The sequence below is a fragment of the Mobula birostris genome, chromosome 16 (genome assembly GCF_030028105.1).
Source record: "Mobula birostris isolate sMobBir1 chromosome 16, sMobBir1.hap1, whole genome shotgun sequence".
Lineage (NCBI taxonomy): Eukaryota > Metazoa > Chordata > Chondrichthyes > Myliobatiformes > Myliobatidae > Mobula > Mobula birostris.
This window is the reverse complement of record NC_092385.1, coordinates 10263878-10492068: the sequence shown is the minus strand read 5'-3', so window position 1 is coordinate 10492068 and position 228191 is coordinate 10263878. Positions and strand designations below refer to the sequence as shown.

Sequence of the window (228191 nt, the reverse complement as noted above, 5' to 3'; positions counted from 1 at the left end):
TTTGAGTGCCTTATGGACTCGGACCCCAAGATCCCGCTGATCTTCCACACTGCCAAGAGTCTTACCATTAATATTATATTCTGCCATCATATTTGACCTACAAAATGAACCACCTCACACTTATCTGGGTTGAACTCCATCTGCCACTCATCTGCCCAGTTTTGCATCCTATCAATGTCCCGTTTCGACCTCTGACAGCCCTCCATATCCACAACACCTCCAACCTTTGTATCATCAGCAAATTTACTAACCCATCCCTCCACTTCCTTATCCAGTATTATTTACAGTATATACTTGTTAATTATTTGCATGAATTGTCTTGTTTTGCATGTTGGTTGCTTGTCTGTCTTTGTTATTTATAGCTTTTCATAAATTCTATTATGTTTATTTTATTTTGCTGTAAATGCCTGCAAGAAAATGAATCTGAAGGTAGCATAAGGTGACATACAGAATATGTGCTTTGATAATAAATTTACTTTGAACTTTGTTTGATCTTCTTTCCCCGCCCTCCTCACCACCACCTCAACCCTTACTCTCCTCGCTACCCCAGGAGAGCTGAGGGCACTTGTAAAACTACACTCATTGTCCACTTAATTAGGTACCTCCTGTACCTAATAAAATGGCTTCTGAGTGTGTGTTCATGGTCTTCCGCTGCTGGAGCCCATCCACATCCAGGTTCAGTGTGCTGTGCATTCAGAGATGCTCTTCTGCACACCACTGTGGTAACGTGTGGTTATTTGAGTTACTGTCACCTTCCTGTCAGCTTGAACCAGTCTGGCCATTCTCTTCTGACCTTCCTCAATTGCAAGGTGTTTTCACCTACAGAACTGCTGCTCACTGGATGTTTTTGTTTTGTTTTTCACACCATTCTCTGTGTATTCTAGAGACTGTTGTGCGTGCAAATCCCAGGAGGTCAGCAGTTTGTGAGATACTCAAAGCACCCCAGCTGGCACCAGCAGTCATTCCACGGTCAAAGTCACTTAAGACCACATTTCTTCCCCATTCTGATGTTTGGTCTGAACAACAACTGAACCTCTTGACCATATGGCATCGTGCTTTTATGCACTGAACTGCTTCCATGTGTTTGACTGATTAGGTATTTGCATTAACAAGCAGGCGTACAGGTTCAAACTTCAAAGTAAGTTTATTATTGAAGTACATATATGTTGCCATATACAGCCCAGAGATTCATTTACTTACAGGCATACACAGTAAATATGAAAAAATAATAACAATTATTATATTATGATGGATCGTCCATAATCCATAATAACCGTCTGGATATAATAATATGGGATAAACAACCAATAACAACTTATTTAATAGATATAGCCATTCCAAACACATTTAACTTACAGAAATCAATACATGAAAAACACCATAAATGTGCTGAATTGAAAGACTCTGGATAATGAACAGCGTATACATTACCCCAATAGTAACATCTACAACTCGTGTCATCCCAAAGGCACTCCACAATAGCATTAAACAATTAGGGCTACACAGTAATATCTCTGTAAATCTTCAGAAAGCCGCAATATTAAACACTACTCGAATAGTCCAAAGGTTCCAAGCAATTGACAAATGAGTATGCTTGGCTATGCCCGTACCTCAGGTTTTACTAGCTCGAGTTGAAGAAAAAATAAAATAAATAAATAAAAAGAAGGTTAAAATAAGAAACATAAGAACTGAATTGACAAATTTTAGAAAACACTATGTACACTCGAACACACTTAGATTAACACTACCCAGGACTGAAGGAGGAAGAGGAATAAGAGACAGAATTGTCAGATAAAACTTCTAAGGATATATTTTCATCACTGGAAACAGGATTCAGCACTCCACACAAGCATATACAATTCTGATAAGAAGTACATACCACTAAGCACAATCTGGAAAAGTGAAGAAACTATCACTATAGAAGAGAAAGTTAACCAATTGAAGAGCTTCACCCTCCACGGAAGACATCCCTACGATCTGAGCGGAGTAGATGCCGACAAGGAAGCACCAATCTCCTGGCTCAGAGTTGCTGACCTCTTTTCAGAAACAGAGGGGTTCCTTGTGGCAATACAGGACCAGATGGTAACACACAGTGATCAAAAATACATAATAAAGGACCAACAAATTCAAGATCATAAATGCAGAAAGTGCCAAGAGAAACCGGAAACAATCCAACACATTACAGGATCCTGCAGTAGTTTAACTCAATCTGATTACTTTCACAGGCACAATCAAATAGTAAACATAATTCACCAAAATCTTGTTTTAAAATACAAACTTTACAATAAATAAGTCTGATCCAGTTTTAGAGTCAGAGTCCAACAAATTATATTACAACAGATCTATTATTACAGATAGAACAATCCATAATAACTGTCCAATAAAATATTACAAGATAAACAAGCAAGAACAAATTATTTAATAGATACAGCCATTCCAGACACACATAACATACAGAAATCAATAAGTGAAAACCATCAGAACTATGCAAAGAAATTGAAAGATTATGGAATATGAACAGAGTATTCATTGTCCCAATAGTAATATCTACAACTGGTATCATCCCAAAGTCACTACACAATAGCATTAAATAATTAGGCCTACACAGAAATATTCATGTAAATCTTCAGAAAGCCACAATATTAAGCACCACTGGAATAGTCTGAAAGTTCCTAGCAATTGAGCAACGTGTGTGCTTGGCTATGTCTGTACATTAGATTTTACCAGCTTGAGCCGAGAAAAAAATAATTAAGTAATAAATATCAAGAATGAGATGAAGAGTCCTTAAAATTGAGTCTATATTTCAGTGATGGGAAAGTGAAGTTGGGTAAAGATATCCCCTCTGGTTCAAAAGCCTGATGGTTGGGGGGTAATAACTGCTCCTGAACCTGGTGGTGTGGATCCTGAGGTTTCTGTACTACTTTCCGGATGGCAGCAGTGAGAAGAGAGTATGACCTGGGTGGTGGGCATCCTTGATGATGGATGCTGCTTTCCTGCAACAGTGCTCCATGTCGATATGCTTAATGGTGAGGCAGGCTTTACCTGTGATGGACCAGAAAGTAACCACTACTTTTTGTAGGCTTTTCAGTTCAAGGGTATTAGTGCTTCCACACCAGACCGTGATGCAACCAGACAGTATACTCTCCACCGCAGATCTATAGAAGTTTGCCCAAGTTTTAGATGTCATGCTGTGTCTTCGCAAACTCCTAAGAAACTAGAGATGCTGCCATGTTACCCTTGTAATGGCACTTAAGCGCTGGACCTAGGATGGGGCCTCTGAAATTATAACACCAAGGAGTTTAGAGTTGCTGACCCTCTTTACCTCTAACCCCTGATGAGAACTGGCTCACCGACCGCTGTTTTTCTCCTCCTGTGATCCTACATAATGTATGTGTACCTAATAAAGTGGCCACTGAGTGCAATGTAGGAGTCTGAACCGGGATTAGCTCTGTCAGTGCAGGACAGGGAATGGAGAGCTGTTCCGTTCAACAATTCACTGTCTTAATCTGCTGAGCCATTGGAAAGTGCTGCTCCAAAGAGCGCTATATGAGGTTATCCTTACCCCTCGGCCTTAGGGCTCTATAATGAGACACTATGGCCTGTTAGACTGTTTAAGGTAACTTATTTTTCAGTCTTTCTTACTTCTCTTCTAATATTTGTGTATCTGTGACATTGTAACTTCCTTTGGGATCAATAGAGTATCTATCTATCTCTGCTGATTCTGAAGGAGTAACACGAACACGTGTTCAGATTGTAGGCACGATAGTCTGGGTGCAAGTCACCTGCACTTTACAGACATTAAAACTGTGCTCTCATAGTTGTTCCATTTATAATTCACAACTCCAGTAGTGCTTTTCTCTGCCACTAATGCAGCCGTAGGAGGAACAGTGAGACATTCAGCTGAGAACAGTGACAAGAAGCAAAAGGGCAGCGCATTTATTATCTGAATAAGGTTGGTATTTTTATGTGGTTCACAGACTTTGCTGGATCACCAGCATTTATTAGTCACAGAGCTGAACAGTATAGAAACAGGCTATTCAGCCCATCGTGTCCATGTCAACCCCACCATGGGAGCTTAGTAGTTAGCACAAACTTTACAGCACAGGAGACCTGGGTTCATTTCCCACCGCTGCCTGTAAGGAGTTTTTACGTTCTCCCCGTGACCGCCTGGGTTTCCTCCGGTTGCTCGTTTCCTTCTGCAGTCCAAAGATATTCCAGTTGGTAGGTTAATTGTTCTTTGTAATTTGTCCTGATTGGGCTAGGATTAAATTGATGGTTTGCTGGGTGGCGTGGCTAGAAGGGTTGGATTCCGGGCTGTATCTCAATACAGTAAAACCTTTACTAATCCCACTTTCCTGCATTCATTCAATACCCCTCTATTCCCTGCTCATTTTGGTACTTGTCCAGATGTCTCTTAATTATCATTACCGTTCCTGCCTCCAACACCTCTTCAGGCAGGGATTCCAGATACCATCCTTCTTCCTCACATGGCTTCACCTCTCACCTTCTAGCTCATACTCCTTCCCCTCCTCTCACCTCTTATTCTGGCTTCGTCCCCCTTTCTTTCCAGCCTTGATGAAGGGTCTTGGCCTGAAATGTCAACTCCTTATTCATTCCCATTGATGCTGAGTTCCTCCAGCATTGTGTGTGTGTAAAATTTACCTCTCACGTCCCATTTAAGCCTTCTCCCTCACCTATGCCTTCTGCTTTTACACACCCCCAGGAAGGAAACAGGCTCTATGTACCCTATCTTTATAAAAGTATGAGATGGAAAGGTAGCAGTAAATATCATTTCTCCTCTCAGCCTCCTTTGCTCCAGGATAAACAGACCAGCCTGTACAATCTATCCTCACAGCTCATGTCCTCCAGTCCAGGAACATCCTTGTGAATCTTTTCTGCATCCTCTCTAGCTTAATTATGTCCTTCTGATCGTATGGTGCACACAATACCCCACGTGTAGTCTGTACAATATTCTGTATAACTGTATCATGACATCCTAACTCTTAAACTAATTTCCTCAGCCAATGAAGGCATATGTATCACCCACAACACGCTGGAGGAACTCAGCAGGTCGGGCAGCATCCGTGGAAATGATCAGTCAATGTTTCGGGCCAACCTGCTAAGTTCCTCCAGCATGTTGTGAGCGTTGCTTTGACCCCGGCATCTGCAGAGTATTTTGTGTTTACAAAGGCAAATGTATGATATGCCTAAACAAAGGAGATGCTGCAGAACATAGAACACTACAACAAAGTACAGGCCCTTCGGCCCATGACGATGTGCTTACATTATAACATACTCTTAAGATCAATCTAACCCTTCTCTCCGACATAGCCCTCCATTTTTCTATCATCCGTGTGCCGACTAAAAGTTTCTTAAACCAGACATCCCACCTCTCCCGGAAGTTCTGGGAGTCTCCTACATATCAATAGTGGCTCCCTGACACCCGGAAATTATTACAATATCCCGGAGATAGATTTTTTTGAGAGGGAGAGGGAGAGCAAGCATCCTGATTGGTTTCTCTTCGTGCTAAGAGTGGTCCCCAACCACTGGGTCGCGAGGAAACAATATGATTTGGCGATATGAAAAGATATGTGTCAGCTGCACCTTTCCTCATTCCCTGTCACGCCCACTGTTGAATTTTAATGCACGCTAGGTCATCAGTGACCCGAGACGTGCAAAGGAATGGGTCCGTGACCCATTTGTGAATGTCCCCGGTGAATCATCCATGTCAGCGCGGGAAAAAGATCAACTCCTCGAGCTTGCAAATGACGGTGGGCTGAAAAGTATGTTTGACATAACATCACTGCCAGCATTCTGGATCAACGTCAAGGCTGAATATCCTGAGATAGCCACGAAAGCACTGAAAACGTTGTTTCCATTTCCAACATATTTCTGCGAAGCGGAGCTTTCTGCAATGAATGCAACGAAAACTAAATTGCGGAATAGACTGGACATAAGGAACCACCTTCGAGTATCGCTGTCTCCCACCACTCCTTGATAGGATCATATTGTTGCAGGAAAACAAGCCCAGGGCTCCCAATGATTCAGCGATATTGGTGTTTTGCGATTATTTTATATGTTCATACGAGGAAAATATGTGCTGTGTGTTTAATATCCAAACATTACTTAAAATGTTATGATGCTATTGACTTATAAGTGACTTATAATTCAGTGGTCCCCTACCTCCGGGCCGCGAAGAATGCAGCGGTGGCCGGAACGCACCCAGCAGATCTTTAAGAAAAAAGCCAAAATAAACAAGCTAATTAATTATGTGCCGCCCTGCGCGTAGATGTCAGCCCAGATCAGAGCCGATTGCTGATTATGCCGTCTCTGACCTGGGCCGACATTTACACGCCGGGCGGCACCTAATCAATTAGCTTGTTTATTTTGGCTTTTTTCTTAAAGATGTGCTGGGTGCGTTCTGGCCACCACTGTACCGCTGCATTCTTCGCGGCCCGGAGGTTTGGGACCACTGTTATAATTGACTTATCACTACATTCATGTGAGGAAAATATGTGCTGTGTGTTTAATATTAAATTCGTTAGATAAACCCCTTTAGAAACAAAATTGAGTAAATTAGCCACTTACAAGTGACTTATAGTTGACTTATCACCTATATTCCGGTTGCATTTAACATCCCCCCACCCCCGTCCGCAAGAATATTGTCAATATTAAATCGGTCCGTGATGCAAAAAAGGTTGGGGACCCCTGATTTAAACTAGCTGGCTAGCTGCCAAGGAGCTACGCTATTGATGTCCCACGTGATGAGGCCAAACTCCCTGTAGACTTGTTTAAAGTTGTAATAGAATAAACATGATAATATAAGCACATATTTTAATGTCACATTTGCTGCATATACCCAACTTGGTTTACAGATTAGACAAAATCACTAAACAAAGTATTACATACACCCTTGGAGATTGACGGGGGTGGGGGGGGGGATATGGGGTTGCGGGGGACGGGGAGCTACCTCCCTGAAATGAGTTTTTGCAGGGTGGGATGTCTGTTAAACGTTCCCACTACTCTCTGTAAAAAAAAACCTACCTCTGACATTCCACTGTACTTTCCTCTAATCACCTTAAATGCTAATTACTAATTTCTGTCCTGGGAAAAAGTCTCGAGCTATCAACTTGATCTATGTTTATCATCTTGTACATCTCCAATTTGCCCCATAGGCTCATGTACCTCCCAGAATCAAGATTCAACGATTCACTCGCACCTTTTCCACAACCACTCCCGCTCCCCTTCAGATCTATGATCGGTCCATCAACCTCATTATTCCTTTCCTTTTGCATTATTTATTTTGTAATTTTATGATTGTTCTTTCTATGCACTGTACTGCTGCTGCAAAACCACATATTTCACACCATATAAGCCAGTGATCTTAAATCTGTTTCTGATTTTGAGAAGAGAAAAGGGTAACGCCTAGCATTAGTTGCCGGAACCCGCGACGCTACGCCAGGTTTCCTGCCCGGACCGCTTCACGCACACACTGAATGCACCAGACTACCGGTGGAGAGGAATGACAAAACGAGCGGCGCGCAGAGAGCATAGAAGAAAATAAATTAGAAATGGAGGTTAAAACCCGGAACAACATAAACAATGAGGTGTGGAAGAGAGCTTCAATTCTCATTTGGGAAAGCCGAATACACGAACAACGAGCTGTCACTGTCTGATGCGCGCTGCCATTTTGCACCTTGGTGACGTCACGCATGAGGTGGTTTCCCGCGCTTTTAGGCTGGGCGGAGTGGGAATGAAGTTTGCCCTTGGCTCTGATGGAGGGGATCTGCTTTTAGTGCCTCCCAAATTGGATTTTAATCTGTTCTGATGAAATGGGAGATCAGTAAGGGTAAGAATAGGATGATTGGCAGATGACTGTGTGGCTGAGAATTTGCTGCAAAAGACTTGAGATTCAGATTTCTGGATCATTGGGATCTCGTCTGTGGACGGTATGACTTGTCCAAAAGGGAAGGGTTACGCCTGAACCCGAGGAGGAACCAGTTTCCTTGTGGGCAGGTTTGCTAGAGCTGTTGGGGTGGGTCTGAATTAATTTGGCACCGGAGTGACAGCTGAAGAAGGGGTGGTTGGTATACAAGCAGATGCAGTATGTATTGAGACTGTGAAGAAGGACAGCCAAAATTGCAGTCAGTGTGATGAGTTAAAGTGTAACATGGCAAAATCGAAATGGGTGCTGAATACAGGACCAGAGATGTTAGATTTAAATGCACACATAAAAAAGAAGATGATCTTGTAGTGCATTCAGAGATTGGTAGGTACGAATTGTGAGCATCACTGAGTCATAGCTGAAAGAAGATCATAGTTGGGAGCTTAACATCCAAGGACAGGCAGGTAGGCCAAAGGTTTGGGGTGGCTCTGTTAGTGAGAAAGGAAATCAAATCGTTAGGAAGAGGTGACATCGCATCTTAACATGTAGAATCATTGGGGTAGAATTAGGAACTGCAAGGGTGAAAAAAAAAGCTTGATGGGATTTATATACAGGCCAGTATACAGATCTGCTGACTGGCAGGAAGCAATGAGTGGGAATAAAGGAGGTGTTCTGCAGGGTCTGGGTTGAGACCACTTCTTTTCTCACAATCTGTCAGTGATGACAGAATCGATGGCTTGTGGCCAGGTTTGCAGATGGTACCAAGATAGGTGGAGTGGTAGGTAAAGTTGAGGAAAAGTAGGAAGGCTGCAGGACTTAAACATATTTGGAGAATAGGCAAGGAAGTGGCGGATGGAATATAGTTTAGGATATTGTGTGGTCATGGACTTTGGTAGAAGGAATAGAGGTGAAAACTTTTCCAAACAGATAGAAAATTCAAAAATATAAGTGCAAAGGGACTTGGGAGCCTTTGTGCAGAATTCCCTAAAGGGTAAATTGCAGGTCGAGTCAGTGGTAAGGGAGGCTCATTTAGAGACCATTATAATATAAGAACAAGAATATTATGCTGAAGCTCTAGAAGGCATTGGTCAGACTACACTTGGAGTATTGTGACCACTTTTGGACCTCTTATCTGAGAAATGGTATGCTGACTTTGGAGAGCATCCAGAGGAGGTTCAGATAATGATTCCAGGAATGAAAGGATGAACCTGAGAAGCGTTTGTGTCTGGGCCTGCACTCGCTGGAGTTTAGAAGAATGAGGGAGGATCTCATTGAAATCCCTCAAATATTGAAAGGCTAAGATATGGAATAGGGCAAGGCCTAAATATCCTAGAGAGGATGTTTCTTATTGTGTGGACACAACCTCAGAATAGAGGGACGTCCATTTAGAACAGAGGTTAAGAGAAATTTCTTTAGCCAGAGTGTGGTGAATCTGTGGAATTCATTGCCACATATGGCTGTGGAGGCCAAGTTATTAAGTATATTTAAAGTGGAGGTTGATAGGTTCTTGATTAGTCAGGGTGTCAAAAGTTATTGAGATAAGGCAGGAGAATGAGATTGAGAGGGATAATAAATCAGCCATGATGGAATGGCAGAGGAGACTCAATAGGCTGAGCGGTCTAATTCTGATCCTGTGTCTTATGGTCTTATAAAAGGCGGAAAGGCATTGGAAGCATGCCATTCAGCCTGTCTAGACTATGATAGCTCTGTGCTAGCACCTTAATTTCGTAAGGATAAATGTACTTGTGGTTGAGTGAGTGTAGCTGAGGTCCACTGGATTCACCTTTGGGTGGTTCTATGAGGATTAAGTACAGTGGACATGTTCTCAAGTTTAGAAGAAAATTATTTCATTCAAACAGTCAAAATTAGACAGAGTAGCCATTAAGTTGATGCTATTCTTGGCTGTGGGCTCCGGAACCAGCAGTCATTGCCTAAAAATAAGGAATCAGAATCAAATTTAATATTAACGGCATATTTTGTGAAATTTGTTAACTTTACAGCAGCAGTACAATGAAATACATGATAAATAAATATAAAATTATATTACTTATATAATAACAGGAATTCTGCAGATGCTGGAAATTCAAGCAACACACATCAAGGTTGCTGGTGAACGCAGCAGGCCAGGCAGCATCTCTAGGAAGAGGTACAGTTGACGTTTCAGGCCAGTCCTGACGAAGGGTCTCGGCCTGAAACGTCGACTGTACCTCTTCCTAGAGATGCTGCCTGGCCTGCTGCGTTCACCAGCAACCACGATGTGTGTTACTTATATAATAGTAAAGTTAAAATAAATAGTGTAAAATAACATAAAAAGGTGGCAAGGCAGTGTGTATGGATTCAATGTCCATTTAGAAACTGGATGGTAGAGGGGTAGAAGCTGTTCCTGAATCGCTGAGTGCGTGTCTTCAGGCTTCTGTACTTCCTGACGATAACAGTGTGAAGAGGGCATGTCCTAGCTGGTGGAGATCCTTAATGATGGGAGCCGCCTTCCTAAGGCACTGCTTCTTGAAGATGTCGTGGATATGATAGAGGCTGGTACCCTTGATGGAGCTGACTAATTTTACAAGTTTCTGCAACTTATTTCAATCTTGTAGCATCCCCTCCCCACCACCCATACCAGACGGTGATGCAGCCAGTCAGAATGCTCTCCAGGGTACATCTATAGAAGTTTGAGTGTTTTAGTTGACAAACTAAATCTCCCCAACCTTCTAATGATATATACCTACTGTCTTGCCTTCTTTATAGCTGCATCAGTATGTTGCATCCAGGTGAGGTCCTCAGAGATATTGACACCTAAAAACTTGAAGTTGCTCACTCTCTCCACTTCTGATCCCTCTATGAAGATTGGTTTGTGTTCCCTCATCTTATCCTTCCTGAAGTCTACAGTCAGCTCTTTGATCTTGCTGACATTGAGTGCAAGGTTGTTGCTGCGATACAAACTGGTATATCTTGCTTCTGTACGCCCTTTGATCACCATCTGAAATTCTGCCAACAATGGCGTTATCGTCAGCAAATTTATAGATGCTGTCTAAGCTATGCCTAACCACACAGTCATGGGTGTAGAGAGAGTAGAGCAGTGGGCTAAGCACACATCTTTCAGGAACGCCAGTGTTCATTTTCAGTGAGATGCAGGTGTTATTTCCAATCCACATAGATTATGATCTTCTAGTTAGGAAGGCAAGGATCCAGTTGCAGAAGGAGGTACATAGGCCCAGGTTCTGTAGCTTTTCGATCAGGACTGTAGGATTGAAGGTGTTAAATGCTGAGCTATAGTCAAGAAACAGCATCCTGACATAGGTATTTGCATTGTCAGTTGATCCAAAGCTGTGTGGACAGCCATTGATACCCTGTCTGCTGTAGACCTATTGTGGTGATAGGTAAATTGCAGTGGGCCCAAGTCCTTCCTGATTCTAGCCATGACCAACCTCTCAAAGCATTTAATTACCATAGATGTGAGCTGTACTGGACAATAGTCATTGAGGTAGCTCACGCGGCTCTTCTTGGGCACTGGTATGATTGTTATGCTTTTGAAGCAGGTGGGAACTTCTAACTAGCAGTGAGAGGTTGAAAATGTCTTTGAATACTCCCACCAGTTGGTTGACACAGGTTTTCAGAGCCTTACCAGGTACTCCATCAGGCCCTGCTGATGAGTCAGAGATCACAGAGACCTTTCGCCCACTTGAAAGACAACCTGACAACGGCTCATAGTCAGAGATCACAGAGTCATCAGATGCTGCAGGGATCCTCATAGCTGTGGTTTTATTCTCCTTTTCAAAGCGAGTGTAAAAGGCATTGAGCTCGTCTGATATGCATCTGACATTGCCTCTAACTTCTTGTGGAATTGTTTCTTGGCTCATGAAATATCCCTTCACAAGTCATATGTAGTTTTCTTCCACAGACCTGGATTGCCAAACTTAAATGCCACAGATCTAGTCCTCAGCGGACTACGAACCTATTGGTTCATCCACAGTTTTTGGTTTGGGAAGGTACTGTAAGTTTTTTTGTAAACACACACTAATCCACATGTGTTTTAATGAAGTCGGTGAGAACTCAGGCTCGAAGTCCACTGATTCAAAACAGTCCTATAAGTCCTGAGCCTCCCTGGTCCATACCTTCTTGGTCCTCACAACTGATGCTCCAGTCCGCAGTCTCTGCCTACACTCAGGGAGTAGAAAGACAGCCAGGTGATCAGATTTACCAAAGTGTAGGCGTGGAATAATATGGTAGGCACTCTTGAACTTAGTGTAACAGTGGTCTAGTGTGTTATTTCCTCTGGTACTATAGGTGATTAGTTGATAATTATTATTTAGTGACTTCATCAAGCTGGCCTGGTTAAAATCCCCAAAATGATGGGGAAGGCATCAGGATGACGCAGTTTCGTGCCTGTTGATTACCTTGCTCAGTTTGTCTGCTGCCTGTTTGACGTTAGTCTGAAGTGGCAAGTACACTGCAACCAAAAAGATCGCTGAAATCTCTCACAGCAGGTAAAATGGTCATCACTTAATTGCGAGGTATTCCAAGTCTTGATGAGCAATATTGAGACATCAGTGACACAGTAGTACACCACAAGGAATTGATCATGAGGCATACACCTCCACCTCTGCTTTTGAGACTCGGCCAACCTGTCTTGACGATGTATTGTGATCCCGTCTATTCAAATTTCTGCATTTGGCCCAGAGTGGGTTAAGATTCCATAAAACAAAGGATGCACATGTTCCTAATGTCTCTCTAATAACTGTACCCTAGCTCTGAGAGCATCAATTTTATTTGCCAGAGACTGCATGTTTACCAGCAAGGTAGTTGGCACTGGGAATTGAAAACTTCGTTTTTTTTTAAATGCTCTATTAGACCAGCACGTCAAAGATCCTTTTTTCACCAGCGGCTTCTTAAAGGGGCAGTGTATCCTCCACAGTTCAGTCTATTTCTGTTGGTTTTAAGCAGCAGTAGATCGTTCAATCATATTAGAACTTCACTGACTATACATATCATAGGGGCAGTTATGATTCTGTGCCGTAAAGAATACTTGATGTTTTCCATCATTTTCAATGAGAGCTGCCTTTAGGGTTGTCCATGTTTGTGACCATATACTACCCTGAAAGTTATTTTCTTGTGGGCATCGCAGTAAATAGAATGAATTTTAAAATACGCACTCAGCAAAGATGGACAAACAACCAATGTGCAGAAGACAACAAACTACAAATGATGGTCATCTGTCATGTCCGACGATGGTGGTCGTTCTGGTGCAACTCATTTGCTTTAGACCCAAAGGTAGCTGTGGAGTCTCCTTTAAGCAGAAAACTCATTCACAGTGAGGTTAAGGGAATTGCCCTGCAATTTTCTATCACACTTGGGCAGCCAACAGGTCTCCATGGCGCCACTCCCCAAAGGTGTCATGGGCTAGTCTTACCAAGGCACACCATCTAGTCCGGTCTTGTATGCACTGTTCTAGCTGTTTTGTAGTAAGTCCAGCATATGCAATGTTACCTTTCACACAGTCTTTGAATCTCCACCTTGGTTCTTCTTGCCCAGAGATAACTTGCCACATAGTAGACATTTGGGGATTCTGGAGTCCTCCATGCGTATGACGTGTCCTGTACATTGAAGCTCGGTTTTCAGGATCATGGCCTCTGCTCTGTAGCGAGCTTCCATGTTTATAACTTGGTCCTGCCAGTGGATGCCTGGGATCGACTTCAGGTTACAACTGTGGAAGGGTTGTAGTTGTCTGAGATGGACACATTCTAGTTGTCTTCTGTAAGCAGTCCGTATCTCACAGCCATAAAGGAGACATCTAACAATGACAGTTTTGTACACCTTGAGCTTTGTGGGTAAACAAACATGGTGCTGGTTCAACATGCTTTAATGCAGGTGGCCAAGGTTCTGCTGGCTTTGCAAATCCTGGCATTGATCTCCTTGTCCAGGGAGCCGTCACTTGACACAATGCTGCCGAGGTACCTGAATTCATTTACCATATTCAATTTTGTTCCCTCGATTTTTATTCTCCCCCCCCCCCGAGGTTGGATGGAACCCTCAACCAGATGTCATGGGTTAAGCGTGAAAGGTAAAAAGTTTAAGGGGAGTATGCGGGGAAACTTTTTCACTCAGAGGGCCGTGTGAGTGGCATGAGCTGCGAGTGCGAGCTCGATTTCAACGTCTAAGCTATGATTGGATAGTTACATGGAGGGTAAAGGTCGATGGGAGTTGGTTTTAGATGGGGACGAAGGGCCTGTTTCTGTGCTGTACTTTCCACGATTCTATGGTGACGTAAAGAGGAGTAACACAGATCCAGGAGCAGAGTGAAACAGGACTTCCATTTTACCAAGCTGATGGTGAAGCCAAAGAATCGAGAAGCTTCTGCAAAGCTGTTGACAATGAGTTGGAGACTCTGTATGTGCCATCATGGCACAGTCATCAGCATAAAGCACCCAAGGACGAAGATGACTGAGAAGCTCATCTTGGCATTGAGATACCGCAGGTGAAAAGACGTATTCCAGATACACTCCCAATTCAAAGTCCCTGACAGCATGCATGTAAAGGATAGGTGAAAAGCACAGGGCCCAACACATACCCTTGCTTCACACTGTTTGAAATGTTGAATGGCTATGAAGCTTCTCCATTTGACAGGACGAGGCTAGCTAATATGTTGTCATGAAAGAGGCGAATGAGGTTGACATGTGCAAGGGTATCTCAGCTTCAACAATACCGTCCACAATGCTTTGGTTAGATCTATGAAAGCGGCAGTAAGTTCAAATTTTGTTCTATGCACTTTTCCTGAACCTGACAAATGGCAAAAATCATGTCGATAATGCTGCGACCCGAGCAAAAGCCATACTGTCTCAGGAAGGTTCTCTTCTGGTATGCTGGTGTGCTGGTGATTAGATGATTACAGTCGAGAACCTTCCTGGCAACGGACAAGAGGGAGATGCCTCAGTAGGTACCGCGATCAGCTTTGCTTCCCTTGCTTTTGAAGAATAGGATGGTCATGGCATCTTTGAAGTCTTTAGGCATCTCTTCTTCCCAGATGCTCATAAGAATACTGTGGAAGGTTGTAATTACTGACTTGAAGATCCCAGTGCTCTGTGTAATTGTGCTCAATGGTGGAGAGGGCTTTGCCCATGATGGTCTGGGCTGTATCCACTACATTTTGTAGGCTTTTCCAATTAAGGACTGGTTCAGGACAGAATTTCTGTACCCAAGAGGGTAGCGAGCCTTTGAAAGTCTACCCAGAGACTGTGGAAGTGCAGTTGCATAGTACATTCAAGAGAGACTTTTAGAAAGTAATGGATTTGATAGATCTGTGTCTATGCAAGAACATGGTGCTGAGATGAATCTGTCATGATGTTATTGAGTGCTGGAACATTAGGAACATAATGGCCTCCTAGTGTTTATACCCTATATCGGAGCTCCACTGTCAGTCTTGACCTGAATTATTGTTAAGTCCTCTCTCCCTATAGATGCTGCTTGACCTGCTGAGTTCCTCCAGCAGTTTCATTCTTGCTCCAGATTCCAGCATCTGCAGTCCCTCATGTCTCCCTCTGACTTGAAATACCTTCTGAAGTGGCCAAGCAATCTGCTTTCTTTAGGCTTATTAAAGAGAGGCAATTGATGCTGGTCTTGTTGGTGATACCTATATTCAAGTATATCACTAAGCCTCTATCCCAAAGTCTCTCATCTCTGAAATCATTAAAAAAAAATAAAGATCACATCAGTCTATAATTCTGTTGACTGGTGAAGCAGGTTAGAGGGTCTGAATAATCTGCCCTTGCACTTGACCAGATCAGTTACTACTCACAGGACTTGGCCACTGTCACTTTGTCATTGTCTTCCAGGAGACGATGGCTTCCATGCCATCGGCTGCCTTCAGAACAGATATCAGTCAGGGCACTGAAACCCTCCATTGGAGTGGGAGTGGTGGGATTTTATGTGGTAAATCAAAGGAGTCAGTGCATTAGGGAGTTTATAAAATGTTTCTACAGTAAATCCTTTAATTTTTTTTGCAACTATTCATTGCACAGATGACTGGAGGCCAACTTATTGAGTATATTTAAAGAAAAAGGTTGATAGGTTTTTGATTAGTAAGGGCTTCAGAGGTTATGGAGAGAAGCCCGGGAGAAAATAAATCAGCCATGATTGAATAGTGGAGCAAATTTGATGGGCCAAATGGAGTAATTCTGCTCCTTTGTCTTATGATCTTGTGTTCTTTTGTTTTTCAGAACTCCATCCAAGGTGGCAATGAAGTAAGAAGTTCCAGGAGCACTGCATGTTAAAACTTAATTCAGGGTCCTCACCCAAAGTGCCAAGAGCAGCATAATTAACCGTTCAAGAAAACTTGCATTAAAATGACTCTGATTTAAAATACCGTGTGGAAATAACAAAGAAGATGTTTAGGATGAGAAGTAGCTACATAGGCTGGAAAGTTCTCACTGGACACCACCTTTGCTTGGCTTCACGTACCAGAGTATGGTCACTTCACCCTGGCCAAAGTGACCACGTCAGCTGCTTTTCAGCCGCCTTCTCCAGGAGTTGTTGCAGTTCTGTGCCTGCAACAGGAGCTGACTGTGTGACTTACTGGCAGCAGATATTTGAACAGAGGGCGATATCAGAGCCCTTGCTCTCAGCTGAGCACATCGTTTCCCATGTGCTTGGAGGAAAAACTGTTAAGTATTATGAAATTCAAGTGGGGAGTTTTGGAGTCTTAGACTCATAGTGCACTACAGCACAGAAACAGGCCCTTCAGCCCATCTAGTTTATGTCAAGCTATTCTTCTGCCTAGTCCCATTGACCTGCATCTGGACCATAGCCCTCCCATCCCTGTACCTATCCAAATTTCCACATCCGCAACCACCACTTCCTCTGGTAGATCCTTCCACACTCACATCATCCTCTGAGTGAAGAAGTTCCCCCTCAGGTTCCCCTTAAACATTTCACCAATAACCTTTAGTTCTAGTGTCATCCAACCTCAGTGGAAAAAAGCCTGCTTTTATTTGCTCTATCTATACCCCTCATAATCATGTATACCTCTATCAAATCTCCCCTCATTCTCCTACATTCCAAGGAGTAGTCCTAATCTATTCAACCTTTCCCTATAACACAGGTCCTCAATTCCCAGCAAAATCTGCGTAAATCTTCTCTGTATTTTTTCAATCTTATTATCTTTCCTGTAGGTTAGGCTAACTTAAAGTGAAGACACGAGAGGGATCTGTGGGAGGGAAATGGACAGTCCACGTTTCAGTACAAAACCCTATATCTGGTCTCTGTGCCTTCACAATCCCAAAGATAGAAAACTCATACATCCCAAAGACCTGATTGAATGAGCTAGGATTTTATTCCCTGGAGTGTAGGAGAATGAGGGGAGATTTGATAGAGGTGTACAAAGTTACGAGGGGTATAAATTTTTCCACTGAGGTTGGGTGGGATTGGAACTAGAGGTCATGGGTTAAGGGTGAAAGGTGAATTGTTTAAGGGGAACATGAGGAGGAACTTTTTCACTGGGAGGATGGTGAGAATGTGGAACGAGCTGCCAGCGGAAGTGGTGGATGCAGGTTCAATTTCAATGTGTAAGAGAAATTTGGATAAGTACATGGATGGGAGGGATATGGAGGGCTGCGGCTGGGTGCAGGATGATGGGACGAGGCAGCGTAATGGTCTGGCACAGACTTAATGGGCAGAAGGGCTTGTGTCTGGTGTAGTCTATGACTAAAGTGCAAGGGTCATGACTGGATCGATTGAAAGTTTGAGACTTCACCTTTATTGTGTAAGAGGTTCTAAGGTCTTACTAACTTGCTCTGGATTACAGCATCTGGAGTACAATGTGGGACAATATGAACTAGTGCAGTAAGGAAGAAAGAATTTTAGAAGTTAATGTTTTCATTGAAGAAATACTACAGAAAGATTCAGCTTAAGAGCATTTGGTAGTCTTCATTTACAGAACACAAAAATGACATGGATGCAGCAGGTAATTGGGAAGGATGATAGAAGGCTTTCTGCACTACATTGATGACTGCTTCATGCACTCATGCTCAGCTCATCAATTTCATCTCCAACTTCCACCCTGCTTTAAATTCACTTGTTCCATTTCTGACACCTCGTTCCCTTTTCTTGATGGCTCTGTCTTAATCTCTGGAGACAAACTGTCTACTGACAGCTTTTGTAAACCTAATGATTCCCACATCCATCTTGACTATACCCCTTCCCACCCAGTCTCCTGTAAAAATGCTGTTGCCTTTTCTCAGTTTCTTTTTTCCTCTCCACTACATCTGCTTCCAGGAGGAGGCTTCTCTTTCCAGGACATTAGAGATGATGTCCTTCTTAAAAGAATGGGGTTTCCCTTCCTCCACCATTGACGCTATCCTCAACTGCATCTCCTCCATTTCCCGGACATCCGTGCTCACCCCATCTTCCCGCCACCTTGACAGGGATAGAGTACTTCTTGTCTTCACGTACGACCCCATGAGCCTCCACATCCAACATATCATTCTCTGTAACTTCTGCCTTTTTGAAGATCCTATCACCAAACGTGTCTTTCTCTCCCCCCCCCACACACACACACATTCTGCTTTCCACAGGGATCACTCCCTCCGTAATTCCCTTGTCCATTTGTCCCTCTCCACTAATCTCCCTCCTGGCACATTTCTCTGCAAGCGACAGAAATTGTATACCTACCCATTCACCTCCTCCCTCACCTCCATTTAGGGCCCCAGACAGTCCTTCCAGGTTAGGCCACATTTCACCTGAAAATCTGTTGGGGTCATCTGTTGTACCTGACACTCCTAATGCTGCCTCCTCTATATTAGTGAGACCTGATGTAAGTTGGGGGACCACTTTGTCAAGCATCACCTCTCCATCGACATAAAGAGAGTTCCCCAGTGGACAACCAATTTCCCATTCCTGTTCTGACATGCCAGTCCATTGCCTCTTCTGGCACGATGAGGACACTCTCAGGGTGGAGGAGCAACACCTCATATTCCATCTAGGTGGCCTCCAACCTGATGCCATGAACATTGATTTCTCCTTCTGGTAGTTTTGTTTCTTTTCCCCTCCCCTTCCTTCCTCTATTTTGGCCTCTTATCTCTTCTACTCAACAGAATGAGAGGGGATCTTATAGAAACATACAGAATTTTGAAAGGGGTAGATAAAATAGAAGTAAGAAAGTTGTTTCCATTGGTAGGTGAGACGAGAACTAGGCGACATTGCCTCAAAATTCAGGGGAGAAGATTTAGGACGGAGATGAGGAGAAATTGTTTTTCTCAGAGAGTGGTGAATCTGGAATTCTCTGCCCAGGGAAGCAGTTGAGGCTTCTTCACTAAATATAATTAAGAAACAGTTAGGTAGGTTTTTACATATTAAGGGTTATGGGTAAAAGGCAGATAGATGGAGCTGAGTTTACGGACAGATCAGCCATGATCTTATTGAATGGCGGAGCAGGCTCGATGGGCCGGATGGCCTACTCCTGCTCCTATTTCTTAAGTTCTTACTCTCCTGCCTATCAGATCCCCCTGGTGCCCCTCCTTCCCTTTTCCTCATGGTCCACTCTTCTCTCCTCTCCTCTCATTCCTTCTTCTCCAGCCTTTTTGCATTCCCACCCACCTGGCTTCACCTATCACCTAGCTTGTCCTGCTTGCCTTCCATCCCCCTGCTGTCCTTTTTAATCTGGCATCTTTCTCTATCATTTTGTAGGTATTGCTCTGGATTTCCAGCATCTGCAGAATCTCTTGTGTTTACGAGGCTGTTAGAACACTTGTTACGTAATCTCAGAATAAGGGGATTTAGGCTCATTTGGGCTTGAGGTGATGAAATCGTAATTCTCTCACATTTCTTGCTCCAGAAAGCTGCAGAGGATGAACTCTTGAAAATATTCAAAGCAGACAAAGATAGATTTACACGCAGGAAGGGAATGAAGTAGGTCAGGAAAGTGCACTTGAGGGAGGCTGTGATTGTATTGAATGGTGAGCAGGCCTATAAGCAACATAGCCTATGTCATGGGCTATATGGCTTCTGATGTATGTCTTGGGTATGACCTACACCTATTCCAAATCAAAGCAACTCACACAAAATGCTGGAGTAGCTCAGCAGGCCAGGCAGCACCGATGGGGAAAAAGTGCATTTGGGGTTTCAGGGCAAGACCCTTTGGTCAAACATCGACTGTATTTTTTTTCCATAGATGCTGCCTGGCCTGCTGAGTTCCTCCAACATTTCATGTGATGCTATCTTGAGATTCATTTTCTCGCAGGAATTTGCTGGAAAATCAAGGAATACGATAGAATTTATGAAAAACTATACAAAGACTGACAACCAATGTGCAAAAGCAGACAAATAAATAGATCGATAGATAGATAGATAATACAAAGAACATGAGTTGCTCACTGGTAATGATGGTTCTTTGAGAGTCAGCATGAGTCATAAGGCTTCCTGTGTGATACTGCTCTTTGTCCCTGTACATTCACTGCTATAAGCTCGTAAACTCTCTCCACTACAGTTTGTTTTTGTTACAAGTGAGTAACAGCACAGTGAATGAATGCAGCGGCAACAGTCACACTTTTTACTGAATGTCCTTCCCCCTTCTCCTTGCAGGTTCACAGCCTTGGAGCGGAGGCCCTGATTAACCCACTCACTGCAGAGCAGAAGCAGACAATCTGGGATTTGTGTTCCAAGCGCCTGCAACAGTGCGAGAATTAAATATATTTCCATATATCCTTCCTTTCCCTTCTGAAATTTTGAAAATATTTCAGTTTGCTTAAACTCAAGTACAGAATCACAGTCAGCTTTAATGCCACTGACATTAGTCGTGAAATCTGATATTTTGTGGCAGCGGTACAGTGCAGGCATAACAAATTGCTTCGAGTTACCATTGTGCAAAAGAAGAATGCGAGTAGTGTTCATGGACTTCAGAAAAGTTCAAAGTAAAATTTATTCTTAGAGTACATACATCTCACCACATACACCCGAGAGATTCTTCTTCTGCGGGCATACTTAGCAAAACTATAGAACAGTAATTAAACAGGATCTGTAAACTGAACAAACTGCAAATGCAGATAGTAAATAACTAATGAGAAATAACAATACGACAGAGTCCTTAAATGAATATAGTTATCTCCTTTTGTCCAAGAGCCTGATGGTTGAAGGCTGGTAACTGTCCTTGAACCTGGTGGTGTGAGTCCTGAGGCGTTTGTATCTTCTACCTCATGGTAGCAGCTAGGGAGAAAACCATTGCCTGGGTGATGAGATCTTTGATGATGGGTGCTGCTTTTCTATGACAGCGTTTCATGTTGATGTGCTCAATGGATGGGAGGATTTTACCCGTGATGTACTGGGCTGAATCCACTACCTTTTGTAGGATTTCCCACTTGAATTTGAAATTTGATGGCAGAGGGTAAGAAACAATGAGTGTAAGCCAAACACCGCACATCGTCAAAAACATACCATCCCCACTGTGAAGCACGGTGGTGGCTGCAGCAGCCCCTGGAAGGCTTGTGAAGGTAGAGAGTAAAATGAATGCACCAAAATGCTGCTAAGTCCTGGAGGAAAACCTGATGGAGTTTGCAAGAGAACTGCATCTTGGGAGATTTATTTTCCAGCAAGACAATGACCCCAATCATAAAGCCAAAGCCACACAGGAATGGCTTAAAAACAACAAAGTTAATGCCCTGGACCTCAATCCAATTGAGAATTTGTGGCTGGACTTGAAAAGAACTTCACTCATGAGTCCCATGTGATCTGACAGAGCTTGAGCAGCTTTGTGAAGAATGGGGGAAAATTGCAGTGTTCAGATGTGCAAAGCTGATACAGATCTATCCACACAACTCAAAGCTGTAATTGCTGCCAAAGATGCATCTGCTAAATAATGACTTGAAGGGGGTAGTAATAATGCCATTAATTATTTTGTGTTTACTAATTGTAATAAATTTAAACCAATTTGTAGAAATTTGTTTTCACTTTGACACAAAAGAGTCTTTTCTGTTGATCAGTGTCAAAAAAGCCAAATTAAATCCACTGTGATCAGTATTGCAAAACAATAAAACATGAAAACTTCAAAGAGGTGAATACTTTTTATACACACTGTACCTACTGTAATTCATGGTTTCATGTTTTTTCTATTATTATGTGTTGCATTGTACTGCTGCTACAAAGACAACAAATTTCACAACATATGCTGGTCATATTAAACCTGATTCTGATCTTGGTCAACATGAGTGAATTGGGTTGAAATGGCTTTTCCATGCTGCATTACTCTCTGAACCTTTGCTTTTTATTGTTGCTCAATACTTGTCAAATTCCATTTGAAAATCCTGATTGACCATGTTTCCTTCATCCTTAGAAGTGGTGAGCTCTGAGTTTCTGTGCTGTACTGCTCTGTGACTTTGACTTTATAAATGTTTTTTCAGCTTGAGTGATTTTGTTCCTTTTTGTCTTCTAGCATGCCTGTGCAATATGTGATTGAGGAATGGGACTTCTGCGGTCTAACGCTGAAAGTAAAGCCTCCAGTCTTTATTCCCAGACCAGAAACCGAGGTAAATTCAAACACAAGTTCCATTTCAACGCTGAATAAATCTAATGAAGTACTCTTGTGTTCCAAGTATTACATAACTGAGGTTGACGTGTTTTGCAGGTGAATTAAGAACATCAAGAATGAAGTATTGCTGTTAGTGCCGTAGGATCTTTTTATAACACCAACAGATTAATGAGAACATAGAACAGTATACCACAGTGCAGACCCTTCAGCTTGACCTTTTAACCTACTCCGAGATCAATTTAACCCTTCCCTCCCACATAGCCCTCCATTTTTCTTTCATCCTTGTTCCTATCTTAAGAGTCTCTTAAATGTTCCTAATGCACATGTTTTAACCACCACCCTAGGAGTGTATTGCACGCACCTACCATACAGTGTTTAAAAAAAAACTGCCTCTGACAACCTCGTATACTTTCCTCCCAACACCTTAAAGTTATGTACCCTTGAATTAGCCCATTCTGCCCTGAGGAAAAAGTCTCTGGCTGTCCACTCATTCCATGCCGCATTTTGTATACCTCTATAGCTCGCTTTCCACCTATGACTGCGTGGCGAAGCACAGCTCCAATGTCATATTCAAGTTTGTGGATGGCACCACTGTTGTGGGTCGAATCGAAGGTGGGGATGAATCAGCATACAGGAGGGAATTTGAAAGTTTGACTGAGTTGTGTCATAACAGCAACCTCTCATTCAATGTCAACAAGACCGAGGGACTGATTATAGACTTCAGGAGAGGGAAACCAGAGCTCCGTGAGCTAGTCCTCATCGGAGGATTAGAGTTGGAGAAGATTAGCAACTTAAAATTCCTGGGTTTTACTATTTCAGAGGACCTGTACTGGACCCTGCAAGTAAGTGCAATTGCGAAGAAAGCATGGCAGCACCTCTACTTCCTTAAGAGTCTGCAGAGATTCAGCATGACACCTAAAACTTTGACAAACTTCTATAGATGTGTAGTGGCGAGTGTATTGACTGGCTGCATGACCTGATATGGGAACACCAATATCAGAAATGACAGAAAATCCTACAAAAGGTAGTGGATTCGGCCCAGTACGGCTAAAGCCCTCCCAACCATTGAGCACATCTACGTGAAACACAGTCATAGGAAAGCAGTATACGTCATCAGAGATCCCCACCACCCAGGGTTATGTTCCCTTCTCGCTGCTAGAGGCCTCAGGATTTGCACCACCAGATTCAAGAACAGTTATTACCCCTCAACCGTCAGGCTCAAGGGGATGACTATACACACTTGCCCCATCATTGAAATGTTCCTACAACCAGTAATCTCACCTTAAGAATTTTTTATCTTGTTATTTTTCTGTTCTAGTTATTTCTTGCTATTTATTTATATTTGCATTTTCACAGTTTGATGTATTGTACACTCTGTTTGATCTTTCATTGATCCTGTTACAATTACTATTCTGTAGATTTGCTGAGAATGCCCACAGGAAAATGAATCTCAGGGTTGTATATAATGACATGTATTTACTTTGAACTTAGAACATGACCAATATCCCTCCATTCCCTGCATATTCTTGTGCCTACTTAATGGCCTCTGAAATGACATTGTCATATTTGCCTCCACCACTATCACTGGCGGTTCTAGGTACCAACTATCCTCTGTATAAACAAAAACTTACCCTGCACATCTCCTTTAAACATTCCCCTCACAGCTTAAATACATGTGCTCCAGTACTTGATATTTCTACCCTGGGGAACATGATTCTGATTGTCTCTCCTATATGTGCCTCTCCTAATATCATAGACCTCTATCAAGTCTTTATTCAGCCTCTTACACACCAGAGAAAACAATCCATGTTTGTTCAGCCTCTCCTTGCAGCTCATTCCCTTTAAACCAGGCACCATTCTGCTAAATCTCTTCTGTACCAAAGCTACCACATCTTTCCTGTAGTGGGGCAACCAGAATTGCACGCGTAAACACAAGATTCTGCCGATGCTGTAAATCTAGAGTTATATACACACAAAATGGAGAAACTCAGCAGGTCAGGCAGCATCTACAGAGAAGAATAGAGTCAACGTTTCAGGCCAAGACCCAGCTGCAAGGTTAGAAAGAAGGCCTTGCCATTTTGAAGAGCCACTTTTAATCTCAAATTACCCCTTCTTTTCAAGTACTCCTGAAGTTCAGTCCTGTTGTAATTGAAGAAGTTGGGCTTTCAACATGCACACAATAATGCCCCTCAAGCAGCATTGTGAAATTGATCAAACAACTTGATTGAGAATCTCCCGATCTACGGAGACTGAGATCACAGACATAGTTGCTTGCACCAGATTTTAAAAGTGAGTACAGCCTGTTAGGACTTCCTGTGGAGACACAGAAAAACACATGGATGAAAGAAAAATGGAGGGCATTGGACATAATAAGAGGCATTGACAGAGTGAACAACCAGCGTCATTTTCCCAGGGTCGAAATGGCTAATACGAGAGGGCATAATTTTAAGATGCTTGGAGGAAAGTATAGGGGGGAGGTCAGAGGTTAGTTGTTTACACAGAGAGTGATGTGTGCGTGGAATTCATTGCCAGGGGTGGTGGTAGAAGATGCGTTAGGAACACTTAAGAGACTCTTTAGATAGGCACAAGGATGAGAGAAAAATGGAAGCCTATGTGGGAGGGAAGGGTTAAATTGATCTTGGAGTTGGTTAAAGGGTCGACACAACATCTTGGGCAGAAAGGTCTGTACTGTACTATGCTCTATGAGGGATAAATTTTTGGACAGGAATTTACTGAAAGCTCTTCTGCTTTTCTTCAAAAGAGTCATGTGTGTTTTACTATGTGGAGCAGATGAGGCCTCGACTAAAAGATAGGACATCTCTCAGCATTTTCCCAGTGCAACAGTGGAGTGTTAACCTGAATTTTTGACTTTGCCTTCAATCTTGACACAGATAAATATTGAGTGTAAACCTGGATGATAGGTATAGGAGTTGCAGCTTAAATTGAAATGGCTTAAGGTTTCACATACTGTCCGTACACTTTGATATTTTGTTGAAGTACAATATCATAATAACATTTTTGTGCAACCTGGAATCATTTAATTCTGTCTCCAGTGTGTCCTGCACTAACCTTAGTATCCAGTAGATGGCTGAATTGGTACAGTTACAAGTTACAGACACAAGAGGCTGAAGGTAAACTTTAGCTTTACACTCAGTGGCCACTTTAATATGTGCAGGAGAGGAACCCGGTGTGGTTTTCTGTTACTGTAGCCCATCCACTTCGATGTTCAACGTTTTTTGCATTTAGAGATATTATTCCTGCACGCCACTGTCGCAATGCATGGATATCTGTGTTACTGTAACCCTCCCGTCAGTTTGAACCAGTCTAGCCATTGGCCTCTGACCATTCTCATTAACAAAGTGTTTTCACCCACAGAACTTCTGCTTGCTTGATGTATTTCTTTTCTGCCCCATTCTCTGTAAACTGTAGAGAGTGTTGTGCATGGAAATCCCAGGAGATCAACAGTTCTTGAGATATTCAAACCATCCCGTCTTGCACTGACAATACCACGGTCAGCATCACTTAGGTCATATTTCTTCCTCATTCTGATTTTTGGTCTGAACATACTAACCCTGTCTGCATGCTTTTATGCATTAAGTTGCCACATGATTGGCTGATTAGATATTTGCATTAACCAGCGGGGGTACCTAACAAAGTGGCTGTTAAGCGTATTTGTCATATGTACATCGAAATGCATCGTTTGCGTCAGCGATCAACATAATCTAGGATGTGCTGGGGACTGCCAGCAAATGTCATCAAGCTTCTGGTGCCAGCATAGCATACCCACAACATACTAACGCTAACTTTGGGAGGGATGAAATGGGAGCATGTGGGGGAGTCGCACAGTCATGGGGAAAACATACAGAATACAAAACAGCGGTGGGAATTGATCTGGGGTGTGAGCACTTTAAGAGCATTTTACTAACCGCCTCCCTAGCGGACCGCTTAACTGATGTAGGTACGATGGTCTTCATCAGCCGGGGCATTGATTATAGAAGTTGGGATGTTATGTTGCAGTTGTTCAAGTTGCTGGTGAGGCCATATTTGGAGTATTGTTCCATTTTGGTCACCCTGCTATAGGAAACACGTTATTACATTCGAAGGAGTGCAGAAGAGTTTTACGAGGACGTTGCATGACCTAAGGTACTGAGTTATGGAGCGAGAGGTCGTGTTGGGTCCACTACTTTTCACATTTTCTGTTAAAGATGTGGATGACGGAATTGATGGCTTTGTAGCCAGGTTTGAGGATAATACAAAGATAGGTGGAGGGGCAGGTAATGTTGAGGAAGTTGAAGTCTGCAGAAGGACTTGAACAGGTCAGGAAAATGGGTAAAGAAGTTGCAGATGGAATACAGTGTAGGGAAGTGCATGGTCATGGTAGAAAGAAAGACTAGGAAAAAATAGGGTAAACAATTTTTTAAAATGGAGAGCAAATTCAGAAGTCAGAGGTGCAAAGGAACTTTGGAGCCTTAGTGCAGGATTCCCTAAAGGTTGACTTAAAGGTTCAGTCTTTTGTAAGGAAGACAAATGTAATGTTAATATTCACTTCATGAGGACTAGAATGTAAAAGTAAGTACGTAATGCTGAGGCTTTATAAGGCACTGGTCTGACCATATTTGAAGTATTTTGAGCAGTTTTGGGCCCCTTATCTGAGAAAAGATTTGCTGGCATTGGAGAGGGTCCAGAGGTGGTTTAAGAGAATGACTCAGGAGTATAAGGGTTAATGAATGTAAGAGGAGCATTTGATGGCTCTGGGCCTGTAAGCACTGGAGTTTTGAAGAATGAGGGAGATCTCATTGAAACCTATTGAGTATTGAAGGGCCTGGATAGTGTGAGCGTAGAGAGGATGTTTCCTATAATGGATGAGTCTAGGATTAGAGGTCACAGTGTGAGAACTTCTCTTTAGAGCAGATAAAAGTAGGAATTTCTTTAGGCAGAGGGTGGTGAATCTGTGGAATTCATTGCCACAGACGGCAGTGGAGTCAAGTCATTGGGCATATTTAAAATGATCTATTTGAAGGTATATTTAAGAAGATTGATAGGTTCTTGTTTAGTAAGGGTGTTAATAGTTAGAGAAGTCAGGAGAATAGGGTTGAGAGAAAAAATAAACCAGACATGATCGAATGGTGCAACAGACTCGATGGGCCAAATTGCCTCATTTTGCTGCTATATCTTATGGTTTTATGGTCTAATTTATAGTTACCATGAACAAAAATACAACAAGGAATAGATCATAATTTTGCGAGAGGGTACATATCGTCAGGAAACATATAAAAGAGGTGCAGGAGTAAGACATTCTGTGCTCTGAACTTGCTCTGCTGTTCAATAATCTCATGCTTTATCCAATCTTGGGTTCAACAAGGTAACAATATATCTGAACTCTCCTATGTTTAATACCCGCAGCCCAATTTCAAAGAAGTGCAGTAAGGTGATCACTGATCTTGATCAATATTTACCCCTCAAACAAAATCACAGCTTTAGAAGAAGATTGTATTTTTCAGGAGTCTAGTGTCTGCAGGGCAACTGTTGCGTCACACCACAGAGTCTATGAATTGTTTTGAGGAATTGCAACATTACGAAAGACACTATATGGCCACAAGTCTTTCCGCCTTGTCAGGCTGCTACTATATGTTTTAGTTGCTTAGATTATGGGTGGAAAACTGCAATCGTGTCACACAATAAAGAAAGATATGTGGAGTTTTAAGTAATGGAGATGGAGGGATATTAATTGATTAAATGAATGGCTAAAACTTTCATAGACTGATTGCATTCTGAGAATTTCCTTCTGATCATTGTAGGGAAGAAGAGATAACTAGAAAGTCGGTTATGTAAGACTGTGCAATACAATTTCACAATACAAGGCATGACAAGAAATTGCATTTCAAAGAGTTACACAATTCAATTTCGATGAAACTTGATGTGGGAAGGAAAGCTGTGAACTCTATTGCCCATACCACAACCACTATTCCCTGCCATTTGTGAACTGTCACCTCCACTCGCCTGGAGACAAAGAGACTGCAGATTCTGGAGTCTAGAGCAACTTGTAAACACTGGGGGAGCTTAGGTCAGGCAGCATCTGTGTAGGGAAGTTGGACAGTTGATGTTTTGGGTTGAAACCCTTTACCTGGGCTGAAAGACTAAATTTATGTATAGTTTTTCATAAATTCTACTGTATGTCTTTATTTTCCTGTAAATGCCTGCAAGAAAATAAATATGGTGACATATACATACTTAGAAATAAACTTACTTTGAGTTTGAAAGAATAGTGGGGAGATAGCCAGTGTAAAAAAGTTGCAGGAAGGTGGGGGGAGGCAAGAACTGGCAGGTGATACGTGGATCCAGGCACGGAAAGTGATTTGCAGAAAAGTAAGTGGGGGAGGGGGAGGGAGAATGGCAAAGTCATCAGAAACTAGAGGTGATCGATGGAAGTGACAAATAACTGACGGAGGTGGAGTATCTGATAAGTGGTGAAGGTGGAGCATGGAATGAATGGAGGGCGGTGGTGAGGGGAACCAGTGGAAGGATTGTGCTGGGTGATGGGCAGATTGAGAGAGTGGGGGCAGGAAAGAAATGGGGTAATGGGTAGAGACTCACCTTGCTGTTACTCTGGAATTAGATGTTGATCAAAAATGAAATAGTATGGATTTATCAGTAAGTTAATCAATAAATAAAAATAATCAGTACAAGACCATAAGAGGATAAGAAAAAGGAGCAGAATTAAGCTATTTGGCCCTCGAGTCTGCTCCACCATCCAACCATGACTGATGCAAAACTTCATCTTCAAGGAGTGGTGCCTCGGAAAAGCGGCTTCCATCATCAAGTACCCCCCCACCACCACCACCACCCAGTACATGCCCTCTTCTCATTGCTACCATCAGGAAGGAGGTACAGAAGCCTGAAGGCACACAGTCAGTGATTCAGGGACAGCTTCTTCCCCTCTGCCTTCCGATTTCTAAATGAAAGTTGAACCCATGAACACTGCCTCACTACTTCTTTTCTTCATTTCTACTTGTATATAGTTAAATTAAGCTAAGTAGTGCAAAAACAGAAATAAAGAAAAAGTTTCATGTAATTCAATATTTTTCTATATTTATCACGTATCGGATTGTACTACTGCCGCAAAGTTAACGAATTTCACAACATATGCCAGTGATATTAAACCTGATTCTGATCTATTATCACTCTGAACCACATTCTCCTGTCTTCTTCCTGTAACCTTTGACATCCTTATTAATTGAGAGCCTATCGACCTCCACTTTAAATATATCCAATAATTTGTCCTCCACAGCTGTCAGTGGCAAAGAATTCCACCGGCCGTAATTATTTTTCGACAATCAATTTATCAATAAATAAACTCTACCCATCATTCCTCCTTAGGTATGCAGTTTGGCAGGAAGCACATCTGTTACTGGATAACCATCTTTGGCTTTTTCTCATGAACAAGGCATGATATCCAGAGTACTGATGGGTTAACAGAGAATTGGTGATCAGCATCACATGCATTTCTGGTGACTGCCTGTATTGCACAATAAACAGATAGAATGATGGCTACCCTAGGGAAGTAACTTGAAGATTTTTCAGGGGCTGGAGTTATTGCTGCATATTATTATACAATAACTGAAAGGTAGAATCTGATTGTTGCCATGAAGTACAGTATGGCCTTGGCTCATATGTTCCTGCTTCCAGCATTAAGACTCAGGAGAAGAGCTTTGGAGTCATAGATGGAAGCAGGCCATTCAACCTGACTGATTAATGCTGACTAAGATATCCATTTGTCCACATTTAGCCCATATCCCTCTAAACATACCATGTACCTTGTTCAAGTATATTTATATCTTGTTAATGTACCTGCCTCAACCACTTCCTCTGCCAACTCATTCCATATGAACACCACATGCAAAAGTGCCATTCCCTATTCCCAGTTCCTCCGTCTCCGCCACATCTGCCCCGAGGATGAGGTTTTCTGTTCCAGGACATCTCAAATGTCCTCTTTCTTTAAGGATCATGGTTTCCCTTCTGCTGTCATCAATGATGCCCTCACCCGCATCTCCTCCATTTCCTGCACTTCGGCTCTCACCCCATCCTCCCGCCACCACAACAGGGACAGAGTTCCCCTTGTCCTCACCTACCACCCCACCAGCTTCTGGATCCAGCACATTATCCTCCGCAACTTCCGCCACCTTGATCAGGACCCCACCACTAAGTGCATCTTTCCCTCTCCACCCCTCTCCACTTTCCGCAGGGATCAGTCCCGCCACACGTCCCTCCCCACGGATCTCTCACCCGGCACTTATCCCTGTAAGCGCAAGTGCTACACTTGTCCCTACATCTCCTCTCTTGCCACCATTCAGGGCCCCAAACAGTCCTTCCAAGTGAGGCAACACTTCACTTGTGAGTCTGTTGGGGTCATCTATTGCATCCGGTGATGAGGCTAGACTCAGGTTGGAGGAGCAACACCTCATATACCGTCTAGGTAGTCTCCAGCCCCTTGGTATGAACATAGAATTCTCCAACTTCCGTTAATTCCCTCCCCCTCCCTTCCCCTATCCCTGTGGCATTCTGCCCCCTCCCCCAGCAGCCTACCACCTCCCTCATGGTTCCACCTCCTTCTACTACCCATTGTGTTTTCCCCTATTCTTTCTTCACCTTTCCTGCCTATGACCTCCCTGCCTCCCCTCCCCCACCCCTTTATCTTTCCCCTTACTGGTTTTTTACCTGGATCCTACCAGCCTTCTCCTTCCCACCCTCCCCCACCTTCTTTATAGGGCCTCTTCCCCTTCCCTCTTCAGTCCTGACGAAGGGTTCCGCCCGAATCGTCAACCGATCTTTTCCACGGATGCTGCCCGACCTACTGAGTTTCTTCAGCGTGTTGTGAGTGTTGCTCATTCCATATGAGTTACCCACTGGGTTTAATACTTTCCCTTCAGGTCCCTTTTAAATCTCTACCCCTCACCTTAAACCTGTGCTCTCTAGAATGACTGGCAATACCTAGAGAAGCCATGTTTGAGATGCTTCTGCAGATTCTGAAAAGGTAAGTCCATTGTCCAGCCTATTTTATGGGAATGTTATGAGGATTTTTACGAGAGTGTTGCCAGGACTCCGGTGCCTGAGTTATAGGGAGAGGTTGGTCTGGTTAGAAATTTATTCCTTGGAATGTTGAAGATCAAGAGGTAACTTTATAGAGGTGTATAAATTTGTGAGGAGCATAGATAGGGTGAATGTGCAGTCTTTTTCCAGGAAAAGGGACTCAAAACCCTAACCCATCCATCTAACAATCTCTTTGACCCCCTATATCAGGCAGGATGTACCATAGCAATAGACAAGGACTTTTAGGATGGGTAACAGCTTTCTCCCCCAGTCCATGAGACTACTGAACTCCCTGCTGCCACCCAGATCTCCTCATGTATAAATGCCAGTAGTGTTATACTGTTTACTTTTTGATTTATGTCATAAATACACCTTACTATTTGTTTATTTAATTGTGGTAATATTACTTTATGTGTGAGTTATATGTACTGTGTTGTACACGTTGCTCTGGAGAAAATTGTTTGGTGGTGTACGTGTGAATGACAATCAACTTGAACAAAGGCATAGGATTACCATGAGAAAAGACAGTTTTAAAGGAAACCTGAGTGGCAAGTTCTTCACACACAGGATAGTGCTCATGTGGAACAAGCTGGTTGAGGCAGGTACAGAGAAAAATATTTAGGACGTTTGGATAAGTATATAGATAGGAAAGGTTTGGAAGGATATGGGCCAAATTAGGGTAAATGAATTTGGGTTAGATGGACATACTTGGTTGGCACACGAGTTGGGCTGAAGGGCATATTTCCGTGCAGTATTATTAGACCATAAGATATAGGAGCAGAATTAGGCCATTTGGCCCATCAAGTCTGCTCCGCCATTTCATCATGATTGATCTATTTTCCTTCTCAGCCCCAATACCCTGCCTTCTCTCTGTGTCACTTAATGACCTGACAAAACAAGAATATATCAACCTTTGCCTTAAATATACCCCAAAACTTGGCCTCCACAGCCACCTGTGGCAACGAATTCCACAGATTCACCTCACCTCTGGCTAAAGAAATTCCTCCTCATCTCCATTCTAAAAGGATGTCACTCTATTCAGAAGCTGCTTCCTCTGGTCTTAGACTCCCTCACCATCCTCTCTAAGTCCACTCTATCTAGGTCTTCCAATATTCAATAGGTTTCAAGGAGGTCACCCCTCATTCTTCAAAATTCCAGTGAGTACAGGCCCAGAGCCATCAAACGCTCCTCATATGACAAGCCTTTCAATTCTGGAATCATTTAGTGCACCTCCTTTGAACCCTTTCTAATGTCAGCACATCCTTTCTTAGATAAGGGGCCCAAAACTGCGCTTAATACTCCAAGTGAGGCCTCACCAGAGCTTTATAAAGTCTCAACGTTACATCCTTGCTTTTATGTTCTAGTTCACTCAAAATGAATGCTGACATCGCATTTGCCTTCTTTACCACCAACTCAACCTGTAAATTAACCTTTAGGGAATCCTGCACATGGGCTCCCAGGACCCTTTGTACCTTAGATTTTTGAATTTTCCCTCCATTTAGAAAATTGTATATGCATTTATTTCTTCTACCAAAGTGCATGACCATACACTTCCTGACACTGTATTCCATCTGCCATTGCATTGCCCATTCTCCTAATCTGTCTAAGACCTTCTGCAGTCTCTCTGATTCTTCAAAACTACCTGCCCCTCCACCTATCTTCAAATCGTCCGTAAACTTGACTATAAAGCCATCAATTCCATTATCCAAATCATTGATATATAATGTAGAAAGAAGTGGACCTAACACAGAGCTCTGTGGAACACCACTAGTCACTGGCTGCTGACTAGAAAAGGCTCCCTTTGTTCCCAGTCTGCCTCCTGCCAATCAGTCAATGCTCTGTCCATGCTAGTATCTTTCCTGTAGTACCATGACTTCTGAACTTGTTAAGCAGCAGCATGTATGGCATCTTGTCAAAGGCCTTCTGAAAATACATGTACAAAACATCTTCCTTTGTCTTTCCTGCTTGTTATTTCTTTAAAGAATTCCAACACATTTGTCAGGCAAGATTTTCCCTTAAGGAAACAATGTGTTTCCAAGTACCATGAAACCACATCCTTAACGATCGAATCCAACATCTTCCCAACCACAGAGGTCAGATTTACTAGCCAATAATTTCCTTTCTTCTGACTCCTTCCCTTGAAGAGTGGAGTGACATTTGCAATCATGACAAACACTTGAAGACATTTCTCTCCCTCCGTTTCTCAGTTTGTCATCATCCTTCATAAAACAAACATTGTTCTTGGTATGGAAACCAAGCTTTCAGTAGCTCAATAACTGCTGAGTTTGCTTGGGGAACTGGTGACAGCCTTGTCCTTGAACTTTAATAGTCCTTCCTCGCCAATAATGCTTAGTAGATCTGAGTAAAAATGAAAGTGGTATGTGGGTATATGTCTGTTCAAAAAAAGTGGGTGAATTGAATGGAACAAAGTTAATGGTGTTTCTCCAGAGCTGCTGCTCCTGATTGGGGAAATGTTCTTTGTGAGTTTTAGAAAGAAATGGTTGTAGACTTCGGGAAGGTGCAGAACAATCATCCCCCTCTGCGAATACATGGCTCCTCTGTAGAGAGAGTTGTGCACCAAGTTCCTGGGAGTTCACACCATGAATTACCTCACCAGGTCCCTGAATATCACCTACCTGAACAAGAAGGCACAGTAGCATCTCCACTTCCGAAGGAGATTGAGACAAGCGAGGCTCCGGCCACCACCACTCCCTCCATTTTAATTGCACTTTACAGGAGAACCATTGAGGGCTTCCTGATAAGTTGCTTCTCCATCTCATATAGAGGCAGCCATGCATTGGACCAGAAATTGCTACAAAGGACTGTGAGAATGGCTGAGAGGATCATGGCAGTCTCCCTACCATCCATCAGGGACATTTATCAGAAGCGCTATTTACATAGTGTCTTAAGTATTAATAAGGATCCCACCCATCCATCCAGCACCCTCTTTGACATTCTACCATCAGGCAGGAGACTCTGATGCATAGACAGAATGGTCAGCATGGGAACAACCTTCTTCCCTCAGCCCATTAGGCTTCTGAACTTCCTGCTGCATCACATTTGAAGTGTCACCGGTAAATCTGTTCTGTACTTTACAATATTTAATTTAAGCATTTTAGTTTATTTATGTGTAATCCACCTGTAGATTTCATCCTTCCTTTCATATGTATAACACTCTGGTTCAGAGAAACATTGTCTTGTTTGATGGTGTACATGTATATAATTAAATGACAATAAACTTGACTTGACCTGAAGTTATACCTATAAAAGAGCCTCGATTTAGTCATAGTCATACTTTGTTGATCCCAGGGGAAATTGGTTTTCGTTACAGTTGCACCATAAATAATTAAATAGTAATAAAACCATAAGTAGTTAAATAGTAATATGTAAATTACGCCTGGAAGTAAGTCCAGGACCAGCCTATTGGCTCAGGGTATCTGATCCTCCAAGGGAGGAGTTGTAAAGTTTGATGGCCACAGGCAGGAATGACTTCCTATGACGCTCTGTGTTGCATCTCGGTGGGATGAGTCTCTGGCTGAATGTACTCCTGTGCCCAACCAGTACATTATGTAGTGGATGGGAGACATTGTCCAAGATGGCATGCAACTTGGACAGCATCCTCTTTTCAGACATCACCGTGAGAGAGTCCAGTTCCATCCCCACAACATCACTGGCCTTACGAATGAGTTTGTTGGTTCTGTTGGTGTCTGCTACCCTCAGCCTGCTGCCCCAGCACACAACAGCAAACATGATTGCACTGGCCACCACAAACTCATAGAACAAGTCCTGTGGCAGAGTTGCAATTGGACTGCTCAGTGCCTGGACAAATTTGGGGCTTGTGGCCACACTGTCCAGACAAGTGAAGGGTATTCCAATGTACAAGTATAAAAATGGAGACACGAGAATGCGGATGCTGGAACCTGGAGCAGGAGGAGCTCAGCGGCTTGAGCAGCATCTGTGGGAGGAAAGGAACTATCAATGTTTATATGTGAAGAAGGGAGATCCTCTCAGTTCTGATATAGTATTTCAACCCAAAGTAGCAATGGTTCCTTTAACCCCCACAGATGCTGCTTGACCCACACAGTTCCTCCAGTAGAACATCTTGAGTAAAAAAAAATATATTTTATCTTGGTAGTTTTCTGTGAGTTAGTGGTCCTGAACCCATTCTGGAAAGTATATTCCGTGTTCCTTTTTTTCTGTCTTTTACTACCTCAATGTACTGGTGTGGTGAAATGATCTGTATGGACAGCATGCAAAACAAATATTTTCACTGTATCATGGTAGATGTGACAATAACAAAAGAGTATCCAGTTACCATGTGTTAGATAGTATAACACCTCCACTGCTGCAAACCCATGAGTAATACCGTATCCGGTATCATCATCATTCTGTGCCATGTCGTGTGGCGTGGGCGATCATGGTCTCCCATCTGTCTTTAATCTGATCATTGCCTGTGGGGAAGACCCTCTTCACACTGTTGCTCTTGCTCTTTCCCATACCCGTGACCATGATTGTTCCTGGCGAGTTTTTCTGCTGAAGTGTTTTGCCATTGCCTTCTTCCTGCTGTGTCTCTACATAAATATGTAAACGTAATGAACATAATCTTGGTGCCAAGGTGCGAGTTGAACTCTTGTTTTCGGATGGATTCTAGTGCAGGCATCTCACAAAATGTCATATTTCGAGTGAGAATGCAACCTTTGTCTTGCCAACCCCACCACCTCCACTTTCCATTGATGGTGGAAAGCACTATTATTTCCACAAGTTTCATTACAACTGGAAATATGATATTAAAAAAATTCCCCTGTCACTTTCACCGTCTTGCTTCACACTGTCTGCTTTGGGTTTTTCCCTTTGCAGTTTCCATTTTCACTCTGATGTTAATCTTAGAGAACTTCAGTGTCTGTTGAGGTTAAATATTGCTACGGTAGTATCAGAAGGGGACCTCTTTATAATTCCCCCTTGTGTGGTAGTTATTCCATCTTGCTGCAACCTTTTAATAATCCTGTTCTCTAGGTTACAGCATAAAAAGTACAAATTCTGAAAGGATTTGCATTTCTGAGTCATGAAGTCTGTACCTGCTTACTTCAGATTTGGGTTGAAACCCTGCATCAGGAAGAGGGGTAAACCTCTCTACTCTCAGTTCATATCAGTGTTTCGATCCAAAATAGAAGCAATTATTCTGACCCCAACCAATGCTGTTCAACCTGCTCCAGCAGATTATCTGTTGAGTAAAGAATAATATGCCCTCAGTGGCCACTTTATTAAGTACAAGAGAAGAACCTGGTATGGACCTCTGCTGCTATAGCCCATCCACTTCAAAGTTCGATGCCTTGTACATTCAGAGATGCTCTTCTGCACACCACTGTGGTAGCATGTGGTTATTTGAGTTACTGTCGCCTTCCTGTCAGCTTGAACCAGTCTAGCCCTTCTCCTCTGACCTTTCTCAATTGCAAGGTGTTTTCACCCACAGAACTGCTGCTCACTGGATGTTTTTGTTTTGTTTTTCACACCATTCTCTGTGTATTCTAGAGACTGTTGTGCGTGCAAATTCCAGGAGATCAGCAGTTTGTGAGATACTCAAAGCACCCCAGCTGGCACCAGCAGTCATTCCACGGTCAAAGACGCTTAGATTGCATTTCTTCCCCATTCTGATGCTTGGTTTGACCAACTGAACCTCTTGACTATGCCTACATGCTTTTATACATTGAGTTGCCGTCAGATATTTGGCCGATTTGCATTAACAAGCATGTGTACATGTGTACCTCATAAATGGCCAATAAGTATATTTTTTCTTGGCAAATTTCTGTGAGTTAGTGGTCCCGATATACTGTACCAGTATATCCTGTGTTGTGCAATTGCTTTTCCATTGCACTATATCACCATACTGATGTCGTCAAATCTGTATAGATGGCATGCAAAACAATTATTTTCCCTGTACCTCAGTACATGTGACAATTATTAACCAGTAACCAGTTACCATATGTTAAACAGTGTAACACCAGCACTACTGCAAACCCATGAGCAACACCTTGTCTCATATTACAGCCTGGTGATCAGTGTGAATTGGGGCATGGCACATTGTCGGCTGCAGGAGTACCTGCTGAGGGACGCACTGAAACTTGGTGCGGCCACCGCAAGGGCCCGCTGGGGAAGGACCACAGTTTAGGGTTCTTCTCCCGCGGGAGTGGGAGGGGTCGGGTGGCGAGGAGTATACCCCTCAACAATGGTGTGGAAAGATGAAACAACAGAGTGCCACGTGGGTGGCTAAAAGTGTGGAAATGTAAAGCCCGTAATGGAAACATCTGTAAAGGATTGAGAGTCATTGAACGGTTTATTGTATATAATTTGGTTTTTGAATAAAGTATATTTTGAAATAAAAATTGCAGAATAAAATGTTGACTCATCTGTACTTCAGATGAAATTCTCATCACTTCTGTGGAGATGAGGGCAACATCGGGCACAGCTGGTTCCCTTGGAGCTTCCACAGCTTGCTTGCTCTCGCTTCATATCCAGTGCATGGGTAAGAGTCTTCAGGCTGACACTAGTAAGAGAAAACTGCTTAGGGAAGAAAGAAATTGAATCAGAATCAGGTTTAATAGCACCGGCATATGTCGTGAAATTTGTTGCTTTTGTGGCAGCAGTACAATTGTAATATATAATAATAACTGTAAATTATAGTAAATATATATATTGTATATGTGTATATCATATATTATTAAATAGTTAAATTAAACAAGTAATGCAAAAAACTAGTGAGGTGTTCATGGGTTCAATATCCATTCAGAAATGTAATGGCAGAGGGGAAGAAGATTTGTGTTGTGAAATTCATAGAGTTGCAATAGTTTTCAAATTGATAATCTGCAGACCCTAAAGGTACCAAGCATTTTCATACTAATACTAATGTATTATCTTGACTTTTAAATAAAACCTTACCATTTTTATAATCCTGTGCCATAACTTTCCTGCATTTACTTCTTCTGGCCTGACTAATGAAAGTAAGTATCCTATGTTTCATCTTCACTACCTTACAGTCAAAGTCATAGCCATACTTTATTGATCCCGGGGGAAATTGGTTTTCGTTACAGTTGCACCATAAATAATTAAATAGTAATAAAACCATAAATAGTTAAATAGTAATATGTAAATTATGCCAGGAACTAAGTCCAGGACCAGCCTATTGGCTCAGGGTGTCTGACCCTCCAAGGGAGGAGTTGTAAAGTTTGATGGCCACAGGCAGGAATGACTTCTTATGACGCTCTGTGTTGCATCTCGGTGGAATGAGTCTCTGGCTGAATGTACTCCTGTGCCCAACCAGTACATTATGTAGTGGATGGGAGACATTGTCCAAGATGGCATGCAACTTGGACAGCATCCTCTTTTCAGACATCACCGTGAGAGAGTCCAGTTCCATCCCCACAACATCACTGGCCTTACGAATGAGTTTGTTGGTTCTGTTGGTGTCTGCTACCCTCAGCCTGCTGCCCCAGCACACAACAGCAAACATGATCACACTGGCCACCACAGACTTTTTACCTCTTTTACTTCTACTGCCAACTGGCCATTTGATTACTAATTTATTAGGTTTGCCACAATATTCTGAGCCAAAGGACCTGTTCCTGTGTTGTACTGTTCTATGGTCTATCTGCAAACCTATTAATCATATACAAATCATTGATGTAGATACAAACAGTAAAGGTCCCAGCACCAAATCCTGATGTACACCATTGCATGCAGGCCTTCCACCACACAAAGGACTCTTGCTCATTGCCCTCTGCCTCCTATTATCATAGATACAGTTTTCTATCTTGCCTTGGATCCAGTGGGCCTTAACCTTTTGGACCAGTGTCCCCTTGTGGGATCTCGCCAAAAGTGTTAATGATGTCCAAGTGGACTACATTGTCTGTTCTTATCAACACACACTCAGTCACCACCATTCAGTTTAGTCAATCCAGATACTCCCAATATGATGAAGGGTCTCGGTACAAAATACCATCTGTTCCCCACCATGGATGCTGCCCGGATTGTTGCGTTCCTGCAGCATTTCAAGTTCAAAATTTAAATCAAATCAAATTGAAGTTTAATTATCAATCAACCATACATGAATACAGCTGAACGAAACAGCATTCCTGTGGGGCCAAGGTGCAAAATATACACAGCACATAAATCAAAATAGTGAGCAAAATAAAACATAGTCATGCAAAAACAAATACGTGTGTGTGTGTATATATATGGACCAGGTCCCTGAATGACACGTCCCGCAGATTGATGATACAGTTCTCGGCAGTACGCCGCAATTCTGCTGGTTTTCCACTGATCAAACACCCCTCCCATCCCCCGGGAGGGCAACGCTATCATGAGAGCAAGAGAGGCCAGATCCCAACAGAGCACAGCCACGGTGCTATACCACCTCCAGCGTTTCCTCTCCTGGACTACAGCAACAGGGAAGTCCATGGCTTGAGTCCTAGTCCTTGCTACAACCGAGGTCATGTATCTTCTCCACCATCAGTTGTGGTAACAGGCCTGTGGCATATTATATTATCACCGTCCAGCAGAGTCTTGAGATCACGAGAAACATCCATGACATTTTGCGTGCACATCTCCTTAGCAAAGCTTTGCTGACCATCTATAATTAAGAACTTCCTTTCAAAGCCTGATGCATAGTCCCAGCTGTGTTCGGTCTTTTGTTTGCTTACTGAGGTAGTAACCTAACAACAATTGTTTGCTGCATTCAAATCTCACCATTCATTTCCTGAGTTCTGGGAAATGCACAGGAAAAATCTTAAATCAACCAATCTGCACTTCAGTGTTTTCTGCTGAGGCTATTTTATTCTTGAACAACTCATTTAGCTGGATCTTTAGGCTGCCAATCTTTATGCTACATTGAGAGTCATGTAATCTATTTTGGATGATTTTTGAAAGATTGTTCATTTGCTTATGACTTCATTACCTCTGGAGTCAGAATCAGCTTTATTATCACTGACTAATGTGAAGTTTGTTGATTTGTGGCAGCAGTACAGTGCAATACATGAAACATTACTATAAATTGCAATAAGAAATATATAAAAAATAAATGGTGATGCAAAAAGACAGCAAAATAGTGAGATAGTGTGAATGGATCTTTCAGAAATCTGATGGCAGAAGGGTAGAAACTGTTCCTAAAATGTTGAGTGTGTGTCTTCAGGCTCCTATACCTCCTCTGTTGGATCTCTGTTTAATTTCTGATCCTTAGGGATCTTCCAGGAGTTAAAATGGCAAAAAGTCCTAATTTCAAGATTTCGGTTTATTTTAGAGTACAAACAAACATACAAATACTAAGCAAACTAAATAAAGAGCTGAGAAACAATGCTGAGGGGAATTAATGCCAAGGGGTGTAAGACAAAGGAGTATAAGATGGCGCTTTTGAAAAATCTACCACTTTTATATATAAGAGAAAAGAAATTCCTTAGATAAGGAAGGAATTAATTAATAGGCTACATTATTAAAACATTTACATCACATGGGCAATGTGCTAATACTTAGCCAATGAAAGATAAGAAAGGTGATAAACTGTTAGTTTATCTGCCAGAGAGTGTGAAAAATATATGAGTTTGTTAAAAAGTATATCTCTTATATAAAAAAAGTATTATTTAAAAAAAATGGTTTCCAACAGTCCCCCCTTTTGGTTCTATAAGAGTCTCTGGCAGCACCACTTGTCAAAACTAAGTGTAATCACTTTTAAACAAACACAAAAATGTTGATTATGATAATAATGTCCAATAATTATATTCTTGAAGTCTCCTCAAGTACTTGTCTTAATCTGGAATCGCTTTAGCTCACTTGTAGTGGCTGGCATGTATCCACTTACGTTTATCTTCTACCTTAACCTCTGAATTGTTAATTAACGGCCCTCGGAAGGACCTTCCCACCAAGTTCCCAGGAGTCTCTCACGTTTTCTTGACCAGGACCCACCTCCCAGGAATCAAGGTGTGTCCTCTTTCCGTTGGACCATAGTAAGCAGCAGAACCTTGTTAATAAGCAGACTAAACAGCTTTTATTAGTTTTGCACAATAATCAGCTAAATTATCTGACATAACATGTATATCGGCCTCGCTGAGATCGCGAGCTCCTGGTAGTGACATATAGATCATCCCGCCATCACTTCAAGTGGATTCAATTTTGTTTTGTCGTTTGGGGTTGCCCTGATGTTGCATACAATCCAAGGAAGTGCTATAGGCCATGGTACACCTTCCTTATGATACTTAGTCATCGTCTGATGGATAGATACTTTATTGATCCCAAAGGAAATTACAGTCACAGTAGCATTACAAGTGCACAGATACAAATATTAGAAGGGAAATAGAAAGAATAAAAAACAAGTTACCACAGACAGTCTAACAGGAGGGGGCCATCCGATAGCTTGACTCATTATCGAGCCTAATGGCCAAGGGTAAGAATGACCTCATATAATGCTGTTCGGAGCAGCACAGTTGGCCTAGTCTGTTACTAAGAGTGTTCATCTGTTCGGCCATGGTGGAATGCAGAGGATGAGAAACATTGTCCAGAATTGCCAGGATTTTTCATAGGGACTTTTGTTCTACCACAGCCTCCAGTGTGTCCAGTTTGACTCCTATAACAGAGCCAGACTTTCTAATCAGTTTATTGAGCCTGCTGGCATCATCCGTGTTGATGGCATTGCCCCAGCACACCACCACATAGAGGATTGTACTGGCGACAGTAAATTGGTAGAACATGTGAATGAGAGGCCTGCATACTCCAAAAGACCTCAGTCTCCTCAGGAAGTAGAGGTGACTCTGGACCTTCTTGTACATTCTTGATGCCATTCCTTCTTTCAACTTGCCCTGATGACTCTGGATGATGGGGGCAATGAAAAGACCTCTCAAAGTTCATCAGTCGACATAATTCTTGACAAATATTTACAGTGAAATGTGTTCCTTGGTCAGAATCAATGTGGCATGGCGGTCCCCATCTACATAGGAATATAGTCCTCAATCAGAGTTTTGGCTGTGTATGTGGCAATAGCTTTTCTTGCTGGGATGGCTTTGACTCATCTTGAAAATGTGTCCACTATTACTAGGACATCTGAATAGCCTTGGCACTTTGGTAACGTAATGTAGTCCACTATTAGCTGTAAAAGTAGACCAGGTGCAGCAGGAGTACTTAGTTGAGGTAGCTTCTCCATTGATCCAGGGTTTGTTTTCTGGTACGTCATACATCTCTCAACTGTTTTATTGAGCTTGCATCCTGAAATTTGGATTCCACCATCATTGGGCAAATATATCGGCCATCTTTTGCATTTCAACGTGTCTGCTGTGCCAAGTAAGGAAGCAGTTCAGTTGGAGCTACCAGTCTATAACTAGTGCTATATCTCCATACTCCATCATCATTTATAATCCACGATTTCCATCCAGTACCACTTTTCTTCATTTGAGCACTGATCTTGCATTTCGTGAATATTTCGCGTGTTCATCTGTGACACGGTGTTTAACTTGGTTTCAGTTACCAGGTTTTCTTACATTTCTTCAAATTTCTTTATTCCTTCTTTCGCTGCCCTTTTTGCAGTTTCATCTGTAAATGCATTTCCACAGCTTTGCATTGTGGTAATTTTAGTGACCTTTACATTTTAACACTGCAATTTCTGATGCTAGTTGCATGACTAGCGTGAGATGCTAGTTCTCGTACTCGTTCACCATTCTTAACTGCTGTTCCCACAGCTGTAAGAAATGCTCTTTGTCTCCATAAATTTCCAAAGTCATGAACGACTCCAAAAGCATATCAAGAACCTGCGTAGATATTAGCTGATCCTTAGTTCTGCTGGCTTTCAGACTTCAGTTAAAACTTTCAGGTCTACCTGTTGTGCAGAGGTACCAGGAGCCTTGTTGCCTGAGGCCAGCACTTCATTTTCTGTGACAGCAGGCCAACCAGCCATTTGAATTCCTCCCTCAGTGGTTGAGGAGCCAGCAGTGTACAGAACCAGATGCATTCAACAAAAGCACCTCTTTATGATAATTTTCATCTTCTTTGTCTGTTATAGCCTTCAACTTCTAACAACAGTGTACATAAGTCATCTGATCTTTGCCCTACCACTGCAGACAAAGGCCACAGGGCCAAACCTAGTTATTTTTGCAACTTTGACAATATCTCCATTACAGCTGCTATTGTGCCATACAATCAATATTTCCCTTTTGTTGTGAGGTTGAGGTTGTTGTTGACTTTGTGGTGAAGTTGATTTCCTTTGCCAATAAGATCTAGCCCATAACCCCTCCATTTTGCTCATGGCTACCCTCACCCCATCCTCCTACCACCACACCAGGAATAGGGTTTCTCATCCTCACCTACCACCCAACTAGCCTCTGTGTTCTGCACATAATTCTCTGTAACTTCTGCCACCTTCAATAGGATCTCACCACCAAGCACCTTTCCCTTCCCTCCCCTGTTCCGCTTTCACAGGGATCGTTCCCTGTGTGACCTGTCCCTCCCCACTGATCTCCCTCCTTGCATTTATCCTTACAAGTGGAACAAGTGCCACACCTCTTCCCTCACTACCATTCAGGGCCCAAACAGTCCTTCCAGGTGAGGTGACAATTCACCTGTGAGTCTGTTGGGGTCATCTACTATATCAGGTGCTCCTGGTGTGGCCTCCTGTATATCAGTGAGACCGGATGTAAATTGGGAGACTGCTGAGCACCTGCGTTCCATCCACCAGAAAAAGTGGGATCTCCTGGTAGCCACCCATTTCAGTTCCACTTCCCATTCCCACTCTGACACGTCAGTCCTGGCCTCCTGTACTGCAACTCAGGTTGGAGGAGTTACACCTTGTATTCCATCTGGGTATCCTCCAACATGATGGCATTAATATTTCTCAAACTACTGCTAATTGTCCCTCCCCCTTCACTATTTCCCATTCCTTTTACCCTCTCTCTACTATCTCCTTACCTGCCCATCACCTCCCTCTGGTGCTCCTCCTCCTTCCCTTTCTTCCATGATCTTTTACCCTCTCCTTTCAGATTCCTCCTCCTCTAGCCCTTTATCTCTTTCACCAATCAACTTTCCAGCTCTTTACTTCACAGCCCCCCCCTTCCCGGTTTCACCTATCACCTGCCACCTTGTGCTTCTTCCTCTTCTCCCCCCACCTTCTTGCTCTGACCTCATATTTTCTCATCTTTTTTTCCAGTCCTGATCTGGGCCCAAAACGTCAACTGTTTATTCATTTCCATAGATGTTGCCTGACCTGCTGTGTTCCTCCAGCATTTTGTGTGTTCCTGTGGATTTCCAGCATCTGCAGATTTTCTCTTGTATGAAGATCGAGCCCAATGTCCTCTGCTACCACATAGTTTGCATATCTAGTTCCACTTGTTCTGTTGGTTAGCAGGTGGAGACTGTTAACCTGCCCATACCGATCATATTTGGAAGTCAACATTTCGCTCCACTTGTTCGGCAGCTTGTACCACTTCATTATAGGAAACAGCAGTTTCACTCCAAGTTGCTCCTGTTAGCTTCACCATATTACCAACACCTGCTTTCAAACCATCCATGAAAGTCGACTTGAGAGGGCCATGTAGCATCTTCGATATTATCTTCAGTGATTTCTGGGACTTCTGAGTAACTGACCCAAATGTTCTGTAGCGGTCTTCATATTCAGAAACATCCCTTGAATACCTTTCTTTGCAATCAACCACTTTCTTCCTATCAGTCTGGTTTGGGGCTTGTCCCTCTAACCAAGCCGTAATTACTTCCCAATCAGTTGGGAAATTCTGTTTATCCTCTCCTATACTATCTTCAGCTTGCTGTGTCAATTGGTTTATTTGATAAGTTGTTAGAATGGTAGCTAAAATTAGAATTCATCATATGGATGCAGTATGTAAATGTTCTTAATTTGTTGGAAGTGCAGCCCAAGTCTTTAAGCTTTCTCTTTTAGGATGTGGGACTTCCCTGGACCATTTGTCAACTTTTTCCAGACCTTGTGGTTGATGACACACCTCCTGTTTCCTTTCATACTCTCCATCGGTCTTGCGTGTTTTCACTCTCTTAGTTTTTACCAGGGCCAGTCTTGCCATGGCTGCCAGACTAATTACCTCATTACTGCCACCATTACTTTAGCATTCCAAAGGTGTGCCTGTTTCTGGGGACTAGTCAGTGTTGGCTGCCTTTCAACATGATTGACACCACCATTAACACCATCCATTCGGCTAGCCTAACTGCCTTCCAAAGGTTTCCCCGATGCTGCGTAGATTCGCCCATTTCACTTTGCAACTGAACAGGGCTCTTGAGAATGGACATAATTTGCATGCTACCTTTTAACCCATTCTGTCAATGCAGAGATCTGTTTTTCTGCTGATTTATTCTCTTTTTCATACAGCTCTTTTAGCACATTGTTTTTTTTCTAAATCAGGGCACTCATGCTTCATCTACACTTGTAGATCACTACATTCATGCTCATGAAGCTCAGTTAGTCACCAGAGTCCAAGCTGTCTTTTTAGTTCTCAACCTCCCATCTTTTTGATTTTACAGCACATCGCTTCAACATCACTTAAAAGCCAATCCTCACTAGCCTTAGCATCGATAGCACATTTCTTCCATATTTCTTAACCAACAGTGTCAAGTTTATATGCATCAGTTAAGTAAGCAGTTAGGATTTCAGCTATTTTTTCCTCTTTCAACTTTATCCATTGTATTAGTTCAATCTTAAGGAGTACTCTTCACCTTTGGACATCAGAAATCTCACAAAACTCACAACCCTGTTAAGACTATAATATCAGGTTACAACCAAACAAACATCCCTCTGATACCTTAAAACTATTGTTGACCTCTTGTTCGACATCTCACACAACTCCTTTGTGAATACAATTTGAGACTCTGGGTTTCTGATAACTCAAATCAGCCCCATGCAACTTGTACCAAGATGTAAACTAAATTACAGATTCTGCTCACTCTAAACTCCTTTTAAACGGTGAACTGAAGATATTTATTCTCAGACATTTAAGGAACAGAGGAATGTCTTACCTCCTAGCTGCTTACTTTAAAACTTTGATTTCCTTTGTTCATTTTTTCTCTTCAAAGTAATAGTTCCACTTTCAGGCAGCAAATTATTTAATTTCTGATCCTTAGGGATCTTCTAGGAGTCAAAAATGGCGAGCAGCCTTAATTCCAAGATTTCAGTTTATTTACAAACATACAAATGCTAAGTAATCTAAATAAAGAGCTGAGAAACGGTGCTAAGAGGAAAATTAATGCTAAGAAAATAGATAGGAATATATTAATTAAAAGGCTGCATTATTATATCATGTGGGTAACGTGCTAATGCTTAGCCAATGAAAAAAAGAGAAAGATGATAAACCCACAAACACGAGGAAATCTGCAGATGCTGGAATTTCCTGACGAAGGGTCTCGGCCTGAAACGTTGACTGTACCTCTTCTTAGAGATGCTGCCTGGCCTGCTGTGTTCACCAGCAACTTTTATGTGTGAAGGTGATAAACCGTTAGTTTAGCTGCTATATTGCTTTCTGCCAGTAAGTGAAAATACATGAGTGTGTTAAAAAGTACAAATCTCCTAAAAGGTACTATTAAAAAAGATCGTGGTTTCCAACAGCTCCCAGATGGTAGAAGTAAGAACAGGGTATGCTCTGGGTGGTGGGAGTCCTTAATGAATGGATGCTGCCTTTTGAAGATTTCTTCGATGATGGGGAAGGTTGTGTCCGTGATGGAACTGGCTAAGTTTACAACCTTCTGCAGCTTTTTCCAGTCCTGTGCATTGGCCCCTCCATAGCAGGCAGTGATGCAAACAGTTACCAGCTATACATTCCAATGGGCTTGATGGCAAGTGAAATATTTATGATACGTAGTTACTGTTATAACCAGATAATACTCGGGATAACCAATGTTATTCTTCAGTGAGACTTACACCTGTAACATCCAAAGCATCATGTATATGTGAATACACAAGAGACTGCAGATGCTGAAATCTGCAGTAAAAATTAACCTGCTGGAGGAACTTAGCAGGTCAGACAGGATCCGTAAAGAGGAATGGACAGTCACTGTTTAGGATTGAGCCCTTTCACTTGGACTGGTGAAAAGTCTCCACCCAAAAAAATCGATTTTCCATTTCTCCCTTTAGATACTACCTGACCCGCTGAGTTCCTCCATCAGTGTTTTTTTTCCCATTGTGTATGTTTCTTCTGTAGGAGGACTAGACTATGGTGTACTGAAAATGCCATGTGCACTCAAAGTAATCAGGTGTTTAGTAAAGTTCATTTGCATCATGCATAAAAGTTAACATGTGACATACGCTCAAAACATTGGACGACATCAGCAAGTCAGGCAGCAAACATGGAGGGGAGTAATCAGTCAATGTTTGGACCCAAGACCTTTCATTAGGACTGTTTACTCCTCTCCATAGGTGCTGCCTTCCTCCAGCATTTTGTGTGTGTTGCTCAAGATTTCCAACTTTTGTAGAATGTCTTGAAGCAACATAATGGAAGTTTTAGTGAACCTGTATACTCTTGATATTGGTTGAGAGATTCATTATCACCAGCAATTAATTCTAATGTTCTTTTTTTTATAGCGCTGTGGAATCTGTTAAACCGTAAGGTATAGGAGCAGAATTAGGTCACTTGGCCCATTGAGTCTGCTGTGCTATTTCATCCTGGCTGATCCATTTTCCCTCTCAGCCCCAATTTCCTACCCGTTCCCCCACCCCCCCACCGTGTCCCTTCATGCCCTATCAACCTCTGTCTTAAATATACATAAAGACTTGGCCTGCACAGCTGCCTGTGGCACCAAATTCCACAGATTCACCACTCACTGGCTGAAGAAATTCCTCTTTGTCTCCATTCTAAAAGGACACCCCTCTATTCTGAGTCTGCGTCCTCTGGTCTTAGACACTCCCACCATGTCCACTCCTCATCCACTCCATCAAGTCCTTTCACCATTCGATAGGTAAGGCTTGTTCAAGAGACCAGACATGTTTTCTTTTAAATAATTATATGAAGAATGGTCTCTCCCTAATGCAATACTCAGTCTCACCCTCAAGTGTCAGCTGAGATCTTTGACCTCAGATGTCTTGTGTGAGACTTGAACACACAATAAATGTAACATAATTCAAAACAAAAATTAACACATTGAATAATTACTTATTAAATCAGTAATCCACATCCTTGTCATTTGATTTCACCGTAAAAGTAAACTTAATCTTGCATTGCTGCTAGATATTACAGTAGCATTGTTTATTGCTCAAGTTACTTATTACCTGTTTGCATTCTTGAGGCCCTAGTTGCCTGACCTAAGTTGACAATTAAGAGTCACAGGTGTATACAATACCGCGATGTGTTTCGATCAGGTGTTGGTTTTAGATGGGCCAAAGGGCTTGTTTCTGAGCTGTTCCTTCCATGACTCTGTGGTGATGTAAAGAGGGGTAACAGCAGATCCAGCACCCAGGGCATGCCCTTTTCTCACTGTTGCCAACGGGTAGGAGGTACAGAGGCCTGAGGGCACACACTCAGCGATTCAGGAACAGCTTCTTCCCCTCTGCTATCCGACTCCTAAATGGACATTGAACCTGTAAACACTACCTCACTTTTTTAATATATATTACTTCTTTTTTTTGGCACGATTTTTAATCTTCGATATATGTATACTGTAATTTATTTATTTATTTATTTATTATTATTTGTTTTTTTTTCTCTCTTCTTCTATGTTATGTATTGCATTGAACTGCTGCTGCTAAGTTAACAAATTTCACAACACATGCCGGTGATAATAAACCTGATTCTGAATTGAACCTGTGTGTCCCTGACGCTGTAATAGCATTCAATAACCGCTACACTACAGTTCCTTTGCCATTAGCAGGAGGTTTAGGAACCAGAGGGAACAGAATCAAGGTGTTGGATAAAAATCTGTTGGGTAATAAGGAGGAAAGAAAGTGAATGTGACAGGGGCAAAGGTTAAAAATAATCTTGATTTTAGAAAAGATAAATTCTCCATCATTATCAATGGATAGGCCTATTTGTTAATTAGTTAATTTGTTAAAAAGTAGTATGTTTTTGCTCAATTATCAGCTGAAATAAAGGTTTAATTGCTATGCATCTACTTTGAGTTCTATTTATAATGTATGTGGCAGTCAGACTTACGGTTACATACCCCTGACGCTGAATAGCAATAAGGGTGTGAAACCCAGCCTACGCAGCATTTACTGTTCTGCAGACAGCACAATTTTATTTCCTGTGTATGTTCAGGCAAGCAGTAGAAGAGGCTGGAATAAAATACATCAAGAAAGACAAATTTTCAAAATTCTCACACACAAGTGGTTCACTTGGCAAAGCCATTTGGCCCAAGTTATCTCGGATTCGGTTGCAAGATTGTCATCTGATCTGAGCTTCTGTTAAGACACAGCTGGTCTCTACCAATACAATAACTAAGAAGGGGAAATTAATTCCTATGGTTTCTAAGAAAGGATTATTGTTATTGGAAAATTAATCACACACCAGTGGCTACAAGTTCAGCAAATAAAATGAAAAAGGAGTTTAAAAGAAACAACTTTATTAACTGGTCAAGTCAGGAGTAGAAACTGGAACGATGAAATGGCTTGGAAATGAACAACTGCATTCGCTATTATAAACAGAAGAGGGGACCATTTCTGTTACTTTGTGCTGTGCAGTGACCCAGTGGGTATGACTAAACAGTGTATGTTTAGCTTCCTTCTGCCCCTTAGTTCAATTTCAAAGTGCAAAGTAAATTTATTATCAAAGTATATCCGTATATGTCACCATATACGGATATACTGAGATATATGGATATACTGTCACCCTGAGATTCAATTTTCTTGTGGGCGTTCACAGTAGAACAAAGAAATACAATAGGATCAATGAAAGAAAACCATTCGAAAACAAAGGTGGATAAACAACCAGTGTGCAAAAGAATACAAACTGTGCAAATACAAAAAAAAGCAAAATAAATAATATTGAGAGCATGAGTTGTTGAGTCCTTGAAAGTGTGTTTGTAGGTTGTGGAATCAGTTCAGAGTTGAGGTGATGCTCAGGTTCAATGTGTGGCACTGATAGATTTAAGTTTATGGTCACATGCACTATTAAGATGAGCCTTTTATGATAAACTTTTTATTTGTCACACGTGCATCAAAACACACAGTGAAATGTGGCATTTTGTGTCAACAACCAACACAGTCCAAGTACGTGCTGTGGGCTGCCTGCAAGAGTCAGCATGTTTCCAGTGCCAACATACCTTTTCCACAATGTACTAACCCTAACTCATATGTCTTTGGAATGTAAGAGAAAACTGGAGCACCCAGAGTAAACCTGCTTGTTCACAGGCTGAAAGTACAAACTCTTTACAGGCAGCGGTGGGAATTGAACCCCGACTGCTGGTGTTGTGCTAGCTGCTACATTACTATGCAGCTCTCTACTCTATGTACCAGTTGCAAGGCAGAGGTACAATGTAAAACTTGCTTGAAGCAGCGCCAGGGGCACGTACACTCAATGGCCACGTACACTGAATGGCCACTGTATTAGGTACACCTGTACACCTGTTCGATAATGTAACTTTCTCAACATCCAATCATGTGGCAGCAACTTAGTGCATAAAAGCAAGCAGACATGATCAAGAGGCTCAGTTGTTGATCAGAACACAGGATATACTGGTATATGATCAGGACCACTAACTCAGTGAATTTAAAAATGCAAACAAGAGGAATATACACTAGAGGAGGCCGTGGATAGACATGTCAGAATGGGAATGGGATGTGGAATTAAAACGTGTGGCCACTGGGATACAGTAGAGGAGGCCACTTCTGCTAATGCCTCACCTCCCCTTCGTACCCCATCCGTTATTTATTTTTATACACACATTCTTTCTCTCACTCTCTTTTTTCTCCCTCTGTCCCTCTGACTATACCCCTTGCCCATCCTCTGGGTTCCCCCCCCGCCCCCCCCCCCCCCCGCCGCCCTTTTCCCTCTCCCTGGGACTCCTGTCCCATGATCCTCTCATATCCCTTTTGCCAATCAACCTTCCAGCTCTTGGCTCCATCCCTCCCCCTCCTGTGTTCTCCTATCATTTTGGATCTTCCCCCTCCCCCTCCCACTTTCAAATCTCTTACTAACTCTTCCTTCAGTTAGTCCTGACAAAGGGTCTCGGCCTGAAACATCGACTGTACCTCTTCCTAGAGATGCTGCCTAGCCTGCTGCGTTCACCAGCAACTTTGATGTGTGTAGCTCAGTGAATTGCCTAGGAAAAATATACTCAGTGGTCACTTTATTAGGTACAACTGTCCAGCAGCTTGCTAATGCAAATATTTCATCAGCCAAATATCTGGCAGCAACACAGTCTCTAGTTTACAGAGAATGGTGCAAAAAAAAATCCAGTGAGCAGCAATTCTGTGAGCAAAAACACCTTCCTCACAGTCAGGACCCAGGCTGTAAAAGTAGGGGACAAACTCTCCTCTACAATCACTCTGAGCACTGGTGCCCCACAAGGCTGTGTACTCAGCCCCCTGCTGTACTCACTGTACACCCATGATTGTGTAGCCAAGTTTCCATCAAACTCAATATATAAGTTTGCTGATGACACAACAATTGTAGGCTGTATCTCGGGTAATGTTGAGTTTGAGTACAGAGAGGAAATTAAGAACCTGGTGGCATGGTGCGAAGGCAATAAGCTATCCCTCAACATCAGCAAGACGAAGGAATTGGTTGTTGACTTCAGAAGGAGTAGTGGACTGCAAGACCCAACTTACATTGGTGGTGCGCAGGTGGAACAGGCCAAAAGCTTTAAGTTCCTCGGGGTCAATATCACAAATGACCTGACTTGGTCCATCCAAGCAGAGTCCACTGCCAAGAAGGCCCACCAGCACCTTTACTTCCTGAGGAAGCTAAGAAATTTGGCCTGTCCCCTAAAACCCTTACTAATTTTTATAGATGCACCGTAGAAAGCATTCTTCTAGGGTGCATCACAACCTGGTATGGAAGTTGTCCTGTCCAAGACCGGAAGAAGCCGCAGAAGATCATGAACACGGCGCAGCACATCACACAAACCAATCTTCCGTTCTTGGACTCACTTTACGCCGCACGCTGTCAGAGCAGTGCTGCCAGGATAATCAAGGACACGACCCACCCAGCCAACACACTTTTCGTCCCTCTTCCCTCCAGGAGAAGGCTCAGGAGCTTGAAGACTCGTATGGCCAGATTTGGGAACAGCTTCTTTCCATCTGTGATAAGACTGCTGAATGGATCCTGACCCGGACCTGGGCCGTACCCTCCAAATATCCGGACCTGTCTCTCGGTTTCTTTTTGCACTACCTTACTTTCTATTTTTCTATTTTCTATTTATGATTTATAATTTAAATTTTTAATATTTACTAATTTTTACTATTTAATATTTTTAATATTTAATATTGGTAATCCAGGGAGCGGGAAGCGCAGAATCAAATATCGCTGTGATGATTGTGCATTCTAGTATTAATTGTTTGGCGACAATAAAGTATAAAGTAAAGTAAGGTAAATGAGGGAGGTCAGTGGAGAATGACCAGAATGTTCCAAGCTGACAGGAAGCCATCAGTAACTTAAATAACCATGTGTTACAATAGTTGTGTGCAGAAGAGCATCTCTGAATGCACAACACATCAAGTCTTGTAGTGGATGGGCTACAGCAGCAGAAGGCCACGAAAATACATTCAGTGGCCACTTTATTAGGTACAGGAGATAACTAATAAAGTGAACACAAAATACTCTGCAGATGCTGGAGTCAAAGCAACACTCACAACGCGCTGGAGGAACTCAGCAGGTCGGGCAGCATCCGTGGAAAAGATCAGTCAACGTTTCGGGCTGGAACCCTAAGTCAGGACTGTAGGGCGAAGGGGCAGAGGCCCTATTAAGAAGGTGGGGGGAGGGTGGGAAGGAGAAGGCTGGTAGATTCCAGGTGAAAAACCAGTTAGGGGAAGGGGAAGCAGGGAGGTGATATGCAGGAAAGGTGAAGAAAGAATAGGGGAAAACACAATGGGTAGTAGAAGGAGGCGGAACCATGAGGGAGGTGATAGGCAGCTGAGGGAGGGGGAGGGAATTACCGGAAGTTGGAGAATTCTATGTTCATACCAAGGGGCTGGAGACTACCTAGATGGTATATGAGGTGTTGCTCCTCCAACCTGAGTTTAGCCTCATCATGGCAGTAGAGGAGGCCATGTGTGGATGTATCTGAATGGGAGTGGGAAGCAGGGTTGAAGTGGGTGGCTACTGGGAGATCCTGTCTGTTGTGGCGGAAGGAGTGGAGGTGCCTGTCGAAGCGGTCCCCCGACGAAACGTCCACTGATCTTTTCCACGGATGCTGCCTGACCTGCTGAACTAATAAAGTGGTCACTGAGTGTAGATTCAATCAATACAAAAAACATAAATTATACAAGACAGTGAATAAAACTCTGCTAAACAAGACATTAGTGCAGCAAACAAAACAATCAGAGACAAGTCTCTGATAGTGCCACAGGGTTCTGCTGCTGATGTAGTTTGACTTGTGGTCTTCCTAACCACTTCAGTAATGCAATATCTCTCCATGCTGTATAATTAAATTGTTTTTCTTCAAAAATCCTTAAGCAGCAAATCAGCAGTCTTGAACAAATCAAGATGAAGGGCTCTACATTTGTTTTCTGCAGTCTCATATTCTGGTTGATACCAACCTAAGGGGTTATTATAGTGGTCAGCGGAACACTATTACAGTATCAGCAATCAGGTATTCAATTCCCACCTCTGTGTGTAAGGAGTTTGTATGTTCTCCCCACGACCATGTGAGTTTCCTCCAGATGCTCTGGTTTCCTCCCACAATCCAAAGACATTCAGGTTAAGGTTAGTAAGTTGTGGACATGCTATGTTGGTGCCAGATGCATGGTGACATCTGAGGGGCTTCCTCCAGAATTTGGAATGCGATGGTCATTGACACAAATGACACATTTCACTATATATTTTGATGATTCAATGTACATGTGACAAATAAAGCTAATCTTTCTTTAATAAAGGGTTGAGAAAACTTTCAGACAGTGCCATGAATTTTTATTAATATCAAAAGTGCTCTGATGCAAGTATGTTTCTCGCTATGAATAAGGAAAGATTAATTAATTATCTGTTGGTTACGGTATGAAGAAAAATGCAGATTGCAGGAAAATAAGTTTAAAAAAACTTTATTATAGACTGCACACAGATTGTATATATAATTAATATAATCTGCATTTTATTAAAATGTGTAAAGATTAATGGAGCAAAATATACAAGCTTCCTATATCTGTCATAAGCAGATGGGAAGATTATTTATAATGACACTAGAGATTCTGCAGATGTTGAAATTCCAGAGCAACACACACAAAATGCTGGAGGAACTCAGTGAGTCGGGCAGCATCTATGGAGGAAAATAAACAATCGACATTTCAGGACTGGAAAGGAAGGAGAAAGAAGCCCGAATAAGAAGGTTGCGGGGGGTGGAATGGAGTACAAGCTGGCAAATGCTAGCTTGTCTGCACTGGTGGAATATAATTCACATACAGAAACACTCTTAAACTGTTTTTATAGAACTGTACTAAGCAGTTTACAGATACTTGTATATTGAAGCATACTTATAATAGAATTTCGGTTTGGAAAGCTAGAGTTTAGAAAGAGAGCTGGTAATATTGTACACAGAACACACAGTACAGGCCCTTTGGCTCATTATGATGTGCCAACCTTTTAAATTATTCTGAGATTGATCAAACTTTTCTTTCCTGCATAGCTCTGCTTTTTCACTTTCATCCATGTGCCTATCTAAAAGTTTTTTAAATTGTCCTAATTTATCTGCCTCTACAACCAGCCCTGGCAGGACATCCCAGGCACTTACCACTCAATGTAAAAAAAGCTTACCTCTGACATCCCCCCTGTACTTTCTTCCAATCACCTTAAAATGATGCCTCCTCGTTTTAGCCATTTTAGCCCTGGGAAAAAGTCTCCAGCTATCCAAAATGGTGGAAGTTGGGGAAGTCTTGATAGGCTTTTTCCACTGAGGGAGGGTGAGGCAAGAACCAGAGGTCATGGGTTAAGGGTGAAAGATGAAATATTTAAGTGGAACATGAGGGGAAACATCTTCATTCAGAGTGTGTTGTGGAACAAGTTGCCATTGGAAGTGGAGGATGTGCATTTGATTTCAAGAAATTTGGGTAGGTACGTGGATGGAGGGCTATGGTGCAAGAGCTAGTTGATGAAATTCAGCAGAATTATAGTTCAGAATGGACTAGATGTGCCGAAGGGTGGACAGAGGAGAGGCAGTGGATGTCATTTACTTGGATTTTCAGAAGGCATTTGATAAGATGCCAGGCATGAGGCTGTTTAACAAGATAAAATCCTATAGTGTTGCAGGAAATATACTGGCACGGATAGAGGAATTGCTGACAGGTAGGAGGCAGCGAGTGGGAATAAAAGGGGCCTTTTCTGGTTGTCTGCCAGCATTTAGTGGTGTTCTTCAGGGGTCAGTATTGGGACTGCTACTTTTCACATTGTTTATCAATGATTTAGATAAAGTTGATGGTCTTGTGGCAAAGTTTGCAGATGATATGAAGATAGGTGGAGGGGTAGGTAGGGCTGGGGGAAGCAATGCGATTGCAGCAGGACTCGGACAAATTAGAATACTGGGCAAATAGTGGCAGATGGAATACAGTGTTGGGAAATGTATGAAAATGCATTTTGGTAAAAGGAACAACAGTGCAGAGTATTAGCTAAATGGGGAGAAAATTCAAACATCAGAGGCACAAAGGGACTTAGGAGTCCTCGTGCAAAACTCCCAGAAGGTTAACTTACAGGTCAAGTCTGTGGTAAAGAAGGCAAATGCAATGTTGCTATTTAATTCAAGGGGAATAAAATACAAAAACAAAGATACAATGCTGAAGCTTTGTAAGACACTAGTAAGGCCACACTTGGAGCATTGTCAACAGTTTTGGGCTCCATATCTGAGAAAGGATGTGTTGTCATTGGAGAGAGCCCAGAGGAGGTTCACGAGGAGATTCCAGGAATGAAGGGGTTAATGTATGAGGAGCATTTGGCAGCTTTGGGCCTGTACTCACTGGAACTTAGAAGGATGAATGGGGATCTCATTGAAACCTACCAAATGTTGAAAGGACTAGATAAGGTGGATGTGGAGAGGATGTTTCCTCTAATGAGGAAACAAAACTAAAGGGCACAGCCTCAAAATTGAAGGGCAACCTTTTAGAACAGAAGTAAGGATTTTTTTTGAGCCAAAGAGTGGTGAATCTGTGGAATGCCACAGACTGTCGTTGAGGCTAAGTCCATGGGTATATTTGAAGCGGGTGTTGATAGATTCCTGATTGGTGGAGGCATCAAGTGAGAGGGCAGGTGTATGGGGTTGAATGAGATCCAGTATCAGCCATGATGAAGTGGCAGAGTGGACTCGATGGGCTGAATGGCATAATTCTGTTCCTATATCTTATGGAAGCACCTGTTTCTTTGTGTACTGCTCTATGACTACTGGAGATGGAAATAGATAAGGCAGAAGTGCTTGAAATGATACTCTAGGTACTCAGTACTGGGGCGATACAGCTGATTGCTGTTGGTGGTTTCGAAATCTGTTCACGGTAAGAGAGGACTCTGAGATTGCAGGCTGAACTCTGGAGTTGCAGGGCAGGCACTAAGCTGAGTTACTTCAGTTTTGCTCACACTGTGGTGAAGGTAAGTGATATGCAAGCTCAGCAGTGAGACAGCATGAAGGTTATTGAGGACCCGAGGGTGGTGGAGGAGTATGAGGAGTATGAGTTCTATATGTGGCAGCTAGTTCTATGTCAATGATGAGATCTGCAGTGGGGAAGGGGTTGGGATTAGTGGTGTGGACTGATATGGTTTACACTGAGTCCTGGACAGAGGAGAGGCAGTGCTGAAAACAGTCTGTGGGGAGCTGACTAACATAGCATTTAACATGTTGAGATGTAGGAGAAGTCAAGAACTATAAACTGCAATACTTGAATCATATGGTTAAATTCAAAATCAAAGGAAGCAGACTTTTATGATGTCCAGTGAAGGAAAGACCCTCTTTCTCTCTCCACAGATACTGTCTTACTTCAAAGATTCAAAGTGCATTTATTATCAACGAATGTGTTAATTATATAACCTTGAGATTTGTTTGCTTAAGAGGCAGTTGCAAAGCAAGGAACTCAATTAAAAAAACATTTTAAAAAAATAAGACCAACCTCCAGTGCCCAGAGAGTGAGAGAGAAAAAAAATCGAAACAAATCATGCAAACAGCAGAATGTGCAACAACATAAGACCATAAAATTTAGGAGCATTTGGCCCATCGAGTCTGCTCCGCCATTCAATCATGGGCTGATCCACTTCATCCAGTCATCCCCACTCCCCTGGTTTCACCCCATACCCTTTGATGCCCTGGCTAATCAAGAACCTAACTATCTCTGCCTTAAATACACCCAATGTCTTGGCCTCCACTGCCATTTGTGGCAACAAATTCCACAGATTTACCACCCTCTGACTGAAGTACTTTCACCGCATCTCAGTTCTAAATGGATGTCGTGCACTCTTGTCCTAGAATCCCCTACCATGGGAAATAACTTTTGCCATATCTAATCTGCTCAGGCCTTTTAACATTTGGAATGTTTCTATGAGATCTCTCCCATTCTGAACTCCAGGGAATACAGCCCAAGAGCTGCCAGACGTTTCTCATACGGTAACCCTCTCATTCCTGGAATCATTCCAACAGCAACAATAGCAGCTTTCCGAACCAAATTGAGTCCTTTAGTCCAAATCCCAGGGCAGCTCATGGTAGGCCCAAAGCTGCAGTATTCAGTTTATCATATTAGCAGGGCAAGTCACCGAGAAGTTCACAGACATAAGGCAGAGCAGCCAGGGGCTGTCTCATAGCCTTAACGTCGTGGAGAGAAGAGACCCCAAATTATCTGGGCCAACGTTTAAATTATCCAAACCTCACACGAGGAACTGGGCTCCACTGCAACGAATCGCTCCAGGCCTAGATTTCGCTGCCAGAGAAGCTGTTCTCAACCTCTCCAAATCAGCTTGGCACTTAGAGCAAGCCAACCTTATCTGACTCTCGATACCCTACCTTAGCATACTACCTGGGTGAGTGTTTACATTATCCAAACAGCGTATTGTACCTCACATTAGGACCTGGGCCTCGCTGTGGCAAGTTGCTCCAGGCCTAGAACACACCGCCCAGTAATTCACTTCGGACCTGTATTTCGCTGCTCATTTCTTCCAGCATTTCCTCTTTTTTTGTTTCAGGTTTGTGGCATCTGCAGTCTTCTTGCTGCAGCTTTTCTGGAGTATGCACTGGGTTTGGGTCCGGTAGATCTTAGAGGGTGGAGGGAAAAGCAGAAGGTGGGTCCAGTGAGCAGGAGTGATTTTTTTCAAAGTCAAAAAGTTAAAAGTTTATTGTCATCTGCGTAAGTACATGTACACCCAGTGTTATGTTTGTTCTGTAACAAAGACAGACTCGCAAGGGTGAAAATGTTAGAACTATTGTATTTACAGAATACTACAGTCATGGCTTCAGCTTGAGCACATTTTACTCGAGGCCCTGTAGTCCGTCATGAGTGTGCGTCTGTGTCAGTCCCATTCACCAATGTCACTACCGGTTCTGGGTGATCCACCCGCATTGCCCACTGTGAACTGAAGTGTGTTATTACGTACACACATTATAACACACCCAGGTACAATGAAAACCTTGCAGCAGCCTCACAGGCACATAGCAGCAAGAAAAACATAAGTCATAGGCAGATAGAGGAGGGAAGGGTGGAAGTGTGTACTTCGTTGCCCAGTCACAACTGTTCCCTCTCAGTCCTAATGCAGCATCATGACCCAAAACATTGATTTTGGCCTCCACAGATGCGGCTTGACATGCTCTAGCATTTTGTTTTTGTTCTAGATTCCAGCATCTGCAGTCTTTGTTTTAATACTACTAAACTGTGAATTGTCTTCAAGGCATACCCAACTTTGAAGAATTTTACTGTGTTTGAAGTCATTCAGATCTGAATGATTAATTTTAAAGCCAAGCTTGTAGTTGATGACAAATTCCTTATTACAGAATCAATTTTAGTAGTAGTGCTTTTATCATTTGTGTTTCTATATCTGTGAGAAAATAACTATTAAGATGAGGCAATCCACATGTTGAATGAATGTTGCAGTCAGCTTTATAATAGTCAGACTCAAGGTGAAAGGATCCTATGACTTATAAACTTAAGTTAGAATTTATAGTACATTTTGTGGGTGGACTTAAGCCACGGGAGTGTGTTGTATGTGCCCGTGTAGCTAAAGGAGTAACGCAGTGTCGCAGTATAAGGGGATATGTGATGATTGAAAATTTCTGTCACTGAGATAGAAACTGAAAGTACAAATAATATTTAAAGTTTCACCGCATTGAAATCCTCTTTATTCAAAATACTGTGGCTGTAAATCATAGAGACAAAATACTGTGGCTGTAAATCATTATACATATTTTCCAGTATCTGTCATGAGGGTGTGGATTTCTTATTTGAAGAATACTGTGGACTAATCAGCAAATGTGTCCATGTTCCTCTGAAGAAAAGGCATTGATGAGATGGTTGGGTCCTTGATGATACCCCAGTGAAATCCATGATAAATGTTCTAGGGCTGAAAAGGTTGACACAAAAGTCTAGAAATGCTGGAATCTGACCATGTTCTCTTCCCACTACTACCATCGAACAGGAGATATGGGGCCCCTAAGTCCCACACCATCAGGTTCAGGAACAGACATCAGGCTCCTGAACCGGTGTGGATAACTTCCTTCCCCTGATTCCACAACCTGCAGACTCAACAACTTTGCAACTCGTGTTCTCAGTATTATTTTTGTTATTTGCATAATTTATCTTCTTTTGTACATTGGTTGTTTTGTTAGTCTTATCTTATGTACAGATCTTTATAAATCCATTGTATTTCTTTATTTTTCTGTAAGTCGCAGTAAAAACATGGATCTCAAGGTGACATCTTTGTGCTCCTCTGCTGGTGTAGCCCATCCACTTCCAGGTTCAGCATGTTGTGTGTTCAGAGATGCTCGACTGCACACCACTGTTGTAACATGTGATTATTTGAGTTTCTGTCGACTTCTTGTCAACTTGAACCATTCTGGCCATTCTCCTCCGATCTTTCTACATTAACAAGGCGTTTCTGCCAACAGAACTGCTGCTCACTGGATTTTTTTTTTTTGTTTTTTCACACCATTGTCTGCAAACTCTAGCCTCTGTTGTGCATGAAAATCCCAGGAGATCCCAGCAATTTCTGAGAAATTCAAACCACCCCATCTGGCACCAACAACCATTCCACTGTCAAAGTCACTTACGTCACATTTCTTCCTCGTTGTGATGTTTAGTCTGAACTACAAGTGAACCTCTTGACCAAATCTGCATGCTTCTATGCATTGAGTTGCTGCCACATGATTGGCTGATTAGATATTTGCATTGATGAACATGTGTATCTCATAAAGTGGCCACTGAGTCGAGACATAATAAATTTGACTTTGGTGCCAGAAGCAATTATCCGAAGGAATTCGATGGATCTGTGGTGGGACAGGAACTGAGGGAAGAGGAAATCTGCTTCAGAGTCGGTGTATCTTGAAGGGGCTTCGCAGAAGAGTAGCAAAATGCAGGCACAAGAAACTGCAGATGCTGGAATGTGCATCGAGAATCTGCTGGAGGAACTCAATGGGTTGTGCAGCATATGTGAGGGAAAAGGAATACCTGTCACAGGATTACAACTTGAAATCCTTCCCGTAAACTTGACCTATTGAAATCCACCAGTAATTGTTTGTTTTTCCATTGAAGATGGTGTTTGTTTTCTGTGATTAATGTTTCTGGTTTTCATTTTATGTTCTAATTAGCCTGAAGCGCTGTTGCAGAAATGTATTTTTTACTCCCAGATCTCAAACATGATAAGTAAAATTGCTGCATTTAACATGAACAAGTGTTCGTTATAATGCACAATGGTAACAAAGTCCCCCCTGAGAAATTAAGCTTGCGTGTTCTTCCTAGTAGAGCTGGTGAGAGCACAAGTTCCTAGAATTTAAGAGAGCTCACAGTACACAGAGGAAGCCTATGCACCACAGACCAAACCTGCACCCTGCACTCTTAACACTGCTTCAGTCTTGGCAACCAGTCAAAACCTCTGCTGCACGTTAATTCTTGCAATTCATACCTCCCCCCCCCCCCCCACCCAGCAAATTATCATTTCTGCTTCTCATATTTTTCTTGGCAGCTATTAATATCAAAATAGGTGCTGTTAGTATCCACACTGAACCTAATAACACCTCTGTTAGAAACTGAGATTCTTACAAAACTGTTCACCATACCAAGGTCATTCAGAGCATTGTTCCTGTTACAGAACTGCTCACTTAGTACAGAAAAACTAAGATGTTTGCTGGGAGTGGGGTGGTCAGTGATAGAGACTGTGATTGAGAATGAAGAGCACAAGAGATTCTGCAGATACTGGAAATCCAGAGCCACACACACACACACACAAAATGTTGGGGGACCTTGGCAGGTCAGGCAGCGTCTATGGAAAGGCATAAACAGTTTTGGGCTAAGACCCTTCATCAGGACTGGAAAAGACGGGGGCAGAAGACAGAAAAAGAAGGTGGGGTGGGGAGTACAAGCTGGAGTCAAGTGAGAGGGAAATATAGGTGGATGAGGAGGATATATTCCGCAGATGTGGCTTGACCTGCTGAGTTCTTCCAGCATTTTGTGTGTTGAGAATGAAGAAAATCCTTGCACTTACTTGGAACATAGAACTGAACAGCACAGGAACAGGCCCTTCAACCCATGGTGTCTATACCAACCGTGATGTAAAAAAAACTCTACCCTGTCAATGTCTCGTAATTTTATCTACTTCTATGAAGATGCCCCTCAACCTGCACCACTCCTAAGAAAACAGACCAATTTTGTCCAACCTGTCCTTATAGGGTGCAGAAGATCCAGGCATCATCTGCGCCCTCTCCAATGTCTCCATATCTGTCATGTAATTGGGTGGCCAGAACTGTGCACAGTACTCCAAATGTGGCCAAACCGAATTTTTTTTATAGGGCTTCCCATTTAGGAGAATTCTTATCCTTAGTACTGTTTACTGGCCTTCTCTGCTGCCAGGACAAGGCTAAGCCCAAACTGAGAGAACATTGCCTCATAACAACAGGAATTCTGCAGATGCTGGAAATTCAAGCAACACACATCAAAGTTGCTGGTAAACGCAGCAGGCCAGGTAGCATCTACTGGAAGAGTTTCAGTCGACGTTTCAGGCCGAGACCCTTCGTCAGGACTAACTGAAGGAAGAGTTATTAAGAGATTTGAAAGAGATTTCAAATCTCTTAATAACTCTTCCTTCAGTTAGTCCTGACGAAGGGTCTCGGCCTGAAACGTCGACTGAAACTCTTCCAGTAGATGCTGCCTGGCCTGCTGCGTTTACCAGCAACTTTGATGTGTGTTGCTTGAACATTGTCTCATATTTGGCTGGGTAGTCTGCAGTCCAATGGTATGAACACTGAACTTCCCAAACTCAGACAATCCACATTCCCTGTTCTTGGTTCTCTCTGCTCCTGGCTCTCACCCTGCCCACTGCACTGGCACTACCTCACACCACTCATCACCCAGTCTCATTCCCCTCTTTCACCTAGTTTCATCTGCCTAGTAGACTTGGAACCAGGATACTATTTTTGAAGTCACAGACGGCAAAAAATGAACCAATTCTGTGTCAGGGATAAGTTCGAAAATTCAGATGGGAAAATATAGAGATCCATAGTGCTGGCTGAGGAAGAAGGGTTGGAAAGGACAGTGAGAATCCCCTCCCTGCAATGGAATATTTTACGGTAATCTGGGCATGCAACAGGACAGCATGGTGGCGTGGCAGTTAGCATACCGTTTACAGTGTCAGCTTTCTCTGATCAGGGTTCAATTCCCACTGCCACCGGTAAGAAGTTTACACAAACAAGAGAAAATCTGCAGAGGTTGGAAATCCAAGCAACACGCACAAGATGCTGGGGGAGCACAGCAGGCCAGGCAGCATCTATGGAAAAGAGTACAATTGATGTTTCAGGCCGAGACCCTTCAGCAGGTCTATGTCATATACCCAGACCAGCGGAGCGGTCCTCTTTTAGGGGGCCATCCTCTGCGACTGAGCACTGAGCTTCAGTGGGGATGCACATGGAGCTGTGAGGGAAGGGGGACACCCGACTAGCCAGCCAGATCAGCTGAATCAACCCCAGTGATTAATGGGGTGACAAATGTCGCAGCTAGATCGCCCGTTTATACATTCTCCCTGTGGCTGAGTGGGTTTCCTCTGGGTGTTCCAGTTTCCGCCCACATTCCAAAAATGCACGGGTTAGGGTTAATGAGTTGAGAACATGCTATATTGGCACCAAAAACATAGCAACAGTTGCAGGCTGCTGCAGCACATCCTTGCTGATTTGATTTGATACAAATGATGCATTTCACTGTATGTTTTGATGTACATGTGATGAATAAAGCTAAACTCTCTTTACCTCTTTACGACTGAAGGACAGCACTTCTAACAATCCAACAGCCTCACACTATTCCATGAAGTGCCTGGCTGGAGTACGTACCAACGTTTGTATTCAGACTTAAACTCGTTGACTTCTGCTTCAGATATGAGAAGGCTAGCAACTGAGCTGAGTTGACAAGTTAATACCAGTAGGATAGACATTTCACTTCGTGGTTTCAGTTACCATCAAGCAAGTCTACTTATTCTCAGTAGAGGTGAATATGGTCCTGGGCTATTTGCAGTGAATGTGTAATAGTCTATACTTCACACCACACGTCTGCAATCAGTCCATCTATGACCACAGAACCTAATTTCAGACACAGTGTACAATATGCAAATACCATTGTGTCCTGCACGTAGTTCAACTCATCTGAGGATGAATTTCTCCTACAATCTTAAATGTCTCAACAAACATGAACTAATGGTAATGCTTAAATCAATCAGAACCTCAAGATTGCAGATAAAATGCAAGGTTTTTATATTAGAATAAAATACTGGTACTATATGTGAAACTAACTTTAGGAATTAGCTATAATTCATACTCACCTTGGACTACTTCTCGCATTAATAGCAGCACGGTTGCGTAGCAGTTAATGTATCGCTTTACTCATGTCAGTGATTACCGATCAGGGTTCATCTCCTGCCACTGTCTGTAAGGAGTTTGTACGTTCTACTCATCACCACCTTTGGGTGCTCTGGTTTCTTTCCACTTTCCAAAGACATACGGGTTAGGGTTAGTGACTTGTAGGCAGGCTAAGTTAGCACCAGAAGTGTGGCTGCCCAGCACAATCCTTACCGATTTGATTTGATGCAAATAACTCATTTCACTGTATGATTCAATGCTGTTACAGTATTTTACTGGTTCCCTTTATTTTTCCTTGGTATTGATTTATGATTGCCACATGTATCAAGATACAGGGAAAAGGTTTTTTTTGCCATCCAGATTGGTCATTCCGTGGATAAGTACATTGAGGTAGTAAAAAGGAATGCTGAATGCTGAATATAGTGTTACAGTTTCAGAGAAGGTGCAGTGCATATAGACCTCTTCTCCCTTTCTCTGTCTGCAGTAGCAAAGCACAAGTTCAGATCTCTCTTTGACAGCTGGAGAATTATCATTAAATAAATTAATTTGGAATTAAAAGCAAAGCTAAAAACAGTACAACAGTTCCTTTTTTTATTTTGCTGAGATACTGCATGGAGTAGACCCTTCTGGCTCTTCAAGCCATGCCACTAGAAATCCACTGGTCAATTTGCAATGACCAATTAACCTACTGAGTGGTACATTGGTTAGATTAGATTAGATTATGAGGACACGCAGTCCTCTTTTATTGTCATTTAGTAATGCATGCATTAAGAAATGATGCAATGTTTCTGCAGAATGATATCACAGAAACACAAGACAAACCAAGACTGAAAAACTGACAAAAACCACATAGTTATATAGTTACAACAGTGCAAAGCAATACTGTAATTTGATAAAGAACAGACCATGGTCACGGTAAAAAAAAGTCTCAAAGTCTCTCGAAAGTCCCATCATCTCACGTGGACGGTAGAAGGCAGAAAAAAATTCTTCCTGCCATGAGCTTCAGCGCCACAAACTTGCCGATGCAGCATCCTGGAAGCACCCGACCACAGTCTGGCTCTTGAGTCCGTCTGAAAACTCCGAGCCTCCGACCAGCCCTCTGACACCAAGCACCGAGCACCATCTCTGCCGAGCGCTTCGACCCCGGCCTCGGCAACAGGCGATAGGCAAAGCCGAGGATTTGGGGCCTTCCCCTCTGGAGATTCTCGATCGCACAGTAGCAGCGGCAGCGAAGCGGGCATTTCAGAAGTTTCTCCAGGTGTTCCTCCGTGCTTCTTACGGCTGTCTCCATCAAATCAGGATTGTGAGCGGCCCCTAGTTAACACATACGATATCATTCGGAGCGGCCACGCGCACTGCGTCGCGCCGCCATCTTCTCCTCCCTCCTCCTTATAGGTAGGTTAATTGGTCATTGCAAATTGACCCAGAGGAAACCCACATGTTCTTGGGGAGAACATACAGATCCTTCAAGACAGCAGCAGGAAATGAATCCGGACTGACTGTATTGTAAAGTGTAAGCGTTATGCTAACCAAGCTATTGTGCCATCCCCCAAAAAACTGTAATCAAATATGTGTATTGTTTGTAAAAGCTTATAAAACTCATCTCACTCAGTGTAATAAAACTCTGAAAATCCCATATCAATCAGGAATGTGGGGTGCTGCCTGAGCAGATTTCCCAGACTATTGAATTGATAGTCCAGAATTTTTTAAAAATTTCCTTAAACATCTTTATATAGATGTTATGCTGTATTGTAAGGAATTTCCTTGTGAATCCAGTAAATTTAAGAGCAGCGTGGGAAGCGGAAGCCTTGCCAGATTAGAGAGTCCTAGATGCAGATGGTCAGAAGGGAGTGCAGGAATTGGAATGCTGGAATGCTGGAAAGTTGGAATGAAGCACGGAAAATATTATCTGGAGAGCCAGGTGCTGAAATACCAGGAATTCCGAATAGTCAGATAGTGGATTATGCAATCCCCCAAGAAGAACAGAAATCAGAATCAATCAGAATCAGGTTTATTATCACTGGCGTATGTCATGAAATTTGTGGTTTTGTGGCAGCAGTATATTGCAGTATATAATAATAAAAACTATACGTTACAATAGAAATATATAGATTAAAAATTAAAATAAATAGGTAATGCAAAATGGGAGGGAAAATACTGAGGTCGTGTACATGGGTTCATTGTCCATTTGAAAATCTAATGCAGAGGGGAGGAAGCTGTTCCTGAAATATTAAGTGTGTGCCTTCAGATTCCTGTACCACCTCGTTGATGGTAGCAGTGAGAGCATGTCCTGGGTGATGGTGGTCCTTGAAGACGGATGATGCCTTTCTGAGGCATGGCCTTTTGAAGGTGGCGTCGACGCTGGGGGGGCTGATATCCATGATGGAGCTGGCTGAGTTTGCAACTTCCTGCAGTTTTTTCAAGACCTGTGCAGTGGCCCCTCTGTACCAGGCGGTGATGCAACCAGTTAGAATTGTCTCCACTGTACATCTGTAGAAATTTGTGAGTGTCTTTGGTAACATACCATTTCTCCTCAAACTCCTAATGAATCTGCCATCTTTGCCTTATTTGGCCTACTTGTGACTCCAAACTTAACAATATGCTTGAGGAACACACATATGAGGGGTAATTGATAAGTTCATGGCCTAAGGTAGGAGGAGTCAATTTTAGAAAACCTAGCACATTTATTTTTCAGCATAGTCCCCTCCTACATTTACACACTTAGTCCTGCAGTCGTGGAGCATACGGATCTTGGACCTCCAGAAAGTGTCCACAGATGGGTGATTGATAAGTTTGTGGCCTAAGGTAGAAGGAGATGAGTTATACAGCTCTCGTTACACGCACGTGCAGATCAACTCTTTGAGTGATTATGCAGAAAGTTTGAAGTTAATAACTCATCAGGGGTGATTCATAAGTTTGTGGCCTAAGGTAGAAGGAGATGAGTTATTAACTTCAAAGTTTCTGCATAGTTACTGAAAGGGTTGACCTGCACGTGCATGTAACGAGAGCTGTATAACTCATCTCCTTCTGCCTTAGGCTACGAACTTATCAATCACCCAACTGTGGACACTTTCTGGAGATCCAAGATCCACATGCTCTATGATCACTGGACTAAGTGTGTACATGTAGGAGGGACTATGTTGAAAAATAAATATGCTAGGTTTTCTAAGTGACTCCTTCTACCTTAGGCCACAAACTTATCAATCACCGCTAGTAAATTCCTAGATTTCCAACATCTGCAGAATCTCTTGTGTTTACAATATCTGAGTTTTACTGCTCTCTGAAGTTGTCTAGCAAGCCATTCAGTTTAAGGAACAATTAGGTACAAAGAACATATTACAGCAGAGTACAGGCCCTTTGGCCCACAGTGTTGTGCTAGCATTTTAACCTACTATAAAATCAATCTTATCCTTGCTTTCTGCATAGCTCTCCCATTTTTTCATCATCCATGTGCCTCTCTAAGAATTTTTTAAATACCCCTAATGCATCTGCCTTTACCACCACTCCTGACAGGACATTCCACATACCCACCATTCCCTGTGTAAAAAAAACTAACCTTTGATATCCACACCCCCCCATAATTTCCTCCAGTCACCTTAAAATTATGCCCCCTCGTATTAGCTATTTCTGCCCTGGGAAAGAGTCTGGCTGCCCACATAGGCTAATAGATAGGGCAATAAAAGCCAGCTCTTCCAGAAATACCCATTATCCACAAACAAATTTAATCTAAAAGTTGTCAAAATGAGAAAGAAACCTATTGTATTCTCTTCAAATGTAATAAAGTGTTCCAAGACGTTCAATACAATTATTATCAAATGAAATCTGATGCAAAGCTACCACACTGATCAAAATTTTTTATGAGTCCCTTAAATGACAATTGTTAAGGGAATATTTGTTGGAAATGCACATTTCCTACCTCAAATGACAAGCTATAAGGAAAGATTGCACAAGTTTGGATTGTTTTTTCTAGCATGAATGACAGGCAAGAGATCTGATAGAGGTTTCTAAAAAAAATGAGAGGCAGGTAGAACCTCTTTCCTAAAGTAGAAATATTGAATACTAGAGGGCATACGCTTGAAGTGAGAGGGGGAGCATTTAAAGGGGATGTGTGGGGCAAGATTTTTACACTGAGAATGGTGGTAATCAAGCATGATAATGGAAGCAGATATGATAGTGGCATTCAAGAGACTTTTTGATAGGCATGTGAATATGCAGGGAGTGGAGGAATATGGATGCTGTGTATGCTGAAGAGATTAATTTGGCATCATAATCAGCATTGCTATCGTAGGATAAAGGATCTGTATTTGAAGTTAGTGGTAGGTACTGGTTACCTCCCACTGGAGCTGTATGTAGGGGAAACAATTTCAATTCAAAATAGCTGATTAAAGGTATATTGCAGAAACATGGTGCACCACGCTCTGGCTCAAATCCTTTGTGTAACTGAGTCGACCTGCAGACACTCTATAACAATATAGGAAAAAAAAGTGAACCTAGAGATCTGCCTTTGACTTATTAAGCTGCAAAGCTAAAAGTTGTCTAAAAGCTAAAAGCCCTGTAAATGCTTACAGAAAAAATGAATTTCAAGGTCAAAGTAAAGTACGTGTATGTCACCATATACTACCATAAGATTCTAGTTCTTGCAAGCATTTACAGGAAAATAAAGAAGTACAATAGAATTTATGAAAACTATACATAAAGACTGACTAACAACCTAATCCCTCAACACCACCTCTTTGGCAAGGATGCACAGCAACATCTCCGCTCCCTAAAGAGATTGAGGCTAGTAAGGCTCTCCCAACCCCCCCTCCCCACCACCAATTTAACCATTTTTTACTGGAGCACCATCGAAAGTGTGCTGACGAATTGTACCATCTCTTGGTATGGGAATTGCAAGACATCTGACCACAAATCCCTACAAAGGATTGCGAAGGCTGCTGAGAGGATTATCGGGGTCCCCCTTCCACCCATGAGAGATGTTTATCAGGAGCGCTACATACAAAGGGCACTTAGCATTGTCAGTGATCCCTCTCATCCATATAACAATCTCTTTGGCCCCCTACCATCAAACAGGAGATACCATAGCATTAGAGCAAGAACTGTTAGCATGAGAAACATCTTCTCCCAGGCCACCACCCATGCCTCATTATGTATAGAGCACCAGTAGCATTGTATTGTTTATTTTTTAACTTCGATTGTATATGTACCTTATTATTTGTAAATTTATTTGTGATATTATGTGTGTACACCTTGGTCCAGGGGGACTTTGTCTCACTTGACAGTAAACATGTATGGTTGAATGATATTAAACTTGAACTATTGTGTAGTATATGGTAACATATACGTACTTTGATCATAAATTTTTACTTTGAGTATGACTGGACTCTATGTTTTGGACTTACTGTTAATGAAGTAAGTTGTTCAGAGTTACGCAGCTTAATGCAGCAAGTGCAATCATCACTGGCACTCTAGGAACTGAGATCATTTTCCTTAGATGGAAATAACTGAATATTAAATGGACTAAACATAAGTGAACAAAGAAACTTTCAATAGAGAATGGGTTAAAATTTTGGAAGTGAAAAGATTCACACGGCTCTTGGAAAAATTCAAGAGAATGAGACTAACAGGGCAGATGTTCAAAAATAATGGTAGAAGGAGAACCTGGTTAAGTTAGTGAAGGATAAAGAAATTGAAGGACTTGAAAGCAGATTTAGTTATAATTGAATGAACAGGAAAACGCTTAGTTGGAACATAAACACCAGTACAACCTACCGATTTGAATGGCCTGTTTCTCAGTGTGAAGTGACAAAAATAGGGCAAAGAAAGTAAAAACTAAGAAATATTCAGCAGTTGGATGACCCAGCTAGGCTCAGATGCTAGCAACACAGTTGCCAGAGAATTTTTCCCAGGGTGGAAATGGCTGGTACAAGGGGTCATAATTTTAACATGATTGGAGGAAAGTATAGGGGAGAATGTGAGAGATAGTTTTTTTACACAGAGGGTGGTACCTGTGTGGAACACTTTGCCAGGCAGTTACATGAGGGATATGTAAGAAACTCTTTGATAGGCACATGGATGGTAGAAAAATGGAGGGCTATGTCCGAGGGAAGGGTTGGATTGGTCTTAGAGTAGGTTTTAACAGCTTTGTGGACCAAAGGGCCTGTTTTGTGCTGTAACGTTCTTTATTCTATACTTGCTTTCTCATCTTTGAAACAGAGATCAATAGGTTGAAGTCTGAATATAAACGTTGGTACGTACTCCAGCCTGACACTTCCATGGAGGAGCATGAGGCTGTTAGATTGTTAGACCTGCTGCCCTTCAGTCCTGTTGCATGCCCAGATTACTGTAAAATATCCCAGTGCCGGGAGAGGATTCAGTCAGCACCACAAATTTCGGTTTTTCTACTTCAAATGTCAGACTTGTCACAGTCGCAAAATTGGTTCACTTTTGCTAACTATCAGATTCCTTCTTCAGCCCTTTACCTCCCTTCTACTTAGATCACAGCTTCTTACTTCATCCCGCCTTCCTCCTCACCTGGTATCTCCTATCACCTGCCAGTTTTGTACTCCTTCCACTCCCCCATCTTTTTATTCTGGCTTCTGCCCCAATCCTAATGAAGGGTCTCAGTCTGAAACATCAACTGTTTATTCCCCTCCATAGATGCTGCCTGACCTGCTGAGTTCCTCCAGCATTTCGTGTCTGTGTTGCTTCAGATTTCTACCATCTACAATATCTCTTGTGCTATTTTGATGTACTTTCTTATATAAATGTATTATTTAAACAATACATGTAAAGCTTCATTGATTTCCTTTTTTAATCAGGCTGATGGACTCTGTGATTTCTTTGATGGACCATGTTTATCTCACAGGTCCACCAAGCCTTGGGTATCCAATGTTTACAGCACGGCAGGCCACTTCTTCCTTTCCCACCCTCTGCAGATGCAATTTTTATACTTTCAACTGTATCACTGCTCCCGTTTCTATGTGTGGGTGTGTGGGTGCACTTTTGAAAGTTGTTCCTTTGCCTACTTCTCTGAGTGTGAGATTTTACAAATCTGCAGACAATGGATAATTTGTAGATATGGAGTTGCTTTCTCTTGTGGTTGACCTTAGCCAATTCTTATTAAATATAGTGGCCAAATTGTTTCTTTAGAAATGGCACAGTCTTTTGTTTTGGGCATAAAATCAGACTCAAGGGCAGGTTCTATTTCCCTGTTCAGCTGTACTGTTTAATAGTATACTCCATTGCTTATACAGTTTTTCTTCTTCTGCACATTGGTCGTTTGTCAGTTGTTTGTAGTTTTTCATTGATTCTATTGTATTTCTTTGTTCTACTGCGAATGCCTGCAAGAAAATGAATCTCAAAGTAGTATATGGTGACATATACATACTTCGATAATAAATTTGTTTTGAGTTTTGATATGGTTCCTAATACAATAAGTTGGACTCTTGACCTCACAATTTACTGTGCCTTTCAGCCCCTTCAAGCCACGCCGACCAGCAATCCTCCTATTTAACCCTAGCCTAATTATGGAACAATTTACAATAACCAATGATCCTACCAACCAGTACCTCTTTGGACTGTGGGAAGTAACTAGAGCACCAAGAGGAAACCCACATGGTCACAGGGAGAACATACAAACCTCTTACACGTACAGCAGGAATTGAACCCAGGTCGCTAGTACTGTAAAGCGTTGTGCTAACCACTACACTAACATGCCACCCCAATCTACCTCGTTATGATCTTGTGCTTTATTGTTTACCTGCACTGCATTTTCTCTGTAGCTGTTACACTTTATTCTGCATTGTTAATGTTTTACCCTGTTCTACCTTAATGCCTTGTGTAATGATTTGACCTGTATGAATTGTGTGCAGAACAAGCTTTTCACTGTATGTTGACACGTGACAATAATGAACCAATTGAACTCAGCAATAAAACAACAAAGATATCATTACAGGAGATTCTGCAGTTGCTGGAGATCTTGAGCAAAACACACAACATGATGGAGGAACTCAACAGGTCAGCCAGCATCTATGATATCAAGCAAATGTATTATTGATTATTTTCCTCCATAGATGCTGAGTTCTTCCAGCATTTTGTGTGTGTTGCTCAAGGTCACCAGGATCTGCAAATGCAATTTTTATACTTTCAGCTGTATCGCTGCTCCTGTTTCTGTGTGTGGGTGTGTGGGTGTACTTTTGAAAGTTGTTTTTTTTTTTTGCCTGTTTCTCCCTTAGAACAGCACAGCACAGGAACAGGCCCTTCAGCCCACAATGTTGTGCTAGACCAAATAAACTGGTAAGCAAATGACCATTTAAACTAATTTAAACCTCTGCCTACACAATCTCCATATCCTTCCATTCCCCTCACATTCATATTCCTATCTAAATCTTTCCTAAAAGTTCCTAATAAGTCTGCCTCAACTGCCATGCCTTGCGGTGCATACCAATTCAATTCAATTCTGCCTTTGTTTTTGTTAATCACCTGTTCATCATGCTTTAATTTATGGAATTCCTCTGGTTTTCCAGGGAGATATCCCATATGAAGACATTTCTGCAGAATTAATGTCATTCGGGCTCCTGTTATGATAACGACAGGATTGGTTAACTTTAGCAACTTTGTAACACCACTTACAACATGCTGGAGGAACTCAGCAGGTCGGGCAGCATCCGTGGGAACGATGAGTCAACGTTTTGGGCTGGAACCCTTTGTCAAGAAGGGTCTTGGCCCGAAAGGTCGACTGTACCTCTTCCTAGAGATGCTGCCTGGCATGCTGCGTTCACCAGCAACTTTGATGTGTGTTACTCTGCAACAGGTCATGTTTTCTAAGTCTGAAATGGTGGCTCGCAAATGTATCCTTTAAAAAATAAAGATCACCTTTATTTACTTTGTTTGGCGACAATAAAGTATAAAGTATCACATATACTTCCAAACATACAGTGAAATGTGTTTACGTCAAGACTGATACAGTCTGAGGGTACGCTCAGTGCGGCCTGCAGGTTTCGCCATACTTCCAGCGCAACTTGCTAATCCTAACCCTTACATTTTTGGAATGTGGGGGGAAACCAGAGCACCCAGAGGAAACCCACGTGGTCACAGGGTAAACGTACAAACTCCTTATAGACAGCGGCAACATTTCAGTGTAACTCGAGTTACTGTAACCGCCATGTTACTCTGCATCTTTCAAAAGTATCCTTAGCTGTTGTCGGATAAAGTTTCACGCAGCTTTTGGAAAAACTGGCTGCTAACATATGTTATTTTATGACTATCTATAAAGAGGCCATTTGGCCTATTGAGGTGATGCCAGCTCTCAAAGGAACCTAAATATATCCCTGTCGTCTGTTTTCTCATACATGCCTATTAATATCCCCCTGGTTTTCCCACCTCGGGGGTAGTTAGTAATTAATTCAGTGGCGTAACACTATTACTGCGCCAGCGCCCTGGGTTCAATTCCCGCCGCTGCCTGTCGGGAGTTTATACATTCTTTCTGTGACCGAGTGGGTCTTCTCCAGGTCCTCTGGTTTCGCCCCACGTTCCAAATACATATAGTATACGTTATGGTTGGTAAGCTTCAGACATGTTAAGTTAACGCTGGAAGCATGGAGACATTTGTGGACTGCCCTCAGCACTATATTAGTCATTGACAGAAATGACACATTTCACTGTATGTTTCAATGTTAGCTAATCTTTATAAAGGATCTTTATAATATTACGGTTGCCAATCAACCTAACAACCCGCACGTCTTTGAAATGAGCATGCGGAGGAAACTTGTGTGGTCTCAGGGAGGGTGTGCAAACTCCACACAAACACTGAACATTAGTAGCGAACTCAGGTTGTTGGACCTCTCAGATATCACATTATTTTCAGTGATACTCCAGTTGGCCTGTTTTGCCCTTGTTGAAAGTTCGTGTACTCTTTCAGTGGGATGTGGACTGTGAAGAAACTTCTAGCTTTACATTCAGCATAGAACATAACTGCACAGTACAGGCTCATCAGCCCATGATGTTGTGCCAACCTTTTAATCTACCCTAAGAATCTAACCATGCCCTCCTACATAACCCTCCAGTTTTCTGTCATCCACATACCTATCTAAGAGTTTCCTAAATCTCTCTAGTGTATCTGCCTCTAACACACCCCTGCCAGGGCATTCCATGTGCCCACCGCTCTCTGTGAAAAACAGCTTAACCTCTGACATCCCCCTATACTTTCCTCCAGTCACCTTAAAATTATACCCCCTTGGTATTAGCCATTTTCACCCTGTGAAGAAGTCTCCAGCTCTCCATTCAATTTATGCCTCTTATACATCTCCATCAAGTTGCCTCTCTTCCTCCTTCTCTCCAAAGATATAAAGCCCTAGCTCACTCAACCTAACTCATAAGACATGTTTTCTCTAATCCAGGCAGCATCCTGGTAAGTCTCCTCTGCCCCCTCTCCAAAGCATCCACATACTTTATACAATGAGGTGACCAGAACTGAACACAATATTCCTAGTGTGGTCTGACCAGGGTTTTATAGAGCTGCAACATTATCTCATGGCTATTGAACTCAATCCCTCCAACTAACGAAGGCCAACACAAAATATGCCTTCTTAATAACCCTTTCAACTTGTGTAGCAATTTGGAGGGATCTACTGATGTGGACCCTAAGATATCCCTGTTCTTCTACGCTGCTAAAAATCTTGCCTTCAACTTCAACCTTCCAAAGTGAATTACTTCATGCTTCTCTGGGTTGAACGCTGTATGCCACTTTTCCATCCAGCTCTGCAAACTTTCCTGATGTAACCTACAACAATCCTCCACACTATCCACAACACCAATATCCTTCAGGCCACCCTCCTCTCCACTTCCTCATGCAAGTAATTTACAAAAAATCACATCTATTTTCTTCTAAGGCTACATCTAGAAAAGGGGAGGCCGAGAGAATAAAGGGATGGCAGATGTACAAAGCTTGACCACCCCTTCAACCTGGCAAGACGGGATTAGAATTCTCTGAAGAGAAAGGCAGAGGGAGACTTGGTTTTCTTCAAGGTACACTTGACCACCCCTTCAACCTAGCAAGACCAGGTTAGAATTCTCTGAAGAGAAATGCAGAGGGAGACTTGGTTTTCTTCAAGGTACACTTGAGCCACAGTTGCTCCTGCATTACTGGTTGGCTTCACCACAGTGCCTGAACTACTGCCTGCACCATTGCCGTGCCATTGATCCAGAGTTTATGCTCGTTTAAAATAGAGAACCAGTCCTCAGTTGCTGGAGGCAATGCAGTCATTATTCAGCCACTCATTAAGGTGGTAGTTCATTGGGTCCAGGGGAATTCCCCCTCTGTCCAAAGTCCAATATATCATTCCACCCACTTCAGTACAAGTTTCAAATCACTTGCTCGATAATGACTTGCAACCCATTGTGCAGCTGATCTGTCTCGGTGCCAGTGATACGTTGACGGGTAAAAATAGGCTGCTCTTCACAAATTTAGCATTATCAGAATCGGGTTTACTCTCACTGGTATATGTCATTAATTTGTTGTTTTGGTGCAGCAGTACAGTGCATGACATAGGATATTACTATAAATTACATCAAAATGAGATAAATAAGTACTGTAAAAGAGGAACAGCAAGGTTACGGAACAATTAGATGGCGAAGGATCTGAAACATTGAGTGCGTGTCTTCAGCTTCCCATACCTCCTCTCTGATGGCAGTAATCAGAAGAGGGCATGTCCTGGGTGGTGAGGATCCTTCATGATACATGTTACTCTCTTGAGGCACCACCTTTTGAAGATGCCCTCAATTGTGCAGAGAGTTAGAGTCATAGAGCAGTAGAGCACAGAAACAGGCCCTTCGGCCCATTGATCACATTCTAAACCGTTATGCAGTGGTGGAGCTTGCTGAGTCTACAACCCTCTACAGCCTCTTTCGATCCTGTGCATTCGAGCCTCCATACCAGGCAGTGATATAGATTCATATAACACAGAAAGAAGGCATTCTGTCTACCAGCAGTCAAGTACTTAATTATAATAATCTTACTTCCCAGCACTCAAACCATAGCCTTCTGTGCCATGGTGTTTCAAATACTCAAATAAGTACTTCATAGATATTATGAAAGCAGAGTATTTCAGATTTGGTATTCATGTCCAAGGATCATTGAAGGTAACAGCACAGGTAGATAACGTGGAAAAGAAGGCATACATTATACTTCCCTTCATTAGTTGGGGCATAGAATTGATTAGCAGGGGTGTTATGGTAGAATTATATAAGCCAACTTTATTACTACGTGCTTTTCTGATTCCTCTTAGGCAGAGTATTTTGGATTTCAATCACCCTTTGAGTGAAAAATATCTTCCTCAAATCCGTTCTAACTCTCCTACCCATTACCTTAAGCCTATGCCTTCTAGTGATAGGCAACTATGCAACGTGGAAAAAGTTCTCAACATCTTCCCAATCTAGGTCCCTCAAAATTTTTTATGCCTCTTCTCCAAAGAAACACAGCCTATTCAGTCTTCTAGGACCCATGAGACCATAAGACACCTGAGCAGAATTCAGCTATTCTGTCTGCTTCGTTATTCGATCATGGCTGATTTATTATCTCTCTCAACCCCCATTCTCCCGCCTTTTCCCTGTAACCTTTGATGCCCTCACTGATCAAGAACCTACCAACTTCCATTTTAAATATGTCGAATGACTTGGCCTCCACAGCTGTCTGTGGCAATAAATTTCACAAATTCGCCACCCTCATGCTATAGAAATTCCTCTTCATCTCTGTTCTAGAGGGATGTCCTTGTATTCTAAGACTGTGCCCTCTTGTCCTATACTCCCCCAATTTAGGAAATATCCTCTCCACATCCACTTTATCTAGGCTTCATGGTTATAATTCTCCATCCTAGGCAACATCTTGATAAATCTTCTCTGTGCACACACTCCAATACAATTATATCCTTCCATTGTGTAGGAAGCACAAAAGCACATAGTAATACAGCTGATTTATATAATTCTACCATAACATCCCTGCTAATCAATTCTATGCCCAAGTAACGAAGGGAAGTATAATGTATGCCTTCTTTTCTATGTTATATATCTGTACTGTTACCTTCAACGATCCTTGGACATGAATACCAAGATTCCTCATGTTCCTCATTAATTCCCAAGGTCTGGCTATTTACTGCGTACTCTTAGCCTTATTCATCCAATCAAAATGCATTGCTTCACATTTTTTCAGGAACAAAATTTCGTTTTTCCAATTCATAAATAATTGTTAATTTGTCATATGGCCGCAATTGGGATCATTGGGTCAGAAGGGCTCGTTGCCTTGCTGTATCTCCGAATAAGAAGTATCCAAGTTGTTCGTGTATACAACAGGGAGGTTTGCAGCACCAGTTCCTAGGGTCTAGGTCTCCTATGCAAAAACAACAAACTCAATTATCGGTCATGCATGCTGGAGGAACTCAGCAGGTCCACATTGGAGCAGCACAGTAGCGTAGTCGGCGAGCCGCGTTCAATTCCACCACAGGATTATCCATTCTTTATGAAGCCGGGGTTGATGTTGCAACTATTAGATTAGATTATGAAGACACGCAGTCCTCTTTTATTGTCATTTAGTAATGCATGCATTAAGAAATGATACAATATTTCCTCTGGTGTGATATCACAAAACACAGGACAGACCAAGACCGAAAAAACTGACAAAACCGCATAATTATAACATATAGTTACAACACTGCAACAATACCATAACTTGATGAAGGAGTCCGTGAGCACAGTAAAAGTTCAAAGTCTCTCAAATGTCCCACATCTCACGCAGAGGGGAGAAGGAAGAAAAACTCTCTCTGCCATGCCCGACCACAATCCATCTCTGAGTCATCCGAAAACTTTGAGCCTCCGAATCAGCTCTCCGACACTGAATACTGAGCACCATCTCTGTCCGAACGATTCTACCTCAATCTTGGTCACCAACAGCAGGCAAAGCCGGGGATTTTGAAGCCTACCCTCCGGAAGATTCCCGACCACGCAGTAACGACAACAGCGAACGAGCGTCTCAGAAATTTCTCCAGATGTTCCTCTGTGCTTTCACGTCCTTCTCCATCAACTCAGTATTGTCCCCGGCCCCTATTTAATGGATACGATATCATTTTTCACTGGAGGGCTGCGCATGTGCGGTGTGCTGCTCTTTCTCCTCCTGCCGATGCTCTCTTCTCCTACCTGAAGCAATAAAGTACATGTGGTGAAGAATCTCTGACACCGTGTTGGGTGGAGAGATAAAGAGGACCTGGATTTCTCAAGTTTCACATTTGGTCATTGTAATAGGTACGAATTGTACATACACTGTGATGTGACTGATTGGTGCAGGGCTAGTGGGATTACTCAGGTGTCTTGAAGCCAAATTACTTCACTTACTATAATTGGAGACTAGTATCAGTGTCAATCAGTCATAAAGGCATAATTTCTATTCAATTTTAAAGAGCTCTACCTCTCCTTTCAGAAAAGCGGGGCTATACAGTCATCTGACAACATTAGCAACACAGATTCCTGCATATACATTTCCAGTAGCAAAATAGAGCTTGAGGGTTTTATCTTCCTTTTTCTCAGTGTATTGGTTTAATTATTAGTCAGTTTCCTTAAAGCCTGCTAATCCATCTGTAACCGAACAATGGTGCACTTTGGAGACCTGTACACAATGGAACTGGTTTAACTTCCTTTTTAGTGTTGCTGGAGATGGAATCTGAAATCATGTGGTATATTTAGCACCAGGGTTATAAATAGCATAGTTATTTTTTTTAAATCTGTGGCCATAATGGTTGTTTGTCAGAGGCACGAAAGATTTTACAGATGCAAAATGCTGGAGAAATGCAGGTCAGGCAGCATCTATGGAGTAGAAGAAACAGTTGAATTTTTTTTGGGCCAAGATTGTTTTTTTAATACTTACCTTCCAACCAAATACCATGGGAAGATACTGGGTATGAGTACAAATCTCTCCTGAAACAGCCAATCTGATCATCAGAATACCTCATTTATTTAATCCATTTTCTAAAAGCTGTTTAAGCCTTTGACCTGCCTAATTGACTCTTCGGTTTCACATGCTACAAATAAAATAAATACTGTACATTGGCCAAAATGTATTTATTTTTGGAGATAATTTCCATGAGCTATCCTACTTTGGGATTATCACCTTACCTCCAGAAGTTCTTCAGGGAGGGAGAATTCCGAACAAATCCAGGGCCAATACATTTTCCTCTCAGAAAGATTCAAAAAGGAGGAAACATCGCTGCAGAGCAAGGAAGTATCACCACACAGGAACATCTCAAATTCCATAGAATTTTCGATAGCCAGAGATGGTTAGAAATGGCTAATAAATTTGGACATAATCTTAAAATGATTGGAGGAAAGGGTGTCAGAGGTAAGTTTTTTACGTCGAAAGTGGTGGGTGAATGGAATGCCCTACCAAGGATGGTGGTAGGACCAGATACACTAGGGACAATTAAGAAATTCTTAGGTAGGCACATGGATGATAGAAAAGTGGAAGGTTTTGTAGGAGGGAAGGGTTAGGTTGACCTTAGAATAGGTTAAAAGGTTGGCAAAACATCGTGGGCCAAAGGGCCTGTACTGTTCTGTGTTCTATACTCCACCTTCGTAATCTCCAAGCTGACAGCATAAACATCAATCTCTCTAAATTCTGCTAACCACTCCCCTCATTACCTCCCTTTTGTTTTCCTTTACCCCGCTGTCCCCATTACCCCATCCCTTTCCCCCTCCCCTCTTGTTCTGCCTATCACCCACACATTCCTCGCTCCATATCTTCCCTTTATTCTGTGGTCTACAGTCCTCTCCTATCAGATTCCATCTTCTTTAGACCTTAATCGCTTTCACCTATCATCCAGCTTCGTAAGTCATTCCATCTCTCATCCTCCCCCTCACCTAGATCCCCCCATCACCTGCCAGCTCTTTCTCCACCGCTTTACACACTCTCCCCTCTTTGCACTCCAGCTGAAGGGTCTCAACCCAAACTGTCCATTTCCCTCCATCGTTGCTGCCTGATCCACTTAGTTCCTCCAGTATTTTGTGTATTGTTCCAGATTTCTAGCATCTCCAGCCTTACTTGTATCATAATTATTCTTGCTACTCATAGCATTTGTTAAGGAGGCCTTTGTTCAAGGAGTAGTTGAGTTTTTGAATTTTTTTAGATTATGAGAACACTCAGTCCTCTTTTATTGTCATTTAGAAATGCATACATACATTAAGAACCAATCAAAGCAAATTGAAATATTGCACATAATCTTAAACTGTACAGCAGAGACACAGACCATTTGGCCCATTATTATTATGCTGACTGGCATTCCTAGTGATACCAATCCTACCTGCCTGCATTAAGTTCGTATCCTTCTATCCTTAGCTCATTCAAGAGCCTATCCAGGTATCCCTTACATCTTGTTTCTGCTTCTGCCACCTCCTCTGGCAGCTTCTACTCTTATAAGGAATGTGTAGCAGGCTTCCCCCAGCACACCCTTGAGTCCTTTGGTTGTTAACTCAAACAGTGCATTTCACTGTCGCCATCATCATCCCATGCCGTGTGACGTAGGTGATCATGGTCTTTCCATGGCTGGGTGGCTGGGTGACATAGTCATAGTCATACTTTATTGATCCCGAGGGAAATTGGTTTTCGTTACAGTTGCACCATAAATAATTAAATAGTAATATGTAAATTATGCCAGGAAATAAGTCCAGGACCAGCCTATTGGCTCAGGGTGTCTGTCCATCCAAGGGAGGAGTTGTAAAGTTTGATGGCCACAGGCAGGAATGACTTCCTATGACGCCCAGTGTTGCATCTCGGTGGAATGAGTCTCTGGCTGAATGTACTCCTGTGCCCACCCAGTACATTATGTAGTGGATGGGAGACATTGTCCAAGATGGCATGCGACTTGGGCAGCATCCTCTTTTCAGACACCACTGTCAGAGAGTCCAGTTCCACCTCACAACATCACTGGCCTTACGAATGAGTTTGTTGATTCTGTTGGTGTCTGCTGCTCCAGCACACAACAGCAAACATGATAGCACTGGCCACCACAGACCCCAGCCATTATCAATACTGTTCATAGATTGTCTGCCTGGCATCAGTGGTTGCATAACCAGGACTTGTGATATGCACTGGCTGCTCATACGGCCATCCACCACTTGCTCCCAAAGCTTCACGTGACCCTGATCGGGGGCTATGCAGGTGCCACACCTTACCCAAGGGTGACCTGCAGGCTAGCGGAAAGAATGTGCGCCTTACACCTCCTTTGGTAGAGTCGTATCTCTGCCCCATCACCCAATGTACATGTAATTAATAAACCTGAATCTAGTATCATATACTAGATGCCAACTACTCTCTGTGTGATGGTGTTGAAAGGAGATTAAATAGAGCATCAGAACTATAGTTCTTTGCAGCCAAAGAATTGGAAGTAGAATTGGTTTATTGTTGTCACTTTTACTGAAATACAGTGAAAAGGTTGCCTTGCAAACACTTCATTGCTCAGTGCATTGAGATAGAACAATAATAGAGTGTAGAATATTCTGTAACCTACACAGAAAGTGCTTCTGAAGTTGTAAGGCAGGAAATGGAGCAGCCAGTTTGTATATACTAAATGCTTAGGTTGGTTTAAAGATCCCACAGCATAATCCTGATAAAGACAGAGAACATAATCCTGATAAAGAGAAAAGGTAGTGGATTCGGCCCAGTATATCACAGGTAAAGCCCTTCGAACCATCAAGCACATTTACATGAAGCACTGTCTAAGGAAAGCTGCATCCGTCATCAGAGATCCCCACCACCCAGGCCATGCTCTTTTCTCACTGCTGCCATCAGGTAGAAGGTACAAGAGCCTCAGGACTCACACCACCAGGTTCAGGAATAGTTACTACCCCTCAACCACCAGGCTCTTGAACAAGAGGGGATAAATCACATGCCCATCCGCTGAGATGTTTCTACAACCAATGATCTCACTTTAAGGACTCTTTATCTTCTTATTTCATGTTCTCATTATTTGTTGCTATTTATTTATATTTGCATTTGCACAGAGTGTTGTCTTCTCCATTCTGGTTGAAATTTCATTGATCCTGTTGTAGTTAGTGTTCTATAGATTCACTGAGTATGCCCACAAGAAAATGATTCTCAGGATTGTATAGGTTGACATATATATGCCAATAATAAAATTTACTTTGAGTTTGGGACTTAGGCTTAATGTTTTGGTTAATAGTTACCCTTTAATCAAAATCACAAGATTCAGTTGTCTGACTAAAGCTGTTTGTGATAGCTTGCCCTGTAGATTTTACTGTAGTGGATGTGAAATGTTTGATGATACCCACAAGGAGACATGAAAAGCACAACTCTAAACAACCTCATTAAAACAGATTATCTTGTCAATTATTACAGCTTGCAGCACCTTGCTATGGGCAAATTCACTACTGTATTTTCCAATTTTACAAAAGTTAAAAAAAAATTATCCATAATACATTGAGGGGTATAGGTAAGGTAAGTGCCACTGAGGTTGGGTGAGGCTAGAACTAGAGGTCATAAATTAAAGGTAAAAGTGAAATATTTAAGGGGAACATATGGTGCCAGCTCAGAGGGTGGTGAGAGTGTGGAGGTGAGGATCTGATTTTGATTGCAACATTTAAGGGAAGTTTGGAAAGTATATGGATGGGAGGGGTATATAGGGCTATTGCTCAGGTGCAAGTGGATGGGACTAGGCAAAATAACAGTTCAGCATGGACTAGATGGGCCAAAAAGCCTGTTTCAGTGCTGTAGTGTTCTATGACTCTAAAACCCATCAGAATATCTGAGGTTCTGCTTTGCTATTGTCTCTGAAATTGGAACATAGAATTGTGCAGCCCGCAATGTCTGCACTGAACATGACGCAGACAGAATTAAACCAGGTCTCTTCTCCCTGTATCTAATCATGTCCCATTTCCCTGGATGTTCTTGTGTCTACCTAACAGCCTCTTCGATGCCTTTATTGTAGCTTCATCTACCACTGCCCCAGCAGCTAGTTCCAGTCAACAGCACACAAGATTTAAATTGTACATTCATAAATAATTGTCGTAGTTGCTTGTGCTCTTCTGTTGAATATTGTGGACACGTTATGTTGGCACCGGCATGTATGGCAACACTTGTGGGCTGCCCCCAGATCGTCCTTGGGTGTGTTAGGTGTTAACACAAATAGTGCATGATAGCTAACAGCACAACCTTTATCCCGATGGCCCCATCACCCCTTCTCTTTCCACCCCCCCCCCCCACCGTCTTGATAATGTCCATCACCCATGCCTTCCTCCCACCTGGAGTCTGGAGTACAAGCTCCTTAATTTACTGTGAGGACAGCACACTAGCACAGCAACTAGCATAACGCTATTTAAGATTGGGGTTCAATTCCCACCGCTCTCTGTAAGGAGTTTGTATGTTCTCCATGTGATTGTGTGGATTTCCTTCCACATTTCAAAACGTGCCTGTTAGGTTTAGTGAGCTGTGGGTATATTATGTTGGAACCGGAATCATGGCAACAGAGCGTGCCGCTTGCAGGCAGCCCAGCACAATTCTCACTGATTTGTTTTGGTGCAAATGATTCATTTCAGTGCATGTTTCAAAGTACATGTGATAAATAAAGCTAATTTTCAAAAGATAAACCTGAATCTAAAATTTTACCACACAGACAAGAAAAGACTATGCACAGACAAGTCCTCAGTGCATAAAAAAAGCAGACACACATGAAAGACGAATCAAATAAGGGAAAAAATAAGCTTTCTGATTAATGCAGTTCCTAACAAAATGGCAGCAATGTGGCCAAGAAAGAATGTTTTCAGTCGAGGAAATTAATGCCCCGAAGCCAAGCTAGCTGTCAAATCTAACAGGGTCTTGGAATGTCTCCATCTGTGCCTGGTTCTCAGAAATATTCGAAAATAATTAAATCATCATTTGAACAATGGGAGCATACACTTCTCCTGCCAAGGAAGGGCACTCTGCACCTGCAAGTTTTGTAAATGAGGACTGCAGTGTTAACCATGGAGGAATTTACAAATGAGCGCAAACCCTGTGCTCACTCATTCTTTCATTTCTTTCCATTTGCTTTCAGAATCAGAATCAGGTTTATTATCACTGACATATGGTGTGAAATTTGTTTTGTGGCAGCAGTACAGTGCAATGCATACAATACAATACAATACACTGTAACATTCATTAGGAAATTTACACACACACACAGACTAGTGGTGTTCCGCTGGGGTCAATAGTGGGACTGCTTCTTTTCACTTTATATATCAACAACTTGGATGACAGAATTGATGGCTTTGTGGCCACGTTTGCAAGAGATACAAAGATAGATGGAAGGATAAGTAGTATTGAGGAAGCAGAAAAATTTTGACAGATTGGGAGAATGGGCAAAGAAGCGACAGATAGGATATAGTGTCAGGTAGAAGGAATAAAAGCATAGACTATTTTCTAAATGGCGAGAAAATCAGAGGTGCAAAAGGGCTTGGGAATCCTAGTGCAGGACTTCCTAAAGGTTAATTTGGAAGTTGAGTCATTTGTAAGGAAGGCAAGTGCAATGTTGGCATTCATTTTAAGTGGACTAGTATATAAGAGCAAGGATGTTATGCTGAGACTTAATAAGGCATTGGTCAGATTGCACTTGGTGCATTCTGAGCAGTTTTGGGCCCGTTATCTAAGAAAGGATGTGCTGGCATTGGAGAGGATCCAGAGGAGGTTCACGAGAATGATTCTGGGAATTAAAAGGTTAATGTATGAGGAGTGCTTGATTGCTTTGGGATTTTACTTGCTGGAATTTAGAAGAATTGGCTGGAGTTTAGAAGAATTGGGGGCGGGGGGAATCTTATTGAAACCTTTCGAATATTGAAAGGCCTTGATAGAGTGGATGAGGAGAGGAAGTTTCCTATACTAGGTAAGTCTAGGATCAGAGGCACAGCCTCAGAATAGAAGGAAGTCCATTTAGAACAGAGGTGAGGAGGGATTGCTTTAGCCAGAGGGTGGTGAATCTGTGGAATTCATTGCCACAGATGGCTGTGGAGGAAAAGTCACTGAGTATAGTTAAAGTGAACGTTGATAGGTTCTTGATTAGTCAGGGCATCAAAAATTATGGGTGGAAGGCAGAAGAATGGGGTTGAGAAGGATAATAGATCAGCCATGATCAAATGACAGAGTATACTCAGTTCTCATGACAGAGTATACTCATGTCCCAGTTCTGCTCCTATGTTTTATGGTCTTATGGCAATCTTCTTGAAACCTATTATCGAGTTGGTGCATAGAGTCTGTCTGCATACAAAACATGCTTTATTTCTTTCATGCTGGTTTTGTGCTTTATTTTAATTAGTGTTTAGTCGATCTGGTGCTGTTGGAACTCGCCACAAAAGAAAAGGTTGACTGGCAAAGCTTAAGTCAAGCTTCAAGCCCAATTTTCCTGGAAATTGGGTGTGGATCCGGTGCCATAACTCTGAGCTTGCTGCACTTCTTCAAACAAGTTGGTGTTGTCCCTATCTTTGTTAAAGCTCTTTTTATAAATACATATTTGAATTTGAATGTATCTATTTTAATGTTAGCTTATTCCATGTAATTTTAATAATCCCATGATTACCTGAAGTGCTTGAGGAAAAATTACATGAGTAAACACACACTTAATTCTTTTGAAGCTTTGAAGTATAGTTATAGAAAGTTTAATCAAACCCTTCTCTCCTACATAGCCCAAATAAAGTAAAGTAAAGTAAATGTTTTCATCATCCATGTGCCTATTCAAGAATTTCTTAAATGCCCCTAATGTATCTACCTCTACCACTGTCCCTGGCAGGGCATTCCACACCCCCAGCACTCTATGTGTAAAGAACTTACTTCTGAAATCCTCCCCCATACTTTCCTCCAATTATGTCCCCTTGTACTTGCTAAATCACCTGTTGTCAAAACCTCCTGGTGTTTTGGCTGATTCACTACCTTCCAGGAAATGCACTGGTTCAGCCAGCAAATGGAGATTTCACAGTCAACAGCTCCTCGTGATCACCCAGTGCCTTTCCACCACAAACAAGGCCAAGACAAAGATGTAGTTGGATACTCTATTGGCCTGGTTGAGTATATCTCCACAGTAAAAAGCTGTCTTCACAACTATCTGTTCTGGCACTCTGGTTCCCATTCCCTGCAACTCTAATTTAACCAGACAACCCTCCTCCACCGAACCTCCCTTCCCTCCCTCCCCCCCCCCCCCAAGTGCAGCACTAGCACACCTTCCCATTAGGATATTAGTCCCCGTCTAGTTCAAGTGCAAACTCTTCTGTACAGGTCCCACCTTGCCTGGAAGAGAGCCCAATAATCCAAAATTCTGACGTCCTCCCTCCTACACCAGCTTCTCAGCCACATGTTGAACTGTATAATCTAGACCTGACCACTGTGACTTTCCTCTGCTAGGTCATCCCCCCAACAGTCTCCAAAATGGGATATCTGTTGTTGAGGGGGATGGCCATAGAGATTTTCTGTACTGGTTGTTTAATCCCTTTCCTCCAACTGACAGTCACCCAGTTTCCTGTGTCCTGAACCTTAGGTGCAACTATCTCTCTATATGTCCTATCTATCACCCCCTCCATCCCCTGCTCCGCAGCCTCCCGAATGATCTGGAATTAATCCAGTACCAGTTCCAATTCCTCAACACAGAGTGTTAGAAGCTGTACCTGGATGTACTTCTTGCAGGTGTAGCCATTTGGGACTTTGGAGGTCTCCCTGCCTTTCCACATGCCACAAGATGAGTGCTCAACTACCCTGCCTGGTTGTCCCTGTTGTTCCAGCTGAGCAAATATAAAGAAGGAGAAACAATAAATAAACTGCGGGGGAGAAAAATGTCTACCGACAGCTTTTCACTTTCTCTCAATCAAGCCTCTCCTCACTGGAGCCTCAAAATCTCCCCTCTAGCTCTGTCCACTCCAACAATGGCCGTTCCGTTTGCCCCTGCCTTAGTTTAAATTCCTGTCAATCCCGATCACTGATCGGCTGCTGCTCAAAACACTAAACTGCCACAAGTCGGTGCCTTATGTATTCAATCCACGAATCTCAATGAGTGTGTGTTGCTCTAGATTTCTGACATCTACAGTCTCTCGTGTCTCTTTTTTAGCATAAATTTTTATTACTGCGATTAATGAAAGGGTTAACGTATCAGGAACGTGTAATGGCTCTGGCCAGAGGGTGGTGGATCTGTGGAATTCATTGCCACAGACGGCTGTGGAGGCCAAGTCATTGAATTGAATTAAATTGACTTTATTACTTACACCCTTCATATACATGAGGACTAAAAATCTTTGTTATTTCTCCGTCTAAATGTGCAATTTATAGTAACTTATAATAAATAGCATGTACAACAGGACAGTCAGTATAACATAGAAGCACAGCTGTATTAGCATAAATTCATCAGTCTGATGGTCCAGTGGAAGAAGCTGTCCTGGAACCTGTTGGTCCTGGCTTTTTTGCTGCGGTACCGTTTCCCGGATGGTAGCAGCTGGAACAGTTTGTGGTTGGGATGATTCAGGTCCCCAGTGATCCTTTTGGCTCTTTTTTCACACCTGTCTTTGTAAATGTCCTGAGTCATGGGAAGTTCACAACTACAGATGCGCTGGGCTGACTGCATCACTCTCTGCAGAGTCCCCTGTGAAACACCAATAGTCACTGGCAGCAAGGCCTCTTGCCAATCAGCCAATGATCTATCCATGCTAGAATCTTTCCTGTAATACCATGGGCTCGTAGCTTGTTAAGCAGACTCATGTGTGGCACCTTATTAAAGGCCTTCTTGAAAATCCACGTGCACAATATCAACCAATTCTCCTTTGTCTACCCTGCTTGTTATTTGTCAGGCAAGACTTTCCCTTAAGGAAATCATGCTGACTACGGCCTATTGTATCATGTACCTTAAGCACCACAAAACCACATCCTTAACAATCAACTCCAACATCTTCCCAGCCACCGAGGTCAGACTAACTGCCCTATAGTTTCATTTCTTCTGCCTCTCCTCCTTCTTGTAGAGTGGAGTGACATTTGCAATTTTCCATTCCAGCATCTAGTGTTTCTTGAATGATCTCCTTGATTCTTGAATGCCTCCACGATCTCTTCAGCCTAAGACTTTTGCACAGTACTGTAAATCAGCTGTGATGGAATGATTGTCAGAACAGACTAGATGGGCCGGATGGCCTGACTCTACTTCTATGTCTTATGGTCCTATTCCGGTTTTAGATAGTTGTGTTGCTCCATTCAGTTATCTGATTAAATGTAAACACGAGATATTCTGCAGATGCTGGAAATCCAAAGCAACACACACAAAATGCTGGAGGAACTCAGCAGGTCAGGCAGCATCTATGGAAATGAATAAAGAGTCAATATTTTGGGGAAGATCCTTCTTCAGGTCTGAAATGGAAGGGAGAAAATGCCAGAATAAAAAAAGTGGAGGGAGTGGAAGGAGGATAGCTAGAAGGTGATAGGTGAAGCCAGATGGATTGGAAAGATAAAAGGTTGGAGAAGAAGGAATCTGTTAGGAGAGGAGAGTGGACCATAGGAGAAAGGGAAGGAGGAGGGGACCCAGGGGGAGGTGGTAGGTGAAAAGAGGTGAGAGGCCAGAGTAGAAGAAGAGGGGAGGGGGAGCGAATTTTCTTTTTACCAGAAGGAGATAGTGATTTTCATGCCATCAGTTTGGAATATAAGGTGTTGCTCCTCCGCCCTGAGGGTGGCCTCATCTTGCCAGAAGAGGAGGCCATGGACCGACATGTCAGAACAGGAATGGTAATCGCAATTAAGTTGTTTGGCCACTGGGAAGTTCTGCTCTTGGCAGATGGAGCGCAGGTGCTCGACAAAGCGGTTCCCCATTTACAACGGGCCTCTGAAGCCCCTGAATGGAGGTGAGGAAGGAAGTGAATGGGCAGGAGTAGCATTTGGGCCATGTGCAGGGATAAGTGCCAGGAGGAAGATTAGTGGGGAGGGACAAGGGAATTGTGGAGGGAGCAATGCCTGCCAAAAACGGAGGGGCAGGGAGAGGTAAAGATACCATATATTTAGTGTCAGGATCAAAGGATCCCTGTTCTGATTAAATGTTTTGCTTTGCAGGGTTTTGCCGTGGCAGTGGATAAAAGCCCCGAAGCTGTGAACCTCACCAGAGAAAATGCTGAGAGGTAATGGGCACTCGTGGCAAACCATCCTCCCCGTGGAATACATGGGTTCTCCCCAGGTGCTTCTCCCACTGTCCAAAGACGAACCGGGCAGGTTAATTGGGTCCTTGTAAATTGTCCCATGTTTAGGTTAGGGTTAATCGGGTTTGTCAGGGGATGCTGGGACGGCCTGGTCGAAGGGCCTACTCCACATTGAATCACTAAATAAATAAATAACGGGCCACAACATGCTGTCAGTCAATATTATTCTCCACATACACGTACCCAGGCAATGCATTCAGATTCAGATCCCTTTCTTTAGCACATGTACATCAAGACATAGTGAAATGTGTCATTTGCATTTAAAACCAAATGATGTGATGGGGGGAAGCCCCCAAGTGTCGCCCCACTTTCTGACACCAACATAGCATGCCCACAATACTCAGCAGAACAACACGAAGCACAACATACAACAGCAAAACATACCCCATTCCCCCGTTCCTCTCTCCCACCCACCACTCACATCCACTGCCCTCCAAACCTGCCACAGGCCGTCTTCAGCCGCCAGCAGACTTGTGGATTCACAGACATTGGCTTCCCCAGCAGTCTAGCAGGGGTTCACAGACCCAGAATTTTGGTCTTCCAGTCGATCTTCAGGCTTTGATCTTCAGTATCAACGCAAGCCTTACCAACGACAAATGAGGACTCCAAACAAAAGGCCTCGAATGCTGGACTCTCGCATGACAGGATCCAGAACACTAGGCCTCAAACTCTGGTCTCGCCAGTGGTCAGACCCTGACCACTAGGCCCCAAACTGGTCTCACCGATGGTGAGACCTAAACCGCTTGCTGATGACAGAAACTTGAACACTAGGCCTTGAACAGAGACTCACCAATGTTAGGACCCCAAACATTTGGCCTGGAATAGGCTACACACACAAAATGCTGGGGGAGCTCAGCAGACCAGGCACCGTCTATGGAAAAAAGTACAGTCAACGTTTCAGGCCGAGTCCTGCACAAGGGTCTCGGTCCGAAACATTGACTGTACTTTTTTCCATAGATGCTGCCTGGCCTGCTGAGTTCCTCCAGCATTTTGTTTGTGTGTTGCTTGGATTTCCAGCATCTGTAGATTCTCTCTTGTTTGTGCCGGGAGTAGGCTTACCTTTTGTGGGTGCCCTAGTACAGCGGTCCCCAACCACCGGGCCGCGGACCGGTAACTGGGCCGCAAGGCATGCGCTACCGGGCCGCAAGGAAACGATATGATTTGGCGATAGGAGCAGCTGCACCTTTCCTCATTCCCTGTCACGCCCACTGTTGAGCTTGAACACACGCATGGTCATTACCTGTGCGTCATCCATGTCAGCGCGGGAAGGAGATCAACTCCTCGAGCTTGCAAATGATGGCGGGCTGAAAAGTATGTTTGACATAACATCTTTGCCGGCATTCCAGATCAAAGTCAAGGCTAAATATTCTGAGATAGTCAGGAAAGCACTGAAAACGTTGCTTCCATTTCCAACATATCTCTGCAATGAATGCAACGAAAACTACATTGCAGAATAGACTGGACATTAGGAACCCCCTTCGAGTATCGCTGTCTCCCGTCACCCCTCGATAGGACCGTCTCGTTGCAGGAAAACAAGCCCAGGGCTCCCACTGATTCAGCGATATTGGTACGTTGCAATGATTTTATATGTTCATACGAGGAAAATATGCGCTGTGGTGTTTGATATCCAAACGTTACTTAAAATGTTATGATGCTATTATAAGTGACTTATATAACCATATAACAATTACAGCACGGAAACAGGCGATCTCGCCCCTTCTATTCCGTGCCGAACGCTACTCTCACCTAGTCCCACCGACCTGCACTCAGCCCATAACCCTCCATTCCTTTCCTGTCCATATACCTATCCAATTTTTCTTTAAATGATAATATCGAACCTGCCTCTACCACTTCTACTGGAAGTTCATTCAACACTTCAAGCTCCCCTGTCCTCCCCTGATAATTGTCTTATCGCTATATTCATGCGAGGAAAGTATGCGCTGTGTGTTTAATATTAAATTCGTTAGATAAACAGTTTTAGAAACGAAATTGAGTGTATTAGCCACTTATCACCTATATTCCGGTCGTGATTAACACACCCCGCTGCCGCCGCCACCGACAACAGAATCGGCAAAAACAATTTTTAAGAAATCGGCACGTAAACGCATGCACAAGTTACGCATGCCCACTGGTGCCCGCGCAAGGCTTCATGGTCATTGTAGTCTTTCTCAGGGTAAACCCAACGTATTTGACTGCTACTCTTGTACGTTGGCAACCCTACCCCCCCCCCACCGTCGACCGGTCCGCAGTACGAGAAAGGTTGGGGACCCCTGCCCTAGTATACACTTGCTGACCACACAGATTAGGAGCAAGACAACCACTCCCCTGATTCTTCTCAACCATTCAAGAAGTTGCACAGTGGAGAGTACCCTAGCTGGTTGCAACACGCCCTGGTATGGAAGCACCAATGCCCAGCAACAGAAAAGACTACAGGAAGTGATGGATACAGGCAAAGCCCTTCCCACTGCTGAGTACATTTACATGGAGAACTGCCTCAGGAAAACAGCGTCCATCAGCAAAAATACCCACCCGCCATCCCCACTGTGCCCCCTTCTTGCTACTACCATTGGTCAGGAGGTAGAGAAGCATTATGCCCCACACCACCATGTTCATGAACTGCTATCAACCTCCAACCAGGGGTCCATGGACCCCTCAGTCAATGGTAGGAATTCATAACATGAAAAAACTTGGGAGCTCCTGCTCCGTCTCCTGAACTGGCATGGATAACCACTCTCCTGAACTCTGAACTGATTCACCTTCAAGGTTTCTTTACAGCTCATGTTCTCAGTATTATTTTTGTTTGTACAGTTTTGTTTTCTTTTGCACATTGTTTGTCAGTCTTTGTCTGTTTATGGTTTTTTTGTAAACTCCATTGTATTTCTTTTTTTCCCTGTAAATGCCTGCAAGAAAATGAATCTTGGGGTAGTATATAACACGTATGTACTTAGGTTTTACACTTCGTACAGTAGGTAGAGATGCAATTTTTCTTTGTTAATTCTGTTGATTTAATCGCTGCTAACTGGTTTCATATCTTCTAAGAAAACCTAAAATTCCAAAGCATTACACCACGTTTAATCCACCCAACATCAGCTGATGGTCTCGTTCCAGCCACAGACTTAGCAGTCAGGCATTTCTGAGGATGAATAATTTAATCTTACTCAACAGACCTTTTGTCATTGACAGTGAGCAGCAGTTCGACAAGTTACTTGGAAACTGATCTTTTTGATTTTGGAAATCCCCTGTGATGGGTGGGGCAGGAGATAGTGGGTGGAAGCAATGATTGAATTGATGAAAATATTATGAAGCAGCTGGCATCGTATCCTGAACTGCCTATTGTAAAATCTTGGCCTGCATTATCTATTGTTGCCATTGTCTCTTGTCTAAAATTATATCTACTGAATCAGGTTATTTTCAGTGGAATTATCCAGTGAGAACGTTGCTGTTCTCGAGAGGCCTTGTTATGCATATTTAGACCATAAGACATAGGACCAGTATTAGGGCGTTTGGCCCATTGAATCTGCTCTGCCATTCCATCATCGCTGATTTATTATCCCTCTCAACCCCATTCTCCTGCCTTCTCCCCATAACATTTGAGGCATCTACTATTCAGGAACTTGTCAACCTCCAGTTTAAATATATCCAATGATTTGGTGCCCACAGCCATCTGTGGCAATGAATTCTGCAGATTCATCACCCTTTGGCTGAATAAATTCTTCCTCAGCTCTGTTCTAAAGGGTCGTCCTTCTTTTCTGAGGCTGTGACCTCAGGTCCTAGCCTTCCCCACTACAGGAAATAATCTCTCCACGTCCATTCTGTCAAGGTCTTTCATTATTCGATAGGTTTCAATGAGATCCCCCTCTCATTCTTCTAAATTCCAGCAAGTACAGGCCCAGAGCCATCCAATGCTCCTCATGTGTTAACCCTTTCCTTCCCAGGATAATTCTCATGAACTTCCTCTAGATCCTCTCCACTGCCAGCACATCCTTTCTTAGATAAGGGTCCCAAAACTCCTCACAGTACTTGAAGTGCCTCTCAAGCCACAGCTTTATAGGTGTTAAAATTAGAGTAAGCTAATTCATTTATAATATTCATAAAAGTTGCTGGTGAACGCAGCAGGCCAGACAGCATCTCTAGGAAGAGGTACAGTCGACGGTTTGGGCCGAGACCCTTCATCAGGACTAACGTTCACCAGCAACTTTTATGTGTGTTGCTTGACATTCCAGCATCTGCAGATTTCCTCGTGTTCATGTTTGCGTCATATATCAGCATGGGTGTGGACCAAGTATGTCCAGAGGGGCAGATAGTCAGACAGTTGCAAACCCTTCAGTAGTTGCATGGACAGCTGAAGAGCAGACTATCTGTTGGATGGAAGCGACCAACAACTCTGATAGAGGCAGATGCCAAGTTTTTAAACTCACTAGTGGGAGGTGGTGCTTTAGCACTGCTGGCCCACCACCTCAAGGGAGTCTTGATCATAAGCGGGCCGAAACTCCTGAAGACAGGTGGCAGATCAACTGATGATCCCACTGGTGATAGCACAGGACAGTTAACATCTTAGTCCACGTGTATTTTGTAACCCATGTTTACTTTTAGGTCACATTTTAATGTCAAAATGACTTGACCTGCTTGGTCTCCGAAATTAATTTATGAAGTACATAATCGTCTCCTTTTATTACACTCACATTTGCTGTTCAACCCACTGAGTTCTAACAAGAGATTGTTGTTTGCTCCAGATTCCAGTATCTGTAGTGTCTTGGAGACACAGGAGACTGCAGATGCCAGACACTACAAGAAATTTTTATTTTTCTTTAATAGTTACAGTACATGTTGCGTCTTTAAAAAAAGATTAGCAAAAGAGTTTTTTTTCTCTGCTTTCCCCATTGGAGGTTGACATAGACTCACGGGGCAAAATGATCTCCTACCATGTTGTTAGAAAGGCAAAATACCCTTCCTTGCAATGAAAATTGATGTTCATTTATTGATCTGCCTCATACCAATATGTATTATTATTTCAGAGGGTTACCTCTTTACAAATTGCAAGAAAGGCAATTGATTTTTTTGTTGTTAATCATAAGAAGGTTACATTATTTCCCAGGGAAAGGGAATCAAAGCCTAGAAGACATATGTTTAATGTGTAACATTTAAAAGAGAACTTCTTCACTCTGAGGTTAGTGGGTAGAGAGAACTAGCAGCCAGGGGAAGTAGAATAACAACATTTGAAAGACATAAGGACAGGAAAAGCTTAGAAGGATATGGGTCAAATGCAGGTAAATGGGATTACCTTAGGTGGGTATATTGGTCGGCATGGACAGATTGGGCCAAGTGCCCTGTTTTGTGCAGTACAGCTCTATGGTTCTATGACTATAAGTACATAGAATAGTACTGCTCAGGAATAGGCCTTTTGGGTCACAAAGTCCTCACCAACCATGATGCGAAATAAAACTATATTATTCCTGCAATGCCACAATCACCTTTTTTGCTCATTTCTTTTTTAGATTGTGTCTTCACCACAGACTTCAAGAATTGCAACTCAACATTTTATCCGGTAAGTAAAACCATGCACTTTACCCATTTCAATTTTCAATTCAATCATACGCCACAATCCTCTTTTAATTTTCTAATATCAAAAATGGCAATGGGCTGGAGTTCACAATCAAACTCATGGTGGATGGTTTGGAACATTTCAAGGATCTGCTTACTTACTGCCCAGTACACTGCTGGCGGTTAGAGCGCCAATGAAGGCCCTTCATCTCATCCGTGGAAAGGAGTAAGCAGTCGAGCATCACAGCCCTGCACTTATATTCTAGCCCTCTTGAAATGAGTGCTAACACTGCATTTGCCTTGTTCACCACCGACTCAACCTGCAGCTGTCCTGTTTCCTCAACATTACCTGCCCCTCCACCAAGCAAACTTGGCAACCAAGCCATCTATTCCATCATCTAAATCATTGATATGCAGCGTAAAAAGAAGTGGTCCCAACACCGACCCCTGCGGAACACCAGAATCAGAATCAGGTTTATTATCACCAGCACGTGACATGAAATTTGTTAACTTGGCAGCAGCAGTTCAATGCAATATATAATCTAGCAGAGAGAGAAAATAATAATAATAAATAAAATAAAACATAATAAATAAACAAGTAAATCAATTACGTATATTGAATAGATTTTTTAAAAATGTGAAAAAATAGAAATGCTGTATATTAAAAAAAAGTGAGGGAGTGTTCAGAGCTTCAAAGTACATTTAGGAATCGGATGGCAGAGGGGACGAAGCTGTTCCTGAATCGCTGAGTGTGTGCCTTCAGGCTTCTGTATCTCTTACCTGATGGTAACAGTGAGAAAAGGGCATGTCCTGGGTGCTGGAGGTCCTTAATAATGGACGCTGCCTTTCTGAGACCCCGCTCCCTAAAGATGTCCTGGGTACTTTGTAGGCTAGTGCCCAAGATGGAGCTGAGTAGACTTAAAGACTTCTGTAGCTTCTTTTGGTCCTGTGTAGTAGCCCTTCCATACCAGACAGTGATGCAGCCTGTCAGAATGCCCTCCACGGTACAACTACAGAAGTGTTTGAGTGTATTTGTTGACATGCCAAATCTCTTCAAACTCCTAATAAAGTATAGCCGCTGTCTTGCCTTCTTTATGACTAAATCAATATGTTGGGACCAGGTTAGATCCTCAGCGATCTTGACACCCAGGAACTTGAAGCTGCTCACTCTCTCCACTTCTGATCCCTCTATGAGGATTGGTATGTGCTCCTTCGTCTTACTCTTCCTGAAGTCCACAGTCAGCTCTTTCGTCTTACTGACATTGAGTGCCAGGTTGTTGCTGCAGCACCATTCCACTAGTTGGCCTATCTCACTCCTGTCCACCCTCTTGTCACCACCTGAGATTCTACCAATAATAGCTGTATCATCAGCAAATTTGTAAATGGTCACTGACTGCCAACCAGAAAAGGATCCTTTTATTCCAACTCGCAGCCTTCTACCAATCAGCCAATGCTCTAACATGCCAGTAACTTTCCTGTAATACCATGGGCTGTTATCTTGGTAAGCAGCCTCATGTGTGGCACCTTGTCAAAGGCCTTCTGAAAATCCCTTGCATTTACCTTACTTGTAATCTCCTCAAAGAATTCCAATAGGTTCATCAGGCAAGATTTTCCCCTAAGGAAACCACACTGACTTTGTCCTAACTTGTCCTGTGTCACCAAGTACTCCATAACCTCATCTTTAACAATTGACTCCAACATCTTCCCAACCACTGAGGTCAGGCTAACTGGTCTATAATTTCGTTTTTATAGAGTTGAGTAACATTTGCAATTTTCCAGTCCTCCAGAACCATGTCAGAGCTCAATGATTCTTAAAAGATCGTTAATCCACAGTCTCTACCGCTACCTCTTTCCGAACCATAGGGTGCAGTTCATCTGGTTTGGGTGACTTATGCACCTTGAGCTTTTTCAGCTTTTTGAGCACCTTCTCCCTTGTAATAGTAACTGCACATACTTCTCTTCCCTCATACCCTTCAACACCTAGCACACTGCTAGTGTCTTGCACAGTAAAGACTGATGTAAAATGCTCATTTAGTTCATCTGCCATTTCCTTCTCCCTGGTTGTTATTTCTCCGGCCTCATTTTCTAGCAGTTCTATATCCACTCTCATCTCTCTTTTATTTTTTATGTACTTGAAAAAGCTTTTTCTATCCACTTTCATATTGTTTGCTAGCTTGCTTTCATATTTCATCTTTTCCCTCCTAATGATTCTTTTAGTTGCTTTCTGTAGGTTTTTAAAAGCTTCCCAATCCTCTATGTTCCCACTAATTTTAGTTTTGTTGTATGCCCTGTTTTGCTTTTACATTAGCTTTGACTTCCCTTATCAGCCACGGTTGTATTATTTTGCTATTTGGGTATTTTTTTTTTGGAATACATCTATCCTGCACCTTCCTCATTTTTCCTAAAAACTCACGCCATTGCTGCTCTGCTGTCATCCCTACCAGCATCTCCTTCCAATTTACTTTGGCCAACTCCTCTCTCATACCACTGTAATTTCCTTTACCCCACTGAAATACCCCTACATCAGACTTTACTTTCTCCCTATCAAATTTCAAGTTGAACTCAATCATATTGTGATCACTGCCTCCTAAGGGTTCCTTTACCTTAAGCTCTGTAATTGCCTCCGGTTCATTACACAACACCCAATCCAGAATAGCTGATCCCCTAAACAACAGGAATTCTGCAGATGCTGGAAATTCAAGCAACACACATCAAAGTTGCTGGTGAACGCAGCAGGCCAGGCAGCATCTCTAGGAAGAGGTGCAGTCGACGTTTCAGGCCGAGACCCTTCGTCAGGACTAACTGAAGGAAGAGTGAGTAAGGGATTTGAAAGTTGGAGGTGGAGGGGGAGATCCAAAATGATAGGAGAAGACAGGAGGGGGAGGGATGGAGCCAAGAGCTGGACAGGTGATAGGCAAAAGGGGTACGAGAGGATCATGGGACAGGAGGTCCGGGAAGAAAGACAAGGGGGGGGGGGGTGGACCCAGAGGATGGGCAAGGGGTATATTCAGAGGGACAGAGGGAGAAAAAGGAGAGTGAGAGAAAGAATGTGTGTATAAAAATAAGTAACAGATGGGGTACGAGGGGGAGGTGGGGCCTTAGCGTAAGTTAGAGAAGTCGATGTTCATGCCATCAGGTTGGAGGCTACCCAGACAGAATTTAAGGTGTTGTTCCTCCAACCTGAGTGTGGCTTCATCTTTACAGTAGAGGAGGCTGTGGATAGACATGTCAGAATGGGAATGGGATGTGGAATTAAAATGTGTGGCTGATTCCCTAGTAGGCTCAATGACAAGCTGCTCATAGGCATTCAACAAATTCACTGTCTTGAGATCCATTACTAAGTTGATTTTACCAGTGTACCTGCATGTTAAAATATCCTATGACTATCATAACATTTCCCTTTTGACACTTCTTCTCTATTTCCCATTGTGTTCTGTAGTCTGCATTCCAGCTACTGTTCAGAGGCCTGTATATACAGTAACTGCCACCAGAGTCCTTTTACCCTCACAGTTTAACTCCATCCATAAGGATTCAACATCTTCCGACCTTATGTCACATCTTTCTAGTAATTTGATGCCATTCTTTACCAGCAGAGCCACACCACCCTCTCTGCCTACCTTCTAGCCTCTATACAATGTGTAACCTTGAACATTCAGCTCCCAACTACAACCATCCTTCAGCCATGATTCAGAGATGACCACAACATCATACCCGACAACCTGTAAAAGTGCCACAAGATCACCCACCTTATTTCCTATACTCCATGCAATAACTGAGTCATGAGATGGTGATGGTGCCAGCAATTGAAGTAGTGTCTAGAATGGGCGAAAATGGAGAATTATTCAGTGTAATGGACTGGAGGCACAGTAAACCCAGAGAAGTGATGGGTCATGCTCACATGCCAGGCACACGTTGGAGAGCCTGCTGAAAAAGAGCATGTGGATCAGGAATACTGATGGCAGGACACTAATTGGCCTCTTCCTGTGCACTGACCATGGCTGCTACATCATCTTAGGCTCTGCTCAGGAGTACCTGAAGCCGATACATTCCCTGGTACAGGGCGAGTTGCTTGTGCTGGGCCTGGCAATGATCCCGGACACCATGTGGTCTCCATCGAAGTGGAAGCGGAGACCATGTCAAGCCTGCCATATGCATGAGAGGGGACACATTTCTCCCGAAGACAGTATGCATCTCCACGGTTCTGAGGGCATTCAGCTCCAAGCATCTACCACCTTCTCCCCATACCCTTTGACACCCTGACCAACCAAGAACCTATCAACCCCCCCCCCCCACCCTGCTTTAAATATATCCAATGACTTGGTATCTACAGCAAAGAATCCCACAGATTCACAACCCTCTGGCTAAAGAAATTCCTCCTGATAAGAGTGTGGAGTAGATTGTGGAGCAGAAAGAAACTGGGAGATGTCAGGCCTTGGGGAGTGGTGAAAGAAGGGTGTGCGTGAGAGGGTCTGGACAGTACCGGAGAGCGAGGATAGAGGGGGAGTGCATTGGATTGGAGACCGCCCAGACAGAATGTGAGGCAACCTTCTGTAAGGAGGTTATAGAGATGTTACATTGAACTTATATAGAACAAGGTTAAATCTCATTTGGGGAACCCTTAGAGGCTAAGTACTAGATAAAGAATATGAAGGTATTGGAGGATGTCAAAGGTAATGCATAATGTTGATATCAAAACTCAGAGATTAGAACCAGTAATCTTTGTTCCATCAAATAAAGGTCTATCTAATAAATCCAACAATATCCTCAGGAGATGATCTTGACAACTTTATCCAGACTCTGGTTAAAATGAGACTTGTGCCAACACTAATGGTTGAGGTGAGTCTAGTCCCTAAAGGGTGAGATGTACTTTTTATGCTTGGGACACACAGTTCGGTCTGCACCTTGTGTGTGAGTGTTCCTATTGGAATCCTGATTGGATGGGAATGTCATAAAACATCTGCTTTTCAAAAATGCAAACAATTTCATAGTCTGCAACAATTAATTTATACCACCAGCTCAGATGCTCAACATGTAAACACTGTGTGTATGGTTTTACAAGCAAAGCACTCACTACCTCCACCACATTGGAGTCAGCATCACTGATTACTTTTAAATCATTTTAAAACATTTAAATAAGGCCCCACAAATACCTAAAATACTGTCTTGTGTTTAGTGCCACAATTAAGTATGCAAGTTTCTGGTGAGCAATATTGTGACTGTGGTCCAAGTCACCAGAGAGATATTGAAGCTGGTGATATAAAAGGTCGCTATTCATCACAACAAGCAAGCATTCTCCTGGAGACCCTCTCAGCAGAGTTTCCCAAACTCAAAGTGCATCACATTTTAATACCCTTAAAATCAAAAGTAACAGCAGGTGATTCAAAAGCATGAGAAATTCTGAAGATGCTAGAAATCCAAAGCAATACACACAAAATGCTGGAGGAACTCAGCAAGTCAGGCAGCATCAATGGAAATGAACAAACTGTCAACATTTTGGGCCAAGACCAATCTTCAGGGCTGTCGATGTTTCAGATCCTGAAGAAGAGTGTCAACGTGAAACGTTGACTCTTTGTTGCTTTCCACGGATACTGCCTGACTTGCTAAGTTCCTCCAGCATTTTGTGTGTGTGGCTGGTAATTCAGTACAGTTTCAATAGCTACAAGGACATTGTTTACTTCAATATTTGCATTGACAGTGCTTCCTTTGAATTGCACATCTGCAGATCCTAGACACTCAAAGTGAGGGCTGACTCTGAATAGACAAAGATCCCAACGACTGAATCAGAATCAGGTTTGATGTCCCCAGAGTATGTTGTGAAATTTGTTGGCTTTGCGGTGGTCTTACAATGCAATGCATGGTAATAGAGAGAGAAAAGAAAAACTGTGAATTATGATAAGTACGTGTACATATATACATGGTCACTTCACTTTGCAAACTATAGCTCTTAGCAGCAGCCTGTCACTATGGGCCAACAGCCTGTGCTCTTTGGCCAGAGTTGTTTGTTTGCTAACCTGTACTTTTAACTTCAATCTGATTACTGCTTGCAATTTACATTGAGAACTGAAGAATTGAATTAATATCTGCTAAATTCACAACTCCAAATAATCCCTACAAGCCGCGGTTTTTGCGCCTAAAAGCCCTGCAGCATCAGTCATCTCAGGAAGTCAGATCTGTGGTGTGGAGCTCTCAGAGTTGCTGAGGTAGCATTGGCATGCTGAGTGTATCAGTCATTTTGTTTGTTCATCTTGGAACTTCCCAGTACATTTTTCCTGGCGTGGGGTTTTGATGTCATTAGGCGGAAGTGGCAAGCACTGCAGTGTAAGCAAATGCGCACTCTTGGAGCATAGTCAACCAAAAGTTCTTACACTCTGTGGTTGCAAGCTAATTTTAGACCTTTAAAAATAACAATCGGTATTATTTTCCTTCATAGACAGTTAAGGATGACTTGGTATGTGGGTGCTGTGGTGACTGTCAAGGCCAGTGTGGGACTTCACATTCTGCTAAATGCTGGCCAGCAGGTCAAACAGCATCAATGGAGGGGAACAAACAGCTGATGCTTCGGACTGAGACACTTCACCAGGGCTGGAAAGGAATGGAGAAGCCAGAATAAGGTGGGAGGAGAGAAAGGAGTACAAGCTGGCAAGTGATAGGTGTGGTCAGCTGAGGGGAAAGATTGGTGGTGGGTGGAAAACTTAAAGGACTGAAGACAAAGGAATCTGATAGGAGAGGAGAGTGGACCATAGGAGAAAGGGAAGGAGGAGGGGAACTTGAGGGAGGTGATGGGCAGGTGAGAAGGGTTGGGGTAAAAGGAGAGCCAGAATGGAGAATGAAAAAGAAAGGGGGAGAGAGGAGAAATTACTGGAGGTTGGAGACACCATTTCAGCCCGAAACATTGACTGTTTATTCCTTTCCATAGATGCTGCCTGGCTTGCTGAGTTCCTCCAGCATTTTGTATGTGATTTCCGTCATCTATAGAATCTCGTGTTCAGACTCTGCTGTTGTGACTGACTCAGGCTAAGCCACGTGGGAGCTGTAATTGGGAAATATAAAGGTCTTTATTCACACAGCAGGACAGATCAGTCCAGGAGAATGCAGGTGGAATAGTAGTGTATTAGTTAACGCAACACTATTACTGCCCCAGCAGTCCAGATTCAGTTCTGCAGCTGTCAGTAAGGGGGTTGTACATTCTCCCTGTTACTGTGTAGGGTTCCTCCAGATGCTCTGGTGTCCTCCACATTGCAAAGACATTCGGGTCAGTAGGTTAATTGATCACGAGTGTAAATGCGCAGTGCAAGCTCATTGGGCTAGAAGGGCCTGTTACCGTGCTGTATCTCTAATTAAGGATCTCATTCTCCTGACATGATATTTCAGGAGTCTGATAGTGTAGGGTAATAACCTTTCCTGAACCTAGTGGTATGGGACCTAAAGCTCCTGTACATCCTGCCCGATGGTAGTATCGAGAAGAAAGCATGGCCTAGATGGTGGGGGTCCTTGATGGTTTCTGGTGGTGGCACTCTTTGCAAATTATTCTAATGGTGGGAAGGGATTTTCCTGTGATGGAGAGACTGTATCCACCATTTTTTTGTTTCCATACCAGGCTGTGATGAACCAGTTAAGATACTCTCCTCTGTGCATCTATAGAAATATGTCAAGGTTTTGTTAAGCCCAGTCAGCCACAGGGATAACTTGCAAAGACAGTAACAGAGTCAGAATTGAACCTCGGTGATTAGGGCTGAGAGGCAACAGCTCCACTAGCTGTCCCACTCTGTAACCTTTCCAGCAGAAGTTCTCAATACTAGTTCAAATGCCTCGCCCTTAATGTGAGTAGCTTTGGGCCCCATATTTAAGAAAGGATGTACTGGCCTTGGAATAAGTTTTGAGAAGGCTCAGGAGAATGAACCCAGGAATGAAAGCGTTAAACATATGAAAAACATCTGATGACTCTGAGCCTGTGCTCACTAGAGTTTAGAAGAATGAGGGTGGGTTCCCATTGAAACCTACCAAATATTGAAAGGTGTAGATTGAGTGGAGAGGATGTTTCCAGTAGTAAGAGAGTCTAGGACCAGAGGGCACAGCTCAGAATAGAAGGTCGTCCCTTTAGAACAGAGACGAGGAGGTATTTCTTTAGCCAGAGGGTGGTAATTCTGTGGAATTCATTCCATGTGGCTGCTGAGGCTAAATCATTGGGTATAATTAAAGTGGAGGTTGCTAGGTTCTTGATTTGTAGGGGCATCAAAAATTACAGGAAGAATGGAGTTGAAAGGGAAATAAATCAGCATGATCAAATGGTGGAGTAGACTCAATGGGCCGAATGGCCTAATTGTGCTCCAACGTCCTATTGTCTTCTTCGTTTTGAACAATAGAGACCTGAGTTTCAAGATGTCATTAGGGATGCTTCACATTGCTGAGGAGGCTGTAAGAACAATTTTAGAAGTGGTTCATTTGTGCACTTGGAGTTCTCTTGCTGTGACAGGGTTCAGAGGGTTGGTGTCAGGAGTCTGGTGTCAGGCATGTAAACAATGTGGCTGACTGAGTGTAATTAGGCCTGAGCGAAAGACCGTGTACAGCAGTTGTGCTGCTCTCTGCATTTCTCTTGGAGCAAATACATTGTGAAAGCCCTGGTTCAGGGGGACAGAATACAACCCAATCCAGTTTGCAATTCTTTGGCCTCTGGAAGAGCTAACTGAGGACAACTCAGATGTTTACATATATTCATATCTTATCACGGTGGGTTGATAGAAAAGAAATCCAGGTCCCAGTTGTTTACTGAAGGCAAAATCCCACAAAGAATAGAGATATGAAGTAAAATAAGAACTTCCAGTTTAAGATGGCACTGGTGAAGCTCAGCAACTAATTATTGACGGTAAACAAAACAAAGAAAACAACTCAAAACTTTATAATTCTCCGTAACTTCCGCCACCTGCAACGGGATCCCACCACTAAGCACATCTTTCCCTCACACCACCCCCCTGCTTTCCGCAGGGATCGCTCCCTACGTGACTCCCTTGTCCATTCGGCCCCCCCCATCCCTCCCCACTGATCTCCCTCCTGGCACTTATCCTTGTAAGCGGAACAAGTGCTACACATGCCCTTACACTTCCTCCCTTACCACCATTCAGGGCCCCAGACAGTCCTTCCAGGTGAGGCGACACTTCACCTGTGAGTTGGGGTGATATACTGTGTCCGGTGGCCTTCTATATATTGGCGAGACCCGACGCAGACTGGGAGATCGTTTCGCTGAACACCTACGCTCTGTCTGCCAGAGAAAGCAGGATCTCCCAGTGGCCACACATTTTAACTCCACGTCCCATTCCCATTCTGACATGTCTATCCACGGCCTCCTCTAATGTAAAGATGAAGCCACAATCAGGTTGGAGGAACAACACCTTATATTCCGTCTGGGTAGCCTCCAACCTGATGGCATGAACATTGACTTCTCAAACTTCCGCTAATGTCCCACCTCTCCCTCGTACCCCATCCGTTATTTATTTATGTACACATATTCTTTTTCTCTCACTCCTTTTTCTCCCTCTGTCCCTCACACTATACCCCTTGCCCATCCTCTGAGCTTCCCCCCCCCCCTTGTCTTTCTTCCCGGACCTCCTGTCCCATGATCCTCTCATATCCCTTTTGCCAATCACCTGTCCAGCTCTTGGCTTCATCCCTCCCCCTCCCACTTTCAAATCTCTTATTCGCTCTTCTTTCAGTTAGCCCTGACGAAGGGTCTCGGCCCGAAACATCGACTGTACCCTTCCTAGGGGTGCTGCCTGGCCTGCTGTGTTCATCAGCAACTTTTATGTGGGTTGCTTGAAATTCCAGCTTTTGCAGATTTCCTTGTGTTTGCAAAACTTTATTTGTTTTTCTGGTAAATTATCACTGCAAACAATAACCTGTAGCTTCTTTTGAAGTTGAGCTTTTGAACCGCCTGTACGACCTGGCATTTTTGCTGTGGGAACTGAAGTCTTGAAGGTGCAGTACTGTTGCGGCAGGGCACAAAAGCGGGAAGTGAGTCAATGCTTCGCCATTGTTGGAGCGGACTCGGAGGCGATTTGATGCGGCCGAACCGAGGCCGAACCCAGGCCCAAGAGCGAGGAAAGACCCGAGGTTTAATCAATTTCAGCAGCAGACCGAATTAGAAAGGTCAGGTACAGGACAGATTAAGGCGGTAGGGCACCGTTAAATAGCGTATCGAAGCAGCAGGAGTCAGGTCCAAGGGTAAGGAACAATCCAAGGTCTGGACGATTAAATCGCCAGGCCAGATTTAAAAGTTCAGAATTTCAGGGCCAGAGGCAAGGGATGGCTGGCTCATTTCACTGCTCCGCGACGTTTACACAGCTCTATGCTATGCTGAGGCTGTGTCCTGCTTCTGAATCTGCAGTGATGTCTAGCTTCATGTTTGTGGACTCTCTTTCATAAACTTCAGTTGTGAATGTTATTTTCCTATTGTTTGCACCACCTTTTTTTTTCTTTGCACATTGGGTGTTTGACGATTTTCTTTTCTAATGGGTGCTATTGGGTTTCTTTGTTTTTAGCTGCCAGTAAGGAGACGAATCTCAAGGTTGTATAAAGTATACATACTTTGATAATAAATATACTTTAAACTTTGAATACTGAAAGTAGTCAGCAGGTCAAACACGAAGATGAGCCAAGAAGCACAATCAGTATTCTGGAAGGATGACCTTTGGTCAACATTAGTGTGGCACAGCTGCCTCACAGCACAAGAGACGCAGGTTCAATCCCGACCTCGGGTGCGATCTGTGTGGAGTTTGCACATTCTCCCTGTGGCCACGTGGGTTTCCTCTGTACTTGCTGAAGTTTAGGAGAATTTGAAACCTACCAAATATTGAAAGGCCAATGAAGTCTAGTCAAGAACCATAACAGCGGTTCCTATTCACATCAATATGATCAGGGCCATTCAATTAGCTTTAGTGACGTTGATTGTTTGTAATTTGCTCATAAAGTAACATTCCGATCATCTCATCGGATTATTCAGAGATCCTGTTGGTTTAGTTTCTGGCTCGCACTCTGCATATTCTGCGTCTTTGGGAGCACAGGCCAAGGCTACAGGCAAGGTTAAATTTGGGAACATGGGAAGTTAGGAATGTCGGTAGGTTTGTGGACAGACATGCTGAGATTTACTGGTTGCAACTCACCAGCTTCTGTTTCCTGAACTTTCTTTAAACTCTTCAGATTTATTGGAAAAGTTACCATCAAACATTACAGGACAAATTGTCAAATGGGAGAGGAGATATCTTTCAAGTGAGAAAAGTTTAAAGGACGGTGTGAGGGGTGACAGGTGCCTAGAACGTGTTGCCAAGGGTGGTGATGGAGACAGATATGATACTGACATTTAAAAGGCATTTAGACAGACTCATGTACATGAAGGGAATGGAGGGATATGGATCATATAGATAGATAAATTAGTTTAATTTGGTATCAAGGTCAGCACAGACATCATGGGCCAAGGAGCCTATTCCTGCACTGTGTTTTTCTATGCTCTATGTAAAAAAAGGAATAAAAGTATGTTGGGGCAACTCAAATAATATCCAATAGTCAGAAAATCTACTAGTCTGGCACCACCAAATTATTCGAGTTTTTTTTTGTAGTTCTCTAATTCTGGAGGGGTATCATAATAAGTATCATTTGTAAGATTGTAAAACTGGCAGCAATTTGCTATTGTCTATAGATATTGATGTCTGTTCCAGTTTCAGCTTGGCTTTAGGTAATTTAACACGCTGTACTTCATGAAAATGAAATGCTGGAGGAACTCAGCGGATCAGGCAGCATCTATAGAAAGGAATAAACAGTCAACGTTTCAGGCTGAGACCCGTCGTCCAGAAATATCAACTGTTTAAAGGATTCAACATGTATTTATTATCAAAGTACACATGCATCATACAACCCTGAGATTCAAAGACAGCCATGAAACAGAGAAGGACCATGGAACCCATTCAAAGAACCAAAACGTCAACCCCCTCCCCCGCATTTCCTCGGGCATTTTCTGTTTGTTACTCCGGATTTCCAGCATCTGCAGAATCTCTTGCCTTCATGAAGTAGAAAGTGGTAGAAAGAGTGAGATGGTGAAGAGGGAATAAGAACGCATATTAAACGGAAAAGAAACAAGTGCATCCTCACCATCCTGGACATGCTGTCTTCTCATTACTACCATTGGGGAGGAAGTACAGGAGCCTAAAGACCCTACCTCAATGATTGAGAAACGGTTTCTCCCCCTCTGTCATCAGATTTCAGAACGGTACCTCACTATTCCTTTTCTTTTGCACTACTTATGTATTCCTGTAAGCTATAGTAACAGTTCTGCCGCTAGACAGCAAACATCACATCACTTAAGTCAGTGCTTTAGTGTAATAATTCTGATCCCGAAGAATGGAAAGAATTTTGAATGATTATCGATGATCAGGCAGAGTATTAACTGCTGGACCTATTGTAACAAAAATGAGGTGCTTTTTCTTAATAAACACAATAGATTATGAAGATGCTAGAAATCCAGAGTAACACACAAAATGCTGGAGGAACTGATGTCAGGAAATCATGTCCTATGGGAAGAAATAAAGAGTTGACATTCCAGGCCAAGGCCCTTCATCAGAAAGGCAATTTATTGGATTGTTCCTTTGCCACTTCCTCAAGCAGCAAAAACAAATACATCTAAATAGTTGAATAGATCATAGGTCACTTCTTAGGAATTACTATTTAAAATCTTACAAAACAAACACACAAAAGATCACTTGTCCCACTGTGTCCCACAGATGGTGTATCATTCCTCTGAAAACCTATTGTGCCCCAAAAGCTTACTACCAAGGGTTAATCTCTGTAGTCTCGAGTGAACACGGAAAAGCTAATATTAATGAAATCCTGCAGATTTTTTTTAGTAAGTTTGATTGACCGCTAAATCAGAGTTGATGCAAGCCTCGCAATAGATACGAGCGTGTTTATTTTAGTTTATTCAACAAGCCAGAGTCACTGGGTTCATCGAGAGCACTAAGAATAGGAAGTTAATCAGTGGCTTGCTGACAGAGAATTCGGGAGACATTTCCTCGCTCAGCAGGTCAAAATGTGGAACTTGTCACCACAAGAAGTAGTTGAAGTGAATAACATAGATGCATTAAGGGGAAGCTTGATCAGCACACCAGAATGACAAGTACACGATGTTAGTGGGGTTATTTGAACAAGGATGTAAGGATGTTTTCATGGAACATAGACCAATAAATATATTGTTCAAATCTTACTTCAGTATTTTTTAACTTAATTAGACAATTAGTATTACCAAACAACAAATTATTTTCTCTCAGTTCATAGAGGTCAGGCTGAGACTTTATAAGGCACATTGGTCAGACCGCACTTAAAATATCGTGAACAATTTTGGGCTTTTTATCTAAGAAAGGATGTGCTGACATCAGAGAGTGTCCAGAGGAGGTTCACAAGAGTGAACCTGGGAATTAAAGGCTTTTGATGGCTCTTGCCTGTACTCGCTGGAGTTTAGAAGAATGAAGGGGGATCTCATTGAAACCTATCAAATTTTAAAAGGCCTAGAATGGATATGGAGAGGATGTTTCCTATATTGGGAGAGTCTGGGAACAGAGAGCACGGCCTCAGAATCCAAGGATGTCCCTTTAAAACAGATGAGGAGGAATTTCTTTAGACCAAGGGTGGTGAGTTTGTGGAATTCATTACCACAGATGGCTGTGGAGGCTAATTCATTGAGTATATTTTTAGCGGAGGTTGATGGTTTATTGATTAGTAAGGGTGTTAAGGGTTACGGGGAGAAGGCAGGAGAATGGGGTTAAGAGGGATAATAGAGCAGTGGAATGGGAGAGCAGATTCAATGGGACAAATGGCCTGATTGTCTGATGGGCGTATTGTCATTGAAATATATGATCCCTCTAAATACTATATGTTTATCTATTTAACATAGAAACATAGAAAATAGGTGCAGGAGTAGGCCATTCGGCCCTTCGAGCCTGCACCGCCATTTATTATGATCATGGCTGATCATCCAACTCAGAACCCCGCCCCAGCCTTCCCTCCGTACCCCCTGATCCCCGTAGCCACAAGGGCCATATCTAACTCCCTCTTAAATATAGCCAATGAACTGGCTTCAACTGTTTCCTGTGGCAGAGAATTCCACAGATTCACCACTCTCTGTGTGAAGAAGTTTTTCCTAATCTCGGTCCTAAAAGGCTTCCCTTTTATCCTCAAACTGTGACTCCTCGTTCTGGACTTCCCCAACATCGGGAACAATCTTCCTGCATCTAGCCTGTCCAATCCCTTTAGGATTTTATACGTTTCAATCAGATCCCCCCTCAATCTTCTAAACTCCAACGAGTACAAGCCCAGTTCATCCAGTCTTTCTTCATATGAAAGTCCTGCCATCCCAGGAATCAATCTGGTGAACCTTCTTTGATATTTATATATTAAATATATCTTAATTACTTTAGAAATTACTAGGGACAATTTTAAAACTACTTACAACTGGTTAGATGTGGGCCGCCCCCAAACCTGCTCAGTACCTCCCTGTAGGCCCTTCTGGGAATTCTTACCACCAGCCAGCAACCTCCAGTACTCCCAGCCAGCAGCAACACCCCTGTTTGTGTGGGATTCGCTCTGGCAGCACGTAGCTTGTTTGATCCTTTATAGACATAATGAAGAAGGGAGATAAACCTCATTGACTCTCCTCCATGCATTCATCTTTATACTTTGTACTTTATTGTCGCCAAACAATTGATACTAGAACGTACAATCATCACAGCGATATTTGCTTCTGCGCTTCCCGCTCCCTGGATTACAAATTGATAGTAAATATTAAAAATTTAAATTATAAATCATAAATAGAAAATAGAAAAACGGAAAGTAAGGTAGTGCAAAAAAACCGAGAGGCAGGTCCAGATATTTGGAGGGTACAGCCCAGATCCAGGTCAGGATCCGTTCAGCAGTCTTATCACAGTTGGAAAGAAGCTGTTCCCAAATCTGGCCATACGATTCTTCAAGCTCCTAAGCCTTCTCCCGGAGGGAAGAAGGACGAAAAGTCTGTTGGCTGGGTGGGTGGTGTCCTTGATTATCCTGGCAGCACTGCTCCAACAGCGTGCGGTGTAAAGTGAGTCCACGGATGGAAGATTGCTTTGTGGGATGTGCTGTGCCATGTTCACGATCTTCTGCAGCTTCTTTCGGTCTTGGACAGGACGACTTCCATACCAGGTTGTGATGCACCCTAGAAGAATGCTTTCTACAGTGCATCTATAAAAATTAGTGAGGGTTCTTCCTCTGGCACTTGAAGAATTAAGGAAAAAAGAGAGTAGTGACCTCATCCCAATGCACCAGTGGCACAGCCCTCCCTACTATTCACACTCTCTCCAGGTGCACTGCCTCAGTAAGGCGGCAGCTATCATCAAAAATCCCCACCATGCGGGCCTTGTCATGTTCTTGCCGCTACTGTCGTGCAGGAGGTACAAAAACTGAAATCCCACACTGCCAATGCCATATTTAAGTTTGCTCACAACTGTTGTTAGCTGAATCAAAGGTAGTAATGAATCACCATATGGGAGGGAGACTGAAATTCTGGCTGAATGGTGCCACAACAACCTCTCACTCAATGTCAGCAAAACCAAAAAGCCTATTATTGACTACTGGAGGAGGAAGCAGAAGGTCCATGAGTCAGACCTCAAAAGGGGATTAACGGTGGAGAGCGTCAGCAACTTTAAATTTCTCACCATTATCATTTCAGAGGATCAGCACATAAGTGCCATTACAAAGAAAGGATGGCAGTGCCCCTACTTTCTTAGAAATTGTGAAGATTTAGCATGTAATCTAATACTGTAACAAATTTCTATAGACGGACAATGGAGAGTACACTGACTGGTTGCATCACGACCTAGTATGGAAACACCAGTGCTCTTCAATGGAAAAGCTCTTGCACCAGACGAGTTAACTTCCCTCACCCCAACACTGAACTGGCTTCACAGCTTATCAACTCACTTTCAAGGATTCTACAACCCGTGTTCTTGATACTTATTACTGATTTATTTATTATTATTATTTTGTTTTTTTTTCTTTTTTTGTATTTGTGCAGTTTGTTGTATTTTACACATTGGTTGTTTGACTGTCTTTGTTGCGTGTGGTTTTTCATTGATTTTATTGTGTTTCTTTGTAAATGCTGTGAATGCCCACAAGAAAAATGAACCTCAGGGCAGCATATGTACTTTGATAGTAAACTTACTTTGCACTTTGAACACCAAGTTCAGGAGTAGCTACTTCCTTTCAACCTTTCGGTTCTTGAATCAACCAGCACAACCTTAATCACTACCTCAGAATAACAGCTCAGGCATCCTTCTTAATGCTACCATTGGGTAGGAAGTATAGAAGCCTTGGATCCCATACTACCGCTTCAAGAATAGCTACTTTTCTACAATCATCAGGTTCTTCGATTGACCTGCACAATTCTAACTCTACCTCAGTAATTGAACACTACAGACCGCCTCTTACACTATTATGGCTTTGCCTCTGTCTTTTTAGACTAATGTCTTATTTTGCACTGTCTTGTATAATTTATATTCATTTTATGTCCGTGTGTTGTGAACTCATCCATGTAGTGTAGGAAGTCTGCCAATTAATTTGGTCACAACAGGATCTCACACAGATGCAAAAACAGCCAGAGATAGAAGGCTAAGGAAATTCTGCTTGCAGCATTGAAAGCGTTCTATCCGGATGCACCACGGCTTGGTATGCCAACCTCGCTACAGACGAGTTAAAAAAAATTCCAGTAAGTGTGGACACAGTCCAGTCCGTCACAAAATCTAGCCTTTCCTCCATGAATTCTGTCTACACTTCTCGCTGTGTTGGTAAAACAGCCATTATAATCAAATATCACTGTTCCACTCCCCCCCCCCAACGCTTCATGAGGCAGAAGATACGATACCAAAGCTTGAAAATAGTAAATACAAAAAAAACACAATAGAATCAAGGAAAAAATGCAAGCGAAGACGATCAAACAACCAATGTTAAAAAGATAACAAACTGCAAATACAAAAAAAAAAGCAAGCAAGCAAGAACATGAGTTGTACAGTCCTTGAAAGTGAGTCCATAGGTTGTTGAATCAGTTTAGTGTTAGGGTGAATGAAGTTAGCAGCTCTGGTTCAGGAGCCTGATGGTTGAGGGGTAATAACTGTACCTGAACCTGGTGGTGTGGGTCCTGAGGCTCCTGTACCTTCTTCCTGATGGCAGCAGCAAGAAGAGAGCATGGCCAGTATGGTAGAGGTCCTTAATGATAGATGGCACTCTTTGTAAATATGTTCAATGGTGGGGAGGGCTTTAGCAGTCATGGAGTGGGTTGTATCCACTATTTTTTGTTTGGCTTTTTGTTTCAAAGGCATTGGTGTTTCCATACCAGGCTGTCACGCATATATCTTTCACACTTTTAAAAACAGTGAGTCAAACTTTGGTTTTATTCAATAATGGCACTTGATCATTATTAGCACAGGTGTCATCGAAACCAGCTGGACAGTGAGAGGCCTGGATAGAGTGGACATGAACTAGATGGTTCCATTCGTAGGAGGGTCTAGGATCCAAAAGCACAGCCTTAGAATAAAGCAATTTCCTTTTAGAACTGAGATTAGCAGGAATTTCTTCAGCCAGAGGTTGGTGAAATCTGTTGCTATGAAGGGCTATGGAGGCCAAATCAATGGGTGTATTTAAGGCAGAGACTGATAGGTACTTGAGTAGTAAAGGGGTTAAGGGTTACAGGGAGAATGGAGTTGACAAAAAGAAAATCAGCCATGATTGAATGGTAGAGCAGACATGATGGGCCGAAAGGGCAGATTCTGCTCCTATATTTTATGATCTCATGGTGTATCAATCTAGATTTGATGCTTCACTTTCTGGAGTGTAACCTGAACTGACTTCAAAGGACAATTGGAAGGGTACGTGAATAAGGAAACTTTATAGGGAGATAGGGCCAAATGCAGGCAAATGGGACTAGTTTAGATGGGTATCTTGTCTGCCATAAGCGAGATGAGCCGGAGGGCTTTTTCCCATGTTTTTCAGCCATGGCTCAGCCACCAGCATTCTTAATCTATGACTCAGAGTAAGAAGGCTAGCTGGTGAGCTGTGGCTAAAAATGGAAGGATTTAATAATAGTTTGAACAAATTCTGAATTTGTAATTAACAGAAAAACAATTAAAGCAGCTAGTGTTTCTTTCAGACTGCGAACTGCTTGTGAACGGGTGAAAGCTGTTGTTCGGGCAGTATATTCCAACCATCGTAAGGCCGCGTTATAAGTAGAGCAACACTTATTGCCTCTTTGAAAGTGAGAAACGTCTACTGAAAGTGGGCAATTTAATGTTGCTATATCACAAAATCTTTGCCAGCTGTGTGTTACAACCATCCAAAGTTTAAAGTACATATACATCACCATATACTACCTAGAGGTTCATTTTTTGCAGGCATTCCAGTAAAACAAAGAAATACAGCAGAATCAGTGAGAAACTATACACACAGACTGACAAGCAACCAATGTACAAAAGAGGACAAACCGCAAATAATAATTAAATAAATAAATGAATAAGTAGGTAGGTAGATGGGTGGATAGACAGATAAACGGTTAGAATCAGAATCAGTTACTGAGAACATGAGGTGTGGAGTCCTTAAAAGAGAATCTATAGGCTGTGGAATCAGTTTTGCGTTGAGGTGGGTGAAGTTATCCACACTGGCTCAGGAGCCTCACGGTTGAAGAGTAATAAGAGGTAATGTTGCAGCTATATAGGACCCTGGTCAGACCACACTTGGGAGTACTGTGCTCAATTCTGGTCGCCTCACTATAGGAAGGACGTGGAATCCACAGAAAGGGTGCAGAGGAGATTTACAAGGATGTTGCCTGGATTGGGGAGCATGCCTTATGAGAATAGGTTGAGTGAACTCGGCCTTTTCTCCTTGGAGCGACGGAGAATGAGAGGTGACCTGATAGAGATGTACAAGATGATGAGAGGCATTGATCGTCACTTCAATGGATTTAGCTCTGATCATGGACTGTGGCCAACTGAGCACCAAAGTGCTCTGAAAAATCAAATTAACTTGAATAAGATGAGAGGCATTGATTGTGTGGATAGTCAGGGGCTTTTTCCCAGGGCTGAAATGGCTGCCACAAGAGGACACAGGTTTAAGGTGCTGGGGAGTAGGTACAGAGGAGATGTCAGGGGTAAGTTTTTTACCCAGAGAGTGGTGAGTGTGTGGAATGGGCTGCCGGCGGCGGCGGTGGAGACGGAAATGATAGGGTCTTTTAAGAGACTCCTGGATGGCTACATGGAGCTTAGAAAAATAGAGGGCTATGGGTAAAGCCTAGGTAGTTCTAAGCTGGGGACATGTTCGGCATAACTTTGTGGGCCGAAGGGCCTGTATTGTACTGTATGTTTTCTATGTTTCTAATTGTTCTTGAATCTGGTAGTGCAGGACCTAAAACCCCTGTACGATCTCCTTCAGCAGGAAGAGGGCAACACCTGGATGTGGGGGTTCCATGATAGTGATTTACGTTGCTTTCTTGTGGCAATGCTCCATCTAGGTGTGCTCAATGGTGGGGGGACGGCCTTTACCTCTGATGGACTGGGCTGTGTCAACCACTTTTTGTAGACTTTTCCATTCTTGGGCGTTGGTGTTTCCTTACCAAGCCCCGAGGTAACCGGTCAGGATACTCTCCACTATGCAGCTATAGAATACCAAAGAGCAACTAAAAGCAATAAACAGAATTGCAGTTGTTCTTCATTTTGTAAAACTAACCCTATAAGTTGTAAAGAATGCATTTCTTGAATGGGGCACAGCCTAATAAGTCCTCCAGAATAAAATCATAAAATACATATTGGTGTGATAGGATCTCCTTGTGTTGCTAAGATATTGAGCAGTTCAGTATAAGTGTGATAACTCAGAATTGTAGAGGAGCCTGAGAGGTTGATTTTCTGGACTAATTAATGTTTTTTCTGTTAATACTGCAATTCACATTGATTGTATTCATTTTTTTCTACATTACACAGCACTGTAATAAATTTTACCAGTGAACCCAATGAGTTTAAAGGGTGCAGTGGAAACACAGCCCTGATGATTAAAAAAAGAGTAGAATACAGGCCCCTGATGACTTTAATGGGAGTGTGGGAATCAGCATGGTAGCATAGCAATTAATGTAATGCTTTACAGCATCAGCGATCCAGGTTCAATTCCCGCCACTGTCGGTAAGCGGTTTGTATGTTTTCCTCGTGACCGCATGGCTTTGTTCTAGGTGCTCCAGTTTCCATCCACATTCCAAAGGCGTACAGTTTAATAAGGGTTAGTATGTTGTTGGCACGTTATGATGTTGTGCCTGAAGCATGACGACATTTGCAAGCGTCCTACAGCACGATCCTTGGACTGTGTTGGTCGTTGGTCAAACGGTGCAATTCACTGCATATTTCAACATTTAAACAGGCTGTAATAAGCAGGGCCTAGTTAAGTCTTCTCTTTGGAGTGAGAGAGGATGAGTGTCAACTTGATAGAGGTGTATAAGGTTATAAGAGACACACTTTAAGTCAAGTTCAAGTTTCTTGTCATTCAATTGTTTACATATATACCACCAAGCGAAACAATGTTCCTCCAGACTCAAGTTGCACAACACATTACATAAAACTCACACACAATACAAAGCTAATGAATCTCAAGGCTGCATAAAATATACATACTTCGATAATAAATGTACTTTGAACCTCTTGGAGATCTCGTCGATGGTGCAGTCACCAAATGGCATTTCGGAAGTATGCAAAAACTCATGGACTGGGAAGAGAGGTGAAAATCAGGACTAATTGGATCCTTTTTCAAAATATTAACCCAGGTTTAATGGATGGAATGGCTTCCGGTGCTTATCTGTAATTCTGTTACTATAGCAGGGTGTAAAAGAAGGTTTCATACAGTACTATGTATTTCCACTTAACAGACTCTGTTTATCTCTAATTTCTTCGTATTAGAGGTTGAAAATTATTTTGGGTGTCATATTTGTTAAATATACTATTAATCATTGACCAGCCCCATTAAGAAATTTACATTTCATGTGAACCAGAGTGCAGCCTTATCTGCTTCATATCTAAGTAAACAGACCAGGATCCAGAAATGATCCAGGTGCATTCTGCCTGTGATAAAAGTGATGGAACAAGCAGCAAATTTTGTTAACTAACATACCTCAACTTTTAAAGTAAACTATATTGCACCCGTGTAAACATTAATGAAGATATTTTGTTTGCAATCCTGCTTTCACATGGTGAACAAGAATAGATAAGTTTGGCAGAGCTAAAGAAGGGAAGACTGGAACGAAGAGAGCTTCAAAGGTGTTGACCTAAGTACTCTATACAGCAGGTCAATCAGAGCCAGTGCACATCCTTTTAGGACACGTTTTGTTCAAACCTGACCACTGATTAAAGGGCAGAAAAACAACTAAAAAGGTTTCTCTGCCAACCTTTACTATTATAATGCTGAGTCACCACTTTATTTGGTACCTCCTGAACTGAACAAAGAGGCCACTGAGTTTATGTTCGTGGTCTTCTGCTGCTGTGTGCCATCCACTTCAAGATGCTCTTCTGCACACCACTGTTGTCACGCGAGGTTGAGTTCTTGTTGCCTTCCTGTCTGGCTTGAATCATTCTGGCCATTCTCTGACCTGTCTCATTAACAAGGCGTTTTCACCCACAGAACTGCTGTTTACTGTATGTTTTTTGATTTTCACACCATTCTCTGTATACTGTAGAGACTGTTGTATGAAAATCCCAGGAGATCAGCAGTTTCTGAGGTATTCAAACTACCCTAATCTTCCTTATTCTGATTTTTGGTCTGAACAACAATTGAACCTCTTGACCATCTCTGCATGCTATTATGCATTGAGTTGCTGCTACATGATTGGCTGATTAGATATTTGCATCACAAGTTGCTGTACTGTTGAACCTAATAAAGTGGCCACTGAGTTATATGTTTTCATCACAAACACCCCCAAGTATTCCAGTAGGAAAAAACTAATTACGTGTTCATTTATTAAAAATTCAAACCTCACTAAAAATCTTCAGTGTGCAATGTGGATTAGTTGATCGGGAGATATATTGAGGTATTCCAATGATAAAACAAAAGGATCAGTTGAATTGCTTAGCTTTTCCCTATTTATGACAGAAAATATAGAAGGCTGGGTGCCAACGGGTCCACAAACCCATTGGAGGCTATAGGCCCGAAGTCAGCCTGTCCTGGGACTGGAAGCCTGTCTGTGTGGGTGAGGGGGAGAAAAGGGGCTTGTTTTGCTGTTGTTTGTTGCGGTTGTTACGTTGTTGCTGAACACGATGGGCATGCTATGTCAGCACCGCAATGTGTGGCGACACTTGCGGGTTACCCCCAGCAGATCCTTAAGTTGTGTTGATGGTTAACGCAAATGGCGCATTTCGTTGTATGTTTCGTTATACATATGATAAGTAAATCTGGGTCTGAATAGGTTATTCGGCCCTTCACCTCTTCCACCTGCAGTCATACAGCGTAGAACAGGAGTTCCCAACTCGTTTTTGTGTCATGGACTCCTACTGTTAATCAAGGCCCACTTACCCCAAGTTGAAAACCCCTGTGTTAGACACCGATAGAGCTCCCTCCTCTTGAGGATACAGCACCTATAAAAAGTATGTATTCACCCCTTGGACATTTTCATGTTTTATTGTTTACAACAGTGGTTTAATTTGGGTTTTTTTGACACTGATCAACAGAAAAAGTGAAAACAAATTTCTACAAATCATCTAAACTTATTACAGTTAATAAACACAAAATAATTGTTTGCATAATTACTCATCCCCTTCAAGTCATTATTTAGTAGATGCACCTTTGGCAGCAATTGCAGCCTTTAGTATGCGTGGGTATGTCTCTTATCTGCTTTGCACATCTGGACACTCCAATTTTCACCCATTCTTTACAAAACTGCTCAAGCCCTGTCAGATTGCACAGGGATCGTGAGTGAACAGCCCTTTTCAAGTCCAGCCACAAATTCTCAATTGGACTGAGGTCTGGACTCTGACTTGGCCACTCCAGTACATTAACTTTGATGTTTTTAAGCCATTCCTGTGCAGCTTTGGCTTTATGCTTGGGGTCATTGTCTTGCTGGAGAACAGATCTTCACCCAAGTCGCAGCTGTCTTGGGGACTGCATCAGGTTTCCCTTCAGTAGTGGCTTTCCCTTTGCCGCTCTCTCATAAAGCTGTGACTGGTGAAGCACCTGGGCAATAGTTGTATGCGCAGTCTCTCCCATCTCAGTCACTAAAGCTTGTAACTCCTCCAGAGTTTTCATAGGTCTCTGCTTCACTAGTCCCCTTCTTGCACGGTCACTCGGTTTTTGAGGACGGTCTGCTCTAGGCAGATTTACAGCTGTGCCATATTCTTTCCATTTCTTGACGATTGACTTAACTGTACTGCAAGGGATATTCAGTGACTTGAAAATTTTCTTCTACCAATTTTCCTGACTTGTGCTTTTCAATAACCTCTTCGCAGAATTGCTTCGAGTGTTCTTTTGTCTTCATGGTATCATTTTTGCCAGGATGCTAACTCACCAGCAGGACCTTCTGTTATCTGAAATAACACACTCAAAGTGCTGGAGGAACTCAACAGTTTGTGCGGCATCTATGGTAAGGAATAAACATTCCTCCATTTGGGTCTCGGGCTGAAACATCAACTGTTTATTCTTCCCATAGATGCTGCCTAACCTGCTGAGTTTCTCCAGCATTTTGTGTGTGTTACTCTGGATTTCCAATATCTGGGGAATCTCTTGTGTTTGTCCAGTTATTCTAATATCTATGTGGTTTTTGTTTAAAGTTGACAGTACAGTATTGAGTGCAGCAAAATGCATTGTAGTATCAGTCTTAATCTGTGTTTGTGTTTCACAGATGCCCCTGAACTGGCTCGGATCTGTAAAGCTGTGGACGTTATTGTCAGTAACCCTCCATATATATTCCATGAAGATATGCCTGGATTAATGCCAGAGATCCTCAGGTAAATCCGACTGAACAGATCCGTCACACTTCCTTGAATGTTGCATTCGGAAGGCAATGCCTCAAAAAGGAGACATCCACTATTAAGGGCCCCCTCCAGTCAGGACATACCCTCTTCTCATTACTACCATCAGGAAGGAGGTACAGGAGCCTGAAGACACACACTTAATGTTTTAGGAACAGCTTCTTCCCCTCTACCATCAGATTTCTGAACAGACAATGAACTCATAAACACTATCTCTGCTTTCTTTTAAATATAAATTTTTACTATTAGATTATGAAGACACGTAGTCCTCTTTTATTGTCATTTAGTAATGCATGCATTAAGAAATGATATACTATTTCCTCCGGTGTGATATCACAAAACACAGGACAGACCAAGACTGAAAAAACTGACAAAACTACGTAATTATAACATATAGTTACAACAGTGCAACAATACCATAACTTGATGAAGAAGTCCATGAGCACAGTAAAGTTCAAAGTCCCTCAAATGTCCCACATCTCACGCAGACAGGAGAAGGAAGAAAAACTCTCCCTGCCATGCCGACCACAATCCGACTCTGAGTCATCCGAAAACTTCGAGCTCTGATCAGCTCTCCAACACCGAGTACTGAGCGCCATCTCTGTCCGAACGATTCGACCTCCTTCTCGGTCGCCAAAAGCAGGCAAGGCCGGGGATTTTGAGGCCTACCCTCCAAAAGATTCCCTACCACGCGGTAACGACAGCAGCAAACGAGCGTTTCAGAAATTTCTCTAGATGTTCCTTTGTGGTTTCACGTCCATTCTCCGTCAAATCAGAATTGTCCACGGCCCCTATTTAACAGATACGATATCATTTTTCACCAGAGGGCTGCCCACGCGCAGGTGCGCCACCATCCTCTCCTCCCGCCATATAATATATTATTATTATATTATAATATAATTTATAGCATATTTTATGCATTGCACTGTACTGCTACCAAAACAACAAATTTCACGTCATATGTCAGTGACAATAAATCTGATTCTGATTGAGGTATGCAACATTGACGTTGTGGGCCAAAAGCAAAGCAGCAGTAAACTTTGAGCAACACACACAAAATGCTGGAGGAACTCAGCAGGTCAGACAGCATTTATAGAGAGGAATAAACTGTTGACATTTTGGTTTGAAGCCCTTCATCAGTAAACTTTTTTTTTTACGTGGCATTTTTGTACAGCTGTAGCTGTAATAGAGCATAGCATTACAGGCAGAGATGGTTCAGGCCCTGGTGGTAAATTTGTGAACTAGAACCAGTCGATGGCAACTGAATGATGTTTGCAGTCACCTATACTGATTGAAGTCGCTAGTATTGAGTGCTGGGAGGAGATTGTGTTCCAGTACTCTAACGCCTCTTCCGTGTTGTTAACCAAAGATGAACATTTCCCCATGAGGCAACACCTTATATTCCATCTGGGTAGCCTCTAGTCCAATGGCATGAACATCAATTTCTTTAACCTCCGGTAATTTCTCACCCCTTCCCTTTCTCTCGTTTATCCATTCCCTAAACCGAATTCCCTTTCACCCCTTCTCTTCTCCTCGCACATCATCTCCCATTGGTGTCCGTTCTCCTTTTTCCTCCATAGTCCACCATCCTCTCTTATCAGACTTCTTTTTCAGCTCTATTCTCTTCCACCTCTCACTTCCTAGCTCCCCCACCTACCTTCCCCTTCACCTGGGTTCACCTATCATCTGCCAGCCCGTACTCCTTCCCCTTCCTTCACCTTATTCTGGCTTCCGACCTTTTCCAGTCCTGATGAAGAGTCTCGGCACAAAATGTCGATTGTTTATTCCTCTCCATTGATGCTGCCTGACCTGCTGAGCTCCTTCAGCATTTTGAGAGGGTTGCTCTGGATTTCCAGCATCTGCAGGTTCTCTTGTGCTTATAATTTGCTTTCCCACATTCATCTTTGAGATCTGAATGGATTCAAATTCAGCCTAAACCTCCTTTTCCAGATGCCTGTCAGGATCTGTTATAAATTCTGGATCTGCAGAAAGTTGTCTGCCCAGTTCTGGCTCAAGAACCAACTCAGCATCCTTTATAATCAGTGGCACATCCTGAAGTACATCACCCCGGTTGTGAATGCCAGGCTTATGGACATCCCAATATTCTCCCCATGAATGCATGGTTTTCCTCCAGGTGCTCTGGTTCCCTCCCACTTCCCAAAGGCATATGATTATGGTTAGTGAGCTGAGGGCATGCTATATTGTCACTGAAAGCATGGGCACATCCTTGGACCACGTTAGTCATTGACACAAATGATGCATTTCACTGTAAGTTCCAGTGCACGTGTGACAAATAAAGCTAATCTTTAAAAACCTTTACTTTTGTAATCTTAAATACAGAAGTCCATTTGTGCACCCATATGTTCATTCCTAAAAACTACATTTTCTTCAGTTATTGTTCTTTCTTATCAGTCTTATGTGCTTTTCGTGCTGTTCATTACAATACTATGGAGGTATAGATTTTTTTTTCGGTATTTGTCAAGTTATGAACAAAATCAACATATGGCTACCTGTTTGTTACCTGGGGACAGCCTTTATTCACAGACTCATACAGCAGAAACAGGCTATTAGGCCCGACTAGTCCATGCCGACCAACCATCCAAGCTAGCCCCATTAGCAAAAGTTTGACAGGTAACATTCTAAGCCTTTCCAATCAATGTACCTATCCAACTGTCTTTTTCAAGTTGTTATTACACCCACGACAACCACTTCCTCAGGTAACTCATTCTACATTCATACCACACTATTGTCTAAAAATATAGTTACCCCTCGAGTTCCTATTAAGTATTGTTCCTCTCGTCTTAAACCTGCACAATCTAGTTCTTGATTTGATAATACTGGGACAAAGTATGACTGCATTCACACTATTTAAGTCACTTATGATTCTATGCTCTAAGATCACTTCAATCTTCTGCACTCCAAGGAATAAAGTCCCCATCTGTCTAACCTCTCCCTATTACTCAGTTCCTATTGTCCTGGCAACATCCTTGTAAATCTTAAATTGATAATAGATCTTGTGCTTTAGAACTTGTAATAAGTATAGATAAAACAATAAAGTTCCCTTAGTTAACCTGTGCAAATTAATGACCCTGCATTCTGCTCATGAAAAACAGACATTTGTGGAGGTCTTTTGACGGCATGTAGTGGCTGTAATTTGAGCTTCACTGACTGACAAACATATTGTCAAGTATTTTCCTCTCTGATATCCCTCGGAGTCCCACTTACAGGAACTAGTAGAGTGGATAGGGGAGAACCAGTGGATGTGGTATATTTGGATTTTCAAAAGGCTTTTGACAAGGTCCCACACAGGAGATTAGTGTGCAAACTTAAAGCACACGGTATTGGGGGTAAGGTATTGATGTGGATAGAGAATTGGTTAGCAGACAGGAAGCAGAGAGTGGGAATAAACGGGACCGTTTCAGAATGGCAGACGGTGACTAGTGGGGTACCGCAAGGCTCAGTGCTGGGACCCCAGTTGTTTACAATATATATTAATGACTTGGATGAGGGAATTAAATGCAGCATCTCCAAGTTTGCGGATGACACGAAGCTAGGTGGCAGTGTTAGCTGTGAGGAGGATGCTAAGAGGATGCAGAGTGACTTGGATAGGTTGGGTGAGTGGGTAAATTCATGGCAGATGCAATTTAATGTGGATAAATGTGAAGTTATCCACTTTGGTGGCAAAAATAGGAAAACAGATTATTATCTGAATGGTGGCCGATTAGGAAAAGGGGAGGTGCAACGAGACCTAGGTGTCATTATACACCAGTCATTGAAAGTGGGCATGCAGGTACAGCAGGCGGTGAAAAAGGCGAATGGTATGCTGGCACTTATAGCAAGAGGATTCGAGTACAGGAGCAGGGAGGTACTACTGCAGTTGTACAAGGCCTTGGTGAGACCACACCTGGAGTATTGTGTGCAGTTTTGGTCCCCTAATCTGAGGAAAGACATCCTTGCCATAGAGGGAGTACAAAGAACGTTCACCAGATTGATTCCTGGGATGGCAGGACTTTCATATGAAGAAAGACTGGATGAACTGGGCTTGTACTCGTTGGAATTTAGAAGATTGAGGGGGGATCTGATTGAAACGTATAAAATCCTAAAGGGATTGGACAGGCTAGATGCAGGAAGATTGTTCCCGATGTTGGGGAAGTCCAGAACGAGGGGTCACAGTTTGAGGATAAAGGGGAAGCCTTTTAGTACCGAGATTAGGAAAAACTTCTTCACACAGAGAGTGGTGAATCTGTGGAATTCTCTGCCACAGGAAACAGTTGAGGCCAGTTCATTGACTATATTTAAGAGGGAGTTAGATATGGCCCTTGTGGCTACGGGGATCAGGGGGTATGGAGGGAAGGCAGGGGGAGGGTTCTGAGTTGGATGATCAGCCATGATCATAATAAAGGGCAGTGCAGGCTCGAAGGGCCGAATGGCCTACTCCTGCACCTACTTTCTATGTTTCTATGACAGTGATAGGAGATTAAAAGGAGATCAAGGAAATTCCACACCAGTCTAGTCAAGAGTATGCAAACGAAATGATTGGTTGATATTTTGGATGGGACTGCTCATCATTTGTACTTCCAAGTTTCTGAGAGAGTTTTGTTTTCGCCAATTCTCAGAATTCGTGACCTTCTTTTCCCCTTTTGGAGTTTTTTTTTCCAAGAAGATGTAGATGCTAATAACCCAAATATAATTGCTCAATCAAAGTGATCATTGTTGTGAGCCCATGGCCACATAGAGGCTCTGTGGAAAAAGGATGGTAGGTTTCATTCTCTCAGCCCCTAGCTATTTACTTCAAATTCACGAAACTAATTGTGTTTGAAATTTTCAGCTGTTCTGCTGAGATTTTTGGTAATGAGTTTAAGTAATTAGCCCAGGTTTCTCGATTACTTATAAAATGGGCATCCCATGAAACTTAGTGACATTTTCACGTGCTGTTTAGAACAGTTAATATATACTCAGTGGCCACTTTATTAGATACACTTGTACTCGTGAATGCAAATATCTAATCAGCCAATTATGAGGCAGCAAGTCAATGCATAAAATATGCAGACATGGTCAAAAGGTTCAATAGTTGTTGAGATCAAACATCCGGATGGGGAAGAATGTGTACTAAGTGACTTTCACTGGGGAATGAATGTTGGTGCCGGACAGGATGGTTTGAGTACTTCAGAAGCTTCTGATCTCTTTGGATTTTCACACACAACAGTATCTGGAGTTTACAGAGAATGGTGTGACAAACAAAAAATATCAGAGAGAGACACTTCTGTGAATCAGAGAGGTCAGAGAAGAATGGCCAGACTGGTTCAAGCTGACAGGAAGGCAACAGTAACTCAGACAGTGGTGTGCAGAGGAGCATCTCTGAACACGCAACACATTAAACCTTGAAGTGGGTGGGCTACAGCGGCAGAAGACCACGCCGGGTTCCACGTCTGTACCTAATCAAGAAGCCACTGAGTGTATAAGATATTGATTCATAGATCAAAATTAATTTATTATCTGAGTACGTACGGTGCCTTGTAAATTAGCCCTCAAACCCATTGTTCACATAAATGAGTATTCCAACCAGGGATTTTCAACAATTTAACTGAGAATTTTTATTGGTGAATCACATGCTCTTTTTTTGACATTAGAACCCCAAAAAACAGGGAAAATTGTAAAGCATAAAAAACTAAAATTTCAAAAGCTGAAGTGTCAGCAGTTAAAAAGTATTCATTCCCCTTTGCTCAGTACTTAGTTGAACCACTTCTCACAGCTATTACAGCCAGTGGTGTGTTTTTGGTTAGGTATCTAGTAGCTTTGCACAAAGTGATGGAGCAAGATTTGCCCATTCCTCCTTGCAGAATTATTCAAGCTGTGCCATGTTAGTTGGGGAGCAACGGTAGACAGCAGACTTGAGGTCTTACCAGTGATGTTTGATTAGATTAAGTTAAGGACTGACTGGGCCATTCAAGGACATCAATTTTCTTTATTTGAACCCAGCCCATGGTTGATCTGGCAGTGAGGCTTGGATTGTTGCCCTGCTGAAAGATGAACTTCCTCCTCAGTTTAAGCTTTCTGGCAGAGGCTAGCAGGTTTTTAGCCAGGATGTCTCTGTATTTAGCAGTTTTCATCTTCCCATCAGTCCTGACCAGATGTCCAGTCTCTGCTGCTGAAATGCATCTCCACAGCATGATGCTTCCTCCACCAAGCTTTGCAGCAGGAATGGTGGTACCAGGTTGCTGCACAGTATTAGATTGAGACCACACGCGCCACTTAGTGTTGAGGCCAGATTGTTCCACTTGAGTCTCATCTGACCGCAAGAGCCTTCTTCAACATCTCCACAGTACCTTCTAAGTGACACTTCGCAAAGTCTTTACGGGCAAGGGTATGCTTTTGCTTATAGCCAAGGCATCTTCCTTGCCATTCTTCCATAAATGCCCATTTTGTGCAAGGCCCTAGAGATTGTAAAGCCATGTTCTTTATCTCCATTTGCAACCAGTGACTTCAGCAGCTCTTGCAGAGTGACAGTCAGTGTCACAGTAGCGTCTTTTACAAGTGTCATTCTTCTCTGGCAACTAAGTTTAGAGGGCAGCCTGACTAAGCAGTATGGCTGTGGTTTCATACTTTTTCCACTTCTTCATAGTGGAATGCACTGAGCTCCAAGGTATGTTCAGTGTCTTTGAGACGGTCTTGTACCCTTCCCCAGATTTGTGCTCTTGAGGTTCTTGTATCTTCTACCTGATTGCAGCAGCGAGAAAAGAGTATGGCCTGGGTGGTGAGATCTTTGATCTATTATCATTTCCCCAATTTGCCTTGAATGCTCTTTTGTCTTCATTTTGGCTTGTTCTGTCGAAAATCTACCATACTGTTGGAACTTACAGAGAGGGGGGATATTTATTCAGGCGGGGCACTAATTTTCTATATCAACAAATTGGGTGAGTTAGTAAGGTAATATCAAATTTCAAAGTAAATTTTATTATCAGAGTACATACAGTGCCTATAAAAAGTATTCACCCCCTTGGAAGTTTTCATGTTTTAGAAGACACATAATTAGTTAAATGGCGATCACCTCCACATCCCCAAATGGAGAAACAAGGTGTTTCAATTGATTATGGTAAAAATACACCTGTATCTGGAAGGTCCAACTGCTGGTGAGTCAGTATCCTGGCAAAAACTACACTATGAAGACAAAACAACACTCCCAAGTATATCCACGAAAAGGTTATTGAAAAGCACAAGTCAGGAGATGGATACAAGAAAATTTCCAAGTCACTAAATATCCCTGGAGTACAGTTAAGTCAATCATCAAGAAATGGAATGAAAATCTGAAAATCTGCCCAGAGCAGGCCATCCTCGAAATCTGAGTGACCGTGCAAGAAGGGGAGAAGTGAGGGAGGCTATCAAGAGAACTATGACAACTCTGGGGGAGCTACAAGCTTCAGTGGCTGAGATGGGAAAGACTGCACATACAATAACTGTTGCCTGGGTGCTTCACCAGTAGCTGCTTTATGGGAGTATGGCAAAGAGAAATCCACTATTGAAAAAAATTCAAATGAAATCTCGGCTAGAGTTTGCTAGAAAGCATGTGAGAGACTGTGTAGTCAGCTGGAAGAAGGTTCTATGGTCTGATGGCATTTTGGCCATCAGACTAAATGCTGTTTGGCATAAACCAAACACTGCACAATATCAAAAGCACACCATCCCTAGCATGAAGCATGGTGGTGGCTGCATCATGCTGTGGGGATGCTTCACTTCAGCAGACCCTGGAAGTCTTGTGGAGGTAGAGGGTAAAATGCATGCAGCAAAATACAGGGAAATCCGGCAAGAGAACTGCAACTTGGGAGAATATTTGTTTTCCGGCAAGACAGTGACCCCAAGCATAAAGCCAAAGCTACACAAGAGTGGCTTAAAAACAAGGAAGTTAATGTCCTGGAGTGGCCAAGCCAGAGTCCAGACCTCAATCTAATTGAGAATTTGTGGCTGGACTTGAAAAGGACTGTTCACTCATGATCCCCATGCAATCTGACAGAGCTTGAGTAGTCTTGTAAAGAAGAATGGGGAAAAATTGCGGTGTCCAGATGTGCAAAGCTGATAGAGGCCTACCCACACAGACTCAAGGCTCTAAATGTTGCCAAAGGTGAATCTACTGGGGTGAATACGTATGCAATCAATTGCTTTGTTTTATATTTGTATTTAATTGTAGAAATCTGTTTTCACTTTGATACGAAAAAGTTTTTTTCTATTGATCAGTGCCAAAAAAAAGCAAATTAAATCCACTGTGATTCAGTGTTGTAAAACAATAAAACATAAAATCTTCCAAGGGAGGTGAATACTTTTTATAGGCACTGTATATGTCACCACATGCACCCCTGAATTTTTTTTTCCTGCGGGCATACTCAGCAAATCTATAAAATAGTAGCTATAACAGGATCAATGAAAGATCAAATAGAGCATAGAAGACAAAAACTGTGTAAGTGCAAATATAAATAAATAATGAGAGCATGAATTAACAAGATAACAAGTCCTTAAAGTGAGATCATTGGATGTGGGAACATCTCAACAGATGAGTGTAGTTATCCTCTTTTGTTCTAGAGCCTGATGGTTGGGGGAGTAGTAGCTGTTCTTGAACCTGCCAATGCGAATCCTGAAATTCTCGTACCTTCTACCTGATAACAATAGCAAGAAAAGAGTGGGTGGTGAAGACTTTTGATGATGGATGCTGCTTTCCTATGACAGAGTTTCATGTAGATGTGCCGAATGGTTGGGAGGGCATTACCCATGATGTACTGGGCCAAATCCCTCATCTGTTCAAGGGCATTGGTATTCGCATATTACGCTTTGATGCAGCCAGCAAATACACTCTCCCCTATATGTCTATAGAAATTCATCAAAGTTTTTGATGTCATTCCAAATCTCCTCAGTCTCCTAAAGAAGCAGAGATGCTGTCGTGCTTTCTTTACAATTACATTTATATGATGGGTTCATCATATATGCTCTGAGATATTGACACCCAAGAATTTAAAGTCACTGACCCTGCCCTCTTCTGATCCTCCGATGAGGACTGAATAATGGGCCTCTGGTTTTGCAGTATTGCACCCAAGAAAAGTTAATGTAAGAGGATGAATATTTTTTCAGCCTCACAATTTTGGTTTTTAATGTTTAATATATTGTTGACTTGTTTTGGAATTTTTCTTTTGATTTGGCGTGATGCACAATGTTTTGTAGATTAGCTCAAAAATCCTATTTCAATGTATCTTAAATTTAGAAAATGAGACAGTAAATTGTGAAAGTAGTTGTTGGGGCTGAATACTTTTTTAAGAACTGTATATACACCATATAGAACCCTGAGATTTGTTTTCTTACAGGCACACTCAATAACTCTAAAATCATAATAAAATCAATGAAAGACCACACCTAACCGTGTGGACAGCCGGTGTGCAAAAGACAACAAACTGCACAAATACAAAAGAAAAAATAAATAGTAATCATAAATAAATCTGCAATAAATATTGAGAATGTGAGATGAAGAGTCTTTGAAAGTGAGTCCCTAAGTTGTGCGAACTTCTCAGTGATAGGGCAAGTGAAGTTCAAGAGCCTGATGGTTGAGGGGTAATAACTGTTCCTGAACTTTGTGGTGTGTACCAAGGCTCCTGTACCTTCTTGGTGGCAGCAATGAGAAGATAACATAACGTGGGTGGTCTGAGTCCCTGCTGATGGATGCTGCTTTCCTGCAACAATGCTCCATCTATATGAGCTCAGTGGTGGGGTGGGTGAGGCCATAGGTTGAGTATTAGGGCCTAAGTTGCAGGGAAGTATTGCGTAGACTTGGACTTTATTCGCTGGGATGTAGGACAGAGGTACTATATATAGGATCACGAGGGTGAGAGCACATAGTCTTTCTCCCAGGAAGAGCTGCTAAACACACAAGATCGGATAGTTTGTCCACTATGTGTCATGTCGTGGATCAACATGTCAGAACAGGAATGGGAGTCGGAATTCAAATGTTTGGCCACTGCCCAAGTTCCGCTTATGGCAGATGGAGCGGAGGTGGCATTTTGGGTGAGGCTAGAACTAGAGGTCATAGGTTAACTATGACAGGCAACTATAGGCCAGTTAGCTTAACATCTGTAGGCAGAAAAATGCTTGAAGCTGTCATTAAGGAAGAAATAGCAAAACATTTAGAAAGGAGTGGTTCCATTAGACAGACGCAGCATGGATTCAAAAAGGGCAGGTCCTGTTTGACAAACTTACTGGAGTTCTTTGAGGACATAATGACTGCAGTGGATAGAGGGGAATAGGTGGATGTCGTATACTTGGATTTCCAGAAGGCATTTGATAAGGTGCCACTAAGAGACTTATAAATAAGATACGAATGCATGGAGTCAGAGAAGGTGTATTGGCATGGATAGTGGATTGGTTAACCAATAGAAGGCAGAGAATTGGTATAAATGGGTGTTTCTCCGGTTGGCAGTCAGTAGTGAGTGGGGTGACGCAGGGGCCGGTGTTGGGCCCGCAGCTGTTTACCATTTATGTTGATAATTCGGAAGAGGGGATTGAGTGTAGCATAGCAAAATTTGCTGGTGACACTAAACTGAATGGAAAAACAAATTGTACTGAGGATATGGAGAGTCTGCAAAGGGATATAGATAGGTTAAATGAGTGGGTTAAGGTCTGGCAGATGGAGTACAATGTTGGTGAATGCGAGATCATCCACTTTGGAAGGAATAATAGAAGAGCAGATTATTATTTAAGTGATGAAAGATTGCAGCATGCTGTTGTGCCGAGGGACTTGGGAGTGCTTGTGTATGAATCACAAAAAGTTGGCTTGCAGATACAACAGGTTATTAAGAAGGCAAATGGAATGTTGGCCTTCATTGCTAGAGGGATTGAATTCAAGAGCAGGGAGGTCATGCTGCAACTATACAGGGTACTGGTGAGGCTGCACCTGGAGTACTGTGTGCAGTTCTGGTCTCCATACTGGCTTTGGAGGCAGTGCAGAGAAGGTTCACCAGGTTGATTCCAGAGATGAAGGGGTTTACCTATGAGGAGAAATTGAGTCACCTGGGTCTATACTCTCTGGAATTCAGAAGAATGAGAGGGGATCTTATAGAAACATACAAAATTTTGAAAGGGATAGATAAGATAGAAATAAGAAAGTTGTTTCCATTGGTAAGTGAGACTAGAACTAGGGGACATTGCCTCAAGATTCAGGGGAGAAGATTTAGGACAGAGATGAGAAAAAACTGTTTTTCCCAGAGAGTGGTGAATCTGTGGAATCCTCTGCCCAGGAAAGCAGTTGATGCTTCTTCACTAAATATATTTAAGATACAGTTAGATAGATTTTTACATAGTAAGGGAATTAAGGGTGATGGGGAAAAGGCAGGTAGATGGAGCTGAGTTTACAGACAGATCAGCCATGATCTTATTGAATGACGGGGCAGGCTTGATGAGCCAGATGGCCTACTCCTGCTCCTATTTTTTATGTTCTTATGTTAAGAGTGAAGGGTGAAATATTTTAGGAGAACATGAGTGGGGACCTTCTTCGTTCAGGAGGTGATGAGTCTGGAACAAGCTGCCAGCAGTAGTGGTGGTTACGGGTTTTATTTCAGCATTCGAGAGAAGTTTGGATAAGTACATAGATGAGAGGGGTATGGAGAGCAATGCTCCAGGTGTGGGTTGATGGGACTAGGCAGAATAATTATTCAGCATGGAGTAGAAGGGCCAAAAGGACTGCTGAGGTGCACTATGACTCCCTGAGATCTTTTTTTAAAGCAGCTTTTTATTAATCCAACTCATGGTGTAAAAAGTGCATAACTATCTGCAAACAGATGGCACTGTTTTATTTAGGCGCTATGCCAAACTCAAATTCAAGCAGTCTTGACAATTAAACTTAGCAGTGGTTTGAGAAAACAAGACCTTAGGGGATTCAGTTTATTTTCTTCAAGTGCAACAGACAGGATACTAAGCAAAAACAGATGACTTTTCAAAATGTTGTTATGTATTCTGAAAAAAGGGTGTTGCAATCATCTTAGACAAAGAAACATTCAAGAACCTGCTAGGGTACTGGCAAATCCCAGCCAGAATGATGCTTATCAAACTAAAAGGACAACAAAACAATATCTCTATCATCTAAGTATACGCACCCACAATGGCGAGCTCAGATGAAGAAATTGATGCCTTCTACTACTCCCTAGATAAAACACTAGAAGAATACAAATCACAAGAAGCCATCATAGTCATGGGCGACTTCAATGCAAAAGCTGGTGAGGGAAGAGAAGACCGTATTGTTGGAGACCAGGGATTGGGAGGAAGAAATGAAAGAGGAGAAAAGTTTATATCATGGTGTAAAACAAGCAATCAGATAATCACCAACAATTGGTTTAAACAACATCCAAGAAGGAAGTGGACATGGAGAAGCCCAGGTGAGAACAACAAAAATCCAATCGACTACATAACAATCAATAACAGATTCAAAAACTCGATAACTCAATCTAAAAGCTTCCCTGGATCAGACTGTGGAAGCGACCACATACCAGTCATTTGCAAAATGAAAATAAAGATGAGAAAATTAGAGAAACCAAAAAGATCAGCACCACTGGATTATCAACAACTACAAAACAACCCTCATCTGAAAACAGAATACACAATCAAGGTGAAAAACCATTTTCAATTGCTGCAGGATGAAGGAGGCAAATCTTCCCGGGACATACTGAAAGAATCCATGGTTGAAGCTGCAAAAGAAACCATCCCACAAAAAGAACGGAAAAGTAAGAAGAAATGGATAACTGAAGATATAATACAATGGATGCAACAAAAACAGACCATCAAACCGAGAGAGTGAAGAATACAAACAACTTGGTAAGACAATAAAAAGAAAATGCAGAGAAGCTAAAGACAAATGGCTAAATAAGAAATGCTCAGAGCTAGAAATGCTACAAACACATAATCCTGGAACAAAGCTGATGCACAGTAAGATTAAAGAACTAACAGGGAAATTATCATGCTCAGCAAGTGGATGCATCAAGGCAAAAGACAGCAGCTTAATTATGAACAAAGAGGAAATCCTAAACAGATGGACAGAATATATAAAAGAACTTTTTGAAGACCAAAGAAGAGAAAAACCGAATATAAAGAAGAATCTTGAAGGACCTAGCAGTCTAAAATCAGAAATTAGAGCAGCCATAAATAAAACAAAACATAACAGAGCAACTGGTCCAGACAACATCGCTGTTGAAATGATACTGGTCTTAGAAGATGTTGGAATAGAGTAAATAACACGAATAGCAAATGAAATCTATGATCATGGGGAGATACCTGATGATTGAAGTAAATCAGTGTTCATCACACCTCCAAAGAAAGAGGGAGCAGCAGAATGTGAGTTACATTGTACAATAAGCCTGATGAGCCACGTGGCAAAAATTATTCTCAGAGTAATCATGATGAGAGCAAGATGCTGTATAAAACCAGAAATCAGTAAAGAACAATGCAGCTTTGTGGAAAACACTGGAACTAGAAATTTAATTTCCATGCTATGGACGATCTGTGAACGAGCCATCCAGGTACAAAAAGACATCTACCTATGTTTCATCGACTATACAAAAGCTTTTGACACTGTCAGACACCAAGATCTTCTGGAAATGCTTCAAGATCTTGACATAGATGGGAAAGGTATACGTTTCTTAAGAAACTTATACTGGGACCAGACAGCATCCATCAGAATAGAAGGAGATGTGAGTGAGTATGTGAATATCATGTGAGGAGTCAGGTAAGCTTGTGTTTTTTTGCCAAACTTATTCAACCTATATAGTGAAAATATCTTGAGAAGTATCAAAGACATCAAAGGATTCACAATTGGAGGCTATAATATAAATGACATCAGATATGCTGATGACATCGTACTAATAGCTGATGACATCGTACTAATAGCTGACTTAGAAGCAAAACTTCAAGAACTACTCACTATAGTGGCAGCAGAAAGTAATCGCAGAGGCCTCTCAATCAACACCAAGAAGACAGAAAGCTGGTCATCTCCAGAAAGACAAACATCCCACAATGTGTGATCAAGATCGGAAATACAAACATCAAACAAGTCAACAAATTCAGATATCTTGGCAGCCTAATAACAAGTGATGGCAGGTGCGACACAGATATCAAATACAGAATAGCAATGGTGAAAGAAGCTTTCCAAAAAATGAAGACCATAACAGACAGAAAGATGAGCATGTACACTAAAAACAGAATACTGCAGTGCTACATTTGTTCTATCCTGACTTATGGAAGTGAATGCTAGACCATTTCCCCAGCAGTGGAAAAGAGACTAGAAGCAGCTGAATTATGGTTCTACAGGAGAATGTTAAAAATATCGTGGACCACACACACATCAAATGAAGAAGTTCTCAGAAGAGCCCAAGCAGTTCGATCACTCATACCAATAATAAGAGAAAGACAACTCAGATTCCTAAGACGTATCATGCGGTAAGATGAACTAGAAAAACTCATACTCTCTGGAAAGATTGAGGGGAGTAAACCTAGAGGAAGACCTCGGCTTATGTATATCAAAAGCCTAGCCAGCTGGCTACACCTCGAGGAAATGGAAGTCATCAAAGGAACGAGGGATAGATCTATATGGAAAACCATGGTCACCAACGTCCGCATCGGATATGGTACCGAGACAGACAGACAGTTATGTAGTCAGAACTTTTGGCTTCTGAGCATAGGGTAGTCAACCAAAGAATAGCGGAAGGTAGTTGTTGTTTCCCAGGGTTACAGCGCTCAATTCCAGATAGTTTTTGGTGCTGTACCCCAGTGCAAACTCACAAAAGAGTCATTCTGGCGGCCAAGGTAGCTGACAGCAGTGAAAGCGAAGGAGGGAAACAGTATGAGGGCCATTTACTAAAGGGGAATGGAAGAGGCAGATCAAGGGAAAACACTTCCAGAATTTCAGATTTATTAATTTATTTATCATGTGTATATGGGAAACATACAGTGAAATGCACCATTTGCATTAACAGTGGTTCAATTTAATATCGGTGAACGTATACAGTGTGCAACTTGAAATCCTTACTCCGCACAGACATCCACAAAATGGAGGGAAAAATAATCCCCAAAGAATAAATGACAGAAAAACGCTAGAACCGTGAAGACCCCCTGTCCCCCCACGCACAAGCAGTAGAAAAAGCATCAACCTTTCCCCCTTCCCCTCCGCCCTTGCTTCAGCAAAAATATCAGCCCCTCACCTCCCACCATGCAAGCAATCGCAAGCCCCCAGAGACCACGATCTAGAGTCCATCAAAAACAACTGCCATTCCCAGCACTTCAACATCTCAACAGGCGTTAGAGAGAGAACGAGATCGTTTCTGCCACAGGGAGAGGGGAGGCCAACAGCTCACTGTTTCAGTGTTACAATCTGCCACGTCGCTTATTCGAGTTTCCCTGGCTCGGAGCCAACAGACTCTCGCTCACCTTCGAAAGACAGAGAGAGGGTGGGAGATCGCTCGAGTGCAGAGGCCTCTGACAGCTGCGCCTGTTGTGTCGATGTTTCAATCTCCCGCAACGCTGCAGTCGGAGACATCAGCGAGGAAACGGGTTGTCTCCAGGGCCACACCCCAAAGACGCATGCCTTCCAAACCGCTCTTAGAGATACCAAAGTACAGGCTGCTTGCCGAGTTCCAAAAAGGATGTGCAGGGGCAGTCTGCAAGTGTCATCACGCATTCCAGTGCCAACATACCATGCCCACAACGTTCAGCAAAACAGCAAAAGTTCAAAGTAAATTTTTCATCAAAATACATACTGCATATCACCATATACTACCCTGCAATTCATTTTCTTGCAGACATTCACAGTACAACAGAGAATCAACAAAAAACTACACACAAGCAAAGACTGACAAACAACCAACATGCAAAAGAAGGCAAACTGCAACAAAACAAAACAAGCCAAGCTCCTTTTCCTGATGTAGGGTCTCGGCCTGAAATATTGACTGTTTACTCTTTTCCATAGATGCTGCCTGGCCTGCTGAGTTCATCTAGCGTTTGTGAGTGTTTCCTTGGATTTCCAGCATTTGCAGATTTTCTTGTGTTTGTGAAGCCCCTTTTCCCCCCTCCTATCCACCCACCCACTCACATGCACAGACCAACCTCTAACCCCAGGGCAGGCCGCCACTGGGCCTCCAGACTCCACTGGACTCACGACTGACAACATCTACTTCATCATAGTACTACCTCACTATTTTTTTCACTACTTTAATATATTTCTTATTGCCATTTAAAGTAATTATTTGATGCTTTGCACTATGCCACTGCCACAAAAACACCAAATTTCACAACATACAGTATGTCAGTGATTATAAACCTGATTCTGTTTGTAATTCTGATATTGTGTACATTTCTGTTACAGGGAAGATGGGGTTATACAGGAAAGAGTACAGAAAAGATTTACGAGTGAGTCGCCAGGAATAGAGGGCCTGAATTATAGGGAAAGGTTGACCTTTACTCCCCAAAACATGGGAGAATGAGGGGCAACCTTATAGAAGTGTATAAAATTATGAGAGGCATAAATAAGGTGGATGGTGTTTTCCCGGGGAGGGGAAGCCCACAACAGAGGCATAGGGGTTCCCAGCCTGGGGTCCACGGTTAATGGTGAGGCATAGAAAGGTTGGGAACCCCTGGGGGGAGAGGGGATAGATTTAAGAGGGAACTGAGGGGGCAGCCTTTTCATGCAGAGGGTGGTGCGCCTGTAGAACGAGCTGCCAGAGAAAATGGGCGAGGCAGGGACAATAGTGTCATTTAAGAGGTACTTGGACAAGTATGTGGAGTGAAGGGATTTGGGTCAAATGCGGGAAATTGGAACCAGCTAGGTGGATGTGATGGTTAGTCAGCATGGCATCATTGGGCCGAAGGGCCTGTATCCATACTGTATTGCTGTGGGATTAAATGACTCTTAATTTCCCAGGTATGAAGACCATGATGCACTGGACGGAGGAATGGATGGGATGAAGGTCATCAAACCTATACTTCTCCTTGCATCTAAAGTTCTGAAAGAATATGGGTAAGTGTTGCTTATAACAGTTTTACAAGCCGGCATGAATATTTTGTCCCAAGACTACTATTTCTCTTAAATTATTTATTAGTGGAACAAGCAAGTATCAGCACGTCCTGTGCAGGTCAGTTAGTCATAGTCATAGTCATGCTTTATTGATCCCGGGGGAAATTGGTTTTCTTTACAGTTGCGCCATAAATAATCAAATAGTAATAAAATCATAAATAGTTAAATAGTAATATGTAAATTATGCCAGGAAGTAAGTCCAGGACCAGCCTATTGGCTCAGGGTGTCTGACCCTCCAAGAAAGGAGTTGTAAAGTTTGATGGCCACAGGCAGGAATGACTTCCTGTGACGCTCAGTGTTGCATCTCGGTGGAATGAGTCTCTGGCTGAATGCACTCCTGTGCCCAACCAGTACATTATGTAGTGGATGGGAGACATTGTCCAAGATGGCATGCAACTTGGACAGCATCCTCTTTTCAGAACTTTTCAGTTCAATAGGACCTTGATCTCCGGTGACAGAACAGGAGAGACATCCTCCAAGTTCCTCTCCACGTCATTCTGAAATAGACATACATCCAGGATTTTCGTTGAGCAACAAGAGAGGGGGTAATTTCTCTCCAGGTCTGAGTATCATGTGACTTGAAAGTGAAAGTCCTACGGCAGAGGATTAAGGAAATGTTAATTTCATATTCTTACTCAATCTGTTACTTTCTCTTTTACATATTAGGAAGAATTAATATCAGGGACTTGACAGAGGTGTACAAGATGATAAGCGGCATTGGCAAAGTGGACAGCCAGCGGCTTTTATTCATTTTATTTCACTTAGGGATACACACTTCCAAGAGCCATGCTGCCATCAACCCCAATCTAACCCTAACCTAATCACGGGACAATTTACAATGACCAATTAACCTATCCAGGTCTGTGGGAGGAAACTGGAGCACCTGGAAAAAACCCATGCATTTCATGAGGAGGACGTACAGAGACTCGTTAAAGAGGACACCATGATTGAACTCTGAACTGTGACTGTAATAGTGTCACACTAACCACTACTCTACCATGGCCAGGGAAAAAATGGCCTAATTTAAAGGTGATTGGAGTAAGGTAAAGGGGAGATGTCAGCAGTAGGTTTTCTACACGGAGACTGGTGGGTGCATGGAACATGCTGCTGGGGCTCTTACTAGAGGAAGATACTTTAGCGACATTTAAAAAGCTCTTCGATAGGCACCTGGATGATATAAAAGTGCAGGGCTATGTAGGAGGGAAGAGTTACATTGATCTTTGAGTAGGTTAAAAGGTCAGCACAACATTCTGGGTGAAGGGCCTGTACTGTGCTGTAACATTCTATGTTCTATAATGGTGGTTGTCCATCGTATCCGACAATGACAGGACATCTGTGCAGGAGATTTTTTAAAGTGGAAAAGCTGTTGCACTGGGGCAGTTCCACTCTCTTGTCCTCAGAAGTCCGGGTCCAGTGGTACGAACAAGCGTCACAAACTGGGGTCATCCTTGGTTGCAGTGGATGACCATGATACCTCATATGCTTTGTCATGCCCTTCGCTCTCCACGGAGCGTTGCAGTACTGCCTTCCTCACCACTGGATCTCATTAATCTCATCCGCCCAGTCTGCTGAAGCTGGCTTTGCATGTTAGGACAGGCATGTCTCTATTTCTCCGAGATATGAGGCCTGCCAGCTCCCCTCAGCTGGTTCAGCCTGCCTGCCAAGGTAGTGTCCTGGGGTGCTGTCACATGCAAACAGCTGCTGGAGCCACAGATGAGAGCTGAGTGTCTGATGGGGACCAAAGATGAGCGAGCTACCCCAGAATGAACACTACATGCCTCTTCACCAGAGCTGCTACCCCTCCCTGAATACCCCATACACCCCTGTTCTATAGAAGTACGAGTTAAATCCTTCAACTTATTCTATGATCTATAATATGCCAATTGATTTAAGTACCTCTGAATATCTATGATTAGTATAGATGGTTCTTAATGGTCAGCACAGACTCATTGAGTAATACATCATGGAAAAAGACCATTCGGCCCAACTCAGCAATACTGACCAAGATATCCATCCAGGCTAACCCTATTTCTCTATACTTGGTCCATATCCTTTTAACCCTTTCGTATCCATGTTCCTATCCAAACATCTTTTAGATGTTGTTATTATACCAGCTTCAACCACTTCCTCTGGCAGCTGGTTCGATATACGCGTCACCCTCTGCATGAAGAAGTTGCCCCTCAAATCCTAAAACAGCTCACAGTACTCCAAATGTTTCCTCACCAACATCTCGACTAAATGGACTGAAAGGCCTGTCTCAGTACTATTTGACTCTGGAGCATTCAGAAATATGTAAGACTGCAGATGAGCAGGTAAAAGTCAGAGTCAGTCAAATTGAAGAGAACGAGGTGTTTGTGTAAGATAATCCTCCCTCTTTTCCATTGTTTTTTTTTGTAGTGACAGCTGTCAGCTTCACAAATGAATAATCATTATCGCAGAGTCAGTCAAGTTTATTACCAAATGACTTATATGTTACCATGTACATTCTACCTTCAGATTCACTTTCATGCATGCATTTACAGGAAAATAAAAAATACAATAAAATATATATATATATATATATATATATATATATATATATAAGTATACATAAATAAAGACTGACAAACAATGTGCAGGAGACAAATAAGTGCAAATAAAAAATAAAACTGAGAAGTTGTAAAGACTCCTTAGAAGTGAGTCTGTAAGCTCAGAGTTGTGGTGAGTGAAGTTATCCACGCTGGTTCAGGAGCCTGATGATTGTAGGGTAATAATTCTTCCTCAACATGGTGATGTGTGACCTAAGGCTCCTGTACCTTGAAAGTGAGTCCAGTTCAGTGGGAACAGTACTGTGATGGGACTCTTCAGCTCATGTTCTTGATTTTATTTATAATGATTATTATTTCATTTTTTGCTCTTTCTTTTTGTATTTGCACAGCTTTTTTTTTGCACATTGGTTGTTGTCCGCCCTGTTGGGTGCAGTCTTTCATTGATTCTATTGTGTCTCTTATATTTACTGTGATCGCTCACAAGAAAAGGAATCTCGGGGTTGTATATGATGACATATATGTACTTTGATAATAAATTCACTTAGAGCCTCCTGCCTGATGGTAATAGCAAGAAGGGAGCGTGGCTAGGGTGGTGGAGGTTCTTGATGATGGATGTTGCTTTCCTGTGGCAATACTCCATGTAGATGTACTCAATGGTGGGGCTTTGCCTATGATGGACTGGGCTTTATCCATCACTGCCTGTAGAAATTGTAGGTCTATTCACAGTTCAGTTAATTGCACAAAGGAATGGTGGTTGTTAAAAGTGGCATACTTCAGAATACACTTTCAAACCCAGCTAAGGATTGCAACTAATATTTGCTGTCTGTTTTTATTTTTTTTTACCCAAAGGTTGAATGCCTGGGACCAAATGCCGGACATTGAATTCAGAAGTCAGGACATTATGTTGCAGCTTTATAGAACAAGTTAGGCCACATCTTGAGTATTGTATTCGCTTCTGGTTCTCCCACCCTCCTCCCCCACCCCCCAATTATAGGAAGGATGTCAAGGCTTTGGAGAGGATGCAGCAGAGGTTTACCAGGATGCTTCCAGGATTAGAGGGCATGTGCTATAAGGAGAGGTTGGATAACTTGAGTTGTTTTCTCTGGAGCAGCAGAAACTAAGCAAAGATGTGATAGAGGTTATGAAATATATAGATAAAGTATAGATTGTGCCTTGTAAAAGTATTCAGCCCCCAACCATTTGTTCACATAAATAAGCATTACATTCAGGGATTTTGATCAATTTAACTGAACATTTTTATTTGTGAATCACATGCTCCTTTTTTCACAGCAGAGCCCAAAAAAACATGGAAAATTGAAAAGCATGACTAACTAAAAATCCGAAACTGCAATGTCAGCAGTTCAAAAGTATTCGTCCCCCTTTGCTCAGTACTTGTTTGAACCACTTCTTGCAGCTAACACGGCCAGTAGTCTTTTTGAATAAGTTTCTATTAGCTTTTCACAACATGATGGAGCAAAATTTGCTCATTCCCTCTTGTAAAATTGCTCCACCTGTGCCAGGTTAGTTGGGGAATGGCAGTGGACAGCAATCTTGGTCTTGCTGGAGATATTCAATTGAGTTAAGGTCAGGACTCTGACTGAGCACTCATGGGCATCAATTTTTTCCCTTTGAAACCACTGCATGGTTGCTGTGGCAGTGTTCTTTGGGTCGTTGTCCTCCTGAAAGACGGCTTCCTCCCCAGCTTAAGCTTTCTGGTAGAGGTTATCAGGTTTTTATCCAGGATCGCTCTGTATCAAGAGCATTCATCTTCCCATTAATGCTGACCAGATTTCCAGTCCATGCTGCTGAAAAGCATCTCCATAGCATAGTGCTGTCTCCACCATACTTTGTGGAAGGGATGGTGTTACCTGGCTGATGCGCGCGATTAGATTTAACCACACCTATCACTTACTGTTGAGGCCAAAAAGTTCCACCTTAGTCTCATCTGACCACAAGAACATCTTCCACATTTTTACAATATCTTCTAAGTGACACTTTGCAACGTCTTTGCGAGCAAGGATATGATTTTTTTTTTTTGGTCAGGGCTCCTTCCTTGCCACTCTTCCAGAAATACACTTTTTGCACAAGGCCTTAGAGGTTGTGGAGCCATGAACTTCATCTCCAGTTGTATCCACTGACTTCTGCAGCTCACTCAGAGTGACTGCTGGCGACACAAGTGCATTTCTTCTCCGGAGATTAAGTTTAGAGTGATGGTCTGTGCTCTGAAGTATGTTCAGTACCTTTGAGATGGTCTTGTACCCTCCCCCAGATTTGTGCTTCTCTATTATCATTTCCCTGACTTGCCTTGAATGTTCGTGTCTTCATTTTGATTTAGTCTGATGAAAATCTATTGGACTATTAGACTTTACAGAGAGAGTGGGTATTTATTCAGGTGATCCTCCAGTATGCTACATCAAATTGGATGAGTTGGAAAAGTAATATACAGTATTGCACCTGTGGAAAGTTAGCGTAGTAATTACAAAGGGGACGGGTACTTTTTCAGCCTCACAATGTTGGTTTTTAATTTTTAGTAAATTGTTACCAGGTTTTGGAATTTTTCTTTTGATTTGACATGATGCACAGTGTTTTGTAGTTAACTCAAAAAAATCCTACTTCGATATATTTTAAATTTAGGAAATGAGACAGTAAAATGTGAGAATAGTTGTGGGGGCTGAATGCTTTTACAAGGCGCTGTATGTTTTTCCTACAATGGAAATGTCCAACACCAGTGGTCATGTATTTAAGGTGAGAGGGACTAAGTTCAAATGAGATGTGCAGGACAAGTTTTTTACACAGAGGGCAGTGTATGCCTGGAGCGCACTGCCAGGAGTAGAGGTGAAGTGAAAGAAGATGGAAGCATTTAAGAGGCTCGTAGATGGACACATGAATATGCAGAGAATGGAAATATATGGACATTGTGTAGGCAGAAGTACTAGTTTAGTTGGGCATTTGAATGCTAATTTAATCAACTTGGCACAACATCTTGGGCTGAAATGCCTGTTCCTAAACTAGTCTATGTTCAGTTCTTACAGACTCATATTGTAAGGCAGCACTCTGACAGCAGTGGGATTGAGTTTCTAAGGGTGGTCATTTATGTCTCCCTCCACCGGGTGGTGCTGGAGACACCAGCAGGCTGAAGGTTCAGAGTTACACACCCAAAAAAATCGTAGGAACGCAAGGCACCACTGATGCTGGTAGCTCGAGCAACACACGATCTGCCAGACAAACTGAGCAGGTTGAGCAACACCTGTGGGAGGAAAGGAATTGTTGACATTTCTTGTCAAAACCATGCCGTGGAACTGTGAACCCTGATACCAGGTTTCGAGCTGAAACATCGACAATTCCTCCCCACCCCCACAGATGCTGCGCAGCCTGCTGAATTCCTCCAACATATTGTGTGTTGCAATAAATCTTTAGTCTTTGTCAGGGAAAAGTGATGAAACTGGAGACTAAGAAGTAAAATAAAAAGGTGGCTAAAACTGTAGTTCCATGAGCACTGGATTAAGGACAGTAACATTTATCGAGGCCAGCAGCAATGAAAATCACAAAAACACCGTAGAGATGCTGGAAATCTGAAACAAAAACAGACAGTGCCGGAAGAACTCAACAGGTCAGGCAGCATCTGTGGAGAAAGTGTTTAAGGGTTGAATAGAAGAAAGATATAGGTTATGGCCATGGGGATGGGTTGTAATGGGGCTGCGGGGTGGGGGGCAGTGTTATGGCAGAGTGGGGGGGTCAAAGAGGTAGGATGGGTTGTAAATGGCTGGTCAAGGTTTGTTAACGGGAGAGGTTAAAAAAAAACAGACTATCATAGGTAGATGGTTTACAGCAAAAATGGCCATTTCTGATATGGACAGAGAAGATGAGTTATCAGAACATAGAACAATAAAGCACATTTCAGGCCCTTCCACTCAGTCTAACCCTGCTGTCCTACCTAGCCATCCATTTTTATATCATCCATTTGCCTATCTAAGAGTCTCTTAAACATCCCTAATGTAGCTGCCTCTCCCACTACCCCCTTAAGTACATTATATGCATTTACCATTCTGTATGTTAAACCTACATAGAACATCCTTTCCTCCATTAAATTTAAAATTATGTCCTCCCATGTTAGCCATTGTTCCCCTGGGAAAATAGCAATAGCTGTCCACTCTATCTATGCCTCTTATACATTGCTACCAAGTCACCTCTAACCCTCCTTTGCTCCAAAGAGAGAACCCCTGGTTCACTCAACCTGTCCTCATAAAACATGCTCTCTAATCCAGGCAGTTTCCTGGTAAATCTCTGCTCCCTCTCTGAAGCTTTCACCTTCTTCCTATAATGCGAACAGTACTGAATACAATACCTCAAGTGTCAGTGTCATCTAATTAGAGGCTTGTAGAGCAGCAACCTTACCTCACAGCTCTCGAGCTCAACCTCGACTAATGAAGACTCTACACACCTTCATAAGCACTCTGTATATTTGCATACAACAGGAATTCTGCAGATGCTGGAAATTCAAGCAACACACATCAAAGTTGCTGGTGAACGCAGCAGGCCAGGCAGCATCTCTAGGAAGAGGTACAGTCGACGTTTCAGGCCGAGACCCTTCGTTAGGACTAACTGAAGGAAGAGTTAGTAAGAGATTTGAAACTGGGAGGGGGAGGGGGAGATCCAAAGTGATAGGAGAAGACAGGAGGGGGAGGGATGGAGCCAAGAACTGGACAGGTGATTGGCAAAAGGGATATGAGAGGATCATGGGACAGGAGGTCCGGGGAGAAAGACAAGGGGGGGGGGTACCCAGAGGATGGGCAAGGGGTATAGTCAGAGGGACAGAGGGAGAAAAAGGAGAGTGAGAGAAAGAATGTGTGTATAAAAATAAATAACGGATGGGGTACGAGGGGGAGGCGGGGCATTAGCCGAAGTTAGAGAAGTCAATGTTCATGCCATCAGGTTGAAGGCTACCCAGACGGAATATAAGGTGTTGTTCCTCCAACCTGAGTGTGGCTTCATCTTTACAGTAGAGGAGGCCGTGGATAGACATGTCAGAATGGGAATGGGACGTGGAATTAAAATGTGTGGCCACTGGGAGATCCTGCTTTCTCTGGTGGACAGAGCTGATCCTGCTTTCTCTGGCGGACAGAGCCAATTTAAGTTCCCTGGCCCCCACTGCTTTATTTTCACCATGGATGTCCAGTCCCTATATACTTCCATCCCCCATCAGGAAGGTCTCAAAGCTCTCCGCTTCTTTTTGGATTCCAGACCTAATCAGTTCTCTTCTACCACCACTCTGCTCCATCTAGCGGAATTAGTCCTTACTCTTAATAATTTCTCCTTTGGCTCCTCCCACTTCCTCCAAACTAAAGGTGTAGCTATGGGCACCTGTATGGGTCCTAGCTATGCCTGCCTTTTTGTTGGCTTTGTGGAACAATCTATGTTCCAAGCCTATTCTGGTATCTGTCCCCCACTTTTCCTTCGCTACATCGACGACTGCATTGGCGCTGCTTCCTGCACACATGCTGAGCTCGTTGACTTTATTAACTTTGCCTCCAACTTTCACCCTGCCCTCAAGTTTACCTGGTCCATTTCCGACATCTCCCTCCCCTTTCTAGATCTTTCTGTCTCTGTCTCTGGAGACAGCTTATCCACTGATGTCTACTATAAGCCTACTGACTCTCACAGCTGTCCAGCTCTTGGCTCCATCCCTCCCCCTCCTGTCTTCTCCTATCATTTTGGATCTCCCCCTCCCCCTCCCACTTTCAAATCCCTTACTAACTCTTCCTTCAGTTAGTCCTGACGAAGGGTCTCGGCCTGAAACGTTGACTGTACCTCTTCCTAGAGATGCTGCCTGGCCTGCTGCGTTCACCAGCAACTTTGATGTGTGTTGCTTGTATATTTGCATGGCAGCTTTGAGGGATCTGTAGACTTGGACCTTAAAATCCCTTTGTTCCTCCACACTGTTAAGAATCTTGCCATTAACCCTGTACTCTGCCTTCAAGTTTGACCTTCCGAAGTGAATCACATCACGCTTTTCCAGATTGAACTCCATCTGCCACTTCTCAGCCCAGCTCTACATCTTATCAATGTCCCATCATAACCTTCTACACTATCCACAACACTACCGATCTTTGTATCATGGGCAAATTACAGGCCCAGAAGTTGGAGGATTTGGTATGAGTGGGGACGGGTGTACAGATATGGAATATAAGGTGCTATTTCTCATGTTTCTGCATCCTAGCCCCACTCTGAACCATCTGTTCATGGTCTCCTGTAACAGAACAGCATCTCATCTTCCATCTTCCTTCACCTCTACTATCATTGTGTTTTTGGACTGTTTATCAGAGTTGTCTCTAGGTCTATGTCTCCCTTAATCAACATCACTAAAACGTTTAACTGTTCTCTATCGTGTTATTTGGCAGCTTGTGGTGTTCAAAATGGCCGACAGATCTCCGACATTACAAGTGTGAATATACTGCAATTCATTGGCTATAAAGCATTTTGAAACATCATAAAACAATGAAAAATGCTGCAGGAATTCAAGTCTTAAGTCGCCTTCTGATTTCTGTTCACTTTATTTATGTTGTACTAGCCAGGGGCTGGTGTAGCATACATGCACAGGCACCCGGGATTCTATAAGAAAGATTAAAAAATGCTAGAAGTTTTCAGTGTCAGAATCAAGTTTGTTGTCATTGAAATATGATGTGGAATTTGCTGTTCTGTGGCAGCGGCACAGTGCAATACATAAAATCTACACTCAGTGGCCACGTTATTAGGCACATCTGTGCGTTAACATAAATGTCCAATCAGCCAATCACGTGGCGACAACTCAATCCATAAAAACATGCAGACATGCTCAAGAGATTTAGTAGTTGTTGAGACCAAACAGCAGAATGGGAAGGAATGTGATCCAAGTGACTGACCAGATGGGAGTATCTTAGACACTGCAGATCTCCTGGGATTTTCAAGTACACCAGTCTCTAGAGTTTACAGAGAATGGTGCAAAAAGCAAAACAAACATCCAATGAGTGGCCATTCTGTGGGTGAAAGTGCTCTGTTGATGAGAGAGGTCAGAGGAGGATGGCCAGACTGGTTCAAGCTGCTAGGAAGGCAACATTAACTCAAATAACCACATATTACGACAGTGGTGTGCAGGAGAGCATCTCTGAATGCACAGCACACTGAACCTGGATGTGGACGGGCTCAGTGGATGACTTTATGAGTTACCTCCTGTATCTAATAAACTGTCCACTGAGTGCATAAATTACAGAAGTAAATAGTGCAAAGAAAGGAATAATGAGGTAGGTTTCATGGGTACATGGACCGTTCAGCAATCTGACAGTGAAGGGGAAGAGGCTGTTCCTAAGTGGTTGAGTTAGTGTATCAGACTCACATCTTTAAAGTGTTGAAAGTTCAGACACAGCCCTACATTAAAATAAATTTTTACCATCTTCTATATGTGAATTGTATGCAGATTATTTTTGTTTCTCCTCTACACCCTTAATACCTAAATCTAATTTGACTTGGAACAGTGGAAACTTTGGATGTAATTTAATAGTGAATAATAACCCTGCTCTTGGATTCATTACCTCTTCTCTCAGTTGAGGGATTCTCTTTTGGCTGTATCTCTGTCTATCCAGTATATCCAATTTGTCTTTTTTCCCAGAATTGAGATGTTTTAATACCAGAGGGACACAGCAGGTCAGGCTGCTGTATCGAGAGGAATAAAAATAAGATATTTCAGCTGAGACCCTTCATCTGGACTGGAAAAGATGTTGCCTGAACTGCTGAGTTCCTCCAGCATTTTGTGTATATTGCCCTGGATTTCCAGCATATCTTTTGTGTTTATAATGCCAGAGGGCGTACATTTAATGTGAGAGAGAATGACCTAAAGGACATGTACAGCTCAGGTTTTTTACATAGATACTGGTGTGGCTGGAACGCACTGCCTGGGGTGGTAGAGGCAAACATATTAGGGGTGTTCAGGGCCTCTTAGACAGGCACATGAACGTGCAAGAAATTGAAGGGTAGGAGAGACTTGCACAGACTGCCAACTCCAGAGACGGGGGGGGGGTGGGTGGTTACCAGCCGTTAGGATTCCCACTCGTGCAGACCACCGATTCAGAACCTGGGGATCTGTGGATGGCCAACATGGATATTTCTGGATGAACTTTGAACTTGGAACATCACATTACAGGCCTTTTGGCCCACAATGTTGTGCTGATCTTTTAACTTGCTCTAATATAAATCTAACCCTTCCTATCTACATAAACCATAGTTTTTCTATCATCCATGTGCCTATCTAAGGAGCTCCTAAATGCCCCTAATGTTTCTGCCTCAACCACCAAAATGGCTATTTCATGCAGAAGTATCCCCCAGCCCATCAGTTGTAGAATCATAGAAAAACGCATCACAGAAACAGGCCATTCAGCCCATCTAGTCTGTGCCAGACTATTCAAACCGCCTAGTCCCATCAACCAGCACCCAGACCGTAGCTATCCATGTACCTATCCAAACTTTTAAATTATGAGAACACTCAATCCTCTTTTACTGTCATTTAGAAATGCATACATGCATTAAGAAATGATACATTGTTTCTCCGGAGTGATATCACAGAAAACAAGACCAACCAAAGACTAACACTGACAAAACCACATAATTATAACATATAGTTATAGCAGTGCAAAGCAATACCATAATTTGATAAAGAACAGACCATAGGCACAGTAAAAAAAAGTTCTCAAAGTCCCGAGTCGATCGACTCCCGAGTCCCCAATAGCAGGTGGCAAAAGGGAGAAACTCCCTGCCATAAACCTCCAGGCACTGTCAACTTGCCGATACCTTGGAAGCAGCCGACCACAGCTGACACTGAGTCCATCCGTCCGAAAACTCCAAGCTTCCGAGCAGCCTCCCAAGCGCCTTTGACCTCTCCCCGGCTGCTGAAACGCACAAAGTCGAGGATTTCGGGGCCTTCAGCTCCGGAGATTCTGGTTACCACACAGTAGCAGTGGCAACAAAGCAGGCATTTCAGAAGTTTTCCAGATGTTCCGCTGTACTCTCATGTCTGTCTCCATCAAATCAGGATTGTGCGCAGTCCCCTACTTGACAAATAACACATCACTGAAGTGGCCGCACGCGCTGCCGTCGCGCCGCCATCTTCTCCCCCCTCCCAGGGGGAGAACTTCTCTTAAACATTGAAATCAAACTCACATGCACCACTTGCACTAGCAGCTCATTCCACGCTCTTGTGACCCTCTTGAGTGAAAATGTTTCCCCTCGTCTTCCCTTAAACCTTTCACCTTTCACCCTTAACCCAAACCTCCAGTTGTTGTTCCATCCACCTCAGAGGAAAGAGCCTGCTTGCATTTACCTTATCTTACCCTATCTATACCCCTCTATCAAATCTTCTCTCAATTTTCTATGTTCCAAGGAATAAAGTCCTAAAATATTCGATGTTTCCTAATAAATCTGGTCTTCAAGTCCCAGTAGGATCCTTTTAAATTTTCTGTGCACAGTTTCAACCTTAATTACATCTTCCCTGTAAGCAGGTGACCAAAACTACGCAAAGTACTCCAAATTAAGCCTCGCCAATATCTTATACAACTTCATCATGACATCCCATTTCCTGTACACAGTACTTCGATTTATGAAGGCCATGTGCCAAACAAAAGCTTTCTTTGAGACCCTTTTGACCTGTCCCACTACTTTCAATAAATTTTGGACCTTTATTCCCAGATCACTTCGTTCTACCACATTTCTCAGTGCCCTACCATTCACTGTGTAATCTCTACCCTGGATGGCCCTACCAAGGTGTAACATCTCACACTTGACTGCTTTAAATTCCATCTGCCATTCCCCAGCTAGTCCGGATCCCACTGCAAACTCTGATATACTTTCTCACTGTCCACGATGTCCCTAATCATCCACAAATTTGCTGATCCAGTTTACCATATTATTATCCAGATCATTGATGTAGACGACAAACAACAACAGACCCAGCAGCAATCCCTGCAGCAGTCCACTAGTCACAGGTCTCCAGAGAGACAGCCATCTACTGTGGCTCTCTGGCTTCTCCCGCAATGCCAATGTCTAATCCAATTTATTACCTCAACTTGAATGCCAAGCGACTGAACCTACCTGACCAACCTCCCATGTGGTGTCTTGTCAAAATGCCTTGCTAAAGTCCATGTAGACAACATCCACTGCCTTGCCTTCATCAATTTTCCTGGTAACTTCCTTGAAAAACTCTGGATGATGAGTTAGACATATCCTCCCATGCACAAAGCCATGCTGACTATCCTTAATCAGTCCCTGTCTTTCAAAATACACATATATCCTGTCCCATAGAATACCTCCCAATAAGTTTACCACTACTAATCTCAGGCTCACAGGCCAAAAATTTCCTGGTTGTGGGATATGTCAGATTTTGCACAATTGGAGCATAAGAGTGACTCTAAGATCAGCTTATTTTTATTGGAAAATTTGCATGCACTTCCACAGTTGGGTTTTCCCCAGATGAGGGAAACAAGATAAAAAAAAGGTCAGCTCTCGGTGCGATCACATCATTTTAGTTGATGTTATTTCAAAGTGGGTTACTATGGAACTCATGAAAAAATATGATACCTTGTCATCTATTCATCCACCATTGAGCATATCTCCTAATGATATGCTCAATGGTGGAGCATATCACTGAAGTACAAGGAGCCCTGCCACAAGAAATCACCAAGGAGCCCCACCATGCAGACCTGCTTTCTTCTCACTGGGCCATCTAAAAGGAAGCACAGGAGCCTTGGGTCCTACACCATCAGGTTCAGGAACAGTTATTACCCCTCAGCCTTCAGGCTCCTGAACCAGTGTAGATAACTTCACTCACTTCAAAACCGAATTGATTCCACATCCGTTGGACTCACTTTCAAGGACTCTACATTTCATGTTCTCCGTATTATTTGTTTATTTATTTATTTATTTTTAATTATTCGTGTTTTATGGACTTGCACAGTTCATCTTCTTTTTCATATTGGTTGCTTGCCAGCCCATGTTTGTGTGGAGTTTTTCATTGATTCAACTTAATTATGGTTCAACCATGTGTACCACTAAACGAAACAATGTTCCTCCAGACCAAGGTGCACAACACAGTATATATAACTCACACACAACACAAAGTAATATTACCACAAATAAATTAACAAATAAGAAAATATATCCCAGAAGGTTGACATGTAGCATAAAGTGCTTTTACGACAAGTTCAAAAGAAAACAATATAATGCTACTGAGGCTTCATATGTTATGAGACCTGGGTAGTAGCAGGGCATTCAGTAGTCTCATGGCCTGGGTGAAGGAGCTGTTTTCCATCCCTATGGTCCTTGCCCTAATGCTACTGTACCTCCTGCCTGATGCTAGGAGATCGAAGAGATTGCGGGACGGATGGGAAGGATCCTTGACAAGGCTAAGGGACTTGCATATGCAGCATTCCTGGTAAATATCTCAAATAGAAGGAAGAGATGATCCTCTATCATTCTTTGTTCTACTGAGAGTGCCTGCAAGAAAACAAATCTCAGGGTAGTATATTGTGACATATATGTACTTTAATAATACATTTACTTTCAACTTTCAACTTTGAACATTTGACATTCCACGCTAGGTTCTTGATTAGCCAGGGCATCAAAGAGTATGGAGTGAAGGCAGGGGAGTGGGGATGACTGGAAGAATTGGATCAGTCCATGATTGAATGGCAGAGCAGACTGGATAGGCCGAATGGCCTACTTCTGCTCCTATTCTTATGGTCTTATGGTCTCTTTCATTACCATCCCTGCTGTTGCACTGTAGATCTGGTTAATATAGTTTTACTGGCACAGGGAAGGAACTTGTTTTTCACTGATACAAGTACACTACTTATTGGAAGACTGGTGTTTGATGGAAGGACGGAACATTTAGTACTCTGATTAAATAAATAAAAATCACCACCATTCCTACCCAACTGGGAATTCACACTCCTAATTCTCAACAACAGTCACTTTTAACAGCCCATTTTTTACCAGGAAATCAGAATTGATGTTTCAAGTCAAGTGTCACTTCTGAATACTAATTATCATTAAATATTTATGTTAAAAAGTTTGATATGGTGCAACATGTACTGGTCTTTAACATGCTGAATATCCAACTAATTAGGAATAATAATATTCTCAAAATAGCTGAAATGATGTGCAAACATTTCTCTTTTAGTTTTGAATCAGGATACATTGAATTCAGTCCAAGTGCCTTTCTTACATTAAGGACAACTTACCAAAGAGAATTTCTTGAAAGATTTATGAGTCACCTCATAAATGGATGGTTCCATTAATGCTGTCCTTTGGAGTAGGTCACAGGGACATCGCTGCAGGCAGAGAAAGACAATTTAGAAGAGAATTCTTGTATAAAATGAAGACCTGACCTAACTATAAGTAAATCCAGCTATTTAAAATAATTATCATGTCTGATCAGATTATCACTGCAAATATGATACTCTTGAAGTGCTATTTATATTTGGTGATTCTTAGCCGATGGTCACGATTTTGTAGATGTGCAGCAAGCTTGGCGTGCATGCAAAGAACTGAAGAGCCTTTTTTGTGCTATAACAATTTATGTCTGTACACGCATGACCCAGGTTGAACCCATTGCATGTACCCTGGTCAGAATCAGAATCAAGTTTATTATCACTGCCATATGTGGTAAAATTTGTTATCTGTGGCAACAGTACAGCACTATACATTAAAAAATATGAATTACAATTATATATATAAATTAACGTCCAAAAGACCAGAATCTTGTCATAATTTGATGGCGTTATGTTTTGGCTCTTGCTAGGATCACCCATGGCAAACAGGCCAGACTAAGAGTGATGCATCCATTCTTTAGGTACGGGGGTTCAGCTCAGGGCTAACAACCCTGACTGGTCAAACAAAACTGATACAGATACAGTGATGAAGATTCCTTCTACATCTGTAGAAGGAATGAAGATGGCCGAGGACAGGCAGAGATGGAGGACGTTCATTGCTGCCCTGAATGCGAGCAGGCCTAATAGGCAGTAAGCAAATAAGTAATATATAAGTTAAGCAACACGCATCAAAGTTGCTGGTGAACGCAGCAGGCCAGGCAGCATCTATTGGAAGAGGTACAGTCGACGTTTCGGGCCGAGACCCTTCGTCAGGAATATATAAGTTAAATAAGCAGTGCAGAAAGAGAGTAAAAATAAAATAGTGAAGTAGTGTTCATGGGTTCATGGACCATTCAGAAATCGCAGTGGATCCAGGCACACAGCACTAGTCACGGACCTCCAGGCTGATAAAACAGCCTTCCACCATCACTCTTTGCTTCCTACCATCAAGCAAATTCTAAACATATGATGGATATGGAGACTTGTGGGTGGTAGGTGAGGACAAGGGGAACCCTGTCCCTGTTATGGCGGTGGGAAAATAGGGTGAGGGCAGATGTGCAGGAAATGAAGGAGATACAGGTGAGAGCAGTATCAAAGGTGGTGAAAGGAAAACTCAGTTCTCTAAAGAAGGACATCTCGGTTGTTTTAGAAAGGGAAGCCTCATCCTGAGAGCAGATGCAGAACAGACAGAGGAACTGAAAAAAGGAAAATGTATTTTTACAAGTTACAGGGTGGGAAGAGGTGCAGTCAAGATTGAGTTGCTTCAGCCCTTTGTTTGTGTTGATAAAGCCAACTCTGTATCCAGTCAGCCCTCTCTCTGGATCCCGTGTGATGTAATCAGGTGGGCTCTGTGGCCTCCTTTGGAGCTGTGAGATAATGTGAGAAGGGGAGGGGAGAAAATTTAGGCACTCATGGCCAAAAGCATGGTTGACAACGGCAAGAATGAAGAAAAACGGCAGAGGGGAGCAAGTGACGAATTAGACTTCATTACAAAGAATATTGTGCTCAATGGTGGGGAGGTCTTTTTTTTCCATCACAAGAAGCCCTCCTCGCCACCGAGCACATCTACAAGGTCCACTGCCACAAGAAAGCAGCATCGATCATCAAGGACTCCCACCATTCAGACTATGCACTCTTGTCACTGCAGCCATTGGGAAGGAAGTACAGGTGCCTTTGGTCCCATACCACCAGGTTGATAAATATTTATTACTCTACAACCATCGGGCATAACTAGCATGGATAATTTCACTCACCTCAACACTAAACTGATTCCACAACCTATGAACTCACTTTCAAGAACTTTTCATTTCATTTTCTCGGTATTAATTAATTAATTGTTCGCCCATTTATTTATTTTTTTTATTTATACAGTTTGTCGTCTTTTGTACGTTGGTTGTTTGTCAGTCTTTGTGTGTCGTTTTTCATTAATGCTATTGTACTACTTTGTTCTACTGTGAATGCCTGCAAGAAAATGAATCTCATGGTGACATAGACATAATTTGATAACAAATTTGCTTTGATAATAAATTTTACTTTTAACTTCAAAAGTTCAACCATATGAACTTAACTGGTTGATTAAGCAGGATGATCCCAGCCAATTAAAGCAGGGCATATCCTCTCTGGAACAGCAGGTGTCATAGTGAAATGTTATTCACATTCATGCATGGAACCCACCCCCTTAACCCCCACCCTTCAACCATAAAACAAGAATATGCCGACAACACTCCCATTTTGAAAAGCTTCATTCCATCACAGTGGCTCACCACCATACCAGTCATTTTGCTTCCCCAAGGGATTTCTGGTGAATTTCTTGGCATTTTTAAAACTGTGATCCCATTACTAAATGTTGAGCAAAGGTAACAGAAATCCAAGTAACACACACAAAATGCGGAGGGTCTCCGCCCGAAACATCAACTGTACTCTTTTCCATAGATGCTGCCTGGCCTGCTGAGTTCCTGCAGCGTTTTGTGTGTGTGGCTTGGATTTCCAGCAACTACAGATTTTCTCTCGTGTGTAATACATTTGTCCTCGTCTGCCTTGCACCAAAATTATATTGAAATTGTATTTTTTTATTTCATAAATGAACTTCATTCATAATAATTAAAAATAGATACCAAAGAATAAATGCATTGCTGAGCTCTTTATATTCTTAGGGTCATTTGGTCATTACATTTAGTAGTGTTAGCTGGATATACCTAATATAGTGGCCACTGAGTACATGTTGATGGTCTTCTGCTGCTGTGGACCATCTACTGTTGTAATATGTGTTGATTTGCCTTACTGTTGCTCACCTGTCAGCTTGAACCAGTCTGGCCATTCTCCTCTGACCCCTCTCATTAGCACCCATAGAACTGCTTCTCACGGGAATTTTTGGTTTTCACACCATTCTCTGTAAACTCTAGGGACTGTGATGCAACACAATCCCAGGCGATCTTCAGTTTCTTCTGAGAAACCCAAACCATGCTCTCTGGCACCCTTCCACGGTCAGAGTTGCTTGGATCACATTTCTTCCCCATTCTGATGTTTGGTCTGAACACTAACTGAACTTCTTGACAACATCTGCATGCTTTTACGCACTGAATTGCTGCCACACGATTGGCTGATAGGATATTTGCAATAATGAGTGGATGTACAGGGGTACCTAATAAAGTGGGCACTGTATGTATTTCTCTTACATGGCACTATTGCCACTCACGTGGCCTTCTGGGGTTGTACACACTTCCGCTGATTGAAAGGATTTCCCACTGGACTCAGACCTTTAATGTCCAGCAGTTGGAGGAGCCAACAGATCCTTTGCATTGGCTGCACCAAGCACTACTGCAGCCTAGAATGTGTCAGTCAGCAGAATTCCTCTGCAGATATCTCAATGCATTGGCAGTGCAACAAGTTTCAGAAAGACCAAAGAACGTTCTTCCCTGAGTTGATGATCTTCCAGCAGCAGTAGATGTCCGTCCCTGCATGTGTCCCTGGGAACGACCTATAAATCAGAGAATCCTCATCTAAGATCTGTCTAAATACTTAAAAGTGTATTCTAACATTGGTTATGTTTCTGGAATTGTATTAAAAAGCCTGGCCAGAGCTCAAGTCCCAAGATAGCAACTGTGGAGTTTAAATTCAATAAATCCAAATTCTAAGAAGCTAACAACTGTTAGTGCTCACTGTTGAAGCTACCAGATTACTGTAAAACCCAATTTGTTCAGAAAGGTATTTCATAGAAGAAAATATTTATCATTACCCACCAGTCTTTGCACACTAATCAAATGATTAACAAAAGTGCACCTCGGTAGCATAACGCTGTTACAGCACAGGACGGTAGAATTCGGAGTTCAGTTCCAATGCCGTCTGTAAGGAGTTTGTACGTTCTCCCCATGAACACATGGGTTTCCTTTCTTTTTAAATCTTTTTATTATTATATTATTCAAAAATAACATGAGTACATCGAAGTAAACAATGTCTCAAGGAAAAAAAACATTATTTTAAGGATTGAAAAATTTTGGTGATAATAAACAGAAAAAGTGGGGAAAAAACCATTAGGTGTACAACCAGGAGCCATGCGTCATACAAAAAGCTTCTAAAGATAAACATTAAACTGCCAGCAAGAAAAAAAAGTAACAAAAATGTACAATTAGATCGTGGAGGAAATCTATCAATTAACTCAAATGATAATAACGAGCAAATGAACCCCATCTTTTCTCAAAATCAAATAAAAGTTCAAAGGTTCGACTTATAATTTTCTCTAAACTAAGACATACCATCACTTGAGAGAACCTTTGTGACAAAGTGGGAGCTGATGTATCCTTCCACTTCAACAAAATGGCCCTCCTAGCTATCAATGTAACAAATGCAATAACATGTTGGTCAGACACAGAGGTACCATGGGTATTTTGAGGAATTATTCCAAAAAGCACAGTTAATTTGATAGGTTGTAAATTAATTTTAAGTGCTTTAGAAATTGTTGAAAAAAACTGACTTCCAGAACTGTTCCAATATAGAACAAGACCAGAATGTGTGTCAGTGTAGCTGTCTCGGTTTTACATCTATCACAATAACTATCAACATTAGGGAATATTTTAGACAGTCTCTCCTTCGTCAATTGGTAACGATGTACAATTTTAAATTGAATCAGTGAATGACTAGCACAGATCGAAGAAGAGTTAACCAGCTTCAGAATCCGTGTCCAATCCTCCGTCATAAAAGTCAAATTGAGTTCCTTTTCCCAATCTTGTTTAATCTTAAATAAAGGACGCTTATCCCAATGTAATAATAAATTATAAATTCTTCCAGTAGAACCCTTCGTCAAAGGGTTCATACTCATAATAGTATCTAACAGGTCAACCTCCAATAGATAAGGAAAATTACTTAAATATTTTTGTAAGAAAGTCTAACTTGAAGGTATTGTAAAAAGTGTGAGTATGAAAGAGAATATTTATGAACTAGTTGTTCAAAAGATCAATCTATCTTCTTTAAATAAATCCAAAAAAGAGTTAATACCTTTATTTTTCCAAAGTAAAAACATTGGATCACTCAAAGAAGGTTTAAAAAAGGAATTTTGATAAATTAAACTACAAAGTTCAAATTTTTTAAGATTAAAAAATTGCGGAACTGGAGCCAAATTTGTAAAGAATGCTTAATCACAGGGTATAGGTTTAAATTAGTAACTTTAGCTAATTGTATAGGTAAAGCAACTCCCAATAACGAGGTTAAATAAAACTGTTTCACAGCTTTCAATTCCAGGTCTACCCACATTGGCCGATCATTCTTATCAACCCAATATAACCAAAAGGACATGTATTGCACATTAACAGCCCAGTAATGCATTCTTAAATTAGGCAAAACAAGACCTCCATCCTTTTTCAACTTTTGTAAGTGACATTTACTAATTCTTGGTCTTTTATTATTCCAAATAAAAGATAAAATAATAGAATCAATCTGATCAAAAAACTTCTTAGTCAAAAAACAGGGTTATTCTGAAATATATATCTAAAAATTTTGGAAAAATCATCATTTTAACTATATGGATACAACCGACAAGTAAAAATGTAAGTGGACTCCATCTACTAAATAAATACTTCATAGAGTATACCAAGGGAACGAAATTGGCTTTACAAAGATCCTTACATTTTTTAGTGACTATATCACCTAAATATCTAAAAGACGCCACCGGGCTGGGTCTTCACGTGTTGCTATTGTGACTCCCGTCTCCCCTTCCCCCACCACCACTCTGCTACCCCGTCTCCCTCAGATCCCACCGTCAGCTCCTGGGCCCTCAGAGGCTCCATCTTCCTCTCACCCCAACCCTCCCCTCTCCACTGACACCCCCAGCCTCCCCCCTCCCCTCTCTGATCCCAGCTCTCATCCGTGCCGGGTCTTTACTATCCCCTCCGACCTTCAACTGTCTGAGGCAGGACGCTCTGTCCTCAGTAAGGGCCTCACCTTTGTCCCCCTTCGCCCACACCTCAGCGAGTTCCATGTTCGCCATGACGCGGAACTCTTCTTCTGCCGACTCCGTTTCCGAGCCTACTTCTTCTGCAAGGACTCTTCCACCCCCACCGTTGACCCCTCCTCCCGTCATCAACTCTCCTCCTCTTCATGGACACCCCGCTCTGGTCTTCTGCCTGCTCTGAATCTCTTTATTGCTAACTGCCGACGGGACATCAACCGTCCCGACTTCACCGCACCTTGTCCCCATTCCAACCTTACTCCTTCTGAACGCTCTGCTCTCCACTCCCTCCACACTAATCCTAGCCTTACTATAAAACCCACCAATAAGGAGGGTGCTGTTGTAGTCTGACGTACTGACCTCTACCTTGCCGAGACACAGCAACAACTCCTCTTATTTACCCCTCGATCGTGACCCCACTAAAGAGCACCAGGCCATTGTCTCCCACACCATCACTGACTTTATCCGCTCAGGGGATCTCCCATCCACTGCTACCAACCTTATAGTTCCCACACCCTGCACTTCCCGTTTCTACCTCCTACCCAAGATCCACAAACCTACCTGTCCTGGCAGACCTATTGTCTCAGCTTGCTCCTGCCCCACCGAACTCATTTCTGCATACCTCAACACGGTTTTATCCCCCCTTGTTCAATCTCTTCCTACCTATGTTCGTGACACTTCTCACGCTCTTAAACTTTTTGATGATTTTAAGTTCCCTGGCCCCCATCACTTTATTTTCACCATGGATGTCCAGTCCCGATATACTTCCATCCCCCATCAGGAAGGTCTCAAAGCTCTCCGCTTCTTTTTTGGATTCCAGACCTAATCAGTTCCCCTCTACCACCACTCTGCTCCGTCTAGCGGAATTAGTCCTTACTCTTAATAATTTCTCCTTTGGCTCCTCCCATTTCCTCCAAACTAAAGGTGTAGCTATTGGCACCCGTATGGGTCCTAGCTCTGCCTGCCTTTTTGTTGGCTTTGTGGAACAATCTATGTTCCAAACCTATTCTGGTACCTGTCCCCTACTTTTCCTTTGCTACATTGACGACTGCATTGGTGCTGCTTCCTGCACACATGCTGAGATTAACTTTGCCTCCAACTTTCACCCTGCCCTCAAGTTTACCTGGTCCATTTCCGACACCTCCCTCCCCTTTCTAGATCTTTCTGTCTCTATCTCTGGAGACAGCTCATCTACTGATGTCTACTATAAGCCTACTGACTCTCACAGCTATCTGGACTATTCCTCTTCTCACCTTGTCTCCTGCAAAAATGCCATCCCCTTCTTGCAATTCCTCCGTCTCCGCCACATCTGCTCTCAGGATGAGGCTTTTCATTCCAGGACGAGGGAGATGTCCTCCTTTTTTAAGGAAAGGGGCTTCCCTTCCTCCACTATCAACTCTGCTCTCAAACGCATCTCCCCCATTTCACGCACATCTGCTTTCACTCCATCCTCCCGCCGCCCCACTAGGACTAGGGTTCCCCTTGCCCTCACCTACCACCCCACCAGCCTCTGGGTCCAACATATTCTCCATAACTTCCGCCACCTCCAACAGGATCCCACCACTAAGCACATCTTTCCCTCCCCCCCCCCCCGCTTTCCGCAGGGATTGCTCCCTACATGACTCCCTTGTCCATTTGTCCCCACCAATCCCTCCCCACCGATCTCCCTCCTGGCACTTATCCTTGTAAATGGAACAAGTGCTACACATGCCCTTACACTCATAGTCATAGTCATACTTTATTAATCCCTGGGGAAATTGGTTTTCGTTACAGTTGCTCCATAAATAATAAATAGTAATAGAACCATAAATAGTTAAATAATACGTAAATTATGCCAGTAAATTATGAAATAAGTCAAGGACCAGCCTATTGGCTCAGGATGTCTGACCCTCCAAGGCAGGAGTTGTAAAGTTTGATGGCCACAGGCAGGAATGACTTCCTCCCTTACCACCATTCAGGGCCCCAGACAGTCCTTCCAGGTGAGGCGACACTTCACCTGTGAGTCGGCTGGGGTGATATACTGCGTCTGGTGCTCCCGATGTGGCCTTCAATATATTGGCGAGACCCGGCGCAGACTGGGAGATCGTTTCGCTGAACACCTACGCTCTGTCCGCCAGAGAAAGCAGGATCTGCCAGTGGCCACACATTTTAATTCCACGTCCCATTCCCATTCTGATATGTCTATCCATGGCCTCCTCTACTGTAGAGATGAAGCCGCTCTAAGGTTTCATCTCTACAGTAGATGGGAACAACACCTTATATTTCGTCTGGGTAGCCTCCAACCTGATGGCATGAACATTGACTTCTCTAACTTCCACTAATGCCCCACCTCCCCCTCGTACCCCATCTGTTATTTATTTATATACACACATTCTTTTTCTCCCTCTGTCCCTCTCACTATACCTCTTGCCCATCCTCTGGGTTTCCCCCCCCCCTTTTCTTTTTCCCTGGGCCTCCTGTCCCATGATCCTCTCATATCCCTTTTGCCAATTAACTGTCCAGCTCTTGGGTCCATCCCTCCTCCTCCTGTCTTCTCCTATCATTTTGGATCTCCCCCTCCCCCTCCCACTTTCAAATCTCTTACTAGCTCTTCCTTCAGTTAGTCCTGACGAAGGGTCTCAGCCCGAAACATTAACTGTACCTCTTCCTATAGATGCTGCCTGGCCTGCTGTATTCACCAGCAACTTTGATCTGTGTTGCTTGAATTTCCAGCTTCTGCAGAATTCCTCGTGTTTGCGATCTAAAAGAATCCGTGACTTTGAAAGGAGTATTATCGTATATAGAGACAGATTCATTTTAAAGGAAACAATTCACTTTTACTAAAATTTATTTTATATCCTGAAAAATCTCCAAATTCATTGAATAATTTTAGCAAGGTAGGAATAGATTCTTCAGTATTAGATATATAAACCAATAAATCGTCAGCGTAAAGAGAAATCTTATGAATGGTCTCATTCACAAAGATCCCGTGAATATTTTTAGCTTCACGAAGAGCAATAGCAATGGGTTCGAACGCATGGGTTTCCTCCGGGTAAACTGGCTTCCTCCTACTTTCTAAAGACGTACTGGTTACCAGGTTAATTGGTCATTGTAAATGGCCCTGTGATTAGGCTAGGGTTAAATAGATGGGAGCTGGATGGTGCAATCCATTGGGCCAGAGGGCTCTGTTCCACATTGTATCTATACAGTGCCTGTAAAAAGTATTGGCTTTCTCTTTGCCACTCTCTCATAAAGCTGTGACTGGTGAAGCACCCGGGCAACGGTTGTTGTATGCACAGTCTCTCCTATCTCAGTCACTGAAGCTTGTATGTCCTCCAGAACTGTCATAGATCCCTTGGTGGCCTCCCTCACTAGTCCCCTTCTTGCACAGTCACTTAGATTTTGAGGACGGTCTGCTCTAGGCAGATTTACAGCTGTGCCATATTCTTTCCATTTCTTGATAATTGACTTAACTCTATTCCAAGGGATATTCAGTGACTTGGAAATTTTCTGTATCCATCTCCTGATTTGTGCTTTTCAATAACATAGAAACATAGAAAATAGGTGCAGGAATAGGCCATTCGGCTCTTCGAGCCTGCACCGCCATTCAGTATGATCATGGCTGATCATCCAACTCAGGACTCTGTACCAGCCTTCCCTCCATACCCCCTGATCCCTTTAGCCACAAGGGCCATATCTAACTCCCTCTTAAATATAGCCAATGAACTGGCCTCAACTGTTTCCTGTGGCAGAGAATTCCACAGATTCACCACTCTCTGTGTGAAGTTTTTCCTAATCTCGGTCCTAAAAGGCTTCCCCTTTATCCTTAAACTGTGACCCCTCGTTCTGAACTTCCCCAACTTCGGGAACAATCTTCCTGCATCTAGCCTGTCCAATCCCTTTAAGATTTTATATGTTTCAATGAGATCCCCCCTCAATCTTCTAAATTCCAATGAATATAAGCCTAGTCGATCCAGTCTTTCGTCATATGAAAGTCCTGCCATCCCAGGAATCAATCTGGTGAGCCTTTTTTGTACTCCCTCTATGGCAAGGATGTCTTTCCTCAGATTAGGGGACCAAAACTGCACACAATACTCCAGGTGTGGTCTCACCAAGGCCTTATACAACAGCAGTAGTACCTCCCTGCTCCTGTACTCGAATCCTCTTGCTATGAATGCCAGCATACCATTCGCCTTTTTCACCGCCTCCTGTACCTGCATGCCCACTTTCAATGACTGGTGTATAATGACACCCAGGTCTCGTTGCACCTCCCCTTTTCCTAATTAGCCACCATTCAAATAATACTCTGTTTTCCTGTTTTTGCCACCAAAGTGGATAACCTCACATTTATCCACATTAAATTGCATCTGCCATGAATTTGCCCACTCACCTAACCTATGCAAGTCACCCTGCATCCTCTTAGCATCCTCCTCACAGCTAACACTGCCGCCCAGCTTTGTGTCATCCGCAAACTTGGAGATGCTGCATTTAATTCCCTCATCTAAGTCATTAATATATATTGTAAACAACTGGGGTCCCAGCACTGAGCCTTGCGGTACCCCACTAGTCACTGCCTGCCAGTCTGAAAAGGTCCCGTTTATTCCCACTCTTTGCTTCCTGTCTGCCAACCAATTCTCTATCCACATCAATACCTTACCCCCAATACCGTGTGCTTTATGTTTGCACACTAATCTCCTGTGTGGGACCTTGTCAAAAGCCTTTTGAAAATCCAAATATACCACATCCACTGGTTCTCCCCTATCCACTCTACTAGTTACATCCTCAAAAAATTCTACGAGGTTCGTCAGACATGATTTTCCTTTCACAAATCCATGCTGACTTTGTCCGATGATTTCACCACTTTCCAAATGTGCTGTTATCACATCTTTGATAACTGACTGTAGCATTTTCCCCACCACCGACGTTAGGCTAACCGGTCTATAATTTCCCGGTTTCTCTCTCCCTTTTTTAAAAAGTGGGGTTACATTAGCCACCCTCCAATCCTCAGGAACTAGTCCAGAATCTAAAGAGTTTTGAAAAATTATCACTAATGCATCCACTATTTCTTGGGCCACTTCTTTAAGCACTCCGGGATGCAGACCATCTGGCCCTGGGGATTTATCTGCCTTTAATCCTTTCAATTTACCTAACACCACTTCCCTACTAACATGTATTTCCCTCAGTTCCTCCATCTCACTGGACCCTCTGTTCCCTACTATTTCCGGAAGATTATTTATGTCCTCCTTAGTGAAGACGGAACCAAAGTAGTTATTCAGTTGGTCTGCCATGTCCTTGCTCCCTGTAATCAATTCACCTGTTTCTGTCTGTAGGGGACCTACATGTGTCTTAACCAATTTTTTTCTTTTCACATATCTATAAAAGCTTTTACAGTCAGTTTTTATGTTCCCTGCCAGTTTTCTCTCATAATCTTTTTTCCCTTTCCTAATTAAGCCCTTTGTCCTCCTCTGCTGGACTCTGAATTTCTCCCAGTCCTCAGGTGAGCCGTTTTTTCTGGCTAATTTGTATGCTTCTTCTTTGGAATTGATACTATCCCTAATTTTCCTTGTCAGCCACGGATGCACTACCTTCCCTGATTTATTCTTTTGCCAAACTGGGATGAACAATTGTTGTAGTTCATCCATGCGATCTTTAAATGCTTGCCATTGCATATCCACCGTCAACCCTTTGTGTCATTTGCCAGTCTATCTTAGCTAATTCACGTCTCATACCTTCAAAGTTATCCTTCTTTAAGTTCAGAACCTTTGTTTCTGATTTAACTATGTCACTCTCCATCTTAATGAAGAATTCCACCATATTATGGTCACTCTTACCCAAGGGGCCTCTCACGACAAGATTGCTAATTAACCCTTACTCATTGCTCAATACCCAGTCTAGAATAGCCTGCTCTCTAGTTGGTTCCTCGACATGTTGGTTCAAAAAACCATCCCGCATACATTCCAAGAAATCCTCTTCCTCAGCACCCTTACCAATTTGGTTCACCCAATCTATATGTAGATTGAAGTCACCCATTATAACTGCTGTTCCTTTATTGCACACATTTCTAATTTTCTGTTTAATACCATCCCCAACCTCACTACTACTGTTAGGTGGCCTGTACACAACTCCCACCAGTGTTTTCTGCCCCTTAGTGTTATGCAGCTCTACCCATATCGATTCCACATCCTCCCGGCTAATGTCCTTCCTTTCTATTGTGTTAATCTCCTCTCTAACCAGCAATGCTACCCCACCTCCTTTTCTTTCATGTCTATCCCCCCTGAATATTGAATATCCCTGAATGTTGAGCTCCCATCCTTGATCACCCTGGAGCCATGTCTCTGTGATCCCAACTATATCATAATCATTAATAACAATCTGCACTTTTAATTCATCCACCTTGTTACGAATGCTCCTTGCATTGACACACAAAGCCTTCAGGCTCGCTTTTATAACCTTTTCGCAGAGTTGTTTGGAGTGCTCTTTTGTCTTCATGGTGCAGTTTTTCCCAGGATACTGACTCACCAGCAGTTGGGCCTTCCAGATACAAGTGTATTTTTACTACAATCAATTGAAACACCTTGACTGCATATAGGTCTCCGAATGCAGATCTCCATTTAACTAATTATGAGACTTCCAAAACCAGATGGCTGCACAAGTGATGATTTGGTGTGTCATATTAAAGGAAGGATGAATACCTATGCATTCAATTATTTTGTGTTTTATATTTGAAATTTATTTAGATCACTTTGTAGAGATTTGTTTTCACTAAGGACACGAAAGTGTCTTTTTCTGTTGATCAGTGTCAGAAAAGCCAAATTAATTCCATTGTGATTCAATGTTGTAAAACAATAAAACATGAAAATTTCCGAGGGGGGTAAATACTTTTTATAGGCACTGTGGCTTCCGTAGTATCCCAAGACATCTTCAAGGAACAGTGCCTCAAAAAGGCAACTTCCACCATTAAGGACCCCCACTACCAAGGACCTTTCCTTATTGCTACCATCAGGAAGGAGGTAGAGAAGCCTGAAAGCACACACACAACGATTCAGGAACAGCTTCTTCCCCTCTGCCATCCAATTTCTGAATGTACATTGAACCCATAAACACTACCTCACTGCCTTTTTCATTTCCTTTTATTTGCTCTACTTATTTAACTATTTGATATGTATACATGTATACTGTAATTCACAGTTTTTTTTCTCTATTATTATGTACTTCATTGTACTGCTGACACAAAGTTAACAGATTTCACGACGTATACAAGTGATATTAAACCTGATTCTGATTTTGATTCTTTGGACTTGTGAGGGAATCGGAGCACCCAACGGAGACCCACGTTGTCACAGGGAGAATGTACACACTCACAACACGCTGGAGGAGCTCAGCAGGTCGGGCAGCATCAGTGGAAACACTCAGCAGATCAGAAAGTTTCTGTGGAAAAAGGAACAGAGTTAATGTTTCTGTGTTTCAGATCCTAGACTTTGTGTCACTTCTGCATTGAACATAGAACAGTACAGGACCTTTGGCCCACAATGTTGTACAAACCTTCTTAACCTACTCTAAGTTCAATCTAACCCCTCCCTCTCACATGGCCCTCCATTTTTCTTTCATCCATGTGCCTATATACGATCCTCTTAAATGTTCATAATGTATCTGTCTCTACCATCACCTTCAGCTGTGTGCTTGTTCCACGCACCCACCACTCTCTGTGTAAAAAAACTTAGCTACAACATCTCCCCACATACTTTCCTCTGCATTGTCCACAGTAGTTTTGACTTGCACAAAATATTTTAAGTGCTTGAGCCTAATATAATCTAAATGTTTTTCTTTAACTGTGAAATTATGTCCTTTGCGGGACTTATTGTCATGCATACACCCACCATCTTAAAGCTCTGGAAACAATCTGTGATGACTTCCCGGCACTGAAATCTAAACATTAGTGGTTTATTATTGTTAATGTAGTTGCCAAGGAGCCTTTCCTATTTCTAAACAGTGGGAAGATCAGTACAACAAATTTACTGTAACATAACAGATTTGGGAAAGTAAACTCAAATTAACCTATCTATGATGTCACACAGCAGGAAGGTTAAATGCACTGAATCTGTAACAGCTTCCTAATCACTTCTGGTCAATCTGTTCTCCAACCTCGTGCGATATTTCTGAAGTATCTCCTGATCGTCTGATGCCCTTGGTATCTATCATCTCCATCTTGAATCTTCTCAGCAACTGAGTCCCAACAAAAGTTGACTGCCCTTTTGTGAAGGATTGTCTCCTCTCATTCATGGTCCCACGTGAACAGAACAGGCCCTTCAGCACACAGTGTCCATGTGGAGCATAATACCAAATTAAGCTAATCCCCTCTGGCACCCATGATCCATATCACTCCATTCCCTGTCTCTTAAATGCTACTGTCTCTTGTTCTGGGCACCTATCACTCTTTGTGTAAAGGAATGTTGTGTTGGTTGATTATAGCCACATGTACTAAGATACAGCGAAAAGCTTGTAAACTGTTCATACAGATCAGATCATTACACTGAGGTAAGATAAAACAATAACAATGCAGGATAAAGGATACAGAGAAAGTGCTGTGGAGGTAAACAATAAAATGCAAGATCATAACGAGGTCAAGAGTCTTATCGTACAAGAGGTCCTGATAACTGTGAGATAGAAGCTGTCCTTGAACCTGGTGGTCCGTGCTTTCAGGCTTCTGTATCTTCAGACCGCTGGGGGAGGGGAGAAGAGAGAATGTCCGGGGTGGGTGAGGATTTTGATTATGCTGGCTGCCTTAATATTCAGGTGGTGAAAATTATAGGTAGAGCCCATCGAGCAGAGGCTGGTTCCCATGATGTGCCGAGCTGAGCCCACAGTTCTCTGCAAATTCTTGTGGCCAAGGGCAGAAGAATTGCCGTACTGAGCTGTATGTATCCAGACAGATTGCGCTGTATGGTGAAAGTGTAACTATTAAAGTGGCCACTGAGTGTACACTTCTTTTTGTAATTTATAGTCTGTTTTCACATTTTGCACAGTACTGCTGCCACAAAGCAACAAATCTCACGATATACGTCAGTGATAATAAGCTCGATTCTGATTCACTCCCCCTGCATTGCTGAATTAATAAAAGAAATAAGCAGCTAGCTTCCTCTGTGGTCTCCTAGGAAAAGGCTGTAGCCAACAGGATGAAATCATTTAGGCAGATCTGTGATTGGAAACCATCTCTTGGCCTCTTGAATGGACGTTGAATGACTCATTAAATTGGTAAATGTGGAGCTATCCTTAAAGTAACCTCACTCTGGGCTGAGTATTCGGGTGTGAAATGAGAAAAGCAAGCTGTAATTTTAGATGCACAAGCCCATATGACCATAAAACATAGGAAGAGAATTGGGCTATTGGGCCGATCATGTCTGCTCTGCCATACCATCGTGGCAGTTTAATTATCCCTCTCAATCCTATTCTCCCACCCTCTCCCCGTAACCTCTGATGCCCTTATTAATGAAGAGTCTATTAACCTGTGCTTTAAATATACCCAAGGAGTTGACCTCCACAGCCATCAATGGCAATGAATTCCACAGATTCACCACCCTCTGGCTAAAGAATTCCTCCTCATCTCTGTTTTAAAGGAATGCCCTTCTATTCTGAGGGTGTGTTCTCGGGCCCTAGACTCTCTTCTCCACCCCACCCTCCCCCCGTGGGAAATATCCTCTCCATTAAATCACATCATAATTGATTTATTTATATATTGAGATAGAGCGCAGAATAGGCCCCTCCAGCCCTTCGAGCCATGCTGCCTTTTCTCCTTTTTAAATTGGCCTGATTGTTTCTATGAAATGCCAAATTCCTTTTACATAAACAAATAGAGGAGACAATTTAATGTTCTCCCGTTCCATTAGATGTCCACCTATTAAGATGGTTTATTTTCTTTATTGAAAAAAATATTTGCTAGATATGCAGCTAAGTAGAATTCAATGTTATACACTTAATGTTCCTTTCCCAAGGAATGTTATGATTGGATGGGGATATCTGTCACTATGTAGAAACTATTGCCACACAATCTTCATGTCCAATCACATTTAATGATTTTTTTCTTACAACCTAAGTCAATGCAGAATCTATCTCTGAAGCTGTATCTTTCTGCTATTATAATTGTTCTAGCTTTATTTTGAATATGCAAAAAGCTGTGAAAGAACATAAGACCAATCAGTGCTAGAGGATTCATGAAATACACTCAGTGGCCACTTTATTAGGTAAATAGTCATAGTCATAGTCATACTTTATTGATCCCGGGGGAAATTGGTTTTCGTTACAGTTGCACCATAAATAATAAATAGTAATAAAACCATAAATAGTTAAATAGTAATATGTAAGTTATGCCAGTAAATTATGAAATAAGTCCAGGACCAGCCTATTGGCTCAGGATGTCTGACCCTCCAAGGGAGGAGTTGTAAAGTTTGATGACCACAGGCAGGAATGACTTCCTATGACGCTCTGTGCTGCATCTCGGTGGAATGAGTCTCTGGCTGAATGTACTCCTGTGCCCACCCAGTACATTATGTAGTGGATGGGAGACATTGACCAAGATGGCATGCAACTTAGACAGTATCCTCTTTTCAGACACCACCGTGAGAGAGTCCAGTTCCATCCCCACAACATCACTAGCTTTACGAATGAGTTTGTTGATTCTGTTGGTGTCTGCTACCCTCAGCCTACTGCCCCAGCACACAACAGCAAACATGATAGCACTGGCCACCACAGACTCGTAGAACATCCTCAGCATCGTCCGGCAGATGTTAAAGGACCTTTAACGTCTGGTAAAGGAGTGGAACCCAGTGTGATCTTCTGCTGCTGTAGCCCATCCACGTTGAGGTTTGATGTGTTGAACATTCAGAGATGCTCTTCCACACACCGCTGTTGTAACACGTCATTATCTGAGTTACTGTCGCCTTCCTGTCAGCTTGAACATTCTCCTCTGCCCACTCTTCATTCGCAAGGCATTTTTGCCCAGCAAACTGTAAACTCTAGAGACTGTTGTTTGTGAAAATCCCAGGTGATAAGCAGACTGGGACCAACAGTCATTCCACGGTCAGAGTTACTTAGCTCACATTTCTCCTCCATTCTGATGTTTGGTTTGAACAACAACTAAACCTCTTGACCGTGCCTGCATGCTTATATGCATTGAGTTGCTGCCACATGATTGGCTGATTAGATATTTACATTAACGAGCAGATGTACCTAATTAAGTGTATAAGTGTATTTATCTGAGCTTTTTTATTTGAATATGCCAGTAAGGCTGTGGGTCTACACAAAGCTAATCAATGCTAGGGATTTCATGAAATAGATTGCCAGAATCTCCTCGGTGGTAGATCAGGAAAGTCAAGTTGCGCTTATTGTCACGTGCACAATTATGGTGAGGTGCACCATAGAAAAACTTCCTTGTAGCAGAATCACAGGTACATTATAGAATGTAAATTACACAAGATCAAAAGAACTGTGAAAAGGCAGTGTAAAAGAAAAGACAAGTCCATGGCCGTGCAAGAGGAGGTCTGCATTGTTCTGTTGCTGATTAGGGTTGTGCTGGTCATTTCAAGACCCTGATTATAGGAAAGTAGCCGTTCCTGAACCTGGTTCTGTGGGACTTCAGACTTCTGTACCTCCTGCCTAATAGTAGCAATGGGAAGAGGGCACGATGGTGGGAATCCTTGATAACAGATGCCATCTTCTTGAGGCAGCGTCTCCTGTAGATGCTGTCAGTGGTAGGGAGGGCTTTGCCTGTGATGAACTCGGCTCAATCCACTATGTGCAGCCTCTTGTGATCCTCTGCATTGGCGTTGCCATACCAGGCCATAATGCAACCGGTCTGGATATTTTCAACAGTGCATCTGTAGAAATTTGTTAGGATACTTGGTGCTAACCAAATCTTAAGCTTCAAGTGCACACTGGATTTCATATCGGTTGGGGAGGTATATAAAGACAAAGCACTGAATCTCTAAAACAGCAGTAAAACTGTGTGCAGTTTCTATGGAAAGTAGAGGGACTGGCACGCCCTTCTTGCGGTTGCCTCCGTCTGCTAGATAGGTCATCGGAAATGTTAATGCCCAGGAATTTGAAGCTGCCTACTCTCCCCACCCCTGAGCCACCAGTGTCAGTAGGTTGAATGAGCTGCCTGAGAACGTGGTTGAGGCAGGTACATTAATAACATTTAAAATGTATTTGGAAATGTACATGGAGAGGAAAGGTTTAGAGCAGGGGTTCCCAACCTGGGGCTCATGGACCCCTCAGTTAATGGTAAGGGACCGTGGCATTGAAAAAGTTGGAAACACCTGATTTAGAGGAATATGGGCCAAACACAGGCAAATGGAACAAGCTTCAGTGGCATCTTGTTCAGCATGGACCAGATGGGATGAAGGGCCTGTTTCTGTGCTTTATAACTCTTATAAAGGTGAACTTTAGCAAATTTCTACACGTGGACAGTGGAGAGCATTTTGACTGGGTTGCAACACCATCTGGTATGGAGGCACTAATACACAGGATTGAAAAAAGCTGCAGAGGATTGTAAACTCAGCCAGCTCCATCATGGCACTAGCCTGCCCACCATTGAGGATATCTGCAAAAGGCAATGCCTCAAAAAAGGTGACATCCTTTACTAAGGACACTTGACATCCAGCCTATGTCCTTTTCTCATTCCTACCATCAGGGAGCAGGTACAGGGGTCAGAAGTCACACATTCAACATTTTAGGAACAGCTTTTTCCCTTCCAACATCAGATTTCTGAATGGTCCATGAACACTGCCCCACTATTTTGCTCGCTTTTTAGACTATCTATTTTTATATACCTTTCTTTGTAACATAGCATTTTTTTATGTATTGCACTGTACTGTTGACACAAAACAACAAATTCCACGATATATGTCAAAGAGTTCAGATATGGCTCTAGGGATAGAGTCCCAGAAGCAGGTCAATAGTTCGTTGACTTTAATGAGAACTTTTGCAGAATTTAAAGAAAAAGAAAACAATAAGCGCTAGGCCAACAGAGCTTTAACTAAAACTCTCAAACTGAAAGTTAATGCCAACACTCTGGCTGGAAGCAATAACTAATATTAAATGAATACCGCCCCTTGACAGCATCAGCCGAAGTGGTATGCTTCTTTCCCAGACAAGAGAAGGCGGGGCAAGCAGAGAGAGCAGACGTTTCTGTCCTTTTGGTCAAGTCTAGAACGAAAAGAAGGGAGTTAAATACCAGCATAATGGAACACTAGTTAGCTGGAACGTGCATACTCACGAGCGCGATTGTCGAACCTGTTATGCAGCTTGCCTGCGCATGCATGTAGACCCTGTAGTAGAGTCTATGGTTGTGACAATATATGTCAGCATTTATACTGTACCTACTATTGATTTTGATTCTGAAAACTATGTGTTCTGGCTGTTGCTCAACACTGCTTGTGAGATTTCCTACTTGGGCTTTGACTGCTGTGTGTGGAATGCTATATTTTAAAAGTACATCATTATAATTTGCTCTGAGGAACTGGCAATACAAATTAAGTTATTTTAATTCTCTCCCCAAATTTGTTACATAGTTATGCTTTATGTCCCAGGATACCAGAGTATTGGAAGCAAATATTTGAGGTCCTATCGAAGGTCTAAAGGTTCAGATAATACCAGACCCCATTTTAATAATTTTTGGAACTTCTGCGAGGGCAAATAAGTTCCAGGCTACCCAGCAACAACTCCTGACCTATGGCATACTTAATGGAAAGAAACTCACACTGATATTCTGGAAAAAGGAGGAAAATCTCATCACTCAGACAGTGGCTGGCTGTATTAATAGATACTCTGCATCTTGAGAGGATAAGATACGTTATCAAGGACAGACTCAAGGAATTTGAAAAAATCTGGCAACCGTCACTGTTGTATTTAGAAGAGACCGACAGCTGAACTAAGCGTGGGGGGGGGTGGGTGGGTAGGACCTAAACAGCACATACTGGAGGGGCGAGGGGAGGGTAGGGCTGGGAAGGGGAAAGGAGATGGGGTGGTAGGGTTTCCTTTGCTATTTGCTTGTTTACTAAAATCATTTGATTTTCATTATGTTATAAGAAAGAAAAGGAAAAAGAAGCATTGTACTCTCGGACGTTGTTGGTTGTGGTTAAGCTGATGTTGCTTCACAATAAAAACATTTGAAACAATTCTTTCCCTGGAAATCCTCGTTCTGTTGACCTCACATCAAGCTGCTTCTTTACTCCAGGAAGGTTTTCCTTGAGGTCGATCCCAGGCATCCTGTGATGATTGAAAATTGGCTTCAGGAATGTCCCAGGCTGCAGCTCAGCTACCTAGCCACTCACCAGGACCTCTACGGAAAGTAAGCATCACTTTTGTTTTGTTAAATTAGCCTATTTAGAATCCACCAAATAACTAACCGCTAGAAAATGCTAAATGAGTCACATAGACCAACAGGTATGTCTATGGAGAGCAAAGTCCTGAAGAAGGGACTTAGCCTGAAACATTGACTGTGTGTTCATTGCCATCGATGCTGCCTGAACTGCTGAGTTTCTCCAACATTTCTGTGTGTGTTGCAATGGGGAGCAATGGTCAGGTTTGGACATGACGTGACTTTGAGAAGAATGTGAATAATTAAGGTGGTCATTATCATCATTATGTGTCATGTCGTATGTGGTGGGCACTCATGGTCTTGTGACCATGATTGTTCTTGGCAAAACAAGGTGGTATGTTTCTTGAAAAAAATAGAATTATGCATGAACAGAGTGGTGTGCGGGATCACATTTCTGAAGTTCAAAGTAAATTTATTATCAAAATATATATTCGTCACCATATACTACCCTGAGATTTGCTTTCTTGTAGGTATTCACAGTAGCAGACATCCCACCTCTCCCGGAAGTTCCGGGAGTCTCCCGCATATTAATAGTGGCTCCCTGATGCCCGCAAATTATATAAAATGTCCCGGAAATCAATTTTTTTGAGAGAGAGAGAGAGCGAGTGAGAGAGAGAAGGCGAACAAGCGCGAGAGAGAGGGAGAGCAAGTGCGAGAGAGACCACGAGAGAGAGAGAGAGCGCGACCGCAAGAGAGAGACCGAGCGTGAGAGAGAGCGAGCGTGAGGGAGAGAGAGCAGTGCGAGAGAGGGAGAGAGCGTGACTGCGAGAGAGATAGAGCGCGCGAGAGAGTGCGACCACGAGAGACAGAGAGAGAGAGAGCGCGAGCGCAAGAGAGACCACGAGAGACAGCGAGTGCGCGCCATGGCAGGGTGTTCCAAAAAAAGAAAATATAAAACGTACATCACCCCAGACCACCCTAAAGTGTACCCCTGCCTAATAGGGGTCAAAAATAATAACAGTGTTGCTCGCTGCACTGTTTGCAACAGTGACTTTTCTATTGCCCATGGTGGGTTAAGACTGTAAAAGACATGTTGAGGTGAGTTTAACAGGTGTCATTCGTTCACTAGCATAGCTAACGTTATTTAAACCTGTTGGCTAGCTGCTAAGGAGCTACTCTATTGCAGGCATCCCACCTCTCCCGGAAGTTCTGGTAGCAAATTGATGGTGCTACCTCCCTGAAATGAGTTTTTGCAGGGTGGGATATCTGCAGTAGGTACAAAGAAATATAGCAGAATCGATGAAAAATTACACACAAAGACTGACATATACCCAAGGTGCAAAAGAAGACAAACAAATAAACAAACAAACAAATACATACATAATACTGAGAATATGAGCTGCAGAGTCCCTGAAAGTGAGACCATAGGTTATGTTCAGTGATGAGGTGAGTGAAGTTATGCACGCAGGTTTAGGAACCTGATTGTTGAGGGTTTAAAACTGTTGTACTGCTTCTTTCCTGATGGCAGCAGCGAGGAGAGCATGGCTAGGATGGCGGGGTCCTCGATGATGGATGTTGCTTTCTTGTGGCTGCAGTGCTCTGTGTAGTTGTGCTCAATTTCAAGGCAATAGAAGGATCTGTTCAAGTGGTGAACAGTATTATAAAAGTCAATGCCAGTGGTTTTCTTAGCATCAGTTATACACTGAATCTCCGTAAAACGTAAGTGAGACTGCAGTTTTTAGCTGGGAGAAGGGGAAGTTCATTTCTTAAGTAGAGAGCTGAATTCACAAGAAAGCAGTAGTGGGAACTTATGTGTGAGAGTGGCACATTGATACTTACGTCTGAAATAAATGCAGAAAATGGTAAAAGCATAAACACAAACGATTCTGCAGATGCTGGAAATCTCAAGTAACACGCACAAAATTTTGGAGGAACTCAACAGGTCAGGCAGCATCTATGGAGGGGAATGAACAGTTGATGTTTTGAGCTGAGATTCTTCGACAAGACTGAAAGGGAATGGGTCAAAAGCCAGAAAAAGAAAGTGGGGAGATGGGGAGGGAGTACATGCTGACAGGTGATGGGTGAGACCGCGTGAGGGGGAAAGTTGCATGGGTAGGGAGAAGGAGAATGAAGTAAGAAGCTGGGAGGTGATGGGTGGGAAGAGGTGAAGGTCTGAAGAGAAAGGAATCTGTTAGGAGAGGACAGTGGGCTATGGAAAAAAGGGAAGGTGGAGGGGCAGCAGAGGGAGGTGATGGGCAGGTGAGAAGAAGGAAAGGAGTGAGAGGGTAACCAGAATGAGGAAGGGGGGAGAAATCACCAGAAGTTAGAGAAATCGATGTTCTTGCCATCAGGTTGGAAGCTTCCCAGAAGGAATATAAGGTGTTGCTCCTCCAACATGATTGCGGCCTCATTGTGCCAGTAGAAGAGGCCATATACTGACATGCTGGAAGGAGAATGGGAAGTCGAATTGAAATGGGTGGTCACCAGGAACTCCTGCCTATTGTGGGAGACAGAACTGAAGCAAAAGAGAGGGAGTATAAGATTAGTTGTGGGAGATCCAGAACATAGAACAGTACAGCCACAAGACAGACCCTCCAGCCTACAATGTCTCTGTAAGCCACAATGTCCAGATAAAATAAACAAGGAAAAAGAAACCAGGGGCCCATGGGCCAGTCCTCATCGGAGGATCAGTGGCGAAGAGGGTCAGCAACTTTAAATTCCTCAGTATTATCATTTAGCAGGGCCTATCCTGGGCCCAGCACTTATGAAGAAAGCATGGCAGCACTTCTACTTCCTTTGGAGCTTGCAAAGATTTGGCATGACACCTAAAACTTTGACAAACTTCTAGAGACATGTGGTGGAGAGTGTATTGACTGGCTGCATCACAACCTGGTATGGAAACACCAGTGCCCTTGAACAGAAGATCCTACAAAAAGTAGTGGACACAGCCCAGTCCATTATGGGTAAAGCCCTCCTCACCATTGAGCATTTTCTAGGAAAGTAGCATCCATTATCAGGGACCCCAAACACCCAGGCCATGCTCCCTTCTTGCTGCTGCCAGCAGGAAGAAGATACAGGAGCCTCAGGGCTCACAGTACCATGTTCAGGATCCGTTACTACCCCTCAACCATCAGCCTCCTGAACCAAAGGGGATAACTTCAACCTCAACCTCCACTTCAACCTCATCATTGAAAAACTCCCACAACCTAGAGACTCACTTTCAAGGACCCTTCACCTCATGTTCTCGATATTTATTGCTTATTTATTTATTTTATTTTATTTCTTTTTGTATTTGCACGGTTTGTTGTCTTCAGCTCACTGGTTGAATACCCAAGTTGGTGTGGTCTTTCATTAATTCTGTTATGGTTATTATTCTGTCATGGATCTATTGTGTATGCCCACTAGAAAATGAATCTCAGGGTTGTATATGGTGGCATATATGTACTTTGATAATAAATTAACTTTGAGCTTTGATCTGCTTGTGTGTGATTCCTATCCCTCCATATTCTGTACGTTAATGTGCCTTTATAAATGTCTCTGTAACAGCGCTATCATATCTGCTTCCACACCACCCCCGCAGTGTATCTCAGGCACCTGCAACTCTCTAACAGTACCAGGAGACGTGTTTTACCTGCATAGTTGTGAAAGTCAAGGCTGGAGACAGCGGTTGAAGCAAAGACCATATCTATATTTTGGATAAGATATCAAAGTAGTGCAGATTTCTCCTCTGCTCTTTATTCATGAAAATGTCTAAAGAAAATATATACTCAAGAATACATTGATAGGATGAGAAGGGTATGGAGGGCTGTGATCCAGGTGCAGATTGATGGGACTAGGGAGAATAATATTTCGGCATGGACTAGATGGGCCAAAGGGCCTGTTTCTATGCTGTAGTGCTCTGTGATTCTAAGAACTGTGCATGAAGTTTGTTCGCTATGTGCAGTGAGGTATGAATTGGGCAATCATGGTCTTTCTACAGAAGTGGTTTGCCATTGTCTTCTTCTGGGCAGTGTCTTTACAAGACGGGTGACCCCGGCCATTATGAATACTATTCAGAGATTGTCTGCCTGGTGTCAGTGATCACATAACCAGGACTTGTGATGTGCACCAGCTGCTCATACGACCATCCACCACCTGCTCCCATGGCTTCACATGACTCTGACCGGTGAGGGGGCTAAGCAGGTGCTGCATCTTGCCCAAGGGTGACCTGCAGGCTAGTGGAGGGAAGGAGCGCCTTACACCTCCTTTGGTAGAGATGCATTGTCACCCTGCCTGGAGTCAAATAGCTTAAAATATGGTGTTTCACTTCCCAAAATAATTATCTAATAATGATATAGTTCCTGGGAATTGTACTCTGGTCTAAATTTCCAACTTGATCACTGTTAGTTTAACAGACATATTTTTGGAAGGTTCCTCCAGCGCTCTCCTGTCCCACACTGCCAGGCCCAGTTAAAACAACCTTTCATCATCTACTATTTATTCATCTATTGAGATCTAACATGAAGTAGAGCTTTCCAGCCCTTCGAGCCACGCTGACCAACAACTCCCGATTTAATCCTGCCTAAATATGGAGCAATTTTGGTTCAGAATGCTGCTGTTGTTCGCTTCAGTTGTTTACATGTTTTTTTTTCTTTCTCTTGCGCATCGAGTGTTGGTCTTTTATTTTTTTTTCTTTAATTGGGTTCTTTCGGGTTTCTTGCTTTGTGGCTACCTGTGAGAAAGAAAATCTCAAGGCTGTGTGTTTTATACATTCTTTGATAATAAATGTACTTGAATCTTAAATCTTGAATCTACAATGACCAATTAACTTGTCAACTGGTACGTCTCTGCACTGTGGGAGGAAACCAGAGCACCCGGAGGAAACCCACACAGTCACGGGGAGAATGTACAAACTCCTTACAGGCAGTAGCGGGAATTGAACCTGAGTCATCTCTCCTGTAAAGCGTTCTGCTAACCACTATGCTACTGTGGTGCCCTATTATTGTTGTGCTGTCAACTAAACAAAACCTGATTATTTCTTTATTTATGCATGATGTTTGTTTTCAATATTCAAGATTGCTTACTGCCATTCTTCAGTGCACAAGTGTAAAAGAACAAAAGTGAGAAAAGAAATCCTATAAAACACAATGCACAAGTAACTGTTCTTTTTAACAATCTGATTGTATGTATAATTAAATCTATATAATTAGATTTTAATCTAATATAAAGTGATGCTAGGTGACGTGTATGTAATGGTGGTGATAGTGGTAGTGTGTGGGTTAATGGGTAGAGGTGTTGATCAGCCTGACGGCTTGGAGGAAGTGACTGTTTTTGAGTCTAGTGCTCCTGGCGTCGATGCTACATAGACTCTTCCCTGATCCGTAAGCTGTGAGGGTGGGATTCTTCATGATATTGCTGGTCTTTTTCCAGCACCCTTCTACACATGTATTGGTTTTCTGTCGATTGTTGCTTGCGCCGTCTCCAGAATGAGAATCATGAATTCTTTTCAGATGCCAGGCTACTCTAGGGGCCTTTCAATTCTTTCCCTAAATGTGTTCCTGCAGTCAGCACAACGTCAGAACCACTCAGGCTAAAGCTCTGCATTCCCATCTTGCTTGAGTCTTCGTGTTCTGACCTGTGTTTTCGTACTGTGGATTTCAGCTTTTGGATTACTCCCTTGGATTTGGTTGCCCTGGATCACTTCTGTAAATACACTGCCTGTGCCTCCCTTGTCCTTTTCCCATCGCAAACAATGCATGATACTGAGGGTGGACTTGTTTTTATTTTGCTTCCCCAACACCCCTAGACTAGAGCCAACAAGAGGACATAACAATCCCTGTCAACCCCATTCTCCTGCCTTCTCCCCATAATCTTGGATGCCCTTACTAATCAAGAACCAGTCAAACTCCATTTTAAATATACCCAATGCTTGGCCTCAACAGCCATTTGTGGCAATAAGTTTCACAGATTCACCACCCCTTGGCTGAAGAAATTCCTCTTCATCTCTGTTCTAAAGGGACGTCCCTCTATTCTGAGACTGTGCCATCTGGTCCTAGACACTCTTGCAAACATCCATTGTACATCTGTTGTATCTACACCTTTCAATATTTGATAGGTTTCACTGAGGCCTTCTTCCCCCATTCTTCTAAACTCCAGCAAGTACAAGTCATATGATCATTCTCGTCAATCTCATTGGGATCTTCACCAATGTTAGCTCATCCTTTCTTACGTACGGGGCCCAAAACTGCTCACAGTACTCCAAATGTAGTCTGACCAATACCTCAGAAAGTGTCAGTTCTACATCCTTCAAAGTTGTTGGTGAACGCAGCAGGCCAGGCAGCATCTCTAGGAAGAGGTACAGTCGACGTTTCAGGCCGAGACCCTTCATCAGGACATCCTGACGAAGTGTCTCGGCCTGAAACGTTGACTGTACCTCTTCCTAGAGATGCTGCCTGGCCTGCGTTCACCAGCAACTTTGATGTGTGTTGCTTGAATTTCCAGCATCTGCAGAATTCCTCGTGTTTGAGTATTACATCCTTGCTTTTATATTCTAATTCTCTTGAAATGAATGCTAACATTACCTTTGTCTTTCTTGCTACCAACTCAATTAGCAAATTAACCTTTAGAATTCCCAAGTCCCTTTCCGTCTCCGATTTCTGAATTGTGCTTTGAAGTATCCAAAGTTTGTTTTTTTAACCAAGCTTTTGTTCAGTCACTTTTCATTGAATAACACCCCTATAAAGCATTTTGAAGCATTTCCTGTGATAGAAACAAAATTTCAATGACAGTTAATTTTAGAATGTAGAGCAAAAAAAAACGCTGGATCAATTCAACAGTTCATGCAGCATCTATGAAGGTACTGCAAAGTAAAGCCTTTCCAGAGCACAGAACACCCTCACTGAGCCTTCGGGAGAGGACGTTAATTTACAACCATGCAAAAGAATTACCTCAATACATCAGATCATGGGTAAGGGAATGAAAAATACCTGGAATTGGTGTTGTTTGTTAATGACATGGAAATATCTCGTGGTAATTCACAAATGTCTTTATTTGCATTGCAGGCCACGTTTCTGTGTACTGCAGAAGAAGTTATTACATTGAAGGGCCAAGACCTTACCTCCTCCAGAGAGCAAGATTAGTTATGCAGTTGCCTGCTGGGTTTTTTGCCTTGAATTGCTGTCACATGATTGATTGATTAGATATTTGTATTAATAAGCAGGTGTACAAGTGTACCTAATAAAATGGCCACTGAATGTATGTCACCATATACTACCTTGAGATTCCTTTTCATGCAGGCAATGACAGGAAAATAAAGAAATACAACTGAATTTATGAAAAAAAATATACATTAATAAATACATTGGTTTCCGATTCATTGGGACAGCCGCTTATTTGGCACAATTCTTACGGAACAAAAACCAATCGAGAAAATAGTTGGGATTCCCATTCATTTGGGACACTATGCCACTTAATTGGGACAGGAGACTGTTGGTGAACTTTTTCTAACTAGTATCAGACACGTGCACTTGTGTGGCCACTAGACACTATATCACGCTTAGAGCAAGCAGGTTTTAAATAGCGTCAGTTGCGCGTGTTTGTGTTCAAAAACCAGTGACTTAGCTATAAGCTCCAACTCAATATAGAATACATCTCAACTTGTATACATATACTATATGTACAGTATACTACATAATACAACTATATTGACATCCACAGCATAGTAAATTTTTAAATTATCCCATTCAGTCCCAAAGATTTAATTGCTGTGGAGGCTTTCTTACTCTTGTGGGATTACGTCCTTCCTGACAAGGGGGTAACTGTGCTTGGCAGGTGAAACTTGTGGCTGTGAAAAGATCTCCAGTTCTGGCACCTCCTCCGTAGTGGTTGTAGGAGTTGACTCCAAGACTGCAAGAAGTGGTTCTGATGGCTCTGGACTCCTTTCTTCCCCTTTTCCTTCTTCTAGTTCAGACATCTTCATCTTTGTTCACTGGAGTATTCTCTTATTAATCCTTCTATTGTTCCCTTAACGAACTGATCTCTCCTGTTTTCCTCATTCACAACATCATCTGACGAATCCTCTGTTGTTGTATCTCAATTGACTCCTTTTTTTTCGGCCTTCCATTCATCGAGCTGGACTTTGGTCTTCGCATCTACTTGAAGACCCTCTCCCACCAGGCTTGTATGGAAACTTGGCTCATTGCCGGCCCCGCTAAACAGCCACTGGACTCAACGGAGGGAGGGCCACCTTTCATAAACAATATACATCTAGGGTCAATGTGATTTGGGATTCAGCCAAACAGGAACATCGTGATGTTCCGATTAAAGAAACCTTGATTTGGGCTAATGCTGTGTAAATACTGCCCATACACAATAATCGGTCGGCACAAAATAACAGATCATACACCCATAAAATTATATAGAAAGCCTATTTACAAATTTCAGCTTTATCGAACAGTTAGTAAGGAAAAGAAAAGGAGAAAAATAAAGTTGGAGCTCATTTGGAGTCATCTTTAACTCACGCGCTGAATTTTCATCACCAATCACTGGTAGAACCTCCCACCTTGGGGTCCTTTGACTCACGAAGCACTTCTTCCAATTGCATCTTCCCGTGAGATCGAATCCTACGGCCGTTTCTCCTGATCTTCTCCATTCCCCATCTCCCACCAAAAAGAACACGAACTCCACCAGTGTCAATCACAAATCTCCCCCCATCCAGCTTTCTCTAGAACCTTATCCCATTTCCACCATCCTGATTGGTTGACACAACATTCTTAAGCTGAACGTCACAGCCTCTTATCTTGACCCAAAACCCAAACATTCTATCAGCAAGACACACTGCTTCTACAGAAAGCTACTAAATAAAATACCCTACAGGATTAATAGTAAAAATCTTAAACAGGGTATTACATACTTTTACAAGCAGCTTTTAGTCTCCAACTTGAAGTTCATGCACTAACCTTAGTTCACGCAGAGTAGATTCTGGTTCTTTATACTCACAAAAGCCAAATGTTTGCAACTTTCCTGAAGCTCCTTGAATTCTTTTCCATCCTAAAACCAAGCCACATTTTGCAAGTAACCACCTGATTAACATATTGGGAGCTTTCTCAGATATGTTGCCTTCAAAAACTGTTGTAGTTGGATCACTTTCATAACTCCTCCGAGTAGCATGGTCCTTTTTTGGTCCATGCTTTCCAACCAACACCACAGAGGTTGGCACCCTCACCTGTTAGTACTCTGTTGGGCAACAGTTCTCGATGTACAACATAGAGATAGTTGTGGCATCATCCAGTACCTTCCTCAATTCACTTTCAGTTGATATCTATACAGGCATGCAAATAGTGGACTGGATCTCCAATCAAGTTGTAGTTGTCTCAGCCTCATGCCTCACATGCCACCACAACGCTGGCCATCTTGTTTTTACCACATACAAGCCCAATGTGGCTTGTTAGTTTTGTATTTCACTGTTGTGAATGTTGTTCCCATGAGAGTTATCTTTTCTCCAGTATAAGTTCTTAGTTGGTTATCTGCAGGCTTCAGTTTAATATCTTTGAAATGCCATTCAAACTCATTTTGTGGAATGACTGAAACAGCTGACCCAGTGTCCAATTCCATTTTCATTAATTTGCCATTCACTTCTGGCGTAAGGCATATTACTAGTCTATTGTTAGCTTTCACTTTGTAAACCTCAAGGCTACCGAGTCCTGTGTAATTCTCGTCATTATCAGACTTTTTATAACAGCATGCAGATCAGACCTCTTTTTGAAACCGCAACCTGACTTTTGAGCTTTTTCTCTTTCCTGTACAGTATTAGTTTTTGTCTGTCCAACATTCTCTTTGTATGTGTTCTACTTTGTTGCATTTTGTGCAAGTTTCACCTTTAAACCTGCATTGGTCTGGTGTATGTAAACCCCTGCCACACGGTAACACATTTTGCTTGGCCAGGCCGGTTTCTGTTTTGACATTACAATTTTGTTCATGTTCACTTTCATTCCTGACAGCATTCAATTATGTCTCTGACTGTTTCCATTAATACAGCTATTTCAACTGCTCTTTTAACTGCAAGTTATAATTCCATTCGGAGCCATTTTTGAATCTTTTCTTATAAGATACTACAGACTAAATGATCTCATTAAGCCCATCATTGAACTGACAATGCTCAAACAATTCTTTCAATACAGCCATGTATGCTGAAATGGATTTCCTTCCCTTCGATTCTGCTTATGAAATCTAAAGTGTTCTACAATGAACAACAGCTTTGGGTCTAAGTGTTCCTACATTACTTTTACAGTATCAGCAAAACTCACTTCGCCTGGTTTGGTTGGAGCAGTTACATTTCTAAGTGGACTGTATGCCTTTAAATCCAAAGCACTCATCAAATCTGGTAATTTCTCCTCATTGTTTAATTCATTTGCTTTAAAATACTGTTCAATCCATTCAGTATACAAAATCCATTTACCTGTTGTGTAATCAAACACATCACTCTTCCTAATGTAGACAGCCATTTCTGCTCTTTTTTATGATAGTTATGTTTGAGAACCCGTGAATTCTTGTTTTCTGCCTTTTTTAACTGAACTATCTCTGCCCATGCTGTGCTGTTTTTTTTATTCAACTGGTTCTCTTGTTTTTTAACTCAGACATCTCTCTATACTTTTTTTTTAATTTGAACGTCTCACTGCACTTCACTGAACCACCACAGGGTTCATTTTAAAAATACCTTGCCACCACTGTTATGCTTTGTAACTCCAATGCATTAAACTAAATAAAAGGAAAACAAGAGAGCCAAGAGACGCGAATCTTAGTTTGTTCTCTACTTTTAGCGAGGCGTGCGCACATCAGATGGTAGCATCATGACATATGCAATTTGCGTATTTTTACATATAACCCATAATGAATTATTCAAACGAACAAGAATGCACAATCAAACAATATATAGTATTTACTGTTTTAAGCAAATGTTTGCTTGCTTGCTTTAGGTCGCATCTGGAAATTCCAGTTGGCGGACAATTTCCCTCCACGCCACTCTGACGTATTGGGAAATCATGTATTCGGCAGATTACAGCAGCGGTTTGCCTTTGCCGACTGCCGGGTGAGTTTAAAGAGATCACCACCTCTTGCAGTGGATGACCAGGACGCCTAAGTGCCTTGTAGTGCTCTTAGCGCTCCACCAATGCCTGCTGGCCTGCCTTCCTGACCATTGGACCATTAATCGGTCTCCTCCGCTCCATCTGCCAGGGCCAGACTTCACACGCCGGGACAGACAGATCCCCTACCTCACCGAGGGTCGAAGACCCGTCTGCTACCCTCACCTGGTTTGGCCCGTCTGCCGAGACGTTTTACCGGGGTGTGGCCACTGCGCGTGCTACAGCTACTTGGAGCCACAGGTGAGAGCTGAGCGCCAGGTGGGGACTAAAGGTGGACGAGCTGCCCTGAAAAGGCCACGGCAGGCCCCCCCACCAGAGGTGCTACCCCTCCCTAGACACCTCATACACACCACGCAAATGTTTCTGAAGTATTAAATACCCAACATAAGCCTCTATCTACATGAAGACTTGTATTTTTTCAGTCAGGCTTAAAAACGACAAACACTGGAAATCCAAAGCAAAACGGAAAATGCTAGAAGCACTCAGCAAGGCAAACAGCTTCCTTGGCACCTGGAGGGTTGTTGGCGGAAGGGAGGACGGGCTCTCTTTCTGCCCTGGCCTTTTCTGCCTTTTTTAACTGAACTGCCTCTGCACATGCTGTTCTGTATTTATTGATTGAGACAGCACGGAATAGGCCCTTCCGGCCCTTCAAGCCGTGTTGCCCGGCAACCCCCTGTTTAACCCTAGACTAATCACGGAACAATTCACAATGACTGATTAACCTACTAACCGGTACATCTTTGGACCATAGGATGAAACAGAGCACCCAGAGAAAACCTACGCATTCCACGGGGAGGATGTACAGACTCCTTACAGATGATGCCAGAATTGAACTCCGAGCTCTGACACCCCAAGCTGTAATAGCGTTGCACTAACCGCTACACCACCGTGGCGCCCTATAGGGCCAACCCAGCCCAGTTATGGTGGAGGAAGAGACAGGTTACCGTAGTAACATACAGCGCAGTACAGGCTCGTCGGCCATGAAGTTGTACCAACTTTTTGACCTACTCCAAGATTAATCTAACTTTTAAAAAAAGTTATCCCTGTAAAAAAAAGTTATATCTTCAATCATCCCTGTAGGAGATCTGAGCAGGCCTAATGGAGGTGGAAACTGTGAGAATGCAGGGTGCATGATGGGAAGAAGTTCAGTCAAGATTGATATATTATTGTCACATGTACAAAGACACCATGAAAAACTTCTGTTGCATACTGTTCATACAGATCAAATCGTAACATCCCTTTGGAACAGAGATGAGGAGGAAATTCCTTAGCCAGAGTGTGGTGAAACAGTTGATGTTTCAGACTGAGAACCGTCGTCAGGACGTCGACTGTACCTCTTCCTATAGATGCTACCTGGCCTGCTGCATTCCACCAGCATTTTGCGTGTGTTGCTTGAATTTCCAGCACCTGCAGATTTCCTTGTGTTTGTGCAAGGTCATAATGAGATAGATTGTGAGGCCAAGAGTCCATCATACCATACAAGAGGTCTGATAACAGTGGAATAGAAGCTGTCCTTAAGCCTAGTGGTATGTGCTTTCAAGCTTTTGTATTTTCTATCTGAGATGAGAGGGGAGAAGAGAGGATATCCGGGGTGGATGGAGTCTGATAATACTGACTGCTTTACCTAGGCAGCAAGAAGTATAGGCAGTCCATCGGGGGGAGGCCGATTCCACTGATGTGCTCAGCTGTGTCCGCAGCTCTCAGCAGTTTCTCTCAGTCATGGGCAGAGCCGTTGCCACACCAAGCTGTGATGCATCCAGCCAGAATCCTTTCTATGGACCTCTAACGATGATTGGCAAGGATGGAATTTCTTTAGCCTCCTGAGTACGTAGAGGCATTGGTGTGCTTTCGTGGCTGTGCTATCTATACGGTTGGACCAGGAATGGCTATTGATGTTCAAGATAGCTGTGGGAGTTAGTGGACTTCAAGTTCAAGTTTCAGTTCATTGTCATTCAACTGTACACATCTATACAGCTAAACAAAACATTCCTCAGCGACCAAACTGGAAAACAGTAAGAAAAATATGCAGGTGAGGAGGTGGTGTCAAGAGATTGTGAGAGTAATTTGGAAACTGCTAGAACGATAGTGAAATTTATACATTCAGTAGAAGTATAGAAAAATACAACGATAGAACTTTCAATATAGAAGAAAAGCTCCATATTTTGGGTACATTCATAGTGGATAGAGTTCCTTAGTTTACACATTCTTGAATCACATATTCATGCCTCTTAATTTTTGGACTCTGCCAATACTTGTACATTGATTCATGTTTTCTAGTCTTGGGGTCCTGAGTTACAAGGAGAGACTGTGTAGACCAATACTTTATTCCCTGGAATAACAGAGATTGAGGAGTGATCTAATAGAGGTCTACAAGATCATGAGAGACATTAACAGGGTGAAAAATGATAGTCTTTTTTCAGGCAAGGAATGCTAAAAATACGAGCTATAGGTTTAAGATTGGAAGTGAGAGATTTAGAAGAGACATCAGGGTAAATTATTCATGTAAAGACCGATGTGTGTTTGGAAAGAGCTTCCAGAAATAGTAGTTAAGGGAGGAAAATTAGTAGTATTTAAAAGCCCTCTAGATAAATACATAAAGAGGAGAGGTTTAGAGAACTATGGACCAAACACAGGCAGGCAGGCCAAGGTCACTGGACATGGGCGAGTTCTACTAAATCTCTATTTCCATGTGTCTATAAGACCATAAGATATAGGAGTATAAATAGGCTATTTTGCCCACCAGATCTGCTCCACCATTTCATCATGGCTGATCCATTTTCCCTCTCAGCCCCAATCTCCTGCCTTCTCCCTGTATCCCTTCATGGCCTGACTAATCAAAAATCTTTCAGCCTCTGTCTTAAATATACCCAATGACTTGGCCTCCAAAGCTGTCTGTGGCAATGAATTTCACAGATTCACCACTCTCCGGCTAAAGAAATTCATCCTCATCACTGTTCTGAAAGGACGCCCTCTATTCTGAAGCCGTGTCCTCTGTCCTTGGACTCCCTAACTATAAGAAACTAAGTTTTCAGAATCAGAATCAGGTTCACTTTTAACAACACTGACATATTGTAAAATTTGTTGTCTTGTGACAACAGTACAGTAAAAGTACATTTTATAAAGCTACAAGTTACCACAAGAAGTATACACAGTCCTGTATTAATCAACGAGGGGCAGAGAGCAAGTCTGTAAATTTGGTGGACACAGGATGTTGGGAACGGCGAGGGTGGAGCGCCACAAAAGGGGGTGTGGGACGGGTGTCAGAGAAGGATTGACAGGGGAAGGGGTGGTGTGGATGCAGACACACCCAGCCCTGAGACACCAGGTAAGGTCATTTGATTCCAAACCATTGGTTTATTTGTCATTACAGAATGTCTCTTGGGTGCTCCCCACTCCCTCCACTCTCCTCTCCCCGGACCCTACTCACTTGCAGTCCACGACAGAAATCCATAATAGAATCAAGTTTATCATCACTCACATATGTCATGAAGTTTGTGGGTTTTTTTACAAGAGCAGTATAGTTCAATACATAAAATTACTCTAATTTTGTGCAAAAGTCTTAGGCACCCTAGCTATATTTAAGGCACCCGTTAGTCTCATGAGACCATGGATTTGCACCTTGGAAGGTTTCCAGGGCGCAGGCCTGGGCAAGGTTGTATGGGAGACCAGCAGTTCCCCATGCTGCAAGTCTCCCCTCTCCACGGCACTGATGTTGTCCAAGGGAAGGGCATTAGGACCCATACAGCTTGGCACCGGTGTCGTTGCAGAGCAATGTGTGGTTAAGTGCCTCAGCCAAGGCTCGAACTAGCGACCTTCAAATCACTAGACGAACACCTTACCCACTTGGCCTGGCTATATACAGTGCCTATAAAAGGTATTCACCCCTCTTGGAAGATTTTATGTTTTGTTGTTTTACAACATTGAATTACAATGGACTTAATTTGGCTTTTTGACACTGATCAACAGAAAAAGAATAGTTTTTGTCAAAGTGAAAACAAATTTCTATAAATTGGTCAGAATTTATTACAATTATTAAACACAAAATAATTGATTGCATAAGTATTCACCCCTTTCAAGTCAGTATTTAGTAGATGCACCTTTGGCAGCAATTACAGCCTTGAGTCTGTGTGGATAGGTTTCTGTCAGCTTTGTACATCTGGACACTGCAATTTTTCCCCATTCTTCTTTACAATCAAGCTCTGTCAGATCACATGGGGATCATAAGCAAACAGCCCTCTTCAAGTCCGGGCACAAATTCTCAATTGGATTGAGGTCTGGACTCTGACTTGTTCTCTCCAAGACATTAAATTTGTTGCTTTTAAAGCTATTCCTGTGTGGCTTTGGCTTTATGCTTGGGGTCATTGTCTTGCTGGAAAACAAATCTTCTCCCACATCGCAGTTGTCTTGCAGACTGCATCAGATTTTCCTCCAGGATTTCCCTGTATTTTGGTGCATTCATTTTACCCTCAATTTTGGTTTCATCAGACAATAGGACCTTCTTCCAGCTGACTTCAGAGTCTCCCACGTACCTTCTGATAAACCCTAGCTGAGATTTCATGTGAGTTTTTTCCAACAGTGGTTTCCTCTTTGCCACTCTCCCATAAAGCTGTGACTGGTGAAGCACCCAGGCAGTAGTTGTGTATGCGCAATCTCTCCCATCTCAGCCATTGAAGCTTGTAACTCATCCAGAGTTGTAATAGGTCTCTTGGTGGCCTCCCTTACTAGTCTCCTTCTTGCACAGTCACTCAGTTTTTGAGGACGGTCTGCTCTAGGCAGATTTACAGCTGTGCCATATTCTTTCCATTTCTTGATGATTGACTTAACTGTACTGCAAGGGATATTCAGTGACTTGGAAATTTTCTTGCATCCATCTCCTGACTTGTGATTTTCAATAACTTTTTTTATGGAGTTGCTTGGAGTGTTCTTTTGTCTTCATGCTGTAGTTTTTGCCAGGATACTGACTCACCAGCAGCTGGACCTTCCAGAAACAGGTATATTTTTACTACAATCAATTTAAACACCTTGATTACACACGATGATCTCCATTTAACTAATTATGTGACTTCTAAAACCAATTGGCTGCACCAGTGATGATTTGGTGTGTCATATTAAAGGGGGTGAATACTTATGCAATCAGTTAGTTTTTATTTTATACTTGTAACTAATATAGCTCACTTTGTAGAGATCTGTTTTCACTTTAACACGAAAGAGTCTTTTTCTGTTGATCAGTGTCAGAAAAAGCCAAATTAAATCCACTGTGATTCAATGTTGTAAAACAATAAAACATGAATACTTTTGGGTGGGGCGTAGTTTTTTTAACAGCACTGTACATGTGGGACTAAGATTTTTGCATATCACTGTATATAATTTTAAAAATGGTTAAATAGATAGTACAAAAGTAGTTCGTATGAGCTGTTCCAAAATTTAGGAGACATAAGGATATGATTCAGAAATGAATCAGTATATGAAATGAGGAACTCGGGCAAAAACCAACTAGCCTGAATGTACAAAGAATGTGGAACTTGTCATCACATGAGATGGTTCAGATGGTTTAAGGAGAAGCTCACTATGCCTTTCCAGGAGAAAGGAATAAAAGTATGTGCTGACAGCATAAAATATCATTGGATGAGCTTCAAGTGTAAGATAAAATTAAAATGGCCACTTTCTGTGCTGTAACTTATGTGAAATTCTGTGTAAATTGGAGATCCTTCAATAAATTTACCAAGTCAAACACAGGGCAGGATGCCTGCTATTAATTCAGGAGTTTATCAAGCTTGTAAAAACGCAAAAGCATTCAGTGAAGTCCTATTTCACATCAAGTGGTTTTCCGTCAGAGGAGTGTTACATGCAGACGTGAAAGCTGGTTAAATTCTTCACCCATGCCTTTCAGGAATGTGCTTTTCATAGACACAGAGTGAGAATTAAAGCTGTGGGAGTTCCTGGCAAGCTTGTTAGTAAAATTGTTGAGTTCTCTTGGGGTAAATGTGAGCCTGGAGTTCAAGAGCTGGCGCCAGAACTCAAGCTTCACTGGAAACTGGCGAGCAAGTGCAAGTTGAGAAGGATCACTTCAATGGATTTAGCTCTGATCATGGACTGTAGCCAACTGAGCACCAAAGTGCTCTGTAAAATCAAATTAACTTGAATAAGATGAGAGGCATTGATCATGTGGATAGTCAGAGGCTTTTTCCCAGGGCTGAAATGGCTGCCACAAGAGGACATAGGTTTAAGGTGCTGGGGAGTAGGTACAGAGGAGATGTCAGGGGTAAGTTTTTTACTTAGAGAGTGGTGAGTGTGTGGAAAGGGCTGCCGGCAACGGTGGTGGAGGCGGATGCGATAGGGTCTTTTAAGAGACTTTTGGATATGTACATGGAGCTTAGAAAAATAGAGGGCTATAGGTAAGCCTAGTAATTTCTAAGGTAGGGACATGTTCAACACAACCTTGTGGGCCGAAGGGCCTGTATTGTGCTGTAGGTTTTCTATGTTTCTATAAGAAGACTGAAAGGGAAGATTAGCTTTATTTGTCACACGTACACTGTAACATACAGTAAAATATGTCGTTTACATCCAATCAAATCTGCGAGGATTGTGAGGGGCAGCCCGCGAGTGTCGCCATGCTTCAGGCACCAACATAGCATGCCCGCAACTTACTAACACATACACCTTCAGAAAGTAGGAGAAAACTGGAGAACCCGGAGTAAGCCTTATGCGTTCACAGGAAGAACGTACAAACTCCTTACAGCCAGCGATGCGAATTGAGCCCTGATTTCACAGCTGGCACTGTTAGAGCGATACGCTAACTGCTACACTACCGTTCCGCCCCGGCATCTTCTAAGTCAAACAAAAATTTAAATACACAATTAAAAGTATATATCAAATCAGGAAAAAATGGCTGCTGTGCATGTGATAGCATAAAGCAGAAGTTGAGATTCTCCTCTGAAATTTAGAAGACTACTATTTCTCTAGCATCCTTTCTGAGTTCAGGATGTCTAAAACAAAGTTCAAAATTTAAAGTAAATTTATTTTGGAAGAGTAACTACTTTGAGATTTATCTTCTTGCAGGGGTGGTTGCAGGAAAAATAAAGAAATACGAATAAATCTATGATAAAACAAGCAGAAACAATCACAGACAATCAGTCAATTTGCAAATGAAGACAAACTGCGGACATGAAAATGCACTGAGAATATAAGTTGTAAAGAGTCCCTTGAAAGTGGGTCTCTGGGCTGTACAGTTGTGGTGAGTGAAGTTATCCACGCCAGTTCAGGAGCAAGGTGGTTGAGGGGTAATAAATGTTCCTGAACCTGGTGGTGTGGGACATAAGGCTCCTGTACCTCTTGCCCAATGACAGTAGTGAAGAGAGCATGGCCTGGATGGTGTGGGTCCTTGATGACTGGTGCTGCCTACTTGTGGCAGTGCTCCGTGTGGCGTACACAATGATGGGGGTGGGCTTTGCCCGCGATGATCTGGGCTCCATCCACCATGTTCTGTAGATCCTTCTGTTCCTGGGCAATATCGAGAACGAGATCAAGAGTCCTTGAGAGTCTACAGGTTGTGGGAACAGTTCACTGTTGGGGTGAGTGATGTTCAGTGAAGTTAACCCCTTTTGTTCAAGACCCTGATGGTTGAGAGGTAATAACTGTTCCTGAACCTGGTGGTGCGAGTCCTGAGGCTTCTGTACTTTCTTCCTGATGGCAGCACTGAGAAGAGAACACGGCCTGGGTGATGAGGGTCCTTGATAATGGATGCTGCTTTCCTGTGACTGCGCTCGTTGTAAATGTGCTCAATGGTGGGGAGAACTTTATACATGATGGACGGTGCAGTATTCACTACCTTTTGTAGGCTTCTTTGTTCAAGGGCATTGGTGTTTCTAAACCAGACCATGACGCAACCAGTCATTGACACCTATAGAAGTTTGTCAAAGTTTTAGATGTTATGCCGAATCTTCACAAACTTCGAAGGAAGTAGAGACACTCCTGTACAAGCTGGACCCAGGATGGGTCCTCTAAAATGATAACAGCAAGGAATTTAAAGTTGCTGGCCCTCTCCACCTCTGATCCCCTGGTGAAGACTGGCTCATGGACCTCTGAACTCCTCCTCTTGGAGTCAATAATCAGCTCTTTGGTCTTGTTGACATTGAGTGAGAGGTTGTTTTTGTGGCCCCATTCAGCCAGATTTTCATCCTGATTCAGCCAATGACAGTGGTGTCATCATCAAACTTAAATATGGGATTACAGCTGTGTTTAGCCTCACAGTCGTAACAGGGGTGGGGGGCTGGTGGGAGTAAGTACACAGCCTTTTGGTGTATCTGTGCTGATGGTGATTGTGGAGGAGATGTTGCTGATCCAAACTAACAGAGGTCTACAAGTGAGGAAATTGGTGATCCAATTACACAAGGAGGTATTGAGGCCTAGGTTTTGATTGGTTTTGACAGGATGATAGTATTGAGTGCAGCGCTGTAGTCAGTTAACAGCATCCTGATGATTGTATCTTCATTGTCCAGATAGAAACAGAGAACATAGAAAACCTACAGCACAATACATGCCCTTCAGCCCACAAAGCTGTACTGAACATGTCCCGACCTTAGAAATTACCTAGGGTTACCCATGGCCCTCTATTTTTCTGAGCTCTATATACTGTCCAGGAGTCTCTTAAAAGACCCTATCATACCCGCCTCCACCGCTATCGCCATCAGCCCATTCCATGCACTCACCACTCTCTGCATTAAAAACTTACCCTGACATCTCCTTTGTGCCTACTTCCAAGTACCTTTAAACTGTGCCCTCTCGTGCTAGCCATTTCAGCCCTGGGGAAAAGCCTCTGACTATCCACACGATCAATGCCTCTCATCACCTTATACACCTCTATCAGGTCACCTAGCCGGCTGGTGGCGCAGTGGCATCAGCGCCGGACTCTGGAACGAAGGCTCTCGAGTTCGAATCCAAGTCGGGCCGCCCCCCCGAGCACGCTTTCCATCCTTGCCGGGTTGAGCGTCGAGCTAGCCACTCGGCCTCGTGAAAAATAAGGGTCGAATCAGGAACGCTCATATCGTGACCCGGTTAATCCGAGAGGAGACCAATCCTGACTCCACGTGCCAGACAAGAATGGCTGACTGTCTGGTGCGACACGCTAAAAAAAAATCAGGTCACCTCTCATCCTCCGTCGCTCCAAGGAGAAAAGACCGAGTTCACTCAACCTATTCTCATAACGCATGCTCCCCAATCCAGGCAACATCTTTGTAAATCTCCTCTGCCCCCTTTCTATGGTTTCCACATCATTCCTATAGTGAGGCGACCTGAACTGAGCACAGTACTCCAAGTGGGGTCTGACCTGTCTCCTAAACTCAATCCCATGATTGATGAAGGCTAATGCACTGTATGCTTTCTTAATCACAGAGTCAACCTGCATAGCAGCTTTGAGTGTCCTATGGAGTCAGACCCCAAGATCCCTCTGATCCTCCACACTGCCAAGAATCTTACCATTAATACTATATTCTGCCATCATACTTGACCTACCAGAATGAACCACCTCACACTTATCTGGGTTGAACTCCATCTGCCACTTCTCAGCCAGTTTTGCGTCCTATCAATGTCCCGCTGTAACCTCTGACAGCCCTCCAAACTACCCACAACACCCCCAACCTTTGTGTCATCAGCAAACTTACCAACCCATCCCTCCACTTCTTCATCCAGGTCATTTATAAAAATCACAAAGAGTAGAGGTCCTAGAACAGATCCCTGAGGCACACCACTAGTGACCGACCTCCATGCAGAATATGACCCGTCTACAACGACTCTTTGCCTTCCGTGGGCAAGCCAGTTCTGGATCCAAGGTTCCAGGGTTGAGTGAAGAGGCTAATGAAATGGTATGTGCTGTTGACCTATTGTGTCGGTAGGCGAACTGGAGCAAATCCAAGTCGCTCCTCAGGCAGGAGTTGATGTGCTTCATCAACGACCTCTCAAAACACTTCATCACAGTGGATATAAGTGCTACTGGATGATAGTCATTCAGGCACGGGTATAATTGAAGACCACATGAAGCAGGTGAAGCAAGAGGTTAAAGATCTCAGTGAACACACCAGCAAGTTGAACGGCACAGGTCTTTAGTACTCAGCCAGGTCTGGGCTGGATGATTTCCGTGGGATCACCCTCCCACATACTGATCTTGGGAGAGATCCTCTGATATGACACCAAACAATTCAAAGTTACTGACCTGCTCCACCTCCAAGCCTCGAATGAGAACTGGCTCATGGACCCTGGTTTCTTTCCCCTGTAGTCAATAATCAGCTCTTTTGTTTTGCGGACCACTTTGCTGAACACCTACGCTCTGTCCGCCAGAGAAAGCAGGATCTCCCAGTGGCCACACGTTTTAATTCCACATCCCATTCCCATTCTGACATGTCTGTTCACGGCCTCCTCTACTGTAAAGATGAAGCCACACTCAGGTTGGAGGAACAACACCTTATATTCCGTCTGGGTAGCCTCCAACCTGATGGCATGAACATCGACTTCTCTAACTTCCGCTAATGCCCCACCTCCCCCTCGTACCCCATCTGTTGCTTATTTTTATACACACATTCTTTCTCTCACTCTCCTTTTTCTCCCTCTGTCCCTCTGAATATACCCCTTGCCCATCCTCTGATTCCCCCCCCCCGTCTTTCTTCCCAGACCTCCTGTCCCATGATCCTCTCGTGTGCCTTTTGCCTATCACCTGTCCAGCTCTTGGCTCTATCCCTCCCCCTCCTGTCTTCTCCAATCATTTTGGATCTCCCCCTCCCCCTCCCACTTTCAAATCCCTTACTCACTCTTCCTTCAGTTAGTCCTGACGAAGGGTCTCGGCCTGAAACGTCGACTGCACCTCTTCCTAGAGATGCTGCCTGGCCTGCTGCGTTCACCAGCAACTTTTATGTGTGTTGCTTGAATTTCCAGCATCTGCAGAATTCCTGTTGTTTCCAAAAATATTGAGTATGTTTCTTTGGGGCCCTGATGGTAGTAATGAGAGGAGAGTGATGGGGATCCCTAATGATGAATGCTACCTTTTTGAGGCATCACCTTTTGAAGATGTCCTCGATGGTAGGGAGGCCAGTGCCCATGGTGGAGATGGTTGAGTTTACAATCCTCTGCAGCTCTTTCCAATCCTGTGCAATGTCCCTGCTAAACCTTGCCATGATCCCCTCCCATTACTTTATTTAATTTAGAGAAACAGTGCCAAACAGACTCTTTGGGCCCACTGAGCCACAACGCACAGCAACCCACCGATCTAACCTCTAGCCTAATGACAGGACAATTTACATTGACCACTCAGGTGCAGGAGATCCTGTGGCACTCAGTGATGTTCAAACACAGCAGAAGTTTGGATAGGTACATGGATGGCTATGGTCCGAGAGCAGGTCGATGGGACTAGGCTGTTTAAATGGCTTGGCATGGACAAGATGGGCCAAAGATCTCATTTCTGTATGAAAATAGAATTCAATGCTTTTGGCCAACCTATAGTCCAAGAAGAAAGATTTATTTTCTTTATGATATCTTGATGAACTCAGGACCTCAGACTCACTTCAATCATTGAATTAAGGGGACGGAGTTACTGCGGGCAGATATTTACCATGAAAGATCTTGCAACCTCAGTAAAATCACTTTCAGAGTTCTGGACTGTTTGCCATTGACTGTTGCCAGAGCTCATACAGTGAACAGTTTCCTTGAACAGAAAATTCACTGCTTCCTTCCTGTTCTCTTGTCTTCTAACCTGACCCACCCATCTCTTCCTGGAAAAACAAACACGATTTGTATTATCTTGGGGCCTGACGACAGAATGCTAATATAATGAATTTGCATTTACAGCAGTATGATCACCATGTCCAAAGCTGCAGGAGCTGAGATGTGGGAGGATTTGCAACATTTGCCATTTGTTCCTGGGGTAATGGGTCCATCCAGGAGAGCATCTGCTCCACAGCACCTCAGATGCTAGTTCAATCCCTATCTTGGGTGCTGCCCATGTGGAGTTTCCAGGTTCAGAGTTTGCAGTTTCTTTCTTTTTCAATTTTATTTATTGAGATACAGTGTGGAACAGGCCATTCCGGCCTTTTGAGCCACACCGCCCAGTAATCCCTGATCTAATCCTAGCTGAATCACAAGACAATTTACAATGACCAAATAACCTACCAACTGGTACATCTTTGGACTGCGGGAGGAAACTGGAGCACCGGAGGAAACCCACACAGTCACGGTTGAATTTCTAATGTTCCTGTGAGCATATCATCATGGCTGGTCCAATTTTCCTCTCAGCCCCAATCTCCTGCCTTCTCTCCATATTCCTTCATGCCCTGACCAATCTAGAATCTATCAACCTCTGCCTTAAATATACATAAAGACTTGGCCTCCACAGCTGCCTGTGGCAAAGGATTCGACAGATTCACCACTCTCCGGCTAAAGATATTCCTCCTCATCTTTGTTCTAAAAGGACACCCCTCTATTTTGAGGCTGTGTCCTCTGGTCTTAGACTCTCCCACTATAGGGAACAGCCTCTCCATATCCACTCTATCAAGGCCTTTCACCATTTGATTGGCTTCAATGAGGTCACCCCTCATTCTTCTGAATTCTAGTGAATACAGGTCCAGAGCCATTAAATGCTCTTCATAAGACAAACCAAAAATTGTAAATTCTCCACATCCTTTTGAAGATAAGGGTCCCAAAACTGCTCACAACTTTAACTGAGGCTTCAACAGTGCTTTACAAACTTGTTTTTATATCCCAGTCCTCTTGAAATGAATGTTAGCGTTCCATTTGTCTTCCTCACTACAGACTCATCTTGCAAATTAACCTTTAGGGAATCCTGCCCAAGGACTCCCAAGTCCCTTTGCACCTCAGTTTTTGTATTTTCCCTCCATTCAGAAAATAGTCAGCCCTTACATTTCTTCTGCCAAGTGCCATACACTTCCAGACACTGTATTCCAACTACCATTTCTTTGTCCATTCTCTTAATCTGTCTAAGTCCTTCTATCGCCTCTCTACTTCCTCAAAACTACTTGTCCCTCCACCTATCTTCATATTGTCTTCAAACTTTACAACAAAGCCATCAATTTCATCATCTAAATCATTGACATGACGTTAAAAAAACAGTTGCAACACCACTAGTCACTGGCAGCCAGTCAGAAAAGGCTCCACTCTTTGCCTCCTGCCAATCAGCCACTGTTTTATCTATGCTAGAATCTTTCCTGGAATACCATGGGCTCATAGCTTGTTAAACAGCCTTATGTGTGGCACCTTGTCAAAGTACACAAGATCAACTTTGACTATTCTGCTCGTTATTTTGTCAAAGAATTTCAACAGATTTGTCAGCCAAGATTTTATCCTTGGAGAAACTATGCTGACTACAGCCAATTTTATCATGTGCCTCCAAGTGCCACAAAACTACACCCTTAACCATTGTCTCCGATAACTTCCCAATCACTGAGGTCAGGTTAACAGGCCTATAGTTTCCCTTCTCTGTCTCTCTCCCTTCTTGAAGAGTGGAATGACATTTGCAATTTTCCAGTCTTCTAGAACCATTCCATAATCTAGTGATTCTTGAAAGATCATTACTAATGCCTCCACAATTTCTTCAGCCATCTTTTTCAGAATCCTGGAGTGTACACCATCCGGTCCAGGTGATTTATCTACCTTCAGATCTTTCAGTTTCCCAAGAACGTACTCTCTAGAAATGGTAATGTCACACACTTCATGCCCCATGACACCTGAAAAATTCCACCATGCTGCTAGTGTCTTCTACAGTGAAGACTAAAGCAAAATACTTATTCAGTTCATCTGCCATTCCCTTGTCCCCCATTACTACCTCTCGTTTTGCACTGTACTGCTACCACAAAAAAAACACAATTCATGACCTGTGAGGGAAGACGAACCTGATTCTGATATGGTCTTTATTGTTGACTGAGAGAAGGAAGGCGTCAGAGACAGGACAATCGTGGTTGGGAAATAGGAAAGGCAGCGGGGAGGTTTCAGAAAGCACCAGAGAGACATTCTGCAATGAGCAATAAGCCAAGTATTTGGAATGAAATGACCTGGCCTGGTTTATTATGGAACTATTCCAGAATCTAGTGATTCCTGAAAGATCATTACTAATGCCTTCACAATCTCTTCAGCCACCTCTTTCAAAACTCTGGGGTTTACACCGTCTGGTCCAGGTGATTTATCTCAATTTCCCAAGACTTCACTCTAGTTGTGCTAACTTCACACACATCAATGCCCCCGGCACCTGGAACTTCCACCATACTGCTAGTGTCTTCCACAGTGAAGACTGATGCACAATACTAATTCAGTTCATCTGCTATTTCGTTGTCCCCTATTGCTACCTCTCCGGTATCATTTTCCAGTGGTCTGATAACCACTCTCGCCTCCCTTTTACACTTTATGTATCTGAAGAAACTTCAAGTATCCTGTTTAATATTATTGGCTAGCTTACTTTATGTGTTCCTTCTTTACCTTCTTAATGACTTTTTAGTTGCCTTCTGTTGGATTTTAAAAGCTTCCCAATCCTCTAACTTCCTCAAATTTTTGCTCTATTATATGTCCTCTCTTTGGTTTTTTTATTGGCTGTGACTTCTCTTGTTAGCCATGGTCATGTCATCGTCCCTTAGAATACTTCTTCCTCTTTGGGATGTATCTATCCTCTGCTTTCTAAGTTGCTTCCAGAAATTCTAGCCATCGCTACTCTGTCATCATTCCTGCCAGTGTTCTTTGCCAATCAATTCTGACCAACTCCTCTCTCCTGCCTCTATAATTCCCTTCACTCCACTGTATTACTGATACATCTGACTTTAACTTCTCCTTCTCAAATTTTCAGGGTGAATTTTATCATATTATGATCACTTACCCCTAAGGGTGCTTTTGTCTTAAGCTCTCTAATCAATTCGGTTTATTGCACAACAGCCAATCCAGAATAGCTGATCCCCTAGTGGGCTCAACCACAAGCTGCTTTAAAAAGCCATCTCATAGGCACTCTAGAAATTCACCCTCCTGTAATTCAACACCAACCTGATTTCCCCAATTTACCTGCATATTGAAATCCCCCACGACTATTGTAACATTGCCCTTTTGGCATGCATTTTCTATCTCCCGTTGTAATTTGTAATTGCACATCCTTATTACTGTTTAGGGGTCTGTATACAACTTCCATCAGGTTCTTTTTACTCTTGCAGTTCCTTAGTTCTATCCACAGCAATTCAATGCCTTCTAACCCTATATCACCTCTTTCTAATGATTTGATTTAATTTTTTATGAAAAGAGCAATGCCACCCCCTCTGCCTTCCTGCCTGTCCTTTCGATACAATGTGTATCCTTGGGCATTATTGATCCCCTGGGATCAATAAAGTATGACTATGACTTAAGCTCTCAGCTATTATCTTCTTTCAGTAATGATTCAGTGTTCCTACAACATAATAGATGCCAGTCTGCAACTATGCTGCAAGTTCATCTACCTTATTCCATATACTGCATGCATTCAAATACAACACCTTCAGACCATTCTCAACTTGTTTGATCTGGGCCTGACTTTGAGAAGTTTTGCTTAGCAGATAATGGAGCATGACCTTTACTGTGTAGGAGGTCCCTGGTGAATGAGGACTCCACCACTTAGCTCCAATTCTGAAGGCACAGCACGGTATCATAACACTTTACACCACCAGCAACACAGTTCCATTCCCGCCACTCTCTGTAAACAGTTTGTATATTCTCCCCATGACAATGTGGCTTTCCTCTGGGTGCTCCAGTTTCCTCCCATATTCCAAACAAGTACAACTTAGTGGTGTTGGCACATGGCCAAGTGGTTAAGGCGGCCGTCTAGTGATTTGAAGGTTGCTAGTTTGAGCCTTGGCTGAGGCAGCGTATTGTGTCCTTGAGCAAGGCACTTAATCACACATTGCTCTGCGACGACACCGGTGCCAAATTGTATGGGTCCTAATGCCCTTCCCTTGGACAACATCGGTGGCCTGGAGAGGGGAGACTTGCAGCATGGGCAACTGCGGGTCTTCCATACAACGTTGTCCAGGCCTGCGCCCTGGAAACCTTCCAAGGCGCAAATCCATGGTCTCATGAGACTAACAGATGCCTATACAACTTAGTGGGTTAATTGGTCACCTGGGTGTAATTAGACAGTGCGGGTTTGGTGTGCCAGAAGGACCAGTTACCGTACTGTATCTCTGAATAAAATAATATCAGGCAGCATGTATGGAGGGAAATGGACAGTTGATGTTTCAGGATGACCTCTTCATCTATACCAGGGTTCCCAACCTTTTTTTTGCCATGGACCCCTACCATTAACCAAAGTTGAAAGATATGTCATGAAATTTGTTTCGCTTTGCGGCAGCAGTACAGTGCAACACATAAAATTGCGACAGTACTGTGCAAAAGTCTTGCGCACACTAGTACTTAAGACTTTTGCATAGTACTGTCCAAAAGCAGACAGCTATACAAAAACAGATATATTCTCTCCAGAAGATCTGCTGTGTTAAATGAAGTGCTTTACATCTCCCTGTTACAGCTCATTTTAGTAGCTACAGTATAACATCAGGCACACATTGAGCCAAGTTGGGCAGAGAGTGCCCCTCAAACAATCAATGGGTGTATCACTTCAGGGAGCCGGATGAGGGACAATGGTGCTTAGGGCCTCAGCCAGAAACACTGACTGTTTATTCCCCTCCATAGATGCTGCCTGACCTGCTGAGCTCCTCAAAGAAGAGAAAATCTGTAGAAGTTGGAAATCCAAGCAACACAGCAGTCCAGGCAGCATCTACGGAAAAGAGTAAACCAGTGATTCCCAACAGGGGCGGTTACATGTCCTAAGGGATTGTTAGGGGGCAAGTCTTCAGGGGGCGTTCAAGATTCTTGGGCAGCGAGGGTGGTAAACGGCACCCAAGCTTGAGGCATGAGACCTGACTGACCATTAGTAGTGCAGACATTTCCAAAAAAAGCATGGAGCACTGGAACGCAGGAAGAACCATAGCTTTGCAGGCGGTGAGCACTCATCGTCACAATGCGTCTGAAACTCGGCAATCTCATCCGACCTTACCAACCAAACAGACATTATGGGAGATGCATAAATTAGCAGCCAGGATGCCCAACCGGGTGCCCTTGACTCGTGGCATGGAACGAGTTCATGCAATTTAACAGTTGTAAGTCAAGTACACCCTCTCAACTTACCCTACTGATCTATGGAGAACAGGTCGCGCAACGATAAAACGCTGGCCAGAACCAAACAGTGAAGTAGAACCAATCAATGAACCTGCCATCCTGAGGATTCCTCTTGAGGTGTTCAAAGCGACCTTGGCTTCATATGTGTGGTCAAGAACCATCTTTGGGGATTATGAGACCTTACGTGATTGGTCAATTGCACTAACTGGAATAGTACTGGACTTCAACTACTGCACGGAGTCTTGTCATCTTCAGAAGTTTTCAGATGACACTGCCATAGTTGGAGGCATCAGCAAGGGAGATGAGGCTGAGTACAGGGCTACAGTAGGAAACTTTGTCACATGGTGTGAGCAGAATTATCTGCAGCTTAATGTGAAAAAGACCAAGGAGCTGGTGGTAGACCTGAGGAGAGCTAAGGCACTGGTGACTCCTGTTTCCATCCAGGGGGTCAGTGTGGACATGGTGGAGGATTACAAATACCTGGGGATACGAATTGACAATAAACTGGACTGGTCAAAGAACACTGAGGCTGTCTACAAGAAGGGTCAGAGCCGTCTCTATTTCCTGAGGAGACTGAGGTCCTTTAACATCTGTTGGACAATGCTGAGGATGTTCTACGAGTCTGTGGTGGCCAGTGCGATCATGTTTGCTGTTGTGTGCTGGGGCAGCAGGCTGAGGGTAGCAGACACCAACAGAATCAACAAACTCATTCGTAAGGCCAGTGATGTTGTGGGGATGGAACTGGACTCTCTGACGGTGGTGTCTGAAAAGAGGATGCTGTCCAAGTTGCATGCCATCGTGGACAATGTCTCCCATCCACTACATAATGGACTGGTTGGGCACAGGAGTACATTCAGCCAGAGACTTGTTCCACCAAGATGCAACACAGAGCGTCATAGGAAATCATTCTTGCCTGTGGCCATTAAACTTTACAACTCTTCCCTTGGAGGGTCAGTCACCCTGAGCCAATAGGCTGGTCCTGGACTTATTTCCTGGCATAATTTACATATTACTATTTAATTATTTATGGTTTTATTACTATTTAATTATTTATGGTGCAACTGTAACGAAAACAATTTTCCCCCGGGATCAATAAAGTATGACTATGACTATGTATAAAGGTAGCTTGCCGAACACCAGCTCTAACCAAATTAACATTCAGATTCCAATCTGAGTCCTTGTCAATGTAATTTTCACTGTTGCAATCATCTTCATCTTCACCTCACTGTTCCTTTGTGCGCTGCTACCATCATTCCATCCCTATCAACTTGCTGCTGTCATCAACATCCGATAGGCATTCCCAGTTGGTGCTGATTTTTTATTTTAACTTAGCCCCATTCATGATGGATAAATATGTACGGCGTGATCTCTATGAGTCTGAAGGCAGTGAAGCCTTGAATTCTAATCCTGCTAAGAAATGGAAACTACAGAAAGTGTGTCAATATGATGTTACATACCTGGAGTGCGGTTTTATTCTATTCCCATCAGATCACTGACACCCCATGTGTCTTATTTGTAATAGTGGACTGTCTAATGAAGCCATGAAACTATCAAAATTGCAGGATCACTTCTGTAAAAGACACCCTGAAAAGGCTACTTACGATATTACTCAGTTACTGAAGATGAAAGAAGCATTTGAAAAGCACTGCACACTCGAGTCATTCAACAAGGAAGCTAAAAATGACCTTGACAGTGGTCTCATTGCTTCTCATAACATTTCCAAAATGATAACAAAGTGTGGAAAATCTCATACAATTAGTGAAAGTTTAATAATGCCTGTGGTATCACAAGTGCTCAGCACGGTTCTCAAAATGTATACAGTATTTTAAAATCAATTCCTCAGAGTAAAAACTCTGTAGCTCATATTCACAAAAATCAGTGAAGACATTGAATATCCACAATGCACAGAGCTACAAAAAAACAGGATTTGGCATACAACTGGATGAGTCAACTATGAGAGGCAACGAGGCATTGTTAATAGCGTATGTACAGTTTATCAAAAATAGAAAAGTTTATGAAGAGATTCTGGTTTATAAAGAGTTCAAAACAAATATCAATCCACGATGAGCTCATATGTATATTGAGGATAAAAATATTCTGATTAGGAACATGATATCTTGTGCAACAGATGGAGCACTATGCTAGTTCAGTGGCATTTATGAGAAAAGAAATTCCAGGTTTGCTTTCACCCCATTGAGTAATTCATCATCAACATTTCACAGCTGAAAACCTCAGCCAGCAAATTTTTTCAAGCATGACTCTTGTAATATCTGCTGTGACAACTTGAACCAGATATTTCAACTCTTGCTAAAAACCATTAAGCTCAAAGATCATGTTGATATTGAAGCTGCTGTACAGTGCACAAGTGCTGTGTAAGCTACATTTAAAGACAAATAAAACATTAAAGCAGAATTATTTTTCTCATGTTAGCATATGGTAGATATGTTTCTACACTATGGGGGTGCCAGAAAATATATTGTGCCTAAGAGGGACATTGGCAAGTATGAAGGTGCTTTGGGAGGCGTTGGGCAAAAAAAAGGTTGAGAAACACTGGAGTAAACAGTCGATGTTTTGGGACAAGATCTTTCTTCAGGACTAGAGAAAAAAGTTGTGTAGTCAGAGTAAGAAAGTGTGGGGAGGGGAGAAAGAAATACAGGTGAAAGGTGAAACCAGGAGAGGGGGAGAGTTGAAGTAAAGAGCTGGGAAGTTGATCGGTGAAAGAGAAAGAGCAGGAGAAGGGGGAATCTGATAGGAGAGGACAGAAGGCCATGGAGGAAAGGGAAGGGGGAGGAGCACCAGAGGGAAGTGATGAGCAGGTAAGGAGATAATGTGAGAGATGAAAATGAGAATGGGGAATGGTAAAGGGGGGGGGGCATTACCAGAAGTTCAAGAAATCAATATTCACACCATCAGGTTGGAAACTACCCAGAGGGAATATAAGGTGTTGCTCCTCCATCATGAGTGTGGCCTTATCACGACAGTAGAGGAGGCTGTGGACTGACATGTTGGAATGGGAATGGAAAGTAGAATTAAAATGGATGGCTACTGGAAAATCCTGCTTTTTCTGGCAGATGGAGCATAGATGTTGGCAAAGCGGTGCTACATCGGGTCTCACCGATATACAGGAGGCCACATCGGGAGCACCGGATACAGTAGATGACCCCAACAGACTCACAGGTGAAGTGTCACCTCACCTGGAAGGAGTGTTCGGGACCCTGAATGGTAGTGAGGGGGGAGGTGTGGCACTTGTTCTGCTTGCAAGGATAAGTGCCAAGAGGGAGATCAGTGGGGAGGGACGAATGGACAAGGGAGTCACGTAGGAAGCAATCCCTGCAGAAAGCAGAAACTGGGGGAGGGGAGGGAGGGAAAGACGTGCTTGGTGGTGGGATCCTGTGGTATTCCATTCCCCCTTCTCCAGCCCTTAATCTCTTTTACCAATCGACTTCCCAGCTCTTTACTTCCTCCCAGCCCCTCTCCCAGTTTCGCCTGTCACCTACTACCCTGTATTTCTAATGAAGGATCTTGGCCCAAAACGTCAACTGTTTACTCTTTTCCATAGATGCTGCCCGGCCAGCTGAGATCCTCCAGTACTTTGTGTGTGTGTGTGTGTGTTGCTCAAGATTTCCAGCCTTCTTAAAATCTCTTGTGTTCACAAACAAAGACTGACAAACAACCAATGTACAAAAGAAACAAACAGTGCAAATTAAATTAGTGTTGAGAACATGAGCTGTGAAGAGTTTTTGAAAGCAAGCTTGTAGATTGTGGAACCAGTCCAGAGTAATGGTGATTGAAGTCATTCATGCCAGTTTGGGAGCCTGATGGCTGTAGGGCTATAACTGATAGTAGTGAGAAGAAGGTATGGCCTGGATGGTGGGAGTCTCTGATGATCAATGTATAGAAAGTATTCACCCTCCTTGGAATTTTTTATGTTTTATTGTTTTACAATATTGAATCATAGTGGATTTAATTTGGGTTTTTTGACACTGATCAACAGAAAAAGACTCTTTCGTGTGAAAATGGAGCTGGACAAAGTGATCTACATTGATTACAAATATAAAACACAAAATAATTGATATATATATATATATTACTATAATTTGCCTTTTTTCTCTGTTGTTATCTATTGCAATGTACTGTTACTGCAAAGTCAACAAATTTCATGACATAGGCCAGTGATAATGAACTCAATTCTGATTCTGAGTGGTGGAGTGGGCTTTGCCTGTGATCGACTGGGTACCACGACTTTCTGTAGGCTTTTCCAGTCTTGGGCATTGGTGTCTCCACACCAGGTTGTGAAGCAAATAGTTAAGATACTCTGGATAGCCTCCAACCTGATGGCATGAACATCGACTTCTCTAACTTCCGCTAATGCCCCACCTCCCCCTCGTACCCCATCTGTTACTTATTTTTATACACACATTCTTTCTCTCACTCTCCTTTTTCTCCCTCTGTCCCTCTGAATATACCCCTTGCCCATCCTCTGGGTCCCCCCCCCTCGTCTTTCTTCCCGGACCTCCTGTCCCATGATCCTCTGGTATCCCCTTTTGCCTATCACCTGACCAGCTCTTGGCTCCATCCCTCCCCCTCCTGTCTTCTCCTATCATTTTGGATCTCCCCCTCCAACTTTCAAATCCCTTACTCACTCTTCCTTCAGTTAGTCCTGACGAAGGGTCTCGGCCAGAAACGTCGACTGCACCTCTTCCTAGAGATGCTGCTGCGTTCACCAGCAACTTTGATGTGTGTTGCTTGAATTTCCAGCATCTGCAGAATTCCTGTCATTAGGATACTCTCCACTGTGTATCTATAAAAGTTTGTCAAAGTTTTGATTGAACCATATCCAACACGTGGCATTTTCCAATTTCCAAACTATTCACTGGAAATTTCCATGATCTCTAAGTAGGTGACCAAAACTGCGGGATTAATTGTTTCAATGTGGTTCAAGGTTTTATATTCTATGTGTTTCCCTTGGTTTTTTTTTGCTATTTGCATGTTTTTTTTGCATGTTGGGTGTTTGATGTTTTCTTGAATGGGTTCTACTGTGTGTTTTTGTTTCGTAGCTGTCTGTGGGAAGATGAATATCAGGGTTGTACACTGCATACGTACTTTGGTAATAAATGTTCTTTGAATTGTAACTTTTTTTCTCTTGTAAATCATCTACAGTACAGATTCCTGTAGCAACCTTGGTACAATTTCAATGAGCTGTCATACACAGCAGAATTTCACATGTTCAGCCCACTGTGCCTATCTTTGAGTTAGCTGCATAAACTCTTCCTTGTGGCTTTCCTTGTAAAAGATGACTTTTTCTTAATCCTGTATGGATTCTCTTTTAGCAGCCGTACGTGAATTCTGCTTTGGGATGCTGCCTGGCCTGCTGCGTTCACCAGCAAATTTGATGTGTGTTGTTTGAATTTCCAGCATCTGCAGAATTCCTCGTGTTTACGCTTTTAAATTCTGCTTTCGTCACTTTTATTAGAAGGTCATCTTCCACGTACTAACACCACAGTTGTGCAATCCAAATGCCTTTTATCTGAGTGTGTTATGTAAACTCCGTCCTCCTTGATTATCAACATATTGGCAAGTCACTTCCCTATTTTATCCACCAGTCCCTTCATTGTTTCCTACAGCTCTGCCAAGCATTATGAGTGTTCCATCTTGGCAATGACAATTTAGTATTTAGATGGTGACCTAAACTAGAGGGCAGGGAACAGTGGACTGGTAGTCAAAAGAGAGATCTCACCAGATAGCTAAAACATCATGAATCAGAATCAAAAATCACCGGCCTATGTCATGAAATTTGTTGCAATATCTAATAGTAGAGAAAAAAAACTGTGAATTACAGTATATGTGTATCAAATAGTTAAATTAAATATTAAGTGCTAATATAGAAATAAAAAAAGTAGTGAGGTAGTGTTCACGGGTTCAATGTCCATTCAGAAATTGGATGGCAGAGGGGAAGAAGCTGTTCCTGAATCATTGAGTGTGTGCCTTCAGGCTCCTGTACTTCATTCCTGATGGTAGCAATGAGAAGTGTGGGAGGTGTGGGGGGTGTGGGGGCCCTTAATGATGGGTGCCACCATTTTGCCTCAAGATGTCCTGGGTGCTACGGAGGCTAGTGCCCATGATGGAGCTGGCTAATTTTACAGCTGCCTGAAGCTTACTTTGATCCTGTGCAGTGCCCCCAGCCCCCATTCCAGATGGTAATGCAGCCAGTCTGAAGACAGAGAGAAGTTTTGCTGAGGACAATTTCCAAAGAATGAGACCTGGAGGAAGGAAGTCACCTCTCCTGCAAGGAGGACAAAGAAACGAATCATAACTGTAGAGCTAGGATCATGAGGGACTGGGTTTGAGGCATTTTTAGACAAGGAGTTTATTATTTGAAGAGGATTAGAGTACATACAGTACTGTGTAATAGTCTTAAGCTCCTATATATTGCTAAATTGCTGAAGACTTTTGCACAGTGCTGTATTTGTCAAAGTGGTGCAGAGAGCGAGTTTGGAAATCAGGCAAAGGATGTTGGGAATGCTGAGGGTGGAGTGCCACGGGAGGAGTGTGGGACGTGGCAGAGAAGGAGTGCCAGGGACGGGGGTGGTGGGGGGGTGGAAGTCCGGCGCAGATGCAGATACACTCAGCCCTGAGGCACCAGGAAAGGTAACTTGATTCCAGACAAATGGTTTATTGATCATTACAGTACGTTTGTATTGATTCCCACTCCCTCCACTGTCCCTTCCCCTTTTCCCAACCATGATTCCTCTCTCCCTGCCCCCTTCCCACTCCCAGTCCGCAACAGAGACCCATATCAGAATCAGGTTTATCATAGCTCACATAAGTCATGAAATTTGTGTTTTTTGCAGCAGCAGTACAGTGCAATACATAACCTAGCTATATATATATATGTGGTTAAGACGTTTGTACAGTACTGTAAAACATGGAGCAGTGTGGCACAAAAAGAGACACCGTGACCCACAATGGAGGGTGTCTGTGTGAACACAATGGCAAATTATTTAACTCTTCTCTGCCTGCACATGATCCACATCCCTCCATTTTCTGCTTGTTCGTGTATCTAAATAACAACGTATCATATCCGCTTCCACCAGCCCTTTCCAGGCACCCAGCGCTCTGTGTGAATTCCTTGGCCTCCCTCTCTCATCTTAAGTGCATATACGGGGGGTGACACAGTAGCATAGTTGTTAGCGCGGCGTGTTACACCGGCTGTAAGATCAGGGTTCGACTCCCGTCGCTGCCTGTAAGGAGTTTGTACATCCTCCCCCGATCACATAGAGTTCCTCCAGGTGATCCAGTTTCCTCCTACAGTCCAAAGGCTGTCTCACCTATCCACGCTTCTCATAATTCCAGAGACCTCTGCTGGGCCTCCCCTCAATCTCCGATGCTCCAGAGAAAACTACTGAGGTTTGCCCTACTTCTCCTTATAGCTCATACCCTCTCATCCAGGCAGCAAATCTTTGTGAACCCCTCCGTCATATCCAGGACACCCTCAAGGAGCGATGCCTCAAAAAGGCGGCAACCATTTTTAAGGACGCCCATCGCCCACAACGTGCCCTCTTCTCATTGCTACCATAAGGAAGGAGGTACAGGAGCCTGAAGGCACACAGTCAGTGATTCAGGCACATCTTCCTCCCCTCTGCCATCCAATTTCTGAATGGACATTGAACCCATGAACACTGCCTCACTGCTGCTTTTATTTTTATTTTTTCATTACTTATTTAACTGTTGGATATATATATATATAGACTTACAGTAATTCACATTCTTTTTCTAATATTATGTATTGCATTGTACTGCTACCGCAAAGACAACAAATTTTACAACATATGCCGGTGATATTAAACCCGATTCGGAATCTGCACTCACTCCAAACCCTCCACATCTTCCCTATATGGGATGATCAGAATTAGACACAATCCCTGAGGAATACTTGAATAGGTGGTGCAGGCAGCACGATTGGGTATATTTAAAGTGGAGGCTGACAGTTCTTGATTAGAAAGGACGTAAAAAGACAGGAGAATGGGTTGTGAGGGATGATAAATCAGTCACGATCAATTGCAGTACGCTGTAGGCCGAATAGCCTAAATCTGCTCACATGTCACGTTCAGATTCTAGTTTCTTGTCATTCAGCTGTTTAGCTGTGTACAGCCAAACGAAACAATGTTCCTCCAGACTAAGGTGCACAACACAGTACATGTAACTCATATACACACAACACGTAAAGTAATATTACCACAAATAAATTAACAAATAATAAAATATATTCCAGAAGAATGTCATTTAGCATAAAGTACATTTACAACACTAGCTAAAAAGTAAACAGTGTAACAGTACTGACGCACACCACTGTTGTAAAGTGTGTTTATTTGAGTTCTTGGATCCTCCTGTCAGCTTGAACCAGTCTGGCCTCTCTCAGTAACAAGGCATTTTTGCCCACAGAACTGGATGTTTTTGTTTTTCACACCATTCTATGTAAACCTTAGAGACTGATCTGCGTCAAAATCCCAGGATATTGGCAGTTTCCGAGATACTGCCTGTCATCAACAAACATCCCACGGTCAAAGTCACTTGGATCACATTTCTTCCCCACTCTGATGTTTGCTCTGAATAACAACTGAACCTCTTGACCATGCCGGCATGCTTTTCTGCATTGAGTTGCTGCCACGTGATTGGCTGATTAGACAATTGCATTAACAAACCAGGTGTGCCTGATAAAGTGAACACGCAGAGTATACCAGCTGTTTTAGTATGTTCTGCAAACTTACTAATCATGTCCTTTACATTCTTATCCAAATTGTTGAGATACAGTATATGACAAAAAGTAACGGGTTCCTCACTGATATCTGAGGCAAAATAATAAATGGGACATGCTCGTTTTGATTGAAGGAATAAGTCTGTCTTTCTCCCATTTCCTAATTTTCTCAGAGTAACCTTCAGTTCAACCAGCAACTTACCTGCAGTGGAAGAGAGATGATCGACTAATAGCAGAAGCTGTTACATGAATGGATATATTTCTACAGCAACAAGACCTTCTTGGCAAACTGGAGAGCTAAATAAATTATCCAAGTTTCATATAATGTCCAATGAATAAAAGATGTACCTGGCAAGGATTACCCAAGAGTGTTCTGTCAATTATTGATTTAAGAACTCGTTTGCACTATTCAGAAGGCAGCCCAGTTACTGCAAAGAGGCGATCAGGTTGCTAATGTGACCCATCTGCTGCTGTAAATGAGATGCTGTGAACCTGTTCATCAGGGTAGGGTTCCCAGTGACATTCCTGTGCCTGCACTGTGAGCCAGGCACTAATTACTGACGGCATACAGCTCAGGCAGACATAAAATAGTAACACACACAAAATGCTGGATGATCTCAAAAGGTCATGCAGCATCTATGCAGATCCACCATCCAAGCATCTAAGCCATCCTCACTTCTTGCTGCTGCCATCGGGAAGGAGGTGCAGGAGTTTTAGGTCCCACAACACCAGGTTCAGGGACAGTTTTAACCATCAACTATCAGGCTCCTGAACCAGCTTCACTCATCCCAACACTGAAGTGAATCCACAACTTATGGACTCACTTTAAAGGACTCTACAACTCATGTTTTCATCACTCCAGGTTCTAACGTTTAATTGCCGTTCATTCTTTGGGGCACTGCTCTGTTTTTGTGGATGTTCGTGAAGAAAAAGAATTTCAGGATGTATATTGTATGCATTTCTCTGACATTACACGTACCTATTGATTATTTATCTGTTTGTTTATTTATCTATTTATTTGTTTGTTTGTGTAGTTTTTCATTGATTCTATTGTACTGCTTTGTTTTACTGTGAATCCCCACAAAAAAATGAACCTCAGAGTATTATATACTGACATATGCATACTTTCTGATTATGAAGACACAAAATCCTCTTTTATTGTCATTTAGTAATGCATGCATTAAGAAATGATACAGTACTTCCTCCGGTGTGATATCACAAAAACACAGGACAAACCAAGACTGAGAAAACTGACAAAACCACATAATTATAACATATAGTTACAACTGTGCAACAATACCATAACTTGGTGAAGAAGTCCATGAGCACAATAAAGTTCAAAGTTTCTCAAATGTCCCACATCTCATGCAGACGGCAGAAGGAAGAACTCTCCCTGCCATGCCGACCACAATCCGACTCTGAGTCATCCGAAGACTTCGAGCTCTGATCAGCTCTCCGACATTGAGTACTGAGCGCCATCTCTGTCCGAACGATTCGACCTCCTTCTCGGTCACCAAAAGCAGGCAAGGCTGGGGATTTTGAGGCCTACCCTCCGATAGATTCCCGACCACACAGTAACGACAGCAGCGAACAGGCATTTCAGAAATTTCTCCAGATGTTCCTCTGTGCTTTCATGTCCATTCTCCATCAAATCAGAATTGTCCACGGCCCCTATTTAACAAATACGATATCATTTTTCACCGGAGGGCTGCACACACGCAGGCGAGTTGCCATCTTCTCCTCCCGCCTTCTTAGATAATAAACTTACATTGATTGAACTTTGAACTTTTACGGAGTGAAATAAACAGTCAACCAGGACTTCATCAGGACTCATGAAGGGTCTCGGCCCGAAATGTCAACTGTTTATTCTCTCCATGGATGCTACCTGACCTGCTGAATTCCTCCACCTTTTTCTGTATGCATTTAAAAAGTCCAAAATTCAAAGTAAATTTATTATCGAAGTATGCGTATGTCACTGTATACTACCCTGAGATTCATTTTCTTGCAGGCATTCACAGTAGAACTAAGAAGTACAACAGAATAAATGAAAAACTACACACAAGCAAAGACTGATAAACAACCATTGTACAAAAGAAGACAATCTGTGCAAATACAATAATAATAGTAATAATAATAATTCTAATATGCATGACATACAGTAATCAATAAGTGAGAAACACCAGAAATATGCTGGAATAAAAGAGGAAATAAAGAAAGACTATGGAACATGAACAGGGTATACATTGTCCCAATAGTAATATCTACAAGTGGTATCATCCTGAAGTCATTAGACAGTAGTATTAAACAATTAGGCCTACATGCAATATTTACGTAAATCTCCAGAAAGCCACAATACTAAACAGCACTGGAATAGTCCGAAAGTTCCTAGCAACTGAGAAACTAGTGTGTTTGGCTATGCCCTTACCTCAGGTTTCACCAGCTTATGCTGAGAAAAAAAAAATGTAAATAAATAATACCGACAACATGGTTCTTGAAATTGAGTCCATTGATTGTGGAATCAATTCAGAGGTGAGGTGAGTGGAGTTACTGTTCTTCACACTGTTTTGAGAGCCTGATGTTTGAAGGGTAATAACTTTTCTGTTAGTCTATGTTACTCTGGATTTCCAGCATCTGCAGAATCTCTTATGTTGTACATGGGTAAGTTATAGTCATAGTCATACTTTATTGATCCCGACGGAAATTGGTTTTCATTACAGTTGCACCATAAATAATAAATAGTAATAGAACCATAAATAGTTAAATAGTAATATGTAAATTATGCCAGTAAATTATGAAATAAGTCCAGGACCAGTCTATTGGCTCAGGGTGTCTGACCCTCCAAGGGAGGAGTTGTAAAGTTTGATGACCACAGGCAGGAATGACTTCCTATGACGCTCTGTGCCGCATCTTGGTGGAATGAGTCTCTGGCTGAATGTACTCCTGTGCCCACCCAGTACATTATGTAGTGGATGGGAGACATTGACCAAGATGGCATGCAACTTAGACAGCATCCTCTTTTCAGACACCACCGTGAGAGAGTCCAGTTCCATCCCCACAACATCATTGGCCTTCCGAATGAGTTTGTTGATTCTGTTGATGTCTGCTACCCTCAGCCTGCTGCCCCAGCACACAACAGTAAACATGATCGCACTGGCCACCACAGACTCGTAGAACATCGTCAGCATTGTCCGGCAAATGTTAAAGGACCTCAGCCTCCTTAGGAAATAGAGATGGCTCTGACCCTTCTTGTAGACAGCCTCAGTGTTCTTTGACCAGTCCAGTTTATTGTCGATTCGTATCCCCAGGTATTTGTAATCCTCCACCATGTCCACACTGACCCCCTGGATGGAAACAGGGGTCACCAGTGCCTTAGCTCTCCTCAGGTCTACCACCAGCTCCTGGGTCTTTTTCACATTAAGCTGCAGATAATTCTGCTCACACCATGTGACAAAGTTTCCTACCATAGCCCTGTACTCAGCCTCATCTCCCTTGCTGATGCATCCAACTATGGCAGAGTCATCCGAAAACTTCTGAAGATGACAAGACTCTGTGCAGTAGTTGAAGTCCGAGGTGTAAATGGTGAAGAGAAAGGGAGACAAGACAGTCCCCTGTGGAGCCCCAGTGCTGCTGATCACTCTGTCAGACACACAGTGTTGCAAGCACACGTACTGTGGTCTGCCAGTCAGGTAATCAAGAATCCATGACACCAGGAAAGCATCCACCTGCATCGCTGTCAGCTTCTCCCCCAGCAGAGCAGGGCAGATGGTGTTGAACGGATGAGGGGGTGGCTGGGTCCTCAGTAGCCATGCATAATGGCTTGACTGTGGTTATAGCTGAGAGTGAAACGGGCTGATGAGAGCTGCTCTTATATTTAGATTCGGGTGTGCTCATGTGAAATGGAGCCAAAGCCACAAACATTTTTGGCACTACGTGTCCTTCAGCTGCCAACCCAGATCAAGAGCCCACCAACTCTTTGCTACAATCCTCTTCTGTACGTAAAAAGTGGCAGATTGCTGGACTCAAGAAAGTCCATGTTCCTTTGACAAAATCAGGATTATTGATCACGGGACACAATCTATAGACTTACTTTCAAGGTCTTTACCACTTATGTTCTCAGTATAATTTATCTACTTATTTATTATTATTATTATTATTTATTTGTCTCAATTCAAGCTGGTAAAACCTGAGCTGACAAAAAAGCATAAACCAAACTTTCAGACTAGTCTAGTGGTGTTTAGTATTATGGGTTTCTGAAGATTTACATAGCTATTGTTGTGGACCTATTGTTTAATGCTATTGTGTAATGACACCAGTTTGGGGTGATAGCGGTTGCAGATATTACAATTGGGACAATGTGTACCCTGTTCATGTTCCAGAATCTTTTATTTTCCTCTTTAAATTCAGCATATATCTGGTGTTTTTCACCTGCTGATTTTTGTAAGTCAAGTGTATTTGGAATGGCTATATCTATTAAGTAATTTATTCTTGCTTGTTTATTCTGTATTATTATATCCAGATGGTTATTATGGATTGTCCTATCCGTAATAACTGATCAATCATAATATAATTTGTGGGACTTTGACTCTAAAACTGAACCAGGCTTATATTTATAATAAGGCATGGTTTCTTTAATGAGTTTATATCTTAAAGCAAGATTTTGGTGAATGATGTTTGCCACTTGATTGTGCCTTTGTAAGTAATCAGATTGAGTTAAGCTGCTGCAGGATCCTGTAATGTGTTGGACTGGTTCTGATTTCTCTTGACATTATCTGCATTTATCATTTTGAACTTGTTGACCTTTTATTACATTCAGTATTTGTGATTTTTCTTTTGTTTTAACCACCTGGTCCTATATTGCCACGAGGATAACTTCAGTTTCTGGGAAGAGGTTTCCAACTCTGAGCTGTGGGGGTGTCTTCCATGGAGGGTCATGCTCCTCCGTTGGTTAACTTTTTCTTCTATAATGAGAATGTCTTCATTCATTCATTCATTCATTATTATTATTATGTTTTTGTACTTGGGTAGTTTAGGTTATTAAATTATGAGGACACGCAGTCCTCTTTTATTGTCATTTAGTAGTGCATGCATTAAGAAATGATACAATATTTCCTCCAGTGTGACATCACAGAAACACAAGATAGACTAAGACTGAAAAAAACTAAGAGAACCACATAATTATAACATATAGTTACAACAGTGCAAGAATACCATAGCTTGATGAAGAAGTCCATGAGCACAGTAAAAGTTCAAAGTCTGTCAAATGTCCCACATCTCACGCAGACGGGAGAAGGAAGAAAAACTCTCCCTGCCATACCGGACCACGGTCCGACTCTGAGTCATCCGAAAACTTCGAGCTCTGATCAGCTCTCCGACACCGAGTACTGAGCGCCATCTCTATCCGAATGATTTGACCTCAATCTCGGTCACCAACAGCAGGCAAAGCTGGGGATTTTGAGGCCTTCCCTCCGAATGATTCCCAACCGCGCAGTAACGACAGCAGCGAACGAGCGTTTCAGAAATGTTTCCAGATGTTCCTCTGTGCTTTCACGTCCATCTCCATCAAACCAGAAATTGTCCACGGCCCCTATTTAACGGATACAATATCATTTTTCACCGGAGGGCTGCGCACGCGTGGCGCGCTGCTCTCTCTCCTCCCACCTCCCTTTTCCACATTGCTTGCTTGTCAGTCTTTGTTTGAGTGTGGTTTCATTGATTCTATTGTATTTCTTTGTTCAAGTGTGAGAAAATTAAGATTAATCTCAGAGGTAATATATCAAAGTTCAACGTTCAAAGTAAATTTATTACCAAAGTACATACCCTGAGATTCATTTTCTTGTGAGCATACTCAGTAAATCCAAAGAATAGTAACCGTAACAGAACCAATGATTGAATATGGTTACGTATACGTACTTTGATAGTAAATTTACTTTGACTTTTTAACACACAAAATACCAGAAAATCTCTGCAGGGTCCACTTCCTCACCTAAATCATTTATAAAAATCACGAAGAGCAAGGGTCCCAGAGCAGATCCCTGTGGAACACCACTGGTCACTGACCCCCAGGCAGAATACACTTCAAGTACGACCACTCTCAGCCTTCCATGTGCAAGCCAATTCTGAATCCACACAACTAATGTTCCCTGGATCCCATCCCTCCTGACTTTCTGAATGAACCTACCATGGCAACCTTGACAAGTGCCCTACTAAAATCCACTGCTCTACCTTCGTCAGCTTTCTTTCAATTGAGTCCTCCATTGTGCATGAATTGAGACAAGGACCCCGCCCGTCAAGTCACGCCTCATACGTGACACTCTCCATCCCAGGCAACACCCTGGTAACCTCCTCAGCAGTGCCCAACTGCCTGTCTCACGTGATAGGTGTGAATGCAAGTGTAATGTAACCATTGCATATTAATGAGATGATAATGAGTGCTTGGAACTCAATAACATACTTAACCATTCCCCAGCTGGTCACAGCCCTCCTATCTGACATCTTGTGCACAGATATTGAAGATACCCTGATGTTAACAGCTAAAACTCCCTTGACGTGTGTTGCAGCTAAAAATAAACTTCCCTCTTGTTTATTTAAACAATTCACTCTTTTACAATCTAAAGTCACTCCAATATGGAGGGCTCCAGAGAGTTCTCAACCCCGCCAGTTCCATCATAGGCATTAGACTCCCCACCATCGAGGACATCATCAATAGGCAATGCCTCAGAAAGGTGGCGTCCATCCTGAAGGACCTCTCACCATCCAGTACAGCCCTCTTCTTCTTCTTCAGAGAGGAGGAACAGAGCCTGAAGACACACACTCAATGCTTTAGGAACAGCTTCTTCCTCTCTGCCATCAGATTTCTAAATGAACAATGAACCCGTGAACACTACCTCACTATCTTTGTTCTAGTTATTTAATGGAGACAGACGTGAAAGCACAGAGGAACATCTGGAGAAATTTCTGAAACGCAGGTTCGCTGCTGTTATTACTGCGCGGTCGAGAATCTTTCGGAGGGAAGGCCTCAAAATCCCCGGCTTTGCCTGCTGTTGGCGACCGAGATTGAGGTTGAATCGTTCGGACAGAGATGGCGCTCAGTACTCGGTGTCGGAGAGCTGATCAGAGGCTTGAAGTTTTCAGATGACTCAGATTCGGACTGTGGTCGGGCATGGCAGGGAGAGTTTTTCTTCCTTCTCCCGTCTGCGTGAGATGTGGGACATTTGAGAGACTTTGAACTTTTTACTGTGCTCATGGACTTCATCAAGTTATGGTATTGTTGCACTGTTGTAACTATATGTCATAATTATATGGTTTTGTTAGTTTTTTTCAGTCTTGGTCTGTCCTGTGTTTCTGTGATATCACACCGGAGGAAATATTGTATCATTTCTTAATGCATGCATTACTAAATGACAATAAAAGAGGACTGCATGTCCTCATTATCTAATCTTATACACTGTAAAAATATCTGATTGTGATTCATACTACATTTATGTATTGCGCTGAACTGCTGCTGGAGAACAAAACATTTCACAGCACACGTAGGTGAACCTTGAAGCAGGTGGTCGTAGTAGAACTGGGAGTGCCTGTGGAAGACCGGATTGAAGGAGCGTTTGAGTGTAGGACAACCAGATAGCAGGAGCTGGTAGAGCAGTCACAGGACACGATGCCAGCCTACAGGGGTGGGACGTAGAGGTTCTGTTGGCTGCTCACTATTCAGAGACTGCTCCCTCTCCTTGGCATTACAGGGGCTGCAAAGGGGGGAGATTTCAGAATCCCTCGAGCAAACGGATACATCCTGAGGACAGAAGCAGCCAAGATGGAGAATTTAAGGAAAGGGGTTGACAAAGTGGCAGATCTCAGCAGTCCCTACTATGGACAGAACACTTCTGTGGAGTGAGGTGCCAGCGAAAGTGGTGGATACGGGATTGATAGCAACATTTAAGAGAAGTTTGGGTAACTACATGGATGGGAGGGGTGTGGAGGGATATGGTCCGGGTGCAGGTTGATGGAACTAGGCAGAGTTATAGTTCAGCATGGACTAGATGGGCCAAAGGTCCTGTTCCTGTGCTGTAGTGCTCTATAACTATGAGTGTAAGTGAGAGAGGCATCTTTGAGTTAGCTGTGGAATCATCCCCTTCGTAATCACCTAATCATCTCCTACAGCCCTTCCTCCCCCTCTTACTCCTTCTACCCATCCATTTTTCCTTTTCTCTTTCTACTCTCCCCCACCCAGGGCCGGACTTTAGGCAGGGCTAGGCTGGGCTGCAGCCCAGGGGCCTGAGCTGCAGCGGGGCCCAAAATAGGTACCTTTCATCATGGCGGGCAAAAAAAATACGAGAGTGGAGCACAGAAAAGAAAAAAGCAACAAGAAAAAGAGGACAGTGAGAAAGAAGCATTAAAAAAGGCTTTGAAATTGACAGAATTTTTAAACCTGTTCTTGACGATGCAGCAGTACCATGGCTCTTGTCACAGTCTGAGACCGGAGGACAAATGGAGACTTGTTCAACAGCACCAGCGTTAACACAGGACCACCGTCCTTGCCACAGTCAGCAGCTAACGTTAAGAGGCAGAGAGCATGACTTTGGGATTCTCGACCACAGGGGCCTCCGAACAACCCAGTCAGGCCGCCATTAATGTTAATGTTACCGCTACTGAGGATCCTTGCAGCACTGATCCTGCTCGCTGGGGAAGGGAAACGTTAGATGATTCAGTCCAAGCGTACTGGGCTAAGAAAGGGCCGGAGTCCTGCCGGAATAAGGATGTGGATATCAAAGCTTCGGAATGAGTATACAAACAGCAGAGATGATTTTTTTTTTCCAAATTTCACTTCAAGCGCAAGCTCATAAATGGTGAGTACATATTAAGGCGATGGCTCTTATATTCCCCTTCCACCGGCTGTGTGTTTTGGTTTGCATGCCGCATCTTCAGTGACGGTAACTGTCAGTCCATCTTCGAAACTGGCTTTAGCGACTGGAAACATGCCGCTGAGCACATAGGAGAGCATTTGTGGCAACAGGCTAATAGTTGACTGTTTACAAACCTAGTAAGTGATAAGTGGTCTTTACTCTGCAAGCCACACAGCACAGCAATAGGTTAGTATGTGCTAGATCTCATTTTTCAAAAAGATTGTTGGAGTATTGTCAAGTTTCCTAGTTTGCCATAGTGCCATCTCTCTTGGCCTTTTTGTCCCTCATTTCCATTTTACTTTCTCAGAACACACAGTTGAGAAAAATACCGAGATAAAAATGCTTCGGCATTGTTTGAGAAATAAGGCCTATGGTATGTGCAGCAATAGCTAAATAAAGAATTAAGATTGGGTACATCATACTTCGTCTCCCTCATAACGTTACTAAGCCAACTAAGCCCAGCTCAATTTTTGAGTGCTTTAGATGCTGTCCTTCAAACTAAGAATCTGCATTACTTTCTGTCCTCCCTCTTAAGGCCTGTAAATTTATAGCCTACATATCGTACTAAACCAATGTCTTGGTCCATAGCTTTGATATTTAGACTAGTACGACCTTTGCTCTTGTTCCTGCCTTTTTTTTGCTTGGTAGAGCAGCATTTTACAATGTCAGCAGGGGCCCATCAGGGCCTCCAGCCCAGGGGCCCCAACCCCACTAAATCCGGCCCACCCACCCATCTACCTCCCCACTCTCCTAGTTTCACCTAAGACCTAAACACAAGAGTTTCTGCAGATGCTGGAAACCCGAGCAATAAGCACACTCAATGCTGAAGGAAGTCAACAGGTCAGGCAACATCTCTGAAAATGAATAAACAGTTGATATTTTGGGCCAAGACCCTTTTTTGGGACTGGTTCACCTGAGACTTGCTAGCTTCTACTCCTTTCCCACCCCCCCACCTTCTTATTCTCGCTTCTTCCCCCTACCTGGTGAAGGGTCGTGGCCTGAAACGATGACTCTTTATTCTATCCATAGAGGCTGCTTGACTTGCTGAGTTCCTCCAGCATTTTGAATGTTCCTCACTTGCCTCTTCTCACTCCCACCTCCTCCCCTCCCTTCTCTCCCTTTACTTATCCCTCACAACACACCCCTACCTCCCCCTCCACCCTGCCCTGCCAACACTCCATCCATCTCGTATCCCAAAGAATAACTGCTCTGGTCAGTGAACGTGGAACAGGTCACCTGGACGCCACATCCAGGTGAATGATCCTTTAGGCAATGGCTCTCTTCATTCTAAAGATCCAGTTGCAACCCTGATCACAGTTTTTTAGTAAACTAACAATTTTGATAGTTTAATAGATTAGCTTATGAGGACACACAGTCCTCTTTTATTGTCACTTAGTAATGCATGCGTTAAGAAATGATACAATGTTTTTCCAGAATGATATCACAGAAACACATGACAAACCGACTTAAAAACTGACAAAAACCACATAATTATAACATATAGTTACAACAGTGCAAAGCAATACCGTAATTTGATAAGAACAGACCATGGGCACAGTAAAAGTCTCAAAGTCTCTCGAAAGTCCCATCATCTCACGCAGACGGTGAACCTCCAGCGCCGTAAACTTACCGATGCAGCATCCTGGAAGCATCTGACCACAGTCTGACTCCGAGTCCGTCCGAAAACTCCGAGCCTCCAACCAGCTCTTCGACACCGAGCACCGAGCACCATCTCTGCCGAGCGCTTCAACCCTGGCCCCGGCAACAGGCAATAGGCAAAGCCGAGGATTTGGGGCCTTCCCCTCCGGAGATTCTTGATCGCACAGTAGCAGCGGCAGCAAAGCAGGCATTTCAGAAGTTTCTCCAGGTGTTCCTCCGTGTTTCTCATGTCTGTCTCCATCAAATCAGGATTGTGCACAGCCCCCTAGTTAACACATATGGATATCAATTCGGAACAGCCACACGCGCTGCATCACACCGCCATCTTCTCCTCCCCTCCATGATGCAAATTAATAGATTATAAAAATCATTCATTGATGAAAATCTCCTGTGTATCTCTTAAGCAAAATAACAGTAGCGATTAGTGTAACCCTATTACAGCGCCAGCAACCCGGGATCAAGTCCACCGCCATTTGTAAGGAGTTTATACATTCTTCCTGTGGCCATGTGGGTTTCCTCCAGGTGCTCTGGTTTCCTCCCACGTTCCAAAGATGTGCGGATTAGTCGTTTAAGTGGTGTCATGGGTGCAAATGGACCGTGCTGGCTCACTGGGCTTGAAGGACCTGTTACAGTGCTGTCTGTCTAAATAAGTAAGCAAAAATAAATTAAATTGGTTTATTTTTGTCACATGTGCTGAGGTACTGTACAAAACTTAGCTTGCATAATGATCATAGAGATCAGCTCATGACATTAGTACATTGAGGTAGTACAAACAGAAGACAAAGTTCAAAGTTTAAGATTCAAAGTAAATTTTATTATCAAAGTACATAGATGTCACCATTTACAACCCTGAGATTCACTAACAAACAATGACAGAATACAGAATAAAATGTTACAGAAAACTGCAGTGCAGGAAGTTAATAGGATACAAGGTCGTGATGAGGTAGATTGTGAGCTCGAGTCTATGCCATTGTACTAGGGACCGTTTAATAGTTTTATAACAGTGGGATTGAAAATACTCCTGAGCCTGGTGGGACTTGCTTTGAGGATTTTGTATCATTTGCCCAATGAAAGAGGGGAGAAGATTGAATGTCCGGCCTCTACCCCACCTCTCTCTCACACTGCTACATTCTGGAGATCTTTCCTCTTTCTTCTCAGTCCTGATCCAGAACATCTGATCCAAATCCATTGAGGTATTGATATTGGTTTATTATTGTCACAGGCATCTGGAGTCTGCGGAGATTTGGGAGACTTCTGAAGCTGTGACAAACTTAGATTGATATGTATTGACTGTCTGCATCATGGCCTGCTATGAAAACAACTTTACCTTTCAACGGAAAATCCAACAGAAGGCAGTGGATTCAGCCCAGTCCATCATGGGTAAAGCCCTCCCAACCCTTGAGCATGTATACATGAAGCACCATCCATCAGTGGAGATCCCCACCACCCAGGCCATGCTCTTTTCTCACTGCTGCCATCAGGTAGAAGGTACAAGAGCCTCAGGACTCACACCACCAGGTTCAAGAACAGTCACTACCCCTCAATTTATCAAGCTTTAGAACAAAAATCCTCATTTGCCCATCCGTTGAGACTTTCCCACAACCAATGATCTCACTTTAAGGACTCTTTATCTCATTATCTCATGTTGTCATTATTTGTTGCTGTTCATTTATATTTGCATTTGCACAGTTTGTTCTCTTCTGCACTCTGGTTGATCTTTCACTGATCCTGTTATAGTTACTATTCTATAGATTTGCTGAGTATGCCCACAGGAAAATGAATCTCAGGGTTGTATATGGTGGCATATATGGACTTTGATTATAAAATTTACTTTGAAACTTTGAAAAGCTTGTCATGCAGATCAAATCATGACACCATGCATTGAGGTAGAATAAGGTAATACAATAACAATACAGACTAAAGTGTAAAAAGCGACAGAGAAAATACAGTGCAAGTAAATGATAAAGTGCAAGATCATAATGAGGTATATTGTAAGGCCAAGGGTCCATCTATTGTACAAGGGGACTGTTCAATCATCTTATAACAGTGGGACAGAAGCTGTCCTCAAGCCTAGAAAGACATCCAAGGGAGGCTGAGGTCTTCCTAGCTGCTTTACCAAGGCAGAGACAAGGTAACTTGATAACCGTTACTCTGCGAGTCAGATCATTCTTCATCAAAACCCAATGTAGATTTGCATCATGACTCAAATTTCCTGGAACACGTTTTCATCCTCTCCCCTCCACTGCCACCTCCCTCTCACCGTCACCCCACCCACTGCCGCCGTGGCCCCTCCGCTCTGCACCGCTTACTGAGAAACCATCCGCATGGCACCCGTCTGCCTGTTCCTGGAAACATAAAATATTGCTCACATCACAGAAACAAAAATAAACCTTTATCATCGTGCACAGACTGTCTGCAGGCAGGCAACCCGTTACAGAGGCAGCCCACAAATGCAAAATAGAAAATGCTGACACCCAAAAGTGCAAAGATAACATTATACTTCTTGTTCAGTTTGCTTTTGAGGGAAACTGTAGCTGTGAAGTCATAAAAAACTCTAAACGACCAATGCAGGAGACAGTAGACTTGTTGATTTTAATTTGCATCCCTGTGGATCATCTTTATAGACAGCACAGAACCGGCCCTTCTGCCCATCTAGCCCATGCTGAACTATTATTCTGCCTAAACTACACACACACACATACACAAAACGCTGGAGTAACTCAGCAAGTCAGCCAGCATCTTTGGAGATGAATAGATAGTCGATGTTTCAGACTGAGCCACTTCCTCGGGACTGATATCGAAGGGAGAAGATACCAGAATAAAAAGCCGGAGGGGGCATGGGGGAAGGAGGCTAGCCTGAAGGAGATAGGTGAAACCAGGTGGATGGGAAGGGTCAAGGGCTGGAGAAGAAAGAATCTGATAGGAGAGGAAAGTGGACCACAGGAAAAAGGGAAGAAGGAAGAGACTCAGGGGAAGTAATAGGCGGGTGAGAAGAGGTAAAAAGTCAGAGTAGGGAATACAGGAAGGGACGGGGGGGAAACTTGTTTACCAGAAGGAAAAATTGATATTCATGCCATTGAGTTGGAGGTTACTCAGACAGAATATAAGGTGTTGCTCCTCCACTCTGAGGGTAGCCTCATCTTGGTACAAGATGGGATTCTGCCAAGTCTGCCAACCCTTCGTATCCCACCCATCCATGAACCTATCCAAATTTCTCTTAAATGTTGAAACTGAACCTGCATGCACCCTTTCCACTGGCAGCTCATTCCACACTCTCACCACCCTCTGAGTGAAGAAGTTCCTCTTCATGTTCCACTTAAATATTTCACCTTTCACCCTTCACCCATGAACTTGCATTGCCTTATCTACATCATCATCGTTATGTGCCGTGTCATATGACATAGGCGATCATGGTAACCATGATTGTTCTTGGCAAATTTTTCTACAGAAGTGGTTAGCCATTGCCTTCTTCTGGGCAGTGTCTTTACAAGATGGGTGGCCCAGCCATTATCAATACTCTTCAGAGATTGTCTGCCTGGTATCAGTGGTTGCATAACCAGGATTTGTGATATGCACCAGCTGCTCAAACAACCATCCACCATCTTCTCCCATGGCTTCACATGACCCAGATCGGGGGCTAAGCAAGTGCTACACCTTGCACAGGGGTGACTTGCAGGCTGGCAGAGGGAAGGAGCACCTTACACCTCCTTTGGTGGAGACATATTGCCATCCTGGCATGCAACCCTATCTATACTTCTCATAATTTTGTATACATCTATAAAATCTCCCCTCATTCTCCCATGCTCTAGGGAATGAAGCGCCACAGCGAACAGGTCTGTCCACTCTGAATTAGCCGATGCTCACTGCTCACTGGCCTCTTGGTCACCTTGCTTTCAAACCCGACGGCACACCATTCACTCTTTAGTGTAAGGTGCTACGGCCAAGTCGTATCCAGGTTATTATTGTCACCAAGGTACATGAAAACGTTTAAGGACTAAAGTTCAGCTTTATTTGTCGCATGTACGTCGAAAGATCATGCGCTGTTTGCTTCAAGGATGTGCTGGGGGCAGCCCACAAGTGTCACATGCTTCTGATGCCAGCGTAGCATGCCCATGAGTCACTCACCCGAATCTGTACATCTTTAGGCTGTGGGTGGAAACCAAAGAATCCATAGGAAACCCACATGGTCACGAGGAGAACATACAAACTTTCTAGAGATTGTGGTGGGAATTGAACCCCGAATGTAATCACTGATGCAGTAAAGCGTTACACTGACCGCTACATGACCGTGCAGTTGGTGAATATCATTCATACAGGTCAATTAATCACAACACTGATTAAAATAATATGAGGTAAAACAGTAATAGTGAAAAATAGTGTGTTACGTTACAGTCTAAGTGCAGTAGTTAGACACCAAGGTGCAGGTTCACAAGATAGGTGTGAGGTCAGGGATACAAGGTGACTGTTCAATAATCTTTTAACAGCAGGATAGAAGGCGTTCTAGGGCCTGGCCACACATGCGCTCTGATTTTTCTATGTTCTGCCCAATGGGGGTGGGTTGTGGAGAAGAGAGAATGTCTCGGGTGGGAGATGTCTTTAATTATGTTGTTTGTTTTAATGAGGCAGCAAGAAGTATAGACAGAGCCCACGATGGTTTCAATGACGTGCTGAGCTGTGTTCACAACTCTCCTGCACTTTCTTGGTGTCAATGCCATACCAAGCTGTGGTGGATCCTGATGGGGTAATTTCTAAGAAATACTGGAGTGGGTCAAAGGGAATGTGCCAAATTTCTTTATCCTCCTGTGAAAGAAAAGGCACTGTGAGCTTTCTTGACAGTGACATCCACGTGATTGGAAGATGAGAGGTTGTTCACTCCTAGGAATTTGAAGCTTTCAACCCTCTCGACCTTGACCTTGACTTTGAGTTACAAATGCTCAATTCCTTCAGTTCCCAGTCTTACAACTACCTTATACGTGGGATTCTGTCATTCCTCTGTGCCTAGGTTCAGTCAACGTACACAGTGACAGATGCTTCAATATTCATTTTGACAAATAAAACTAATCTTTACCTCTTTTTACAGGAGAAGGTTATTGTTAGGTACGTGGGTTATGAATGATGAAAAAAACGGCTGGAGTCACTGAGCACTATTCTGCAAGGATGTTTATTAAAAATCAAAGTTACAAAAATTAGTGAAGATACCGAAAAGAAAACTGTCAATATTTGCAAAATGATATCTACCAGAAAACACAGTAGCTCCATACTACCTTTAATCAATGTGAACTCCTGGCAGCTCAATCTCTCTCTCCCCGCTACCAGGAGAGTGAATCCACACCCGTCATTCCACCTCTCCTCCCCCACACACACATCCTTTCAAGCACCAGGATACGCCATCTTTAATTACCTACCAAGTTAATTTAAGACAACACATGAATCAGAATATGTTGCACCTCACAACGTAGTTACAATCGTTTACAAAAAAACAGAAGTATCCACCTTAAATACAGTATACAAACAACATATACACATTTACACCCCCTATTACTAAAGAAATAGAATATTTTGAAGTGTATGATGGGAAAGGCACCACAAAGCCAACCTTACATTGGAATATACCAGGGCAGGCTGGGGGCAGACACCACAGTGTGCAACTCAGCACGACAGCACAATGACAAGACAATGTGTGTGTCAGTGTGCGTGTGTGTGAAAGGAGCACTCTGCATCACAGTTATCATCTCTTTGATAGTAGTAATAATAATAATCATACCTTACTGTAAATACAAGTCTGATCCAGTTTTAGAGTCAGAGTCCCACAAATCATATTATAACCGATCCGTTATTGCAGATGGGACATCCATGATTACGGTCCGGGTATAATAATATGGGACAAGCAAGCAAGAACCACTTACTTAATAGATATGGCCATTCCAAACACACATAATGTATAGGAATCGGTGAGTGAAAAACACCAGATATATGCTGAATTAAAAGAGGAAATTGAAAGACTATGGAACATGAACAGGGTATACATTTTCCCAATAATAATATCTAAAACTGTTATCATCCCAAACTCACAATAGCATTAAACAGTTAGGGCTACACAGCAACAGCTTTGTAAATCTCCCGAAAGCAACAATACTAAACCCCACGAGAATAGCTCAAAAGTTCCTAGCAAATGAAAAATGAATGTGCTTGACTAGGTCCGCACCTCAGATTTTACCAACTTGAGCTGAGAAAAAAAAATAATAATAATAATAAATAAAAAGCATAGCTGCCAATGATTATTAATCTACGATGCTCAAGAATTGGAAGACTACAGGTAGAAGTGGTTCAACAGGCAAGGCTTTGACTGGGGTCCCTGGACAGGAACCAGTGTTGAATACACGGTTAATCCACCCATGATGCAGCTCCGTCCAATAGCCCACAGAGAAAGCCAAAGGTTGCCATGCCAACTGCATAAATCATTGGCATGCATTGGACAATTTCCAATAGGTGAGACCTCCCTCGGATTCTGGAGGAATGAATAACAAAAGGAATCCTTCAGGGAACATGGATTTGGACCATGTGAGGAAACAAAGATCTGGTGAGCTGCGAGACAGGGTGGGGTTAAATAATTTCCTCCATTCTCTCAAATGGCGCAGAGTCAGATCCGGGCTAGTGGTAGAACGTTTACCACAGACTGAAATATACTGGTCAAAGATTTAACAAAGATAGGTTTGCACTAATGTTGTGCTTTTCAAGATTTCAAAGCAATTTTCAACCATTGAGACCCTTTTGATGCGTGGTTACGGCTGGAATGTCACCACAGAAATTAGAACTTAGGACAATACAGCACAGTACAGGCTCTTTGGCCTATGATGTTGTGCCAACCTTTTAACCTACTCCAAGATCAATCTAACCTTTCCCTCCCACATAGCCCTCTATTTTTCTTTCATCCATTTACTATCTAAGAGCCTCTTAAATGTCCCTAATGTACCAGATGTGTTTGCCTCTGTCACCACCTCTGACAGAACATTTCATGCACTCACCATAAAAAGCTGCCTCTTATTCTTTCCTTGAATCATCCTAAAATTATAACACCTTGTACAGGTCGACCTTCACTAATCTGACTACCTGTAATCCGGTTCCTTCGATAATCCAGCACTGATTATGCTTAATGTGATCCTTCTGTAATTTGGCATTTTCACTAATCCGGCACTCCTCAGGTCCCAATGGTACCAGATTAGTGAAGGTCGACCTGTAGTAGCTATTTCCACCCTGAAAAAAAGTCTCTGGCTGTCCACTCTATCAATGCCCCTCGTCATCTTATACAGCTCTATCATGTCGCCTCTCATCCTCCTTCATGCCAAAGAGAAAAGCCCTAGTTTGCTCAGTCTATCCTCATAAGACATGCTCTCTAATGCAGCCAGCATCCTGGTAAATCTTGTCTGCACCCTTCCTAAAGCTTCCACATCCTTCCTATAATGGGGCGACTGGAACTGAACACAATACCCCAAGTGTGGATAAACCTGAGTTTAACAGAGCGGCAACATTAAAACATGGCAGGAAAATTAATCCATAGCAGATTCCCACAAATGACATGGCGAATACAGGCATGTCATCTGTCCTGATTTCATTAAATGGGCGAATAAGTATTGACAGCAGTCCCAAGACAAGGCCACTGATATTCTTCACAAAAGTTGCTATGGGATCTTCCATTATCACAGTGGCACCAATGCACAGGATTGAAAAAGGTTGTGGAAGGTTCTAGAGCCATGCCAGCCCCACCATGGACACAACCGTCCCCACCATAAAGCACATCTTCGAGAAGACGGCATCCATCACTAAGGAACCTCACCATTTGGGACATGCCATCATCTCATTGCTACCATCAGGGAAGGAGTATAGGACTCAGAAGATCCACACTCAAGGCTTTAGGAACAGCTGCTTCCCCTCCACCATCAGATTTCTGAATGGTCCATGAAACCATGAACGGGAGGGAACGTCTTCTCAGACCATGGGAGGCCTGTGTCGGGCATTTTCATGCCTTACAAGGCACAGATTGGAAGTCTGTGTGGGGCGCCACTCCTCGCACAGACACTAGAGCAATGTGTGGTTAAGTGCCTTGCTCAAGGGCACAAACACGCTGCCACAGCTGAGGCTCGAACTAGCGACCTTCAGATCACTAGACGAACGCCTTAACCACTTGGCCACATGCCCACACGAACCCATGAACTCTACTTCACTATTCCTTGCTGTCACCATTTATTTAATTTTGAACTTTAAAGTAATTTCATGTTCTTGCAATGTACTGCTGCAAAGGATAGCGTAGTGCTTTACAGCGCCAATATTCAGAAGGTCAGGGTTCAATTCCCACTGCTGTCTGTGCAGTTTGTACATTCTCCATGTGACTGCAGGGAGCCAGCCAGACTCAAACTCAGGACCACTCACCTCGAAGTCCCATGCTGATGCTACTGGTGGCTAATTACATCGAGGTAGTGCAAGGGAAAGCAATGACAGAAACTAAGATAAGTCTTATGGCTCAGAGAAAGTGCAGCACAGACAGACAATAAAGTGGAACACCATAACAAGGTGGATATTGAGGTCAAGTGTCCATCTTATTGTACAAGAGGTCTGTTCAATAGTCTGATAACAGTGGGATATTGAAATCAGAATCAGAATAAGGTTTGTTATCACTGCCATACATCATGAAATCTGTTGGCTTGTGGCAGCAGACAATGCAAGACATAAAGTATACTATAAATTACAATAAGAAACATAAAGTGAATTTTGGTTAATTGGAACACATCAGGAACAGTACATTTTGGTTCAATTAAGCAGCTGCCCCAATGAACCAAAGCTTCATGGAAATAGTTAAAAAGGCATAAAAAAGACAAACTACCATTTTACTGAATGACAAACTATATACTTAAATGACATACAGAACAAATTAGAA

General features: G+C 42.7%; 1 protein-coding gene and 1 long non-coding RNA gene across 12 annotated transcripts; one reads left to right on the top strand and one right to left on the bottom strand.

Moving 5' to 3' along the window:
* The first annotated feature begins 7505 nt into the window (after positions 1 to 7505).
* Positions 7506 to 209050, top strand: hemk1 (HemK methyltransferase family member 1). 11 transcript variants are annotated; one of them, XR_011889354.1, is made up of 12 exons: positions 7506 to 7607; positions 16096 to 16538; positions 20453 to 20544; positions 22296 to 22389; positions 85943 to 86089; positions 89692 to 89756; positions 95330 to 95379; positions 119290 to 119395; positions 136350 to 136445; positions 171570 to 171683; positions 182606 to 183013; positions 208877 to 208930. XR_011889354.1 is itself a non-coding variant. In XM_072280293.1 (11 exons), the coding sequence occupies exons 2-11, from the start codon at positions 16263 to 16265 to the stop codon at positions 208923 to 208925; spliced, it is 1089 nt and encodes a 362-aa protein (XP_072136394.1). In that variant the 5' UTR covers positions 7745 to 7849; positions 16096 to 16262; the 3' UTR covers positions 208926 to 209050. The 11 variants fall into 11 exon arrangements, 5 of the variants coding, with proteins under 5 accessions (XP_072136394.1, XP_072136395.1, XP_072136398.1 ...); XR_011889355.1 differs by lacking the exon at positions 7506 to 7607 and adding an exon at positions 7615 to 7717; XR_011889353.1 differs by lacking the exon at positions 7506 to 7607 and adding an exon at positions 7745 to 7849.
* LOC140210981 (uncharacterized) lies at positions 149948 to 164768 on the bottom strand. Its single transcript, XR_011889359.1, has 3 exons — positions 164702 to 164768; positions 151291 to 151380; positions 149948 to 150544 (listed from the first exon to the last, which is right to left on the bottom strand). It is a non-coding gene; the product is annotated as an uncharacterized lncRNA (long non-coding RNA).
* Positions 209051 to 228191: the final 19141 nt, after the last annotated feature.

Coding starts and splice junctions, on each gene's coding strand:
- hemk1 (XM_072280293.1), top strand. CDS start 16,263: ATGTTTAGGATGAGAAGTAGCTACATAGGCTGGAAAGTTCTCACTGGA. Junction 119,396..136,349: donor TTAATGCCAGAGATCCTCAG/GTAAATCCGACT, acceptor TTAATTTCCCAG/GTATGAAGACCATGATGCAC. Junction 136,446..171,569: donor AAAGTTCTGAAAGAATATGG/GTAAGTGTTGCT, acceptor TCTTTACTCCAG/GAAGGTTTTCCTTGAGGTCG.